The 222,308-nt window shown below is 36.3% G+C and overlaps 3 protein-coding genes and 1 pseudogene across 9 annotated transcripts in view; 1 reads left to right on the top strand and 3 right to left on the bottom strand.

Annotated features, from left to right (window-relative positions):
* Positions 1–8,993: 8,993 nt before the first annotated feature.
* LOC109246815 (NADH dehydrogenase [ubiquinone] iron-sulfur protein 5-like) lies at positions 8,994–11,646 on the bottom strand (annotated as a pseudogene).
* Positions 11,647–39,271: 27,625 nt separating this feature from the next.
* On the bottom strand, positions 39,272–146,648 carry ANAPC10 (anaphase promoting complex subunit 10). Of its 7 annotated transcripts, none has more exons than XM_019420588.2 (6): positions 146,529–146,648; positions 143,275–143,401; positions 121,183–121,273; positions 95,963–96,083; positions 47,150–47,218; positions 39,272–41,062 (listed from the first exon to the last, which is right to left on the bottom strand). In XM_019420588.2, exons 2-6 carry the CDS (start codon positions 143,387–143,389, stop codon positions 40,832–40,834), a joined length of 627 nt encoding a protein of 208 aa, XP_019276133.1. In that variant the 5' UTR covers positions 143,390–143,401; positions 146,529–146,648; the 3' UTR covers positions 39,272–40,831. The 7 variants fall into 7 exon arrangements, with proteins under 7 accessions (XP_019276133.1, XP_053757195.1, XP_019276111.1 ...); XM_053901220.1 differs by having other exon boundaries at positions 95,963–96,080; positions 146,448–146,606; XM_019420566.2 differs by having other exon boundaries at positions 146,448–146,603.
* A 33-nt stretch (positions 146,649–146,681) lies between these two features.
* Positions 146,682–178,489, top strand: ABCE1 (ATP binding cassette subfamily E member 1). Its single transcript, XM_019420553.2, has 18 exons — positions 146,682–146,814; positions 153,406–153,535; positions 154,635–154,720; positions 157,641–157,738; positions 158,748–158,865; positions 159,473–159,610; positions 159,753–159,822; positions 160,069–160,165; positions 161,067–161,156; positions 166,798–166,919; positions 169,599–169,820; positions 170,805–170,864; positions 170,959–171,017; positions 173,449–173,559; positions 173,644–173,786; positions 173,915–174,037; positions 175,440–175,551; positions 176,856–178,489. Exons 2-18 carry the CDS (start codon positions 153,433–153,435, stop codon positions 176,901–176,903), a joined length of 1,800 nt encoding a protein of 599 aa, XP_019276098.1. The 5' UTR covers positions 146,682–146,814; positions 153,406–153,432; the 3' UTR covers positions 176,904–178,489.
* Positions 178,490–182,715: 4,226 nt separating this feature from the next.
* The window catches only part of OTUD4 (OTU deubiquitinase 4), a 45,998-nt gene continuing 6,405 nt past the window's right edge, over positions 182,716–222,308 (bottom strand). The window contains exons 2-21 of the mRNA XM_019420540.2: positions 221,814–221,897; positions 219,233–219,283; positions 213,156–213,202; positions 212,378–212,450; positions 210,989–211,070; positions 209,268–209,400; positions 205,479–205,536; positions 205,060–205,177; positions 204,907–204,971; positions 202,141–202,235; positions 200,789–200,889; positions 200,490–200,676; positions 196,002–196,164; positions 193,997–194,120; positions 193,648–193,703; positions 193,049–193,126; positions 191,166–191,304; positions 190,126–190,386; positions 189,111–189,151; positions 182,716–187,698 (exon numbers count right to left, since the gene is read on the bottom strand). Of these exons, the coding sequence (XP_019276085.2) occupies positions 186,490–187,698; positions 189,111–189,151; positions 190,126–190,386; positions 191,166–191,304; positions 193,049–193,126; positions 193,648–193,703; positions 193,997–194,120; positions 196,002–196,164; positions 200,490–200,676; positions 200,789–200,889; positions 202,141–202,235; positions 204,907–204,971; positions 205,060–205,177; positions 205,479–205,536; positions 209,268–209,400; positions 210,989–211,070; positions 212,378–212,450; positions 213,156–213,202; positions 219,233–219,283; positions 221,814–221,897 (3,165 nt within the window). The 3' untranslated portion in view covers positions 182,716–186,489. The remainder of the gene's footprint in view (positions 187,699–189,110; positions 189,152–190,125; positions 190,387–191,165; positions 191,305–193,048; positions 193,127–193,647; positions 193,704–193,996; positions 194,121–196,001; positions 196,165–200,489; positions 200,677–200,788; positions 200,890–202,140; positions 202,236–204,906; positions 204,972–205,059; positions 205,178–205,478; positions 205,537–209,267; positions 209,401–210,988; positions 211,071–212,377; positions 212,451–213,155; positions 213,203–219,232; positions 219,284–221,813; positions 221,898–222,308) is intronic.

The raw sequence follows: 222,308 nt of genomic DNA, 5'->3' as shown, positions 1-222,308 counted from the left end.
TTCTCCCCATTCCCACCTCTCCTTATCTTCTGGCACACATAAACTGCTTTTTGTCCCCATGGACTTGCATATTCTAGATACTTCATATAAATGCAACCATATACTATGTAGTTCTTTGTGTCTGGCTTCTCTCATTTTAGCATAACATTTGGGGGATTTATACATGTTGTGGAATGTATCTGTTCCTCATCACTTTTTATGGCTGAATAATATTCCATTGTGCATATACACCACTATTTGTTCACCCTTTCATCTGTTGATGGACCTTTCGGCTGTCTCCATCTTTTGGTTATTGTGAATAGTGCTGTTAAAAACATGCTGGTACATGTATTTCTTTGAATACCTGTTTTCAGTTCTTTTGGAGTAAATATCTAAGCATGAAATTGTGAGTCATATGGTAACTCTGTAGCTTAACTAAACTTTTTGAAGAACCACTAAACTGTTTTCCATAGCAGCTGAACCATTTTACATTCCATCAGCAATGTATGAGGGTTCAAATTTCTCCACATCCTCACCACTTGTTATTATCTGATATTTAGATATAACCATCCTAGTAGGTATGAGATGTATCTCATGTGGTTTTGATTTACATTTCTCAATGACTAATGGTTTTGAGTATAATACATATACACAGAGAGAGACAGAACATATAAAGCTTATTGCCTGTTTGTATATCTGCTTTGGAGAAATGTCTGTTCAATCGTTTGCCCATATTTTAACTGGGGTGTTTGTCTTGTTAATTTGTAAGAGTAGGTTATATATACTGGATGCTAAACCCTTGTCAGATACATGTTTGCAAGTATTTTCTCCCATTGTGTAGCTCTCTTTTCACTTTCTTGATATTGTGCTTTGATGCACAAAAGCTTTTGATTTTAATGAAATCTAATTTATTTTTTCTTTTATTGTTTATGCTTTTCGTGTCATATCTAAGAATTAATTGCCAAATTCATGGTCATGAATATTTGCTCCTACATTTATTTCTAAGAGTTTTATGGTTTTAGCTCCTTTATTCATATGGGCATTGATCCATTTGGGGTTAGTTTTTAATGTATGATGTGAGATAAAGGTCCAACTTGATTCTTTTCCATGTGGATATCCAGATGTCCAGCACTGTAACAGAATTTTCTCCTAGCCTCTTCCCCATCTCTTCCCACCTCCTTTTTCCAGTCCCTATATATCTTTCAGGGCTCAGCTTAAATGTTACTACCATCCTTGCATACCTGCTCCCTCCCTCTCAGAGTAGATGTCATTCTATTATTTAGATATTGAATAGATATTATTCTATTATCCCTACTATATGCCCACATTTCACCATGTGCTCAATTTCTGTCCTCCCTGCTACATTATGAACTCCAGAAGGTAACAACTATGTCTGTCTGATTCACCACTGTATCCCCATTGCCCAGTACAGTGTCTGCCATATATATTTGTTGAATTAATAAATATTTGTTGCATCACCTATTCTCCACAATTTATCTCCAATCCAGGCCTCTTCTCAATCACACTTAAAGACCCTGTATTTAATGAATATAAAATCTTTCTCTTGTTTCCACGTCTGTCTAAAATGACCTATGTTCATTCTTTGCCCTTTCCTTTGAAACATGCTCAAACGTCACTCCTATAAAGACTTACCAGACTTCTATAGCTACTTATTCATTCCTTCATAGCACCTTGTACTTATTTCTATAATAGCATTTAATATATCATATTACAGTCAATTGCTATAGGTCTAGTCCCACACCAGGCCATTAAGTCTTCAGTGGGAGGAATGGGATGGAAACAACCATTGAAACAATGGAAACCATGGAAACAATTGGTGACTAATTTCTACTCTATGGGAAAGTTACATTATATCCAAAGAAGGCCACTTCAGCTGACAGGGGCCACCTCAAATGTGGGCCCAGCAATGCATGATGATGAAACTTTTCATTCTAGCCACAATGTCCCAATTAAAAGTTATCACTTCTTAGCCTTATATGTTGATGGGGTAGCCAGTGAAATGTCTGCAGAGTTGTCAGGTGACTTCTAGAAAGGGTTGAGTCACTTGGGACAGAGACTCCTTTTGCCCTTATTCCTTTCTACTTTTTTCCAGCCTGAAATGTGGACGTGATGGCTGGAACTCTAACAGACATATTGGACCATTATCTGAAGTTGTGACATGACTTTGAAAACAGAAGCCACACGTTAGGATTGGTAGAACACAAACATGGATAGTGTCTAGGTCCTTAATGACTGTGACACTTCCATTCCACCCTGTCTACTTCCAAACTTCTTTTACAAAATAGAAAAATGGAAAAATCAACCTTTATCTTGTTTCAAATACTGTTTGGAAATATTTCAAAGTTGTTTATTTTATGCAGCTAAACCAGTTCTAACTATTATTTCATATTTTCTTTTTAAATACAAAGTGAACCAGTAAAAGATATCCACAAAGATAGCTACAAGTCAGGCGCCTGGGTGGATCAGTTGGTTGAGCATCCGACTTTGGCTTGGGTCATGAACTCACGGCTCCTCATTGAGCCCCACCTCGGGCTCTGTGCTGACAGCTCAGAGTCTGGAGTCTGCTTCAGATTCTGTGTCCCTCTCTCACTCTGTGCCTTCCTCGCTCATGCTCTCCCTCTCTCTCTCTCTCTCTCTCTCTCTCTCTCTCTCAAGAATAAATAAAACATCTCTCTCAAGAATAAATAAAACATTGAAAAAAATTTTTTTAAAGATAGCTACAAGTCACCTATCTATGACCCCACAGAAAGCACATTAAAAGTTAATGTTATAGAAGTAAACATATATGCATATGTATATGCATATACATATATATGTATGCATACACTTCCCAGCTCTGTCCACTGAGAAGCCTAGAAGCAATGACACTACAGTAGGAATGAACACACCAGGAACCCAGATCTTGGTTTCCAAATGTCATTCTCCTCATGGCAATAGAAATAACCAGGGATGTGGAGAGAAATGGCTGATTCCAGGACTAGGGCAGGAGAAATACAAGATGAGCTGGAACTTTCTGGCTGAAAAGTAAGCAACAACAACAACAACAGCAACAACAAAATGATGTAGGCATGTTGAAAGGTCACAGGAGCCAACTTCTGAATGGAATCTAATAGCTAAATATGGACAATTTGAACAAGAAAATAAGTAGTAATACAATAGATTATAACTCATAGAATAAACATTCACAAGTCCATACTGACTTGTGAATTGAATAAGTATTTGAATAAATTCAAAAATAATTGAATAAATAAGTACATGTGGAAAAATAGACAGCTCTTTATTACAGCAGAATTCCAACTAATAAATGTAGACTGAATGATGGAAATAAGAAAATTACCATTTGGCAATACCTGACTTAGTAATTATTGTAGGCTAGGATAATTGATGAATTAAAAAATTAGTAAGCAAAAGGATGGTAAAAAACAGGATATTACATGGTCTCAACATATCTTCCCACAAAATACTTATTAATCATAAAGGCGAAATAGTAATTGTATATGCAGAAATCTTGCAGACACCTTCTTAACCAAGTGATCAAAATTATCACCTACAGTGAGACAAACCAATGTCATGTATCTCCTGATAGGCCTGAAAAGGATATTACATCACTTTGGTGGTATTCTTGCACGGAGGCATAATTCAACATGCATGTTTCAACATGAGGAAGTATCAGACAAATCTAAATCAAAAGACATTCCACAAAAATAACTGGCCAGAACTTTTCAAAAGTGTCAAAGTCACGAGCAACAAATGAAACCTTCAGAACTGTCCTAGATTAGAGGAAACTAAAGTGACATGCCAATTAAATGCAGTGCAGAATCTTGGATTGGATCCTGGGCCATAAAAAGAACTTTAGTGGGATAAATGGCAAAATTTGAATGAAGTCTGTACATTAGTTAATATTGTTTCAATGTTAACTTGCTGGTTTTGATTATTATACCACGGTTAGAACATATTAATATTTGGGGAACCTGAATAAAGAGCATATGGAAACTCTCTATTTTTGTAACTTTTTTTGAAACTCTGAAAGTATTTCAAAATAAAAAGTTAAAAAAAACAAATAGGTGTGACACCGAGATATTAAAAGAAATATATATTTTGGTCTTTGTCCCTGTTTTCTGGTTTACAGCTCCTAAATCCCTTGGAATCTCCAAAACGATGTGTCTTTTCGTATGCTAACAAAATAACTGGTGGCTGGGGCTCTTGAATAGCTTAGGTTGGGGGCTGGTTGCCAGGGAAACCAACCAGGTGATTAGAGGGTTGGAACTTTCAGCCCCACCCCCCAGATCCCTGGGGAGGGGAGAAGGAGGAGCTGGAGTTAAGCACTAATGGCTAATGATCTAATCAATGGTGCCTACTTAATAAAACCTACACTAAAAACCCTAATTATAGGGTTTCAAGAGCTTCCACGTTCCTGAACATGTCTATATCTAGGTGGGCTGGGAGGGTGGCCTGCCCAGAGGACATGGAGGCATTGCACGCCTTGTCTTATGCATCTTTTCCAACTGGCTGCTCTTGAGTTGTATCCTTTTATGATAAATCAGTAATCTAATAAATTAAGCACTTTTCCTGAGTTCTATTGAGCCATTCTGGTAAATTATCAAACCTGGGGAAGGGATCATGGGAACCTCTGATGCATAGCCATTCAGTCAGAAGCACAGGTGACAGCCTAGAGGTGCAATTGGCATCCCAAGTGGGGTGCAGTCTTATGGGCCAGCGCCCTTAACGTGTGGAGTTTACACTAGCTCCAGGTAGTTAATGTCCTAACTGAATTATAGGACATCCAGTTGGTGTCCAGAGAGTTGGAGAATTTCTTGGTGTACAAAACCCACAGGCTGGGTGTCAGAAATGCTGGTGTGAGTAGAAGAAATAGTTTTTCCTCTAACAGGTCGATGGTTATGCTAACGCATTATTCTTTATGTCAACATAAAGAATGTCTAATGCTATTCATGTCTAATAGAGTTGGCTATCTATCTCATAGAATATTTCTAGAAAAATTTCTTTTCAAATAATTTTTAAGTAGATCATTAACAGTGGGGATCTCCCAGTTACCAATGTTATGGTGACAACCACAAGATATATATATTTTTTATATCTATATATAAAATCTATTTTATATTTTATATCTATATATTTATATTTTATATTTTATATAAAATATATCTATTTTATATTTTTGGATTGGATCCTGAATGATTAGACCAAATTAGATCTTTTATATCTATATATTTATATTTTATATTTTATATCTATATATTTATATTTTATGTCTATATATAAAATATCCTGAAAAATAAAATAAAATACCCTGAATTAGGACTCAGTATTTTTTGAGGTGGGCAGTAGTATGATGCAAGTGGAATCTAAGAAAAATCTACATGGCAATGGTAAGAAAGAAAGATTTGAAAGAAGGAGGGGCATGGCCAGGTAACAGACCATGATCTAAATCAGAGTGGATGAAGATTTGAACTCTGGTTAGCAGTCAGGATAGAAGGAAGATATTAAAGAAATCTACATTTTAAAGTTCAGGATTTGAAATCTGAAAAACAAGGAAGGAGCCACAGATGCTAGTTATCATGGAAAACAGTAGCATCTTGATAGAAATAAAGAGATTGGGAGGGACATATGATGAACCCAATTTTGGCCATGTTGAACTTTAAGTAGTGACAGAACATTTGGAGATATGAGGCTGGAACTCAGAAAAGAGATTCAAGCTGGAAGTACATTTGGGTGTCACTAGCAAAATGTTAATTGCTGAAATCATTAGAATGTATGATCTCTTTGATAGAAAAACAGCAACAAAGAAAATCAGAGAAACAGGGGCTGCAGAAGGGAAAAGACTAAAATAGGTTCTTCCCATACTTCTATGCTCAGTTATTAGCAGAAAACATGACCACTTTAGTTTTAAAATTACAGCCAGCAACTTTTATAATGGTGCCTATCTTGCAACGACCCTCCGTCTCCAGGAATGGCTTATGGCTGCAGGGGTGGGGTCCAATGGCCATGCTGCTTCATGACCTTGCATCTTGGGCACCGATGAAGAGAATATAAACCTGGTTCAAGGGAAGGTATTTTCTCTCTCTCTCTCTCTCTCTGTCTCTCTGGCATTTACAACTCAGAATGGAAAGACTTTGCTACCAGGAGTCACATTTATGCTAAAGCCCCATAGAAAAAGTCAACCAAATCCTATCTCTAAGGTCTCTGAAGCTTAATCCCCAAGGTCTGTTTTTCAATTCTCCATAACACATCAGTCTCTTCCAACAAATGCCATCCCTCTCCTTTTTGCTTTCAAGCACTTGAAATCAGTTTCCATTGCTATGAGCAAAACAATTAATACCACTGTCTTAGTCCATTCAGGCTGCTATAACAAAATACCAGAGACTGGGTAAGCTTATAAACAACAGCAATTTATTTCTCTCACATCTGGAGGCTGGGAAGTCTAGGATAGAGGCCCTGGCAGATTTGGTGTCTGGTGAGAACCTACTTCCTGGTTCACGGACAAAGGGTTCAGCCCTCATGACCTAATAACCTCTCAAAGACCCTCCTCTGAACATCATCACAGTGAAAATTAGGTTTCAACACATGAATTTGCCCCATGGGAGGTGAAGATGGGGACCAAACACCATAACAACGACAAATATTTAATGACCATTCCTTCAGCGCTACTCCAACTTTAGTGAGGATATGAATCACCTAGGCATCTTGTTAAATGTAGATTCTGATTTATTGGGCCTGGGGTGGAGTCTGGGATTCTGTATTTCTAACCAGCTTCCAGATGATGCCATTACTGCTGATCTGAAGACACACTTGAAGTAGCAAGGCACCACATAACACTAGCTCTTTCCTCAAGGAACTCATAGTCTGGCAATGCAGACAAGCCACATGCCTGTGAAATAAATAAATAATTCAAGGTATCACAGAAAGTACACTGGAGTGATTTTAGCCTTGGCTCTGTTTAATCCTACAGTGTTCAGAAGCACCTGGAAGGCTCAGTTGGTTAAGCGTTCAACTTTGGCTCAGGTCATGATCTCACGATTCGTGAATTTGAGCCCTGCATTGGGTTCTCTGCTGTAAGCACAGAGCCCACTTCCAATCCTGTTTCCCTCTCTGCCCCTACCCCACACTCTCTCTCAAAAATTAACATTAAAAAAACCTACAATGTTCAAACTTGCAAATCACTGAATCAAACTGGACCTCAGTTTCTGTATCTGTAAAGGGAGAGTGACAGGATGACTATCACATCCTTCTCAACTGTTAAATTCAATCTGTGATTAGAATTAAGATTAATTACACAAACAGGGGTAATTAATGCCAGCTTAGACAATTATCCATTATATGTGTATAATAAGAAAAGCTATTTCTTTTTTTTAATGTTTATTTATTTCTGAGAGAGAAACAGAGAGACAGAGAGCGAGTGGGGGAGGGGCAGAGAGAGAGGGAGATACAGAATCTGAAGCAGGCTTCAAGCTGTCAGCACAGAGCCTGACATGGGGCTCAACCCCACAAACTGCAAGATCATAACCTGAGCCAAAGTCAAGGCTTAACCGATTGAACCCCCCAGGTGCCCCAAGATAAGTTATTTCTAATAAATATACACTTAATGATCTCAAAAATGTGCACAAAATATTGAGTGGAAAATCAGTTTAACTAACAATATCTATAATATTGTCTTATGAATTCATGGTTAATTCTAACTTTTCCTCTTTATCTTTTTCTGGATTCCCTACTATTATAGGTAATATTTTTATAAGAAACCCCAAATCTATATTTTTTTTTAATGTTTATTTATTTTGAGGGATAGAGAGACAGAGTGCAAGTAGGGGAGGGATAGAGAGAGAGGGAGACGCAGAATCCAAAGCCAGCTGCAGGCTCTGAGCTGTCAGCACAGAGCCTGATGCAGGGCTCAAACTCACGAACAGTGAGATCATGACCTGAGCTGAAGTCAGATGCTTTACTGACTGAGCCACCCAGGTGGCCCTAGAAACCCCAAATCTATAAAAGACAGTGCCCATCCTTGTCAATCCCTGACTGTCCCAACCCTACCCAACTGCTCCCCACCTGAGCTCTGAGTTGGGGATGGCTCAGTCTATCAATATATTTGAAGCTTCCTTCTCATGAGTGAACAGAATCCGGAATTCGTTTGTCCAGTGTTCCTGGAGGGAAATGGAGACCCCCAGGAATTCAGTTACCATTTCATCTGACTGGCCTCCTGCCCAGCTTCTGGTTTTCACCCTAGCTCCCTGTTGGGATAGGAGCCCAGCCCTGAACCTTGGCCAAAAAAGCTGTAGCTCTTGCTCCACTTAATTCTGGCCAATCCAGGAGATAAATCCTGCTAGCGGTACCACAACCACTACCCATCTCAGCTTCCCCAGTTACTAGATTGTCTGCTTTAGCCCAGGAGACCTCCCAGAACTGAAGCTTAGATAACAGCTCAGATAATGGGATATCCAGCAAAACCTGAGAAATTCTCCCCCAGGCCTAACACATTAGCCTGCCAAAAGCCTTTACAAATGACTTCTTTACATTCACAAGTAGACTGACCAGAGATACAGCAACACGTTTTGCAGGCTAATTCACTGTATTGACCAAAAAAAGCAGCTGTAGCGTCAGAGGTAAAATGTATGTGCTATCCAATCATGGTGTGAGCACACACTTTTATGTCTCTACCCTTACATCATTGGAAAAATTGTGATCATATAACATCTTTGGGACTTGGCTTCCTCATCTGTAAACTGACTGGACAGCTCTCAAGTCTGTTCAATTAAAATTCTAGATAAATTTCTTTACCAAGCAATTATATTCACTTTTTGGCCCCATCCTGTTTCTCCCATTGTATTCATACTGCTAAGTATAGCCCTGATCTCACGTTATTATTTTTTTAATAGGATAGAACAATCTTACTCTTCACAAAAAGGTTTTCAGTAAATGAGCTTTTCAGTGGAGAAGAGATAACATGAAAATGAGCCTGGAGCCTACAGGAGCAGTAGCTCAGCTCAGGGCCTAAGGTCCTCCTTGCCCAGGTGGTGAGGCAGGGGTGTGTACTCCCCTCCCTTTATTAGCTTATCCTGCTGTGTCCTGATGCCACTCAGACGTTTCATCGTTTTCTGCTGAAGCAGACCTTCTACAAAATCATCAAATTCTATCTTGCACTCTCTCTCTGCATGGATACCACTGATTCCATGTATACACTCTATCTACTCTTTTTCAAAAGCATGACATCGACCTGGAATCTTGTGAGGCTGCTCAACACTTCAGATTGACATCCAATGATCTAAGTTAAGACCCAGCTTTTCTGCACGTCAAAGAAGGGCACGGTGTCCCTCTGTCGTGCCCTTGTCTCCTTGCCGGCCACTGCTACTGGATGATCTCTCCCACTATTTTATAGTTAGTTGTATGTGTGAGTTGTTTGTTTGTTGTTGTTTTTTTTTTCCCCCATGACTTCCTTGAAGACAGAGGTTTTGTCTTCCTTGGTCGTTGCAGCTGAGAGCAAACCAACACAAAATACTCCACTCCACACTTGAACAAAATTTGCGAAATAAGTTTTCTTTATAGTCCTTACCAGTTCCTTGCATCCTGAAAACGTCATTTTCAGATAAAATTTGTCATTTTGAACATGAGAGCAACCTTAAGAATTTTGGCTATTTGATAGCAGGAAAAGGGAGGGGCATGGCAATTATTTTATGAATTAATAGAGTCTACCTTCCTCAAAAACAATTTAGGGCAGGTCACAGTGCCCCAGAATAAGCAAAAAGAGGGGGCAACTGGCAAACTTCACCTTACTGGTGCTCAGAAGCCCTGAAGCTATCTCCCCAGAGAGCAGGGCGAAATCAGCTCACAAGAATTCGTATGATAAGAACAGAGGCACCTGAAAAAGCACCAGAACATCAAGGCTTACAATAAAAGTGTCAGCCTCCTGGTGGAGCTTGAGCTGGGCTGCAATAATTTTCTTCCTGATGAATTGACTTCAAAGATTCCTTGGGTCGCTTGAAGAACATTTGGTAAAATATGTAAATATTAGTTTCTCTTCTTACCTCTAGTAGAGAAAAAGTGCTTTGAAAGCCTAGCAGAGAAGAGAGTTGTTAAAAAATAATTTTCAGAAAATGGTAGAATCATGGCTCCCATACAGCCATTAAAATGAACATGGGTTATAGAGGTTTTTTTTTTTTTTAATCATATGACATGAGGGAACCAGAGAGATGTTATAAACCAGTTCAAAGGAAAAGTCAAAGCAGCACAAATTCACAAGGATTAAAGGAACGTTGTAAATAGGGCCAAACTACTTTTTTCATGTGGCAGAGGAAGTAAATTAAAATCACTGCTGGATCAGACATAATATACGTATCTATCAGTTGCCTACCACTGTGGCAGAATAGCTCAAAGACATTGCACTGGGCTAGAATCTATCTTATCATCTGGAAGGGATTGCTATGCACAAGGCCGGCTTTCCATTGAAACGAAATTTTTTCTACAGAATTTACTTGACCCAGCTGCCCTAACAGCTTTCTTTAACATAACAGATGTTGCGGCCACGCTTTGGCAAGCAAATGACTGTCATGTCATAATTGAATCCTCTACCGGGATCTGAGATGCCAATATTTCATACTGCCTTTTAAAATGCCACACATGGCAGGAAAAAAAAACCTTATTTTTTAAAGTTCCTTAGCAGCCTGACATTCTCTAGTAGATATTCTCTACCTCTGTGAAGAATCAGGACACAGGGTTTTCCTAATAAACAAGGCCAAATTATTTTCTCAAAAAGTAATACTGACTCTGCTCAAATCCTCAGATGAGTATTCACTTGAGACCCTAAGGTCTTGTGCCATAAATGGTGGAAGACAATTTGGGCCTGAGAAGGTTTGAAGGCTGGTGTTAACTATCACCAGGCTTTGTTCACACTTCCAATAACTGCTTCAGGAACAGCATCTCCCTGATGGGCCCACAGTATTTCTGTTGCTTTAGAACTGCTCCTGGGGTACCTGGGTGGCTCAGTAGGTTAAGCATCCAACTTTGGCTCAGGTCATGATCTCATGGTCGTGAGTTTGAGCCTCGTGTCAGGCTCTGTGCTGACAGCTCAGAGCCTGGAGTCTGCTTCAGATTCTGTGTCTCCCTCTCTCTCTGCCCCTCCCCCACTCATATTCACCCTCTCCCTCTCTTTCTCACTCTCTCTCTCTCTCTCTCAGAAACAAATAAACATTAAAAATTTTTTTAAAAAGGGGCACCTGGGTGGCTCAGTCAGTTAAGCATCCGACTTTGGCTCAGGTCATGATCTCACAGTTTGTGAGTTTGCGCCCTGCGTCGGGCTCTGTGCTGACAGCTCGGAGCCTGGAGTCTGCTTCAGATTCTGTGTCTCCCTCTTTGGCCCTCCCCCGTTCATACTCTGTCTCTCTGTCTCAAAAGTAAATAAACATTGAAAAAAAAATTTTTTAATTGTTTTTAAAAATAAAAAAAGAACTGCTCTCAGTGGTGTCTGTGCTTTCTCTTTTATGTCAGTTGCCCAACTGGTAGAAACAAAGGTACAGCCCTGCAAGGTAGACCTTAGATGCAAAGGGAGGAACAGATGAGGAAGCTGAGCTCTTCTTCCCTTTGTCCCCTTCCCCTGGCAATCAGTAACCTCACCCCTTCGCCATCTTCCTCCTGCACCACCATGGGGTTCTCCCCTTGTTATTCTACCTCAGCCCAGGCACTGAAGAGCCTTTGTTCACTATTCCAACTTGTTTTGCGGGCACATCTCTTCTTTGGGTTTCATCCCCTCAGCTCCCTCCAGGAGCTCCACTCTACTCCCTCCTAGTCTTGGCCCCTCCCTCTCCTCAGCAAGGTTTCTCTTATCTTTTTTTCCAGTCAAGGCAGCTGGCAGCTTTCCTCAGAATCTAAAGACTCATGTAATCTTGAGCGAGGCAAAGGCGGCTGGCGGGAGGGATTAGGATCCCCTTCTCTAAGCAGGGAGGAGGGTGGTTCCTAGAGAGCCAGGCACTCTGTAAACTACCAACGGGCTGCTTTGACCATAAAAGCAGTTCAGCCTGGCCTTTGGTGAATGTCTATTTTTTTTTTTTTTTCAGTAGAATTGTATCCTCATGGACCCACCAGCGTAAGTTAACAGCAAAATATACATTCCAATAGCTGAATGAGTTGACCTGTTGTATGGGGTTACTTAGTATTGTTCATTTAAATACTGGAGAATGTCTGTCAAATACAATGGTTTTCGCTGTAGCACAGTTGATGTTAAACTGTTCTGACAGTAAGTAGGCAATAGGTTCAGCAGCTCTAAAGGAAAATCGTGGTCTGTATTAATAAAACCATGTCATCAGCATTGAGAAGGGTGCATTCTCTACTATTTACTATGCCTTGCAGCCTCCTCTCTTTTAACAGCTGTATCAAGTTATATATGATGGATCTATAATGCCAAATTAGGACACTACTCTGTTTTATATACATTTAGAATTGGAATTTTGCCCTACCCATAGGAACTCAGAATGTACACCAGGATTATAGAATTTGATAGATAAATAGATTCATTCAAAAGATACTCATTGAGTGCATTATTGTTCTATGAACCAGAGATACAAAATAAATAAGACATGGTCTCTGTGGAGAAGACAGTGCAAATGAGTATTACCGCATTTTCACAAGGTTAGGATATGACTGTCAGTCATTGTATTCTGGTATCAAGGATTCCTGAAACTTTATTAATTTAAATAGAAATGAAATTCGGTGGTGCTGTTATGTATGATACATGGTCTTATGGGAGCACTAATAAGTGATCTGATCAGAAAATAAAATCACCATAAACCCACATTATTTTAATTCTGATATATTTTTTAATAAAACAATAAAAGTAACACGTGCTTATTGTAAAAAGTCCTACCCAACCCCTCACTTCATTATTCTTAACTATGTTTTTATTGGAATAAAGGGAATAATACTGGTCAGTAGTAGATTACTTTTAAAACTTGTTCATTCTTCATGTAAGATAATGAGCTAATTCAGAAAAAAAGGGTTTGCTTAAGTTGGTTGCATCAATCCAACTTGAAGTCTTTCACTGAAATCAATCATAACCACCCCTTTCCCCTAAAAGACAAACAAGTTAAAAAATTATCTGAACTTAATAAGTCAACATGTCATTCCAGGTAAGCCATTTGAAAAGTTGTTTTACAAAATTTGCAGGATATATTTGACTTTTCAGAGTCTTTCTTGGACCAGATGAAATATTAAAGATCAATATGAAATCTGAACAAATTACCAGCAACAAAATTGAATTGGTAATTAATAATTACCACACAACAAAAGTCCAAAACTGATGGCTTACACAAGTGAATTCTATCAAACATTTAAAGGAGAATTAATATCTATTCTGCTCAAACTATTCAAAAAAATAGAAGAGGAAGGAAAGCTTCCAAAAACATTTTACAACCCCAGCATTACCCTGATACCAAAGCCAGATAAGGAAACCACAAAAAAAGAAAAGTACTGCCCAATATACCTGATGAACACAGATGCAAAAATCCTCAGCAAAATATAGGTAAACTACATTCAAAAATACATTAAAATGATGATTCACCATGATCAAGTGGGATTTATTCTGTGGATGCAAGGGCAGTTCAGTATTTGTAAATCAATCAACATGATATACCACATCAACAAAATTAAGGATAAAAAAATCATATGATTATCTCAAGAGATGAAGAAAAAGCATTTGAAAAAATTCAACATGCATTGATGATAAAAACTCTCAACTCACCCATTCATGATAAAAAGTAGGTTTAGAGGGAACATATTTCAACATAATAAAAGCCACGTATGAAAAACCCACAGCTAACACTCAATGAAGAGAAATTGAGAGCTTTTCCTCTAAAATCAGGAAAAAGACAAGGATGTGCACTCTCACCACTGTTATTCAACATAATACTGGAAATCAGAGCCAGAAATTTGATAGCCACAGCAATCAGAGAAGAAAAATAAATTAGAGGCATCCATATTGGTGAAGAAAAAGTTAAACTATCACTATTTGCAGAAGACATGATCTATACATAGAAAATCCTAAAGATTCTACCAAAAAACTACAAGAATGAGTAAATTCAATAAGGTTTTAGGACACAAAATCAATACCCAGAAATCAGTAGTGTTTCTATACACTAATAATGAAGTAGCTGAAAGAGAAATTAAGAAAACAATCTCATTTACAATTGCACCAAAAAGAATAAAATACTTAGGAATAAACCTAACCGAAGAGGTGAAAGACCTGTACACTAAAAACTATAAGACACTGATGAAAGAAACTGAAGACGATACAAACAAATGTAAAGTTATTCCATGCTGGAATTGGATTGGAAGAATTAATATTGTTAAAATGTCCAAATTACCCAAAGCAATCTACAGATACAATGCAATCCCTATAAAAATACCAGCAATATTTTTTACAAAACTAGAACAAATAATACTAAAGTTTGTGTGAAACCACAAAAGACCTGAAATAGCCAGAGCAACCTTGAGAAAAAAACAAAGCTGGAGGTATCACAATTCCCGATCTCAAGATATACCACAAAGCTGTAGTAATTAAAATAGTATGGCACTAGCACAAAAACAGACACATAGATCAACAGAACAGAACAGAGAGCCCATAGATAAACCCATGATTATATGGTCAATTAATCTATGACAAAGGATGATGAATATACAATGGGGAAAAGACAGTCTCTTCAATAAATGGTGCTAGGAGCAAGATATCTATGTGTAAAAGAGTGAAACCAATCCACTTTCTTATACCACACACAAAAAATAAACTCAAATGGATTAAATACTGAAGTGTATGACCTGAAACCATAAAAAAATACTTAGAAGAGAACATAGGCTGTAATTTCTCTGACAATGGCTGTAGTAACATTTTTCTAGGTACGTCTCCTGAGACAAGAGAAATAAAAGCAAAAATAAACTATTGGGACTATATCAAAGCCAAAAGCTTCTGCACAACCAAGAATAAAACAAAAAAGGCAGTCTACTGAAGATATTTGCAAATGATATACCTGATAAGGAGCTAATATCTAAGAATATATAAAGAACTTATACAACGCACCACCAGAAAAACAGCCAACCTGATTAAAAAATGGGCAGAGGACGTGAATAGACATTTTTCCAAAGGAGACATCCAGATGGCCAACAGACACATAAAAAGATGCTCAACATCACTCATCATCAGGGAAATGCAAATAAAAACCACAAGGAGATATCACCTTATACTTGTCAGAATGGCTAAAATCAAAAAGACAAGAAATAACAAGTGTTGATGAAGGTGTGGAGAAAAGGAATCTGCCCACGGGAATCCCTTTTGGTGGGAATGTAAACTGGTGTAGCTACTGTGGAGAATACTATGGAGGTTCCTCAAAAAAATTAACAATAGAAATATGATATCATCCAATAATTTCACTATTAGGTATTTACCCAAATAAAAATGAAAACCCTAATTTGAAAGGATATATGTATCCCTATGTTTATTGCAGCATTATTTACAATAGCCAAGATATGGAAGCAATCTAAGAGTCCATCAATAGATGAACTGATAAGGGAGGTGCTGCGTAAAATACTATGCAGCCATAAAAAAGGATGAGATCTTGCCATTTGCAACAACACAAATAGACCTAGAGGGTATTAGCTAAGTGAGATAAGTCAGACAAAGAAAGACAAATACAATATGATTTCACTCATAAGTGGAATTTTTAAAAAATGAATAAACAAAAAGCCAAATCAGACCTATAAACACAGAGAACAAACTGATGGTTGCCAGAGGGGAGGAAGGTGGAAGGATGGGCAAAATGGGTGAAGGGACGTGGGAAATACAGGCTTGCAGTTATGAAATGAATAAATCACATGAATAAAAGGCACAGTATAAGGAACAGCCTTGAATGGTGACAGAGGGTAACTACACTTGTGGTGAGCATAGGATAATATATAAGCTTGTTGAATCACTATGTTGTACACCTGGAACTAGTGTAATATTATGTGTCAACTATACTTAAGCAAAAAAATTAAGATAAAAAAAGTTTTTAATCTATGCAAAAAACATGTGAAAAATGAAGATTCTTATTATCTTTTTTTCCAATATTAAAAGAAGTGAGTGCAGATTTTTTTTTAAAGGGATTTTTTCCCTGGATTAGCACCCTAAAATTCAACACCAGGTTTTTCTCTAGTTTACCTCAATCTCTGACTTTTGTCAAGTCGTCTCTCTGTACCTAAGTTTTCTCACCCAAATCACACTAACCACTAGAAAGTGATGAAAGCCAAATCACAAGTAAGGATTTAAGAGGATAATTAAGTTTAAATTTTAGGAAAAAAATAAGCTACAGATACTGAATCCCTTTAAGACAGCAAAGGCATCACAAATAACTGTTTCTTCACATCTCTGATCTATAATTTATTCACCCCTAAAATGAAGGGTTTAGTTAAATGATCTCCTGGGTTTCATGTGGTGGTAAAATTCTATTACCATATTGTTTCTATTATCATGAATATTATGTCCAGAAAGGTAAGAAAGAAAATAGCAGACAAGCAACATAAATGGTATATCCATGGTAAACATACCTAAACTCTTCCAGTTTAGCTTCTCCAGTAAGAAAGTGAAATCCCAAAGAGGTTTAGCTGGTGGTAAAAGGGTACTCTGAAACCTATACTCTGACTCAGGCACAAAGTCAAGGAATTAATGTAGACAGAACCACAACCAAGTAGACATGGTGGCAGAGGGACTCGTTTAGAGTAGACTGGAAAGGAATTTGCTATTTTCTTCACTCTAGTTTTATTGAAACCAATAGGAAAATTGTATTTAATAATGCAATATCAAAGCAAACACAGCATTAGGCATTTCTCTAGGCCATTCATAATCTTCTTGGGTGGCTGATAGCCCTCTGCTTCCAGTGTATTTTAGGTGTGTACTAATGGCTTAGTACAATGAAGTATCTTAATGGCATATTTATTGAAGCACTTAATCTACTCTTGGGGGGTGAAGAGATCAAGTGCATCTCTGTTGAAGCACAGAAGCTTGTTAGAGACTGTATAATGACTATTACAGGCTAGAGTCCACAGACTCGCCCTGTGGTTTTGTTGATAACCTCGACTTGTCAAAGTTCTAATTTGTCACCAGGCATTTTGAATGAGAACCTAAGACATTTCATCAATACCTGTCAATCCACACCCAGCAAAGAAAGCGATACAGTGTCAAGCAAAGGATTTCACTTAATGAGCTGGCCATAAACCTCATGGGTTGTTTTTACCTAGCTTCCGTTCTTTCACTGCTTCCCAAGCCAGATCCCACCAAATACTCAGGGTTAAACAGAATCACTCAGAGTTGAGAGAAATCCCCATAGACTTCCCCACCACCCAACTGTGTAACCTACCAGAGAATTGGCTGGCCCACAGGGCTTTGGTTTATTTGTCTGTTAAATAAAGAGATGAAACTAAGTGGTTTTGAGAGCTAACATTCCATAATTCTATCTCACTTTTTCTTTCAGTAACTAGTAGTTTGAAGAACCCTGAGTAAAGTCAAATTTCCAATTTTTGCCTCAAGGAAATTTGATTTTTTTTTATAAAATAAAATCTCTATCATTCAAGAAAAGCTGAAGGCACCTATTTTAGCTTTACTCGTTTAGGGAAGTATTTAAAGAATGAAACCAGGAATGGCTGCTATTTAAAGAAGCAGTCACAAAAAAAAAAAAAAAGAAGAAGAAGATAAAACTTATGATTATAATAAAATTGCCTTCAATGAAATAACTTCCCATTTGACTGTATCTACTTTTTAAACCTATCTATGTAGGTATAAATACTATGCCAGCATCTCTGTGTTATAAACCAGCTCACAAAAGGACCCTGTAAATGAATTATTTTTATTGTAATTAAGGGGTCTAAAAAAAAAAAAGGTTAGTTGTTAAAAGGACCTTGGAATTGAAAATCATGCCTATATACTACCTAAGGAAAAATATATATGAGTAAGACTATATTCAACTTCACTGTTGGACACATAATTGCTAATCATATAATTACTAACTGTGTAATTCCCAGCATTTCCAGTCCAAGCAAAAGAAAGAAGATTAAAGTGTTTTTTGGTTGTTGTTTTTTTTTTTTTTAACATTTATTTATAATTGAGAGACAGAGCATGAGCATGGGAGGGGCAGAGAGAGGAGGAGACACAGAATCAGAAGCAGGCTCCAGGCTCTGAGCTATTAGTACACAGCCTGATGCAGGGCTCAAACTCACAAACCGTGAGATCATGACCTGAGCCGAAGTCGGACACTTAACCAACTGAGCCACCCAGGCGCCCCAAAGATTAAAGTGTTTTTAACGAAAAACAGCACATGTAATCAATAATGTATACGTCAGGGAAAGGAGAGGTACTATGCAAGAAATGGGTTTTACAACAAGCGTCCAATGGGGAGACGGAGTGGGGTTGAAAGAACAGATTCTTGAATCGAGCTGAGTGACTCACCTCTTGGTCTGAACCGCATGGAACAGTATAGCTAAGTCCTACAGAAGGAATTGAATTCCTTCTCCAGGAAGTGGCCTGCTCTTAGGCTATAGTGGGATTAGACCAGTTATTTCTAAGTTTCTTCAAGTCCCTTTTTTCACTGATTCCTGGAAATTTCATACTTTTTTTAAATGCTTATTTATTTTTAGAGAGAGAGAGAGAGAGCAGGGGAGGGGCAGAGAGAGAGGAAGAGAAAGAGTCCTAAGTTGGCTCCATGCTGTCAGCACAAAGCCCAACGTGGGGCTTGAACCTCGAACCGTGAGATCATGACCTGAGCTGAAGTCCAACACTCAACCGACTGAGCCACCCAAGTGCCCCTAATTCTTGGAACTTTCAAAGACTCATCCAAATGAAACCCATGCCTGGTCTGAGGCACACCTGCCACAGAGAAAGCCTTCTGTCACATGCAGTTCCATCTCGCCTCAAGCAGTTTATTCAAGATTCTGGCCTTTCAGGTTTCTGAGCTCAGATTTTCATCTCAACTACTCCACCTCCTAGAAATACCTAATGGACTATTAAAGAATTGGCAAAGAGTAAAAGAAATATGTCATAGCTGGTATTTTTATTTTGGTTAGAAAAATTCACAGGTTATTTTAATTCACTGCTATAGTTCTTAGCCCATTTTAGAGGAGCAGTTGGGGTCTGGAAATTTTTTAGTTAGCTTTTCTCTAGACTACCTGAAAATCATTAAAATTGTATCCCCAATTGGTCCCACAGTTAATTAACTGTTCTTTGCAAAATCTTTCTGTAAAGATTCAGTGTAAAACACATTTTATTTCCCATTTTGCTTGTGATCCTAAGTTATTTAGTGGCTCTGCTTAGGCTAATCTTGACCTAATTCTCATAAAAATAAACACCGTGATGTTAGAGTTCACAACCTTTGGGCATCACAGCTGCACTCTTGGGGCTAACACTGCTCTTGTGGGAATGACACAAGAAATACAGAGCACCCAAGTCCTAGGAAGAACTTGAATTATGTGTAGCTCCACAGAATTCCCACCAGATGAGGAAGGTGTTTAAATCTTATAATCCTGTTTTAGGAATCTCCTACTGTATCATGTTGAAATGTTCTTTGAAGCTGGCATTTATTACACGGTTACCATCCAGCGGCAATAAGTTACATGTTTGTTTAGTGATAAGGCCTCCACCTACTCCATTCACCCTTGATCTTGCACTTCTGAGACCCAGAACATACACAGGAAGAGAAAGCAAAGTTAGTTAACAGAAGTAGACTGAGAATTGATTAACTATTAGTCGTCCCTCTGATTAACAGTGATAGTCCTAATGATTCCATGAAGTTTCAAAAAGTTTCAAAAAATTTAATATTAATAATATGAAAACCCAAGAACCCACATTAAAATAGAATGCTTTCATTGGCATTTGGTTACGAATGAGTTGAAATAAGGAAAAGAACACTAGACCAGGAGTCAGAAGACCTGGGTCATGTATTGCTTATGGTTTCCGTTTCATCTGTTTTACGGGGCCGACACCTGCCTTACCTGCCTGACAAGGTTGCTTTAAGCATCTAAAGCAGTGGGCATGAATGTTCCTTGTAAACAAGAATGTGCTTTACAAAATATTTTAATAATTCACTTTCCTCTTATGTGTACAGAAAATGAAATACATTTTTAAAAGAACTTTTTATGGGATGCCTGTATAGTTCAGTCGGTTAAGTTTCCGACTTTGGCACAGGTCATGATTTCGAGGTTTTTGAGTTTGAGCCCCAAGTCGGGCTCTGCGCTGACAGCTCAGAGTCTGGAGGCTGCTTCAGATTCTGTGTCTCCCTCTCTCTCTCTGCCCCTCCTGCTCCCTCATCTTTCTCTCAAAAATAAATAAACATGAAAAAATAATTTTTTAATATATAAAAGAACATTTTATTATAAAGTTTCAAAAGGACTGCAAAAGATTCCCAATCAACTTTTCTACTGGATAGCAAGGTAGCAGCTGCCCAAGGAACCAGAGAGCAGAGAGCTCAAAATCCAGCATCAGGGAGAACACTGAAAATACTTGAACATTTCTAAGAAAGTTTGAAGAAAAAGAGATTCAATGTTTTCCACAAGACCTAATTTCAATTTAATTACTGATTTTTAACTACAAAGCAGCAAAATATTCACGCAAGCAGAGCTATTTATTGGCCACCCCAGGGCACTTGTCCTTAGATTGGCCCCTTCTCACATCTTTACAATGTTTTTGGACACCTGTGAAATTCTGAAGGCAAAAGAAAATGTCTGCTTACACCCCTACTCATGCCTGTAGGTTCTATAACCCAACATTATTATTAATTTGTTAATAGCTATTAATTTATTAATAATTATGTTACCTTCATAGCAGGATTTAGATTAGACAGTTAAGATGACAATGGTAAACTGGATAGATGAAGTATTATTTTAATTGAGATTATACTAATACATTTATGATTTATTGTGAATCCAATGGAGGGCCCTAAAGGTCTAAATGCCTCAGGTCCAGAATTACTTAAACAAGGCCAAAATAATTAAACTCAAGCCTCAGTATGAAGTAGAAACAATAGTTCAAGATGAAGTTTGGAGATATGTGAGTTTCTCTAAGAAAGAGTAGGGGAAAGAAATTCCTTGTTCTTTATAAGGCTCTGTTTAAAGTAAATCACATTGATTTATTTTCAAACAAAGTTGTAAAGTCACGAAATAGTCATGCAAGCCCCTTATTCTCTAAGAAGTTACAGAGAGAAATAAATATAAGTGAATACTTTTGTCTGTATTCAATTAATCGTTCCTGCTTTCTATCTCTCTGTCTCTCCATCCCTTCCCTCCATTCTTCCTTCTTTTTCTTTTTTTAAAAAAGCAACAGGCTTAGTCTATAAAAAAGTAGGAAGGAATATAGCCTGGTCACCTTTCCATATTTCTTTATCCTTGTGTCCCCATCTTGTAACACGCCCTCTCCTAACAGTAGTGATGTGCGAGGGAAGGTTTTATTTGATAAGGTCAAAGGTGAGAATCCCAGGCAACATTGTCTTTTTAATAGTCTTTGGTATGACAGAAAACATAAAACCAGAGGCCACATACCTATCTTATCCACACATACCATCAACATCAATAGGTACCTCACTACAACCTCAGGCAGTTTATTCTAACAAGCATTCTGCCCTCCAACCACCCCTGTATCCTGGTGACCCAGCTTGCTTTTGACTGCTCACCCATTCCTTGTATTTTCCTCTTGTCTATGGTTTGTAAACAGAAATCAGCTAAATCTTACATTTCATAACAGCTACATGAATATTTCTGATGCTTAAGTAATATTAAATGATTATTGCAACGCAGTATCAATACAAGATGGCATTAATTTTTTTTTTAATGTTTATTCATTTTTGGAGAGAAAGAACATTAACAGGGGAGGGGCAAAGAGAGAGGGAGACACAGAATCTGAAGCAGGCTCTAGGCTCTGAGCTATCAGCACAAAGCCTGATGCGCGGCTTGAACTCACGAACCATGAGATCATGACCTGAGCTGAAGTTGGACGCTTAACCAATTGAGCCACCCAGGCGCCCCAATACACGATGACATTTTGTAGACAGAGACAGAGAGAGGAAAATTACTTCAGAGTTACTTAACAGTAAATATTCAATTTAGTCATTTAGTAGCTGTGTAATTTTGTCAAATTAATGTTTGTTTCCTTCATTCTACAAAGAGCATATAATAATTATAAGATTATTATAGGGATTAACTATGATAATATATAAAGAATGCTTCATAAAGACTAGCACAAAGAAAGCACTCAGTCAATGTTAACTATTTTTAATGTCGTTATGAGGACAAGAGGCAGTCTATGCAGGGACTAGAACACCAGGCCTAGGTACACACCTGTAAGAACCTGGGTGCCTCCACATCCCAGCCCTGCCTACCTTTCATATTTCAGTGTTAAAAGGTGTGAGTGAACAAGAGTACTGAACAGCAACACTTGCAATGAGCAAAAACACTTTTAAAAGGGACTTTTTTAGCCAAGATGATTCGGATTTAACCTGTTGCTATTCTGAATAATGCTAGAATTACTCCCCAAGTTGTAAATAGCATGATCACTAGATAGGCCGGAGTTTGTGGTCAGTCATATAATATTTTTAACAGGCATGGGGAAATAAAATCTAATAAGGAAATAACTAAATGTTAGTGTAGTTGAAATAGCGTTACTTTACTTCTTTAACATGGAAAATTATCTTTTCACTTGACAAATGCACAGGACAGTGGCCAATGCCCTATGTATCTTCTGTTACATGAAATTAAAGCTATGGCATAATTTCATTATGGTGATAATTCCCTTTACAGTCATTTTTACTATGAAACATTTCATATATTTGTAAAATGTAGAGAAGATAGCCCTTGCGTATACACTACTCAGCTTAAGAAATAAAATCTTACAAATGTATTTGAAGCCTCCCCTAATGATCTCATTTCTAATTCCTCTTTCCCCTGGGCCCCACGGTAACCCACTGAATTTGGTGTTATTTACTCACATGGGATACATTTTCAAGATTACTTTCTCAGACTAAGATAAAAGGGCTAGTCTTCTATCAATATTTAGAGTTAATTACTCTCTTTGTGCCTCTGAGTAGAATTTACAATGTGGCAAGGTCTAGTAACATCAGAATTATTTTTTAAATTAAATCAAAAGAGGGAAAATATCCCATTGTCAGCCCCATCCAACTGTGAAACACAATGCCCTTAAAAAAATAAATAAATAAAGTCAAGCATATTTGGAGATATGTGGAGAAAAAACTCTACAGATGTGGAAAGAATTCAAGAATTGAGTTTCAGAAATATGGCAGATTATACATTAAAAATTCCTCCTGCTAGATTAGTTAGGGATGCTGAGAAGAATTACACCAGCTTTAAAAAAATGCACAGCTAAACCGATATAAAAGAAAAATATCCAGGTGTCAGGAATAATGAAGCAACTGAAACCGGAACTGGCAAATGAGTAGGCTACCTTGCCTTTGCCTTGATGATGGGTGGTGAGTAGCAGTCACAAGCTAGGAATTTGGCTTTTAAGGGAATGCAAAGGACAGGAGATGGGAACTTGGCTATTATAAGGTGGAGAATTGAAGTTAAAATCCCTGCATAAAACTAGAAGGGCTTAAAGTCTCAGTCAGAGGAAAAAAAAAAAAAATCTCCCAACCAGTAAAAGAACACGATAGACAATAGGGAAACTGGTTTATCTGTGCTTGGGCTCCAAGTGAGTTATTTTATATAAATCCCTTGAGAATGTATAAAATCTGGGCCTGCCCAACACAGAGAACTGAATTTATGTCACATGTGGTCTAGAAAGCCACAAGTCAAAAAATTACAAAGAACTAAGTCCTAAGCCAGAGATCTCCAATGAGAATACACAGAAGTAAACCCAAAACTATGCTGGAAGAACACTCTACCTTAAGCTGCATAAGAATTTTATAGATAAATTCATAATCCAAGATTTAAGACAAAAAAGAAAACAAAAAACAGTGGATTAAAACACCCAAGAAATGAACACAATAGAAATGTCTGATAGAGGGGCACCTGGGTGGCTCTGTCAGGTGTCGAACTCTTGGTTTGGGCTCAGATCATGATCTCACAGTTCATGAGTTTGAGCCCCACATCGGAATCTGTGCTGACAGTGCGGAGCCTGCTTGGGATTCTCTCTCTCCCTCTCCCTCTCTCTCTCTCTCTCTCTCTCTCTCTCTCTCTGCCCCTCCCCAACTCATGCTCTCTTTCTCTCAAAATAAATTTAAAAAAATCTGATCGAGACTACTAAATAATCGTGACTAAAAGAATTATCATATATTTTAACTAATTAGTCTAAAACTCCCTAAAATTCTAATTACTAATACAAAGCTGCATTTCTTAACATACACAAATGAAAAATGGATGAGTAGTCACTCAAGGAAAGATTAATAATTGTATTGGGGGGAAGATCAGGGCAAAACAAGAAATAGGAAATATTGAATTATTTGCCACTGAATTACTTTGGCACCATGTAAGAATATAAAGTTGTAAATGCACTTAATAGGTAGTTACTGTAAGGTAATATGGCTTCCCCTTGGAAATGTGTAAATTGAGGCTTTTTCATCAAAAGTACCTGCAAAAACATCGACATGAAGCAAACACCTACCTATATAGGATCTAGAGGATCTTCGTCTATACATCAAAGCAAACATAGTAGTTTGAAAGTTGGAAGAGGTAGTGGTGAAGAAAAATGTTGTACTCATCTTTAAATTTTCTCTTTGGGGCACCTGGGTGGCTCAGTCAGTTAAGCATCCAACTGATGATCTCACAGGTCATGATCTCACAGTTCGTGAGTTCAAGCCCTGCATCAGGCTGTGTGCTGACAGCTTGGGGCCTGGAGTCTGTTTTGGATTCTGTGTCTCCCCCTCTCTCTCTCTGCCCCTCCCTGGCTCTCACTGTCTCTCTCTCAAAAATAAATAAACATTAAAAAAATTTAAATTTTCTCTTATATTTAACTACTTGTAATGCTTTATAAATTAATAATCAACATATTCATCATTGTCTCCTTATCTAATTTATTATTGAGGCCCCATCTAATAGACACCTATATAAACATCCTAGAATGTTATCTGTATCTGTTTGTTGATTCCCTTTTACCTAAACCTCCTCCCAGACACATGAATTCATAGACAATGAATTTTGTCTATTTTATATTTCTAGTGATTTCCACTGCCATATTCCTATCTGGCCCCTCATCACATCTCACCTGGGTTTTTCATTTAGTCATCAAATATTTCATTGCAAGCTTACTATGTATCAGGTACTGTTGTTCCAGATGTTGTTCCTGTTGTTTCAGGTAATGTTGTAGTAAAACTAAGATGTAGAAAACTAAGACGTTTTCAGAACCTATCTTCATTGCCTCCAGTGCTTCTACTCCAGTTGAATCTTAATGATTTAACCTTCTTAAAACACATATCACTCACCTACCTGCTCAAAACCTTCAAGGGTTTCCTGAAAGAAGATACAGGCCAAATGTTTTACTTTGACATTAAAAGGCCTCCAAAATCTGGCCCCAAACCACCTTTACTTAAAGTTTTCTCTCACCGCTCCCCTAGACATTTACTTGCATTGGTTTGAGAAGCAATATCTTGTTAGTTTTTTAAGTTATAATTATTTAAGTAATCTCTACACCCAACATAGGGCTCAAACTCAGAACCCTGAGATCAGGAGTCACATGCTTTTCCAACTGAACCAGCCAGGATCCCCAAGAAGCAGTATCTTTCAAATAAGCCATATAGATTTCTTCCTCCCAGAAATCCAAACTGAGTAAAAAACAAAACCCATTTTTATTCTATTTACAAAAAACAGATAAGGGATATAAATATATGAAATGTTGAAAGTAAAAGAAGGGAAAAAGATATAAGATTCAACACTAATCAAAGGAAAACTGGTATAGCTTTATTAAATCAGAAGAGTAGATTCTATGGCAAAAAAATATTGCTAGAGACAAAGAAGTACACTTCATCATAAATGATTTGATTCGTCAGAAAGATATAACAATTCTAAATGTGTATGTACTTAATAACATAGTTTCAATATATATAAAGAGAAAAATGACAGAATTATAATGAAAAGTAGATATCCACAATCATGTGGAAGATTTTCATACAATCTTTCTTTTTATTATTATTGTTATTATTTTAAATGTTTTATTTATTTTTGGAGAGAGAGAGAGACAGAGAGACAGAGCATGAGTGGGGGAAGAGCACTCGAGAGAGAGGGAGACACAGAATCCAAGGCAGGCTCTGAGCTCTTAGCACTGAGCCTGACACAGGGCTTGAACCCACAAACTGTGAGATCATGACCTGAGCTGAAGTAGGACGTTTAACTGACTGAGTCACCCAGGCACCCCCATACAACTTTCTTATTAAGTGATAGAATGAACAGACAAAAAATTCAGTTGAATATAAAATATTATATAATTATATAAAATAATTAATAAACCTGATCTAATTAACATATATGGAGCACTGCAACCAAAAACTAAAGAACACATACAATTATTTATGAAACACTAATACAAATTACACATATGTTGGGCTATTAAAGCAAGTTGCAACAAATTTCAAAATATGTTCTTTGACCAAAGAGCAATTATGCTAGAAATTAGTGATAAAAGATACACTGAAAATTCCCATTTATCTGGAAAGAAAATTATGAAATGTACTTCTAAATAACCCATGGCTCAAAGAGAAACTTTCTAATAGATATTAGAACATATTCTAACTGAATGACAGTAGATAATTATGTATTAAAACATGTAAGATCAACCAGAGCTGTACTTGGAGAGTAATTCACAGCTTGAAGTACATATTTTAGACAAGAAGAATGCTGAAAATCATTAATCTAAGTATTCACCTCAAAAACTTAGAAAAATAAGGGAAATTAAGCCCAAACAAAACAGAAGAAAATAATAAAGAACAGAAAGTAATGAGATAGAATATGTGCATTAGAAAGGATAAAGCCAAAAGTTGTTCATAGAAAATACTAACAGAATTGATAAATTTTTGCTGAGACTAATGAAAAAGAAAAAACATATCACAAATAACCAATATCAGGAATGATGAGGGACCTAACAATACAAATCCTAGACATTATAAAGATAACCAAATGATATGAATAACTTCATGCCAATACATTTGAAAATGTAGATAAAATGGATAAACTCCCAGAAGAATATAAATTACGAAAACTTACACAAGAGGAAGTACAAAGATCTGAATAGTTTTCCATCTGTTTAGAATTAGAAGTCAAACCATAATTATGTCTTCACAATGAATGTTATAATTCATTTAAGGAATTATTCTAAGCTCACACAAACTCTTTCAGAAAACAAACAAACAAAAACTTTCTCATTTATTTTATGAAGCCAAAACATGACAAGGACAGCACAAAAAGGAATATTACAGGCTAATCTCACTTACGATGCAAAATCCCCTGATGCACATGAATGAAAAATTTCTAAACTAATTTTTACCAAATCAAGTTCAGTGATTCATAACAAAAGATAATGCCTATAGCCAAGTTGAATTTATTCCAGAAAGAAGGTTATTCAACATGTAAAATTCAACCAGTGTAATTCAACATAATAATAAAAAAGAATAAAATCATAGGGTTATTTCAAAAGATACAAGAAAAGCATTTTATACACTCAGTATTCATTCATAATTTTAAAACAAACAAAAGATTTTGGTAAACTAGAAATAGAAGGGACTAGTATTAATTTTGTTAAGGGTTTCTTGAAAAAACCTAAGCATTCCCCCCCAAAAAAAAAAAAAAATCCAAGAAAACATCACACAAAGTGATGAAATCTTAAAGCTTTCCCACGGGGATCAGAAACAAGGTAAGAGTGACTGCTCTCAATGTTCAATTTAATATCTCAGACTTCTGGGGCGCCTGGGTGGCTCAGTCAGTTAAGCGGCCGACTTCAGCTCAGGTCATGATCTCGCGGTCCATGAGTTCGAGCCCCGCGTCGGGCTCTGGGCTGATGGCTCAGAGCCTGGAGGCTGCTTCCGATTCTGTGTCTCCCTCTCTCTCTGCCCCTCCCCCCGTTCATGCCCTGTCTCTCTCTGTCTCAAAAATAAATAAAACGTTAAAAAAAATAATATCTCAGACTTCTATTTAATATATTACTGGAGGACATAACTAGTTTAATAAGGAAGAAAAATAAATAAAAAATATAAGGAAAGGAAAAAATAGGCATGACTTAAAGATGTAAAAAATTCAAAAGAATCTACAGAAAAGTTATTTTAATTAAGAGAGAAGTTAGGTGTGCCTGGGTGGCTCAGTCAGTTAAGCATCCGACTCTTGATATCTGCTCAGGTCATGATATCGCAGGTGTGGGCTTGAGCCCAGCATAGGGTTCCATGCTGACAGAGAGGAGCCTGCTTGGGATTCTTTCTCTCCCTCTCTCTTTGCCCCTCCCCTGCTCATGCTTTCTCTCTCTCTCTCTCTCTCTGTCTCCCAAAATAAAATAAACATTTAAAAAAGTGAAGTTAGAAAGTTGCTAGTTATAAAGTAAATTTACAAAAATCAATTTTATTTCAATTTACCAAAACAAACTTCTTTTTAAGTATCATTTATAATGGCCTCAAAAATATCAAATTCCTAGGAATAAATCTATAAAAAAATACGTCTCTCAAGAAAACTATAAAACACTTTTGAAGACATTAAACATACAGAATCTCATAAAGTCTCAAACATACAGAATCTTCTATAAATTAGAAGACTCAATATTATAAAAATGTTCTCAAATTGATCTATAGATTCAAAGCAATCCCAATAAAAATTCTATACAGATTGTGTGTGTGTGTGTGTGTGTGTGTGTGTGTGTGTGTGTGTTTGTATGTGTGTGTAACCTGATAAGGTGAATATAAAATTAATATAGTAATGAAAAAGGCCAAGAATAGTTGAAACAGTTAAAAAAGAACAAGCTGGAAGAACTTGATCTAGTTGATGTCAAACGTATTACAAATCAGCAGTAATAAAGACTGTGTTGTCTTGATATAAGAATAGACAAATTGAATAGAAGAGGCAGCTCAAAAACACACCACACACATATGGATACTCAATTTAACACAAAGGTGCCACTGCAGAACGATGGGAAAAGATAGTCTTCAACAAAAAATTCCCTATCTATGTAGGGAAAGAAAAAACAAAATTTAATTCCTATCATATGAGGTGGATTACAGATCTAAATCTGCACAACAAAGCAACTAAAACTTTTAGAAGATAATACAAGATTATGAATCTTCATGATGTTCAAATCAGAAAACATTTCTTAGCACAAAAAACCAGTAAACATCATGGAAAAGATAATAAATTGGTTTACATTGAAAATAACAGCAATTTCTATACCCTGCTATTGAAATGTGAATGGAAACATCTACTTTGGAAATGGATTTGGAATTATCTACAAAAAGTGAGCATATATATTCCCTTTGAGCCAGCTATGTGACTCCTACATACATATCTAAAAACAAAAAATGCACATGCAAAAGGAGTCAAAAGACAAGCACCAGAATTTCATACCAGCATTACTGTAATAGCCTGAAACTGAAAACTTCAATACCCAACAGTAGAATGGGTAAATAAAGGCATATTTCTACAATAAAATACTACATATATAGCAGCAAAAACGAACAAACAATACCTACAAGCAGTAACATGGATATGTATTACAAATATCATGCTGAGTAAAAGAACACCAACACAAAAGACAGTATATTTTACCTTTGTATATACATATGTACATAATGTACATTACATTAAACATAGGTGAAACTCAGCTGCACCATTTAACTCAGGGTAGAGGCTAATCTTGGATAGGAGGAGAAAAAAGTGGTTGAGAGCAAACACAAAGAGAACTTTCAGGGTACAAAGGTGTCCTAATGTTTGGCATGTACATGGGTGTCCACTTTAACCTAATTCATTGAGCTGGTGTTTGGTGCACCTCACTATATGTACATTATGCTTCACACACACACACACACACACACACACACACACACACACACACAAAGGAAAAAGACTAAAAAAAACAAACAAACAAGAAAAAAGGCTGACACAATATGCCAAAGATTATTGTAGATATGATGATCCTGGTGCTCATCTAATTCCTATAAAACCAAGTTGCTTTCTTCTAGCACGCAAATAATAAAAATTTTCACATACAGAACATTTCCATTAAAATAATATTTCCTGTTATTGTATTCAATAGCTACAGAGTATATGCAAAATGGTTACTATTATTGAAAACGAGAAACAGCTTACACCATATTGTTTCTTCATATCACTGGTGTATCTCATGCTTCATTTGACATATCTTTAAAAAGAATCATAGTATGAATAATACTGTTTCAAAGACTTGTTTGGTTTTAAAACAGGGCTTTCTTATTTTGAATCCAAAAGTAATTAGACATAAGACAAGCACAAATTGGACCCAAAGGAATCAAGTTGTGTTCCTGCTAATGATGATTGTCTTTAAACACACAACATGCCACAGTCCAAGAACTCAAATATTTTTGTAATAGCCACTTGAGAGCCTTATTTGGAGCTGTGTATGATTTCTGATGGTCTTGCTTACAAGTGTATTTTTCTAAGAATTCCATTTATCTAAATCTCTGGAATGGAAGGAGGGAGCCTGGAACAACGGATCCAAATTGGGCAGACATTTCTAGGATTCCACAAGCATCTAAGGAACATCCTTTGGAAAAATGCAGATTTTCACCCAACTTTTTACCCCAGGCAAACTTCTGATAACCTCCTCCATGGTCCAATGATTATAATTTGATAATTATATATGAAAAATATTAAATATTTTAATTTACATGAAATTGTTTCAAAAAGTAGAGTGTCTATTCCACAGTCTCCTTTACAATGTAAAATGGTAGTAGGTGTTAGGCTACCTATAATGCCTCTATTTTCCTCCAAAGTTTTAATAGAGCATTAAATATAAGAATTAGGTAAGGGTATGGATATAAAACTATAGTTATAACAGGGTAAGATTAAATTTTTACTGCACCCTACCCTATCTATTTTCCATCCAATAGCTTAAAGATGTTACAGATTACTCAGGTTAGCACCCCACGGTACCACATGTAAATATAACCTCCTCACTCCACAAATGTGTAGTTTTCCATGCCTAAAGTGCCCTCCCATTTCACCTCTACTTAAATTTGCATATTGCTTTAGAACTAGCATGTAAATTTAGGAACACTTCTTTCTACCCCCAAGGATTCCTAACTGGAAGGAAGCTCAATGTCTTTACTCTGAGCCTCTCTCCACCCTGTCACACCATCCCTGAGGAGGTAAACATCTGATTTGTAAATATATATTGAGAATACATGGCTCTGTTCCATCCTCTGTCTTCGAGGGAGCTTCCTGCCCCTTCAATGTGCAACCAGCAATGACATGAATCTTAGGGATTCATTATTAGAAATCCAAATTAGCTACAACTTGAAGATATATCCATCTGCCTTTCAGGAAAAAAGGTAATTATTTTGGCTTTCATCTTCACTAATGTGTTTCTCTACTTGTACAGAACCTAGGAAGGGGGCCTCTTCAGATAACCCTGCATACACGAGTATCTATCTCTTCCATAAGACCCCTTACTAACTACACTAGGCATTGGTGATATTTGCCCTTGTTAAAATAACATTTATTATGTTTCACCCAATACTACTTTACACTGAGTAGGTATGAATGTCTCTGTGTGTCCCCAGTCATCGTCAGCTAGACCGTAAATTCTTTCTGAATAAGCAACATGTTTTCTTATTTGTATTCTACACTGTATTCAATAGTACATCTTGATTGCTTGAAAAAAGATGTAATATTTTTCTCCTGGTAACTATAACTAATACAATTGATCACAACATTGTAAGTATCTTTTGTTTTTATTTGATAGGAATGAGCAATCAAGTATCCGTAATAATTAAAAAATGACACTGTGGATTATTCCGGTCTAAGTAAATCTTTATGAAATGCATGCTTTCCAGCCTTAGTATACATCATAAGCCAAACTACTCACCTTTCTTCATTGGCACCATGTTACTAACTTGACCAATTGGGTTATTAGAGATAGTCTAGAACAGGAACTTCTATTCAGTTGATCAAAATAGAGAAAGCTTACCCAAAGTGGCCTGAGAGAACAACACTGAAAAGAGACAAGTTTGGAGCTAGCAAAATAGTGCTTATCATAATATTCTAAAGAGGCAAGCCAGGGCAGCAACAAGAATTAGCTATGGGCAACTAAGGGATTCAGACCTAGATCAGGAGTAACAATGGGTCTAGAAGACTGGCTTAGAACTAGTCACACATGGTAAGCATGCTGGGACTTCTCTTCTAGCATGATACTCATTTCCTGCTTCTGGGAATGAATGTGTGTCTTAAAGAACTTACAGCATTGTTCATCTATCCCAGCTTGCAACACTGGAAGGTTTTTTCAAGTATCTTTTCTTTTTTGGTAAGGCTGAAAAATGCCAGAAATAAGAGTTTTGATATCTTGCATGGGCTCAAAAGGACAATGTAGTTGATATACCTAGAAGGGTTGTCTTAGCCTCCGCTTGTAACAGAATTTAGAAGGTCCCACTGATACGTGTGGGAAAATTCTATATAATTGCTACCATAGCAAGGTGTTAGTATATGGTAAATGATAAAATGTGGATGCTAAAAAGGGGTTTTAGGGTTACCACACAGGTAGTGTTGCAGAACCAGTAGGTGTCTTCCCAAGTCCAGCAGAACTTAGGAGGGAAGAGGGAAAAACAGCCATTTCTTCCCCATAGGTTTCTCAGATCAAACCATATGAACTGAAGACAAACAATAATCAAACCAACCACTTTTTGTTGAATGCTGCTATTTGCCACACATTGTGCTAAGTGCTTACATTTATTATCTCTTAATCCTCTGATGCGTACTGCTATTATTTAGTTTGCCGATGAGGGTGTCGAGGCTTCGAAAGATTATGTGTGACAGGTATCATTTACTGTCTACCTCATATCTATTCTCCCTTCTTCCTTGTGTAGAGAATGCTATTTGTATTTTTGTGTTTTTCAGGGAGATGATGTGTTTTGCCCCAGAAATAGTAGTTTGCCTAAGGCAACAATGACAATCCCACTCCCTGCCTTCTCAGACAAGCTTGTTCTCTTTCAGGTAGAGACAGCCATGTGACCCAGTTCTGACCAACAAAACATAGGAAGCCCACTGGAGATTTCTGGGGATAAAGGAGGACTGATACAGCCAGTGCTACTCTTCTCCCTCCTCTCTCAAGTGCCAGTGTGATAGCTAGAACTATAGCAACTATCTTTTGGCCATGAGGATGACCTAAAAATTCTCAGAAAGCCGCTGTTATTAAGCTGCTGGACCAGTAAAGCAAACATAGATCTCCAGACTTTTTAATATACAAGAAATACAAAAACTTATTTAAGTCACTGTGGCAGGGATTTCTGTTATTCAATGTAATCCTGACACAGTGATTTTGTGAAAATGAGATATAAGAGGTAAAAATATGTTGATGCAAGATTTTACGAAAACAATGTATATTTATAACTTCATGCCTACTATATGTTGACAACTGTAATAATGCAAATCACTGCATTCCTTGCCTGATTCTTTGAGAGTTAGCCACATACACAATATAACATTCATATGTTAATATAGTACTGGCAGAATACATAAATGGTAAGAGGATTTAGAATAAAAGAATGATCAAAATACACAGAATTAAAATCAGATTAAGTAAAGGCATTCAAGGGAGTGATTTTTGAGCCAGTTTGCTTAGGAAAGTGGTATCAATTGGAAGAGCAGTGACAGCATTCAAGGCCATTAGATGTGACATATAAAATAGTAAAAATGAGAATAAGGGAGTTGTATGCATAAAACAGATAAGCATATTTGCTGGGCTAGAGCAAAAAGTCTAAGAATAATGAAAAGAAGGTTATAAAAGAGGCAGGGAAGATGTATGACCTTGAAGGGATGCCAGAAGACTTTGGGTTTATTTATATAGGTAAATTTATATAGGTAATGTGGAATTAGTATAGATTTTACAGAAAGCCATATGATGGAAAATTGTTTGGATAATTTTATCTTAGCATAAACTAAAAGACCAATGGCCCAGCTGGGAGCTTCCTGCAATTGGCCTAGAATGATGTAAATGGAGTGAAACTAAAAAGTGATAATGTGGAGAAAGAATCTGCAGGACTTGGAGTTACTGAGTATGGGAAGATGAAGGAGAGGAATTAAAATTACACCCGAATGGCAGTTTAACATTGAAAATTTGAAGAAAAAAATGATGAATTTTATTCTAAACAGCCCTAATGACTTAGAAAAAAATAAAATTTCTGAAGACCAGGTTACTTGCATCTCCTAATAATTACTGAATGCTACCTAAAAATATAAGCACTGTTTTAAAATAGTGAAATTCCTTCTTTGTCTTCAGTAAACACCTGAGTGTGTTATAACTTAAAAGCTAGATAGGTAGCTTGTTACCATTCTTTTACCGAGGCTACCCTCTGTTTCATTTTGTTGCCATATCCATTTAACATGTGATTCTTACAAATTTTAACAGTTGAAAAACAAACAGCTGGCTGAACTCTCTGCTTCAGTGTTTTGGATACTTTGCTTCTTGGTAAGTGATCAGTATTTTGATACTGCTGTAGTAATAACAGGAAATGATCTGTTAAAATCTGGATCTCCAGCTATAGATGAATGCCAGGGTAAAGAGGAGAAGTAGTCTGAGAATAAAGTCAATAAAAACAGTTTGGGAAATTATTTCTAGGACCACAGGGGGAGAATCATAATTTACTCTTAACTTCGGAAAAGCAAATGCAAAGTAGAAGAATATCTTATGATGATCACTGAACTGCATCAGTGGAAAGCTTATAGCCACAAACACAGTAACTAAAACAATTGAGATGGTAAATGCTAGAGCTTCAACAATACAAGAGGTGAAAAACCACTCCCTAATAAATTCACACAGAAAAATGTTTTGTAAGTAAAACACTTCTAAATTGGTCTAATTATAATCTTGTCTACATGCACAAAGTAGTAAATTGGTTCTATTCACCAGAAAGGACAAGAGAAGACGATCAGTGGGAACGGAATTAGCCACAGAATAAAGAGAGGGTATTTTCACCTAAGGAGTCACAGTAGAAGTGAGGAAAGCACAACAATGTGGGCAAAAGAAGATAATCTTGGTTTAAAAGATGCACAACTGGGGTGCCTGGGTGACTCAGTTGGTTAAGCATCCAACTTCGGCCTAGGTCATGATCTCACGGTTTGTGGGTTCAAGCCCCACATTGGGCTCTGTGCTGACAGCCCAGACCCTGGAAGCCTGCTTTGGATTCTGTGTCTTCCTCTCTGTGCCTCCCCTGCTCAGGCACTGTCTCTCTCTCTCAAAAAAATAAACATTAAAAAAATTTTTAAAAGATGCACAACATAAGTGTGTCCACATATAATTACAACTAAAGTATTTTCTCTAATGCTTTAGTGTAACATATTTTATAAGTTTTATCAGTTTTAAAAGGTAATTGACAAAACAAACTACTAACCAACAATTTAATTAAAAATACGATAAGCCAACATTTTATGGAGAATTTTAGAGCAATAACGATTTTCTAAAACACTAGAAATTTTATATTCATAAAAATTTATACTGTGCTGTTTAATCTAGTGTATTATATTAAGTAATGTACTAAATTAGTAGTCATAATGGCTAAAAGAACAGAAGGCATGGTAACTAAAATTACTTTCCAAGATTGTCAGTATTTTAATTGCTGGAAACTTTCAAACAAGAGGAAATGTACAAAACATCACTTGATTCTGAATACACAAATCATCTGTTTCAAATTAATCGTTACTCATAAAAACAATGACAGTCTGGATACAAGAACAGACTTGAGAAGTAAATAACTAGATGATATTACAGTCTTTCTTTTAAAATCCCACTTCTCTAACAAATGTCTTCTTTCCTTCACCTCTTTCTGAATGGAAAGTCAACTTTCCTCTCCTTTACACTACTCTCCATCAATTAGAGATCTTATCACTTTAATTTCTGATTTTGCTAATTAGAGGCCTATTATTTCGCCCCTAATAGACTATAAGCAACTGGAAAGCAAGGTCTGTATCAGATTTATCTTGGTTTCCTTATCACATCTAAGTCAACAACCAATATCTATTAGTCTTTTTTGAGTTGTATATTTATTAGTGTTCAATGAACTGCTGTATTTTAAAATTCCATAGTTTGATACAGAGAAAAGTTTCTTATGACAACATTTCCCCAGTTAATAAACTGATTTTGAAGTTACATTACATTTGGATTACATGTGAATTCTTTAAGATGTTTGTTTGTTTGTTTGTTTTAGAGAGAAAGAGAGAGAGAGAAACAGAGGGAGGAGGAAACAGAGAATCCCAAGCAGGCTCCACACTATCAGTGCACAGCCCAGTGCAGGGCTTGAACTCACAAACTATTGACATCATGATCTGAGCTGAGATCAAGAGTCAAATGCTTAACTGACTGAGCCACCCAGGCACGACCACAGATCACATGTGAAATTTAAAAATTTAAATCTTAGGGGCACCTGGCTGGTTCAGTCAACAGAGCATGCAATTTCTGATCTCAGGGTCATTGAGTTCAAGCCCCATGTTGGGGGTAGAGTGTGTTTATTAAAAATTTAAATCTTATTAACTGCACAGTTTGTCCAACACTCAAAAACATACACTGATTATGAATGAATCAGTGAATTCATTTGCTGTCACTGTTTTATTAACTTAAAATAGTTCTTCAATCTTAGTTTTTTATTCTCAAATCCTACACAGTAAGACATAGAACTACTTCAAACCTAGCATCTTTGAATGATTACTATGTGAAACAGGTAGAGTAAGCTATTTTAGAATCAGCTTTATTGAGGTATAATTGACATGCAATAAACTGCACATATTTGAAGTATATAATTTGATAAATGTTGGTATATGTATATACCTGTGAAATCAGTCACAGACTAATGAACATCTGTATCATTTCCCCCAAACAGTTCATCCCTCCTTACTTCTCCCCTCTCCCCATCCCACACAACCAGGGATCTGTTTATTGATTTGTTATTTTCTAGAATTAAAAAAAAAAAAAAAAAAAAAAGGCATCAAACAGCATGTACTCTCTTTTGTATGGCTTCTTTCTCTTTGCATAATTATGACCAAAATTTATCCATGTTGTTGCATGTATTGTTCATTTGTATTACTGAGCAGTGTTCTATTATATGGATATACCACTATTTGTTCATATATTCTGCTACTGACCAACATTTGGGTTGTTTCCAGTTTTCAGGTATGAAAATTAAGCTATGAATATTCCTTGTATAGATATATGCTTTCTTTTCTGTTGGGTAAATATCAGGGAGGAAATAACTGGGTCACACAATAGGTGTATGTTTAACTTGTTAAAAAAATCACTACAGTTTTCCAAAGTGGTTATACATTAATTTCATCTTCACCATCAGTGTGAGGTTTGGTTCCTCCACATCTTTGTCAACGCTTGCAATCATCTTTTTAATTGTAGCCTTTCTAGCAGCTGTGAAATGATATCTCATCGTGCCTTTACTTTGCATTTCACTGATGCTGAGTGAAGCTGAGTATCTTTTCACATGCTCATTGGCCAATCCTATGTCCTCCTTGGTAAATAAAGTGACTATTCAAATTTTTTGCTTAATTTATTGGATTGTTTGTGTTCTTACTGTTGAGTTGTAAAAATTCTTTATATATTCTAAATACAAATCCTTTGTCAAGTATATAATATGCATTTTTAAAAAAGAAATGCAACTACTTTAGATAATTATGCTTTGTCAATATAATACATGGTCTGTCTGTATTTTAAATAACCCATATAAAAAGGGAAGTATTATTTCCATTATCCTCAGCTACCAAGTTTCCCCATGCCTAAGAAAGGTGGTCACCCAGCTGGCATATAAAAAAGAGAATAAGAGTAGAAATAGAAAACATACGGATTTTCTCAACATTCTTCTTAATCCCTCCTGATTTTAGGAGCCTTATAGCAAACTATTAGTAGTAAGAGATAACAGAGGGGATCATGTAAATGATAATTAGTCTTCTTCCTTTTTCTTTTAAGCAAAATTTTAATAAGCATTTAGCAAGTAATAACATTATTATTAATAAGCCCTCCCGTATTTTTTATTAAATGTCTCTATCTCTTATACTAAGACCCTGTTGTTTACATGAATGTTTTCCTTATCAGACTAAAGCACAAGATTCAATACAGTACCTAGTAAATACTGTTATTATTTCTTTGATTCCCTCCTTTTCTTTTAATTCCTATCCATGTGTTTTCCTCTCTTCTTCCATTTCCAGCATCCCCCAACTATATTCAGATTAATTTGCTGATCCCAAATGAGTCGTGGTTATAGATTTTTTGGTGACCCTATAGATCACCTACCATGCTTCTTACTTCAAAGAAACAAAATGAAAATGACAATAAAACTCTTTGTGGAACTCACTGAAAGAATATCAGATATTCTCCTGAGTGAAAAAGTGACACCTTTTTTTTTTTTATAGTAGCCATGCAAATTAGTACTCCTTGCCAGAATAAAGCATACACATAATTATTTTTTAAACTTTACTATTTAATGGATTAAAGACCTAAACATGAGACCTGAAACCATAAAACTCTTAAAAGAAAACACAGGCAGTAATCTGTGGGACATAGGCCTTAGCAACATATTTATGGATTTGTTTCCTCAGGCAAGGGAAACAAAAGCAAAAATAAAATATTGGGAGTACAACAAAATAAAAAGCTTTTGCATAGAAAAAGAAACCATCAATAAAACAAAAAGGCAATCTACTGAATAGAAGGTATTTGCAAATGATACATCCAATAAGGGGTTAATACCCAGACTATATAAAGAACTTCCACAATTCAACAGAAAAAAAAAAAATCTGATTAAAAAATAGGCAAAAGAGATACATGAAAAGATGGTCACTAATCATCTGGGAAATGTTAGTCAAAATCACAATGACTTATCACTTCACACTATTATCAGAATGGCTATTATCAAAAAGACAAGAAATAACAAGTGTTGGTGAGGATGTGGACAAAAGAGAACCTTATAGATTGTTGGTAGGAATGTAAATTGATGCAACCACTGTAGAAAACAATATGGAGGATCCTCAAAAAATTCAAAATAAAAATATCATATGATTCAGCAACTCCACTGTTGGGTATTTACCCAAAGAAAACAAAAACACTAATTCAAAAAGATATATGCACCTCTATGTTTATTGCTGCATTATTTACAATAGCCAAGATATGGGAGCAACCCAAGTGTCCATCAGTAGATGAATAGGTAAAGAAGATGTACTATATAAATACATACACAATGGAATATTACTCAGCCACAAAAAAGAATGAGATCTTGCCATTTACAACATGGAGGGACTTAGAGGCTATAATGCTAAGTGAAGGAAGTCAAACAGAGAAAGGCAAATACCATCTGATTTCACTTATATGTGTAGTCTAAAAAATAAAACAAACTCTTAGATATAGAGAATTGGTGGTTGCTATGGGGGAGGGGATAAGGAGGATGAGTAAAATAGGTGAAGGGGATTAAGAGGTACAGACTTTCAGTTCTAAAATAAATAAGTCATGGAGATGGAAAGGTACAGCATAGAAAATATAATCAGTAATACTGCAACAACTTTGTATAGTGACAGATGGTAACTATACTTATTGTGGTGAGCATTGCATAATGTATAGAATTGTCAAATCACTGTTATACACCCTGAAACAAATAGAACACTATATGTTAAGTATACTTCAAGTAAAAAAAAAAAAAAAAAGATCTAAAACTTTACTATTCAAGACTTCAGTCTACCAAGCAATACAAGAACCACCCAGGAATCTTTCCTAAACATAAGAGCCAATTTGGGTAAGTTCTGTGGCTAAATAACCATCCTCCTAAAAAGTAGTAGATATAGGGGGAAAAAAAGAAAAACCATACAGAATCAAATCTACTCATTTTAAACCATGGAAAGAAAACATGTTTAAGCTCCTTTAAAATATTTTCATATACAAAGAACAATTTTATACATTTTAAAAATCTTTATGAGACATATTATCATCCCTCAGAGAATGCTTCTGTGTCAGACACAAATTTAAAAAAAAACGTCTACTATAAGCAGCACTAGCATTAGAATAAAGAGCAGATGACACTGGCAATCTCTGACACAATATCGGGATATAGAGAACCCTGGGATTAAAAGTATTTCATGGAAGTAATTATGACACAATTAACTATATTCCCCAAATCAGAATGGTTCTCATCAGATATCTAATGCTAAGCCTATTTTGACACTATTTTTTTAAAAGGCCCAGTATTAAAAGAATAAGCTTCCTCTAGAGAGAGGGGAAAAAAAAGAATAATTTTGGCCTATTAATTGATAGAACATAGTACTGTTCCCAAACATGCAATAAATCATTACTCTAACACATGACCACTATATGAAATAATAACTTGGTTATTAAAAATGGTGTATCTCTTAAAATACTCAGTTCAATTGTTTTTCTTTTGATATAATGAAAAATTTAATGAGGGGCTTCAAATACTTTTTTAATAATGTAAAATATGTGAGCTTTATTATATGTTAAAGAAAATAAAAATAGTATGACCCAAAATTTATTTGTTAAAGTTACAATAAAATACTCTCCAATGCATACAAAATTGCAAAATAACTGATGTTTTTTCAATAAAGATTCCAGATATAATATTTACTGACAAGATAAAACAAAGGTACGTTTAATGACTTTTGTTCTGTGTTAAGGTCACCTTATTGAACGATACATCATGAAATCAATAGTTGTACATCTAGGAAATTTGCCAATGGAGCTCTCTTCCACTGGTGTGTATATTTTAATTTGTCTCATGTGGGTGTCTCTTCCATTTTGGTGATTGGCTAGAACAGCAATCTGTATCATGAATGTGCGAGTGGGCTTCTTATGATTATCAGTTAAGGGAACGTGAATCCAGCCACTTGGTTCCACCAATTCAAGTTGCTGCCAAGAAAACAAAAGTGGGATTATGTTTTCACCCGATGAACATAATTTATTACAATGAACACATTCTAAAGTTGACTTATAATTAACATTTTGCTCACTGAGAGAATGACAGTATGATAACAACCATTACTAGTTATTTGGCACTTTTACACCATAGTCCATTTTTTCACTTGCTAATAAGCACTCTACATGTACCATCTTAGTAGACAAAATAAAAACAGACATATGCAGTCTTAGGGTTTATAGAAATCTGTATAACATACAAGTTTAGAATTAGACATGTATAAACATATACAGCCAATGGAAGACCATGTTGATATAAGTAGGAAAAGAATCTAACATTATGCTTCAAGTATATTTTATTTCAAGGACCATACCTAATATACACAAACACATTCAGATTCTACATAAATTACAAGAATAACAAAAGAAAATCAATCCTTAAAAAGCCATCAGACAAAGCTTTTTTCCTTGAAAAATAGTAAGTGATTTATGTAGCCTGGATGATATTCTAAACCTAAAATCTAGATTTTTAATATAAAATGCTAGATAAAAATTTTTAATTCTTAATAAGAAATGCCAGGCAAGTTTGTTTTTAATTCTTAATTTTATTTTAATCAAGAGTCCAAACTATCCTTCCTTAACAAGGGAAAGAAAATCCTAAGTCAAAAGATAAACCTAAATTTCTAAAATTTTTGCTAAAGTTATGAAATAGTTTTTAAAACATAAATACTGATTTCTAAATTATTTTAATTATTGAACACATATAAACTATATATATCACAGAGAATACAGGCTTATCTTATCAACGCAGCCAAATAGAGGTGTCAGAGAATCTAAATGTGGATTCCATGAGTGACTCTAGCAAAACAATTAAGTAAACACACCACTGTATCTTCTTTCCTTCCCTTTTTCCCTTCTTCCCTTCTTTCTTTCATTCGTTCTCATTTTTCTCTTCTTCCTCTCCCTTCCTCCCTCCAGCCCTTTCCTTCCTTCCCTCTTTCCCTCCTTCCTTCTTTCATTCATTTTTTTTTTTTTTATGGAGGAGAAGGGTGGGTAGAAAAAAGTAAAGATGGGACAAGAGAAAGAGAACAGGAATCTTTAAAAAGTAGCTATTTTTAAGACTGAATAATTTCCTCTTTTTAACCATAGAACATAAGAATGAATAAATCTCTACTCCTTGTGGTATTTGCAGTCAGTGTTTTGTTTTGTTTTTTATAAACTTCCATTAGCACTAACTTAAAATGAAAGAATCAGAGACCAGATATATCTGATTTCCATCACTAACCTTTTATTCATTCAGGTAACAAAATAGTTACTGAGTAGTTAAAATGTTCAAGGTATTTTTCTAAGTAAAGTATAACATGAATAAGGCCTTGTTCCTAACCTTAAAAAAAAGCTCAGAGCCAGAGGCGCCTGGGTGGCTAAGTTGGCTGAATGTCCAATTCTTGAGTTCAGCTCAGATAATGATCTCAAGGTCATAGGACTGAGCTCCATGTCGGGCTCCCTGCTCAGTGTGGAGCCTGCTTGGGATTCCCTCTCTCTCTCTCTCTCTCTCTCTGTTTCTCTCTCTCTCTCCCTGCCCTTCTCCCCTGCTTGTGCTCTGTCTCTCCCTCTCTCAAAAAAATAAATTAAAAAAAAAAAAAAAAAAAAAAAGCTCTGAGGCAGACAAACAACCTCTCTGACTTCAATCAGTTTCTTCAAGTATATATATTTTTAATGTTTATTTATTTTTGAAGCAGGCTCCAGGCTCCACGCTGTTAGCACAGAGCCTGACACAGGGCTCAAACCCACAAATGCGAGATTATGACCTGACCCAAAGCTAGACGCTCAACTGACTGAGTCACCCAGGTGCCCCAGTTTCTTCAAGTATAAAATAAAAGGATTGGACAACTTATCATCCAGTGTCCCTTCCAGGTCTGACATTTAATAATTCTAAATAAAAGAAGAAAGATATGGAGGCAGAACAATGGGCTCCCAAAGATATCCATGTCCTTCTTCAAAACCTGGGGTTATTTTAACTTACATGGAAAACAGGGCTTTGTAGATGTGATGAAGTTAAAGATTCTGAGATGACAAAATTATCCTGTATTTCCTGGGTGGGCCTAATGTAATCACAAGATTCCTTGTAAGAGGAAGACAGTACACCCAGAGAAGGAGAAGTGATGGTAGAAGCAAAGGTTAGAGTGATGGGACCATAAGCCAAGGAAAGTTAGGTAGCCTCTAGAAGCTGGAAAAGGCAAGGAATGGTTCTCCCTAGAAATCCCTAGGAAAGTAGGCCTCTTGCTGACACCCTGATTTTAATCTGTAAGACCCATTTTGGACTCACGTCCTCTAGAACTGTAAAATAACTAATTTGTGTTGCTTTAAACTACTACTTGTGTGATGATTTGTTATAGTAGGTAAAGGAAACTATTATAACAGATATTTGTGGGAGTATAGAGAAGGGAGAAAGCATATCTGGTAGGAAGAATCCATTCTCAAGGTAAATGTACTATAATGAACCTCAACAATGCACAAAATGTAAAACTAAGATTCTAAATTCAACTCCTTACTAATAAGAATGTTTTTGACAAATTTAACCATTATTTCTGATAGACTCAATGTTATTTTCTTAGCATATCTTAAATGCTTCGGTGTGCTGAAAGTTATATTAAGATTTTATAGCATAAATGCTTTTTGGCATGATATGCACAGCATTATAAATGTAATAAATTATTCAATAAATACTATTAACATTGCTTCAGAACATATCATAAGGCTTACTGATATCTATTACTAAAACTACATTACAAAGTACATACAGATGTTAACATCTTTCAAATGGTTTCATAATCAACTATACTGCCCAGAAGTCATAAATTTCAATTCATGTGTCTACTGCAGCTCTACTGTGGGCAGTTTAGAATTCTCAGAGTCATCTCTAGAAAGTTCTTATTCTGATATTGTCATACCTTAGATTACTTCATAGATTCAAAAAACTCAAGTACATTAACTAATTGGCATTTAAATAAAAACTTTTTAAAAACCCGTAACAATATACAGTATATATAATTCTTATGTTTTTATAAATGTTTGGTTAACAGATGAATATACTAAGCAAAAATTATAATATTTTTATATTTTAATCAGAAAATCAATGAAAGGTAAAATTTTGCCAATTTAGCTTTCTTTTTTCTCCATTTCTGGTTTACCTCAATAAATGAAAATTTCATCACCATTACTATACAAATTTTTTCTATATTTCTCCTTGTTCTTTCTTCCTACCATCTCCCTTTTTGGCTCTTTTCTCTATATATTCACTCACTTAACATTTTTTTATTGGCCTATTACACACCAAAAATACCATTAGCTGTACATGTAGGGTAGGGGCTGGCAAATTTTTTCTGTAAAGGACCCAAAAGTAAACATTTTAAGTGTGGCCATATCATGACTGGTCAGTCTATCTTTGCAGAGTGAAAACAGTTACAGGTATTATGAAAGTGAATGAGTGTGCCTATGTTCCAACAGAACTTTATTTACAAAAACAAGCCACTGGCCAGAGTTGGCCCTGGATTACAGTTTGCTGACCCCTGACATAGGGAGTAGTTACTGATGGAATTTACCTTCAGAAAGGTAATATAACTTCATAAAATAGAAAATAACTTGTATGCCCCCTGATTCAGCCTGGAGTCAGGGGGCATACAAGTTATTTTAAGAGAGAATTCACTAAGTAGGAATCAAGTTGTTAACTAGAGAAGTGAAGAGGCCAAGAGAACGAAGGTATCATGGAGGGAACAAGTACAAGAAGTTAAATTCTAAGGTTGGGGGAAGAAAAGAAAAGAGACTGAGATTATCAAAATGGGGAAGTTCAGAAAAGGAGTCCTGTGGATTTGAAACTCAGATCCCTGAGGAGGGAGCTGTTTGGCTGGTGTTTGTGCCCCTGGAGGAAGAGCCCTATGGGGCTGGCGTAGGGAACTCTTGAGGAGTGGGAGCTGACTGCCTTGTGGTGCTGACATTTCTGACATGGGGTTCATTGGGCTGGTGCTGTGAGTGTCAGAAAAACTGCAAACTGGAATCAGGTATAGCTATGGGGAGGAAATGCTGCTGTGAAGAAACACTACTAGGATGATGGAAAACAAACAGGACACAAAAGGGAGCAAGTCTCTTTTTCCTCTTCCTGCCATGCAGTCTCCCTCTAGTGCACCCTCTCACCAGAGCTTAACAGATATGCCAGGGCTCCACGCTCATCGAATGTTACTGAGCAAATATTACATGGCAAGCAATGTTCTAGGGACTGAAAAAACAAAACAAAACAGTGGCAAATAAGACAGATCACACCTGAAAAAAAACTACTCAGAGAAATACAAAGAGATAGGATTTAAACATAAGACTTCAAGAAGTCATAATAAAAATGCTAGTAGTGAGGAAGAAACAGACAAAAAAAGTCAAAAAGAATAAATCAAATGCTCATAAAATAAAACGTAAATGTCAATAATAATTCCTCAAAAAGAATGCTCATGATAATAACAGCAACAACTTCTTACCTAGCACATATTATGTGCCAGGTAATACCCTAAGTACATTAAGTATATTAATTTATTTAATGCTAGCAATGTGGCAGATATTATTATTATTCTGATTTCACAAATAAAACAACTGAGTCACAGAAAGTGTTAACTAGTTTTGATGAGGTCACACAGCTGGTAAGTGGCAAAGCGGTGAATGAAACAGGCAGTGTGATTCCAAAAATTGTGCTTTTAAATACATAATGTGTTTTACATAATGTAAAGATAATAATCTGGTAGTAATTTTTTTATCTGAAATCCTATATTATATAAATAAGACATGAATTAAATGAAATGAAATATGGCAGGAGAAAATTCGCCACTAATCTCCTTATCATAATGCAATTTCCTTTACATCCTACACGTAAATAAACATATACACATATGACCTAAAGGGAATTATAAAAGGTAACAATAATAGAATTAAAAATAGAATTTCTGGGGTGCCTGGGTGGCTCAGTCAGTTAAGCGTCTGACTCTTGATTTCAGCTCAGGCCATGGTCTCACAGTTTGTGGGATCGAGCCCCGTGTTGGGCTCTGTGCTGACAGAGCAGAGCCTGCTTGGAATTCTGTCTCCCTCTCCATTCCCCTCCCCTGCTCGCAATCTCTCTCTCTTGCTCAAAAATAAATACTTTTAAAAAAAGTAATCTTAAGGAAAAAAACCAACACAAATTTAAAAAATGGACATACACCTGTACAGACTAAACACACACACACACACACACACACACACACACACACACACACACACAAATGCAATGGGCCAACAAACACAGGAAATTGTTCAATCTCACTAATAAATATATACATATATGTATATATACATATAAATACATATATGTGCATATATACATATAAAACATATATATGTATATATATATATAAATACACATATATGTATATGCATATATATAAAGCATCTATCACATTGGCAGAGATTAAAATAATTAAGAACACGAATTATTGATGAGAATAAGGGAAATGTACTCTCATGGACTGATATGGAAATTATATAGGTATAACCTTTCTGAAGAGTAATGTGGCAATACCTATCAAAATTTTAAATGTAACTATTCTTTAACAAAACAACTTCACTTCTGAACTATAGAGAAATACTAAAGAAAAGGGCACAAGGATTATACATATATATAATAATATTCATAACTGAAAATAAGTTAAATGACTACCAATAGAAGAGTGGCGGTGGTATCCAGCCCCCAAGAAGACCCTGAAGACACTCTTAAATAACCTCCTCCTACAATGGCTTAGGGTTGGTTTTGTGTAACCAACAGAGTATGTTACAAGTGACAATGTGTGACTTTGCAGATAAATCATAAAAGGCATTGTAGCTTCTTCCTGGATCTTTTGTATCACTCCTTCTGGGAGAAATCACCTACCATGACATGACGACACTCAAGAACCCCACAAAGAGGTCCATGTGGAGAGAAACCTAGGCCCCCAGCCACCAGTTAGCACCACCCTGCTGGCCATGAGTGAAACACCTTAGAAGTGGATTCTCCAGGCTCAGTCAGCCTACCTGACATAGGACTGTAACTGCATGAGAGACTCCAAGACAGAAATGGCCAACCAAGCTTTTTCCAAACTCCTGAACAGAAATCATGAGAGATAATAAATGATTACTCTTGTTTTGGGTAATTTGTTACACAGCAATAGGAAAGCACAGAGTGGTTAAATAAATAATGGTCCATCCATATCCTGGAATATCCTATAGCAAGTAAAAATGATGTATCTCTTTACATATTCGCAGTAATTTGAAGCCATCTCTGGTTAATTTTAAAAAGCAAAATACTAAACAATGGATTATATGATTATATATACACATATATATACATACATATATACATATTTATTTTATTTTATTTTTTTAATTTACATCCAAATTAGCAATTAGTGCAACAATAATTTCAGGAGTAGCTTCCCTAATGCCCCCTACCCACTTACCCAACCCCCCATCCCACAACCCCTCCAGCAACCCTCAGTTTGTGCTCCAGATTTAAGAGTCTCTTATGTTTTGTCCCCCTCCCTGTTTTTATATTATTTTTGCTTCCCTTTCCTTATGTTCATCTGTTCTGTGTCTTCAAGTCCTCATGAGTGAAGTCATATTTCCCTGATAATGAGTGATGTTGAGCATTTTTTCATGTGTCAGTTGGCCATCTGGATGTCTTCTTTGGAGAAGTGTCTATTCATGTCTTTTGCCCATTTCTTCACTGAATTATTTGTTTTTTGGGTGTTGAGTTTGGTAAGTTCTTTATAGATTTTGGATACTAACCCTTTATCTGATATATCGTTTGCAAATATTCTCCCATTTTGTCAGTTGCCTTTTAGTTTTGCTGATGGTTTCCTTCGTTGTGCAGAAGCTTTTTATTTTGATGAGGTCCCAGTAGTTCATTTTTGCTTTTGTTTCACTTGCCTCCGGAGACATGTTGAGTAAGAAGTTGCTGCGGCCAAGATCAAAGAGGTTTTTGCCTGCTTTCTCCTCAAGGATTTTGATGGCTTCCTGTCTTACATGGAGGTCTTTCATCCATGTTGAGTATATTTTTGTGTATAGTGTAAGAAAGTGGTCCTGGCTCATTTTTCTGCATGTCACTGTCCAGTTTTCCCAGCACCACTTGCTGAAGAGACGGTCTTTATTCTATTGGATATTCTGTCCTGCTTTGTCAAAGATTAGTTGGCTATATGTTTGTGGTCCATTTCGGGTTCTCTATTCTATTCCATTGATCTGAGTGTCTGTTCTTGTGCCAGTACCATACTGTCTTGATGATTACAGCTTTGTAATAAAGTTGAAGTCCGGGATTGTGATGCCTCCTGCTTTGGTTTTCTTTTTCAAGATTGCTTTGGCTATTCAGGGTCTTTTCTGGTTCCATACAAATTTTAGGATTGTTTGTTCTAGCTCTGTGAAGAATGCTGGTGTTATTTTGATAGAGGTTGCATCGAATACGTAGATTGCTTTGAGTATTATTGACATTTTAACAATATTTGTTCTTCCTAACCAGGAGCATGGAATCTTTTTCCATTTTTTGGTGTCTTCTTCAATTTCTTTCATAAGCTTTCTATAGTTCTCAGTGTATAGATTTTTCACCTCTTTGGTTAGATTTATTCCTAGGTATTTTATGGGTTTTGGTGTAATTGTAAATGGGATAAATTCCTTGATTTTTCTTTCTGTTGCTTCATTGGTGTATAAAATCAAGAATGAAAGAGGAGAGATCACAACCAACACAACAGAAATAAAAACAATAATAAGAGACTATTATGAGCAATTATATGCCAATAAAATGGGCAATCTGGAAGAAATGGACAAATTCCTAGAAACATATACACTACCAAAACTGAAACAGAAAGAATAGAAAATTTGAACAGACCAATAACCAGTAAGGAAATCAAATTAGTAATCAAAAATCTCCCACAAAAACAAGAGTCCGGGGCCAGATGGCTTTGCAGGGGAATTCTACCAAACATTTAAGGAAGAGTTAACACCTATTCTCTTAAAAGCAGTTCCAAAAAATATAAACGGAAGGAAAACTTCCAAACTGTTTCTATGAAGCCAGCATTACCATGATTCCAAAACCAGACAGAGACCCCACTAAAAAGGAGAACTATAGACCAATTTCCCTGATGAACATGGATGCAAAAATCCTCAACAAGATATTAGCCAACCAGATCCAACAATATATTAAAAAAATTATTCACCACGACAAAGTAGGATTTATACCTGGGATGCAGGGCTGGTTCAATATCTGCAAAACAATAAATGTGTTTCATCACATCAATAAAAGAAAGGACAAGGGAGGAGCCAAGATGGCGGAACAGCATGGAAGCTTTTTGTGTGTCCTGCGCCCATGAAATACAGCCAGACCAACCATCCTACACACCTAGAAAACTGATCGGAAGATTAACACAACAATCTGCACAACCTGAACCACAGAATTCAGCAGGTACACGACACAAAGAGCTGAACTTGGGGAGCAAGAAGCTGTGAAAGGTAAGGAACCCCTTTTGCAGACGAGGAGAGGATGGAGACTGGGGAGGGGGGAGCATATGGGAAAAGCACCCCTCCCCAAAAGTAGCTGGAGAGAAAGTGGAAAATTGGAAACAGCCACAGGGACTAAACTAAAAAGGGTGAAAGGAGAAAGGAGAGGGTTTAAATTCCATTGAGACTGTAAACAAGGGGAGCGCAAAGTCTGCAACTACGCAGCTCGATACCTGGCGATGCTCTGGTGGGAAGGGCAAATCCCCAGGAGCAGAGTGGGGTTCAGGAGGTTCTCGGGCCACACGGAGAAAAGTGGTTCCACTGCTGGAAGGACATTTGGTAGAGACTGTTAAAGCCACCTGGTCCTAGCAGACACCTGATGGCAGCCACATTCGCAGGTGCTGGGGCAAGGCCGTTGAGGGTGAAGCCTGTTGCCAGATGTGTGTTGCGATTTTCCATAATCCCTGAAACGCTGATGCTACGCTGTCTCGCAACCTTTTTTTGGGGGCGGGCTGGCACCTGGCCGCAGTCTCGGGGCACCGGCAACAGCAGGGTCCAGTGGACGTTCCAGGGTGCTGATGACATTAGGCCATTGCTCATTCAGCCATTGCTCAGCAAGACCCTCCCACAGAGGAGCGGAAAGGGTCAAAGCCACAGTCTTTTGGAGTAAGGGGCCAGGGAAACAGCCGCATCTGAGACAAAACTTGGGAGAGAGGTACTGCCTGGGGCCTGGTCACTGAGAGTGGAAAAGTAGGGAGTGGATGAGAGCTGAAGAGGACCTTCAGGAGGACCTGTGCGCAACTGCTGATCTGGGAGAACAGACTGGGTAGCTGGGTAGCGACATTTTCACCACTCCCGCGCATGTGCACATGCACCTACGAGCACTGCAACAATCTACACCAGTAAGCTAGCAGCGCCATCTAGTGGAGAGTGGAGTTGTTACATTGAGCCCCGCCCAACTGGGCCAACTTCTCTCTTCAAGGACACAAACCTCACCACTGGCTTAATTTATGGACTATAAAGAGGTACATGGACTGACCTCTAGGGGAAAACGAAGCAATTTCAGTCCTACTTCAATCTGTTAGCAGGTTCATGTATTCAATTCTTTTTTTTTTCTCTTTTTCCTTTTTCTGTTTTACAATTCTTTTTCTTCAATACAGAAAGAGAAAAAACTCATTTTATTTTCAATTTTTATTAAAAATAGGTCTTTAATTTTTATTTTATATTTTTTACTTTTGTGTAAATTTTTTCAAATTCTACTTTACTTCCATCATTTTATTTTAGTCTACTTCAGTGTACTCACCTTTTCAAATTTTCAATTTCCTTTTTTTTTTCTTTTTTCTCTTTTTCTTGAATGTAGAAAGAGAAAAACTTCATTTTTACTTTCAATTTCTCTTAAAAATATTTTTATTTAATTTTTATTAGTATATTTTTGCTTTCATGTAAATTTTTTCAAATTCTATCTTACTCCCATCATTTTATTTCAGTCTACTACAGTGTATTCATTTTTTCAAATTTTCAAACGATTTGTTTTCTTTTTTTATCTGTTTTCTCTTTTTTGTTTCTTTACTTTTTTCTTAAATACAGAAAATGAAAAAATTCATATTTCTTTTTAATTTTTTTAAAAATATTTTTCTTTAATTTTTTTCTACTATATTCTCTACTTTTGTGTATATTTTATCCAATTCTATTTTACCCACATCATCTCATTTTAGTCTACTTTAGTGTATTCATTTTTTGAAATTCTCAAATGATTTCCTTTTTTTTTTTTTCATTTCTCTAATCTGTCAAACCACTTTCAACACCCAACCAAAACACACCTAGGATCTAGCATCATCTATTCAATTTGTTTGTGTGTGTAAGTTTTAATCTTAATATTTTTTTAATTTTAATTTTTTTAATTTCAATTTTTCTACCTCATTAATTCATTTTCTCCCTTCAAAATGACAAAATGAAGGAATTCACCTCAAAAGAGACAGGAGGAACAAACAACAGTCAGGGACGTAATCAACACAGATACAAGCAAGATGTCTGAACAAGAATTTAGAATCATGATAATAAGAATACTAGCTGGAGTCGAAAATAGATTAGAATCCCTTTCTGCAGAGATAAAAGAAGTAAAAAATAGCCAGAATGAAATTAAAAATGCTATAACTGAGCTGCAATCACGGATGGATGCAGTGGCGGCAAGGATGGACGAGGTAGAACAGAGAATCAGCGATATAGAGGACTAACTTATAGAGAATAACGAAGCAGAAAAAAAGAGGGAGATTAAGGCAAAAGAGCACGATTTAAGAATTAGAGAAATCAGCGACTCATTAAAAAGGAACAACTTCAGAATCATACGGGGTTCCAGAGGAGGAAAAGAGAGAAACAGGGGTAGAAGGGTTATGTGAGCAAATCAGAGCAGAAAAGTTTCCTAACCTGGGGAAAGACACAGACATCAAAATCCAGGAAGCACAGAGGACTCCCATTAGATTCAACAAAAACCAACCAAAAACAAGGCATATCATAGTCAAATTCACAAAATACTCAGGGAAGAAAACAATCATGAAAGCAGCAAGGGAAAAAAAAAGTCCCTAACCTACAAGGGAAGACAGATCAGGTTTGCAGCAGACCTATCCACAGAAACTTGGCAGGCCAGAAAGGAGTGGCAGGATATATTCAATGTGCTGAATCAGAAAAATATGCAGCTAAGAATTCTTTATCCAGCAAGGCTGTAATTCAAAATAGAAGGAGAGATAAAAAGTTTCCCAGACAAACAAAAATTAAAGGAGTTTGTGACCACTAAACCAGCCCTGCAAGAAATTTTAAGGGAGACTCTCTGAGGGAAGAAAAGATGGAAAAAAAAATTATATATATACACACACACACACCAAAAGCAACAAAAGATTAGAAAGGACCAGGGAACACCACCAGAAACTCCAACTCTACAAGCATCATAATGGCAATAAATTCATATCTTTCAGTACTCACACTAAACGTCAATGGACTCAATGCTCCAATCAAAAGACATAGGGTAACAGAATGGATAAGAAAACAAGATCCATCTATAGGTTGTTTACAAGAGACCCATTTTAGACCTAAAGACACCTACAGATTGAAAATAAGGGGATGGAGAACCATCTATCATGTTAATGGTCAACAAAAGAAAGCCGGAGTAGCCATACTTACATCAGACAATCTAGACTTTAAAATAAAGACTGTATTAAGAGATGCAGAAGGACATTATATCATAATCAAGGGGTCTATAGACCAAGAAGACTAACAACTGTAAACATTTATGTGTCAAATGTGAGAGCACCCAAATATATAAATCAATTAATCACAAACATAAAGAAACTCATCGACAGTAATACCATAATAGTAGGAGACAACACCCCACTCACAGCAATGGACAGATTATCTAATCAAAAACTCAACAAGGAAACAATGGCTTTGAATGACACATTGGACCAGATGGACTTAACAGATATATTCAGAACATTTCATCCAAAAGCAGCAGAATATACATTCTTCTCCAGTGCACATGGAACGTTCTCCAGAATAGACCATATACTGGGACACAAATCAACCCTACGTAAGTACAAAAAGATCGAGATCATACCGTGCATATTTTCAGACCACAATGCTATGAAACTTGAAATCAACCACAAGAAAAAATTTGGAAAGGTAACAAATACTTGGAGACTGACGAACATCCTACTAAGGAATGAATGCGCTAACCAAGCAGTTAAAGATGAAATAAAAAAGTAGATGGAAGTCAATGAAAATGATAGCACCATAACCCAAAACCTCTGGGACGCAGCAAAGGTGGTCATAAGAGTATATAGCATATACACATAAGAGTATATAGCAATCCAGGCCTTCCTAAAGAAGGAAGAAAGACCTCAGATATAAAACCTAACCTTACACCTTAAGGAGCTGGAAAAAGAACAGCAAACAAAACCCAAAACCAGCAGAAGACAGGAAATAATAAAGATTAGAGCAGAAACTAATGCTATCGAAACCAAAAAAAACAGTAGAACAGATCAATGAAACCAGAAGGTGGTTCTTTGGAAGAATTAACCAAAATTGATAAACCACTAGCCAGTTTGATCAAGAAGAAAAAGGAAAGGACCCAAATAGGTAAAATCAAGAATGAAAGAGGAGAGATCACAACCAACACAACAGAAATAAAAACAATAATAAGAGAAACTATTATGAGCAATTATATGCCAATAAAATGGGCAATCTGGAAGAAATGGACAAATTCCTAGAAACATATACACTACCAAAACTGAAACAGGAAGAAATAGAAAATTTGAACAGATCAGTAACCAGTAAGGAAATCAAATTAGTAATCAAAAATCTCCCACAAAAACAAGAGTCCGGGGCCAGATGGCTTTGCAGGGGAATTCTACCAAACATTTAAGGAAGAGTTAACACCTATTCTCTTAAAAGCAGTTCCAAAAAATATAAACGGAAGGAAAACTTCCAAACTGTTTCTATGAAGCCAGCATTACCATGATTCCAAAACCAGACAGAGACCCCACTAAAAAGGAGAACTATAGACCAATTTCCCTGATGAACATGGATGCAAAAATCCTCAACAAGATATTAGCCAACCGGATCCAACTATACATTAAAAAAAATTATTCACCACGACCAAGTAGGATTTATACCTGGGATGCAGGGCTGGTTCAATATCCACAAAACAATTAACGTGATTCATCACATCAATAAAAGAAAGGACAAGAACCATATGGTCCTCTCAATAGATGCAGAGAAAGTATTTGACAAAATACAGCAACCTTTCTTGATAAAAACCCTCAAGAAAGTAGGGATAGAAGGATTATACCTTGAGATCATAAAAGCCATAGATGAATGACCCAACGCTAATATTATCCTTAATGGGCAAAAACTGAGAGCTTTCCCCCTAAGGTCAGGAACAAGACAGGGATGTCCACTCTCGCCACTGTTATTCAACATAGTATTGGAAGTCTTAGCCTCTGCAACCAGACAACACAAAGAAATAAAAGGCCAGGAGGAGGTCAAACTTTCACTCTTTGCAGATGACATGATACTGTATATGGAAACCCCAAAAGATTCCACCAAAAACTGCTAGAACTGATTCATGAGTTCAGCAAAGTTGCAGGATATAAAATCAATGCACAGAAATCGGCTGCATTCCTATACACCAACAATGAAGCAACAGAAAGAGAAATCAAGGCTACAATAGCCAAAGCATGGAAAGAGCCCAAATGTCCATCAATGGATGAATGGATAAAGAAGGTGGGTGTGTGTGTATATATACATATATATGTATATATACGTATATATGTGTATGTATATATATGTATGTATATATACGTATATATGTGTATGTATATATATGTATATATACGTATATATATGTATATATGTGTATATATATGTATATACATATATATATATATATATACACACATACACGATGGAGTATTACTCAGCAATAAAAAAGAATGAAATCTTGCCATTTGCACCTAGTGGATGGAACTGGAGGGTATTATGCTAAGTGAAATTAGTCAGTCAGAGAAGACAAATATCATATGACTTCACTCATATGAGGACTTTAAGAGACAAAACAGATGAACATAAGGGAAGGGAAACAAAAAGAATATAAAAACAGGGAGGGGGACAAAACAGAAGAGCCTCATAAATATGGAGAACAAACTGAGGGTTGCTGGAGGGGTTGTGGGAGGGGGAATGGGTTAAATGGGTAAGGGGCATTAAGGAATCTACTCCTGAAATCATTGCTTCACTACATGCTAATTTGGATGTAAATTTTAAAGAATAAAAAATGAAGTTAAAAAAAGAAAAAAAAAAAGGACAAGAACCATATGATCCACTCAACAGATGCAGAGAAAGCATTTGACAAAATATAGCAACCTTTCTTGATAAAAACCCTCAAGAAAGTAGGGATAGAAGGATCATACCTCGAGATCATAAAAGCCATATATGAGCACCCCAACACTAATATCATCCTCACTGGGGAAAAAATGAGAGCTTTCCCCCTAAGGTCAGGAACAAAACAGGGATGTCCACTCTTGCCACTGTTATTCAACACAGTATTGGAAGTCTTAGCGTCTGCAACCAGACAACACAAAGAAAAGGCATCCAAATTGGCCAGGAGGTCAAACTTCTACTCTTCACAGATGACATGACAATCTATGTGGAAACCCCAAAAGATTCCACCAAAAAACTGCTAGAACTGATTCATGAGTTCAGCAAAGTTGCAGGATATAAAATCAATGCACAAAAATCGGTTGCATTCTTATATATATATTTTTTTTTAAAGATTATTTTTGTAGGGATAGAGAAAAGTCTAAGGATATTCACCAAAATATAGACAATATCTGTAATGGTGAGAATATGGATCATTTTCATTTTATTCTAACTTTATGTATTATGCATGTTTTTCTCAATAAACATGTATTTATCTTATTTTAAAAGCTATTTTTCATTTGATGGTAGGAGGAAAAATTTCTGAAAGTTTCAACACCTGATCTTAATATCTCATTGACAGTACTCTTCCTCCACGAATAGACTCATCCTTCTTGCTGATTTCAACATCCATAGAGACAATCCATTTAACAATTTGGATTCTTCTTTCCTGAATTTGTTCACTTGCAATAATTTTGATATCTACCTTAGTTGTGCCTCCCACAGTCATATTCTGTACTTGATCATGAGTGGTAGCTGCAATATAGCTGAATGTTGACTTAAAATATCCCCATCTCTACAGGCTCCTAAGATACTGGCTTTCTCTAATGACCCCATGGCAATAGTATTAACCCTAGTGAAAGAGGTAGACAATTGATGCTATCTATTGTTTTACTACTCACTAATCATTCAATCTTAGTTCCTACTTTATCTCAATGACATCCCATAGTTCATTATAATAATCAATCTCTTTACACACTTAAGATTCAATGCCCCTCTCTCATTGTTTTTTTTTTTTTTTAAGGAAAATAACAATCCTGGTTAAACCCAACTCTCTGCTTATTCTATGCCAATTTGAAGAAAAACAAACAAACAATGCTAACTGGTTCTCACTTTATTTTTAATTTATTAATATTTGTTTATTTTTGAGAGACAGAGGGCAAGTGGGGGAGGGGCAGAGAGTGAGGGAGCACAGAATCTGAAGCAGGCTCCAGGCTCTGAGCTGTCAGCACAGTTCCCACTGTGGGGCTTGAGCCACCCAGGTGCCCCAGTTCTCACTTTAAATTCAAGATGACAAGTATATATTCAAGTGTATATTTAGCACCATGCATAATTCCTACTATATCCTTTTAGAAAATTTGCTTTCACTGTCTCTGGGATAGCTGTTTCTAGGCTTCTCCTCAAATCCTAACACCTACTCTAATCTCTCTCTGAGCTATTATCTTATTTCACTAAGAAGACAGAGGCAATCAGAAAAGAAAACAAAAACCTTTCTTCCCATCAGCTGTTATACAGTAAAAAAAAAACTTTTCTGAGGCTGGTTCTTCTGTCTGTCTCAGATCCCATTTCTTCTTTTCCAACCAAAGACTCTGCTCCCATCATAAACATTGTCTCTCCAAATCATTTTCTCTTCTCTACTGGATCACTGTCACCAGCATTCGAACATGCCACAGTATTTGTCATTTTAAAAATTAAAAATAAAACAGACCTTTCTTAATCCTATCTTCCTCCACTTGCTGCCCTAATTCCCTTTTACTGCAAAATTCCTTTAAAGTTCTGTTTTTGTTTTTGTTTTACCTGCTAGTTATCTTTATCGCATTCCAATCTGAATGACTGGAATCATTGGAATCATTTCAGTGGTTCCACTGAAACCAATCTTTGACCAGTCTGGTCAAAGTCGCCAGGGACCCTCTCAGAAGAGTTCTTTCATACAGTTTATTATTGTATTTTGGATTTTATCTAATGACTTTACTTAATGATCCCAACCACAAGATCTATTTGTATTTAAAGTTTTAAGGTTAATTTTAAAGCTTTATAATAGTATTGTAGTTTAAAAATAGTTTTGTACACAAAATATGGAACATGGTTTATAAAGATACTAAGAGAATGTTAATATATTACAGAGAAAATGAGTGGTAACTTGGTAAAGATACATAAATTTAAAGATGAATAAAGTCAAGCTTTATTAATGTTAAGCTAAATAAAATACTTGAAATTATGTGCTTAAAAACACATCTACCTGAGTGAACTTGTACTTAGATGCTTTCCAAGACAAGCCCGTGATGAGACCACATCTGGAACATCTTGACTGCAGCCTTCTAAGATCCTGGGCGGAGGATGCAGCTAAGACTCTTGACTCACAGAAACTGTGAGATAATAAACATGTGTTGTTTTAAACCACTACATTTGTGGTAATATGTTACACAGAAGTAGAAAAGTAATACATAAGGGCATCAGATGAATAATGAATACTGAAAAGTGTATATGAGACTAGTGAAAATTCCATGTTTAAAAAGGTCGAGGGTTTTACAAATATTTGTAACTAACCCAAAAAGATATAACAAACTGTGACAATTCCCAGTGTTAATTTGGAATAAACATTTCTTCAATATTTCGTTATTTGACCATAATCTTGTTTGTCCAATTTAATCAGCTTCTTATAAAATATGTGTTTTAGAGGCAACCTACATAGTAGGTATTCCACCTAGTGGCAGGAGAAGCAATGTAATGGACCACAACATCAGCACCACTGCCAGACCAAAGCCTATTAAGTCACTTCTGAATAGGAGCTACCACATTTCCTTAATATTCCTTCTTTAATATCAGCTGCTGTGCTGCAAAGACTACAATGGTAAAAACTACAGGTAAATAGAATCCATTAGAGTTTCTCTATGAAATTATCTTTCAGCCTGGCTCTGGGATTCTGCTTCCTACACCAGCCTCTTAGTCGTTACCTCTACTCTGGCTATGATTTAAGAGCAGGTGTACCCCTCCAAGGATACACTGATTAACTCCACCATAAACAAAACTTACATTAAAAAAAAAAAAAGAAGTGATTCATCAATAAAAACCATGTAAAATATTAAGTACAAAGTTGTTTATATGTCTTTTGCTGTTGCTAATCACATATCCCTGGAAAAATTAATGAATAAGGAATAACTACTTAATAGTTGTCTCAATAAAATTGTCCTCTACTCTCCACTCTATCTTTTCCTCCTTCATTAACCATAGCTGTGACTTGATAAAATTCTATAGAATCTCAATGAGAACTGTCAACACAAAGCAACAGATTCTGGAATTTTAACTATCCTTTCACTTAAGAAGGAATAGAACCAGTTGACAGCAATGATGACCTACTTGTAGAGAAAAAAAAAAAAGTCTAATATGATCCAAAAGAAACTTCAGAAGTTCCAAATGTGCTAAAAGTTAAGAATACCACAAAAGCAGCTTAACAAGTTAGAGGGAATCCGACTCAAATAGCTCAGTATGGAAAGCAAGCTCTTTTGCCCTAGTGAGGAAGGCAACTACGTAAGAAGGTGACTTTGAGGTCAAAACCAGTCAACTTGTCGCAGATGGTCAAGACATTCATTTTGGATAGTGAGAAAAAGTTTCTATACAGAAACATTTATTCCAAAAATTGTTCCTAGAAAGTTACAATTACATAGCTTAAATGGTCTTAAAGTGTCCTAGTTTTTTTTTTTAAAAGAGGTCTAACAAAAACAAAAGAACCAGTAGAGTGTCCTACTAATCTACACAAACAATTTTGAATAAATTTGAAATTAATGTCAATTAAGAACAATAATTTCATCAAAAACCTAAAGTGGGAAAGAAATGTTAAGAAGAAACTGCGGAAAAACTTTTGACAACAACAAAACTTGGAAAGCCAAGTTAACCAGACTTAACTATCATTTAAAAAGAAATCTCGTAAATATAAATACATGCACATACACGAAAATTATGCTTTAGTTTTAGTTTATGTTTTAGTTGTAAAGGAGGGCTAAAAGTCTTAGCTAATGAATAATCAGGAAATGATAGGAATAGGTAAACATATATAGTATAGTGGAAACAACATCAGACCAGATGTCAAAATAAGACCAAGATCTGAATTTCACTTCTAATCTTGAGTTTAGGCAAATTACTTATCTGTGCTAAATGTTTACTTCCCCAAGTGTTGAATCATGTGAAATTGTCATTTTAAAAAATGTTTATTTTTGAGAGAGAGAGAGAGAGAGAGAGAGAGAGAGAGAGAAGGGGCAGAGAAAGAGGGGGAGAGAGAGAATGCCAAGCAGGCACTGTGCTGCTCAATCTCATGAATCGTGAGATCATGACCTGAGCCAAAATCAAGAGTCGGATGCTTAACCAACTGAGCCACCCAGGCACCCCGGAATTGTTATTTTTGTAGATCAAAAATAAAAGGAGGATAATTTTACTTCTGTATACTTTTTAAGCTTTCCTCATAGGAATGTTGTAATATAACAATAGAACTGTCATTATTGCTCAATCCATAGGACACTTTAGTTTGAAACTTCTTATCCTTTCTACATAACCAGAGGCAAAATCTTAATTGAAATGTTCTCACGGCCTCTGTGATTTCACCTTCTTCAGATATTCTTCCTACCTTTCTCTTCTTTTCTTTGTCTTTCTGGAAACTCCTTGGCTGTTCCTTAAGTGTTGTATTCCTCAGAGTGCTGTCCTAAAACCAGTCTCACAACACAGTTTAATTTACACAATTGTCTTACATAATCTTGTCCAGACCCATGACTTCAGATACCTCAAGTGGCCGTATGCTAATGACTTAAAATTTTTTATCTCCTTTGTAAGAGACAACTTCTGAAGGGACCAGCAAGGGACCTAGGAAGGCAAGGCAAGATAGAAAGATTCTACCACAAAAGCCACATAAGAAAGGTCTAGACTTTAAACGTGTCTCCTTTAAACAGAAGAGAATGGAATAGTTTGTGGTAGACCAATGTTCCTGCTGAAAATAACTGCAGGTAAAATACAACCATCATTATAGAGTTATCAGAGAGCTGCTAAGCAAGAAGAACTAGAGGGGGCCAGGATGTTGGGGAAGAGAGAATCTCAGAGAGGTTACTGGTCTTCACCTACTTCAATCATGGGCAGGGGGTGGGGCATTTATTGATTCTGGGATGAGACAAGATGCTGAGAATTGTGGTCTTGCCCAGGCAGAGAGTTGCTTCTTGAAGCCAGAGAAACATGCGGGGTTATTACTAGAAGTGTTTCAGAAAAGACAAAATTAGAGACTTCAAAAGCTTCAAGCACACATCTTTCCCCTCAAAATATTTGCCACACTGTGAAACTGCCTGAAATGGGAGGCTGAAGGGATAAGCAAGTGGTCTCTGAGAGCAGAACAGAGTTTCTGGTAATCTCTCAGGGCCAAGGAAACAAGTACTAGAGTCTAGAACGTGCCAAGGGGAAGGAACCCAGTGAATACATCAGGCTCCTCAAAGAAAGCCCTGAACAGCTGTGATGTAGGAATATTAAAGAATAGAGGTAGACAGAACGTTACCAAAACTACAACACAGCCCCAACTCAACTTGGAGACTGACAGGAATGAAGCTACCCAGTCTACTGCTCTAGCCCAGGAAAAAGCGAACTCTCCCTGAAGAGAGAAAATAGAGAGCAGCACTGTCCAGCAGAAAAATAGTGCAGCCACAAATGTGACCCATGTACACAATTTAAAATTTCCTAATAATTACATTTTCAAAAGTCAAAAGAAACAGGTCAAATTAATTTTATATTTAGTATATACAAAATAACACTTCACCATGTGATCAATATAAAAAGTTGTTAATGGGATACTTTACATTATTTTTTGTTGTACCAAAAAATTCAGCATTTTACAATTACGGCATACCTCAATTAGGATTAGTCACATTTCAAATGCTTAAAATTAAAAGTCACATGCAGCTAGTGGGACTGTATGAATAGCATAAATCTAGACCTGCAAAAACATTTTCTCCCAATGTCCAGCAATCAATGAAAAATTGCTATTAATATGCCTAAGAAATTAAGAGGCCAACATGAAGAAAAAAGACAGAAAATAGAAAATGAAAAGATAAATAATTTCATGTGAGTATTGGAATATATTTTTAAATATAAATTATAGAGCTGAAAATAAAATATCTGCAATCAAGAATTCATCAGACTGATTAGTAAATTATCTATAGGAAAAGATAAAATGGACATATTCTTCAAAAAAATTATCAAAGCTAAAAAAGAAGAAATAGAAAATATGATTAGAACTGTGCCTGTTAAGGAAACTGCCTCATAATTTAAAATCTATCACAACACTCCAGTTCCAGATGATTTTGACAGTCAATTCTTCCAAAAATTCAAAGAGAAAAGTGTATCAATTTCGCACAAAGCCTTAGAGAATAAAAAGAGGAAGAACGCTTTTAACTGTTTCTATGAAGGCACCACAAGATTAGTTCCAAAACTTGGTAAGGACATTAAGAAAGAAAATTACAGACTAATCTTTCTCATGACAACAAATAAAAAATTTTAGAACAAAATATTAGTAAATCAAATCAAATGATAAAGATAAAGGATAATATATCACAGGCAAATGGGGTTTATTCCAGGTATACGAGGTTAGAATATCATTTGAAAATTAATGTAATTGACTTCACCAATAGAAGAAGGGAGAAAAATAATACAATCATCTTGGTGATGCAAAAACAGCATTTCAAAAATTCAATACCCATTTATAATTTAAAAACCCTTAGCAAATAGGAACAGAATGCAATTTCCTTAATATGAAAAACAGCATCTTTCAAACAAATAACCTACAGGATTCATATACAATGGTGAAATCTTGAAAACTTTCTCAGTGAGATTATAAACAAAACCAGATTGCCACCACTTCTATTTAACATTGTACTGAAGGTTTTAAGCAGTGAAATATTGCAAGGAAAATGAAAAGAAATGGAGGAGAGAGAAGTAGAAGGAAGGAGACAGGATAAAAAGGATGCCAAAGGAAGAAAAAAATAACATTATTTGTAAATTATATGACTGCAGATCTAGAAGATACAAAAGAATCTATTAACTATTAGAATTAATAAGAAAATTTAACAAGGTCATTGGATACAAGGTCAACATAAAGGTATAACTAAAAGAGCAGGTAATTAGTGGAAAGATATAGTAGACTAATGGAACAGCTAAGAGACTTCAGAAGCAGACCCACACATTTACAGCCATTTGATTAATGTCAGAGATGACACTCTGGTGCAGTAGAGGAAAGACGGTCTCTTCAAATAATGATGCTGGATATTCTGGTCTTCCATTTGGGAGAAAAAACATAATTTTGACTCCCACAATTCCCACCATAAACAAAAATGAGCTCCAGTTGGATTTAGATCTAAATATCAAAGGTAAAATGTCAGGGGCGCCTGGGTGGCTTGGTAGGTTAAGCGTCCGACTTTGGCTCAGGTCATGATCTCACGGTCTGTGAGTTCGAGCCCCGCGTCGGGCTCTGTGTTGACAGCTCGGAGCCTGGAGCCTGTTTCAGATTCTGTGTCTCCCTCTCTCTCTGCTCCTCCCCTGTTCATGCTCTGTCTCTCTCTGTCTCAAAAATAAATAAACGTTAAAAAAAAAAAAATTTAAAGGTAAAATGTCAGAAGCTTTTTTTAGAAGAAAATAAAACATGTTTGTAAACTTGGAGTAGATAAAATTTTTAGGACACAAAAAGTACTCATCGATAAATATTGATCAGCTATCTTAAAACTAAGAACTTCTGTTCATTAAAAGACACAATTAAGAAAGTGGAAAAAACAAGCCACAGACTGGAAAATATGCCTATCTCCAGCAAAGAACACCTATCTCGAGAATACAATATATACATATATAATATATAGATATAGATATAGATATAGAGATATAGATATACACACAATATACAAAGAGTATATACCCAACACATGTTCAACAGTGTATACTCAAATGTTCACAAGAGTACTAGTTTTAATAGCCAGAGTATCCAAATACATATTGACAAATAGATTAAAAAATTGGAATAAATCACAAAATGGAATATTGTACAGTCAACGATAATGAACAATCTACAACTACCCAATTACATAGATAACTGTCACAAACATGTTGAGTAAAAGGAGCCAGATGCAAAAAAGTACAGGCACAGGGCACCTGGCTGGCTCAGTCTGAAGAGCAGGCCACTCTTGATCTCAGGGTTGTGGGTTCAAGCCCCATGTTGGGAGTAGAGCTTACTTCAAAAAAAAAAAAAAAAAAAGTATAGGCACAATATGATTCCATCTTTATAAAGTAAAACATCACAAAATAAAAACAAAAAGATTTTAAAAACGCAGGTGAGAGTAATCCATATTGTTACAAGTCAGAATAATGATTAGCTTTGAGGAAGCATAAGGAAACATAAAGAGGGTTTCTGGATTTTTATTTGGTTGCTGGTTATATAGGTCTGTTTAGTTTGGGAAAATTCAGTGAGCTTTTCACTTATGATATATGGACTTTATTGTTTCAATATAAAAATTTTAAATTAAAAAAAAAAAAAAAAAGACCCAGACCTTTTTGCTCTGTCATGCTGTGTGTCTATGTTGTCTGCAGCAGCTGCAAGCATCACGCTCTCACACAACAATATCCAAAAAGGCTTTCTCCTCTTTTAATTATGAAGAAAAATATTTTCCAGAAGCTATCAGATTTCTCATTGGCCAGGTCTGCGTCACATGTCTATGCATTAACTGAAAGGGAAGTTGGAAATGGAGACTCGGGCATTTTCTATTTTTATTGTGGAAAGTGGTCTCTGTTGGCAGGGAATAAAGATGGAGGAAGAATGCTACATAAGGTAATCAACATTATCTGCTACCCAGGATTATTATTAGTGGCCTCTTAACTAATCTTGCCATAGCTACTTGTCTTCTTCCAATCTAAGCTTGGATTAGCAGCAGAGTCACTAGATAAAAATGTAAAGTTGAAAAACCTTTCATTAGCTTCTCATTTTAATAGGAATAAATCCACAATCCTGCATGATATGGTCCTGCTTACCTCTTCAGCCTTATCCTGCATGGTCTCTCACCTATATTTTAGTCATATAACCTGCAATAATGCAAAAACAAATTTACATTGTACAGGAAACTGGTTCTGAGCATACTCCAAAGATCAAGAGATGACAGAAGTATTGTATGTCACTGAAAATGGGTCAACTCTCATGGATATATATGGTCATGAATATCTTAGGGTTATATATGGGAGCAAAAATTTTTAAAAATTTTAATGATCTGCTTGGAAAACGAGAAAACAAAAGAGATAGAAAATCAGTGGCTCAATGCAGGAGGTATAAGAGCTAACAAGTGTGAATTCAGAAAGAACAGAGCAAACAGAGAGCAAAAATATGAAAGAATATAAGAGCACCTCCCAGAACTAAAGGACAGGTACCTCCTTACTGATGGAATCCACTGAACCCCCAGCACAATAAAGAAAACACACACACCAAACACACACACACACACACACACACACACACACACACACACACACAATCATGGCATAGCAGCATGAAATTTCTGAACATGAAGGGTAAGGAGATTATAAAAGCTTCTATAGAGAAGAACCGATCACATGCAAAGCATCAGGAATCAAAAGTGGTGTTGTATTTCTCAACCTTTACACTGAAAACTATGAGGCAATGGAGAATGTGCTTAAAATTCTGATGAAAAATTATTTCCAAACTAGAATTCCATACCCAGCCAAATCATCCCTCAAGGGTGAGATTAAAATAAACTTTTCAGTCATGCAAGGTTTCAACAATTTTACCTCCCATGTGGAGGATGCATTCCACCGAAAAACGAAGTAAATCAAAAAGATGAAGACCTGGGATGCAGGAAACAAGGGATCTACCAAAAGAGAAGATGAAGGAAATTCCCAGGATGAGGTTGAAGGGATGTCTTAAGCAGATAGCTGTCAGACCGGGTCGTCTGAGAAACAGATACCAAGATATGCATAGAACTTAGAAATTAGAAATGCCAGAAATTTATTAGGGGAAACATCTGTGAGAGAACATGGGGAGGGAGCCGGGGAGGCTGGAAGAACTGTCAGATAGTGATGCAGGTCTGACCCCAGGGGAAGGAGATAGGGAGGGAAGGTTGGAAAGTTGGGTGGACATGTGTTAGACTGCAGTGCAGTTCTAGGGAACGTTCAGCAAGGCCATCAGGGTTCAGCCAAGGTTGCCTGTCAGAGGACTCCAGAGTCCCCAGGAATGAGCTGCTTTCGTACCCCTGCTGTTTCGGTCACTGGCTGGGGGCAGACTGCAGGAGCACATGGGCTCTGCGCAAACATGGAGATGGATTTCAGAGAGCAGCAGCTGGGGCCATCAATCAGTTACTCCCCACAGTCAGAGATCTGAGAAGAATATTCTCATGGCCACCTGTGATGACTCTACAATGTGCCACGGTGGCTAGCCTAAACTACATTTCCCAGGATTCCCTTCCTCACATGTTTCTGGTTATGTGAGACACAAGGAATATTTTCATGCACAAGATTTGGAGGGCAGAAGTGAAGCAGCAGCCATTTGGTTTTTTACAAAAACTCGAGTTGAGGTAGGTGCTCTTGTAGATCACACGTGCTGTCACTATCTGCTGGTCCCCCTTACTGTCATCGGCATGCAGCCAGGCATGTAACTGCTCCACCTTCCTCCTGCAGTTCTCGGACTCCTGGGACAGGTGTGTTTACTCCATAATGAAGGGCATCCGCTTCTTCTGCAGGACACTCACATCACAAGGTTGGAGGCAGTGAGAACTGAGGTGGATTCTAATTCATCTAGTTTGTGTTGATGTGTTTCAGCTTCTCTTTGCTCTCCACCACTCTATGTTCATGTTCACTTTTGACTTCCTATGCTGTGAATTTCAAGCTCCAGCATCAGACATGAAAGCAACACCCTTAGAATTTACCCATCTTCCACTGTGTAAAGTAAAATCCCTGTATAAACACCCTATTACATACCTCCACCCACCCTCTCCACACACGTATACACATACGTATATGTGTGTGTGTGTGTGTGTATGCTGTATGCACATGTACACACACACATACACACACTCTAGTGCTCTGCTTCTCTGACTGTATTTACACTGACACACTGGCTGAGCTGGAGATCCAGGAGGGATGTCTTCAAGAAAAACGTGGAACCGAGAGAGGACACATGACTGTTTCAAAAGATATTTTAATCATAAAATACCTAGGAATAGATCTAACCAAAGAGGTGGAAAATCTATACACTGAAAACTATAGAAAGTTTATGAAAGAAATTGAAGAAGACTCCAAAAAATGGAAAAAGATTCCATGTTCCTGGATAGGAAGAACGAATATTGTGAACATGTCGATACCACGCAAAGCAATCTACATATTCAACGCAATCCCTATCAAAGTAACACCAGCATTCTCCACGGAGCTAGAACAAACAATCCTAAAATTTGTATGGAACCAGAAAAGACCCCAAATAGCCAAAGCAATCTTGAAAAAGAAAACCAAAGCAGGAGGCATCACAATCCCAGACTTCAAGCTATACTACAAAGCTGTAATCATCAAGACAGTATGGTACTGGCACAAGAACAGAAACTCAGATCAATGGAATAGAATAGAGAACCCAGAAATGGACCCACAAACATATGGCCAACTAATCTTTGACAAAGCAGGACAGAATATCCAATGGAATAAAGACAGTCTCTTCAGCAAGTGGTGCTGGGAAAACTGGACAGCGACATGCAGAAGAATGAACCTGGACCACTTTCTTACACCATACACAAAAATAAGCTCAAAATGGATGAAAGACCTCCATGTAAGACAGGAAGCCATCAAAATCCTTGAGGAGAAAGCAGGCAAAAACCTCTTTGATCTTGGCCGCAGCAACTTCTTACTCAACACGTCTCCGGAGGCAAGTGAAACAAAAGCAAAAATGAACTACTGGGACCTCATCAAAATAAAAAGCTTCTGCACAACGAAGGAAACCATCAGCAAAACTAAAAGGCAAACCGACAGAATGGGAGAATATTTGCAAACGACATATCAGATAAAGGGTTAGTATCCAAAATCTATAAAGAACTTATCAAACTCAACACCCAAAAAACAAATAATTCAGTGAAGAAATGGGCAAAAGACATGAATAGACACTTCTCCAAAGAAGATATCCAGATGGCCAACCGACACATGAAAAAATGCTCCACATCGCTCATCATGAGGGAAATGCAAATCAAAACCACAATGAGATACCACCTTACACCTGTCAGAATGGCTAACATTAACAACTCAGGCAACAACAGATGTTGGCGAGGATGTAGAGAAAGAGATCTCTTTTGCACTGCTGATGGGAATGCAAGCTGGTGCAGCCACTCTGGAAAGCAGTATGGAGGTTCCTCACAAAACTAAAAATAGAACTACCCTACAACCGAGCAATTGCACTACTAGGCATTTATCCACGGGATACAAGTGTGCTGTTTCGAAGGGACACATGCACCCCCATGTTTGTAGCAGCACTATCAACAATAGTCAAAGTATTAAAGAGCCCAAATGTCCATCAATGGATGAATTGATAAAGAAGATGTGGTATATATATATACAATGGAGTACTACTCAGCAATCCAAAAGAATGAAATCTTGCCATTTGCAACTACGTGGATGGAACTGGAGGGTATTATGGTAAGTGAAATTAGTCAGTCAGAGAAAGACAAATATCTATGACTTCACTCATATGAGGACTTTAAGAGACAAAACAGATGAACATAAGGGAAGGGAAACAAAAAGAATATAAAAACAGGGAGGGGGACAAAGCATAAGAGACTCATAAATATGGAGAACAAACAGAGGGTTACTGGAGGGAGTGTGGGAGAGGGGATGGGCTAAATGGGTAAGGGGCCCTAAGGAATCTACTCCTGAAATCATTGTTGCACTACAGGCTAACTAATTTGGATGTAAATTTTAAAAAATAAAAAATAAAATAAAATTAAAAAAGGCATTTTATAGGTCGGCAAGAAAATTCAGGGATATACTGATACTGATAACATTTTAAACATTAAGAAAAAAAGGAGGCAACTATTAATTCCAGAAAAATGAAATTATACATATAAAGGAAATTTAAGCATAGGACATGACATGAATCAGGTATGAACAATACTTATGTGGTCATAATAATGAAAATGTGCATAATCAGCAAATACCATGAAAAGTCACACCAGGAAGATGAAGAGAAGGGAAGTCTATGTGAGAAGAAATAGGATTATAGGGCTAAATCCCAATATTTCATAGTTAAGACACCATTAGATCATGTCTTTAAATACAGATAGGTACCCATACATTCAGAGTTGTATGTATGTAGTATAGAAATCTATGTACACATATTATTTAGAAATATGAAAGCAAGTACATGAAAAAAAGCTAAAATAACTAAGAGGATTGCTCCTAAGGAGTGGGATACGAGTGTGGGATAGGGAGATAGGTGCTACTACTATAAATGCTGTCACAATCCTTTCAGACTTTTAACCTATGTACATGTTTCACTATAGTAAAAATACACTTAAACTTCAAAGTTAAACTCAAAAAGGGAAGCGTAAAAAATTCAAAGTTAGGGTAACTGAAAATTAAAGACTAAGACTCATAAAGCTGGCAAAAACAAACAAAAAAAATAGAGGCAAAATTTGACAATATCAAGTCTAACCCACTTAGAGTTCCAGAACATGCACTAACTGGGGCGACTGGGAGGCTCAGTAGGTTAAGCACCCAACTTCAGCTCAGATCATGATCTTGTGGTTTGTGGACTTGAGTCCTGAGTCAGGTTCTCTGCTGTCAGCACAGAGTTGGCTTCACATGCTTGGTCTCCCTCTCTCTATGCCCCTTCCCACCCCTCTCTCTAAAATAAATAAACATTAAAAAAAAACAAACAAAAAAACCACGAAAAACAAAAACAGGGTGCCTGGGTGGCTGCGTTGGTTTAGCATCAACTTCAGCTCAGGTCATGATCTCACGGCTCATGAGTTAAAGTCCCACATCGGGCTCTGTGCTGACAGACAGAGCCTCGAGCCTGCTTTGGATACTGTGACTCCCTCTCTCTCTGTCCCTCCCCTGCTCACGCTCTGTCTCTTTCTCTTCCTCTCTCGAAAATAAACAACCAAAAATCCCATGCAGCACTAACCTACTACTAAGGATGCATACATAGGTGGTAAAACTATAAAGAAAGCTAAGAAATTACTATAAAAAAGTTAGCAATACTGGTTACCTCTAAAGAGCAGAGAAAGGATTGTGATAATGAAGGAAAGAGGTATACTCCCAACTTCTAGGATGCTCATAAGGTTCTATTTCTTACACTAAATAGGTTATATACACATATAAACTGTATGAGTGTTTTGTAAACTTTGGGGAGGAGGGAGCACTAAGCACATGACTGAAACTCCAGCACACAGTTGTAGAACTTCTCATACTACATATAAAGGTTAGCTTTTTCCTAGTCCTTGTTATTCCAAATGAATTATAATATGCTGTTAAATGAGCTCTAAAATAAATGTTTATTTCATTTACAAGGATAACATTGATCTTTTATCCCAGAACAAAAATGAAGTAATTTGTATGTACAGCAGATCTGAGAAAACGTTATGCAAATATATACAATTTTGGACTTTTCACATACATGAGTAATTTTTAAGTAAATTAAAAAGTACATTAATTCTATCCCCTAAATCTTACAAGAAGGAAAGGCTAGAGATAGCTTTAAGCACACGTCAGTAATGCATCTAAGCAAACATGCTGTTTAATGGCCTACCATTTTATTGTAAAGCATTGAAAAACAACGGGAAAAACAGGAATTTAAGATCCAAAAAAATCACTATAAAATGCTTTTTATAATAATCATTTAACCACCAAGTAAAAAGTTGCTTGTTTAAAAAAATTCCAGTTAAAGAAGGATACATGGAGACCCAATTATTTTTTAAAAAGAACTTTCAGGGGCATCTGGGTGGCTCAGACAGTTGAGCGTCCGACTCCTGATTTTGGCTTAGGTCATGATCCCAGAGCAGCAATATCAAGCCCTTCATCAGGCTCTGTGCTGCCACTCTCCCCCACTCTTGCTTGCTCTCTCTCTCTCTCTCTCTCTCTCTCTCTCAAAATAAAAAAAAAATTTTTTAATTAAACATTCAATTTGGTAATGCATCTTTAAAAAGTCTTTTCACAATCAAGCTGCCTTCAAAAGGACTATTAAAAAGCTAACTAGGGCAAGGCCTATAAGAAGCAGGTGACAAACTCAAGTTACATTTAATTAAGAGACATCTAAAATTTTCACTGTAAGGGCGTCACAATTATATGATAGCAATGAATAAAAAACAGAATTCTAACTTCTATATAATCATAAATATACTTTCAGGAGATGTGGGGCTCTGAAGCAACTAGAAAGGTAATGGGAAGTATTTAGAAGTGGATGAAAGAGACATTCATTAATTAGGGCTGATTCCAAGTTTTCTGGCCTTATGACTTTTCTTTTTCCATGAGATAATAATAGTTCATAACAACTAACATGTTTGGAACACTTACTCTTTGCCAGGCATTGTTTTAGGAGTTTTACACGTACTGATTTATTCTAGTAATACATGCAACAGTCCTACGACGTACACTATTTTCATCTTCATTCTATACACAAGAAATCTGAGGCACAGAGAAGGCAAACTTCCCAAGGTTCATAGTGAAGTGGCAGTGCAGGAACTCAAACCCCAGCAGATGACTCCCAAGCCCATTGCTCTTGGATCTTTATCAATCCAAAGACATAAATGTATAGCCAATAGTTATGTGTAGTTAAACCCAATTTCAAAAGATTATATGGAAAAGCATAGTGGTGGATGCTTTTACAGCCTAGAAAAACATTACCAGTTTTCAAGGCTTTGCTCCTTTCAACTACCATTTATTGAGCTGCTACCATGTGCCAGGCACTTAACATACATTTATTTTAATCCTTCCGACACCACATCCCTAATTTACAGCTGAGGGACCTAGAGTTCACAGAGAGGTTATATAGTTTGCTGAGGGTCACCTCACTGGTGAAGGAGGAAGCCAGGATTTGAAAGCAATTTCCCTGCCAAAACTGTGAACATCAAAGTAATAAAATAGTCTTAAAATATGTCTGTCTGGAATAAAAATAAAACAAGAATATATTCTGAGATGAGTACAAGTGAATAAATATTGGCAATTCAGAAAGCTACAATACTGTATATTCTTTAAAGAGATGTGGAACTATACTGGGGAGAAAATAGGAAAATACCTCAAGTGTGTGAAAAGTCCCACAATATTCACTGTTTTCTATTAGTGATAGTACCTAGAGGTAAAGCACGACAATGGGAACAAATGAAATTCTGGTTACAGGTCTAGGCAAAGGTCAAAACCCATGATACATCCCGGGTTACATTAATAATTACAATGTAAACATCTCTAGTATTCTCAATAACAGGTTTCAAAACAGCTGAAGTAGCTCGCCCACACATATAAATTTTGTCTGCCAGATCTGTGATTTCCATTGATCTCATAATTCACATATATAATAGATTTTGTTTATGGAAGTATTTTAAAAACTCAAAAAACTCACCTTATAATTTATTTTCAAAAGTGTTTATCCAAATCTGGAATATCTGTCTAGAATAGTTCAGGTGGAGTTATACAAAATGAATATTTTGGAGCAAGAAGTAATGAATTTTATTTTATATAGATTTTAAAAGCTCTGAAGTAACTATATAACTTATTGCTTAAATACTATGAAATTTGACTTCATCTTGATGTGAATTACTACAATTTTAAGAAAAATGTTAACTTGTTTCCTAAAACTGCAATCAGTGACAACTGAGTAGAAAAAGCAAAGCCATTTTTGTTCTATTCACATGCACCAACAAACAGCCCAGTGGGGAAATGGCAGTGTGCCAGGTTGCCTTGTGAGCAATTAGGCTTCGTGGCAATCAGGAGACTCAGGAGTCTTAGGCCCTTAGAAAACTAGTATGTTAAGGACGTGGTGCTTTCACTTCGCTTTCCGAGAAACGTATGCGAGATATATCTTGTGTAGAGGACAATTTCTTCCATCTTCAGGACTGAAAGGTTAAGACAACTAGTAAGAAGCGAATTGGGGAAAACATGAGAGATTAGTCAGAATCATTGCCTACTGGACCTTATGACTAAATGTAATAACTGGTCCCAGGTAGACAGTAAATTCATCCTAATAATCAGAAGTAACGATAACTAAAAGATTCTCAGGATTGTTATGAAATGCACTTATAAGTGCATTTTAATTGGTCAAGAAATTCAGAATGGAATTCACAGGCAAACAAACTGAAATTATCTATGAAAAAGAGTCGAAATGGGTAAAAACCCAATATCAGCAGAGATGTGTGTATTTACTCTTATTAACCGGTACATGGAAAGTTTCAAAGAAAAAAAAAAAAACGAACAATTCAGATATACCTTACAGGAGATTGTGGGCATCAACTTCCATTTAATGAAACTTAAAACAAAAATTTTTTTTAAGGTTTATTTATTTTTGAGGGAGAGAGAGACAGAGAGCAAGTGGGGGAAGGGCAAAGAGAGAGAGGGAGACACAGAATCCGAAACAGGCTCCAGACTCTGAGACGTCGGCACGGAGCCCAATGTAGGGCTCAAACCCACGAACCATGAGCTCATGACCTGAGCCGAAGTTGGAACTTAACCGACTGAGCCACCCAGGTGCCCCACCATCTAACTAAATCAAAGCCAAAGTTCCCCATTATCTGGTAAATGCTTTTTCTTTTTGATGTTTTATGAGTCTGAATGAAAGGCAGAGACTGTGAATACACTGGACCCCATTTTGTAAGTTTGCGGTCTGTGCCTAATATGACACCCAGAAGCATAATAAGAATAAAAATGAATGAAGTGAATGCAATTAGAAATGAAAACAATCAATGTAAGGATCCATAAGTATACTTTCTAATATATTTCTTGGTTACAATAATTATGTAGGGTCATTTGAAAACTTTTACTAATATTGTCAAAAAGCCACCATATTTGAGTATCTGAATTTCAAGTAGGATACAGGACAAATTTACGATACTTTTACAGTCATCAAGCCAAGACACACTTCACTTTATAAATAAAATAGATTTTAAAGGGCAAAAGTCAACATTCAAATTAATCCTTCTTTATATCAAAGGCTCATTATTTCTCACCTTTAATATTTTATAATTTCATTTAAAGTTTTTCATTATTTTGTAGTACATAAACATACAAGGCTTTTCTCTACTTCTTGATGTGCCTGTGACGATCATGTAATACACATCTATAACAACTTATTCTATAAACAGAAATCCTTACAAATTTAAAATGTAAAGACCAACTAATGTTTCACTACACTCAGAAAACACAGAGTCTTTATTCCAAGAGGAACTTTTACTAAAAAAATGATGTGTGAACAGCAGACACTGATGTTCACACAAGCATACTACAGACAACCCAGCAGGCAGTTTTCTGTTTTTTTTGGATTATGCTCTGGAGGTGCTGGCACAATGGAATTTCAATACCATAATTGCTTATTTCTCTGTGTATCTTTAAAATAACAGGTAAAGAAAAAACATCAACTACAAAAATAACAAAACAAAAAATGTTTTTAATTCTTCTTTTCAAAGGATGTAATTTATAACCATTACACAAATAGAGAAGAAGCACAAAAGGGGGAAAAAAGAAATAAAGTAATGTTCCAAAGGTTCAGTTTACAAGGACCTCACACTAAGTTTTTTTTTTTTTTTCTCTTCTCTGCAACTCTTACTAGAAACAGTATTATTTGCTAAAAATGCACTAGCTGCCAAGAGCCATGGTCCATCTAAAGCAAAATGCTTAAGATGGAAACAGAGTGTTAATACAGAAAAAAGAGCAAGATTCAGTATACAAATTTCTGTAAAACCTATTTAAAAAAAGAGTAAGATGAAGTTTTGATTTTGGTATCTTTTTGACTAAAAAATAACTGTGGTCATAGATAAAATACTAAAACATATAGTACTTTATTACAACAAAAAGATATAATCAAATTTCAAACTTTCTAATTAAACCTTTTTTCTGTAAGTTATTGGGAATTCAACACTAGTCTTGGTTCACATGATAGAACAATGGGAAAATTTTCCGAATGGTTGAACACTAACCCTGACAAGTGTGGAGAGCCAACTACAATACATTATATGGTAGCATAACCTGCCACCCACGTTGCTGAGAGAACAGCTTTCAAACACATGCACTGAGCTGTAAAACCACAAAATCCCTTATTACACATTGTTTCATACTCTAGGTGAAATATACCATCAATTCTTTCCATTATAAATCTTTTTTTATTACTATTTTTTGAAGCCCATTTAACAATCTGACTGTCTTTTTCTTACAATGTAAAAGATGCCTTTGTAAAAAGTAAAATGCAACAGGAATGTCATCACCCTACTACAATATTTCAATGAAGGCTGATATCTGCTGCTCAATTTCTCATAGCTTATTCTGGGGATCCATTTACCTAAAATGCATTTTAAGCTAATGTTCTTTTTGTATTTCCTTTAAAGACCAAGCCTATTGATACTGGTTCACTAAGTTTCTTAGAGCATTTGAAAATATTTACTTTAAGGAAAACTGATCTATTGCTTTGGGGGTTCTTTAATAAAATACATGATTTTCGTCATTACTAAAAAAGAGAGTGAGAGAGAGAATTAAAAACAAATAGTCAAAATTTGTCATGGAGTGAATGTTTCCTCTCTCTGTCTCTTCCCAACATTCCTCCTTCCCCCACCCTGGCGCAAATCCAAACCTATACCAAAAAACAAACAAACAAACAAATCCATTTTAGAGTCAAAGATATAATGGTACCCTGACAATATGTGTCTTACATTGGTATAACATGTAAATGAAGCAAGACTGCAGGATGACAAACATGTTTCATCCTCATTACAGCACTGCTTTGTCAAAGATGTGTTCTTACCTTCCAGAAAAGAGCTCACTGCAATAATGGCTATCAAATCTGTACAAAAGGGCTTGATTTACAGACTGGGAAGGGTGAAAAACAAAACAAAACTTAGACGCTACTTTTACAGAGATTCAAAGACACTACTACTTTGTAGAGATTCAAGATAGCTAAATCATTTCTAAAACTATGTGTGTCTAACAACTGGCCTGTTTCATTTCTTTCCAAAATTCTCCCTCCTATCCTTTACATTTCATTCCCCCCAATTCCTGCCCACCATGACCCCCCTCCAGCCACAGTCTGCTAACTGAATCACAGCGTTCCAGGACAGACATAACAGTTTCTTCTGGGGTTTTCATTTGCAATGTTGTTGGCAAAGAGAACCCTATTTGTAAGTGTTCTATTATACTAGCAAGGTCAATTAGTCCTGTGAACTCCTGGTCTTTCTGCCTGATAGCTTGGTGGATTATTCAAGTGGGACTGTTCATAACCCATAACTGAATGCAGCCAATTAACCTCAGAAACATAACAATACTAGTATCTAATGGGATTTTAAGCTTATCTTAACAACATACCACAGTAATGTCATTTTTCCCACATTGGTGGAATATTATTTGATGGAAACTCTACATTCTCCCCAAATTGAATTAATTTGTAAGCTACAATATACAAATTATATAGAGTAATTAAAAAAAGTTTAAACAGCTTTATTGCTATATAATTCACATACCATACAATTCACCCATTTAAGTTTATTTGTTTATTTTGAGAGAGAGACAGATAGGCAGCGCACACCCATGAGCTAGGGAGGGGCAGAGAGGATGCAGAGAGAGAATCCCAAGCAGGCCCCATGCTGTCAGCATGGAGCCCAACAGGGAGCTAGAACCGATGAACTATGAGATCATGACCTGAGCCAAAATCAAGAGGTGGACTCATGCTCAACCACCTGAGCCACCCAGGCATCCCACAATTCACTCATTTAAAGTGTACAATCCAATGTGCATCTATCACCACAATTCTTTTGTTTGTTTCAAGTTTTTATTTAAATTCTAGTTAGTTTACATATCGTATAATATTGGTTTCAGGAGTAGAATTCAGTGATTCATCACTTACATGCAACACCCAATACTCATCTTATACCCACCACCCATCTAGCCCATCCCCCACCCATTTCCCTCCACCAACCCTCAGTTTGTTCTCTATAGTTAACAGTCTCTTATGGTTTGGGGCGCCTGGGTGGCTCTGTCGGCTGAGGGTTCAGCTTTGGCTCGGGTCATGATCTCACGAACCATGAGCTCAAGCTCCACGTCGGGCTCTGTGCTGACAGCTCAGAGTCTGGAGCCTGTTTCAGATTCTGCGTCTCCCTCTCTCTATGCCCCTCCCCTGCTCGTGCTTTGTTTCTCTCTCTCAAAAATAAATAATATTAAAAAGAATTTTTAAAAAAATGAGTCTCTTGTGGTTTGCCAAATTACATAATTTCTGTTACAAGAAAGTTCACCATAAAGATGTTGAAGATTTTAAAAAATAATCAAAATAAAAAATAATAATCCTCCATTATGCCTATATTTGCTTCTATGGTTCATACAACTAAATTTATATAACTAAATAAAGAATAGGAGAATCCTTTGTTTTTCTAAATATTTATTTTGAGAGGGAAAGAGAGAGGATGAGCAGGGGAGGGGAAGAGAAGGGGGAGAGAGAATACCACTTCACACTTAGATCTGCTGACAGCACAGAGCCCACTGAAGGGCTCAAACACACCAGCTATGAGATCATGACCTGAACCAAAATCAAGAATCGTTCATTTAACTGACTGAGCCACCCAGGCACCCCAAGAATCTTTTATTGTGCAATATCCACTGCTCCTATCAAGATTTCTCCCAAGATGCAAAAAAACACTACTACTCTCTCAGAAGCTATGTGGAAATTAATTTGCATTATACTTCAAATATTCAAAAAGTCTTTAGTTGTCAAATATTACTTAATTTTTAAAACAACAAAAGAGAGTTTGCATTATTTGAGTGCTTACTATGTGGCATGAAATATGAATCCATACTTTGCAAACTATCTTAATCATCTCAGGAATCCAATGAAAAAGGCATTTCCCTCCCTATTCTATGTATGAGGAACCTGAGGCTTCAAAGGTGCTAAATATGTTCCCAAGTTTCACACAGCTAATAAGTTGCAAAAATAAGGGATGTAAAACCAGATCAGTCTAGTTTGCCAAATTGTAGTCTTTCAACATCACTTGGCCTAAAAATTATGAGATAACACTGAGTCATCTCCCAGGATCACCTGTATTGCCAATCTTCAAAACCACCATATAAAAGAATGATATCTAATTATAACTGAGTAACAACCAGAAAGAAATGAATGAATGGATGAATGGATGAATAAATGAATGAATGAATGAATGAATGAATGAATGAATAAGGGTGTTTTGATATCCATATAATCATATCAACACTAAAGTTTTACTAAAGGCAAGACAGTATTTTTTTTCATATCACTTCCAATCCAAATGCACTCTCACATATATGAATGGACATGCGATCTTCCACACACAGACCAGTATAACTACCTGCCCACATACATGCAATACACAAAGTCATCCAAACTGTCACACCTAATACTCCGATTTCTAAGCCAAAAGTATTTTCTGTTATGCCAGGTCACAACGAAGTGAAAAGCTGCCTTAATACTGCAGGTATCAAGATATCAGATTTCTTTTCAAAGAAGGATTTTTAAAATAAGCTGAATAACTTTTTCATACAGTAATGTTTTTTAAAACTATTTGGTCTAGTAAGGCTACTTAACATATATTCTAGCAAAAATCATACTGTGATTACCTCTGTTTTTGCTTTACCAATTTCAAACAGAAATAACTTGTTCAATCATTAGGCCAAACTGTCCTAAAAGCAAATGCCTATTAAGAGGAGCACAGCCTGTGTGCATTCCCAAAACTCAATCACTATTCCCAACTTCCCTGCTATGGGAGCTTTCAGATTGGCCAGAGTTGACTCTCAGGGCTTCACTCACTGCTTAGTGGAAATATTCGTAAAAATATTTGTGCAATTAGGATAAACAGAGCTTTTATGAAAATACTGGCTTAGCTAAAAGTAATGACAGTTAAGATGTGCATAAATGGCATTTTTAAATGTCCATTTATTCCCCCCTACTCTATAAGTTTATTATGATAAATGTTGCATCAGTTTGAAAGAATATATTCTGCAAAGAAAGTAGAAGGGCTCAGAAGTAGAATTCAGAGTCCTCAATATTAAGTCAGCTTTGCTTACTTTTTAAATAAATCAAATAAAAATAAATTGTGTTCTATAAACAGAAAAAAATTTCAATAACAGAGTGCAAAATCAAAGGATGTATCTAAGTTAGTAAACTATTGCCTTAATTAGTAAAGAAAGATCTAATATATTGACGCAGTGGATCAACATGTGATCCAACAGATCTTATACTATTAACTAGATCATATCAGGAAAATTAAAATTGCCAAACCATTTATTCCCTTTTAAAAGGCACATAATACCAATGCCACTGATGCTATAGTTTCAAAGAACTGAATCTGTAATGGAAATCTCATTAAAATAAAAAACAAAAACTAGAAAACCTGCATGGGACATATGCTCTATCCAATTCTGGACAACTGATTTTGAAATGCAAAATATCAACCTTAATTAAAAAAGAAAAAAAACCAGCTCACACAGTAAAGAACTGAATCCAAGACGACTTACCTACTCTCTGTTATTAGAGCATGCCTTAAAAAAGAGAAGACATTTATCTAGCATTTTCCAACCTTGTGCAATCATGTATGAGTAAGGATAAAGCGGCCATTATAAAACTGAAGTGAAAAAGATATATGGAGGGGCCCCTGGGTAGCTCAGTCGGTTAAGTGTCCGACTCTTGATTTTGGCTCAGGTCATAATCTCGCGGTTTTTGAGTTTGAGCACCACACTGGGCTCTGTGCTGACAGGGTGGAGCCTGCTTGGGATTCTCTCTCTCCCTGTCTCTCCACCCCTCCCCCACTCATATTTCCTCTCTCTCTCTCTCTCTCTCTCTCTCTCTCAAAATAAATAAAGTGAAAAAAAGATATATAGAAGGATATAAATTTACATTGACTGAAAAAACAATGTATTTGGTATGTTGCAGATGTTTTTACACAGCTTAATCTCATTTAATCTTAACAACCACCCAAACAAAATAGGTATTGTGATTCTTATTTTTTAAAGTAAACAGAGAAAGAACAGAGAAAGTGCCCTATATCACAAAATAGAGAAGTAATAGTACCAAGATTGCAACTCTGATCTGACTACAAAACCTATGATTAAAGCAGCATGTGGCAAAGACAATCTAGAAACATATTCCTTCCTCTGGCGTAGGCCTCATCCTTCTGTCCCATTTTGAGTACAATATTTAAAACCCAGATTGCAGATTATGAAACAGCCTGGGTTTTTGCACCCCCCCCCCCCAAAAGCCAAGGTTAGAGAACTCTGCGTTCAATGGCGAGTACAATATGACTCTGGGGGAATAGCAGCAAGTTTCAAATAACTACAAATTCAGGTTAAATGGAGTTCAGTGAGTCATGATAATTCCATGCCACTGATAATCCTGATCTTAGTCAAGAGAATTTTCAAATTTGAATTCCATACTTGCCTTAGACAATTCTCTTTCAACACAAGGCAACTCTTCATACAAGGTAAGTATTTTAAAGCAGGGAACACCTCTCAGTGCCTTTCACTAATTTTCTACAGAGAAATAGTAAAATTTTTAAATAGATAAAGCTAACGCTCAACCACCAGATTTTACAAACTAGCTGAGAATAATTTTGAGGGTTTTTTTTTTAATCCTTTTATTATCTTAAATGTGAAGCAGCTACCTAAAATGCTAAGGTAGATGAGTGAAAACAGATTTCTTTTCATTCCTCAGTTTGTTCTCATTCCTTGAAGTACCTTCCTTATCATACTTAACTTGAGCTTATCACCTTTGGGCCATGATAAGAGGTAAGTTATGAGTCTCCTGGATTCTCCCTGGTAAATTACATTTCCTTTTTTCATGATCTCTAAGAGCACATGCTTATACCAGAAAATGGGGGTGCTAGGGTAGAATCAGTTTAAAAACTAATCTGCCTTGGACCCTTTCCTTCAGGAAAGCTAAAACAAATCCCCCCCCCCCCCCCACACACACTATCTTTAAAGTAAATACAAGGGCCACTGCATAAACAACAACAAATTGCATAAATATTAACTAAACACCTATGCGCCAAGTACTTAGGCTTGAGGGGTATCAAGACAGATACTATCCTTGTGCTAGTGGAAGCTATCAAAGATTTATGGCAGCTCATAAGAAATATGCCATACTAAAATCAACAACACAAGAAACAACAGGTGTTGGCAAGGATGTGGAGAAAGAGGAGCCCTCTTGCACTGTTGGTGGGAAAGCAAACTGATGCAGCCACTCCACAAAAGAGTATGGAGTTTTCCTCAATAAAAAGTTAAAAATATGTGATGAGCACCAGATATTGTATGGAAGTGTTGAATCACTGAATTGTACACCTGAAACTAATATCTGTATGTTAACTAACTGGAATTTAAATTAACACTTTAAAAAAATTGGGGCGCCTGGGTTGCTCAGTCGGTTGAGCGTCCGACTTCGGCTCAGGGCATGATGTCATGCTCTGTGAGTTCGAGCCCCGCGTCGGGCTCCGTGCTGACAGCTCAGAGCCTGGAGCCTGTTTCGGATTCTGTGTCTGCCCCTCCCCTGCTCATCATGCTCTGTCTCTCTCTGTCTCAAAAAAAATTTTTTTTTTTTTTAAATTGAAAGAAGATGTTACTTGTCAGAAGGAAAAAAAGTTAAAAACAGAACTACCTTACAATCCAGCTATACTATTAGTATCCAAGAAATACTATTAGGTAATTCCCCAAAGAATACAAAAATACTAATCAAAGGGATATATACACTCTGATATTTACAGCAGCATTATCTATAGCCAAATTATGGAAATAGCCCAAATGTCCACTGACTGATGAATGGATAAAGAAGATATGGTGTGTATGTGTGTGTGTGTGTACATATACATTATATGTATATGTACACACACACACACATACACACACACACACACACACACACACACACACAGGAATATTACTCAGCCATAAAAAAGAATGAAATCTTGCCATCTGCAACTACCATGGATGGACGTAGAGGGTATTATGCTAAGTGAAATAAAGGCAGGCAGAGAAAGACAAACACAGTATGATTTTACTCGTATGTGGAACTTAAGAAACAAAACAAATGAGCAAAGGGGTGGGGGGGAAAGACAGAGAGAGAGAGAGGGAGGCAAAGAAACAGACTCTTAACTATACTCTTAACTACAGAGAACAAACTGATGGTTACCAGAGGGAGGTGGGTGAGGGATGGGTTAAATAGGTGATAAGGAACAAGGAGTGCACTCTTTGTGATGAGCACCAGGTGATGTATGGAAGTGTTGAATCACTTCACTGTACAGCTTAAATTAACATTACACTGTATATTAACTGGAATTTAAATAAAAACTAAAAAAAATATATTCCGTAAAATTACTAAATAAATGGCAGAAGGGTAAGTTTAGTGCATAAAAATATATATACAATTATTAAGTAGGTTACAAATTTGGCTCCATGGTTCCTGGCAGCCAAAGCAAAGTGGGTATCATTACTGGTTGTGACATGGTATAGAGGCTCTTCTACTTATAAACAGATTAGTTTCCAAAGAGCTATCATAAGTCGATTTAATCACATATGCAAATTTTTAACTACAAAAGCAACTGCTGATATCATCTACTGGTGACTAACAGAGTTGCCATACTTTGTCCCCCAATCACTGCTCCCTCACAACTGGTAGGTTTTTCATATCTACCAAAGTCCCTATGCTGAAGGGTCTTGAGCAGAAGAACCTGTGTGTATGTGTATAGTAACAACCCAAATGCCTTCCTGAATTCAGATCTGAAGGAAATTTTTACTCTGGATCTGTATTAAAAGGCCACTTTGAGATATAGTGGACTACATCCTTGACAATGTTCCTAACAGAATTACAATAATAACTTTTCTTATTTCCTAGATGTCTCAATGTAGGCCTATGGATTACCACTAAAGAGAACTTCTATAAAAGCAATTTTATAAAATAATGTAGCCAAAATATAATATTTATAATAGCTAAAGAAATGCATGTCTTTCAAGCGGCTCCTAATAAGAAAGAAAGAAAGAAAGAAAGAAAGAAAGAAAGAAAGAAAGAAGAAAGAGAAAAGAAAAGGAAAGAAAAGAGGAAATTCAACTCTTGCAGGAACAGTCTAAAGATCTAAGAATGAGCTTTTAAGATCATTGGCATCACACTCATTGCTTACACAAGTTTTGTGTGTAACACCACTTTACTGTAATTCATAAAATAGGGAAATAAAGCTTTCAGATTAAGTTTTGAGGTTTTAGTAATTATATCTAAAATAAGTATAGTAGTTAGTGGACAATGAAAACAGATACAATTCTTTTGAAAGGGGCTATTTTTCTCATGAATCTCAAAGAAACTGCAATTAGAGGAATAAGTCAAAGGCCACAGTTATTATTGTATAGGGCATGTGTAAAAAGAGACACACTATGTAAACAACATATATTGATTGGCTAGATTCACTACAATTAAGTGAGATGAGAGAAAAAGCAAAAATAGGACCTTGAAGGATAATATACTCTGCCTGAAAAACTTGATTTACTCTAAACACACTACTACTAAATAATCAGAGTACCTTTTCCTCAACTTCAGAGGAGTTTACTGAATCTAAATACTTAGGTTACCTCATATAAAACTGAAATTCGGTTAAGTTAAAGAATATAAGATTATTTTAACAGGGATTCTTTTTTTTTAAATTAGAGTAAAATAATACTTTTTAGTCTAAACATTTTACAGGATTAGAATCTGTATTTTCAAAGTTGCTTTCTAAATACAGATAAAATGGATACGTAATATACGAAAATTGTTATCGGTTAGAAGCTTCTGTCATAATTATTTTATTGATTTCTGTTATAAAATTGGAAATGTATTCCTACGTAAAAAATATTAAGGTACTCATTATTATGAAATCTCATTTGTTTTGCAGCAAGTACGCAGTCTTAGAGAAGCAGGGGAAACAAAAGTTGCCAGCATTTTATAATTGTCTCATATGAGCTCAACATGCCAGTCAAATCCTATGAAAATTTGTTACCCTGAGTGGTGGGGAAAAAGATAGATAGTATATTATATATTTTCTTTTTTAGAACGAGGCAACTTTTAGTGCAGTTTTGATTCACAGCAAAACTGAGAGGAATGTACGAGATTTCTCATACATCTCCTGCCCCTACCACCACATGCAGAGCCTCCCTCATTGCCAACATTAGGGTTCACTCTTGGTGTTGTACATTCTACGGGTTTGGACAAATGTGTAATGAAATGTATCCATCATTATAGTATCTTACAGAGTATTTTCACTGTCCTAAAAATCCTCTGTGCTCTGCCTATCCATCTCTCCCACCACTCCCAACTCCTAGCAACCTCTAAGCCTCTCACTATCTCCATAGTTTTGCCTTTTTGAGAATGTCGCAGTTGAAATTGTACAAATAATTCCACATTGTTGGAATTTTACAAATAGCCTTTTCAGATTGGCTTCTTTCAGTTAGTAATATGCATGTCAGGCTCCTCCACGTCTTTTCATGGCTTGATGGATCATTTCTTTTTAGCACTGAGTAACATTCTGGATGTACCACAGTTTATTAATCTATTCACCTAGTGAAGGATGCCCTGGTTGCCTCCAAGTTTTCACAATAATTAATAAAGCTTCATAAACATCCATGTGCAGAGTTCTATATGGATATAAGTTTTCAGCTCCTTTAAGTAAATACCAAGGAGCACTACTACCTAGTCATATGGTTGGTTGAGAGTATGTTTACTTACGTAAGAAACCACCAAACTGTCTTCCAAAGTGACCGTGCCATTTTGTATCTTCACCAGCAATGAATGAGAACCTATGTTGCTCCATATCCTTGCCAGCACTGGACACTGTGTTCCAGATTTTGGCTATTCTAATAGGTGTGTAGTGGTATGTTGTTTTACTTAATTTGCATTTTCCTGAAGACATGATGGGAAGCATATTTTCATATGCGAAAATATGCTTATTTGCCATCTGCACATCTTCTTTGGTGAGGTGTCTGTTAAAGTCTTTGGCCTACAGTTTGCTTTCTTATTGTTGAGTTTTAAAAGTATCTTGTATATTTTGGATAACAGTCCTTTATCAGACGTCTTTTGCAAATATTTTCCCCCAGCCTATAGCTTGTCTTTTCATTCTGCTGATACCAGGTATTTTCAACCTGAAAATATCTGTTGCCATGTGAAATTTTTTTGGTGGCAAAGAATGGGAATCTATGGAATATATAAGACCCAGAGTAAGAACTTTTACTCTTCATTATCAAATAAAAGTAACAGAAAATTTACACAGCTACTTAGTAAAAACATCTTAACTTGGAATAAGATAAAAGACCTCAGGCTCAGGGCATCTGGGTGGCTCAGTCGGTAAAGTGTCCGATTTCGGCCCAGGTCACAATCCCATGCTTTGTGGGTTCGAGCCCCACAATGGGCTCTGTGCTGACAGCTCAGAGTCTGGAGCCTGTTTTGGATTCTGTGTTTCCCTCTCTCTCTCTCTGCCCCTCCCCTGCTTGTACTCTGTCTCTCTGTCTCCCCAAAATAAATAAACATTAAAAAAAAAAAAAAAAAGACCTGAGGCTCAATAAAAATTGAGCTAACATATTATCTGGACAATTTCCCTACTACTGCCTCAAAGTTATGGTACCACTTAGTCTGACTCTAGATCTTGTTCTCATCAGAGTTCCTAGAGGGTTTCCTCTGCCTAGTGCCTCTGTCCTACTTAGTCAAGCACCAAAGATCAAGGCTAGCTGTGGACTATTCAATTAGAAAATTATCCTTCTAAACTAATTTACAAACGAGACAATTTGTTCTGAAAATGGTGCTGAGATTACTGAACCACTGTTTCTGTTTTCTACCACCAAAAATTACAAACACAGGAGGGAAGACTATCCACCCCACCCTTCAAGCCTACAGACCCTTGAATGATGATTTTTCTTAACTGCCTTATGAAGATAAAATGGCCAGAGAAGAAAGAATCAATTGGCTTATATTCCAATAGTTTCCACTCCAATATTCTCTCTCACTCTTTTATTCAGAGGCTTGGAGATGTTTTTTTTTTCTTTTTTCCTTAGAAATCTTATCCTCCAAATTACACTGTTTAAAGCTTTTTATAAAATCATTAAGCAAAAGCAACCAGCAAAAAGAAAAGCAAGTATTTGTAACCGCTTATGCCAAAAGCATTAGCATTATAGAATCAACCAATTTTCAATAGAATATATCAAGAAAGTAAATACATTTCAAAAATCTATAGTCAATCTATCCCGTCACTCACAAGCTCATTTCCTTGGCTCCACACTTCAATTTTTCTGAAAAAAATTTAAAGAAATATTTTGGTAACTTACAATCTAATGTGATGTTAAGCAAAAGATGGAAGGAATGTGTATTGCATGTTGATTCCCAGCTATACCACTGCCTTGCCGTGTAACATCAGGCAGTTCACTCTGCATCTCGTTTGTAAAACAGTGGGATTGCACTTTATTAGAAGTTGTTAACTCGTGGTCCTTTCACCACATCCAGACTGTGGACATACCTTGTTTGCCCAGCATATTTTAAAAATTGGGAAATTTCCACATTTTAAAAGTTGGGAAATTTCACATTCATATCCAGATTTCTCTCAAAAAATTTTAGGACTGACAACACCAGGCCTACACTCCCATGGGGCAATAAAGGCTGAAACTGGATAGAAACTGCCCCCCTGGCATAAAGGCATGGAACCTTGCTGTTACATTACCTGCCTGACTGTGTAGCATCTAAGCTTTTGATGAAATACACTACCTCTGAAGTTTCTTTCAGCTCTAACATGTAGAATGAGCCACATAGCAAAAGGTCCTTTTAACCTAAGTCTCAACTTTACTTGAATATAGGGATAATAACATCTGATCACCACTTGTGCTTTGGAGACAAAATGAAACAGTGAGTAGTGACTGCTTAGCCCAGTGACATAAATGTTGAGACTGCTTTCATAAATAGTAGAGGTTACAAACCCAAGTAACAGTGAACGAGAGGACTCAAAAACAGTACTATGATGGTCAATCCAATCTACATCAAAACTGACATGCTGATTCTTCTCTTCCTAACACAACACTGATCCCATTAAAAATCTGCTACTTGCCTCTAATTTTTAGAGATTAAGTCTTCATTCACTATGTATAAAATAAGAGGCTGAGAAAAAAAATGAAGGTCCTGAATGGGCTGACCTCAAGATATACTTTAAAGTTATGATAAAACTGTTCAGCATGCAGTTTTCAGCAAAATCTGCTGTAGATCTTTCTGTTCTAATCACGACCATTCTTAGTTGCCAAGAATAAAGAAAGATGCATTCAAAAGTCTCTATAGGGAAAGGGGGCTTACTAAAAAGTTAGCCCCGGAATCCAGGAAAAAGTAAACAACTAGGGACCAGAGAGGTCAGTAAATGCAGAACACTGGGAGCACCAGCCATTCGTTCAGCTCTATTTTTCTCTCCCCTGGTCAGTCTGATTCTGTGCCTGCATCCACTCTATTTGTTCTACACCATCCTACCTCCTCCCATTATCTTAGAGTCTATAGCCTTCTAACTTTGAAACTTGAAACGCACATGGCCCTTCACCTTACCACCCTCTCCATATCGCTATCTCACTGTATCAAGTCTGGCTAACTTGCCTGTTTCTTGTGAGTCATATTTCTGAGAAAGGCAAAAAAAAAAATAAAAATAAAACTACCAGGGGTGCCTGGGTGGCTCAGTGGGTTAAGCGTCTGACTTCAGCTCAGGTCATGATCTCATGGTCCGTGTGTTTGAGCCCCAGGTCGGGCTCTGTGCTGACGGCTCGGAGCCTGGAGCCTGTTTTGGATTCTAGGTCTCCCTCTCTCTCTCAAAAATAAATAAACATTTAAAACTAACTTTTTTAAATAAAAAATAAATAAAACTACCATACAATCCTACAATCCCACTTCTGGGTATACACCCAAAAGAACTGAAAGCAGGGTCTCAAAGAGATATTTATGTTTGCACATTCATATTCATAACAGCATTATTCACACCTCTTGTGGAAGGTCCATCAACAGATGAATCAATAAACATAATGTGGAATGTTATTCAGCCTTAAAAAGGGAAGATATCCTGTCACATGCTACAACACAGATGAACCTTGAGGACACTGTGCTCAGTGAAACAAGGCAGTCACAAAAGGATAAATACTATGAGCCCACTTATACGAGGTATTAAAAGAGTAACCAAATTCATCGGAAAAGAAAGTAGAATGGTGGTTATCAGGGGTTGAGGTGAGGGAAAATGAGGAGGAGTTGTTTCATGGATATAGATTTTCAGTGTTGCAAGATGAAGTGATTCCGAATATGTGTTGTGCAACAATGTGAATCTACTTAACACTATTGAACTGTACACTTAAAAGTGTTAAGATGGTAAATTTTAAGTTACATGTTTTTTATCACAATTATAAAAAATATTTTTTTGAATTTTTGAGAGAAAGAATCAGATCTGCCCAGATAATCTTCTTTGAAGAAAACTACACAAGCAGGGATCAGTGGCAAGCCTAGGGACTGACTGCTGGTATACTCATTTGACAACTTTTTATTAAACGCCTACTGTTTCCGACACTGTGCTAAGTTCTCAGCCAGGTGCCTACCCCTTCCCTGTTCAGCTGGCCATACTCAGTAAGCTTTCCTTATTTAAATAAAAGGGGTTGATAATCGGTATCTCTAAAACCATGGGCATTTTCACTTTTGTAAGTAAAGTGCATATTTTTATTGCATTGTACCCTGCTATATAGTTAAATAAAGGGTTTTTAATTTTGTTTTTTGTTTTCTTTGTCCCTGGCTGTTCCTACTGTCACTCTGCCTAAAAGAAACAGTGCAGTTCTTCCGTAAGTGCTGCAAAAGAGCACTTGAAAAAGGCGACTCTAGGGCACAATGCTCTTAAAAGAAACCTCATCAACTTCAAAGTTAAGTACGCATCAGCAGTACAAAACCTTCCAATTCAAAGCATTACGAAACAAAACAAGAATCCCCTTCAGAATCTTCTTCCTTGGTCCAAATATGAGAGTAGGAAAAGTTGGAATTCCTGGTATTAAATAATTTCATTGGTCTCAAATCTATAAATGTAGAAACTATTACTCCAAAGAGTGATTAAACTAAACTACTTGCAGAAGCTGCTTACTACAGAATTGCATTAAATAAATTGCCTATGAAAACATGCAACACAGGCTTAGGCAGGAAGGGTTTCATTCCCTATCTAAGTGGGTACTCCTGCCCATTCTCAGCTTCTGTGACAATGTCTCTCGATCTTCTTCTCATCACTGGCAGTTCCTTTCAGCTTTTTCTCACTGAATAATCTTTTTTCTCCCCAGTCCTTGAGTCCTTGGCATTTCCACAGTTCCAGCCCTGGCACTCTTCTTTTCCACTGCACACACTCCCTGAATGAATCGGAACTCGCACCGAAGCTTCTTACTTGCATGTTGGTAATTTTCAAGTCTACACCTCTAACCTAGACTTCTTTCTTCAGGTTTGGATCCATGTATCTGGCTACCCCTTGAAAAGCCCTCTGTCAGAAAAAATACCAGAAGTCACTGACAAAAACTAATCTCATTAGCTTAACCTTTCTCACCATACTCGATGTTCCTTAACTCTGCATTCCATTGCTGATTAATGATAAAAATCCACCAGTTGCCAAACATGAGAAGAATTCTAGTTGCCCTCTTCTACCTACTTGAAGCCCCTACCCATACATACTCCCTGTACACCCTAGGTAACAATCAGTCACGAGCCTTTCTGAATCTACTTCAAATGCACCCCTTTCTTTTGAACCCAATTGTCACAGCCTTGGTTAAATCCTCCTAATTTTCACCTGGATACCACCTAGCCGGTCTTCACGTTGCTCCAGCCCCAGCCGTCCCACGATTAAACTTTATCAATATCTCCTCATTTTAAGTCCAAACTCCCTAGAAGTCTATGAAAGTAAGCATAACCTGATTTTTGCCTACGTATTCTCACTGTAACAACTACACATCACTCCCCGCATGAACATACACTCCTTATGTGCAGAGGCCATATTACCATTACCAACACAATAAATGTGTTGAATGACAATACTTCTCCAGTCTTTCTTGCCATTGCTTCATACCTACCCAGCTTCCAGAAGTACTAAATTACTTGCAGTTCTGCCATTATGCCATGCCTTCCTGCTTCTGTACTTTTAGGTACACTGTGCCCCTTTCAAAATGCCTCACTTTATTCTCACCTGAGTGGGCTTTATGTTGATCCTTAAGATTCAGTTGAACTATCACCACTTTTAGAAAAACTTTTTTCTTAACTTTTTAAAGTTTATTTATTCTGAGAGAGAGAGAGAGACAGAGAGAGGGTTAAAGGGAGAGAGAAAGAGAGAGCACGAACAGAGGAGGGACAGAGAGAGGAGAAAGAGAAGCCCAAGCAGGCTCTGCACTGATGAGGGGCTCAATCTCATGAACCTGTGAGATCATGACCAGAACTGAGATCCAGAGCCAGGACGCCTGACTGACAGAGCCACCCAGGCACCCTAGAAAAACTTTTTAAACGGTTGCTCCTAATATTCCATTGTGTTTCCACAGTACCATATGTCTTTACTAGACTATATTGTAATTGTAGATTTACTTGCCTGTCTTTTCCACCAAACTATGAGGTGCATACGGACAGAAACAGTGACTATCTTTACTGTATTCCCAGTACCTAATACAGTTCCTGGCACTTAGCAGGCCCTAAATAAATATCTAATAAATACAGTATGAATTTGTCTTGTAATAGGAATCCCAGATTACATCTCTACATTGCCACAGTCTAGGTTTGTGATCAAACAAAAAACAAGAGATACAAGAATATTTCTCTCTTAAAATATATATATATATATATATATATAATATTCCACTATGTAACATTTTAGATTCAAAAGGAAATACATCCCAAATGCATAGTCATCTCAACTCCATTTTGGAAATAAGTAATGTATATAATCATGAATAACTCTCTTTAAATTGCGTGTTACTTTTAGAGAGGGAAAAAAAAGGATAACATTTCTGGCCTAAAAATTATGTGTATCACAACAAAATATTCCATACTCATTTCAAAGATGTCCCAGTGTCAGTTATAAAAACTAATTTTTAAAAATATTTTCTTTTAAATTAGCTAAATTTCAGTAAAAATATTTTTCCAAAGGCTCAATAAATTAAACACTGTCCTACGAAACAAATTTATGTTTATAAGTACTGCCTAAATCATTCCATTTTATATCAAGTTGTTTAAAACAGGCCCCTCATCAGAAAGTAAATATAAGTAGATTTTAAGATCGATGGATAGAGCCAGAGACTCTGTCTGCATCTTCTTACTCCACCACACACATTAACAGAACTCAAATTATAATCATAAATGTTATGTTAACAGAAGAGTTGACTTTTTAACCACTTTTGTCAAAGTACCAAATATGGACTCCCATAGCCATGCTACTGATTCAAGACCCAAGGAAGGCAGCCAAAAGGCTCGTCCACAAGGAAGAAAAGAAAAATATCATTACAGCTCTCTTAACATCGAAGACTTGTTTCAAGCTTCTTCTTTAAAAAAAAAAATCATTTGGTAACAGCTTTATTATCTGAAGACAAAAACAAGGCTTAAAATTCACTTAAGTGCTCAATCTTGTACTCCATTAATATTCTATCCTTTTGCGGTCACAAATTTTAGAAGCAAAACGCTAACAATGAATCAAAGGACAACTTTCACATATGCTGAAAATATCTGCTTCAGTTAACAAGTTTTTTTTTACAAAACTGTATAGAAATAATTTTGAAAACAGTTTCAAACAGAGAGGAGGCAAACCACAAGAGACTCTTAAATACAGAGAGCAAACTGAGGGTCAGTGGGGGGCTGGAGAGGAGGGGAAAATGGGTGATGGGCATTGAGGAGGGCACTTGTTGGGATGAGCACTGGGTGTTGTATGTAACTGATGAGTCATGGGAATCTACTCCCGAAAACAAGAGCACACTGTATATACTGTATGTTAGCTAACTTGATAATAAATTACATTTAAATAAATAAATACCACAGAGTAACTCATTTAAAAAAATAAATAATTTTGAAAGCTGTCATTCTATGTCTAATAAATCAGTTTAGTATCATATTTAAGTACAAAATTTTTTTTTAAATTTTTTTAATGTTTATTTATTTTTGAGAGAGAGAGAGACAGAGCCCAAGCAAGGGAGGAGAAGAGAGAGAGGGAGACACAGAATCAGAAGCAGGCTCCAGGCTCTGAGCTGTCAGCACGGAGCCCGACACAGGGCTCAAACTCATGAACCGTGAGATCATGACATGAGCCAAAGTCAGATGCTTAACCGACTGAGCCACCCAAGCGCCCCTAAGAAAACAATTTCCATAATAGTTTTTAGAAAGAGAAATAACTCGTTAGCAAATTGAAAAAGACTTTAATTTTTCTTGAATTTTAGCTGGAGATGCTTTCTACAAAGTTAAAATGGTCACATGTAAGACATAGTGCTCTGGGTTTCTCGCTCTAAATGACAAAAAATTTCCGGCTATTTATTTTTCCTTCTGAGAGCAAAGGAAAAAAAACAGCATTAAACCAAAATATAATGCTAAAATGCAAATGATTTAAAAATTTTAAAAGCAACTGTATCTTTATTTGAAAACTTCTCTTGAATAACTTCCTTAATAACATGATGAACATGACTTCCTATATAAAAGTTAACACAACTAGATGAAGTGTTTTGAGAAGATAATGCCATAAAGACTCTGAAATGCTAAGTCCTCCCTCCTTTACAGAAGTAGTCTTGTGTGGAAGCAATAAATCACAAACATCTCATAAATGTTCTTATGTCTTTTGTTCCCTATTTCTGAAGGATGGACAATTTTAAAAACACAAAAGTAGAATAAGCAGCACAAATGAATTCAACTTTGGCATCAAAAATGTTCTATTTGGCCAAACTTAGTTTTAGTATCTTGTAACCATTAAGCAGAAAGTTTAAGCCTTATTTCCATTTTAAGTCCCTCCTCAGGTAATAGAGATTGAAATATGCATTCAAGATTAGTAAAGGAAAGGCCTGATCTCTTTGTAGAGGTTTTTCAACAGAGGTTACAAAGATCAGGATAGAACAGCATGCTTTGTAACTAAAATGAAGGAAAACATATGATAGCAAAAGAATAATTTTTTGATAGAGTAGCCATTAGCTTTTCTTACCCTGAACTACATTTTTGTAAAAGTTACTACTTCAAATCAATAATAAAATGACAGAAAATAGGTTTTTAGAGTGTTTCAAGTAAACAAATCCATAATTTCTAGTAAAAAAGGAAAACCTATTAAACACTCCAATACACACTACACCCTCCCGTGGGCAAGCCTCCATGGAAAAATATAAAAAGATTTAGTTGGGTTTTCCACTCAGTTAAATCAGTCCTATAACTAATGAAACGATGGCTCTAAAAACCTCATAAAAGTTAACACTATTTTAATCACTTGTCTTAGCATCTGAGTTAGAAGAAAGAGTTTTTTAGAAATAACAATTTAGATCCTATAGAGTAGGAAATAAAATCATAATCTGCTTATCTTCCCTTAAAAAACAAAGTGATATCAGATTATTTCTTTAACTTAGAAAAACAGATAAATAAAGTAAATCACATGTAAAGATATATAATTAAAAGATAAAGTATACTTTATATCATGAGCTGCAAAGGCGGTACTAATATTTTAAAGCAAAATACAAAAATTATGGTTCCTTAGTGAGAACTGTGGCAGAAAAGCAGTATGTTCATTAAGTTTTTCAGGAAAACAACTTACATTATCACCTGGTAATATTTAGTATTACTGGCCTCATGAGGCTGTGTGGTCACTACACAGAAATATAAACACACTTGGAATAAAATTAAGAGACTACCTAAAAGAGCCCTTATTCTATATGGCTAATGTTTCAGTACTTAAATTATAGAATAGAAGCAAAACTAGATTAAAAGTATCTGCAATGGTCCAAATATCATTTCAAGTTTCTCTAATTTACAACAGAATACTATATATATATTTAATACATAAAGCTAGAAATCATGTATGAGGATGTACATTTCCCAAAATGCATGAAAGAATTTTTGAACAAATATACTCAAAGAAAAATAAGTTACAACTAAGACTACTTAAGGGCTTAACTAGACAGAAACCATCAATTAAAGGACAACAGTGACATCTAGTGGACACTTCAAATATAGGCCACACACATTTTGGATCAAAACATTTTGTGTGTCACATATTTCAACCTGCCTGAGGGCTTACGGGACAAATCTTTAATTTTAAAACAAAACAAGCCAGCTATGATCCAAAAAGGCTTATAAATATGAGTGACCCAATCACTGATAAATACAAAATGTTTAAGTATAAGAAGTACATATCTCGCATCTTTAAAGTTCTTTAAACACTGATTAAACATATCATATATGACTAAAAGAAGGGCTAGCAAAAGGTCCAATGTAATTATGATAATAAAAAGAATTTAAAATATTCTGAATGAAAAAGCACTGGGGTGAATGAAGAAACTAACAAAGTTTATACTTTGTTTATACTGGTTTATACTTTTGGTTTAGGGGCTCTTGGGTGGCTCAGCTGGTTAAGTGTCTAACTTTGGCTCAGGTCATGATCTCACAGTTTATGAGATTGAGCCCCGTGTCAGGCTCTGTGTTGACAGCTTGGAGTCTGGATGGAGCCTGCTTTGGGTTCTGTGTCTCCCTCTCTCTCTGCCCCTCCCCTGCTTGCATTCTGTCTCTTTCTCTCTCAAAAATAAATAAAAACATTAAAAAAAAAAAGTAAATGAACATTAATAAGACCAGGTGGTCATCTCAAAAAGCAACAAACTTAACTCAAAGAAGGATGAAAAAACAAAACAAAACAAAAAACCAAAATACCTGTGGATGAAAATGTTCTTACATATTCTTATTTGTCAATACATAAACAAATTTCACAAGAGAACAACACCACATTCATTGAGTAAATAATGAAAATATATGTGATTTTTATTAAATATTTTATTACTAATTCAGGGAAGAAATATAAATGTAGAGGCAGATCTTATAAACACTAAGTCAAATAAGAGTCCAGGCCACAAATTAGCCAGAAGTCTTTCAAACATCACAGGTGCTTCCAGATCTCTCAGAACTACCTAATTTAAAAGATTTTAATGATTATTTGAGCTCAAAGATTTCCTGACAAGGAAAAAATGCAAAGGGACAGAACTTTATAAATACAAAGTTCAAACTCATTCAAAGTACATGAAATGTAAACATGTTGGGACTAGTAACACTCAAGTCACAAAAGCATTATCTTAACAGTTTCAAAAAGTTAGATAGTACATAAATAAATTGGGATATATTCAAACAATGGACTATAACTCCAGAATATAAAAGAATGAAGTACTGATACATGCAACAACAAGGATGAAATGTCAAAAAATTAGGCTGAATGAAAGAAGCCTTACAAAAAGTTACACCTTTTGTGATTTCATTTATATGACATGCTATATAACAGGCAAAACTGATCTATAAAATGAATGAATGAACGAATGAAATTAGAGCAACACTTACCTCTGAGAGTAGGATAGAGATGGAGATTGACTGGGAAGGAATATGAGGGAATTTTATGGGGTAAAGAAAATATTCTATATCTTAATAGAAGTTGGGGTTATACATATGTTTGCATTTGTCAAAACTTACCAAATAATACATAATTAAGATTGTGCAAAACATATATACACTGTACCTTAAAATATGAACCTGAAGCAAATATTCATAACTCTAGTTATCATATATCATGCTGAAGTATTTGGGGTGATATGTACAAATATCTGCAACTTATTTTGAATTGCATATAAAAATTAGATGAATTGATGGACAGATTATAATAATGCAAATACAGCAGAACATTAACAATTATAGATAGAATTTAAGAGATGAGTATACTGGGATTCACTATATAATTCTTTAAATTTTCCTGTATGTCTAAAAATTTCCATAATAAAACACTGGGAAAAAATTAAAATGACAATCAGAATTTAAAAAAAAAATTTAAATATAAAAAATTTAAAGTGTTTTCTTACATATTAATAATTTTCCATTTATATATTAACATTTTAATCTGTCTAATCTAAAGTCAAATGTAACCATTCTCTAAAGAGCAAGAGTTACAGGAAAACATATTTTTAAAAATGTGAAAGACATACCCGAATTTCTTGAAGATTGTGAAAATTATTTCCTACTCTGACCGAGATCTTGCTTGGAGTATAGCTTTCATCAGATTTGTAGTCTGCATAAATACATAATGTCTTCACTGTTGTTTTTCTTCTAAAAGCAATAAAATAAAAACATGTTCTTTATCACGTGGGAAGATTATATCCAAAACATCTGATCGCAGTTCACTCAAATGAGTACTTCAATCAACAATTTCCATTTCATTTCAACAATGATGAAAATGAAGAACAAGTAAAAATACAGATACACATTCATACAGGCATCTCTTATCTAGAACATGGTCAAGAACCAGATGTGAGTAAATTAAAAACAGTTGAGCTAAAATAGGTACCTTAACATGCAAACAGCATTAAGAATTTCAGTCCTCTTCATTTCTGTTTTACACAAAAAAGTTACTCTAAAAAACTTGGTTTTTTTTTTTTTACTAGTTAATTACTTAATTTCCTATATCAATATTTGAAAATAACTAGCTAAGTAAGAAATTAAGTCCAACAAAACCAAAATCATTTATAATATAATTTTATAATATATAAACATATATTACAGCACATATTGTACAATAATAGTGTAGTTTTAAAGGAAAATCTATTATGTAATGCAAGAAATAAAATTCTGTTTTTAAAATATATATATATATCTTAGGAAGAGAAGCAAAGACAAAACAAAACACAAACACAAAAGTAATCTCAGAAAAAATAGCAAGTAGCCAAAAAACATGAAAATGTTTTAATCTCTAATAATCAAAGAAATATAAATTAAAATACAGACATTAGTTTTCTTATCATATTAAAAAATATTAAAATGACTGATAATATCCAAATTTGATTAGAAAAAGTTACTGTCATAATGAGCTGGTAAGGCACACAGCCTTTGACCCATGAATTCAACTTCTGAGAATACATTAAAAAACAAAAATAACACAAATACTTAAAAATGGATGCGGAAAAAATGTTTACCATCCTGGGGTTAAATTACTAAAAAATTATAAACTCAAATATCCACCTCAATAGGTAATTAGTTATATCTATTCAATGAAATCCTATATAACTATTTCAAATAATCACACATATACAGGTTAGGTAAAAAGGCAGATTACAAAACAGTATATACAGAAGGATTGCATTTTGGGGAAAACAAAAAAAATTTTAAAGGCATATACACCTACATATATGTATAGGTATACATTACATATATATATATATACACACACATATATATATATATATATACACACACATATATATATATACACATATATATATATATACACACACATATATATATATACACACATATATATACACACACACATATATATACACACATATATATATACACACACACATATATATATATATACACACATATATATATACACATATATATATATACACACATACATATATATACACATATATACATATATATATATATACACATATATATATAAAGATGTAGATAGAATCATACAAAAACACTAAAAGTGACTATTTTGGTGGAATAGATCTATGAGAGAGCTTTATTTTTTTTTATGATTTATATATTTTTGGAATAATTTTTTTTTTACATTAAGCATGTGCTATTTGGGTCATTAGGGGAAAAAAAAACACTAGACAATTTTAAACATCAACCAAAAAAACCCATTAAGAAGTCTATTTAAACATGCTTTAAAAGTTAAGTTCTGGTATAAACTGGCACTAACTTATTAACAATGAGCTCCTTGAACAGAAGTAGTCTGTGTCAAAAGTCAACCAATAAAAACAGCAGGGGATCTGTAGCTCTTAGTGTGGGGACCAAACTTCTATAGCCCAAGCTATTCATCAAAAACAAATGGGGAAAGTTAAGGACTTTTCTTCAAATAATAAAGACAGATCAAGATGTAAAACACTAAGTACCCAGGAATCGCTGACAGGATAAATACCATTACCAGGTTTTCAGAAGAGGCCAGAGGTATCAAACTGACATCTTTCTTTCTGTTGGGCCACGAAGGAGACATGAGAGGAAGCAAGGGAAGAGGGGAAATTTTGAAGGGCATACAAAAGATCTTTTCCTGATGAGCCAGAAGCAGGCAGTAAAAGGTCTTTCTTATTATGGAGAGATCAAAGATCATGAAGATTACTCTTGAAGACTTTTGCTTTTCTTTTTTAACAAAAGCAGATCTAAAGAGCCAAGCTTTCCGCTGTTCAGAATAATTTTATCTCCAAGTTATGAAATTTAAGATAACTTAGTCACTGGAACATAAAAGATAATCAGGATGAGGTTAGAAAAGCAAAGAATAATAACAACACAAATGATTATAAAGACAACAGCAACAAGTACAAAATAGCAAATGAACTTTGGCCCAGAAGTAAAGCTTTTTATGTATTATTTAATTCACTTCTCAACCTTGGATACAGAAGCCATTACCACCTTCATTTTACTGATTTAAAAAAAAAGCAACCAGTAAACACTCAGGTTAATATTAACTGACTGAAGGTAAAAGAGCTAGTATGCAGGCAGGCACAGTTGAAGCTGAAAGATGTGTCTATCTGCTTCACATGACCTTAACACATATCACCTTGCTGTTAATTAATTATACTTAACTTACTCAACAATCATTGGTTCCAATTTGCAGAAATATGTACGTGTCTGTAGTTCTTTAAATTTTATCTGCCGTAAATTGGGATCCATGTATTCCCAGAAATCATATTTAATATGATAATCTGATTACATAATTATATAATTTCATTACATTTGCAAAAGAAACTGTGACCTCACGAAAAGTTTAAAAACTATTACTCTAAAATGTAGCCATAAAGCATTTTAAAATTATTTATCAATTTTATCTCGTGGTGAATATAAAAACTAACACTGCACAGAAAACCATGCTATGTGTCAAATAGCAATGCATGTGGGAAGATTAAATGCGTAGATTATGAGACATCATGGCAGCTACTTAAATTGCTCAAATCATCATTATAATAATAATCACCATACTCTGTAAGCCAAGCATTGTGCTAAACATTTAGGGTAAAATACTATAGGAAGGAAAGAGGGAGGGGGTAACATGTCCCCATTTCTGATGACACAAGTAACATTCCCAGCCTCTCTATTCCTCACCCATGACTCCCTTTCTGCTGAGAAAGAGCTGCTGGCAGGAGGTACACATTGACTTTGTTCCTTCATGCCACAAATTTAATAGAGGCAGGCTCTACCTGGTCTAGCACCTTTATAACTGGATGGGCAAGTCTGTTTAATTCTAGGGTTCAATATTAGCAAATACACTTAACTGTAGATGTAAGCCCCTTTCTCAAACATCAGCGTTGTCAGTTTTACAAGGGTGATACTTTGGTCTCCATCTGCTGACTCCTGAATAATTTTTCAATTCATTGGGAACCCGTGAAATTGCAAGAGAAGACATTAGAGACAGACACTCCACGTTGACAACCTAACAGCCCCTGTTCCCTTCTTTCTTTATGGAATTCTACTAAAAGACTATATTCCCTAGCTTCCCTTAAAGCTAGATATGATGACGTGACTAAGTTATGGCCAATTAGATTTACACCAAATGACTGTATTTTATAAAGAAAGGTTTTTTTAAATTTTAAAAAAATTTCTTAATGTTTATTTTTTGAGCATAAGCAGGGGAGGGGAAAGGAGAGAGGGAGACACAGAATCCGAAGCAGGCTCCAGGCTCTGAGCTGTCAGCACAGAACCCAATGCAAGGCTTGAAGCCATGAACTGTGAGATTATGACCTAAGTTGAAGTTGGACACTTAACCAACTGAGCCACCCAGGCGCCCCTATAAATCAAGTTTTTAATGTTTATTTTTTTTATTTGCAAGAGAGAGAGAGAGGGCAGAGAGAGAGGGAGACACAGAAACCGAAGCAGGCTCCAGGCTCCAAGCTGTCAGCACAGAGTCCAACACAGGGCTCAAACCCACGAGCCACGAGATCATGACCTGAGCTGAAGTCGGACACTTAACCGACTGAGCCACCCAGATGCCCCAAGAAAGGTTTTTTTTAAAGGAAGACATCCCCCTTTACCTTCTCCACCTACTCCTTCCTGCTACCTGGGATATGGACATAATGGGTAGAATTCCAAAAGGCATCTTGAATCATGAGGTAACCTTGAGGACAGAACTCATGAACTAAGAATGGAAAGAGAAGGAATCTGGGTCTACAAAACACTGTAGGGCTACCATACCATTCCTGAATTGCCATGCTCCACTTATATGAAGAGGGAGAGAAAATAAATTCCCACCTTGTTTATTTATTTACTGGGGGGGAGGGGCACAATCTCACAATTAGTGAGATCATGACCTGACTGACACTCAACCAACTGAGCCACCCAGTCGCCCCCCCAATCTGTTTAAAGCACTATTATTAGAAGATCTGTTACCAGTTCTCATGCCTATTTAATACATTATCACGTCCACACTACAGATGAGGAAACTGAGCTCAGATTCGGGTTAAGCAAACAGTCTCAGTCACACATCTAGCTATGCACAGAACCAGAATCTGAATCCAGTTCATGCCTGGTGGACTTAGCGATATGCTCCAGTGGGGAAGGAGGGCGGAGACCCAGGAGCCAGCAGATTGGTCTGAGGATCCTCTGGGTTGCAAGGGGAAAACAATTCCCCTGCTTGCAGTGCACTTGGGAGAGGTGGCCCAGCCTCTCTGGGGGCAAAAGACATGGCAGCGCCATTGAACTGCCCTGTTCACTAACATAGGAATGGGGACACTAGCTAAGGGTAGCAAACTTTGGCACCAGCCTTGTACTGCACTTTCCCAAAAATTCCTAACCACTATGAGGTCACGTGACTATTTGCTGGGACAAACCAGCCCTGGGCTACAGTGCAGTGAGATCCTCCTCCCACCCCAGGGGGTCAGTGAGTCTGTGCCTTGCAGATGTCTAAAAGATGAAACAGCCACATGGACAGCTCAGAGGTAGGCAGGGTAAAGGTGGAGATATGGCAGAAGCTGGGGACAGAGGAAGAATGATTGTTTGCTCTTCTGTGAGTGCTTCCTGAAGAGTGAAAGGCGCAAAGTCCCCCATCCGGGATGAAATAGGGGGAGATTGCCATTGTCACCCCACTCATCAGCTCAGTGAGCTAAACAGTGCCACTAAGTGGAGGCTGGAGCCACATACACCAAGCCCTGACTGCCCTGCAGGTACATCTCTACTAGGGCAAGTACACCTGAGAATCAGATCAACAGGCCACACCCCCAGAAGACTAGCATAAACCCCTTGCACACACCAAGTCTACTGATCACAGAGTGCTGCAAAGCTTCAACTCTAAGGGAAACAGGATTTATCTTCCTTTCGGGGTTTTGGGTTTTGGGTTGTTTTTTTTTTTTTTTGATACAGAAACAGCAATTTTTAAAATTTTACTATTACTATAATTGTTATTGTTATTATTATTATTTTGGATCAAGCTTCACTTAACAAGCAGACAAAAACACGCCCAGGATCTAGCTCCCCCCTTTTTTTTTCCTTTCATCTCCAAAATGACAAGACAGAGGAATTCACCTCAAAGGAAAGAACAGGAAGAAGTGATGACCAGGGATTTAATAAAAACAGATAAGATGTCTAAACTAGAATTTAAAACAACAACTGTAAGAATACTAGCTGGGCTTGAAAAAAGCAGGGAAGACACTAGAGAATCCCTTACTGCAGAGGTAAAGGAAATAAAATCTAGTCAGACCTAAGTTAAAAATACTATAATTAGATGCAAGCCTGAATGGATGCCATAATAAAGATGGATGGATGAAGTAGAGAAACAAATCAGTGATATAGAAGATAAAATTATGGAAAATAATGAAGCTGAAAAGAAGAGGGAAAGAAAAGTTTCAATCACAAAGGTAGACTTAGGGAACTCAGAGACTTCTTAAGACATAGTAACATTTACATCACACGAGTCCCAGAAGATGAAGAGAGACAAAAAAGGGGCAAAGGTTTGAGAAAATTATAGCTGAAAATGTCCCTAATCTGAGTAAAGACACAGACATCGAAATCCAAGAAGCACAGAGAACTCCCATTAAATTCAACCAAAACTGGGTGATGACCTAGACATATCATAGTCAAATTCACAAAATACACAGACAAGGAAAGAATCCTGAAAGCAGCAAAGGAAAAAAAGTCCTTAACCTACAAGGGAAAACAGATCAGATTCACAGCAGACATGTTCACAGAAACTTGGTAATTGAGAGGGAATGGCAGGATACATTCAATATGCTGAATGGGAAAAATATGCACCCAAGAATACTTTATCCAGCAGGGCTGTCATTCAGAATAGAAGGAGAGATAAAGAGTTTCCCAGACAAACAAAAACTAAAGAAGTTCATGACCACTAAACCAGCCCAGCAGGATATATTAAAGGGGACTCTCTGAGTGGGGAACAAAAGACCAAAGAAACAAAGACTAGAAAGGAACAGAGAACATCACCAGAAACACCAACTTTATAGGTAACATAATGGCAATAAATTCCTATCTTTCAAAAATCATTGAATGTAAATGCACTAAATACTCTAATCAAAAGATACTGCGTATCAAAATGGATTAAAAAAAACCAAAAAACAGGACCCATCTATATGCTGCCTACAAGAGACTCAGTTTAAACCTAAAGACACCTCTAGATTGAAAGTGAAGGGATGGAGAAACATCTATCATGTTCACGGACATCAAGAGAAAGCTGGAGTAGCCATATTTATATCAGACAAACTAGATTTTAAACCAAAGACTGTAACAAGGGATGAAGAAGAGCATTATATCATAATTAAGGGTCTATATATTTAAAAGATCTAAAAATTATAAATATTGATGCCCCCAACTTGAGAGCACCCAAATATACAAGTCAATTAATAACAAACATGAAGAAACTCATTGGTAATAATACAATAATAGTAGGGGACTTTAACTCCCTATTTACAACAATGGACAGATTATCTAGAAGAAAATCAACAAGGAAACTATGGCTTTGAATGACACACTGGACGAATGGACTTAACAGATATATTTGGAACAGTTTATCCTAAAACAAGAGAATACACATTCTTTTCAAGTGCACATGGGACACTCTCTAGAAGAGATCACATACTGAGTCAAAGATCAGCCCTCAACAAACACAAAAAGACTGAGATTATACCATGCATATTTTCAGACCACAACGCTATGAAACTTGCAGTCAACCACAAGAAAAAATTTGGAAAGATCACAAATACATGGAGGCTAAATAATATTCTCCTAAATAATGAATGGGATAACCAGGAAATTAGAGAAGAAATAAAAAATAGATGGAAGCAAATGAAAACACGACAGTCCAAACCCTTTGGGATGCAGCAAAGGCAGTCCTAAGAGAAAAGTATATTGCAATACAGGTCTACCTCAAGAAGCAAGAAAAGTCTCAAATATACAACCTAACCTTAAACCTAAAAGACCTAGAAAAGGAACAGCAAATAAAGCCTAAAGCCAGTAGGAGAAGGGAAATAATAAAGATTAGAGCAGAAAAAACAATATAGAAGCAAACAAAAAAACAGATCAACAAAACTAACAGCTGGGTCTTAGAAAGAATTAATAAAATTAATAAACCCCTAGCCAGACTTCTCAAAAGTAAGAGAAAGGACCCAAATAAATAAAATCACAAATGAAATAGAGATAACAACCAATATCACAGAAATACAATTATAAGAGAATATTATAAAAAATTACATGCCAATGAACTGGGCAATCTAGAAGAAATGGAAAGAGAATATCAGAATAGAATGATTACAAGTAATGAAATTGAATTGGTAATCAAAAAACTACCAAAAAATAAAGTCTAGGACCAGATGGATTTACAAGTGAATTCTACCTGGTATTTATAGAAGAGTTAATACCAATTCTTCTCAAAGTGTTCCAAAAAAGAGACATGGAAGGAAAACTTCCAAACTCATTCCACAACGCCAGCATTACCTTGATACCAGACAAGACAAAGACACCACTAAAAGGGAGAATTACAGGCCAATATCCCTGATGAACCTGGATACAAAAATTCTCAACAAGATACTAGCAAGTCAAATTCAACAGTACATTAAAAGAATTATTCACCACGATCAAGTGGGATTTGTAGGACAGTAGAAAGAAATTCCACTTGATCATGGTTCACTATTGACTCAATGTTTGCAAATCAATCAACATAATACACCACATTAATACAAGAAAGGGTAAGAACCATATACTCCTCTCAGATGCAGAAAACCCATTTGAAAAACTAGCATCCATTCTTGATAAAAACCCTCAACAAAGTAGGGATAGATGGAACATACCTCAACATCATAAAGGCCGTATATGAAAGACCCACAGCTAATACCATCCTCAATGGGGAAAAACTTGAGAGCTTTTCCTATATAGTCAGGAACAAAACAAGGATGTCCACTCTCACCATTACTATTTAACATAGTGCTGGAAGTCTTAGCCTCAGCAATCAGACAACAAAATGAAATAAAAGGCATCTAAATTGGTAAGGAAGAAGTCACACTCACACTGTTTGCAGATAACATGATATTCTCTGCAGAAAACCTGAAAGACCCCACCAAAAAATTGCTAGAACTAATACATGTATTCAGCAAAGCCACAGGTTATAAAATCAACATACAGAAATCCACTGCATTTGTATACACCAATAACGAAGCAGCAGAAAAAGAAATCAAGAAATCAATCCCATTTATAATTGCACCAAAAACGGTAAGATACCTAGGAATAAACCTAACCAAAGAGTTAGAGATCTGTATTCTGAAAACTATAGAATGCTTATGAAAGAAATTAAGGAGGATGCAAAGAAATGGAAAAAACATTCCATGTGCATGGATTACAAGAACAAACATTGTTAAAATGTCTATATTACCCAAAGCAATTTACACATTCAATAGAAAACCCAGAAATGGACCCACAACCATAAGGTCAACTAATCTTCAACAGAGCAGGAAATATACAATGGAAAAAAGATGGTCTCTTCAACAAATGGTGCTGGGAAAACTCGACATCAACATGCAGAAGAATGAAACTGGACCACTTTCTTACACCATACACAAAAATAAATTCAAAATGGATGAAAGACCTAAATGTGATGCGGGAATCCATCAAAATTCTAGAGGAGAACACAAGCAGCAGTCTTTCCGACCTCAGCTGGAGCAATTTTTTACGGACACGTCGCCAGAGGCAACAGAGACAAAAGCAAACATGAACTATTCTCGGACTTCATCAAGATAAAAAAAAAACTGCATGGCAAAGGAAACAATCAAGAAAACTAAGAGGTAACCTACAGAATGGGAAAAGACATTTGCAAATGACATGTCTGATAAAGGGTTAGTATCTAAAATCTATAAAGAACTGATCAAACAAAGAAAGATAATCCAGTTAAAAAATGGATAGAAGACATGAATAGACACTTTCCAAAGAAGACATCCAGATAACTAACAGAAACATGAAAAGATGCTCAACATCACTCATCACCAGGGAAATACAAATCAAAACCACACTGAGATATGCTTCACACCAGTCAGAGTATCTAAAACTAACAACTCAGGAAACAACAGATGTTGGCAAGGATGTGGAAAATGGGACCCCTCTTGCACTATTGGTAGGAATGCAAACTGGGGCAGCCACTCTGGAAAACTATATGAAGGTTTCTCAAAAAGTAAAAAATAGAACCATCCTATGATACAGTAATTGCACTACTAGGTATTTACTCAAAGGATACAAAAATACAGATTGAAACAGGTACATACACCTCAATGTATATAGCAGCATTATCAACAATAGCTAAACTATAGAAAGAGCTCAAATGTCCATCAACTGATGAATGGGTAAGGAAGATGTGCTACATATAGACATTGGAATATTACTCAGCCAGCAAAAAGAATGAAATCTTTACATTTGCAATGGCGTGGATAGAGCATGATACATGCTAGGTGAAATAAGTCAGTCAGGGAAAGGCAAATACCATATGATTTCACTCACTGTGGAATTCAAAAAAGCAAAACAGATGAACATAAAGTGGGGAGGAAACAAGGAGAGAGAGAGGGAAAGTCACCATAAGGGACTCTTAATGATAGAGTACAAACTGAGGGTTGATGGAGAGAGATGGGCGGGGTGTGGGCTAGATGGGTGATGGGTAATAAGGAGGACAGTTGTTAAGATGAGCACTGGGAGTGGGACATAAGTGATAAATCACCGAATTCTATTCCTGAAACCAATATTGTACTGTATGTTAACTAACTATAATTTAAGTAAAAATTTAAAAAATAATCAGCTAACATAACAGAAGGTTTGGGAGGGCCCCAAGCCCTCCATAGGGATGATCACCAGATGTCCATGGACAGCTCAGAAAGAAAACCCACATGAACAGGTATGTATTAATTTTCATGGAAGATGCTTTATAGCTTCCATCATATTCTCAAAGGAGTCAGAACTTCCCCCCAGTTATACACCACTGTTCTGAAGAAGTGTTCTGAGATGACAGAATTAAAAGAGAAAATATAAATACCTACATGTATATAGCAAACCATTCAAAACTTTGTGGCTTAGGGGCACCTGAGTGGCTCTGTGAGTTAAGCATCGGACTTCAGTTTAGGTTATGACCTCTCGGCTCATGGGTTCAAGACCTGTGTCAGGCTCTATGCTGACAGCTCAGAGCCTGGAGCCTGCTTTGGATTCTGTGTTTCTGTCTCTCTCTGCCCCTCCCCCGCTCATGCTCTGTGTCTGTCTCTGTCTTTCAAAAATAAACAAACATTAAAAAAAACTTTCTGGCTTAAAAAATAATCATTATTTTATGAATCTGGAATTTGGGCAAGGCTCAGAAGGGAAGTTCTACACAGCATCAGGTGTGACAACTTGACTTGAGATCTAAAGGATCTGCTTCCAAGATGATTCACTAATATGGAAAGAAAGCTGGTACTGGTTGTTAGATGAGAGCTTAGCTAAGGCTTTGACCTTTGATTCATTTTTTCATGGGCTTCTCCATTTGATGTGGGTTTTCTCACAGCAAGGCAAATGGTTATCACATAAAAGAGAGAAAACAAGGCAGAAGTTATACACATTTTATGACTTAGTATTAGAAATGACAGTGTCATAATATCTTTACCATCAAGCAAGAGATCCACAAGGGCCTGACCCATTTCAATTGAGGAGACACAGATGCCATGTCTTGATTAGGCAGCAGCAAAGTTGTAGAAGAGCATGTGTATTAGAAAGTAATATTGTGGGCATACTGGAAAATATAGCCTGCCTTAAAGATGTTCAAAGAATTAAAAGAAAACATGAGCATAATGTGGAAAGATGAAAAATGCTTTTTTAAATGGAATTTGTGGACATGAAAAACAATCTGACACAAGAAATTCACTGGATGGGATTAACAGCATTTTAAACACTGCAGAAGATCACGAACATAATGATATAACTCTAGAAACTCTCCAAAATAAACCATAGAAAACAAAGAGCTCTCATCCCTCATTAAAATAAATAGAATAATAGAGGTGCCTGGGTGGCTTAGTCTGTTGAGCAACTGATTTCGGCTCAGGTCATGATCTCGTGGTTCATGCGTTCGGGCCCCACATCAGGTTCTATGCTGACAGCTCAGACCTCTTTCTCTGACCCTCCCCCACTTGCACTCTGTCACCCTCTGTCTCAAAAATAAATAAACATTACAAAGTAAATAAATAAAATAAATAAACAGAATAATAGTATAAGGCAGACTAACATGTATGAGTCCCAGGGGGAAAAAATGGGGTAAATAGAAAGCATTTGAAAAAATTATAGCCAAAATTTTTCCAAATTTGATAAAAACTACCCACAGATTCAAAAGGTCAATGAACTATAAAAGGATAAACATAAAGAAATCCATATAATGATAAGTCATAATCACACTGCTTAAAAAAAATAGTGATAAAAAAATCTTAAAAGCTGTGGTGGGGACATGGGGAGACACATTAAATACAGAGAAACAAAGATAAGACAACAAACTTCATATCAGAAATAATGATGAACAGCATCTTTAAAGTGTTAAAGGAAAGAAACAACCTAGAATTCAATACCCAGTGAAAGATATTTTTTAAATGAAGACAAAACATTTTCAAACAAAAGCTGTGAGAATTGATCACCAATAAATTTGCATTATGAGTAATGTTAAAGAAAGTTCTTTGTTTTCCTTTAGAAGGAAAGACAATACCAGACAGAAATGTGAATCTATGAAAAAGAATAAAGAGCACTGTAAATGATAAATATGTGCGCAAACACAAAACATTTTTCACATTTAAAAAGTTTTCTAAAGATACTTTAAAACAATATGTTTTGAGCTTTGTAACAAATGTAGAAATAAAGTAAATGACAATAGCAGCATAAAGGAAAATGTGAAAATAGGAGTAAAGAGTAGTAAGATTCTTGTATTTTATGTGAAATGTTATATTATTTGAAGGTAGACTGTGATAAGTTGAAGATGTGTATTGTAAATCTCAGAGCTACTACTAACATTCTAAAACTTAACATTAGACAAAGAAAGACATACACTTAATAAGCTAATAGTAAAGATCAATAAAATTGATAAATCTCTAGCTAGTCTGACCAGGAAAACCAAAAAGAGAAATGATAAAAAATATCAACACCAGGTATAAAAGAAAAGATAGGGGCACGTGGGTGGCTCAGTTGGTTAAGCTTCTTCCAATTCTTGATTTCGACTCAGGTCATGATTTCGAAGTTGTGAATCTGAGCCCTGCATCAGGCTCTGTGCTGACAGCATGGGAGTCTGCTTGGGGTTCTCTCTCTCCCTCTTTCTCTGCCTCTCCTGCACTCTCTCTATCTCTACGTCAAAATAAACTTTTTTAAAAAAAGAGAGAAAGGAAGGAAGAAAAGAAAGAAAGAAGGAAGGAAATAAGTGTTGGCATGGATTTAGAGAAATTGGATGGCTTGTATAGTGCTGGTGGTGTGAGGCAGGTGGGTTGTAAAATGGTGCAGCTGCTGTGGAAATCAGTATGGCGGTACCCAAAAAACCAAACACAGAATTACCATTGATCAGGCAATTCCACTTCTGAGTATACACACAAAAATAACTTGTACATTCATGTTCACAGCAGCGTTATTAACAATAGCCATAGGGTGAAAATAATCCAAATGTCCATCGGTAAATGAAGGGATTAACAAAATGTGGTATATTCATACAAGAGAATATTATTCAGACTTAAAAGGGAATGAAATTCTGACACATAGTACATGGATGGACCTTGTACACATATGCTAAGTTAAGCTCGATACCAAACGACAAATATTATATGATTGCATTTACATGAGATGCCTAGAACAGTTAAATACATAGATCAAATACAGATTAATACAGAAAAAGAAAAACAGTTAAATACAGAGAAAGGTAAGTTAAACAGTGTTGATCATGAACTGGGGAAAGGAGGGGGTGGAGAGTTACTGTTCAATGAGTGCAGAATTTGGGTTTGGGATGATAAAAAGTTCTAGAGATGGATAGTGGTGACAGTACCACAATGTGAATGCAATTTATGCCACTAAACTATACACTTAAAAATGGTATATCTTATGTATATTTTATAATTTAAAAATCAATGAAATCACCATCTCAACAGACTAAAGAAGAAAAACCATATGATCACATAAATAGATGCAGAAGTGGCATTTGAGAAATTCCAACACCTATTCACTAAAAAAAAGCCTCAGCATACTAGAAACTTCATCAGCCTGAATAGAACTTCATCAACCTGATAACCTGGCAGGTTATATTAGTTTCTGTCTAGTAAGAAAGAACAGTCCTCTGCAGGAAGCTAGAGGTATCACCAGAGGCCTAGGATTTGAGGAAGGAGTAAATGATAAATGCACCTTCATCAAAAGAATTGCAGGTGAATTATCCATAGCATTAAGTGATTGTGTAACTAGATTCAACCCACAAAAGCATCCATAAGATAGAGTTAGCTTTAAAACATACAGTCAAGTAAGGAGAGCACCAACTCTGGATCATCAAGATAGAACTGGCAATTGTAAGTTTTCCTCCTCCACTCCCATACTAGCAGGCTTGGGGAGTTCAGAAATTAATTAAGAATTCAGAAGAAGACAAATAAAAGCTAGGTAGGGAAAGAAAAGCAAACCACACCTTCTTCCAATTACAACAGATTGAAGCTTAAGGAGAGGAAGAAACCTTAAAAGAAACTTTAAAGCAAGTCTGAGGCTTTCACTATTAGTCAGGATGGCTAGCTTATCACTATAGCTAGGATGAAATGTTTTAATTTCTAAATTTTGCTACTTGAAGACATTTTTAATTTCTCTGTTTTTCTATTTGAAATGAAGACAGAACTGTTTATACTACCCCAAAATGTCATACTAACAGCCAGGAGAATTATCATCCAGGGCAAGGAAAGAATGTGCCCCTAATTTAAAAGCACAATGAAGTATAAAAGTAAATTCTACCTTGTGATTATGCACTTCAAGTCCATCTTGACACATCGATAATACATACCAATTATTACTAAAATCTACATGCTCAACTAGCCAAGGGACTGCTACAAGAATTAAAAGTTGTTTATTTTCTGTGAAGGAAAGAATATCTAAGGAGTCAAAAATTCTGTTTCAACTTAACAAAATACAGTTGACCCTTGAAGAACATGAGTTTGAACTGCATGGTCCACTCATACTCAGATTTTTTTCAACAAACACAGTATAGGACTGCAAATGTATTTTCCTTATGATTTTCTTAATAACATTTTTTCTAGCTTTACTGTAAGGATACAGTGTATTATAATACACATAACATACATGATATGTGTTAATCAACTATGTTATTGATAAGGATTCCAGTCAACAATAAGCTATTACTAGTTAAGTTTTTGGGGATTCAAAAGTTACACGCAAATTTTCAACTGCACAGGAGAGTCCCTAACCCCTGTGCTGTTCAAGGGTTAACTGTATAAATTCCCAATTGAACCTCTTTCAAGCTTATTTGTAATCTAATTTTTTCAACACAGGAAGTGTTAAATTAGTGCATAATATACTCACAAACACAATATGAAAATCAAATGGAAGAAAGTTGAGCATGGGACTTACATAATGGAGGTATGAAAGTTGGCTCCTAAGAACTAAAAAAAGTTACCCCATCCTAAATTATATCACGTTTTAGTCATAATCCTTGACAGTAAATTTCTAACATTTCCTTTAATTTTTTTTCATTCATAACTCAAAGTGTAGTTGACTGGTAAAGTCCAATAAATATCCAGTTGAGGTTGACAATTTCTAATGTAGTTGCAATTGTCTTTAGCTTAGTACCTATTTTTTAAAATTAATTTATTTATTTTGAGAGAGATAGAGCACAAGTGGGGAGAGGCAGGCAGAGAATCCCAAACATGCTCCTTGCTGTCGGTGCAGAGCCCAATGCGGAGCTCAATCTCATAAACCATGAGATCGTGACCTGAGCTGAAACCAAGAGTCAGACACCTAACTAACTAAGCCATCCAGGCACCCCCTACTACCTATTATTTTTTTAACGGCATCAGCACTTTGATCTTTCCATTTGCTCTGCTTTTTGAAAATAAGGGAGAGGGACACTGGGCTCACTGTGTCCTGCTGGTCACTTAGATTCCACCTACACCTGCCTAACTAACCCAGAAAACCACCAGAAGACTAGCAGAACGGAGTCTCCGGAGCCAAGCGCAGATGAGAGGCCCACGGAAGAGGGTAGGAAGGGCGGCAAGGCGGTGCGCGCTGCACGGACTGGCGGGAGGGAGCCGGGGCAGAGGGGCGGCCCGCCGGCCAAGCAGAGCCCCGGGTCTGGCTTGCAAAAGCGGAGGGGCCGGACGGAGTGTGTTCCGACAGCAAGCAGGACTTAGCATCTGGGAGGTCATAAGTTAACAGCTCTGCTCGGAAAGCGGGAAGGCTGGAGGACAAAGGGAGGGAGAGTTGCTGAGCCCCGGGACAGGACGACAGAGCTCAGTTTGGCAGGGAACAAAGGCACTTGCCAGCGCCATCTCCCTCGCCCGTCCCCCAGCCAAAATCCCAAAGGGAACCAGTTCCTGCCAGGGAACTTGCCTGCACCTCGCAAACACCCAAGGCTGTGCTTCTGTGGATCCATCCCTCCAGCACCAGGTCTGACTCCCTCCCAGTGCCGCAGGGCCCCTCCCGAAGCGGATCTCTGAAGGAAAAGCGAGCTGAGCCTGCCCCTCCTGCCCCTGCGCACCTTGCCAATCCACCCCAGCTAATATGCCAGATCCCCAGCACCACAAGCCTGGCAGTGTGCAAGTAGCCCAGATGGGCCATGCCACCCCACAGTGAATCCTGCCCCTAAGAGAGGGGAAGAGAAAATACACACCAGTCTGACTGTGGCCCCAGCGGTGGGCTGGGGGCAGACATCAGGTCTGACTGCGGCCCCACCCACCAACACAAGTTATTCAAGACAGCACAGGGGAAGTGCCCTGCAGTTCCTCACCACTCCAGAGACTATCCAAAATGACGAAATGGAAGAATTCCCCTCAAAAGAATCTCCAGGAAATGACAGCTAACTAACTGATCAAAAACGATTTAAACAATATAACAGAAAGTGAATTTAGAATAATAGTCATAAAATTAATCGCTGGGCTTGAAAACAGTATAAAGGAAAGCAGAGAATCTATTGCTACAGAGATCAAGGGACTAAGGAACAGCCAGGAGGAGCTAAAAAATGCTATTAATGTGCTGCAAAATAAAATGGAGACAACCACGACTCGGATTGAAGAGACAGAGGAGAGAACAGGTGAACTAGAAGATAAAATTATGGAAAAAGAGGAAGCTGAGAAAAAGAGATAAAAAAAATCCAGGAGTATGAGGGGAAAATTAGAGAACTAAGTGATGCACTAAAGAGAAATAATCTACGCATAATTGGTATTCCAGAGGAGGAAGAGAGAGGGAAAGGTGCTGAAGGGGTACTTGAAGAAATAATAGCTGAGAACTTCCCTGAAGTGGGGAAGGAAAAAGGCATTGAAATCCAAGAGGCACAGAGAACTCCCTTCAGACGTAACTTGAATCAATCTTCTGCATGACATATCATAGTGAAACTGGCAAAATACAAGGATAAAGAGAAAATACTGAAAGCAGCAAGGGATAAACGTGCCCTAACATATAAAGGGAGACCTATAAGACTCGTGACTGATCTCTCTACTGAAACTTGGCAGGCCAGAAAGGAATGGCAGGAGATCTTCAATGTGATGAACAGAAAAAAATATGCAGCCGAGAATACTTTATCCAGCAAGTCTGTCATTTAGAATACAAGGAGAGATAAAGGTCTTCCCAAACAAACAAAAACTGAAGGAATTCGTCACCACTAAACCAGCCCTACAAGAGATCCTAAGGGGGATCCTATGAGACAAAGTACCAGAGACATCGCTACAAGCATGAAACATACAGACATCACAATGATGCTAAACCCATATCTTTCTATAATAACACTGAATGTAAATGGACTAAATGAGCCAACCAAAAGACATAGGGATCAGAATGGATAAAAAAACAAGACCCATACATTTGCTGTCTACAAAAGACTCATTTTAGACCTGAGGACACTTTCAGATTGAAAGTGAGGGGATGGAGAACTATTTATCATGCTACTAGAAGTCAAAAGAAAGCTGGAGTAGCCATACTTATATCAGAAAAACTAGACTTTAAATTAAAGGGTGTAGGGGCGCCTGGGTGGCTCAGTCGGTTGAACGGCTGACTTCGGCTCAGGTCATGATCTTGCGGTCGGTGGGTTCGAGCCCCGCGTCGGGCTCTGTGCGGACAGCTCGGAGCCTGGAGCCTGTTTCAGATTCTGTGTCTCCTTCTCTCTCTGACCCTCCCCCATTCATGCTCTGTCTCTCTCTGTCCCAAAAATAAATAAACTTAAAAAAAAAAATTAAAAAAAAAAAATTAAAGGGTGTAACAAGAGACGAAGAAAAGCATTATATAATAATTACAGGGTCTATCCATCAAGAAGACCTAACAATTATAAATGTCTATGCACCGAATACGGGAGCCCCCAAATATATAAAACAATTACTCATAAACATAAGCAACCTTATTGATAAGAATGTGGTAATTGCAGGGGACTTTAACACTCCACTTACAGAAATGGAGAGATCATCTAGACACACGGTCAATAAAGAAACAAGGGCCCTGAATGATACATTGGATCAGATAGACTTGACAGATATATTTAGAACTCTGCATCCCAAAGCAACAGAATATACTTTCTTCTCGAGTGCACATGGAACATTCTCCAAGATAGATCACATACTGGGTCACAAAACAGCCCTTCATAAGTATACAAGAATTGAGATTATACCATGCATACTTTCGGACCACAATGCTATGAAGCTTGAAATCAACCACAGGAAAAAGTCTGGAAACCTCCAAAAGCATGGAGGTTAAAGAATACCCTACTAAAGAATGAATGGGTCAACCAGGCAATTAGAGAAGAAATTTAAAAATATATGGAAACAAACGAAAATGAAAATACAACAATCGAAACGCTTTGGGATACAGCGAAGGCAGTCCTGAGAGGAAAATACATTGCAATCCAGGCCTATCTCAAGAAACAAGAAAAATCCTAAATACAAAATCTAACAGCACACCTAAAGGAAATAGAAGCAGAGCAGCAAAGACACCCCAAACCCAGCAGAAGAAGAGAAATAAAGATCAGAGCAGAAATAAACAATATAGAATCTAAAACAACTGTAGAGCAGATCAATGAAACCAAGAGTTGGTTTTTTGAAAAAATAAACAAAATTGACAAACCTCTAGCCAGGCTTCTCTAAAAGAAAAGGGAGATGACCCAAATAGATAAAATCATGAATGAAAATGGAATGATTACAACCAATCCCTCAGAAATACAAGCAATTGTCAGGGAATACTATGAAAAATTATATGCCACCAAACTGGACAACCTGGAAGAAATGGACAAATTCCTAAACACCCACACGCTTCCAAAACTCAAACAGGAGGAAACAGAAAGCTTGAACAGACCCATAACCAGTGAAGAAATTGAATCAGTTATCAAAAATCTCACAACAAATGAGAGTCCAGGACCAGATGGCTTCCCTGGGGAATTCTACCAGACATTTAAAGCAGAGATAATACCTATCCTTCTCAAGCTATTCCAAAAAATAGAAAGGGAAGGAAAACTTCCAGACTCATTCTATGAAGCCAGTATTACTTTGATTCCTAAACCAGACAGAGACCCAGTAAAAAAAGAGAACTACAGGCCAATATCCCTGATGAATATGGATGCAAAAATTCTCAATAAGATACTAGCAAATCGAATTCAACAGCTTATAAAAATAATTATTCACCATGATCAAGTGGGATTCATTCCTCGGATGAAGGGCTGGTTCAACATTCGCAAATCAACCAATATGATACATCACATTAATAAAAGAAAAGAACCATGTGATCCTGTCAATTGATGCAGAAAAAGCATTTGACAAAATTCAGCATCCTTTCTTAAGAAAAACCCTCGAGAAAGTCAGGATAGAAGGAACATACTTAAACATCATAAAAGCCATTTATGAAAAGCCCACAGCTAATATCATCCTCAATGGGGAAAAACTGAGAGCTTTTGCCCTGAGATCAGGAACACGACAGGGATGTCCACTCTCACTGCTGTTGTTTAACATAGTGTTGGAAGTGCTAGGATCAGCAATCAGACAACAAACGGAAATCAAAGGCATCAAAATTGGCAAAGATGAAGTCAAGCTTTCACTTTTTGCAGATGACATGATATTATACATGGAAAATCCGATAGACTCCACTAAAAGTCTGCTAGAACTGATACATGAATTCAGCAACGTTGCAGGATACAAAATCAATGTACAGAAATCAGTTGCATTCTTATACACTAATAATGAAGCAACAGTAAGACAAATAAAGAAACTGATCCCATTCACAATTGCACCAAGAAGCACAAAATACCTAGGAATAAATCTAACCAAAGATGTACAAGATCTGTATGCTGAAAACTATCGAAAGCTTATGAAGGAAATTGAAGAAGATATAAAGAAATGGAAAAACATTCTGTGCTCATGGATTGGAAGAATAAATATTGTTAAAATGTCAATACTACCCAAAGCTATCTACACATTCAATGCAATCCCAATCAAAATTGCACCAGCATTCTTCTCGAAGCTAGAACAAGCAATCCTAAAATTCATATGGAACCACAAAAGGCCCGAAATAGCCAAAGTAATTTTGAAGAAGAAGAAGACCAAAGCAGGAGGCATCACAATCCCAGACTTTAGCCTCTACTACAAAGCTGTCATCATCAAGACAGCATGGTATTGGCACAAAAACAGACACATAGACCAATGGAATAGAATAGAAACCCCAGAACTAGACCCACAAACGTATGGCCAGCTAATCTTTGACAAAGCAGGAAAGAACATCCAATGGAAAAAAGACACTCTCTTTAACAAATGGTGCTGGGAGAACTGGACAGCAACATGCAGAAGGTTGAAACTAGACCACTTTCTTACACCATTCACAAAAATAAACTCAAAATGGATAAAGGACCTGAATGTGAGACAGGAAACCATCAAAACCCTAGAGGAGAAAGCAGGAAAAGACCTCTCTGACCTCAGCTGCAGCAATTTCTTACTTGACACATCCCCAAAGGCAAGGGAATTAAAAGCAAAAATGAACTATTGGGACCTCATGAAGATAAAAAGCTTCTGCACAGCAAAGGAAACAATCAACAAAACTAAAAGGCAACCAATAGAATGGGAAAAGATATTTGCAAATGACATATCGGACAAAGGGCTAGTATCCAAAATCTATAAAGGGCTCACCAAACTCCACACCCAAAAAACAAATAATCCAGTGAAGAAATGGGCAGAAAACATGAATAGACACTTCTCTAAAGAAGACATCCAGATAGCCAACAGGCACATGAAAAGATGCTCAACATCGCTCCTCATCAGAGAAATACAAATCAAAACCACACTCAGATATCACCTCACGCCAATCAGAGTGGCCAAAATGAACAAATCAGGAGACTATAGATGCTGGAGAGGATGTGGAGAAACGGAACCCTTTTGCACTGTTGGTGGCAATGCAAACTGGTGCAGCCGCTCTGGAAAACAGTGTGGAGGTTCCTCAAAAAATTAAAAATAGACCTACCCTATGACCCAGCAGTAGCACTGTTAGGAATTTATCCAAAGGATACAGGAGTGCTGACTCACAGAGGCACTGTACCCCAATGTTTATAGCAGCACTCTCAACAATAGCCAAATTGTGGAAAGAGCCTAAATGTCCATCAACTGATGAATGGATAAAGAAATTGTGGTTTATATACACAATGGAGTACTACGTGGCAATGAGAAAGAATGAAATATGGCTGTTTGTAGCAAAGTGGATGGAACTGGAGAGTGTTATGCTAAGTGAAATAAGCCATACAGAGAAAGACAGATACCACATGTTTTCACTCTTATGTGGATCCTGACAAACTTACCAAATTTCTCATGGGGGAGGGGAAGGGGAAAAAAAAGGAAAAAAAAAAAAAAAGAGAGAGGGAGGGAGCCAAAACATAAGAGACTCTTAAAAACTGAAAAAAACTGAGGGTTGATGGGGGGTGGGAGGGAGGGGAGGGGGATGATGGGCATTGAAGAGGGCATCTTTTGGGATGAGCACTGGGTATTGTATGGAAACCAATTTGACAATAAATTTCATATATTAAAAAAAAAAAGAAAATAAGGGAGAAATGCAATAAACTATTCACTAATTGCACAACTGCCTTTTTACAAAGATGTCTGAGTGCTGAAACCACAGTGCTGCCACAAGATAGGTCCTAGTGTTCATCTGTTAACTAGTACTTTTTAAAAACCTAAAACTAATCAACAGAGATGACTGAGCAGAAAGTATAGACATTATAAAACGCAAATTGAGGGACATTCGTTAACATAACTGGTCTAGGGGCACCTGTGTGGCTCAGTCAGTTAAGCCTCCAACTTCCACCCAGGTCACGATCTCATAGTTCATGAGTTTGAGTCCTGGATCAGTCTCTGCAGTAAGGAGCTTGCCTGGAATTCTCTTTCCCTGTCTCTCTGCCTCTCCCCCACATTCTGTCTCTCAAAATAAATAAATAAACTTTTTAAGAAATGTATTAAAAATAAATAAAACTAAATAACTGGCCTATTATCTTTAAAAGTGCCAAGATCATGAAAGTTAAGAGTGAAGAAATGTTCCAGATTAAAGGAGACTAAAGAGACGTGACAACCAAATTGAACCTGTGATTCAACTCTACTGGCACAATTGGTAGAACAGGAATGGTGCTGTAGAATTAAATGTATCAATGTTAATTTCTTAAGGATGTATTATGGTTATGTAGGAGAATGCCTTTGTTTATAGGAATGACATACAAAAACAGTCTGAAGAGCTGAAATATATATTGGTAACTTACTCTGAAATGATTTAGAGGAAAAAAACTTGTACCATACTTGCAACTTTTCTGTAAGTAGGAGATTGTTTCAAAATTCTTAATCAACTTCCCTTTTTGTAAAACACTTGTTTAAAAATGTGTTCCTCGAGGCGCTTGGGTTGCTCAGTCGGTTAAGCGTCCAATTCTTAATTTCAGCTCAGTTCATGACCTCACAGTTCATGACTTCAAGTCCAGCATCAGGGACCACACTGGCAGTGCAGAGCCTGCTTGGGATTCTCTCTCTCCCTCTCTCTCTGCCCTTCCCTTGCTTGCATTTTCTCTCTCTCTCTCTCAAAATAAAAAATAATAAATAAAAAAATAATATTAAAAATTTTTAATAAAATAAAAAAAGAAAAAGTGTTCCTCAAAACCTTGGGTTTCCCTAGTGACATCAAGGGCTGAGTTAAGCAGGGAGGGCCTTAAGTTACTGAGTGTTTTAATAAGCTTGAGAAACAGCTGGATACTAATTACAAAATGTTTTTTAAGTCTAGACTGCTAGATCACATCCACCGTCTGTAACTGCATAGGGTGTGGCCTGAACAAATTACTTAATTTTTCTAAGTTTTAGTTTCTTCATCTGTAAAATAAGAAAAGTGATAGTGCCTACAATTACAAAGATATTTGGAGGACCACTTAAAAATGATATATATCAACAACTATTTAACGCCTGATAGATTTCACAGATTTTTTTTTAATTATTTGTTCAATATGCTAGCCTTCCATATAAAATTGTATTTGTAAAAAAAAAAAGCCTGCTATTCTAATATAATACAATTAAATTAGGACATTCATTATATCAGTTTTAAGTGATAAACTTTTTTGTCATGAAAAAAATTTGCTCTAGGCTATACAGTATAATGGTTAAAAGCACAAGTTCTCAGGTCAGAGCACTTGCCTTCAGTTGCAATTCTGCCACTCATTTGCTGTGTGATCTTGGCAAGTTAATTTATCTAAGAATAAAAATAGCTGTAGAGCAATAACACTACTAAGAATTTATCCAAAGGATCCAGGAGTGCTGATTCATAGGTTCACATGCACCCCAATGTTTATAGCAGCGCTATCAACAATAGCCAAATTATGGTAAGAGCCCAAATATCCATTAACTGATGAATGGATAAAGAAGATGTGGTACATATATATAATAGAATACTACTCGGCAATGAAAATGAATGAAATCTTGCCATTTGCAACAATATGGATGGAACTGAAGAGTATCATGCTAAGTGAAATAAGTCAGAGAAAGACAGATATCACGTTTTCACTCATATGTGTAATTTGAGAAACTTAACAGAAGACCAGGGGGGAAGGGAAGGGAAAAAAAAAAATAGTTACAAACAAAGAGGGAGGCAAACCATAAGAGACTCTTAAATACAGAGAACAAATTGAGGGTTGGTGGCGGGGGGAGGGGTAATGGGTGATGGGCATTGAGGAGGGCACTTGTTAGGATGAGCACTGGGTGTTGTATGTAAGTGATGAATCATGGGAACCTACTCCTGAAGCCAAGAGCACACTGTATACAGTGCATGTTAGCTAACTTGACAGTAAATTATATTTAAAAAAAGAAAAAAATTGCTGTAGAGGTTAAATGAAATGAATGCATAAGGCTTTTTAGCAAAGTATCTGATATTTTTAGTCTTTAAAAAAATATTAGGTGCTGTTTTTATTTCTGGCATGTACATATTTAATACACAAGGGCAATAGTTGGTATACTACACCCCAGTGGGTGAACTCTGCCCGCCTCCTACTTTTGTAAGATCAAGTTTATTAGAAAAGCTAAACTCAGCCAGTATGTATTACCTGTGGCTGTTTTCATGCTATAATGGCCTGAGTAGTTGCAACACAGACCTGATAGCCCACAAGGCCTAAAATACTTATTATCTGGATTTTTCATAAGAAATTTGCTAATCTAGGGGCGCCTGGGTGGCTCAGTCGGTTGGGCGGCCGACTTCGGCTCAGGTCATGATCTCACGGTCAGTGAGTTCAAGCCCCGCATCAGGCTCTGTGCTGACAGCTCAGAGCCTGGAGCCTGTTTCAGATTCTGTGTCTCCCTCTCTCTGGCCCTCTTCCATTCATGCTCTGTCTCTCTCTGTCTCAAAAATAAATAAATGTTAAAAAAAATTAAAAAAAAAAAAAAAAGAAATTTGCTAATCTATACCCTCGGTGAGAAAAACACACTAAAAATACAATACCATAAAATGTTAAAACAGATGATACAAGTGGAGAAAGATAACCAAGTTACTGGTTTCCATGTGTCTCAATAAATTCAAAGCAACTGAAAAACATATGGTTATTTTCCTTTCCCCAAAAAAGTAAGCATTTCAAAACTGAAAATGTCCTTCGAGGTTCTAAATTAAAACATTTGTTTTTCCAAATGGAAATACAAATCTGAGAATGAAATGAATAGTCTATACCTAAACAACTTACTATTATCACTCCAGGTGTATTCACTGTGATGCATTAAGGCATTGCATTAGGTCATAAGCAAAGCATATTTTTCCGAAATAAATCAGACATGAAAAGTATATTTACGAAATCTCCATGTAAAAGGACCTGTGTAAAGTACCATAAAGAATTCACAAAAGACAAGACAGGGTAAACTTAAAACACAATCTAAGCAGAAAAATAATCTCAAGGCGTATAAGAACCAGTTAAGTGCATTTCACCATAATTTCTATATTTCTTTAATTTTTTTGTAAATAAAATAGATTACTTTGTCCACTTAACCTACACAAACAGAAAAATCCAAAAATGTATTACCTGAATTGGATGTTTACTAAATGAGGCTGGGAGCCATCTGATTGCCAGTAAGTTTCAAGATTGTCATCTCGTAACTGATCCACTCCAAATCCTAAAACACAAGTGACAGTAAGTTCTCATGAAAAAGAAAGAGCTATATATTCGAAATATAAAATTACCATACACATTTGTCCAGAAAGTTTGATAAAGAGGATGGTCAATACTCTAAACTTTAAATTAGAATTCTTCCATCTTCTTAAGAAGATCTCAACTCTTAGAATATCATTTGCACACACAAAATGTTACATTAGGGCCAACTGTTCTTGGTTGTTGGCTTTAATTTTTAAAGAATATCTCCTAAATAAACTCTAAATACAGCATGTCTTCAAATCCAGTTTTTTATACTTTCTACAAGGTGGTAATAAGACTGATCCTCATGTCCTACAAAATCAGGTTTTATTAAGTTCAAGATGCCATACATCTTTCTTGTGACAAGAAAAAGGACACCTTAGAAATATTTTCAAAAATCACATACATTTTGAAGCCAAGTGTTTCTGATCAACATTCTGATTAGTCAAAAATTAAATTTGCCGAGAATTGCATATCTAGCTATTCTAGATAACTGAAGTAAAAATAACCTGTATTGCTTTTTGATTAAAATCATAATAATGCATACTAATTACAGAAATAATTTAATGGTAAGGTGTGGATGTTTCAAAAATATTTAAGAGAAATTGATTTAATTTACATTTTAATTTTTTGAGTAAGTAGTATAATTCATTATAGATCAAATTCAAAAGGTACAAAAAACAACATGGTGGAAAGTCTCTATCTCCCCCACCCCCACCATCCAGTTTCCCTCCTCAAATATAATCAATGTTATCAATTTTTTACATACTTTTTCACACATACTATACACATATATAAGCAAATGCATAATTCTTTTTTCCCCGCTACACAAATAATGGCATATGATAAATAGCTCTACACTTTGCTTTTCTTTTTCACTTAAATTATCTGAAAGATTCTTCCATATCAATAATAATAATTAATAATAATAACAACAGCAGCAGCAAATACCGATATCACATTCACTATGTGCCAGGTACATTCTAAGCATTTTATATGATTATATCATGTAATGTTTATTTAACTCATATAGTAACTCAGTTAACCTAAGCAGCTCCCACATTTTTTAAAGGTTATACAATATCTCACTGTCTGGAAGTGTAATAATTATTTAACCAAACCCCTATAGGGTACTTAGACTGTTTCCAATGTTTTCCTATTACAAACAACACTGCAGTAAACATCTACCTATCTAAAATCTTCAAATGCATATCAGTATTTCTGGAGGATAGACTTCTAGGAATAGAACCCTGGGTCATTTGAATTTTTAATTTGATAAATATTGCCAATTTCTCCTCCAAAATGCATCCTCACCAATAATGTACAAGAACATATTCCTTCATGTAACCAGTAAAACTTGTGATATTCTGAAATCTTTATACTAGATTTTGAAGACTTAGTATAAAAACATTAAATATCTCTATTTAATAATTTATTATATATTGATTATATATTGAAATAATTTTGGATATATGGAGATGAAATAAATTATGAAAATTGTATCTTTTTAAATTTTAATAGGGGTACTGGATAGTTTTAAATTACATACGTGGTTTGCTAGATTTCTCTTGGATAGCACTTCTCTGTACTCATGCTAAAATGAAATCATTCTTTTAAGTATTTGCTAACCTGATAGGTAAAAACTTATTATTTCAAACTTTCATTGATCATTTATATTTCTTCTTATAGAAAACACCTATTCATAACCTCCTATATTTTCATTGCACTTAGGTCCCTTTATTGATTTATAACTCTTTTACTATTATGGATATTAACCCTATGTCTGTTCAATGTGATCCAAATATGCTCTCCGCAGTCTGAGATTTATATCTTAAATCTTCATACGCTGCATTTACAGTATATACTAGTGAAAAAGAAAGGTTCTTCCAGGGGCGCCTGGGTGGCTTGGTCTGTTAAGCGTCCGACTTCGGCTCAGGTCATGATCTCACAGTCCGTGAGTTTGAGCCCTGCGTCGGGCTCTGTGCTGATGGCTCAGAGCCTGGAGCCTGTTTCAGATTCTGTGTCTCCTTCTCTCTCTGCCCCTCCCCTGTTCATGCTCTGTCTCTCTCTGTCTCAAAAATAAATAAACGTTAAAAAAAATTTTTTTTTTTTAAATAAAAAAAGGTTCTTCCAGAGAAAATAATTTTTGCATTAAATTCTGAAGTACTAGTAAGAGTTAACTAGGTAAACAGGTAGAAGGGCAAGGTTAAAAACCATTCAATAAAGAGAAAAACACATAATGGCACAGAAAAGGAAAAGTGGAATCTATAGGAAGCAAAGGTAGCTTTTGGTAGCTAAGGCTACACATTGGGTTGCATCAGGAAATGAACCAGAGACATATGAAAGGAGTCAGATCATACAGACTCTTATGTACTAAGATATGAAGTATAAATTATCTTGAAAAATATGCCAACCTACATAAGAATTTTTAATAGGTAAGTTATATGATCAGGAAATAATCAGATCAGAATCTTCAGATAGATTCTTCATTGCCAGGGAGGGAGAAACCCATCCTAAGTAATCAAAACTCCAAGTGATGATGGTCTGAATTCAGACAGTGACCAAGATAAATGTTAATAGCTTCCTATTGCACCAAAGAAAATCTTAAAATATAAAAACTAGGTTCTCCATTACTCACTCTGTAACTCTTAGATCTGTGCTGTGCAATATGGTGGCGACTAGCTGCATGAGACTATTGAAGAAATATGGCTAGTTCAACTTGAGATTTGCTATAAGTGCAAAATATACATTGGTTGAAGACTAGTATGAAATGCAAACCATCTCACTAATAATAAGTCTAGTTATCTTGAACTAAAAACATATTATTACATTGGGGTGCCTGGGTGGCTCAGTCAGTTAAGCATCCAACTTCGGCTCAGGTCACGATCTTGCAGTTTGTGGGTTTGAGCCCCGCATTGGACTCTGTGCTGATGGCTCGAAGCCTGCAGCCTGCTTCAGGTTCTGTATCTCCCTCTCTCTCTGCCCCTCCCCCACTTGTGCTCTGTCTCTCTCTCTCTCTCTCAAAAATGAATAAACATTAAAAATTAAAAAAAAAAACAAAAACCATATTATTACAATTAGTTGCACCCATTTCTTTATCCTTTTTAATGTAGGTACTAGAAAAATTTAAGTTACATATGCAACTTGCATTATATGTCTTTTGGACCATGCTGCCTTAGACCATGCTTCTGTTCTTTCTTTATATGTTATTTCTAAGCCTAATTCAGAATATTCAGTTCTGCAAATTATAAGATAAAAAGTTCTTTCGGTACTAACATAAAGAGTTCTTAAGTTCTAAATCCCTTTTTCTTCTTGTCAGTTTATGAGTTCCCTAAAAGAGGATAACTCAATTACAGGACTCTTCCTTAAGAGCTCTACCGTTAAATGTTCTATTGATTAAAAGACCTTTTGTCACATAATTTATTTTAGCTATTTGGTTTAGCATATTTATTTAGCAGTTTTTCTTTCTCTTTCATTTCACAATTTTACAAGTGTGTGCTCAAAGAATTTCACAAAATGGTGTTTTTTCTTAACAAGTAAAATAAACATTAAACAAAAAACCTGAATAACTTATCCAGAATAAGAGGATGTCCTGTAACTCAAGACTAGTCATTGTAAGTGTCTTTCTAACTGATATTGCTTATGAAACTCTAACAGTATAACTAAGTAGGTACACTCTCATCAAGAATTAATCAGTCTAAATCTTTACCTCTGGAATACTAAGTATGATTATCAGCTTCTAGTTCTTCAAAATATGTCTCACAAACAGAACCTCTTACAAGCATCTGTTTATGTGCCAGTGCCATAGCTCATAGAGTAAGCTTCTTTTCCAAAGCTTCCCATTCAGCGTTGTATCTGGATTCTTTTAGTCCAAACAAAAGAACCAAAAGACAGACCTGTGATAACTGCTTTGATAGGTATCATGATAATGCACTCAAACAATATTATCCAGAAAAAAACTTTCATATGATGTAGTGATTCATAAGTCGGTGGTTCACAGTATGGTCCCTGGACCAGCAGCATCACTGCTATCTGGGAACTTATTAGGAAATCTAAACCTACTGCATCAGAAACTTTCAGCATTAACCTGTTTAAGAGTCGGTATTTTAATAAATCCTGTAAGTGATTACTATGCATGCTAAAATTTTAGAACTTTTATGGCAAGTCTACTCAACTTGGGCACTACTGATACTGTGCACTGGATAATTCTTTCAGGAGCAGGGGCTATCCTGTGCATTATAAAATATTTAGCAGCATCTCTGGCCTCTACTATTTGTCAGTCACAATCTTCCCCTCCAAACCAGCAGTTGTATCAATCAAAAACATCTGCAGATATTACCAAATGTATCCCTAGGGGGTAAAATCATCCCCAGGTGAGAACCACTGCTCTAAGGAAAAGAAAACTAGCATTCACCTGTGGTTACTGTTATTGTTTAGTAAATATCTACTCTTCTCTACCCATCCTCCAGGAGAACAAAATGATTCTACACTCTAGTCATAGTGGAGCTTAATTATGACTTGTTTTGGTCAACACAATGTAAATGAATGTGACACAAGCAGAGGTTTTAAATGTGCTGGCAAGGTCTAACTTGGCACCCTTCTAAACGTTGGCACCCCACTAAGACATTGTGCCTGAACACATGGAGCAGGCCTAGACCCAAGTCACAGCCTACAGCCAAGCCATAGCCAAGCAAAAAATAAATTTTGTTATAATATGCCACTGAGAGATTAGGCTTGTTTGTCACAGACCATTAGTGCAGCAATAGCTGACTAACACAACATCAATAGATGAGATACATTTGAGTAGCCCAGTTTAGATTGCCTCTAGGAGTAAAACAGCCATTTTCACCTCAAGCATATCTTTTAACACAAATCCTTCCACGTTTGCCAGGGTGCTATTATAACTGGGGCATATGTGTTGACTCCGAAGACACAAAGATAGATAACACGTGGTCTCTGTGGAATTCATTTATCTAATGCACTATCTATGCTGTGACTATTTACATCTAAATTAATTAAAAATAAATAAAATTTAAAATGATTTTTCAATAACACTAGTCACATTTAAAGTATTCAACAGAGAGGTGCCTGAGTGGCTCAGTCAGTTGAGTGTCCGACTCTTGATGTGGCTTAGGCCGTGATCCCAAGGTTGTGGGATCGAGCCCCACATCAGTCTCCGTGTTGAGCATGGAGCCTGCATGAGATAACTATCTCTCTCTCTCTCTCTCTCTCTCTCTCTCTCTCTTTCTCTCTCTACCCCTCTCCCCTGCTCATGCTCCCACTCGCTCTCTCCCTCTCTCTCAAATAGAATAATAAATAAAAAATAAAGTACTCGATAGCTACACATAACTAGCAGCTACCTCCCTGTACAGCCCAATATGTTCCACTGGCCAGCACTGAGGAACTGAAGCAGATAAATTACAATATAAAGAGTTAAGTGCTATAATAAAGAGAAGAAAAAAAAAACACAAAAAGGGGTGGCTAAACAACATGCTACTAAACCACCAATAGGTCAACAAAGAAATCAAAAAGGAAATTTAAAAATACCAGGAGACAAAGGAAAATGGAAGTGCAACAGTTCAAATATTTGGGACGCAGCAAAACCAATTCTAAAAGGGAAGTTTACGGAGATAAAGGCCTGCCTCAAGAAACAAGAAAAGTCTCAAATAAACAATCTAACCTTACACTTAAAGGAGCTAAAAAAGAACAAAAAATAAAGCCCAAAGTTAGTAGAAGGAGAGAAATAATAAAGAGCAGAGCAGAAATAAATGAAATAGACTAAAAACACAATAGAAAAGATCAATAAAACCAAGAGCTAGTTCTCTAAAAAGATAAGCAAAATTGACAACCCTTCAGACTCATCAAAAAGGAAAAAGAGAGAAAGAGAGGGAAAGGGCTCAAATAAATAAAACCAGAAATGAAAGATGTAACAATGGACATCACAGAAATACAAAGGATTGTAAGAAACTACTATGAAAAATTATATGCCAACAAATTGGACAACCTAGAAGAAATGGATAAAATTTCTAAAAACATATTCTTCTAAGACTAAATCAGGAAGAAATAGAAAATCTGAACAGACTAGTTACTCATAATGAAATTCAAATGGTAATCAAAAAACTCCCAACAAATGAAAGTCCAGGACCAGATGGCTTCACAGACAAGTACCACCTTTTAAAGAAGAGTTAATACCTATTCTCCTCAAACTATTCCAAAATATAGAAGAGGAAAGAAAACTTCCAAATCCATTCTACAAAGCCAGCATTACCCCAAAATCAGACAAAGATACTGCCAAAAAAGAAAAAAAAAATTATAGGCCAATATCCCTGATGAATATAGATGCAAAAATTCTCAACAAAATACTAGCAAATGAAATTCAACAATATATTAAAAGAATCATTGACCACAATCAACTGAGATTTATTCTAGGGATGCAAGGATTATTTAATATCCACAAATCAATCAACATGATATACCACATTTTAAAAATGAAGGAATAGGGGATCCTCAGTGGCTTAGTTGGTTGAGTGTCTGACTTCAGTTCAGGTCATGATTTCCTAGTCCGTGAGTTTGAGCCCCGTGTCAGGCTCTGTGCTGCCAGCTTGGAGCCTGGAGTCTGCTTTGGATTCTGTGAGTCCCTCTCTCTGCCCCTCTCCTTCACTCATATTCGGTCTCTGTCTCTCAAAAATAAATAAACGTTAAAAAAACTAAAAAAAAAAAAAAAAAAAAAAAAAAAACTGAAAAAAAAAGGATAAAAAAAAATATGATCATCTCAATAGATGCATAAAAAGCATTTAACAAAGTACAACATCCATTCATGATAAAAACTCCCAACAGAGTGGGTTTAAAGGGAACACACTTCAACACAATAAAAGCTATATATGAAAAATCCATGGCTTACATCATACTCAATGGTGAAAAACAACTTTTCCTCTAAGATCAGGAACAAGACAAAGATATCCACACTCACTTTTATTCAACAAAATACTGGAAGTCCTAGCCACAGCAACCAAATAAGAAAAAAAGAAATAAAAGGCACCCAAATTGGTGAGGAAGAAGTAAAACTGCCACTATTTGCAAATGACAAGATGCTGTACGTAGAAAATCTTAAAGACGGCCAAAAACTATTAGAACTAATAATGGAGTCAATAAAGTTGCAATACACAAAATTAGTAAACAGAAATTTGTTGCATTACTGTACACTAATCAAAAAGTAGCAGAAAGAGAAATTAAGAAAACCATCTAATTTGCAATTACATCAAAAAGAATAAAATATCTAGAAGTAAATTTAACCAAAGAGGGAAAGACCTGTACTCTGAAAACTATAAGACATTGATGAAAGAAACTGAAAACGATACAAATGGAAAGATATACCATGTTCACAGACAGAAAAAATTGATATTGTTAAAATAGCCATACCTCCCAAAGCAGTCTACACATTCAGTGCAATTCCTATCAAAATACTAATAGTATTTTTCATTGAACTAGAACAAATAATCCTAAAATTTGTATAAAATCACAAAAAGGCCCTGAATAGCCAAAGCAATCTTGAGAAAAAACAAAGCTGGATGTATCTCAATCCCAGATTTCAAGCTATACTACAAAGCTATAATAATCAAAACAGTATGGTACTGGCACAGAAATAGACACATAGATCAATGGAACAGGACAGAGAGCCTAGAAATAAATCCACATTCATATGGTTAACTAAACTGTGACAAAGGAGGCAAGAATATACAGTGGGGAAAAGACAATCTCTTCAATGCAGGGTATTCGGAAAACTGGACAGCTACATGAATAAGAATAAATCTGGACCACTTTCTTACACCATACTCAAAAATAAACTCAAAATGGATTAAAGACTTAAATATAAGACCTAGAACCATGAATCTCCTGAAAGAAAACATAGGCAGTGATCTCTCAGACATCAAGCCTCAGCAACACTTTTCTAGATATACCTGTTCAGGCAAGGGAAACAAAACAAAAAATAAAATATTAGGACTACATCAAAATAAAAAGCTTTTTGCACAGCAAAGGAAACCATCAACAAAACAAAAAGGCAATCTACTGAATGGGAGAAATTATTTGTAAATGATATAGCCAATAAGAAGTTAATATCCAAAATATATAGAGAACTCACACAACTCAACACCCCCCAAAACAATCTGACTAAAAAGTGGGCAGAGGGCCTGAATAGACATTTTTCCAAAGAACATTACAAAAGTTCCTCAATAAATTAAAAATAGAAATACCATATGATCCAGCTATTCCATTACTGGGTATTTACCCAAAGAAAATTAAAACACTAATTTGAAATGATGTATGTACCCCTGTGTTTATTGCACCATTACTTACAACAAAATATGGAAAGAACCTAAGTGTCCATCAATAGATGAATGAACAAGTTGTGCTATATAAGTACAATGAGTTACTTAGCCATAAAAAAAAGAATTAGATTTTGCCATTCACGACCACACAGATAGACCTGGAGGGTATTATGCTAAGTGAAATGAGACAGAGAAAGACAAATACCATATGACTTCACCTATGAATCTAAAAACAAAATAAGTGAACAATCAAACAAACAAACAAACAGAAACAGACTCATAAAAACAGAACAAACTGGTGGTTGCCAGAAGGAGGGAAGGGACTGCTAAGGGGTGGGCAAAATAGGTGGAGGGGATTAAGATATACAAATATCTAGTCATAAAATAAACCATGGGGATTAAAGTAAAGCATAGGGAATATAGTCAATAATATTGTAATAATGTTGTAATAATGTTGTATGGTGACAGATGGTAACTACACTTATTGTGATAAGCATCGTGTAATGTACAGAACTATCTAATCACTATGGTGTATACCTGAAATTAATATAACATTGTGTGTCAACTATACTTCGATTTAAGAAAAAAAAAAAGAGATGAATTAACTAATTTCTTTATATACTGTCTTCTCTTGGCTTCTATCCATTATCTCCCACTCTCCTAGTTTTCCAACTAGTTCAACGACCACTTCTCCTTTATTGCCCTTTGTGCATTCTTATTCCTGCTATTCTGCCAGGCCTCAACATCTTGAAGAGCCCTGAGGCTTTACTCTTTTTTCTAAATACAGTCTCTCCTTAGGTGAGTCAATCCAGTCAACAGGCTTAGAATATCATCAGTATATTGATAACCCTCAAAATTTGTATCTCCAATCTAAACCTTTCCCCAAGAGCTCCAAGCTTCTGTAGTCAATTGCCTAATAAACACCTCACTAGAATGCTGATCTAAAAACTAATGTATTTGACTCATAACTTTGTTTTGACCAAAAAAAAAGTATTTATTTCCCCACACACACTATCAACTTAGGAAATACTGAATTATTCTGCCAGACACCTAAGAGTCACTCTTGAATCTTTCCTTTCCCTTAGTAAGTCATAATTTTCCCCACCTCTAAAAATACATCCCAAGCCATCATTTCTCTCCATTTTCAACCATCAACCTAGTCAAAAACATCATCATCTGGCATAAATTACTATACTAGCCTTTCTTTCCCTGGTCTTCACCATTACTCTACCACCAACCATTATTTTTCAGTGGCCATGGTGATTTTATTTTTTTAAACTCTGTATCGGATCATCTCACTTTCCTGCTTTACATCTCCAGTGGTATCTCTTTGTATTTCAAATCTAAATTGTACTTCAAATCCAAATTCTACCAGAAATTCATAATCTGACCATGTCTAATTATGTCTCCAACCTCATGCCCTCCTTACCCACTATCCACTAGTCACACTAGACTTCTTTCTGAACCTCAAACGTGCCAAACCATTTAGCTTAGAGCCTCTGAATTACCTGTTTCCTGTGTCAGAGAGATTCTTGTCTGAAATCTTTGCACAATGGATTCTTCCTAACATTTATATCTCAGCACAAATTTCATTTTCCAAGAAAGGCCTTTCTTGATCTATTTCTTATACTGCTGTTTTATTCTCACCAATGCACATACTGCTATTCAATGAGAAATTCACTCAATGATCACAATTGTCAGTTATAGCGTGAACTTAAAAAGATTTAAATTTAGTAACTTTTTTAAAGAAAAACAGAACTTACACCATTGAATTATGCCTCTAAAATTAATTAATAAAAGCAATGCCTTGGTAAAAGATATAAATCAAGTGGAAAATATATCCTGGAAGATGTTCACAAAATACAGCCTCACTAAATCCTTATTTTTGTTGGCTTGTAAAGTATCAAATATAGAGTCAAACATAGAGGATGTACCTATTTTTCCCCTTAATTTTGTTTCCCAACCTGGTATGAATTTAGTGCTTACGGAATTAAATGATTAAGTTACTCTAATAAGACTCTCTTATGATGCTAGCGGCCACACAAATCTGACCTTTAGTTTTTCCAGTCTCTTGGGCAGAGACTGACAATTGTGCTGAATTGTGGAATTGTTTTGTGATGTGTCTTCAATTAAGCTGAATCTACTAAATACATTCCAATTTTAATCTGAGTGAAATATTGAACTAGTATTTCCAGAGACAGAAAAATAACTTTTCAAAGCTCTATACTACTACCACACTATAGCAGGCAAGTAAATTTGTACCTCCAACAAACTGTTATTAACATTTTGAAAGTTTATTAAAATTCTTCCATATGTCACCTCTCACCTGAATTCTTACACGTCTTTTAAACGACTTCTTTGCCACTAACCTTGCTTCACTTCAATACATCCTCTACACTTCTCAAATATGAACAAATACTGTTTTACTCTGCTACTTAAAGTTTTTCAATGGCTGTATACAGTAAAGTGTCAACTGTTTAACAATGATCAGGCCTCTACCTAACTAGCTTTGCCTATGCCACTTCCCTCTGTTCTAGTTTTACCTAAAATTTTTGAATGAGCTTTGTTTTGTCTCAGCTGTACACCTGTGTGCATACTGTTTCTCTTGCCTTTATGTCCTTATTCGGTGAAACCCTATTCTTGCTCCATCATGTAAGATAAGCATCTCCATGAAGCCTTCCCTGATCTGTTAGGCAGAATCAATCACTTCCATTCTCAGCCACTACTACACTGAGCCCATGCTTAGTAGAAAGCAATACGATACCACAGAACCTGACTGCCTTGAATCGCAGGATTCCCACTAATCCCATGATCACTATCAAATTACTTAATCTTTCTGTACTATCGTTTCCTCATTTGGAAAATGATAAAAATAACAGCAGATACTGCATATACACATAAAGTACTTAAAACATTTAGTAAATGCTAAATAAAAGTTATAAATTATTACACTGTAAAATAATGCCTAGTTTAAAGCTATAATTCCTCCATTAGACTGTAAACTCCAGGATGTAAAGCCAGGATTCTATGCTTTTATCTTTTACTCTCTAACAGTGTTATAGATTTCAGCAATTGTCTGCTGCCTAAAAATGAAAAATACCTGACCATAGCAAAGCAAAAGCTAAACAATTAACCTTCTCATTAATTGCTATTTCTCATTAATAAAGAGTAGTCATTCTTTTTTTTTTTAATGTTTATTTATTTTAGAGACAGAGAGACAGAGCACAAGTGGGGGAGGGGCAGAGAGAGTCAGAGACAGAATCTGAAGCTGGCTGCAGGCTCTGAGCTGTCAGCACAGAGCCTGACGCGGGGTGTGAACCCACAAACCATGAGATCATGACCTGAGCTGAAGTCGGACGCTCAACCGACTGAGCCACCCAGGCACCCCAGTCAGTCATTCTTTATGTATAACCATACAATGGTATTTAGTGAAATACCCAAAGGTGATGGAAGTAAAATGTATGACACAAAACTGATGAACTGCATCACTTTTGTACCTAACACATTTTGTAGCAATCCCACCACTCTCCTGGCGGAGAGTGTTAGCTATTGTTCTCTTCTGTACCTCCAAGATGTCAGAGCAGTGGGGCATCTTCAGGGAGCCAGGTATGTGTTGCCCTCCGCAAAATTCATAGCATAAAAGGATGTGAATGGACATTGATTTATACCCCATTATTGACACAGTAAGCCACCAGTTTGAATTATGCTACTAGGTCAAGCAATGGGAAGTGTTTGATTTGAGCAAATTCACAGAACTATTTGATACTATGAAGAATATTAGAAACTTCTGAAGCAGTCCAGGATGTAGGAAGCTGGAAAAAGGCATCACTCCCATTCAAACAAGAAGAAGCTAGATAAATTACAAACTCATAATTTTCCTCAAAAACAGAGCTTGAAACAACACAGCAACCCAAAAGCCTAACACCCAAGAAGGGGCAACTCTCAGCCTCAGGAGAGAAAGGATATATAGCTTTTCCCAACTGTGGTAGAGCATGGGAGGAAGGAACAACGACCAAATAAACTAACATGAGACATAAGACAGAACTTTAACAAATTGCTAAAGGCCAAGTGTGGGCTAGCATAAAAGTACAGCAATCTTGGTAGTCCCAAATATAAAGTGAACTCACACTGACCCTCAGACTCTTTCCAAGGGCCTTCACCACATATATGAGAGCAGGAGACTAGAAAGGCTACTTCAATGGTTGCCTGAAGAAGGGAAGTGACCACCACTGCAGGAAAAGCAAAAAGCCCCACCCTCCCTGCCAAACCCTTCTCTCCAACAGAACAAAGGACTTAAGCTGCTAAGGAATGAGCATCAAACCTACTGACACCAGGACAGATAAGACCCATCCTTGCAGGGAGAAGATTAAAAGAAAAAAATCCTCTATGCCTGGGGTAGAGGCAAGAAACAGTCCTTCCTCTGGGGGTAGGGCAGAAAACTCTCCCACAAAAGACTAGCCACAGATACAAGGCAGAGTTTGGCTATCACACATAGCAAGGACCAAAATGCTGAGAAAGCCCTACCTTGGAGGCCAGGCACACAAGAGATGGCTAAGATTGAAGCTGGACCAGGAAACCAGAGAAGCCCTACCTCTCATTCCCTACACTGAGTAACAAGGTATAGCATTCTACAGCTGAAGGCAGGGAAAGAGCATGGAGAGACACCCTCTGAAGCACAGAGGTACAGAGATAGCTGAAAACTGAAAGTGGAGGAGGAACATTAAAAAACTCCTCTTGTGGGGGGAGGGGGGGTGGGCACAGTTAGTAGAGCTTGCAACTCTTGATCCCAGAATTGTGAGTCCAAGCCCCATGTTGGGTAAAATATATTTTTAAAAATGGGGTGCCTGGCTACCCAGTCAGTAGAATGCGTGACTCTTAATCTCAGGGTCCTAAATTCAAGCCCCACAGTGAGCATGGAACCTACTTAGAAAAGAAAACAAATAAAAAAATAACTCCTCTGGTTGGAGAACACAGGCAGTAACCTCTTTGACATCAGCCATAGCAACTTCTTTCTACATATGTCTTTTGAGGCAAGGGAAACAAAAACATAAATAAATTATTGCGACTTCATCAAAATAAAAAGCTACTGCACAGTGAAGGAAACCATCAACAAAACTAAAAGGCAACTGATGGAATGAAGGAATATATTTGCAATTGACATATCGGGTAAAGGGTTAATATCCAAAATATATAAAGAACTTGTAGGGGGGGCCAGGGTGGCTCATTTGGTTAAGCATCTGACTCTTGGTTTCAGCTCAGGTCATGATCCCACGGTTCATGGGTTCAAGCCCCACGCTGGGCTCTGTGCTGGCAGTGCAGAGCCTGCTTGTGATTCTCTCTCTCTCTCTCTCTCTCTCTCTGCCCTTCCCCTGCTCACCTGCTCTCTCCCCCTCAAAATAAATAAATAAAAACTTAAAAAAAAAAAAGAACTTGTAAATCTCAACACTCCAAAAATGAATAATCCAATTAAAAATGAGCAGAAGACATACAGATGGCCAACAGACACATGAAAAGATGCTCAGCATCACTGATCATCAGGGAAATATAAATCAAAACTACAATGAGATATCACCTCACACCTGTCAAAATGGCTAAAATCAACAACAGAAGAAATGACAGATGTTGGTGAGGATGTGGAGAAAGGGGAACCCTCTGGCACTGTTGGTGGGAATGCAAACTGGTGCAGTCATTCTGGAAAACAGTACGGAGGTTCCTCAAAAAGTTAAAAGTGGAATTACCCTTTGATCTAGCAATTGCATTACTAGGTATTTACCCCCAAAATACAAAAATACTAATTTAGAGTAATATACACGCACTGATGTTTATAGCAGCATGATATATACAATAGCCAAATTATGAAAACAGCCCAAGTGCCCATCAACTGACAAATGAAAAAAGATGTGGCATATATATATACACACACACACACACACACACACACACACACACTAGAATATTAGTCATAAAAAAGAATGAAATCTTGCCATTTGCAATGACATGGATGGAGCTAAAGAGAATTATGCTAAGCAAAATAAATCAGTCAGAAAAAGACAAATACCATATGATTTCACTCATATGTGGAATTTAAGAAACAATACAAATGGGCCAAGGGGGAAAAAAGAGAGAGGCAAACTAAGAAACAGACTCTTAACTATAAAGAACAAACTGATGGTTACCAGAGGGGAGGTGTGTGGGAAGATGGGTTAAATAGGTGATAGGGATTAAGGAGTGCACTTGTTGTGATGAGCACTAGGTGATATATGGAAGTATGGAATCACTATATTGTACACCTAAAACTAATATTATACTGTATGTTAACCAATGGGAATTTAAATTAAAAAAAGACAAAAAACCTCTTCTGGCAACCCCACCACCATTAAGCACTGGGCATATTTAGAGGAATTTGAACCCTGTGAGGTACTGAAGGTAATCACACAAAACAAAACAAACAAAAAACCAGGTCAATTCCTAACTAACTCAACCCCCACAATAAAGGACTGACAGTAGAAAAGAAGTATCCATTTCAAAGTGTAACCACCATTTCTCTCAGTATCCACTAACATGATATTTAGCATTCAATAAAAGATTAGGACACTCAAACATGCAAGAAAAACAATATTACTAAAAGGCAAAACAATCAATAGAAATACACTCAGAGATGACCCAGATGTTGGAACTACTGGACAGAGACTTCAAATAACTATGATTAACATATTCAGGAATCTAGGGGAAAAGATAGATGAAATGTTTGAACAAAAAGGAAATTTCAACAGAGATTAAAAACTTCTCAGGAGTCAAATGGAGGGTCAGCTGGCTGGCTCAGTCAGTGGAGCATGTGACTCTTGATCTCAGAGTTGTGAGTTCAAGTCCCACGTTGGCTGGAGATAACTTAAAAAAAAAAATTTCCAAAAAAAATTTTTAAAGGGTCAAATGGAAAAGCTATAAATAAAAAACCACCATATCAGAGATGAAACTCAACAAAGCCAAAGAAAGAAGTAGTGGACTTGAAGCTAGATCAATAAAAAAATATCCAGAGGAAAACAAAATGAGAAGAAAAAAAAAAAGTGGAAAAAAAAAGCACCTAAAAGCTATGGGACAATAACAAACAGTTTAGAAAAATCAAATAGTCTAGCATATGTATAACTGGATTCATAGAAGGACAACAGAGAAGAAACGGAGCAAAAGAAATACTTAAAAAAATAATGGCCATGAATTTTTGTAAAATAATGCAAGACATCAAACCAGAAGATGCAAGAATCTCAGTGAATCTCAAACAGAATTAAACACACACACACACACAAACACACACACTCTGACACATCATAATCATTCTACTGAAAAGCAAAGATCTTAAAGGCAACTAGGAAAAAGCTACATTAACTACAGCAGATTTCTCTTCAGAAACTATGCAAGCCAGAAAATAATGGAATGACATCTTTAAAGTAGTAAAATAAAAAATCTACCAACCTAGAATTCCATGCAGGGAAAATATACCACAGTACTAAAATCAAAATGAAAAAATTTTCAACCAAACATTGCTGGCAGACCTACAATACATAAATATGTTAAAGAAAGTTCTTCAGGTAAGAGGAATATGATACCAGATAGAAGACTTGAATCTATTAAAAGAAATTAAGTTCCAAAAACTGAAAAAATTAATAAAAAGTAGTTTTTATTTCTTAATTGCTTCAAACTATAATTTACCTTTTAAAACAAAAATAGCACCAATATATTCAGCAGTTTAAAATATGCAAAAGTCAAATGTATGACAAAAATGGCATAAAGGATTAGAGGTAAAAATTGCAAGTATCCTTTTGAAGGATTCATATACCGTACCTATGGTGGTATACTACTATGAAGTGATGATTAGAGATATATATTGAAATCCTTAGGGCAGGGGCGCCTGGGTGGCTCAGTGGGTTAACGTCTGACTTCAGCTCAGGTCATGATCTCACGGTCCGTGAGTCTGAGCCCCGCATCATGTTCGCTGACAGCTCAGAGCCTGGAGCCTGCTTCAGATTCCGTGTCTCCCTCTCTCTCTGCCCCTCCCCTGCTCACGCTCTGTCTCTCTGTCTCTGTCTCTCTCTCTCTCTCTCTTTCTCTCTTAAACATAAAGATTAAAAAAAAAAATTAAAAAAAAAAAGGAATCCTCAGGGCAACCACTCAAAAATATCAAAAAGGATATATAACCAACAATGTTAATAGTGGAGATAACACAGAATCATAAAAAAAATACTGAATTTACCCAAAAACAGGAAAAAAAAAAAAGAGAAAAAACATCAACAGGAAAAAAATAAGGAAAATTCCAAGATAGTAGTTTTAAATCTAATGACATCAAAAATAATGAATAATTATAAATAAATAATAACCAACAAATGCCTCTCAATTAAAAGATGAAGAATAACAGATTAAATTAAAAACTAAGGGGTGCTTGGGTGGCTCAGTCAGTTAAGCATCTAACTCTTGATTTCAGCTCAAGTCATGATCTCATGGTTCATGAGATCAAACTCCTCATCAGGGTCTACACTGACAGTGCACAGGTTTAAATAAATTAAAAACCAAGACCCAGTGCTGTCTATGAGAAATCCACTTCAAATATAAAGATATATATAGTTTAAAAGGAAAAGGAAAAACATCCAGCTTCCAGTCTGACACATAAAAAGCTTGGAAAATGTCATTTTCATCCTCACAATAACAATGAAAAGAAGCCAAACCTACTGAAAAATCAATAATACATCTTAGGTCTTAAAGAGAATTCAGGTCACAGGGCAAACCACCACCCAGGAAACTGAAAAAACAAAACAAAACAAAACAAAACACAGAATCACAGCTTACCGGAAGTAGCAAATGCTGCTGGAGTCTGGTAGGAAACTGGTAGGCAACTGGTAGGAAAACTTTAAGAGTAATTGACTAATTGCTGGCAACTAAGTGTAGACTAGGTTGAGAGATAAAAACTCCTAGAAGCCCAACCTTAGGAAGAGCTGCACCTTTTCAAGAATTTTACCTCTAGGAGCCCCACCAGGACCCCTTCAAAGTAAAGATCAAAGAAAATTATCCAGTGCTTCCTGCAGAGGTAGCGGAAAAGTAATCACTGTGAAATACACCCAGAGCATCCTGCTGTCCTTAACAAAGATCTGTCTTCTAGGAAAACTGTTTTCAAATCTAACCAACGTGAGTTTTACTACAGCCTAGCTGACATGGAAGAAAAATACCCAACTCCAGACTCCTCTAGCCTTCCTGTCTCCCATATAAGTGGGGTGTAGGGAAAGTTGAGAAGCACTTGTAAAGGTCACAGCCATGGAAATAGACCTACTAAAATTCTATGATCTAGTCACAGGATTATAGAACGCTTCTGTTCCCCCTACAACTGACCATCATATCAGCAGGGCTCCTATATAATATCAGAAGGTTACAATTCAAAGAACTGTAAGCTTAGACTCCATTTAATGAGCCTCTAGGGAAATCCAAAAATAACAAGGAAAACAAAAACAAGGACACCTAAAGAATTTTAAATTCTGAATCTTAGCCTTTACCCATCAGGCAGAAAATCAATAAGGATATAGTTGAACTGAATAGCACCATCAATCAACTTGATCAAATTGACACTTATTGATTAGTTTATCAGGTGTCAACAGAATATGCAAGCTTCCCAAGAATACACAATTTTTGTCATGCTCATATATAAATAACATTCACAAAGATGGACCACATTCTGGCCTATAAATTATACACAAAAATTTAAAAGAATAGAAATCATACAAAACAGGCTCTCAAACAACAACAGAATTAAACTAGAAACCACTAACAGATAACTGGAAAATCCCAAAATATTTGGAGATTGAGCAACATATGAATCAAGGAAGAAGTATCAAAAGAAACCGAAATATCTGAAACTGAATTAAAATGAAAATAAAAGTTACCAAAAAATTATAGAATGCAGTAAGAGCACTGCTTACAGAGAAATTTATAGCATGTAGTATGTATGTTAGAAAAGAGAGATTTAGAATCAGTAATCTCAGCTTTTACCTTAAAAACCAAGAAAAAGAAAAGCAAATTAAACCCAAATAAGCAGAAGAAATAATGTAAATTAGAGCAGAAACCAATGAAACTGAAAACAGGTAAAATAGAGAAAAAGTCACTTAAACCACAAGCTGGTTCTTTGAAAGGTCAATAAAATCAATAAACCTCCAGCCAGGCTAACCAAGAAAAAAAGAGAGAGGACACAAATTACTGGTATCATTGACAAAAGAGGGGTCATGCCTACTAATCACATGGATAATAAAAAGGAAACTAAAAGAGTATTATAAACAATTCTACGCTCACAAATTTAATATCTTAAATAAAATGGACCATTTCCTTGAAAGACAAAATCTAACAAAAGTCACACATGGAGAAACAGATCATCTGAATAGGTCTATATCTACTATAGAAATTGAATAAAAAATTAATAACCTTCCAAAAGAAATCACCAGGGCTAGGTGGTTTCACTGGTGACTTCTATCAAATATGTAAAGAAGAAATAATACCAACTCTCTACAATTTCTTCCAGAAAACAGAAGCATAGAAAATATTTCCTAACTCATTGTATGAGGGCAGCATTACCCTAATACAAAAACCAGAAAAAGGGATTCAAAGAAAGTTAAAGAACAGTATCTCTCACAAACACAGATGCAAAAATCCTCAAGAAAATATTAGAAAAAGGAAACCATGTATAAAAAGAATTATAAACCACAACTAAGTGGGATTTATTCCATGCATGCAAAGCTGGTTCAATATTCCAAAATCAATTAATGTAATCCATCATATCAACAAGCTAAGGGAAAAAAAAAAACATATGATCATATCAACAAATATACAGAAAGAATCTGACAAAATCCAACACCCATTCAACATGAAATCTACCAACAAACTAAGAATCCAAGGTAACTTCCTCAACTTTATGTATCTATGAAAAAACCAACAGCTAACACCATACTTAATAGTGAGAAACTAAAAAGTTTCTTCACTGAGATCAAGAATAAGACAAGGATGTCCCCTCTCACCATTCCCATCCAACGTTATATTGGAAGCCTTGGCTAACACAGTAAGACAGGAAAAGGAAATAAAAGGTACAGATTGGGAAGGAAGAAATAAAAACAAATTCTACTCCTACAAATTCTACAGAATTTTGCTCCTAAGAATTTACCCCCCCAAATGAAAACATATGTCCACACAAAAACGTGTAATGAATGCTTATAGCAGCTTATCCATAATCACCAAATATGAGAAGTAATTTTAACTATTGCTGCATAACAATTACCCCAAACCTTACCAGCTTAAAACACCAAACATGCGTTATTTCACAATTTCTATGAGACAGAAATTTGGGAGGAACTTGATTGAGCACTTTGGTTCAGGAATGTTCAGAAATTTGCAGTCAAGTTATCTAAACCAATTAATTATCTGAAATGTTGACTGGGGCTGGGGGATCCATTCTAAGATGGCTTGATCATCTGGCTGTTGACAAGAAGCCTCAGTTCTTCATTGGCTACTGTCAGGAAGCCAGAGCTCCTTGCCACACAAACCTCTTCACCAGGTCCCTTGTTTCCTCACAAAATGGCAGCTGACTTCTAGTGAGTGATCAAAATGAGAACAAGGCATAATCACAATGTCTTTTTTCAATCTAATCTCAGAAGTCACATACTATCACCTCTGCCATATTCTACCAGTTCCAGAGACCAATCCTGACACACTGCAGGAGAAGTCAACATTAAGGCATGAATACCAGGAGACAAGGATCACTGGGACCATTTTGGAAGCTGGCTACCACGAACCTAGATTTCCACTAACTGGTGAATAGGTAAACAAATTATGGTATAACCATACAGTGGCACAGTAATCAGCAATAAAAAGGAACAAACTACTGATATATGTAACAGCATGGAAAAAATCACAAATACTAAGTGAAAGAGCCAGTCCTAGAAAGCTACATACAGTGTGATTACATTTACACACATTCTCGGAAACGTATAACCAGAGGGATACAAAACAGATCAAAGGTTGTCAGGAGCTAGGAAGGGGGCAGTAGAGTGACTACAAAAGGGCATGAGGGAATTTTTTTAGATAATGGAAATACTCTATATTTGATTGTGATGGTGCTTGGAGGTTGTTAAAATTCACACAACTATAACACCTAAAAAAGGTGAGTTTTATTGTAAATAAATTATACCTCAAAAATTACTTATAAAAACAGAGAGAAAGGAATCCTAAGAGGAAACAAGAGGCTTGGTTGGGAATATTGCTATAGCAGTCTTAATGTGTAAATAACAAGTTTCCAAAGGAAACTTTGGAAAATGTTATTAAACCAATAAAATTATAATTAACGTTACTCAAGCTAAAAAACTTTCTCTGAGCTTAAGTCTACAGATTGAAAATGCCCATCAAATTACAAGTTAGACAGATGAGAGAAAAGATACACATGTATCCTGGCATATCCTGGCAAAAGTCTTGAACTTTAAGAATAGAAAAGTTTAGGGGCACCTGGAAGGTTCAGTTAGTTGAGGATCTGACTTTGGCTCAGGTGATGATCTCATGGTTTGTGGGTTTGGGCCATGCATCAGGCTCTGTGCTGACAGATTGGAGCCTGGAGCCTGCTTCAAATTCCATGTCTCCCTCTCTCTCTGCCCCTCCCCCACCTTCACTCATGCGCTTGCTCTCTCTCAAAAATAAATGAATGTTAAAAAACAAAAAAAAAAGTTTAAGTGCTTCCAGAAAGAAAGAACAAGTTACTTAGAAAAAAAGAGAGACAAGCATAGGCTTTCTTATTTGCAACAAAAAGGAAATAATGATATAGTACCACAAATTTTTGAGAAGAGGACCACGACCCAAAAATTCTATCCCAATCAAGAGTAAAATAAAAAATAAAAAAATAAAACTTTTTAAAAGAAAAAGGGATGCCTGGATGGCTCACTCAGTTGAACATCTTGATTTCAGCTCAGGTCATGATCTCAACAGTTTGTGAGTTTGAGCTCTGCATCAGGCTCTGTGCTGACAGGGCAGAGCCTGCTTTGGATTTTCTCTCTCTGTCCACCCCACTCATGTGCTCTCTCTCAAAAATAAATAAATAAACTTAAAACAATAAAACATAAACTCTTTAAAAAAAAGAGTAAAATAAAGTTATCTATAAAAAAGAGTAAAATAAAGTAAAATAAAATAAAATAAAATAAAATAAAGAGTAAAATAAAGTAAAATAAAACAATAAAACATAAACTCTTAAAAAAAGTAAAATAAAGTTATCTATATATCTAAAATATATATATAAAAAAAAGAGTAAAATAAAATAAAGTAAAATAAAGGAACATGCAATGACTCAAAAAATGTATCACCCACCTATCCCATCTAGAGAGATAACCAACAAAAAATGCTCGCCAAATAATTAAATCATTGCAGAGATAGAGGAGGATAAAGAAGAGACCTTATGAAACCTGCAGTTAACTCAAAGTGGAATTAGTAAAACAAATGGGAAGAAATATATAACAAATGAAAACTCAATTAATTTAGTTTAAAATTAAAATAAACCATCTAAACAAAAAAGAATATTAAAGCCAGTCCTGTGTACAAGGAAACTGTAAATAGTTATCACAAACAACTTTTTTGGTTTTTGTTTTGTTTTGTTTACCTGGTTTGCACGATGAGAGTGACCAAACAGCTTGTGACCCAATTTCCCGTACTGTTCCAGTCCTTTCCAACTGCTTAGGGTCAGCACCAGGAGGTGTCTTGTTTGGTGTGGTCATTTTTAAAATATTCTACGAAGAAAACAAGAATATCCACATTATACCATGACCTGATCTTCTTTCTACAAAAGGTAAAAATTAAAATTTAGTAGCAAAATGGATCACTACCCTTGATATTAATCATCTATTTCTCAAATGAAGTTAACCTAACTCAACCACTATAATTAAAAAATCTTAGGAATTCAATTTTTGTTTCTAAAATATATTATGATTTACAAGATGTGCAAACAGTAGAGTATAATAGTCAAAAGAGCATGGGATCAGAGTTTCAACTTCAGCCTCTCCTTTAACTAGCTTAGACTTCAGGCAGGTCTGGGCTTTATTTCTTACCTCTAAAAGGGGCTGACTTGATCTATAATTCCATAATGCTATACAATTCTATACCTCTCTGAATAAAAATTCTTTTTTTTTAAAACGATTTTATTTTTAAGTAATCTCTACACCCAACGTTGGGCTCAAACTCACAACCCCAAGATCAAGAGTCGCATGCTTCACCAACTAAGCCAGCCAGGTACCCCTCTGAGTAAAAGTTCTTAATTCAAATGAATTTTTTTCTTTAGAGAAGTTAAACTGAAATATTCGTATTCCAGGGGCGCCTGGATGGCTCAGTAGGTTGGGCATCCGACTTTGGCTCAGGTCATGAACTCACAGTCCGTGAGTTTGAGCCCTACGTCAGGCTCTATGGTGACAGCTCAGAGTCTGGAGCCTGCTTTGCATTCTGTGTCTCCCTTTCTCTCTGCCCCTCCCCTGTTCACGATCTGTCTGTCTGTCTGTCTCTCTCTCTCTGTCAAAAACAAACTTTAAAAAAAATCTAGAAATATTCTTATTCCAGGAATATGTAAATATCTGTTTCCATTTTTTATTTAGCAAATGTAAACTTGTTTTTGATAACTTTTTATTAAAATATAATATACAGTGTTATATTAGTTCCAGGTGTACAACATATGATTCAACAATTCTATACATTTCTCTGTGCTCATCACTGTAGGTTTACTCTTAATCCCCTTTATGTGTCTCACCCATCCTCCCATCCACCTCCCCTCTAGAAAACTGTTCTCTGAATTTAAGTCTGTTTATTTTTTTCTGCTTGTTTTGTTTCTTAAATTCCACACGAGTGAAATCATATGATATTTGTCTTTCTCTTATTTCTTATTTCTCTTATTTCTTTCTTATTTCAGACTTATTTAATTTAGCCTTATATCCCCTAGGTCCATCCATGTGGTTGCAAATGGCAAGACCACATTCTTTTTTTATGGCTAGTATTTCATAATGTGTGTGTATCTACCTATCTATTTATCTATCTCTCTCTATGTGTGTGTGTATACCACATCTTCCTTATCCATTCATCCACTGATGGACATTTGTGTTGCTTCCACATCTTGGCTATGGTAAATAATACTGCAGTGAACACTGGGGTGCATATATCCTTTCAAATTAGTGTTTTTATTTTCTTTGGGTAAATTACCTAGTAGTGGAATTACTGGATTATATAGTAATTCTATTTATAATTTTTTGAAGAACTTCCATACTGTTTCCCACAGTGTTTGCACCAATTCACATTCCCTTCAACAATGCACAAGGGTTCCTTTTTCTCCAGCATCGTTGCTAACACTTCTTATTTCTTATCTTTTTGATTCTACCCATTCTGACAGACATAAGGTGATATCTCACAACAGATACATGAAAAGATACTCAACATCACTAATCATCAGAGAAATGCAAACAAAACCACAATGAGATATTGGTCTCCATTTTAAATAGTCCATTAAGTGAAACAGAAAAATCACTTCTCCCCACTAGTTGTCAAAAGTTTAACTTATGTGTGCTCTTGCCATAGAAGATAATGTCAGAAAAAAGGTTTCAAGGCGTAGAAGTGAATAACTGACCCATTCTAAACCCAAAAATTTACTGGAACTTTCTCATCTTTTGTTAATCTTGGTAAGTCTATGCAAACATGAAAAAAAAAAAATCTTTGGGGCCCCTGGGTGGCTCAGCTGGTTAAGCATCTGACTTTTGGCTTCAGCTCAGGTCATGATCTCACAGTTCACGGGTTCCAGCACTGCACCAGGCTCTGTGCTGACAGCACGGAGCCTGCTTGGGATTCTGTCTCCCTCTCTCTGTGCCCCTCCCCTACTTGCTCGCTCCCTCTCTCTCTCTCTCTCTCTCTCTTTCTCTCAAAAATAAATAAATAAACAAACATTTAAAAAATATTTTTAAAAAAATATCTGATAGTGAACATGTAAAACAGCTTATGTGGTGCAAAGTTACAGATACTGAACATTGTTATATATGCTATTATAAACCTGGCCCAGGGAGACTGGGTGGCCTCAGTTAAGCAACTGACTCTATTTCAGAGTCAGGCTCTGCACTGACAGCAGGGAGCCTGCTTGGGATTCTCTCTCTCTCTCTCTCTCTCTCTCATAAATAAACTTTAAAAAAAAAAAAAAAACTTGGCCCAATATTTCAGTATACCATCTCCTTGACACCTTTTAGATTTCAGTTGTTTCCTAATCTCAACACAGCTCTTGATACTTATTAAACAATAGTAGAGCCACTAGACTGTAAAATCCAGAAAGGCCTGAGACTTAAATGCTCAGTTAGCAATTTACTTAACGAATAAATGGATGAACGAATAGGTGCAGTCCTAAGCTAAAGTATTTGCCTTCTGCAATTTAAGTAAGGTCTAGGATGAGACAAGTACACCTATGACTGTCACTATAAGCTGAATGTCCAGTCATTGTCAAATATGCAAAAATGTTAAATTGTCAAAAAAAAAAAAAAAAGCCATCTCTACATAGGAGCAGAATTCAACTGCCTGCTTTGATACTGGACGCCACCAAGTGGAAAAAACGCGGAGCTCGGAAAAACCTGGGTTCCTGGCCACTCCGTTCAAAAGAAACTGAGGCCAAGGAGAGAAGGCCACGGCCAGCAGTACCTGGACCACACTCTGCTAGATACCTCTGCTAGAAATACTAGAATGGGCAATGGCTCTCCAGCGGCCTTGAGATCGCGAGCGGAAAAGGGGATTGAGAATAGGGATGAGAACGCATCTGCTTACGAGAGAACCATTCTCCAGGACAGGGCGGAGGAGAGAAGCTCACGCCCTTAGAGCTTGCAGACCCGGCTTGCCGCAACCCACCTTTTTAAGATACCCTGCAGCTCGGTGCCACTCCCACTCAGGACACCCCGGCTTTCCCACAGACGTTAATTTGGAGTCGCAGGACAATGACGTCAGTTCTCGCCAGGGCTCCGCCTGTCGCTCTCTGTCGCGCGCGCGCACTGCGTCCCTAAGGCATGCGCGAGGCGGTGGTTGAGCACCGCCATTTTGGCCGGTGGCCGTAAGAACACGCTGTGTGAGAGAGAAGTGAAAGGAAGAACTGACTTGGCTTCTGCGCTCTCCTCCGCAAGGGAGTCGTTTTCTCCAGGTACCTGAATGGCCCGGGAGGGTTTGGCCGTTAGCTGTGGTCTCCCACGATTTAGACAGTAGGGACGTTGTCTGAGAGCCTTTGGTGAGGCCTCTGGTGTCAGCAGTGAAGGAGGCAGCGGCGCGTGGCAGCCGGCTCGGGAGGGACAGCTGGAACCGCCGAAGCGCGGACGCCGCGGAGGGCTTAGAGGTGGTCGCGCATCCCCTCCAGCTGACCTGGCTCTTGGCCACTGTTGCCAGCCACCTCCCGCCAGGGGCTACGAGAATGGATTTAGATGCTATCTCAGAGATGTAATCTCCACCGTCTCCACTCCCCCTTTACTACTCTTCTTGCCCTGTTACAGAGAAGAAGGCAACTTCAGAACTCAAAGCATCGTCGTTTCCCCCCCACCTCCCATCCTTACCCTGACACAGTAAAATGGACTTATTGGCACATGTGCGTATTTGATTATAGGAAGTCGTGGCCTTTTCTTCCTCGGCTTTTCTGGTGATTATGGAATGAGTCATGGCATTTTGCCGTCTTTATAGAAATGATGGCCAGCTGTAGCTCTCCTTTTCTCATAGAGCAACGTGTATTCGATTATCCCAAGTAACCTCCCAGTTGAATGCCTTTAGCTTTTTTGGTGCGCTTTTATAGCACTTGGTACTTTCTTCTTGGTGACTTACTTGTTTTCCCCTTAAGTCTTAAATTGCATGAGATCAGGGGCGCATTGGTTCGTACCTTGTAGACGCGAAGTCCAAAGCCTATTCTCACATCCCGTAAACTACATAAATGTATTTTCTCTTATTTTGTGTATGGTAGTCCGTAACAGTGAGAAATAACTGTCAAAACAGTGGGGAGGGATGTGGGAGGGTTTTTTGGGATTGTTTGTTTTACCCTCTCTTCCACAGAGACTGCTAGTTAGGCATTTATGATAGTGGCATTTGCGTTGCATTTCTCAGTACGTTTGTCTCCTATACTGAAAATATTCATCCTATATCAGCTACCTAACAACAATGCTTTGTCAATATTAGCGAAGGGCTCTTATCTGTATTTGTATCAAAAAGGGTATTTTTTTTCACGTTAAAAACCTTGTTAGCCCCATAAAAATTTTTTTTCAGGAGAACATTTAATATGGTTTCTGGGGGAAAAAAAGTGGTATTTTGTTGTCCCTTCTAAATGTCTTCAGTGTAGGATTCTGAAATCAGAGTTGTGCACCACTCCCAACTTACATGTTTTATAAGACTAATAACCTGCAATAACCATAAGTTGGGATATTTTATGTGATACCAAGCATCATTTGTTAAGAGCAATCTTTTAAGTGCTTTCACATAGTGTTATAATAATTTTGGTTTTAGACTACAAATGCTTTTCATAATGCCTCACTTCCTTTTTTCTTGCCAGCTGGAAGAATAACACTGAGGGTCATTGTTTGAGTACCTATTTTGAAAAGTTTGTATTCAGATCTGAAATATCTTCACATTTCTCTTTGTTTCCAGAAGTCTGTTACTAAACTCTACCTTCCCCCACCCAAGCCTTACAGCCTGTATCATTCTCATTGAAAAAGAAAGTAGGGAACCCCCCCCCCCGCCAATTCTTGAAAATAATATACGAATTTAATCAGTAGTGTTTACACAAGTAACAGTTATACAAAGATTCTGTATTTCTTATTCTTAAACGTATTATAACTTACCACTTGCTTACATAAATCTGCTTATTAGTCATCTCTGATGTTTTTATTTTTCTATAAAAGTCATCTCACGTTCACTTAGTTTTTAAAAAGGTTTTTTGAAATATTAGATGAAACACTTAAGTAGTTTGACAGAAATAAAGTTGAACATAAACAATTTTGTGATGAAAGATTTATCCTCTAAAATGAACTTCATGACATTCATTCATCGGATAATTTGTATGGTGTCCAGCTTTATTTTAATAACTAACAAATCTTCAGTTTTCAGGGAGTTATAACTTACAATGAAAGCTTTTTTTGTAGCAATTCAAAAGTCATTTGATTTCTTTCTCTTCTAGTCTTTATGAAAACTAGACCAGCTTTTAAAAGGGTAATGGGTCTAGAAGTTACCATTACCATTCTGTTTATTACATAAATACTTAGTCTCCTTTGGTTGATTTTTTTTTTTCTCACTACATACTTTAGCGGATAGCTGTTGCTATGAAATATTGGTAATTTGCAATATTTCTGAAGTCACTATAACCTATAGGAAAACTATTTACTATTTTTAAATTAATTTTCTCATTTATTCAACAGAAATACTTGAGCTTTTATGATATGCTGCACACTGGTTTAGCCACTGGGCTGAACAGACAAGAAATCTCTGTCCTCGTGATGGAGTACTTTTTACTTGGGGAGGGAAAAGTACTGTCTGTGTGTAGAGAGAAAGAATATATAAATACATGTATACACACGATAAATACATACATAAACCATATATACACATACATATGAAATATATACTGTGCAGTATAGTGGAAAGAGCTAAAGAGAAAAATAAAGCAAATCAGGAAAGAACCAAAACAGTGGGTGTATTTTTTGGTAGTATAAGCTAGAGAAGGCTCACTGAGAAACATTAAAGACTTGTAGTGAGCCTTGTAACTCACTAGGGGGAATAGCATTACAGGCAGAGAGAATAGAAAAGGTCAAGGCCCTGAAGCAAGAACTGTCTGACATGTGCTCTAAGAACCACAAGAAGCCAAGGTGGTTGGATCAAAATGAACAAGAGCTGGAGTAGTTGGAGTTGAGATGAGAAAGTAGTATAAGCTAATCAGTACCTCATTTGTTATTTTAAGGACTTTGGCTTTTACTCAGAATGAGTAGAGAAGCTATTGCAGGACCTTAAGCAGAAGAGTGACATGATCTGGCTTACACTTCAAAAGGATCACCCTGGGGCACCTGGGTGGCTCAGGCAGTTTGGTTCTTGAACCCGGCATCAGGCTCTGTGCTGACAGCTCAGAACCTGGAGCCTGCTTTGGATTTTGTGTCTCCCTCTGTCTTCCTCTCCCCCACTCACATTCTGTCTCTCAAACAATGAATAAACATTAAAAAAATAAAAGGATCACCCTTACTTCTGTCATGAGAAGGAACTGTCAAGGGTTGGAGTAGAAGTAGGTAAAAGTAAAGCAGAGAGACCTGATAGGGAGCTATTAGAGTAATGCAGGTAAGAAATAATGATGGCCTAAACCAGAGTGAAGAGAAGTGGCCAGATTCATGAAGGTAAATTGTACAGAATTTGCTGCTGTGGCATGTAAAAGATAACTTCAAGGATTTGGGCTTAAGTAAATGGAAGACTGGAGTTGTCATTTAACAGAATGGGCAAGACTGCTAGAGAAGCACATTTTGGTTGGGACTTCTGGTGTTCAGTTTGGGAGATGTATATTAGACCTTCAGGAAGAGCTGTTGGGTAGTCAGGTAGATAAACAAGTTTACGGTTAAGAGAGGTGTCATGACTAGAGCTAGAAATTTGGGACTTAGCAACATATAAATAGGATTTAAAGCCATGAGATTAGAATAAAACACCTTAGAGAATGAATATAAATTTTTTTTTAATTTTTTTTTAGTGTTTATTTTTGAGAGAGAGAGAGACAGAGCATGAACAGGGAAGGGTCAGAGAGAGGGAGACACAGAATCCAAAGGAGGCTGCAGGCTCTGAGCTGTCAGCACAGAGCCTGACACGGGGCTCAAACTCACGGACCCGCAAGATCATGACCTGAGCCGAAATCGGACGCTTAACCGACTGAGCCACCCAGGCGCCCCAAGAATGAATATAAATTTAAAAAATGTGACAGTATTAGAGCACTCTTCAACTTTTAGAAGCCTAGAAGATAAGGAAAAGTACCAGGAAAATAGGAGGAAAACTGGATCAGTACTATGTCCCAGAACCAAGTTAAGAAAGGGTTTCTGTATAGCAGGAAAAAGTCATATTTTGTGTTAGACGCAATAGGTTGTTCGAGTAAATTAGGAACTGTTAACTATTTGTTTTACCCATGTATAGAACAGTGGTGGACCTGACAAGCTATTCTGGTGGAATGATGAGCACTAAAGTCTGAAATGAATTCCAGAGAAAATACACAGACATTTGGAACACTGACTATAGCTATACAACTCTTCCAAATAGTCTTGCTATAAAAGGAAGGAGAGGGGCACCTGGATGGCTAAGTTGGTTAAGCATCCTACCTACTGTTAATTTTGGCTCAAGTCATGATCTCACAGTTCATGGGTCCAGCCCTTCATTGAACTCTGCTCTGACAACGCGGAACCTGCTTGGGATACTCTCTCTCAAAATAAATAAGTAAACATTAAAAATAAGTGGAACGAGAAATAAAGCAATGGGGGAAGATGGGGTCAGATAATAGATTATTTGAATGCTGATGAAAATGAGCCAGTGGAATAATTGATGATACGAAGTACAGGAGAGAATTGTTAGAAAATTCCCCTTAGTAGATGTCTTTTAGCGTGCAAGTGTATTTTACTGTAGAAGTTTATATGGGATTGCCGGTTGGCTGGTTCACTTGAGATGACACTAACCAGCAAGGCTTTGCTTTTGTCTACCCATTTTCAGCTTTACGTGTGCAGGTGAAGAGTTGTATGTAACTAGGATTATAGTTTAGCATATAAATGATTAACGGTGGAATTTTAGCTGGGTACAGAGGGACATGAAGTTAGAAAAACTGAGGGACAGTGGTAATATGGTAGAATTAAGAGATAATGATAGTAGGTCTGGGGAATGGGGAGTTCAAAGGGTTGTTGGATTGTTGGGTACGAGAGGGGTAAACTGAAAAGACAGGAGTAGTAATTGAAGAATGGGGTATTTGAAAAGAAGGTTATAGAAGGATTGCAGTCATTGGTAATAATAAGGTCAAAGCGGGGTGCCTGGGTGGCTCAGTCGGTTGAGCATCTGACTTCGGCTCAGGTCATGATCTCACAGTCTGTAAATTCGAGCTCCACATCAGACGCTGTGCTGACAGCTCAGGGCCTGGAGCCTGCTTTGGATTCTGTGTCTCCCCCTCTCTCTGCCCCTCCCCTGCTCATGCTCTGTCTCTCTCTGTCTCAAAAATAAATAAAAACATTTTTAAAAAATTAAAAAAAAATAAGGTCAAAGGTTTCACCAAAGGAATGAGGGTGAAAGACAAGATCACTGGAGGAGAGAGGTTACTGAACTAAGAGAACAGGCTGTTAATAGGAAGATCATCTATGAACATATTGAAATCAAGAGTTCTGACAGGATTTGTAAAAGAGTAAAATTTAGCCTAGGGCTGAAATGAGGATGGGAGGGAGTGATCTGATGGTTAGTAAATGGAAGCAGCTGGATGACCTGAGAGGCAAAAGCTGACTATAATGAGGAGGGAGAGATAAGATAGTCTGGGAGGAGCATGGAGCATAATCTCTTATCCCACTCCAAACCTAAAGGCATTGCAGAGTGAGAAAGAGGTGTACAAGGGAAAGCAGTCAGTCAAAACAAAATCAGAATTAACACAATCCTTGATAGAAAAGGCCAACAGAATGTCTTTTTTGATGGGTATTCTTTTGGCTTCAGGTTCTGCCATTACATACTGGAATAACCTGGAGTTTTAAGATAGTTTTCAGAATTATTTACTTTAATCACCATTCTGAGAAAATTGATGTCTGTCACTAAGCCCAACATGGTAGAAGATTTTTAAGTTCACTTTGAGCTTAGCTGCATAATTGATGGTACTGTTAAATATCAAGACTTACAGAAGCTTTAAAAGTGAGCACAATCTACATGTATGGTTCCTTGGTCTTTTCATTTTAATGCTATTAGCATAAATGTCATCTTGGACATATTACAAATTCTTAAAGAAATGGCAATTTGTAACTTTTCCCCTTAGTCAACATCAGGGTCACAACCTTAATAATTTCCTATTTCTGTTATTAACATCCTTAATAGATAAGACATGAAGTAATACTTAATTTGAGAGAGGGAGTAAACATCTTTATTATATGTATTACTTTTTCACATCAACTCTTTCTATTCTGTTTTATTGGACTGTACTCATACACTGGTATCAGTATTAATTACTGAGACATTATATCATTTTTTTCCATCTGTTAAATCTAGGTTCCCCCATTCCATTTGCTCTTTTTCCTTTTCCTAAGCCATTCTTTTTGCATAAGAACTTTTGGTTTGGCTTGTCTGGCTTAATGTTTTTTCCTTGAAATTGGATTAAATGTATAATTTGGGGGAAGGTTGAAATGTCTGATATTGACTATTCTGTATTGTAAAAACTGAGACTGTGTAATTTGATGAAGTCTTTTATGTTTTTAAGTTGTGATTTGAAAGTTTTCTCACATGTATACATTTTGTAAGATGATTCCTAGATCTTTCCTTTTTTGTGACCAGTGTGCTTTTTCTTTCTTTATATAAATCTTCTGATTAGTAGTATATATGTAAAATTTTGTTTTCTCAACGTGACTAAGTCATTTCATTGATTTCACTAGGTTTTTTTTTAGTAGTTCTAGATAATCATATCTGAATATAGTGATAATTTATGTTCTCTTCAACTTTTATGCCTATGATTCATTTCTCTTAACTAATTGCGTTGACTGTGCCATAATTTTGTTAACTTTTCTTTTAATAGAAAAGCTGGATATTCTTACTTAGAATTATGGCAGATAAATTAACGAGAATTGCTATTGTCAACCATGACAAATGTAAACCTAAGAAATGTCGGCAGGAGTGCAAAAAGAGTTGCCCTGTGGTTCGAATGGGTAAGCAGTTCTTTGGATCATTTAAAGATAAGAAAAAGTTTTAAAAAAATTGACTTCATAGTTCTCTAGGCATATACTTACTTTCTTTAAACTGTAAAAATAAGACCAGATTTTGTTCTAAATTTTTTATTGCTTTGTGACTAACCGGTCCTATTTTTGCTAATGGTAGAATAATGTATTATCAATATTTTTTAAAGTTCATTGGCTATAAAAGCAGAGTTTGTTACTAAGATTCTTACTGTTCTACAAAAGTTCTATAATTATTTAAGTCTTAGAGAGAGGACTACCAGTATATTTTGGTTTTGATAGTATTCTCATTTTAAAAAGCAAGAATAAATAGCTTAATAAGAATGACTAATTCATGAGGTTTTACTGTATATTTCCAAAATTAATTAATTTTCAAAATTAATTTAAAACAATTCAGAATTATTGGTAGTCTTTGAGGGCTATGTTATAATTGTTACTTTAACTGTACTAGTGAGGTGTACTTTTGAATCTTAAACTTTAGATGTCATCTATTATAGTCTGCCGTGCTATTTAGAAATTCTATTATTAATATCTGTAATGCCAAGTTTAATTTCTTGTGTATATTGGATGACTACATACCTTTTTGGAGCTTTACTGATTTAGCTAACATATTACATTCCTTTTTCTGGTGTACATTGCCATTTCCAAGGTATATTTTGTGAATTAAATATTCAGGTCATTCAGCTTAAAATAAAACTGTTTTAGGGGCACCTGACTGGTTCAGTCAAGAAAGCATGTGACTCTTGCTCTCAGGGTCCTGAGTTCAAGCCCCATGTTAAGGGTAGAGATTACTTAAATGAATAAATAAACTTTTTAAAAAATAACAAAACTGTTTTAGGTTTTACAAGCATATTTTCTTCCCCAGTAGTAAATTAATATATATTAATTATAATTAATTCCCACATAGCACTGTTTTTTTAGGATATTATCTCAAATGTATTTCTTCCTGTGTTCTTTGTTTTTGAAAATCAGCTTCTGTATGGAGATTTGGAACCAGAATTACCTAAATAACAATGTTCAGAAAATTAGAATGTCAGGGAAAATGACTTAATTCTATCTTTTCTTTTGCCAGGAAAATTATGCATAGAGGTTACACCCCAGAGCAAAATAGCATGGATTTCTGAAACCCTTTGTATTGGTTGTGGTATTTGTATTAAGGTAAGTGATATTTTATTTATCGGATCACATTTGCAAGCTGAAAAAGAAGTCAGAAAATTCTGAATATGTTATAACTGGTTTTTCTAATTTTTTATTTTTTTAGAGAGAGAGAGAAAGCACAAGCAGAGAGGGAAGGAAGGAAGGAAGGAAGGAAGGAAGGAAGGAAGGAAGGAAGGGAGAGACAGAGAGAGAGACTCTCAAGCAGGCTTCACGCCCAGCACGGAGCTCAACATGGGGCTCAATCCTATGACCCTGGATCATAACCTGAGCCGAAATCAAGAGTCAGACACTCAACCGACTGAGCCACCCAGGCATCCCCATTATAACTATTTTTAAAGAGGCAAAATATAAAGCGGCGAATAAAGAATATAAATTTAGGAGAATGGTATTCTAGCAAAAATCTAATATTGTTGCTTTTTTAATTAATTAAGCCATCCTATGTAAAAGTTATCCTTGCCACACTCAACTTTGGAAAGCTGTTTCCAACCAAAATTAATTTCTTTTTTCATCCTTTTTTTATTTCACCCTTTTATGAGAAGGACATTCTAGAGCATGTCTTTACAAGTACTTTTGGAAACGTAAATACAAAAAGTATGAGTCATGTTACCTGCAGTCTTTTCAAGTCTGTATTTAATTTTAAATCACATCTTTTAAACAGAAATGCACTCAGCCAAAATTTTTTAATTTAACGCAGTAATTTTTCAAAATACCTCAATTAGTTTTTGTTGCATTGAATGGTTTAGTTAAGGCTTTCAACTTTAAAATGATAGATTTCCAAACTTAGTTCATAAATAATATTTAAGAACCAGTGCATTATGTTTCTAATTTAGATATTTGTAGATAATTATTTTAAAAAGGAGCTTTTACCAGAGTATGGATACTACCCTGTTACTGATTCTCATAAGGTTTATGTGTATTTTACATTGGTTTCTGAATCCTTAATTAAGTATCCAAAAGAATTTCATTGGTATGAAAGTGTTTTCCCTCGTTTTGAAAATATAAGCAAGAAACATTCCTTCCAAAAAACATTTACTAATCTCTTAAGTACCTGTCAGTGTTGGGGGTGCTGGGGATCTGATTTTGAACAATATATTCTACCCTATTTTCTTCTTCACTGATACAAAAAAATGAGATCTCAAATTTTGGGGTATACACTTCAGTGGCTGAAAGGATACTGATATGAGGAATCTGTGGTGGGGATAATAGATACCCTCTGAACACTAAGGTACCAACAGTGCACCACGTACATGAAATAATATTCTAAACAGATGTTTATATTACTTACAGCCTATAACCATTTTATGTACATTGGTGGAATAACAGAAAATTCTGTAAATGGAGGTAACTCTATTGGCAGAAAACTATATTGTATACAGAATTAGTAGTTTGGGGGTGCCTGGGTGGCTCAGTTGGTTAAATGTCTGACTCTTGATATCAGTTCAGGTCACGATCACAGGGTCGCAGGACCAAGCCCCACATGGAGCCTGTTTAAGATTCTCTGTCTTAGGGTGCCTGGGTGGCTCAGTTGGTTAAACGTTCAACTCTTGGTTTCGACTCAGGTCATGATCTCAGGTTCTCGAGTTCAGGCCCCACATTGGGCTCTGTGCTGGCAGTATGGAGCCTGCTTGGGATTCTCTCTCCTCTCTCTGCCTTTCCCCACTCGCTCTCAAAATAAATAAACTTTAAAAAAAAAAAAAAGAGATTCTCTTTCCTTCTGTCAATGCCCCTCTCTCCTGCTTATACACTCTCTGTCTCTAAATTAAAATAAATATATATATGTATATTTTTTAAAAGAAATAATGGTTTTGGTTAGAAGGTGGTAATTACTTTGTTAGAATATAAGAGTTTTTGTTTTTTAATTTTCTGTGTTCTTAAACTTACTGAGAATTCACTGAAATCTTTACATACAAAGATTTTTGAATTGATCCCCTCAACTCTTTGAACAGTTCTGCTAAACAGATATCTAATCTGAGGTTATATTCTTTGAATGTATCTTTATAGTTGTCTGAGCAATGTTTGTAGTCATATTGATGCTCTTAAATGATCTTCCAGTTCTTGCCATTCTTATTCCTTGGATTTTTATTTGATTGATAATGAACTTTTCTTCGAGTTTTTCTATAAGTAAACTTTTTTTTAATGTGAATTTACTCAGTTGCAATATAAAGCATCTGTTTGATATGGGACGGTTAAAAACCACAATGGAAAGACATTAATGCTTGCTCTGTGCAGATACTATGCTAGCTGTTGGTGGGATGTAAATAGACCGAAATAAGTACCATCTGGAAAGGACTTAACCTTAAATCTGACGAAACATTAACCATAAAGACCTTAAAGGACTTTACAAAGTACAAAAAAAAAGCATACAAAGACAGGAAGAAGGAGGTAGTGAGAAAGCATCTGTCAACTGAATATGGAATGATATACTCAATAAACATGTTTTATCTTGCCTCTTAGCCGTATCTAATGTTAAAACACCCACACAAATAGCCCTCAATTTTTGTAAGTATTTTTCATTAAGTATTAAGTATTTTTCATTAAGTACTTTTCATTAAGTATTAAAATCTAGAAATATGCCAGTCACTAACGGAGATACAAAATTAGTTAAAATGATTCTTGCCTTCAAGGAATTTAACTTTCATTTTTTAAGTAGATATTTAAATGAAGCAGTATTTTACATCTTGTGGAAGTCCCACACTTGGGGTTTTTGGTTTTTTTTTTTTTTTTTGGTAATCTCTACACCCAGTGTGGGGCTTGAACTTAACCCTGAGAACAAGAGCCACATGCTCTTCTGACTGAATTAGTCAGGTACCCCGTAATTCCCCCATTTGGAAGATTGTTTATAAAAAATTCTTAATCTATCCGTTTTAGTCATATGTACATTTCTAGAAATTAACACAAAACTCTTTACTTTAAATAACAGAAATGTCCCTTTGGCGCCTTATCAATTGTCAATTTACCAAGCAATTTGGAAAAAGAAACAACACATCGATATTGTGCCAATGCCTTCAAACTTCACAGGTATATTTTCAAGTCAACATTCTTCTACTTTGATCAAGAGTAAAATACATTTGAAATTTTCAGAGAATGATAAAAATGGGAAGAAGTATTAACCATCCACTAAAGAGAAATGCAAAATTATAATGTATAGAATCGTACTGTATATGTCAGTGTTTCATTCTGGCTAACATTAGAATTACTTGGGTTTTTTTTAAAAAAAAACTAATGCCTAGGTTTCAGCCCAGTTGAATTACATGATATCTCTAGATATTGAATCTAGACCTCAATAAGTTGAAAAAGCTCCCAGGTGATTCTGATATACAAGTGAGGTTGAGAATTACTGTTATTAATAATACTCATATCCCCAAAATAACTTTTAAGGAACTTGTTTTCTATTTTCTTTATTTACTAATCTCCTCTACAGAGACTATTGCTCTGAACTTAAACATATATTGTTAAATCACAGGAGTGCTTTGAGGTTTTTAATCTGCTAAACACTGTTATTCTGAATCTGAGAGTCTAGATTTAACTAATAAAAAGGTATTTCTCAACCTGCCAGCTTTAAAGAGCCTACTGCAGCAGGGAGAATGAAGTGGAGTATTTCTGGTTGATGTGGCACTATTCTCCTTGTAAGTAAATGGCAGGACAAAAAAAAAAAAAAAAAAAAAGACAGTGTGAGGTTGCACCTGCTATTTAATTTTGTATCAGAGCATTTGGTTATACATTAAAACTGAGCTTTATATGTAAAGGAGAATTACTTTAGAATGGACATGAATGAAAATTGAAAATAAAATTTAGAGTAATATTGGTCATGGATGCATTTCTAACAATTAACAGTTTAAGTTACTTTTGGCTGTTTTTTTTTTCTAATAGCCAATAATATCTGGCATATATCTCTTAGCTTATTAATGGATGTGTGTGGAGTGCAAGTGCATTAAAATACATGATTATGGTATTATGGTATTATGTAGCTTTTTCTACCTAAATCCTAGTTTTATTTATTTATCCATTTTTGTATACCTAATGACAGGTTGCCTATCCCTCGTCCAGGTGAAGTTTTAGGATTAGTTGGAACTAATGGAATTGGAAAGTCAACTGCTCTAAAAATTTTAGCAGGAAAGCAAAAGCCAAACCTTGGAAAGTATGATGTATGTATACTACTTTATGAAAATGAATACTTAGGTCAGTTTTGTGAGACTTTGAAGGAAAGGATGTAATTTTTTTAATGTTCTTATTTTCAGTATCATTCATTAATGCTGAGAAATAATATATAGATGAAACTCCTTTTTAATTAAGATCTGTTAATGCTACTGATAAATATGAACTTTCTTAAACTGTTAATGAAGTTTTAAAAGCCAGAAGGCTTCTATTTGGATATACAGTTGACCCTTGAACAACGCGAGGGTTAGGGGTCATGACCCCCCTCCACACACAGTCGAAAATCTGTATATGACTTTTGACTCCCCAAAACTTAACTGTTAATACCCTTTGGTTGACCAGAAGCCTTACACCAGTAACATAAACAGTTACCTATCTTGTACGTGTATTATATACTATAATCTTAAGGTAAAGCAAGCTAGAGAAAAGAAGATGTTATCAATATTAAGTAAGTCATAAGGAAGAGAAAATAGATTTATGGTACTTGATTATAGTTATCAAAAAAAAATTCATCCATGTTGTTCAGGAGTCAACTGTGTAATAGTCCTCCTTTTTGCATTATTATGTATTATTAAATTCAGATAATTGTATTTCTAGGATCCACCTGATTGGCAAGAAATTTTGACTTACTTCCGTGGATCCGAATTGCAGAATTACTTTACCAAGATTCTAGAAGATGACCTAAAAGCCATTATCAAACCTCAGTATGTAGACCAGATTCCCAAGGCTGCAAAGGTCAGTTGCTCTTTAGGAGGAATTTATGTATTTTAGATATTTGTGGAGGTATAAAATATGTATCAGACTAAACTTGTTTTGCTTTGTAACTTTTTAATATTGAAGGAAAATAGTAGTAACTATTTCTGATATATTATGATAGGGGACAGTGGGATCTATTTTGGACCGAAAGGATGAAACAAAGACACAAGCAATTGTATGTCAACAGCTTGGTAAGAGTTTGTTTTGTGTTCATGCTTTAATAGGCCCTGAACTTAACTCATAAAGATAGATACTTATATGGATTACTGAAATACAGGGGAAAATCTCTAGGAATTGTTGTATTCACTTTTTACATTAACAGTTTTCAACTGAAATATCATTCATACCCAGAATGATGTGCGATATATACATTTTGCCTAGAAGAGGTAAAAGAAAACTTAACAACATTGAACACAATGCCTCTATATTCTTTGTAGATTTAACCCATCTAAAAGAACGAAATGTTGAAGATCTTTCAGGAGGAGAGTTGCAGAGATTTGCTTGTGCTGTCGTTTGCATACAGAAGGCTGATATGTAGGTTGCTTTGCAAATTTTGTACGTCTTAATCTTTATTTTAGAGTTTTTATTTGTAATACTATTAAGGCATTGCTTTTGAGAGAAGTTAACAGAAATAGTATCTAAGGTTCTGCTTTTGAGCTAAGATGTTGAAACATTTATGCATGCATTGCCATTCCCTGTTATTCCCAAAGGGGGAGAGTAACTCATTTATTTAGATAAGTACTTCACAATTTATGGGTTACAGTGCTGTTTAATATGATCAGTTGCATATTACATAAACTCTGTACATAAAAGGATATTTTTTTAAACTTAAGCTCTCCAACCAGGCCAGCAAGGTTTTCAAATACCTCAAGTAAAACAGGTCTTTTAGATTACCCTAAATCAGGGTGGCATGTCATGTGAGAGAGAAAAGGGAAGAAGGAGTTTCCTTCCTACCTTCTAGTGCCTCTCTTTTCCCAGATATATTGCTCCCACCTTTTTCTACATTCCTACTCTGACATCCAGTGCAGGCTAGCCCTTTTCCACAAAGTGTTCTATAATTCTGTGCGGTGCCCTCCTTTTCAAAAACTCATTTGCTTTAATGCAATGGACTTTAATCAAGAGCAAAGCTGTCTGAATTACTTCAGACTTTATCAGAATATTTTTTCATGAGGCAGTAACACTTTGTACATTAGCTTAATCAGAGAGTCTCTCCCCAGGCTTGATAATGCAGCCCTGCTTTTGCAATTTTTTTTCTTTCTACTTCTGAACAGAATACAAAAGTTCTTACTCTTACGCAGTGGACTCCTCATTGGTGTAAGAGAGTATGGTTGTTGTTAAATCAGAAACTATATTACAGAGCTTTAAAATATCATGTAAGATAGAATTATATCCTATTTGTCTTACAAATCATTGTGTTTGCTTTTCTTTCTCATAGTTTCATGTTTGATGAACCTTCTAGTTACCTAGATGTCAAGCAGCGTTTAAAGGCTGCTATCACTATACGATCTCTCATAAATCCAGATAGGTGAGTATAGGTTGGTATGTCTGTCTTATTTTGTTTGGGGAGTTATACAGATTTCTAAAGATTAAACACTGGGGCCATCAATGTCATATGTATGTATGTTTTCTATCAGTTATTTAGAGCCACCACTGGTATTTACCTTCCTCTATCTAGAACAGATGTTCTTTATGCAAGACTTATTTACTACCTGCTATTTAATGCCTGTCTCCAGAGAGCGTAGGAATACTTTGGAATGATTTGAAAGTTCTGGCATCTGTGTACGGATTTCTGGGAGGCAGATTCTTAGCTTTTACCAGATTCTCAAATGAATATGTCACTCAAACACACAAAATTTACAACATTATAAGGATCACCACAGTAACTGTGGTTATTTAGGGTCTTACTGAATTCCATAGTTTCTTAATAACCTGTTAAGTAATCACAGCACCCTGTAGTTATGCGATACTTTTGTAATTTTCAGTTTTTAAATCCATTCTCTCATTTGAGCCTCATAGCAATCTTGTGTGTTAGACTCTTTGGTAGTATTCCCATTTTGTAGATGAGGAAGATTAAGGTCAGATAAGGTAGTTATTTGTTCTAGGTTACAAATTTACTACATGGCAAAGCTGTGGGATTTTTTTCTGTGTAGTATTTTTTGTGCCTCTCATTAATGACTAATTTAATCTCCAGCTGATATTACAGAATGCAAGAGAAATCCGTAGGGATCAAAAACCAAAGAAAGAACTATAAATTACAAAGAAGAGACTAGAATATGGCTTTCCTGAGGGGTGTTGCTCATCTGCAGTAAGGTCTTGGATTTTAACAACCACTTGTGAACAGGAAGCAAAGCATTGTATTAGATTATCACATATAAAATGTCAGGACTCTCAAAAGAACTGCTTTCTCAGCAAAAAGGTAAAGATGTGAAGATATCAAGGAAGCATAGATCTCGCTCCTTGAAATGTATGGATGGCTCCCCTTCAAATATATGCATGGACCAGCAGCTCACATGGATGTGGAATTGAAATTTAGATAATCGGGATAATCTTCTTCACAGTGAGAAAGTAACATAAAAAGAGGGTCTCAGAATCTTTAGTCCTGTCCTATGGTACCTAGCAGAAGCAAATATAAAATCACTTTGCAGGGATATGCCTTCAACCCTGGTCACAGGATTCCTACAAGTAAAGACTCATGAGCTAAAATCCAGGGCTATAAATGATTAAGAGGAAAGCATCTGCAAAGGAGGCAGTAGACACAACAGACAACAGGATTAGACCTTCAAGGAGGTCAGGTGACATTCTCAAAACTATAAAATAGTTGTATCTAAAATACACCCCACAGGTGCCCCCGAGTGGCTCAGTCGGTTAAGTGTCTGAATCTTGATCTCCGCTGAAGTCATAATCTCACAGTTTGTGAGTTTGAGCCCCGCGTCAGGCTTTGCACTGACAGCACGGAGCCTGCTTAGAATTCTCTCTCCTTCTGTCTCTGCCTCTAACCCTCCTCCTGCACGTGCATGCTGTCTCTCACACTCTCAAAATAAATAAACTTTAAAAAAAATAATAAAATACAAACATAAAAAAGGATACAAAACCCTAAGAATCTGGTACCAGAAAAAGGCAATAGGTAAATGTTCAAAAAACCCAGATTTAGAAATTGAAAGTATAGCTGTGACATAAAAAACTCAATGGACAGAGGCACCTGGCTGGCTCAGTCGGTGGAGCATGCAACTGTATCTCAGGGTTGTAAGTTCCAGCCCCATGTTGGGTGTAGAGATTACTTAAAAATAAAACCTTTAAAAAAATGTTTTAATGTTTATTTATTTTTGAGAGAAAGAGAGATTCCAAGGCAGGCTCCAGGCTCTGAGCTGTCAGCAGAGCCCAATGCGGGGCTCAAACCCACAAATGGTGAGATTGTAAACTGAGCCAAAGTCAGACGCTCAACTCACTGAGCCACCCAGGTGCCCCAAAAATAAAATCTTTAAAAAAAAACAAAAACTCACTGGGGCGCCTGGGTGGCTCAGTCATATGAGCATTGGACTTCAACTGAGGTCACGATCTTGTGGTTTGTGAGTTTGAGCCCTGCATCAGGCTCACTGCTGTCAGTGCAGAGCCCACTTTGGATCCTCTCTGACCCCTCTCTCTCTGCCTCTCCTGCTCTCTGTCTCTACCCCCACTCATGTGCTTTCTCTCAAAAATGAGTAAACATTTAAAAAAATCAAAAAAAAAAAAACCTCACTGCATATATTAGACAGGTTAGAGATAACAGAAAAGAGTGTTAGAAACCTAAAAGGTTGATCTGTGCAAATTACCAGAATACAACAGAGAATGAGATTGAACTCAGATTGAGTTCAGAAAGGAGGGTTAGAGAATGGAATGAAAAGGACTGTTTACATATATCTGAATAGGAGTTTGAAAAATGAAGCCATGAAAAAGATCGTGTCTGAGAATTTTTCAGAATTGAAAAATTTGACTCTCTAGATTCAAGGAGCAAATGATCCATATACATACTTTGAAGTGAAACTTAGAATCAGTGATAAAGAAATAATCTAAATTGAGCCAAATAGTAGCTATAATTTTCACATCATACATAGGCCTGGGTATTATGATAGGCTCTTTGAGGAATATAAGAATATAAGATACAGTCCCGGTATTCAAGGATTTATCAGTCTGGTAAAGAAAAGAACATACAAGTAATCAAGTCAGTAGTTTTCAACCTTAGCCCTTTTATGAAATATTTTTATATTTATTTATTATGAAAGTCATAGCTCATACCTACTTTCACACATAATTTTTTAAAATATCAAATAATGTCCTAACCATAATAAAAAGGAGAACTAAAAAGATACGTAATTTACAACCAGATGACATTAATATACAAATGTTCAGGCAAATCATTACAGTCTTCTATTTTGAGAGGGCAGTAACTGTAATTGTAATGTGGATAACATGTCAAAACAAATTAGATTGACAAAGTAAAGAAAATTATTTAGACATTTTCACATTCTTTGGATTCTGAAATTCTGTGATGTGTCAAGGCAGTGTTCAGTCTGTAATGCTATAAAAAGATTTCTTATCCTATCCTTAAAAAAAACAAAACCAAGAAATAGAGGATGGATTGGAGAAAGGACGCTAAATGCATGAGATTTTTTTAGAATTTGTCCTCTAAGAACATCTTCAGTTAAATTAAAAACCAAGTGTAAAAAAAAACAAAAACAAAAAAAACCCAACTGTAATCCAAAATTAATTGTAGGAGTTTCACAGCATAAATTTCTCATTATGCTACAGATTTGTTTCTTTCCAAACCGTTAGGAAATAGAGTGGCTGGCTCACTTAATTCTTTCTTACATTTTGGACTTCTTCATAAGCTCCATTTAAAAGTAGGGATAGCAGAATGTATGACATGGTTTTTTTCCTTCTTTTCAAAGCAAATTAAAAGCCACTAGATGGGCGCCTGTGTGGCTCAGTCGGTTAAGCATCTGACTCTTGGTTTCAGCTCAGATCTCTCAGGTTTCGGTTTCGTGGGTTCAAGCCCCACAACGGGCTCTGTGCTCTCTCTCTCTCTAAATAAACTTAAAAAAAAATTTTTTTTAAAGCCACTAGGTAATACTATGCTGCCTTACATGGTGTCTAGAAGGTTTTAATGGTAAGAAGTAGACAGTCCAGATAATGGAACATTGCCAAAAAAACACCAAGGCAGGATGAGTACTGGCTCACTTGGGTGATTTGCCATTTTTACTGATGCTTCTTACTACCAATGTGGTAGTAAACATTTGCTCTTAATATTTTCTTTTCATAATTAAACATGCCCCCATTATCTTTTTCATTCCTTTTACTCTCTGATACCTAGATTGCTATGGGAGTTTCCTAAAAAAAAGCCAGTGGTTCTTTCTTCTTGACAGATTAATCTTTCCGAAATGATGTTTTTTCTTACCGTTCTCTTTATTCTAGAACTGTGCTATACATTCTAGCCATGTTACTGTTTTAATTGAAATTAAAAATTCATTCCTTCAATCAGTCTACCCACATTCCACATGCTGTACATAGAGAATATTTTCATAACCATAGAAAGTTTTACTGGACAATGTTATTTAAGAACCTAACCATTTTGCCCCATTGCCAATTAGCATAAGTCCAAAATTCTTCATTACCCAACAACTTTATTAAACATCTCTTTGGTACATAGCACAAGACTAAAAATCATAGAGGTGCTAAAATGTATTATATAGTCTGACTTCACACAATTTAGGGACAAGTTGTTGAGGTCCTAAATAAGAAATAAATAAAAATAATAAAAAATAAAAATCCAAATATCCGTTCAGAGTTACAGGGGGTCAAGAGTTGGGGAAAGAAAGCTCATTTGCATAATATCAAGGGGACCCTACAGAAGGTAGGATTTGTGATGGACCTTAAAGGATTGAGTAAGATTTCAGCAGGTGAGGATTTAGACAGGAGAACATTCAGGAGAAGGAATAACTCTTAGACACACAGAAGTGGAAAAGTGGATTCAGGAAACAATGAAAGATCCATTTTTCAGTGTGCCTTATATGTACATGGGGAAAAATAATAGCTGAAGTTTTGGAGAGTTTTGAAACAAAGTCTTAGGACATTAATTTGTTTTATTTGCAACTGAGAGCCATATCTGGGAACCTGAAAAGAGTGAGGTTTGTTAAAAGTTTATAGAAATGTTGAAAGAAATGTGAGAGCCTGAACTAGAATTTAGAAAAAAGAAAAGGATGAAATAAATGCACAAGACATCGTTGAGAAAGAGTTGACAGACTTGACAATTTAAACAGTATATTAGGAATAAGGTTAGTCCTATCTTATGAGAATGATGATTGCATTAATATAAATATGGAGAATTTTTATTTGTACAGGAAACATAAGTTGGAATTTGAAGTGTCTGTAGGACATTGCTTTTTTAACATTTTGAACTAACTTGAATAGGAATAAAGTGCTGCATAAAAGTGTCATGACCATTCTTTGCCTGATAGTTTGTATGCTAGCAATACTTTTTTCTTACCACTTCAAAAGTCATGTCAGATACTGTCCCACTTACAGAGTGCTCCAGTACACACTAACCTATTTCCTTGGCCTTCACTGGATTTTATATCTAGAGAAAATGCGTGGCTGTGTAGTTTTTTTTTTGTTTTTTTCGGGTTTTTGTGGTAATGTTTCATGTCTATTCCTTGTCTTCCCCAGCTAACTTGGAAGTTCTCAGGTTAAGCATTCTGTCATATTCTCTGTATTCCCCTACCACAGCTAACAGATGGGACAGGACAACTGTAAGGGCTTATTAACGTGCAAGATGAACAGCATAATAAACAGTTTAAGCTACATCAGATTTAAATCTATTGTAATTGTGTCTTTGTAAAGTTTATTTAAAAATGTGGGGGTTTTTTGGCAAAACACACTTATTTCATGTCTCCATAGACTGTTTCATACTTTTTTTTTAGTTTAGGAAAACAATTTGAAATAGGAAGACTGATAGAGTCTTATTTAATGTCTTACGGCTTTGGTTTAGTATGGTCTTTACATTTAAATTTTTTAACATATCTGTTTTCCTGGAATTTATACTGTTCTGTGTAAGAGTTTAAATTGTAATTAAATATAATTTTATTTTATATGTTATGTTACATTTAAAAATAAAAATCTGTATTGACTTGCAGATATATCATTGTGGTGGAGCATGATCTAAGTGTATTAGACTATCTCTCTGACTTCATCTGCTGTTTATATGGCGTACCAAGTGCTTACGGTGTTGTCACTATGCCTTTTAGTGTAAGAGAAGGTAACTTGAAAAACTATTTCCACAATGCTGTATTATTTCACTCTAATGCTTAGAAAATGTGTTGTTGATATTCAGCAGTTACATGTTGCTCTAATATTTATCCAAAACTCCAGTCTTAATGGAAGTTAATCACTCAACAATGTATATATAAGGTTATATACATTGTTTGTTATTCAAAACTTCCTTTTTGGAGAATTTTCTATTGCAATGGGTAGAAATGCTGTATCAGTTTCACTGTTTGCTATCTTAAAAGTTTTTATTATATTTTGGCTTCTACAACTTCTAGTATTTATCATCTTCAGCTTTATCTTTGAAAGGCCAAAACCAGTAGTGAAACTCTTAATTAGTGCTCATCTTGTTCCCATTTTTCAAATTTTTCTGTAATCTGTGTCTTAAGTTTGTAGAACTTAAGACTGTCTAGAAGTCTAATAAGATAGTAAGTGTATTAAATTAAAACAAGATAGTGTCATATAGTTTAATGAGTAACTAAAAGCCTAATAAAATAGCTTAGTAAGCCTATTTTCATTTATTCCTTCTACTGTCAGGAAAGAGGGACTCTCTGGTGTCTCTTTTCCGTGTCTCTTCTCCACCTAAGCAAGTTAGGCAAAACTAAAAACTAACCTACCACTAAGTGGCTCCTGAAACAAATATCAGTGCATTCTCCACCTAGTATGCCTTTTTCTTTTTAATTTCTTTGCCATTTCCTACCACTGATTTCTTTCTCCTCTTTTCTTTATATTTCATCTTTTCAGCTGTGCCTTCAACTGACAAAAAGACTACCTAGTTCATAGTTTGAAAAAATTCCTATTTCATAAGAATAATTATTCATGTAGTCTTGTATGTAGATGCCTAGGTTAGGCAGGCTCCTTTTTAAAACAATCTCTTCAAAAATAATTTTTGAGATACATAAGTACTTATCTGCTTGTACCTTTGAGATAAACAGATGCATATGTTCAGGAAAAAATTTGTGAGATTGCTTAATTTTCTTTCCAATAGTCTTAAGAGATGATATCAGAAAGTTATTAATTTTTTATTCTCCTCAATTAGCAAGTATTTATTATCTATTCTATACCTTGTAATAGGTCCAGAATTGCATTGATAATGAGGTAGGTTCCTGGCATTCACTCTTCACAATTGTAGTTATAAATGCCTTGTCTAAAAGCTATGCCTTTTTTTTTTTTTAAGTTGTTTGTTTTGTTTTCAGAGAGAGCGAGCCAGGGAGGGGCAGAGAGAGAGGGAGAGACAGAATCCCAAGCAGGCTCCGCACTGTCAGTACAGAGCCAGATGCCGGGCTCGATCTCACAAACCATGAGATCATGACCTGAGCCAAAACCAAGAGTCGGATGCTTAACTGACTGAGCCACCCAGGTGCCCCAAAAGCTATTCCATTTAAGAAATGGTTCCTGCTGAAGCTTTTAATGTGCCTTGTTTGTTAAAACAATTCTAATAAACTTTCCTTCTTTCTGCTTTCTTTTAATATACTGAAATTAATGTCATACATAATGTAAAAGCTCTCTTTGAGCTCTAAAGACAGTTATAGCTTAGACTCAGTTTTAGATTGACAAGTTTTACAGTAGAAATGGAAAGGCTGGTTTTTTAATGTCTCTTTGCACACAATTTTCTGAGTCTTCATTTCCTTACCTGATAAATTAGGCATTTGGAATCAGTGGCTACTAAGGTTTCCGTCAAGTCTAAGTTCCTTTCTAACTTTTGGTTTTAATTTTTTTAACCTCACATTTATAATTTTTAAATAGTTTTAAGATCAAAAAATACTAGTTTTGGCAGAATGAATTTACTTTCAGCAAATATTGAACACCTGTGTTCTAGGCAGAGGCTGTAGTCTCCCAGATAGGGCTCTGAGTTCCAGATGAGATGAATAACATCCTCAAGCTTTCTTTCGAGACCTTCCAGACTTGAGCTACTATCTTTCTCTTATCTTAAATATAGGAATCACTGAAAATAGATCTTTGCATTTTTCCCATGTAATCCACTTTTTCATTTCTGTGTCTGCCATTGCACATCATCACAGTTTTAATATGGAGGGATTCTCGTGCACAATATGTTAGTTTTCTTTCAGTCACTAAAAAATGTTTAGATAATGGTGTATATTTTTGTACAGTGAAGCCAAAAAAATGTTAAATGAAGTTCATTATTATAAATGTGTTGCAAACCTGGAAAATTAATCTGAAAATATGCAATATTTTAGAACTTCAGCTTATGGTATCTAGATCTCATGCGAAAATGCATATTCATAACTTGTTTATTTAAAAAATTATTCTCCAGACTGTATTATTTTATGTCAGTCTATGAAAATACTCCCATTTTTTACTTGTCATTTTTTGAGAAAGATCACAAGTTTTGATTTAAAAAAAAACAGAAACGGCACCATATTCTTTTGCACAAAACCTGATGGGGAAGAAAATCTTATATAAAAATCACATCATTAGTGAAAAGATATTCTTTGTATATATATGCTTAAGTTTTTTAAACTTGTATCAAATACATAAGACACCCTTTTGTCACTGCATGTTACCACACATTCACAGATATTTGAAATCTGTGCTTCGATTGCTCCCAGGAGAGCCTAGGATTTTGGGTTTTATATGATAATTTCTTGCTGTGGAAAAGATTAGTCTTTAAGTGACCTTCACTAATCTTTTGTCAATGACTTTCCAACAGGCATAAACATTTTTTTGGATGGCTACGTTCCAACAGAAAACTTGAGATTCAGAGATGCATCACTTGTTTTTAAAGTGGCTGAGACAGCAAATGAAGAAGAAGTTAAAAAGATGTGTATGTATAAATATCCTGGAATGAAGAAGAAAATGGGAGAGTTTGAGCTAGCAATTGTAGCTGGAGAGTTTACAGATTCTGAAATCATGGTGATGCTGGGGGAGAATGGTAAGTTTTCCTTATTTTGTGATATTTGGAAGTCTGTTGTTTATCCAGTTACTTCGTTTCAGCTACTCCATGAAAAATTTTGACTCAGTTGTAAGTGGGAGCTAGACTGAATCCATACATTTCTCAGTGTAGTTCACATTTTATAACATTGTATGATTTAATGTCATTGCCATCCAATCAAGTTTATAGTTCATATATTTTGTTCCATAACTTTTAGTGAAAATAAGATACTTTTCCAAGCTAGTTTTTCTGTGTATAAATTATTAGGGGATTTATTCATCTTAGAAACAAATGAGGAAGGAAAGGATAAAATAATGTAATTCAGAAGGAATCTAGTTTAAGATTTTTTCTTGAATTCCTCCATTTGAGCTTTTATTATTTTAAATTCAGGCTAGTCTACCTTTGTAAATAGTTGTTATTACCTGAATTTTCAATTTTAGATTACTATCATAAATAGGGCTATGAGTTGAATTCGAGTACCAAATGTCTGGTAATGCTTTCAAGATTGAAAAAAAAAGATTTGAATTGTATACTTAGAGCTTATAAGTCTATAGAAGAGAAGTTTTCTACGACGATTTTGCCATGTATTTCAGTCTTTAGGTAATGGAAGAATTTTGAACCGGGTTGCGTTTTATGCAAATGGACTTTCACATCATGGTATCAATCATAACAATATTACATTCCTTAACAATAAGTTGTATTGGTATTTAAGCTAAAAAAGTCTTTTAAAAAGTAGCCCAAAACTTGTAATGGTTACTAATAAGATTTATTAGTCTATATTCCTCTAATTAGTTTCGAATGATACTTCAGAAGCATATCATGAAAGTTTCAAGTATTTTTGTTTAGGCTTCAGAATTGAGTAGTGTCAGTTTATACCTTTAAAACTAATTTCTCAATTAAAATCCAGTAGTGTACATAATGTTTTACTTTAAGTAAACATGAAGCATCTTACAAGTCTGTCTGTTGTATATATTGTGTTGGCAGGTACTGGTAAAACCACATTTATCAGAATGCTTGCTGGAAGACTTAAGCCTGATGAAGGAGGTACTGTTGCATTGTTGTGTTTTTACTCTTTCTCACATAGGAAACTTTGAAGATATGGGTAATTTTCAGTGTCTTTATTTGCATTATTTTGCAGGAGAAGTACCAGTTCTCAATGTCAGTTATAAGCCACAGAAAATCAGTCCCAAATCAACTGTGAGTTATTATTCTGTTATTTGGTTATTAAAGGAAAGTTTATGCACACACACACCTATAGCTTTAATCTTTCACTGTATCAAAATTCTTCTCCAAATTTCTGTGTTTTACCGAAAGCGGCTAAAGAAAGAATTAAGACATAAGTCATTGATTCATTTCCACATAACACTAGCAAGAAAATAAAAGGCCACCTACAAGATGGCCAAATACATTTGCAAATCATTTATCTAATAATACTCATATCCAGACTCATATCCAGAATATACATAAAGAACTGTTACAACTCAGTTTAAAAACAAAGGATTTGAATAGACTTTTTTTTTTTTTTTTTTTAAAGTAGGCTCCATGCCCAGCATGAAGCCAGTGCAGTCAATCCTGAGATCAATCCCTGAGCTGAGATCAATCCTTGAGCTGAGATCAAGAGTCAGATGCTTGGTGGGGCGCCTGGGTGGCTCAGTCGGATGAGTGTCCGACTTCAGCTCAGGTCATGATCTCACGCTTCGTGGGTTCAAGCCCTGCATCAGGTTCTGTGCTTCCAGCTTAGAGCCTGGAGCCAGTTTCGGATCCTGTGTCTCCCTCTGTCTCTGCCCCTCCCTCACTCGCCCTCTGTCTCAAAAGTAAATAAACATTTAAAAAAAAAAAAAAAAAGAGTTAAACGCTTGGGGCACCCAGATGGCTCAGTTGGTTGAGCATCCAACTCTTGATTTCAGCTCATTATCCCAGGGTCGTGGGATCGAGCCCCATGTCAGCTCTGCACTGAGTATGGAACATGCTTAAGATTCTCTCTCTCTCTCTCTCTCTCTCTCTCTCTCTCTCTCTCTCTCTCTCTCTCTCCCCCCCCTCCTGTCCCTCTCTCTCAAAAAAAAAAAAAAAAAAAGTCAACCAACTGAGCCACCCAGGCACCCCTGAATAGACATTTTTTCAAAGAAAATATTCAAATGGCCAAATAAGCACCTGAAAAGATGCTCAGTACCATTAGTCATTAGGGAAATGCAAATCAAAACTACAGTGAGATATTGCACACCCACTAGGATGACTTAAAAAGACAGTAACAAGTTTTGGTGAAGATGTGGAGAAATTGGAACACCATACATTGCTGATGGGAATGTAAAATGGTAGAGCCACTTTAAAAAAAAAAAACACCTGGCAGTTCTTAGGATTTTTTTGTTTGTTTGTTTGTTTTTTGTTCTTACGATTAAACATAGTTACATATGAACCAACATTTCCACTCCTAAATACATACCCAGGAGAAATGAAGACCTATCTCAACACAAAAATTTGCACACAAATGTATTCATAATAGCCAAAAAGTGGAAAACAACCACAATGTCTGTCAGTTGTAAATGGATAAACACAATGTGCTATATCCATGAAATTGAATGTTATTTGGTCATAAAAAAAAATACTGATAAATTTTAAAATCTGAACCTTGAAAACAAAGTTAACCTTTGGTTCTGCAAGTATTGTAGTGAACTTCTTAACTATGGTATTTGCACTCAGGACCTCAGCCTTCACTTTGTTAGGCCTATTTGAGATTGCTTAGATTTACACTAAAAGTTTTATCATTGGGGTCACCTGGGTAGCTTAGTCCAACTCTTGATTTTGGCTCAGGTCATGTCTCACGGTTCGTGAGTTTGAGCCCCACGTTGGGCTCCACACTGACAATACAGAGCCTGCTTGGGATTCTCTCTCCCTTTTTCTCTGCCCCTCCCCTGCTCACACTCGCGCTCTCAAAAATAAATACTTAAAACAATTTTTATCGTTGGTACTTTGTGTAAGCTTAGCTTTTAAGTTCTCAGACTCGGCCCTCTCCTTAAATAACAAGCACATGACATCTTTAGAAATCATCCCTATTGTATTATGCATTTTGTCTTATCTTGCTGATTGCCTAAGGGTACTTGATACCAACACTGACCTTGAGCATTATTCCTATTCTCAAATGATTTCTTAAACTTTCTAAACTTTTTCTTTTTTTTTTTTTTTTTTTTTTACTATTTATTTATTTAAAGATCAAGAGCAAGCAGGGGAGGGGCAAAGAGGGAGACAGAGAATCCCAAGCAGGCTCCATGCTAACAGCCTGCTTAACAGCACGGAGCCTGACCACAGGGCTGAAACCCTCGAACCGTGAGATCATAACCTGAGCCGAAAACCAAGAGTCAGACGTTTACCTGACTGGGACACCCACACGCCCTATCAAATGATTTCTTTCTTGAAACAGTCATTGTTTACTACTCTTAGATTTTAAGATTGTTTTTACTTGTTGGACATGATGGGTTTCTAATAATTTTAGGACACGCCATAGACGATGGAGAAGCATAATACTATCATATCTGTGGGTAGTAAATTGATATACTTTTGCTCTGGAGCTTAACTTGGTGAAGATAGAGGAGTTCTGTACTGAAAATTCCAATACTTTTTTCACTAAAAACAGGGAAGTGTTCGACAGTTACTACATGAAAAAATAAGAGATGCGTACACTCATCCACAGTTTGTGACTGATGTGATGAAGCCTCTGCAAATTGAAAACATCATCGATCAAGAAGTATGTATTTTGATTTTTGTTATGTTATTATTTTAAGCTTTGGGTGTCTCTGCGTGGTTTGCTAAACTTTTTTTCTCCAAATAGGTGCAGACGTTATCTGGTGGTGAACTGCAGCGAGTAGCTTTAGCTCTTTGTTTGGGCAAACCGGCTGATGTCTATTTAATTGATGAACCATCTGCATATTTGGATTCTGAGCAAAGATTGATGGCAGCTCGAGTTGTCAAACGGTAATGTCCTGCCACTAAGAGTATTACTTTTAGTTAATGTGCACTGGCATACAACGGTGCTTACTTAATACACATTTGAATATTTGATCATGTAAAACTGGAAACATGTTCAAAATCATGTATTTTAGTTTCATACTCCATGCTAAGAAGACAGCCTTTGTTGTGGAACACGACTTCATTATGGCCACCTATCTAGCAGATCGAGTCATCGTCTTTGATGGTATTCCATCTAAGAACACAGTCGCAAACAGGTACAACTGTTTTCTGAAATATTCAAGCCTAGTTATAAGTTCTGTTAGAAAAGTATTACTCAGAATTTTCCAAGAAGCTTATAAACATTAATCATACCATTTTAATTTTTAAAGAAGTAGCCAGAAATTCTAAGAATGATTCTGTGACTCCCAGGATTATTCATATTGAATACTGGATGGAAGTGCTCAGACTATATAGTTTAGAACTCCTGACCCTAGGGAATAAGCATGCAGAGCTCTGGGCTGCTCAGCTTTTCTTGAAAGTTAACTTTTGTCTGCTTCATTATTTGGATTTTCAAAACATACTAGGATTTTGATTTTGCAAGTAATTCCCTGAAAACTATAGATGTTTTTGCATACAGCAGTTAAGGAAACAAGGTTATATGATTTGCCCAACTTACACTGCTAGTGGTAATGCTCACAGTGGACCCCAAATATCTGGTATTGATCTATAGCAGGGTCAAAATGATTTTACCTTTTCTCCTTTTTTTTCCTCTAATTTTTCCTTATTGTCCTGATTTAGAGCTCTTGTAATTTAGAGAAGTCTCACATTGAAATCAGTTTATGAGGAATGTCTTAGTGCTAAAACCCTCTTAAGTTGAACCGTATGAAATTACTGACATTCAGCCATTTTTTACCTATAAAAAGAGCAATTTCGTGTGATTCCATTATGTTCTCTGATTTTAGGGAGGAAAGGAGTTGCTATTTGAATAATTCATCCAAAAAATAAAAGTACTTTACTGAGCTTCTTCCCAGAATTTCTTTTCATTTTAATTTGTTCATCAATTGGGAATTCCATATTTCTTTGACAGGGCAGTTTCATAGACTCTGTAAAGCTTATTTAAATAACCATCATCTGTATTTACAAAAAATGCTTATTAAAGTGTTTCACAAGTATGATGCAATTTAGTGTGATTTAAGAACTAATTTGGGTAAAAAAAGGTGAATGATGCATAGAAATGGAATAAGGAGGTACAAGTAAAATCCATTGTGCTGTACATACTCCCTCCAGTGCCAAATTTCTGATGTGAACTTTACCTTTTCTGTTAAATTCTCTTATCTCCTATAAATGTCAGATTTGAAATTCTGTAATCTCCTAATTAATGATCTTTTGTTTTTCTATAGTAGTAACGTCCATCTTAAATGTTTCTTTTTCCAGATGAGAAACACAGGTCAAACTGGGTCTGTTTTGCACAAAATATTATAGCCAAACTAAGTACTCCAAGGAAAGACACTTCTGAACATAGAATTAACTTATAATATGCTATAATTATATACTATTATTCAGATATGATTAAGGAATTAAAACAGTGATGCTTAATATGAATACTCTTCAATCCCAAAAAGTAGTTAACTTTGGTGGGATGAATTTTAATCACAGTTGATCTTATTTTTCCTCTAGTCCTCAAACTCTTTTGGCTGGCATGAATAAGTTTTTGTCTCAGCTTGAAATTACATTCAGAAGAGATCCAAACAACTATAGGCCAAGAATAAACAAACTCAATTCAATTAAGGTATGTAGAAAAACTATCTTAAATCGTGGCTAATTTCTCATTATAAATCATTGAAAGGCATGTTTCAAATTGGAAGACTTTCATGAAAAAATTTTGCCATTTCATTAATTCTGATTCATATTTTTCTCATCTAATAGTCTGGTAGGCAGTAATTCTGATATAGTTGCTATTGCTACATGGACTCAGACCTGTTATCTCGAGTTGTACCCACTGTTGTACTGTCTGTGTTGAGTTTACTTGCCTTTTTAACGTCTTCAGAAAGATTACACTAATTCACTGTTGATACAGAGTTTTTACAAATGACCGGTTTCTCTTATCTATTTTTCAAGAGCACGAGAGCAACACCTGATTAAAATATTTTAAGAATCCGAGCAAACGTCTTCAATGAGCATAAAATTCTACACAATGGAAAAACATTTTGTCAGTTTAATTGGCAGCGTTTTTCATTGGTGTACATAAAATAATTGATTATGCTCTTTATAGTTGATGTAGACTATGAAACATGTTTTTTTTTTAGAAGATAATTTCTTGGTCACTTGGGGAAAAAAAGCAAATGACCTCTAAAAAAAGCATTTCTGTGTTTTTAAATACCTCCTGCAGTGCCTGCTTAAAATGCTGCTTATGCTTCATGGCCCTCTAGCCCTTGTTTTTAATACTACCATTTACTAGATTTTATTATTTTCATATTTGTACTCTAGCTTTTCCACTAAAGTGTATGACCTCTTGGAAAGCAGAGACAAAGCCAACATATACATTCTGTATTCTTAAAGAGCTAACAGTGTCTTGATGCCTTTAGGCTTCACTGTGTATTTTGTTTGTGTATGATTTATCTTACTCTCTAGCCAAGATAAGGAAATTACAATTACAGTTTTAAGCCAGTCTGTAAACTGAACTGGGAAAAAAATAGTTCTATATGAGTTTTGTGTAATAGGCAGTTCTCAAACTAGACAATGTTACCTTTTGGACTGGGAGTTTAAAGTTAGAATGATAAAAGTGGAATTCAAGAGTTCAGCTGGAAATAGTATTTTATAAAGCAGAATTTTACATGCATACGTAAGGCATGTTCTATGAAGAGGCTTTGCTTGAGGATGGACCAAGGGAAGTGTTCTGGTTGTAGGGATGATTAGCAGTAGTAGTAATCCTGCCTTTGATTTAGTGGACCCACAAATGTCCAGAAGCAGACAGTGCATGCAGAGGAGGTTGTATAGACACTTGTAAACGCTGCTAAACAAGACTGGGTGAAAGACTACCCCTACGTATAGGAGAATGGTGTTGATTTTTGTTGCTTCTGTTTCTTTTTTTAGGACGTAGAACAAAAGAAGAGTGGAAACTACTTTTTCTTGGATGACTAGACCGAATCTGAGAATGTTGAGAAGCCATTTCTTAAAAGAAACATTTATTGGGATTTTTGTCATATAAAACTTGAATCAGGTTTTTAATGCCCCACATACTCTGGAACTTGAGCTATAATTTACTTAATGTAACATCAAAAGCCAGTTGTGTTGTAAATTAGTACGAACACAGAAAATGCCACTTTTCTGTTCTTGATAAGGCCCTTTTTGTATATAACATTCTAAAATGAAGACATTTCAAGCTATACAAATTACCTCCCAAGTTTTCATGATGTATGGGAAGATTTCAGTAGGTGTTATCATATTCGTGTACCAAATGCTGATCAGTGTTGCCCCCTTTTAAAAATCTTGAAAAAGCTTTCCATACTTCTAGTTTGCCAAATATGCCAGTATAATGAAGCTGCCCTTATTTTAAAAGCCGAAGACTCCACTAATGAAATTTGATAAATAAACATCAGGATTATATTTGTTACTTGTTTTCAGTCTTTGCACTATGTTATCAGTGTGTTTAGACTTTCAAAGTAAAATTACTACAAAACCCCACTGTTGGAAAATGGCCATGTTCCCAACTTAGCATTGTTTACATTGTTTTCGGTGTGTTTTAGTATCAAAAATCATTTCCACACACCACCCCCATCTGCCAGAAAAAAATCCTAACTTTCCTCTGAATTACTCAGTTTCAGCATTCCATAAGATTCTATAATTTTCCCAAGTAATGTCATTCTTTAGACATTTATGTAATCATTGATCAAAATTTAGGAAAAGCATTTTGAAGAATATTTGCTTCCTTCAAAATATTTAGAGTTGATGCCTAAGCATCTGTGTAATTTTAAACTTCCACAGGTTTCTGATGGGCAGCCAAGGACAACATTACAGGCGACATTAATGCAAACGAGTCCCCAGATAGCATTGTAAAATATCTCTTGGTACCAAATATACTCCTCTCCATGTTTGGATCTAGAGGACATTATCTACATCTGTTTGACTTTGGAGTTTTGGATAGTATGTAGCAAGAGCTCTAAAAACTTACTGCATCTCAAGTTCCTGAGTTTGAACAGTGGGATGTGGTATGAAACCACTCTCAATTACACTTCTAGTGCACTGAACTGGAACTTATACTACAAGTGAGGAAAAGAGTTTACTGAAATGAATTAATGGGGCAGGTAAAATAGGAAAATTAGAAATTACTGAACAAACTTTTAGAGCTCCTTAAAACCATAGAAGCGTTAATTAACATGCAGACAATGAATAGAGAATGTGATTTAACTGGTCCCCTTTAGGCCTTTTAAAAATTTGAGTAATCCATAAATACATGTTTGTTGTGAAAAATTCAAACCTACTGAAATACATGTTAATAAAATGTCCTCTCCTCACATTACCCTCCCAGAGGTTACCAGTGTTTGCATTTAATATATATCCTTTTATGCTTTTTCTGTGCACTTAGCTAAGTGTGAATATGTAAAGGGTTTGTTTTGTACATAAATGGGATTATACTAAAATAAGTAGTGCCTATTTTTAAGGATAGGTTAAATTTGTGAATGATTATTTCAAGTATATTGAATAAAATAAGACAAAAGCTGTTTTTACTTACTGATTCCGTATTCTGTCCTAAAGAAAACACTTGTTGATAAGCACAGTTCTTTCTACGTATTGCTGACGACAGAATATGTATTAACTGTAATACTGTTTGTGTAAATGAAATTTTTAAAATACAGATTTAGATGTTAAACTTTTATATAGCAATAGAAAAGATCTTACAGTTGCTAACACAAAAGTTTTTCTATAAAAGCCAACTCGAATACACTACCAATGCAGATGTTAGCTATTAAATTTGGAAAGATTGCTATGTCCTGATTGGAAAATATCTCTAAATGGTGCAACAGTTCATAAATACACCATTTATTGAAAATATATAAAATATTAAAATACCAAAAGGATACTCAAGACAGTAAGCCTTTGGGGAATGAGAACTTGGCTAAAGAACAGGCAAAGGAAAGGGGATATATACACATATGGCCATTACCTTTTGAACTTCATATACTGTATGTATCAACTGTTTAGAGATCTTAAGTTTTTAAACCTTCAATAAAGAGAGAATCTGTATTATGTTCAGTGTACAGCAGTATTAACAAAAGCAGTGTATTTATGCAATTTAGGTTTACCTGATATTAGACCATAGCATCTTGAAGCCCAGTCCCGAATCTCTTGCTTATAATTGCATAGTTTGACATCTGGCATGTAGTTTGCCTTTTACATCGTGGCCAGAGATAAACAACTCAGTTTATAATTTCATCCATATCCATTTAGATACATTTATGTCAAGCTCACAACCCAGTGTTTGGCGAATGCACACTCTGGTTCAGAAGAGAAACCATTCTGGGTTGGAGAGTCAGGGCTAAGTGAAGGAGGTAGCTCCCAGAAAAAGTAACATCTACAATGACAAATGATAATCTAATGCGAAGCAGAATAAATGTCAGGTGAGACAGAAATCAGCATGGGCATGAAGAAATGAGAGGAAAGGATGAATACAGGCAGGTTTAGTGGATTCTCATTGCCTTCATTACAGGTTTTTACGTGCTCGTTAGGGATTGAGGAGATAAAGCAAATACCAGTTAAGGCAGCCGCTAGAATTACCAAGATAGCAGTTCAACAGCTTTTAGTTTTTATTCTGTCGTCTTTCAGTATTTTTGAACCACCTAGATCCTGTCCACTTAACTGTTTCTGCTACCTCTTACTCTTGATGGGATTGTTTCCTTGCTTTTTGATTAATGAATTGATGTTGTGGTATTTTATCTGTGAAAATCCCAAGGTTTAGTGCGCTAAACACTCCCTTTTTCCTTCCCAACCTTGTACTCACCAGCACCTCCTTCCTTGCAATTTCATAGGGTAGTATGTACCCAGCACCGGACAGTGGGTTATAAATGAGCAAAGACAATCATGACAAGTTCTTCTTCATTTTCCTAGTCTCTCTTACAGCTAGGCATGGCCATGTTGACCCAGTTCTAGCCAGTAAGTTCAAAGTAGAAGTCTCTTGGAGTGTTTCTGGAAGCCCTCTTGACTTACTAAGAAAAGGAGATACATATTTGGTAATACTTCTTGTGGATTTGTTACCATAAAGTGGCATAGGGAAATGCCAAGAAAGCCGCAAGGATGCTAGTCTTCACATTAAAACTGTACAACTGCCACCTACCACTTCCCTTGAGATTTGTTATGAAAGGGAAATAAAACTTTATTTAAGCAGTTAAATCCAAACGACCTTCCTGTTAAAGTAACTTTGCCTCCTTGGCTGAGGTCTGTCTCATGGAAGGCTCTGCATTCGTTTCTGGCTAGGTGACCCACATATATTACCAGCTAGAAACTACTTTTATCTTAGCTTGCCAACACATTCTCAGTGTTTGGGGCTTTTAGGCTTATCTTACTTTAGGATTGCCTTTTTTGCTGGGGTGCTCCTGGCTTTAATGCAAATGTTAGTTCCAGTTCCCAACACTGCGCGTGCCCCAGTCTCTCCCGTATCTACACAGTTCACAGCTAATGAAACTGTCAACCATGTCCATCCATCCCTTTTCATGGAATGCAGGCTTAGTGTCACTGTATGTCCATACCTTGGGTTTCTGGCCTCCACTTTTGGCCCCTACTTTGTGAATATACCCTATATAATTCTATATACCCTATAAAAGTATACATAATTCAAATACTTTTAACTAACTTCTGGTCTAGGAAGTAATACACAGGAAACATTCAACAAGCTACATAGTCATAGTAACAGGTACATACACAGGTAGGTACATAAATACAGCAGTTAGTCTGGTTTTCTACTCCATCTGAAGTTGGTTAGCCTAAAGCCAAGGTTTTCATTTAAAAGAAAAAAATTAGTACCCAGAATTTTTATTGTGAACAGTTAAGTAAAATATTCAAAGAGATAGGAGGCCATGAGAATCACACTGTTCATCTTCTGTATTTGCATCTTTTGATCTCGATTTTTTTTCTGAATGTGAAAACTAAAATCTAGTTACAGAAATATTATGTACATAAAAAGGATGGACTTTGAAGCTCCAACTTCTCTAATGAACAATCTAAACGCCTCTTAACATGTTTACAACCAGTGTCTGTAGCTTTACACTTGAAGAGCTTATAAATTTAAGGCTTATGAAAGGAAGCTGTTTACTTCTTTTGTAGTTTACTTTCTCATACTATTCCCCAAACATGGACCCAACGGCCAAATTAAGCAAAAATACAACAAAATACTCAAAAGTGGAAAGTCCTTTTAATTATAGACAACTTAATAAGAGAAACTGTATAGAACACTTCTGGTCACCTGCTGCCACCTTTTTATCCATCCACTTCAAGTGACCAAATTCAGAAAGTGCCCCACCCAACACCGAGTAACACCCTTCTTGCTTTCCTCATGCTCCAGCATGAGGAAAGTCTATGGCACTCACTCGGCTAACAGATAAATGCTTCCCTTTGTTTCTCCTTCTCTCCCTCCATTCCAAGGTTCTGTGATACTTCACTCACCTGCCTGGGCAATCCCAAGGTCAGGCCTACATGCCTAACCAACTTATCCTTCCCAGCTTGCTGTCCCTGTTCCCAGCTCACCTTTCCATCAAACACCTGTTACTGAAAGAAGCTTTTGTTTCAGGCTCTCCTTCCTGGGAAAGCCATTCTTTAGACAAAGTCCATATAGTGAGTAGGTTAAACAAATACGAAGAAATTTGGGGTTTCAGAGGGTTTATGTACACCCGCTGGGTCTTAATTTTTTTTTTCATGTTTTTATTTACTTTTGAGAGAGAGAGGGAGAGACAGAGTCCCAAGCAGGCTCCACACTGTCAGCGCAGAGCCTGATGCAAGGCTTGAACCCATGAACGGGTGAGACCATGACCTGAGCTGAAATCAAGTTGGATGCATAACCAACTGAGCCATCCAGGTACCCTGTTTTCAAATAAAACTTTCAAATAGTTTTACCTTTCTTCATTAGACAAATATTACAGGCACACTTCAGTAATACTGTGGGTCCAAGTGAGCAAAAGAGGTTTTTTGTTTTTTTTTTTTGGTTTCCCAGTACCTGTAACTGTTTACACCATAGTCTATTAAAGTATGCAATAGCATTATGTCTAAAAACCATGTACATAACTTTAAAACATTTTATTGCTAAAAGTTGCTAACCATCATCTGAGCTTACAGCAAATCATAATCACTGATCACAGACCACTATGACAAATAAAATGAAAAAGTTTGAAATACTGAGAATTATCAAAACGTGACAGAGTGAGCAAGTGTTAGAAAAACAGCACCAACAGACTTGCTCAATGCAAGGTTGCCACAAACCTCTTACCTATAAAAAACACAGTATCTGCGAAGCACAAAATGAAGTGCAGTAAAACAAGGTATGCCTGTATTGAATACTAACTTTAAAATAACCCATTTAATCTGTAAAGTATCTTAGTCTACACATCCCATTTCATTTAATGAATGCTGGAAAAAATGACAGAGCACTAGTTCTAAAACCACTCAGAGCTAGGTACAAATGCAAATTCTACCACTTATTAGCTGCATGACTTTAGCCAAATTAAATTAGTTGGCCTATTTTTTAAAATTTCAGTTTTATTACATATATTAAGTAGGGAAAACAACAGTACCTACCCCACAGATTATAAATCCCACGTGGTTTTTGGTTTCACATACTAGAATTATCTTCTGACTGGATAAAAAGCATGGAAACCATCTCTTATTTTTAGATGTTTACTAAAATTCCTCTTAAGAGTTATACGCTATATTACTGGTTTACCCTGGAACCAAAGAATCACAAGCACAATCAAGAGACAAAATTTAATATATGCACACAGTTTTATATATAATGCAGCATCACACCATGTAGGGCATTTACTCTTATTTTATACATTCAGATATGTTTGAAACACTTCTTAAGGCTACAAAACAGAACATAGAAAAATAAACAGGAATATATCCAACACTTACAAAAAGTGATATGATAAAGAATATAAAGTACTATTTTCCTTTCAACACTTCAAAAGATATGTATATATACTTTTTTTTTTTTTTACAAGTAACATCACAAATGATCACATCTTCACATGCTTTTAAGTATTATTTGTACTCAGTGTAAGGCTATTATCATTTTTCATACATAAATTTTCTTCTAGCTCTGTAACAATGCAATTTTTAATCCATTCAAGTAAACTCAACCCCAAAGTTGCTGTTTCCCAGCATTAAGACATGCACCCACCCCTCTTCTAAGATTTTCTAAAACTTGTATTTCGGGGGGAAAAAAAATTCCCATTTAGTGGGAAATCCCAATCAGCGGGAGAGTAAATGGCTGACGCTAGTAGCAAAACCTTAGTTCTTTGAAAATGACATATTGGAACTGAGCCATTACTAAGATTTTAAACAAAAACATAATAGTATTTAGACATTAAATAGGAAGCAAAATACAGTAAACAGAAATCGTGTAGCCAAATATGCATTCTCTTCAGCTACACTAAAATGGACCTTGCTTAGTACCCATAAGTGAAAGACTAAGGTTACCTCATCTAAAACCAAAGGTAAAATAAATGAGGCATAAATAAATATTGCTAGTTTCTAGGATGGCTGAATGTTTTCTAAACCAGAAATGGTCAGAAAGGAACTTTATTGCACCAAGTCAATCATTAGCAAGTTTGCAGTTCACAGGCATTTTAATTCAACCTTGAGTCACAAAGGAAACACACTGCAAGAATATACATAGTTTGCATCAAATAAGCTGTTGTCAGCATCGTGGTTTGGGAAGACCTACTCCTGCCAGGTCAAGGCAGGTTCTGAGCTTAGGTCAGCCATGAAAATGAACATATGGGTTACCAGGAAACAAGACAAGGACTGCACAGATGCTGGCATCCTGCTGCCACCGACTGAGTGGAACAAGAGCCGAAGATGCATCTGAGAGGAAACGAGGAAACGACTGGAAGAGAAATATACACGACGCTAAAAGGAAAGGGACAGGAATCAAGTTCAGCAAAAGCAACTAACTAAAATGAACAGGTGAGCTTTGGTCATTCTAAACATCTGTTCTTCAAAATGCGTATAATCGTAATATGGTGAAGTTCCATAATTTCCAACTCAAAATACAAATGATTCTCACTTCTAAGCTTTTGTTTTTCTCTTATACAGGAACGTTGTATCTTATAGCAACATACCTTATGACTCAGTTAAAATGAAGGAGGACAAAAGCTTGCTTGGCCCTAATTTGACCGCAGTATAAGGCAAAATCCCCTGCACTAATACATTTAAAACAAAACTAAAGGGAAAATAAAAACTGACCTTCATGCAAAGACTAGTAATTTTAAAACTAATTATCAAAAGTCAGAATCCTTTTAGTCCAGAGGTCACTGAGTAAAGTACAATCTGCTACTAAAGTTCTCTTTCAGCACTGTTTCCGTCATGTCCTGGAGGTAAGATATGGGAAACAGGAAGCAAATCAGTGTTTCCTGCAGGAACTATATATTCTGTTAACTGAGGTAAGACACAGGGACAGTAAAAACATGAATGATATTCTTTCCTATCCAATTTTGAGACGTGTCCAGAAGAAATCGATCAAATCTCAGTCAGAAGATCAAAGACACTGGGAAGAGCAATTTCTTTTGGACTCCTGAGATCAAACGTCTTTGAACATTAAAATCTAGTCATTATAATCTAAATGTGTTTTCATAACAATTATCAGGTAAGCTAATGTGACATATAAAAAATAATGAGCTGAAAGTGGAGGACCCTATAATCTCATTCCATTAACAACTGTTTCTGTTAACTAAGATAAAAATGGCTTCAGCAGTACTTTCCCCAATTGTTCTAGCTTAGAAGATGACAACAGAAATTCCTTTCAACAAGTTCTCTCAAATTTTTTTTTTCCACAAGACCATCCATCTTTACAAATTCCTACCTAGCACCATCATAATAAAATGTTATCTTCCAAAGTGCTCTCTAAAATCCTATGTCACAAAACATCTAAATACTAATCACTACTCAAATCAGCAGTTACACAGACATTAGGTAATTAAAACAACACAGAGGTAAATAACCATCATTACAGTACAGTGGAGATTCAACTGAGCCTAGCTGGCATCCAAACATTCCTGTGGGTAATCAAAGAACCCAGAGAACTCATCTGCTTCAGTTTGTCAAATTCAAGTGAATTGTATTTGCTTTTAAAAGTAATTTGCTGTTTAAAAAAAAAAAACTATTTTTGGCTAGGTATATTACACATGGCATGCAAAGGGAAATTACTACATCATTTGCATAGCACTCAAACTTCCTGACCAAAAGAAAACATAAACACAGATGCATGAATACTGTGTTGATTCAGAGTTAAATCTCCAACTGAGAAGAGAGTGCAACATGCAAAGGGAATTTCCATAAATACTGCAAAGACCAAAAAGAAGCAGGATCAGGAGAGAGATGTTACAGAAGGGGTAACAAGCTATACAATGCAAAGCAACCATTTTCTAGCAGCATCCTCTAGAAAAGAACTAGAAATCACAATCATCCTTTTTTTGTACAATAGTCCCAGGCATGTGACAAGTAGAACATGCAAATGTAAAGTGATACACATAACCAATGGTGCAAAGAGAAAAACAAAACACAGTAACTCCATAGAAACCTGTCAAGCTAAAAATTTTTTTAACATTTCTTCTCACAAAATATTTAAATCTGTCAGTGCATTAGTGTTAAAGTGGCATTAAAAAACTTCTGCAGTTTTAACAGATGCAGATTATTTTCAAAATGCATAGCATCTACATTTCTTTCAAGTAGGCACCATGATATTTACACCAGTGCTAGGAATTCTTGGTGGAAACAGCCATTTCATTAGATTTCCTATTATTTCTTAAACATCTGTCTTGTATGCGATCTCAAGTTCAACAAATACTCACCAAAATTCAAAAATATACCCTATGAATATTAAAAGAACTATATACAACATTTCTAAGACACAGGTTAATAGGCTGCCTTATGTGTAATATTAAAGAGAAGACATTATTCAAGTTTGACAGATATTGAGATGAAAGGCCTTTGGGTTGGAAGCATTTCAAAAGACAACAGTGTTTTAGGCTAAGAATCATTTGAGCCCAGTTTATGACTAAGGCATTGCATAATAAAATATACATTTCTATTTGGTGCAATGTTATGTTTTGGAATCTATAGTGTGTCAAATGGTATATTTTTCTTGTCACTTTAGTAAACACTATAAAGCACACATTTCCAACATCTGAAATTAAACTTATGTAAGGAAAAAAACCAAACACTAAATCTAAGTTTTATATTAAGCTGTTTATAAAAAATACTTTAACAAAGTTATTTTCTACTTTTTATGGGGGCAGCTACCTGATAAACAGATTTTGAACAAAGAAAAATGGCAATGCCAGGAATTCACCTGCCCCTTGAACGCATATCCAAAATCTCTTGTCCAGGATGGGAGTGAGGGTGAAGGGGGAGGGGAGGAGATAGTTCCAATGTGGGTTTTTATTTAATGATTTTGTTAAAGCCTTCAGAAACATTCCACCTAAGAAGAGGTTTCTGCTCTAAAATACCACAGCAGCGACCGTCAAGTGTTTTGTCCCCGATGGCCATCTCCCATCCCAGACCTCCTCCTATCCCCCCGATAAGGCCGTCCTCGGACATTTCGATGGTACTGATAACCTTCATCTCGGCTTCTGCTTGGCTGCCCCTTCCAGGACTCCTCACCTCGCGCATGTTGATAACCTCCTCTACCAGAAGAGCCCCAATCACTTTTGTACTTCCTGCCTCCATAAGTCTGATTATAAAACTGCTTGGATCTACCACTTCTCAGAATATTAGATACTTCGTTTTCATCTTCTGAACTCTCTTCTTTTGGTCTTTGCACTCTGCTAGCCACAGAGTTGGCCCCACTGACCACATCAGCAGCAATCTTAGGATCTTTCACTTTTTCTGACTTCTCCTTCAGACTTGGAATGGTCCTCTTAGGCTCAAGCTCAACAGGCACAGTTTCTCTCTCTCGGTTTAGAATCTGAGTGGGAAGATGAGCCTTTTCCTCTGCTACAGGAGGGATGGTAGCCGATGCCAGATCTGCCTTAGGTGTCTGGGATGACTGCTCCGCTCGGCCCTCACGCTTACTCATACTAGCTTCAGGGAGAGAATGTGTGCCTTCGCCTCTAGCCTCCCGAAACTCATCCACTGCTGAAACTGAACCACATTCTTTAGACAGATCCAGATTTTCCAGGGGGAGATCCAATTCTTTCTCATCAGAGGGCAGAACAATATTCTGCCGCATTACTGGATTTTCTATAAATCCCTGAAAAGGGTATCCATACCAAACATGAGGAAAGAAAGGAGGTGCAATAGGAACTGGGCCTAAGAATGGACTAGGTCCAAAGGACGGTTGTGGGAACATATTCTTGCCACTTAGTGACTCTTCATATTCAGCATGAAGAAGCTGCCCAGAGTTTTCAGATTCAAGATCAGGCTGGTAAGACAACTGTCCGTGACCTTCAGACACCTGAGATGGAGGGATGACCAGAGGTGAAGAATATGTTGGTGGTCCAATCTCTGCCTGTGGCATCTGACCATTAACACTGGCCTCAGTCTGCATAGGAAAGTGTGCATCGGTACAGGTACAATCACTTTCATTCTGAGCAGAAGGAGCTTCCTGGAACCAAGGATTTGGAGGATACACAGGGACAGAGACCTTTGGGTACATCCTGCAGGCTGCCAGGTAGGCCTGGTGCAGAGGGTACAGGTAAGAATGTGGGGCCCACATAGGACAACTATACGCCTAAAAGAGACAAAAACAGTAACATAAACAAAAAGGGGAAAAGAAGTTTAGAGTGAGTGCATCAAATGTCTCGTGCCTACCAAGACCATATAATCACTGTGATATAGAACATGAAAAGGACTTACAAAATTCAATCACTGCTCTAAGATTCCATTCTTTATTCCTATCTAGAAATGAACCCAAACTCCTGGTACTGAGGTGACAGGAGACAATGTAATGAACTCACCCACAGATTATCATAATCATTAATTCCATCCTTTGGATATAACTACATCCCAGATCTGTAACTAGATCCCAGAAACAACCACCATTAAGCACTTGAGCTGCCAGCTTTGAATAGCTCAATCGCTGGTTGTTTAGCTTGACCTGCACTTGTATTCTGGCTCCACCACGAACTCACTGTGTCACCCCATGCCAACTAGTTAATGGGTCTGGACCTTTCTGTTCTACCAGAAAAATATTGGTATAGAAGTAGATGATCCCCAGTGTTAAGACTCCACAGGTCTAGGAGCCAGACCCAAGGGCATTCCAACGGCAAGGATTAAGTCAGAGAAGGTAATACTGAAAATAATCCGAATCCTTCCCCTGCAAAGGGCCAGCTAACCACCAAACATGAAGAAAAATGTACCAGCTAATTGGCAAATTAACCAATTAGCTAAAGCCAACATTAACTAGGTAAATATAAAACAAGGCAGTGAATACAGTAGACGATAAAATTAATTAAGTCTCCTTGTATGAACTCACTGGTAGATTACAGTACAGCAATTCATTTCATATTTTAATAGTCTAAAACCCACAGAAATTAATCCAAGACAGGAGCTAACACATCAGGACACAGAGTTCTCCAGCCTCTCTTTCTAAGGCAAGTTATTTCTAGGTTGACTACTTCCGAAAGGATACCTCTGCTACGCTCGTGAACACACCACCTCCCATAGGAGAAGTTTTACAAGGTTTTTCCTTCTACCTTTCAACAAATGAGGTAGATGGAAGAGTATTATCCACATAACACAAATGAAAAAAGCTAAGATACACTAAATGACTTGCCCAGAGACAGGCAGCTAAAAAGTGATGAAGCAGAATTTCAAACCCAGATCTTCCACTGAATTCCCCAATGAGGGCATTTTCACTAGGCTGCCCCAGGAATGAGGACCATTTCCTGAATATATTCACAGGGTTAAACCATTTCCAGTTAAAAAAACAAAAAACAAAAACAAAACAAGCAAGTTCTAGAGCCTCAACCACTACCAAAAACACACAATACAGTGCTGAAAATCCTAGTTCTTAAAATAATGTGATCTAGTAAACCTTAGGTTGTTATTCACTGACAGGGTAGGAGTTAAGATTATTTAAATACTGGTAATTTAAAACAGCATTAACTTAAAACCAACTTTTAAATGATAAAATGTAAATACCTTTACACCAAGATTAAAGAAGAATCGAAGAATGTTCTTATCTAAAAATAAATAACAATAATTACTAAAATCATACACTCAAAAAGGGGTTTTTTTCCCATTATCCTCAAACAATATAGCTCTGAAGACAATTTTGCCTACTCAAATTGTTTCCTCTAACCTGTAATATGAAACACAGGTAAAAACTGTAATAACCCAAATCAAGTTCTGTTACTGTAAGGTAATTCCAGGTTCAATATGCTTTGTCTGTGCTAACATCTAAGTCCTAAAATGGCTTAAATTGAGATTTTTATCTGATTAAAATTAATTTTGTGTGAAGGAAATTCAGGTGTTCAGTGTATTGGTTTCCCAACTTCTCCGTGGGGTTTTAAAAATTACGAAATAAAAATGTTGGGGGATAAGAATAAAATCAACATAAACCTAACTCATTATTAACATTAGAAAGTATTCATTCGACATTAACCAGTTATCCATAGACTCAAACATCAAACCACTAATAAAACAAAACTGTCCACAAAATCCAGGTAAAGAGCATAAAGTCACTGCATTACTTTCAATTTTTCTACAGATAGAAAATTCTGCAAACTAAAATTCCTTTAAAAAAAGGCAAACTTAAAAGAAATTCTTAAAAAATACATAGTTATATTCATTCCTCTCATTTTTTTCATGGAAAAATAGGAGTGGTCTCAAAACCCAGTCCAGTGAAGAGAAAACTCAGTAATGCTTAGTTACCTAGTTGGTGACATTATTAAAATTTAACTCAAAATGGTTTTAGGCTGTTTTTGAAAAAAATGACATACGGGAGGGATAGTTACTAAATATACAAAAACCATATTCCAATCAAACACAAGCTGAAACAAAGTGAATGCCTCATAGCCAAATCCTTCTCTCCCTACAGTCAGCCCTTCGGGTTCCTCCTAAGTAACATAACCTCTGACCCCTATTCACATTTCCTGCTGAACCCATATCAGTATTTGATAAATAAAATCATTCTGAACTAGGAAAAGGATCTCACCTTTAGGCAGGTCCTCCCCGGTGTGACACAGTGAATAAGGTGGTGCAATGGCTCGATCTCCCTTTTCATTATAAGGAAACCCAGGGTAGAGTGGGTCCTGGTAAAGGCTCAACGTCTGAGGCAAAGGCATCAAGGGCTGGTTAACTGCCTGTATTGACACAGGAACTGGAGAGGGTGTTAAATGAGCTTGGGACACAGCAGAATCAGGTCCAGTAGTCAGAGTCTGTGTCACTGACAAAACAGGAATTTGAGCAGGGACACCTACAAAAGAGAAAAAGGAAGCACAAGCTATAAAAAGGTGAAAATATTTCTCCCTAAAATATAAGTCTACATGAAGCTAAAAAGGTAAAGAATGCTGTACAACTAACATAACTGATAAAAAGAGGCGTTTAAGCAATCTTTTATTGATTATTGATTATTAACCTTTTGCTTTTTATTAAGCACCTTTTATACCAACTAAGGACCCTCCGAGACACACAGGAGGAAATGAGGCCAGGAAACAAGCCTTGAGTCAATGTCCTCTAACAGTAGCTCTTACAAACATGAGCAAGACACACAGCCTGGCAAAAGGTTCAATGGCTGGGGCAGGGGGAGTATCAAGTGCTGGTCAATGGGAAATGCAAACTGTGATTGTCAGTGCTGAGCAATCGAAGCAACTAGTGGGGACAACCAGCTCAAACATTTTGCTCCTGAGATCCTGAGGGTCCATGTCGAATACCAAATTAAACTGGTCCTCCCATGCTAGAAGCAGGGCAAAACAGAGGATCACAAAAAGCTCTGTGAGGCTCCACACGCCTAACCCTGTTCTGAGGTCAAGCTATCAAGAATTTGAAGTCTCTGGGGTGCCTGGTTGGCTCAGTCAGCAGAGTGTGCAACTCTTGATCTTGGGGTCACTGAGTTCGAGCCCCATGTCGGAAAAAGATTACTTGAGAAAATATTTTTAATAATAATTTTAAAAGTTTAAAAATAAAGAACTTAAAGTCTCTGACTTGGAAAGCTTTCGTTGGCTGGTTCAAGGAACTTTTTAATTCTTATCTAACCTGTTGGTCCGAAAGTTGTAGGTTCACTTGGCCAGGCTGGCACAGTGGCTGGTAAAGAAGGCACCGCAGGAGTTAGATGTACCTCTGGAGAAACTAGAAGGGGAGCTGGATTTGACAAAGACACATGTTCTGCTGGCTTCTTCAAGAGAGGGGGTGGAAAAAGACAAAAGTTCATTTTGCTTAACACTAATTTTAACACCAAATGTACCCTGAGCTGCCTTTTACATAACTACAGCTTCTATATAGATTTTTCTGATCTCAGAAATGAAAAACACAGTAGATAAAATTTCCACCCAAATTTAATCCTAACCAAGGATTGCCTACCAAAAGTCACAGAAGACACTGGCAGAGACATAAACAAACTCTAAAGCATCTTAAATAATGCTTTTCCAGGAAAGAAAGAAAAATCACTGAAATCATTTTGAAATTCACGAGTTCTTTAGAACTGCTCTTCACACACAGATATACCATAAACTGTATGCTTTCTAACGAACATGAAGAATGTTAACTGAGAGGCAAGGAAGGACTAAGAACTTTATTCCTATATTAGACTGAGACCCTCCCTTCTATAAAGTGTTAAAGATTCAGACAACTCTTTAGGAAGTTTTAAAATACTGCAGTAATTTGTAATTTCCCTTCAAAAATCTAATTTTCAAGCCAACCCAACCCACCATAAAAATAACACAAGACACCAAATATTAAGTTTATTCAAAATCAATTCACAAGTAAGGCTTCTATGTCCAAAATATGGTGATTATAAAAATAACATTCCAGGTGGCACCTGGGAGGCTCACTTGAACACCCGACTCCTGATTTCAGCTCAGGTCATGATCTCAGTTAGTGGGTTCAAGTCCTGTGCCGCACTCTGTGCGGACAGCTCAGAGCCTGGGGCCTACTTCAGATTCTGTGTCTCCCTCTCTCTCTCTGACCCCTGCCCCTATGCTCTGTCTCTAAAAAAATAAATGTTAAAAAAAATTTTTTTAATAAATAACATTCTACAGAGGAATGTCTGGCTGGCTCAATCAGTAGAGTATGTAGCTCTTCAGGTTGTGAGTTCAAGCCCCACACTGTGTGCAGAGATTACTTCAAAATAAAATCTTTAAAGGGGCACATAGGTGGCTCAGTCCCGTAAGTGCCTGACTGATTTCAGCCCAGGTCATGATCTCACGGTCATGAGATCTGAACCCCACCTCAGACTCTGCACGGACAGCAAGCAGCCTGCTTGGGATTCTCGGTTTCTCTCTCAAAAAAAAAAAAAAAAAAAAATCCACAGAAACAGAACATTCTAGACTAAGCGACAAAAGAATTACAGATGAATCATAACTGTACCCAAATTATGACGCCAGAGTAAATCCTCCCAATTTATTATTTATTTAAGAGAGAGAGAGAGAGAGAAAGAGAGAGGGAGAGAGGGAGAATGGGGGAGAGGGGCAAGAGAAAGAGAGAATGCTAAGCAGGCTCCAAACTAACAGAGGGGCCCTGATGCTGGGCTTGATCCCACTAACCATGAGATCATGACCTGAGCTAAATAAATTCAAGAGTCATATCCTCAAACAACTAAGCCATCCAGGCACCCCTGGGTTTCTTTCTTCTTTGTATGATCATTTAAAAACAGGGGCACCTGGGTGGCTCAGTCGGTTAAGTGTCCAACTCTTGATTTTGACTCAGATCAGGATCCCAGGGTTGTGGGATCGAGCCCCATGGTCATGGGATTGAGTCCCACATTGGACTCTGCGCTGACAGCATACAGCCTGCTTGGGGTTCTCTCTCTCCCTCTCTCTGCCCCTCCCCCACTTGCTCTTTCTCTCTCAAATAAACATTAAAAAAAGAAGAAAAACCCCACAGAATGAAGCATTCAATGTCAAATTCAACAATGTACTTACTTGCTCTGCAGGTGGGCATTCTAATTTCTTTGACTTTGATGGTGATGAAACTCTTGTACATTTCTCATCACTAACATTCTTTAGAAGCAAAAGCGAAACTTTATGTCAAAAACCCAAATTCTATGATAATCATGGTTGTCTCTACAGTTCACCCTACCTGCACCTGACTGAACCCTCTCACGACTAAGTATTTTTTCAATTATACCTGGTCTTAAACAGGTAGATAACTTGGCCTGCACATCTTGATCCTATCAAACTATTAGACAGTTTTTACTGGGAACGTGATTTCAAAAATCTCTAAAAATCTCAATCTATATACAGTAATGGAAAGTAAAGCTACTCTCCACTCTCCACCAATTCAGATAGGTGATCAACATGTAGCCTTGAAGAAATGGTTATAATTTGTGAGTGAATTCTCCTCAAGTACTATCATCTTTTCCCAATTTTTTTCCTCTGCTTTTCTACTTCTGTAACACTTAGTTATTAAATGATGAAATCACCTCCAGCTTCTCCTTTTACTTCTTCCTGCTATACTACCCACGATGTTTAAGAAGGAAAAGAGAGAAAGAAAAGATGCAATTAGTATTTAAAACATTTACCTCCAATGCGCTTGGCTCAGGTTTTTTATCCAAGTGTGAATGTCCATGGACAGAGTCTATAACAGACCAAGATAAAAAAGAAAACAGTATCAACTACTAGACAGGTCTGAGGACAGAATAAAATATGAAGACAGAGCCTAAAGGACTATCTGAACTGTGTTTAGTCAGTGAAAAATGCAGTTTTCAGAATAACATTTAACATGCTTTAGCTTGAGTCAATGTGTCTCTGCAATAGTGAGATACATGACATTATACTGTTTAATGATTTAAAAAGGGTTCTTTCCCAATGTATGACTTTAAGCCAGGCACAGAGCTCTAGCATCTGCTTTCAAATGATGAAATAACATACCTTTATCTTTCCGTTCTTCGGTATCCATTCTCCGCCTGCTTCCTTTTCTATCACTTACATGTGACGATTTTCTCTGGACACATGGGTTGCTACTCTGAGAAGGTGACTGACTGACTGATGAGCTCTTAAAATGAACAAAAACCCAACACTTTGTTTTAAAGATTTACTCACAAATATATGAACAAAAGTCTTGCAATTAATCTTAACTCTTCATACAGCTGATCAGAAATCTCAATATTCATCGCCCTGTCTTTATACTTCCAAAACTACAAAAAATAGGACATGGGTTCATGTTTAATTAATACGGCAACAGCCTTATTAATAAATCAAAAATATCAGGCAATCAGACCATCGGCCTAAATTAGGAGTGAAACCCCCCTTCAGGAAGTCACCCTTACCAAACCTTCACCTTGCAACCTACACTTACATTCTTTGCACCAAGAATAGCACTCCTCATACCAACCTTCAAAAGCAGCTATTGTAGGGCCACAGTCCTTTGTGAGGGAAAGGAAAAATACCCAAGTGCAAATTAGCAGATACAGTACACTAGGATTCTTACCACTGAAAATGCTGACCATCGGCAAATTACTTAAGCTCTGCATGTGAGCCAACCTTCTAACTGGTGAAACAAAGGGACTGGAGTAAGTCAGGTTTCCAAGCTAACCTATCACTGAAGTCCTTTCCTCCTCTATCTCTTTGTGAATAAATGTTGCACACAGCTGAGAATAGGATCTCAGCCTTCTGTGGCAGGAGTTTCCTAGAAGACAAACCTGAGTCACTATCAAATCCAAGACAGATCAACAGGTCTTAAAATGGTGAGTATGACAACCCATTTTAATAACCAAAAAATTTCAATTTATTCCATCGCATTTACAGTAGTTGTATTTTTATCATTCACTAACAACAGCAACAAAAAAAAAAAAAAAGAAAAGAAAAAGCTAGGAGTACAAGCTTAAATGATTTGTACTTTTTTTATTATCTAAATGTTATGTTATGGGAAAATAACATCTATCACACTGGAGACAAATATACTTAGATATAGACCACGCCTAATGCACACACAGATTTGGGCACATCTTCCAATAACTAAGCTCCAACCCCTGTGCCAGACTGAACTGCTATTCCAGATTAGTGGTTTTCAACTGAGCATCTGATACTTCTAAAGGATTCCACAGAGGTCAGAGGACAGAGAATGGAGTGTATGATGCTTTAATATTTTATACTGGTATACCTGGTAGCCTCCTGTAACGTTCTATTTCATTTGTTTAATCCATTGTTAAGAAAAAAGTGCCCAACCACCATTCTGAATCACACAGCACTTGGTACTACTTACCAATATTTAAAAGACCACAGGCACAGGGCTACCACTACTTCCAAACTGAATTGGTTACCTTTCTCTCTATGCTGCCAATGAACCCTCCTCACAGAGCATTTTACTTCACTCTCTAGGAGAACTATTTTTCCTTCTGACTCCCCCAAAAGAATGAAGAAACCCAAGGGTAAGAGAACATTTCTTTCATCAGAGAGGTATTCATCATAGCCCAGCATCTGACACACAGAGCAAGGGCAAAGCCACAGGGGTTACATATAGCAGCACCTCCCAACAGCCAACACTCTGACAACTCTTCTTGGATATATTAGGTCCTGGTGTATTTAGTAAAGGACACTGAAGAGTTTCCTGATTTTATAGATGTATCTTTTTTACTGAATGTGAACATCTATTGCATAACTAACAGAATAAATATATTCTGTTTTGGTTCAGGAGAAAATACTAAACTAGAAGTGAGCTAACCAATTTACTTGCATCAACTCTGCCAACAACTAGTAATATCTTCAGACCTCATCTTCTTCATGAATAATGTAAAAAGGAAGGGCAACTAAATGATCTTTAAGGTACCTTTCAGTTTAAAAATAACTAGTCTACCATTAGAAACTATGGTTTCATATAAAAACTGTATTAAGGACAGACTTCTAAACAACTTTTAAAATCTCTTTTTATACATACGGAAAGGGCTGGGAAAGCCTGTTCATCTCTGTTCTGAATCTCGTAGAGTAAACGAGATTCTTCTATAGCTTGCTTCTCTCTGCGCTCTTCTGGGGAGAGGCCAAAATAGTTAGATTCTCGACTCGTGTGATCAAAATCCTCAGCTCTCTCACGATCAGGTTTTCTGTCAAATAAAACATTGTCATGAAAAAAAAAAAAAAAAAAAGACAAAATGTTTGAGTACCTAAAATAAAATAACCTTTTTTGCAATACAGTATTTGACTAACTTACCTACACTATGATATTACAGAACTTTTGATGGCCTAATAAATGTTCAGTAAATGGAAATTCCTGTAGCTCACGCTACATGACAGTCAAGAAGACTAACAACAGGGGAAAAAAAAGAAAAATATAACTCACTTCTAAATGATACAGAATTGAGTTTTTTTTTCTCTTTTCATCAGGGCAGAAATTTAAACACTTATATATACTCTTTATGCCATATTCCAATACTTTCATAGAATTTACTTTTAAAAGAAAGAGAAAGTTATTAGTTTAAAACTCAAGAGCACTCTCATTTTCTGTACTAAGGGAAACATTCAAAGCGGACACCAGGACCATCCTCCCGCTTTTTGGATGATACTGAAGAGAAATAGAAAGCTGAAAAGAATAAAAATAAAAATACACCCAACTAGATACTAACTGCAAATAAGACTACCATCACCTCATTTGGAAGTCTGGTCCAAGAAGGATGACAAAAAATACACAAGTAGTTTAATAACCTATAACGTAACTCTAATGTGTTTATATGGCTTATAACTATTATAAGCAGTATGAATACTATTTCTACCATGTCAAATAGTTCCACAATAGTGGAAAATGAAAATCCAAAACCTACAGGAAAAACACACTGTCACAATACAAAAACATATAACTTCCTTTAAAGAGTGAGGACACAATGATACCATCTCATTTTTTTTATGTCCAAAATTACGAATAGCCTTTTCATGTCTTCGGATAGTCCCACTTAAAATCACACCCTAATTCCAATAGGGCAGATGTCAATCCCAATTGGGAGGCAGAGGAGCAAATGTGGACCTTCATAATCTTAGTTAAACTAGTCTTTCTCATATCCCAGAGAGGATTCAGCACATGCTACACATCCCTGGAAAGCTAACACTACCCTTATTACACTGTGTCCCATCACCCAAAACTGTCCATCTCACCCTCACCCACCACACAGCAAAAATCAAATCCTTCCTATTTGCATTTTGCTAAAGAGATATCTGGCAATGACATTATTCCTTTTCAGCACTTGCACAATGAAAGTATCCATGTCAATCCTAGGTTTCTATTATATTTTATTATCTCCAAAGGGAGAGACCAATATCAGTAAGAAATGAAAAAGTGAGGTCTCACATCCAACATTACAATTATAACTTCTTTTATTCTATAAAAGAATTCAAAATGAATGTGTTAAATATAAGAAAGTCAAGATAAACCAATGGGCTTAAATCAATTGGACTATTAGTTATAAAATTCCATACTTTAGATTTTTTAATTATACAGAATTATCATTATTATTGAGTATTCAATCATCAGCAGTCTCTACATTTGTGTTAGTGTACTAGTAAAATTCACCCTCACAACCACAGTGGAGAAGGTATACTAACTGCAAATACAGCAGGCTCCTGTCATCAGTCAAATGTTAAAAATTCTTTGAAGCTTTATATCTATAAATCACCCACTGCCTTCTCCTATGAAGCGTTATAATACACAGCTAACACATTAAAAAAAAAAAAAAAAAAAGATCCTAGTAAGACAAAGACATTTCACAATTGGTTATTCTACCAATTCCTAAGAGATTGGATACAACACGAGAAACACACCGGACATAAATTCAATCTGTAGTAAATAAAATCATACAATTAGTTATTTAGTAGTGTATGTGTATTTTCTTTAATATTTAAAACACTAAAGAGTATCTGTGCTCAAGGGGAAAAAAATGATCCTTCTCAAGTCTACTAAAAAAGTGAGAATTTTATTAAAGGAAAATCTCAATTCTGCCTATGACATTCCTATATTTACTTCATATTTTTAGGTTTCCAAAGTTAATATTCAAAATAAGTTAGCCCTCTTAAACACTTTGCCTGCTTTGAATAAGAAGCTATTGGATATTAATGGAGTCTAATGTCCAAACAACAAACTTCAGCCACAACTACTTGATTAACGGTTCCAATTCTGTCTGTGGGGAGCAATAACCCACGAGGAGCCCTGAATGTCCTGACACATTATTGCTGGGTTTGCCAAGAATTCAAGGCCCTGACTACTCCTTGCCGAGGGCAATTCTCAGGACTGTGTGTGTATGACTAACTTTAAAGGATTGAAGTAACATCTTCAAGGATTTTTTTTAAATGAGTTTTTTATTCTTTGTTAACGCTTATTTATTTTGAGAGAGAGCACACGCATGCAGGCACGGCAGGGGCAGAAAGAGAGAGAATCCCAAGCAGGCTTCGCACTGACAGCTGGATGCAGGGCTCGATCTCATGACCATGAGGATCATGACCTGAGCATACCTGAGCCAAAATCAAAAGTCAGACACCTAACTGACTGAGCCACCCAGGCACCCCTCTTCTCAATGATTTTTAATCATTTGTTCTCATTAGAACTTTTGGAAAGTTGATTATGAATATATACCTACTTTTTACAAATATGTAAAGTATCCCTGCAGGGATACACAAGAATCTGCTAACACAGGATGGCCTCTGCAGAAGGAAACTAGATCACTGGGAAAATAGAAATAGGAAGAATTATCAAATAAATAAACTTTTGAATGTTTTGGACTTTGAACAATATAATTTCCTACCCCTAATAGTTTGTTAAACTAAAAAGAAAAATGTTAGAGACTTGAAGTAGTGGTGTTTTTTTATGATTAAACTGTGCTTTCGTAATTCAAATCCTAAACCTTGGTACCTGTGCATATGACTTTACTTAAAAATAGGGTCATTGAAGAAGTAATCAAGTTAAGATGAGGTCATACTAGGGTAGGGTGGGCCCTAAATGCAAAATGACTGGTATCCTTATTAGAAGACAGACAGACACAGAGGGAGAACTGCATGTGATGATAAAGGCAGAGGAGTGATGCATCCATAAACCAGGGAACACCAAGGACTGTAGGCAACACCACAGAGAGGAACATGAAAGAGATTCCCACCCACCCCCCCCCCCCCCGCCTTCAGAAAGAACATACACCTACTGACAACTTGATTTCAGACTTCTAGCCTCCAAGACTGAAAATAAACTTCTGTTGTTGGGACACCTGGGTGGCTCAGTCAGTTGGGCATCTGACTATGGCTCAGCTGATGATCTCACAGTTCTTGAGTTCAAGCCCCACATGGGGCTCTGTGTGCACAGCAAGGAGCCTGCTTGGGATTCTGTCTGCCTCTCTGCCTCTTCCCCAGTCCCTCCCTCTCTCTCTCAAAAATAAACATTTAAAAAAAAAATTATGATCCTTAAAGCCACCCAGTTTGTGGTACCTTGCTATAATAGCCCCAGAAAACTAAGTGTATTTGTAATGTCAGCCTAGGAACCTACAACTGTCTATAAGATGTTACATAAGCTGTCTTTAATGACAAAAAGTTCAGTATATTCCCAAGAAAGGGGAATGCCCAAAAGCTAAAAATAAAGGAACTTCAAACCACAGCTAGATACATTAGCTGATGCTCTAACTGTTCAGGCAACTGGGGATAGGAGGTTTGGAATGGGTAAGGCACTGGTCACAGCAACCTAGGAGGGCTCCAGCATCCACAAGACACAGGGCCACATTTGCATGAAAAGGACAGCCTCAACTTAAGACACATCCTCTCAAATAAAGTTCCTCAAAAGGGCTATAAACTACTCCACAAAAAGGCAGATTAGGGAAAAAATAAAATCCACTGCACAGGAAAATTATGATCCTGAAGTTCATCTGTCTCCGGATATTCAGTCAGATTGCTAATATTCATGATTACATTTATTTACAAAACTTGTAGCCCCATTCAATATGAGACACATTACCACAAACAACCCAACCTTATCAGAACTAAACCAACCATTTTGGTTAAATTCCTATATCAAGAGTATATAAAGGGAACATCCCCACCCAAGGAACAGGAATACAATTTGAAATTCAACATTTAACATATTACAAGCTACCAGAAAACAACTAAGTGCAAGAGTAAGATTTGGCTACAATAAGGTCTCCCAAGTCATTTGAAAAAAGTTATTCAAAAATAAAGACGCCTTATCTTCAAATTACTTAGACTTATCTGAAGAGAATTAGGTAATTCTAATAAATTAGAATAAAAATCTAAAAGAACTAAAATCTTCACATGGTATTTTATCAACAATACTTTTAATATACTACAGACAACTAAATGAACAAAAAGTTGTAAATGTTTAAACTCACATAATTTAGCACATAAAAGAAATGCCCCTCAATTTATATTTCTCTTGCATTCAGGAGGTTACCTTATGATCTGTGAGGGTGTCCTATTAAGATTTTTGTGCTCATTGGAGGGTTTCTGAGACTGTGACCCTGCAGAATGACTAGAGAATGCATGTGGTCTTATTCCTGAAGGATGCTGGAGTCGAGGAGGTAGTGCTGATGGAGCTTTTATTGGCTTGCTTTGATTCTTTGGCCCTCTGTAATCCATGTCTGTGACAAGAAGCCAAAAATACCTCATCATTTTCCTATAATAATAATTTAAAAAAAGCCCAAGTACCATCACCCCTCCTCCAAAGAAAGATTAACTGGACATAATCCTAACCAGAGTGGAAATTCTGTCCAGAAGTAGGTTTTCTCATCTTCTTCCCTGATACGGTGTTCCAGCTTTCTGAAGGAGGTGGTTTGAGGTTCTTCGGGGAGTGTCTTCAAAAGAAAGAAAAAGACTTATTATTTTCTTTTAATGTTTATTTACTTTGAGAGAAAGAGAGAGAGAGAGTTGCACGCACATAGAGGAAGGAAAAGAGAGAATCCCAAGCAGGCTCTGCGCTTCAGCACAAACCCAACACAGGGCTTAATCTCATGAATCATGAGATTATGACCTGAGTCAAAATCACGGAGTCGAATGCTTAACCAACTGAGCCACCCGGGAGCTCCAGAAAGACTTATAGTAACAAAATATTCCTAGAAAGAAGATCAATTTTTAAGTATTCTGCATAAATATTTTCAATTTATGGAAGAATTTAGTTTTATAGTTTCTTAGATTAAAAATTAACGTACAAAGCATTTAGCAATCCTAAATTCTAGTCAACTAAGATGACATAAATCAAAAGCATATTTTCCAACCTAAAAAACTAAAGACTAAAAAGCTTTAATCACAATCTAAGCAAAAGATCAGATTAAAAAGGAATGACTGTTTATTCTGTTAGATGTGATGACAGTGCTATAGTTAAGGTAGGGAGGAAGGAGTCCTTACTATGTGAGAGAAACACATAAGCATGTTAAGTGTCTATAAGAAATGGTGTGGTGACGGGGATTTGCTTTAAAATATTCCATCCCATTCTCACTTTTAAAAAGGGGGCGGTTAGGGAGAACAGATTAGAAAAGATTACCAAATGCTGTCAGTTGCTGAAAACAGGGTGATGCTTACACTGGGGTTCACTGTACTGTCTTTACATTTGTGTATTTGAAATTTTCCATAGTAAAGTTTAGGTGTGATTTATTACCCTTTTTTCTAATAAAGACAGCAGCAACTGAAACGAAAGGTGCTGTAAAGTGAGACTGTGGCAGCAAGTCAGCCATTTCACTACTCCATATGACATTTACTGAAAACTAACTACATGCAATGCAGTGTTAAATGAAAATCAGAAATGAATATTGGCCCCTGTCCTCCAATGCTCCCCACTTTACAGTTACAATTTATAGCCAATTTCCCAAACTGCCTTTGTGACAAATGGCACATTTAAAACTGTAAGCAACAAGTTTTTAAAATGTTAACACACAAAACACAAAATTTAAACTCAAACTGCTGTTTCATAAGATCTAAACAAATCCATTTCCTACTAAGAGGCAGTATTTTTGACTGTATTTATAAACACACAGGGCCATTTAGAATTCCTCATGATTTAAGCTAAATGGAAGAGACTGTAAATGTCTTAGTTGAAGAGTAGTACATACTTCTTTCCAAGTTCTTCAACCAAAACTGGCCCATTCTCAGAGTGAACCCCTTGAAAGTCTGCATTAGAAAATTTTCCATTGTGATCCAACCTAACCTGTTGAACAATTCCAGAAAGAAGAAATCAGTCACCTGCTTCCTTTGCGTTAATGATCACCTTTTAAATTTTTATCATTTTCAATTAGAGAGATGACGACTATACACTGTTAAAAACAAAACCAAGTTCAAAAGGGTACACCATAAATAATACTTCTCTGACTTCCCAGGCCTCTGTAGCTCTAGCTAAAATAAAGACTTTTCTTTGTTTACACTTCCTAAATTTTATGAACTGTTTTTGCAAGTAATTCAGGGAGAAGCAAGAGCACAGTCTATCAAGGCTCCAAACAAGAGGCAGCATGTCCTGGTTCTGAACAAAGGACTACAGCACTGCACACACCAGGATTCTAGGCCCATCTTTTTTGTACTTACCAGCAATATGACCTTTGGCAAGATACTTATGCTTCAGTGTCCTCCCATGCAAAATGGAGCTAATAATAGTACCTACATCACTCATGGAGATGGAATGAGGCACACAGGATATACAGAATGGACACTAACTGCAACTTTGCACACAGCAACCACTCTATAAATGAGAGCAACTATTATTTTAATTACTACTGTCTTCTTACTTTTCCAATATTGACAATGTATAACTGAGACCTTTTTGCCCTCTAAAAATAGATCCATCCCATGTTATCTAATATACAACTGTATTACCCAATGGCAATCTGTGACCAGAGAAAGCCTTTCAGTTTCCTCCTATAGTCAAACGACACTCAATGAACAGGGCTGATCACTGCACTAAAGCCCAATGTACAGCAGCTTCAACTTAACCTACTTTTTTTTTTTTTAACTAGATCAAAATCCTAAAGCTGAGGTTTCATTATTCATTAAGCACAAAAGGACCCTTTGCCTTCCTCTCTTCAAGAGTCTAACAATAAAACAGATCTTTCTGAAGTTAATTTGTACCAAAAACTTAAACTACATCTTATATGCTTGAGTATAAATGCACCTTTGAGTCATAGCAAAACAGTTTCCAAACAGATTTCAATTAAATTTTACCTGAGTGAAATAGTCTAGTAGATATAGAAATAAAATACTCTAAAAAAAAAAGCAAGTATCTGCTTAGCATCTACTTTACAAACGGCATGTATTTTACTAAAACCAACTGCAACCTCAAAGGAAATATGCATGATTTAAAACAATGAGTAACAGTTTTAGTGATGCAGCATAAGATAAGCATTCTTCTCTGTTAAGGAGGAGTGAGAAGGGAAGGAGGAGCCCTAAGCCCTAGATTTACTCTTTTGGTTTTTTCCAAATCACTGTAACAAAAAATTCCACAATTCTGTTCTGTGATTATACCACATTTCTGACAACTCCGTAAGGAAGAACCTAAATGAATCATATCTTCTTCTTCCACTTTCAAATACCTCAGAATCAGAACACTTTTACAACTTCTTAAGATAGATGGTCTTTGATGCTGGTAATCCTGGTCAACTGGCTTTTTACAAACTACTTTACCACACAGGAAATGAGTGTTACCTCTACAAGGAAAAATGTTTGTCAATGGCTATTTTAAAGTAGTTTGTAAAAGGCAACACTTCAATGAAAACCATTTTTTTTACGAACATTATCTCCAAATAGTATTTGGTTATTTCTATCACCAAATAGTATATAGGTTATTTCTGTCTTGGAATTAGTATTTTTTCATAAACAAAAACAGTAAAGGAACCTTGGAAATTACCCAGAGTTTCTCCAGCCTTGGCATTACTGACACTAGACTGGACAAGCGTTTGTTGGGGGCTTGGGGGGATGCCCTGTGCACTGTAGGATGTTTGGCAGTATCCCTGGCCTCTACCCAGATGTCAGTAGCACCTCCCCAGTTGTGGGACTACAAAAATTGTCTTCGAACATTATCAAATGCACAGTGAGGATTGCAAATTCACTCTAAGTTAAGAACTGATATAATCCAAATTTCCCCTTTTCCAATCCGCTACTTAAATCCAGAGCAATAGTTTATTCAAAGTAAATGGCATGTTTTCACTCATATGTGGATCTTGAGAAACTTAACAGAAGACCATGGGGGAAAAGGGGGGGGGGGGGAGTTACAGAGGGAGGGAAGCAAACCATAAGAGACTCTTAAATACACAGAACAAACTGAGGGTTAATGGGGGGGTGGGGGAGAGGGGAAAGTGGGTGATGGGCAGAGGAGGGCACTTGCTGGGATGGGCACTGGGTATTGTATGGAAGTCAATTTGACAATAAATTATATTAAAAAAAAAAAGTCAATGCCAAAACTTCCTTACTATTCACTCTTTTCTCAGTCTAACATAAAACCATTATGTATCTATCAAAATCTTCCCGGATGACTTCCATAAAACTGACCTGTAATGTCAAGTTCAAATCAATTTTGGTAATTTGCCAACTGTAATGAAACTATCTAAAAATCTAAAGTGCTATTGCTGCTTCTTTCAAACAAGTAATATCAAAGACTGACATTGTTCTTAAAGATCATGTGATGGGACACCATCGACATACCCACAATTTTTATAACGTATTCTAATGGATCAAAAAGCTAAATATTTACAACTATTAAAATGAGTATATGATAAAATATCTTCTAAAGTCTCCAATTAACAACACATCAAACTTGAGCTGTTTTCTTAGATCCTATTAGAATAAAATAAGATTTCAAGTAAAACCTTTTCTTCCTCTACATAATCACTTACTTGGCATTTATCTCCAACTTCATACTGTAAGCCAGCAGCAATGGAATAATCACGTTTTTGTTGAGCTGTAAACAATATCAGAATATCAAGTTGACTTATTTTCAAATGCCACAAAGCAAATTTATGGAAAATACGCAGATTTTTTTAACTCACCTTGCTTAGACTTCAGCCAAATTTCATATTCCACATTTCTATAGACTGCTGGATTAAGTGACTTAAGAACCTTTCTTGACAAAGGAAGGCTAGGAGAGTTCCCATTGTTTTTCTGGTGCTAAACAAAGTGAGGAAGTCCAATCAACACTGAAATGCTTTTAAAACACTTTTGAGATACGTACAAGAGTAAAATCAAATAAAGAAGAAAACTTACAAAATTAGGAAGCCTTATTACACTTTGTCAACTTCAATTTAAATTTAAGAAGATTTTTAATTAAAAAATAAAAAATAAACTAGGAAGCCACCAAAATTTTTCTCACAGTCAGATGATCCTGACTCCACTGAAAATGTTTAACAAAATTAAGACTAAATTCATGTACTTATATGGAAGAACTAGTTAAAACCATTAAGAAAAATACCTGATCACTTGACAAAGGTTTAACTCCATTCACATCATTAGCGGTGGTAGTTTTACTCCTACAAAGAAAGAAATATAACCGTAATTAAAAGTACAAAAGTATGTTTATGCAGTTAACGTATCCTAACCTCATATAAACATCTCCAAAGTCACAGTTATGTTCCAAAAAGTTAAAGCTGTATTCCAGTGAGCTCCTAAAAAGTCTCAGTATAAAGGTGTATTTATACACATACATACACATGTGTGTATGTATAGAAGATATAAGTCAAAAAGTTTTTTATCAGTTCTTTTTTTTAAATATTTATTTTTGAGAGAGAGACAGAGACAGCACACAAGCGAGCAGGGGACAGGCAGGGAGACAAAATCTGAAACAGGATGTAAGCTCTGAGCTGTCAGCACAGAACCCTACGTGCCCATGCGAACTGTGAGATTATGACCTGAGGCCAAAGTCAGATGCTTAACCAACTGAGTCACCACGGTGCTCCTCAGTAAGTCTTATTGTATGGCTCAATCAAAAAAACAGAAACAAACAAAAAACTGTTAAATTTAGGTGCATAGAAAAGTTCAGTTTATAAAACATTCAATGTAAAAATGTCCTTTTAATATACAGATGAGGCTCCATTAAACAAAATACTCCACAGTAATCTAATGAGAGCAGACACAAACTAAATTCAGTAATCAGTGTGTTAAATGCTGATAAGTGCTATCTATGGGGTGGGGTGGGGGCCAGGTAGCAGAAGTGATAGTGTTGACACAGGCTCAAATAATAAAAATTAAATAAAAATAATAAAAAATGACTTGCTGAGATGCCTTTTTGAATAAAGAATTAAAGGTGATGAGACAGCAAATCATATGGCTATTTAGTATTCCAAGCAGTATTCCAAGCTGTTTCAGGAGAACAGCAAGTGGAAAGACCCTAAGGTGGCGAAGAGACTGGCAAAGCTGGAATATAGTGATGGCAGGTCAAACGGCAGATGAGACGAGAAACTACTTACAGTCTTCTGTCCTACATTTCCTCCTTAGTAAATCAATCTCTAGTCTTCAGAACAATCTCCAAATGTATGCCCTCAGCAATATTTAAGAGACCCCAAGCATCTTCAGTCTAGACTAAAAAAAAAAAATCACCGACAATTTCCACTACTTCAGGACTAACCAATACGAATGTGAAAAGAATCCAGGCACAAGAGTATAGTGACATCCTTGGTCTTTCCTCCTTATTACCAAGCTATGCCAATCCAATCTATGCCACAATTATGTGGCATTCTTCTTTAATTGAAGCCTTGTCCTCCTTAAGTCAGACATAATACAAATAAAAAAGTATTAGCAATGCAACAAAAAGTTAATTTAAAAAAGGCTTCCATGTTCCAAGGGCTACCCTAGCACAGTATAAAAACATTGTGCATTACAATAATCACACCTTTTCTTGTAAACTCCAACATACTACCCTTAACTCCATACTTCATCTAATTCATCTGCCATATCAGACCCAACTGTTGCTAAAACTATTAGCAGCAACCAAAGGGCATGTGCCAAAGTCCCTAAGTCCCTCCACACCAACCACAAACAATAAGTTATAACAAGCTAGTCATTCTCTCCCTCAACTTCCCCTATGTTCAATGGCACATCCTAATCAGACAGCTGTTACGTTAAATGACAGAGCAGAACTTCCATCTGTTCAAGTTAATTAGCCTATTCTAAAATTAAATTTACCATAGCAGACACAGATTCTAACATCATTTCCCTCTTACAAAGAAATGGTAGTCAATCAAGTTTTCCGACAAGAATCAGAAAAACATAATTCAACAAATGCCTGGAATTTCAGATAAAAGGGATATATTTTAAGGGGTGCCAGGGTGGCTCAGTCGGTTAAGCATCGACTCTTTCATTTCGGCTCAGGTCATGATCTCAGGATTTGTGAGATCAAGCCCTGTATCAGGCTCTGCACTGACAGCATGGAGCCTGCTCGAGATTTTCTCTCTCCCTCTCTCTCTGCCCCTCCCCTGCTCATGCACATACTCACTCTCTCTCAAAATAAATAAATGTAAAAGAAAAAAAAAACAAGATATATATAAGTATTTAATGAAGAATTAGATATCCTAAGTCATAATTTCATTTATTTCTCTAGTTTTACAGTATATAACACCAAATAGGATTTTTTTTTTTTAACATTTATTTATTCTTGAGAGACAGAGAGTGAGCATGAGCAAGGGAGGGGCAGAGAGAGCCAAAGCAGGTTCTAGGCTGTGAGCACAAAGCCCAATATGGGGCCCAAACTCATGAACCATGAGATCATGACCTGAGCCAAAATCAAGAGTCAGCCACTTAACCGACTGAGCCACCCAGGCACTCCCCCGGCACCGCCTTTTTTTTCTCTTTTTCAAGTAGGATACCTTCATACTCTCGCATACTAGGAATAATATATTTTTAGCTCTACTAGGAATTGAATACAATAGGTTCTTATAAAATACACAGTAAATGTCTTAATATTGTCGATAAAAACTAATAAATGTTGAACACGGTATCTAGCAATTATGCTATACACTTTACACATTATTTCATTTAATTCTTACAAATTCCCTCCTTCAAGGAAATACTAATATATCCTAATTTTATAGCTACAGAATTAGGACGTGCTAGTGAATTTAAGTAACTTGCCCGAGGTCTAGTTAGTTGGCAGGAAACCAGGACTGAAACCAGGTTTGGCTGTCCACAGCCCCAAGCTTTTAATCACTACCCTAATATATCCCATCATCCTGCATGGAAAAAAACACACCTCAGAGACTCCAAGTTAAAAGATGCTTGTTCACCCCTCTTTCTCTCTCCTCCCCCGCTCATGCTCTCTCTCTCTTAAAAATAAACGTTGAAAAAAAAATTTCTTTTAATAAAAAAAAAGGGGGGGGGGGGCACTGGGTGGCTCAGTGGGTTAAGCATTCAACTCCGGCTCAGGTCATGATCTCGTGGTCCTTGAGTTCAAGCCCCGCGTCGGGCTCTGTGCTGACAGCTCAGAGCCTGGAGCCTGTTTCAAATTCTGTGTCTCCCTCTTTCTCTCTCCTCCCTGGCTCATGCTCTCTCTTCTCAAAAATAAATAAATGTTTAAAAAAAAAAAAAACAGATGCTTGTTCACAACCTAAACTGAGGTATTATTCAGAGCTGTTCACATACTTATACCCCAACTTGGGACCTTTATTATCCAAAAAAGAAAAAGGCATTAGAATCTAAGTTAAAAAAACAATAAAAGAAAGTCAAGGAGGGGAGCTTGGGTGGCTCAGTCAGTTAAGGTCCTGGATGACCTCACAGTTTGTGAATTCGAGCCCCATGTCAGGCTCCACACTGACAGCACAGAGCCTACTTGGGATTCTCTCTCTCCCTCTCTTTGCTCCTCCCCTGCTCTCTCTCTCAAAATAAATAAATAAATATTTTTTTTAAATATGCTAAAGAAAGTCAAGGAAATAAAAAATGGCTCTTTTGCATTACTGGATACGTAAACAATTACCCGGTTAACCTTAAAATTTTACATTACACACACTATAAATCTATTCTACACATATACATCTAGATTATGTAGAAATAAAGCCTAGCAACCAAAACATCAACTTCAAAAACAATCCCGTAATAGAAATTAGATAAAATCAGTGGCAGGAAAAAAGAAACTGGGACTGCAGGCTGCTGTATTTCAGGAATACCATTCATAATATCTCTATATGAGAGGCAAATCCATGCAGAAACATTCGTTGAACTGTTTCTTTGTATGGCACTATAAAGACATTTTAGGACTTAAATTCATTCTTACTTGCAACTGTCATCCTCTGAATCTGATACTTCACTGTTGTTTTCATCAGCTACTTCAGAGGTGTCTAGCCCCATCAAAATTTTACTAACATCAGTTTTAAACACCTTTTCATACAGCAATTCATAAAGGAGAGCTGCAATTAATAAGAGAAATATTATGCAACACTAATTTTATGTTTTAACATAAAATTGACAATGTCCATTGCCCAGGTCTCTAAAACCCTAACTATGCACCTGTCACACTTTATGATTAATAACACAATTTAATCAGGAAGTTACCTAGAGAGCAACTAGAATTTCTGTGCTATTAATTCAAAATCATTACATAAGATACTGCCATTTTTAAAACAACACAAAAGGGTATCATAACTGTAAAACAAATATGACAATAAAAGCTAAACATGCATACTGAGCAACTGCTACATTCCATGCACTGTGTGAAGCCTCTATGTATGGTCATATTTAATAGCCCAGCAGTCAAGTGTTATTATTGTAACTGTACAGGTGAGGAAACTTGAGAATATGAGATGTCACACAACGTGCCCAACCTTAAGAGACTCAGATACTGGATAGAAAACATTTCACAAGGGACTCAAAAAATAAATGTATTCTCAGCAGTCACTGAAGTAAAGAACTATATTCAGACAACTTTTTTGCTTTTAAAAAAACCCTCCAGGAACCATTGAAATATTTATTACCAAATTCTTAAAAACAAATTACATATGGCATTTAGGACTCTCATTTGGTTATATCGCAGTGATCTTTATGAAATTAAAAATTCATCAACAGGTGCCCACCCTTTAAATGAGTCCCCAAAAAGACCACTTTCTCACAGATCACCTTTCTTCCGCCCCTGATTATCATTCAAACCACAGGCACTGACAAGTACAGGTAAGGTAGGCTCCAGGAGCTATCCTTCCTAAAGCTGAAATGTTTAAATTTTAACCAGCTGGAAGAGAAGCACACAGCCCAAGATACAAATAAACTTTCGTATCTCAAAACAGATCAATCAATTTAAAAAACTGCACTACACATATCTTTACTGGTCACGACTAGCTTAAGAACAGAGGAAAGAGCTGCTATAGGCCCAGCATTGCTGCTCTGTGTGAGGTGCACTTCATCAGATAGATGGATAAAGGAAATAAAGGTAAGAAGAAGAAAGAAACTACTAAAGCGGTGACTCTCCACTGGGGAAGGAGAGGGGATTTTATCCTCCTAGGAAATACCTGGCAAAATCTGGACAGATTTCTTTGCTTGTCGCAATGGGAAAGAGAACTCTCTACACAGCATGTGCCAAGGACACTACTAAACATCTCATAACGCACACAACAGCTCTGACAGAGTTATCTGACCCAAAATGTCAATAGTGCCAAGGTTAAGAAACCCTGCTTGCTCTAGAGCCAAAACAATCAAATGCTTGATTTGTTCACTTAGATTTTCAAGGTCTACACTAACAACTTTAAAAATGCATACAAATCCTTATTACTGAAATGAAAGACTGCAAGAAAGAAAGAACTTCCTATTTACAGGTTGAACTCAAGCTACTAGCTCCATTTTTTCCTAGTCAAACAAGTTTTTAATAAAATATTAACATTTTTGCTAACCTGAGATTCTTCGTGTATCTTTTTATACAACAAAACAGAGTATATTTTCTTTGACTTGTCTGCATTGACTAGATAGCCTACAAATATAACCCCATACAAGCACAAGGATGATACTTACATTGACACATTGCAGAGTTCTCTTTATATTTTATGGGATAGACAATATCATAATGATTTCCATTTGAAAAACACAGTAATACCTGAAAGGGAAAAATTAAAGACATCTTTTAGCCCTTCATATATGACACTTACATAGCAACTTATACCTCCAATTTCTCTTACTAGTAAATAATTTCCAAATAGAAGATGATTATTTTAGAAGCAACCTAAAGCTCCAAGTTGGTCAATTATGGTACATCCAATGCTGAAATGTTACACAGCCATTAAATTAATAAGTTCTTAATCATGGGGAAATGCTTATAGGATACAAAAACTGGACACAATACATGAAAACAACATGATTTCAACTATTTAAAAAGACCATTAAAAGACTGTAAGAAATATTAAATACTCCAAAACCGTATTAAAATGCTTACCTCTAAGAGGCACAATCAAAAGTTCAATTTTTCTGATGTTTTACAGTTTTTTTCTTTTAATGTTTATTTATTCTTGAGAGAGTGAGCAAGCAAGAGTAGGGGAGGGGCAGACAGAGAGGAAGACAGAGGATCTGAAGCAGACTCTGCACTGACAGCAGCCAAGCCTGATGCAGGGCCCAAACTCACAAGCCAGGAGATCATGACCTGAGCCAAAGTCAGACACTTAACTGACAGCCACCCAGGCACCCTGATGCTTTACAGTTTTAAATGCTTTCTAGTCAACTACTCACACAAGGAGAAATACACACTGATTTTGATTAGATTATGTCATGATCCAAACTTGGATTGGAAAGGCCAAATCCAGAGCCAAGAAACTCCGAAGTCCTTTTTAAAAAGGCAGCATTTCGCTCAATTCTCCTCCGCCTTACCACCATTAGCATGATGACAAAACACTTCAACTTGGCTTGGATGATTCCAAAACAGGTAATTAAAACAAAGTTCTTTTAATAATGAATCAATTGAGGTTTTCTTCTTTCTAGGCTCACATAAATTTTCAGTTGTTTCCAGTCTGTGACTAGATATTAACATGTAGGCCAGTAAATTATCTTTATAATCAAAAATAAATCACTATTATCCAAGTATTTCTGGATGCAATGGCAGAACCTACTTTCACAAGTTATTTTACTACTTAATGTTTATACTGATGCAAAACAGTCTAGTTAATCATATACACTAGTATTGCAATGTTTTTTCCTCTAGTGAAATGTTAGGACACAGTTCTCCACTGTGATTTCTGGGGTAAATCAAATACAAAATATGATTCAGTAATGACTAACAGGAACTTTTAAAAATTATCATAAACTTCATAAAAAACATTTCAAGAAGTCACTTTAAAATTTTAGCTTACAAGGTCAAGGTGGCAAGTGATTCTTTTACTTAAATCCTTTAGAAACACTTAGAAAAATTCTTACCTTTTCAGGAAAATTATTTTCAGTTACTTGTGAAGGAGAAACATTTGGTTCCCGATAAATTATAAAATCTTTCCTGAAAATAAAATTTAGCAATTACTTCTGAGGGAATGTATTTCATGATTTGAGATTTAAGTATTCATTTATTCATTCATTCATTCATTCATTCATTCAAGAGCCTAATATGTGCTAAGGCACATATGTGCTCCAGGCATTGGAGATGGAGCAATAAATAAAAGATAGTAATAGAATAACTAAGTTGTAAGGTACCTATATAAAAGTATCTTTTTAAAAAATAAAACTTCAAATATAATTTGCATATATGTTATCTTTAAATATAATTCTAAAAGGAGTCTTCAAAATTACAAAAACTGTGAAGACAAAATTTTATACAGAAATTTCAAAAAGGAAAAAAATAAAGCATTCACCTGCTCCTCTACTAGACAGAAGTAGTAAAATAGTAACATGATTTTTTGCCTCAGTACTAGTGGCCATTTGATGCTACTGGCCCTGAGAAAGTAGGAAATCATTCCTCTATAAAGTTGATAAGTGGTATCGTTTACAGGCCTGGAAAAATGTATTTCTTTCCAAAAATATTTTGAGAATTAAAATTTCTAAACACTGACATATTTAATGTCAAAATCTTATTGAGACAATTTAAAAAACTTTAGAAAAGATGCTTCACAACCAAGCTTTGCTATTTTAACTATTTTAGTACAACGGAATATACTAATTTCCCACGGACTTTATTTTTGTTTACTTATGTTACTATAAGGTTTACCTGTACATAAGAGAAAGGGCACTTATTTCCACTTGTCCAACCCATTCCTACATTGAAGAAAAAAAGTTGGCACTTAGGTTATCTCATACTTTTTACAATACATATGCCTCTATGTAATACCTTAATATGTACCTTTATACGATATATCTAATAAGCTGGAAAAGCTCATTAATATTAGTCTTATGAATACTATGAACACATTTATATAAAACAAACTTTACGTATGTAACTAAAAAGTTACTTAAGAAAACAGCCCAAGTCTCTGTTGTAAAAATCCTTAGTAACACAGGGTAAAAGGATAGTTCGTATTGGTGTAATAAGACCCTAAAATGGCATCTCTACATGGAGCACCTGCTGACAAGAACTATGTCCTCTAACCTAGCACCCAAGACAGAGCTTGGAACGTGTATGGGCCCAGAAAATGAGATGTTGAGTAAAAGCAGAACTCAAGAATCAGAAAGGATAAAAAGGAGAAGGTTTTCAGGGTGACAGAGAACAGTGTCCTAGCAATCTTTCTGAAATGATTTAAAATTCTATAGCCCTAAATGAGTCATTTTTTTTAAGTCTTTAAGCCTTTTAGAAGGAAATGGACAGTATATATCAAAATTTTAAATATCCATATACTCTTTGACCCAGCAATTCAAATTCTGTAAACCTATCCTAAACAGGTATTTCATATGTTCACAAAAGTATAAAGAAGGATGTTCACTGTAGCTATTTGTAATAGTTTAAAAAAAATTTTTTTTTAAAGAAAGCCCCAATATTCCACTAGTAGGAAAGGAGAAATCGAACAATTTATGGTTCATCCACACAATGTATGGAACACCATGCAGTCAGGTATACACATATGAACTGACTTTATACTATGAAGTATAAAAACTAAGTCACGGTTAAAAACAATACAAAACAAACAAACACCTATTGTGTAAAAGAAAGAAACTGCTATGTTTAGTATATGTATGTGTATGTGTATGAGAACTGGAAGGGTACATCCTAAACTGACAACGGAGACAGGGAATTCAAGATCAAGGAAAATGAAGGACTTTCACTCTTCATTCTGTATTAAATCTTTTACCATGAGAATGTGTTTCTATACCACTTATGAAATTAGTAAAGACTTAAAACCAGGACTCACTAAAGATAATGAGCTGAGCTACAATAAGTGAATGCAGCCACGTTTTCCTTTAAAGAAACCTGACATAAGATTTTAAACACTGTTTTCATCTCAAACAAAGATAATCTTCCCCCCAGAGATTTTTCATTTTAATAGTTCTTAAAAGTTGGCTTTGGTTTTCAAAATGAAACGGGTGCCATATATTAAAATAGACTTCTTAAAATAGGCCTCTACCTAACAATCAGAGCTTCCCATAAGCGGCTACAAGTGACACTCTCTGGTGTAGAGGAGATCCTTCACTCAGACCAGTTTGCTTAAATCACAAACACAAGCTACATCTACTTCATGCAAAAGATGTTACCATCACTTCTAAAAATGGAACATTATTCTACTAGTGTCAACAAAATACTACCTCTCAAATAATGTACCATTTCATAAGTACTTAATCTTCAGAATAAATTCTGTTGTAGTCTGGTTAAGTAAACAATGGCTATCATAATATTCTGTCTTCTCTAACCAGGGTCAACTTTAAATTATAAAATGTATCTATGTTCTACCATTGTATTCTACCTTAAGGCTATAATTTTATTTACTCAGCACTTCTTATGATGTTTAATATACTTCCTTATTGTGGGTGACAGTAAAGCATTTCTGCAAAATCTGTTTTAACCATAATGAACCGTATTCAAAAACATAAAAACATTAAAAAAAACTTTTGTTCCTAAGGATGCCATTAAGAAAATGAAAAGATAAAGTCAGAAATTGGAAGAAAATATTTGAAAGATACATTTCCAATTACAGAACTCTATCCAGGTTAAAGAACTCTTACAATTTGATAAAACCAGCAACGTTAACAAAAGATGGTCAAAATCTACAAACAGACATTTCACCAAGATAAATGGATGGCAAATAAGCACATGAAAAGATGTTCGACATCAGAGAAATACACAACCACTAGAACAGCTACAATTTCAAAGGCTGACAAGACTGAATGTTCAAAGATGTAGAGCAGTTGGAATTTTTGTATACTGCCAATGAGGAAGCAAAATGGCAGAGCCACTTTGAAAAAGGTTTTTCAGTTTCTCATTAAGTTAAACATACATTTACCATATGACCCAGCAATTCCACTCCTGTGTGTTAATCCAAGAGAAAAGAAAATATATGTCCACACAAAGACTTCTATTATAAGCAAATGTTCTTAGCAGCTTTAATCATGAAACAGCCTAAAACTGGAAAGAACCCAAATATCCCATCAACTGACAAATACATGGATGTGCAAATTGCAGTACTCCGTATAACAAATGACCACTCATCAATAAAAAGGAACAAACTACTGACAGATCCAACAACATGGATGAACAGATGAACGTCAAGGTGTCTTCCATAATGTAACAGGAGCCAGATACAGAAACTACAGATACTACAAACTGTACCATTCCATTTATATAGTCTAGAAAAAGCAAAACTTACAAAACAGGTCAGTGGTTGACAAGAGCCAGAAGGTGGGGGAAAGGGGATTAAGTGCAAAAGGACATAGGGAACTTTGCGAAGTGATAGAAATGTCCCATGTGTGTCTGTAGTGGTGGCTACACAACACCTGTGAAATCTCATCAAATTATACACTACTTCAAATTGGTGAATTTCACTGTATGTCAATTTTACCTCCATAAAACTGACAAAAATATATTCTTGCAAAAAGTTTGAGGCATTTTTCAAAATGCTTCACTTGTTTATTAAGCAAAAGCATAAAGATGCCTTCTCTGAGAACTGGACGAAACATAACAGTTTATCAACTGTATTTCTCTTCATTTCATACATCCTAAGTATTGGGGAAAGAGAAAAACAAAGACATAAATATCTTTTTCTAATAAAGAAGCACAAACATCTGTTCAGAAAGTACATGTAAAACATCTGGGGAAGAAACCTGAGCAGACTGGGGAGAGCAAAGTGTCATAAAAATAAAAAAGCTGGCCAGCCAGCACCTTGGGAAAGAGGCACTTGTCCCACGAGCTCAAAAGCACAGCGACTTCCCTCCTTCCTCTCACACAGACTCCTAAATCAGTCTCAGTTCAGTTCACACTACCTCATTTCCTCCCTTTATCCCCTCTCTCCATTCTCATCTGGTCCATTCTTTCTCAGAACCTCTTAGCTTGATAGCCTAAATTGCTACACAAAAATTACCCTAACATTACACTGTGGGATTTTTCTTGAGTAAAAAGTTAATAAATGGGGGGGGGGGGGGGCATGACACTTGGATGGCTCAGTCAGTAGAGCGTGCAACTCCCAATCTCCAGGTTCAAGTCTCACGTTGGGTGTAGAACTTACTTTAAAAAGAAAAAAAAAAAAAAAAAGCAACAGGGTGCCTGGGTGGCTCAGTCAGTTAAGCGTCTGACTCTTGATTTCGAAGCAGGTCTTGATCTCACAGTTCGTGAGATGGAGCCCCACGTCAAGCTCCGTGCTAACAGCATGGAGCCTGCTTGGGATTCTCTCTTCTCTCTCTGTCCCTCATGCTCTCTCTTGAATTTGCTCTCTTTCTCGCTTTCTCAAAGTAAACGTTTAAAAAAAAGGAGGGAAAAAGTTAATAAATGGTCCTGTCATGTCCTTCATTTTCTGTAATTGGAGTAAAAATGACCAGTAACAGGAATATAAAGATAACAACATTCTGGTGTTTATCTTTCCTAAGATGTTATATATAATGCAATATGGATTTAACATTCATTCAACATACACAAACTAATCATCAGTTTGGCACCTCAAATTAAAAGTAATGATGAAAAAAATTCCAAAAGCGATAAAATAAACAAATCTTTTCGAAGATGGGGCACCAGGGTGGCTCAGTTGGTTGGGCGGCCGACTACAGCTCAGGTCATGATATCGCGGTCTGTGAGTTCGAGTCCCGCATTGGGCTCTGTGCTGACAGCTCAGAGCCTGGAGCCTGCTTCTGATTCTGTGCCTCTCTCTCTCACTGCCCCTTCCCTGTTTGGTCTCTGTCTCTCTCTCTCTCTCTCAAAAATAATAAACATTAAAAAATAAATAAATAAATCCTTTCGAAGCTTTTTTTTTTGAAGAAGCAGCTTTAAAATAAAAGAAAAAAATGAAAACTTCAGGAAAATGGTTATTTGTGACTATAGAACTCAATACTGAAATCACTGAATTAAAAATGAAGTTAGATCTAGAGAAAAGGCCTTCAGAAGGTAATTGTCTCCAAAACTGGAACAATGCTATACTTCTTTTTTGACACTTCATGTACTGTGTACATTTTTCCATGTATTCAACATTTTTTTAAAAAAACATGCAATTTGTCTTCCCACCTGTCTAGTCTCATCTACCTCCAAACCATCTCTGCACAGTATTTTATCCATCCATTCAGACAGCCAACAAAGATGCCAGGCACTATTCTTGGTTCTCAACAGTGAACAAAACATACTCTCTTCCTGCCTCAAAAAACTTAAAAGGTTTCCCAACACCAGATTCTCAGGCCCCCAGGCATAGACTTTGATTCAGGTCTGGAATAGTGGCTAGACAATACGTATTTTTACAACCACCTCAGGTAATTCCAAATGCAGATGGTCTATGGTTGACACTCTTGAAACGCTAGCCTAAAGCATAAGCTTCTAACTACTGAGCCTAGCACTGAATGCTCTTCTGTGATCAGCCCCACAGATGGCCCTCTGACTTCTCACTACCTCCTACCTTCACATGCTCCATACAAACTGAACTGCTTTCTGAAAGCTGCCTTGCTCACAATTTTCCCTACCCAGAAATGCCCTTAACCTTAGGCATTTTGCATCCAGCAATCTATTCAGACTTCAAATGCCAACCCACTACCTCTTGTTTTGTCTACTTCAGTAAAAATAAAAACTTGAATGCCTATAGTATCATTTCTGTACTTTTTAATGTTTTATTTATTTTTGAAAGAGAGCGAGCATGTGCACCTGGAAGCGGAAGAAGGGCAGAGAAAGAGGGGGAAAGAGGATCTGAAGCAGACTCTGCACTGACAGCAGAGAAACTCATGAATCACCAGATCATGACTTGAGCCAAAGTCAGATAGATGCTCAACCAACTGAGCTACCCAGATGCCCCACATCTATACATATGATAGATGTGCTTTCTCACTTGCGTTAGATATTTTTCCCTATTACAGGGAAACTTCTGAGAACAGCACCCAAACCTGTTACTTCTGCATTCCCAGAGTGCCTGGCAATTCTTGGCACTCAACAAGGACTCAAACTAGTGTCAGAGAACCAAATGAAGATACCAGTTGTTAATCAAACACCCTGTTCCTATATTATCCCTTTTCCTCCCTACCTAAATCCTCTTCTTAGCTTCTTCCTTTGCTAATATCATTTTAAACTCAATATAGAGATTACCTCTGGGGATGATGGAATATTCTACAGGGCATTCTATGTGGCATTTCATGGTGTTTGGATTTTTACAGGGAGAATAGTTTTGTAAGCAGAAAAAAAAATTCTTTTTAACTTCAACATGACTGAGAAGGCATGACAGTAGGATTTGGGGAAGTGCCATCCTTTTACTCTCAACAGTCTCTTCCTTCTTCTTAAGCTGATCATGGGAAATGGAACTATATAAAAGAATCTGTCTTCTCAGTGGCCTAAAGAAGCAATCAAATCTTGCACCCTGTCGATCATGCCCAATACCCGTACCAACACAGCATCCTGAAAATCATCACCAGTGTTATTATAGGTCTTTTATTCTACATTCAGATGTCATTATGACAAAGGTAAAGATAGCATGACTCTGTCCTTAGTGAGGCAACATCCAGTATACAGCTCCAACTGGCTTCCACATAAATGCTGCATAAAATGTGCAACTAAGAAACGTTTATTAAAGAAAAGTACTCACTATAACTGCTCCATACACCATAAGATTACATTTTAATGAATTTTGAATACATTATTTGAATATATAAAAAATATACATATATTACAGAATCACTGCATACCTGTGGATTTTCCAAACGTTTTAAATACTCTTCAAATGACCCTTCTATAAACTGCAAAAATAAATAAATAAATAAGTCTATTAGAAATACATCAAAACAAAAACCTTTTCATTGTGAATTCCTGAGTTCTTACATGAACCTTGGATACGTTAGTAATGATAACAGTAATACATGTATATACATTCAACCTAATTATTAAAATACGTAAAAATCATTAAGTAAAGACCGTAAAGATACAAAAGAATTCAGAAAAGTAAACATTATCAGAAAAGATCTCCTGGACAGGATACAGCCAGGCACAGACACAATGTGGTGTGAAGAGGCACTGTGTTGGGAAGACAGGAGTCAATTAGCCAGGAGGAACAGGAAAACCTGGTGGGGACAACAGACTGAGAGAGGAACTCAACTGGACACCTGTTTATAGAGGGACTTGAGCCCAGGAAGGACTTGCAGACTGAGGGAGAAGGCAATTCAAGGTCACTGCTGGTGACATTATGAACAGAGAAACATACAAAGCAAGCACTTAGGATTATTCTGGTAATGGCCAATGCAGAGAGGAGAATTAAAGAAGGACAATATACTAGCTAAGAAATATTAGTTTACTAATATAGATATGCATACAACTCTTAGGTCAGTCATACTAAAAACAGAGATGAGAACTAATAATGCTACATATTTTGTTGAACCAACTAGGTTTTTCATTTGCTTCATGCTTTAACATAAAAAGTTTATTTAAGCTGTTATGTTTTTTGTTAGCCATCACACTAATTTAATTGAGAAATCTCCCAAAGACATTCATCTGAAATACCAAACTCAATTTTATTTAAATTATAGTCCCAGTTAATTTAACAAAGTGATACACTTAGAAACATACACTCTCCAGTCTATTAAAATCTTCTGAACACCCATTTCCTTTTTTGAGACTGATATTCTTTTATTGATGATATGCTGTCAAATGCCCCAAAAGTATCTTAAGTTTTAACACATACTTATAATAAAATAGCCACATATTTTAAATATCCCACCAACCAGAGGCTACTCTTCTGTATTAGGTAATTATTTATACTTTAGGGGAAAAAATTAAACCCACAAAACCATTTAAAGTTAGAAGAGACCTAAGTGGTGTTCTGACACAAGCCTGCATCCAATCTGAGATTCTCCTTTCTAATCAGAAAGTATCCATCTAGACTCTGACTAAACATTTTCAGTAAACAAGGCACACATCCCCCACCCTCCTTCCCATGACAGCCTTTTCCAATTTTGGCCAATAGAAATTGTTTGAAGGTACTTATTATAAAAGGAAATTAAAACTTTCCCCATTGGAACTTCCAACTTCTGATCATACCTCTTAAGACTGTAAAGGCTAAATAAATATATGCAAAGCATTTAAACAATGCCTGGCACATAGAAAGTGCTCAACCAATGACAGCAATTTCCACTACTTGTGGTCAACAGTGTTTTACACTCTGAGGCCAATAATAATGATTAACTTGTAATTTCTTTAAAATACTTAAAGACCATTCCACTCTCCTCACCTCTCCCCGTTTTCTATCACACCCTAATACTTTTATCTAGCCTCCACACAACACCAGTTTCTTTTTGTAAGACAAGTTCTCAAATCTGATCAAGTGGGTAACTCTCCTTTCTGGAACATATTACTGTCTTTCTTATAACACGGTACCCGGAATACACTCAGAATGTCACCAGTAGTAACATTTTTCCTGAATACAGGAACACTAATCCAAAAGCACATCCAAATTAAGACATTGAAAGAAACACACACACACACACACACACACACACACACACACACACAAATTAAGAGCTATTTACCTATTAAGTTTTAGAATTGAGTTATTTACAAGGTGTCAATGTTTTTTTGGCAGTCAAAGGGGAAAAATATTAAAAAGTCATCATATGACATCATTCCAAGTCATAAAACCCAGAACTAGTAAATCCTACTAAGGCTTTCAATATAAAATGAAAACAGGCCACTGTGGCATCTTATTTCACAGCCTACTATATACTCCCGAGAAAATTACAGTAAGTTGTTATACAACATTATAGCATTAATCATTATTTACATAATTAGTGTTGTGATGTGTGATTCATAATGATGAATCCCAAAAAGTATAAATCTGTAACTGCCTCTGATAAAATCAAAGACTCAGTATTAGCTAAGTTCAGCATATTTTTTTTGCTCCAAGTCTGAAATTTTTTAAATTCACAGAGGATTACCAATCACAGAAAACTATTAGTTAACCATGACAAACAATTCCCTGACCATGACAAAGCTCCCTCTTAACATGCAAGGATTCTGTCCAAGTCATGCTTCCATTTTCCACAGCTCAGTGTCTTTATCATAGAAGCTTTCTAAATGTCTAAATAAATGAAAACCACAAAACAACCTAAAAATATCACAATATAATTGGATTTAAATCCAATAAAGCAGTTTTTTAAGGGGTTTATCTTCATAACCTGCATTAAGAGCCAGCCTGTGAAATTCCCACCAGATCACTTCTACAGGCTAAGATGTAAATGCAAATCAAGACACCATTTCATGTTTAAAATTACAAATTACCGCTTCAAATTTCTCTCTGTTCTCTCGAAGATAGTGAATACAGGCCATTCTGACTTCCACATGGCGAGACTGAGAATGCAATACCTGAAAAGAAAAAGCAACACGTTACTAAGCATTTTGTTAAACGAGGATTTAAGTTACAACCTAGCACTTTCTTTCACACCCAAAATAACCTCAAAACCGATAAAAATCAGTCTCTCTCCATTTGCCTTTCTGGATTTTCTACATCTTTATTCATTCCCACCTCTTCCTCTAACCACAGATGACATGACATATAAGATCGATACTACTCCTTAAGTCATTCTATAAAGCACTTATTACCATTTCTCCTTTAGGTCACTTTTGTGAGGAAATCTTTGTAAACTTAGATAATTTCCTCTCTTCACCAGCCCTCTTCTACCTCTGCTCTTCACAAAGCATGGCTAACAGAATCCCTGCAAAGTAGTGGTTACCTTCATCCTATGCTTGTTGGAAAAGAGAACAGGCAACTTCAAC

This window comes from Panthera pardus, unplaced genomic scaffold (genome assembly GCF_024362965.1).
Source record: "Panthera pardus isolate Hobbes unplaced genomic scaffold, ASM2436296v1 HiC_scaffold_13, whole genome shotgun sequence".
Classification (NCBI taxonomy): Eukaryota; Metazoa; Chordata; class Mammalia; order Carnivora; family Felidae; genus Panthera; species Panthera pardus.
Note: the sequence above shows the minus strand (reverse complement) of the source record. Positions and strands in the feature narration are given on the sequence as shown.

Coding starts and splice junctions, on each gene's coding strand:
- ANAPC10 (XM_019420588.2), bottom strand. CDS start 143,389: ATGACCACACCAAACAAGACACCTCCTGGTGCTGACCCTAAGCAGTTG. Junction 47,219..95,962: donor ACAATCTTCAAGAAATTCGG/GTATGTCTTTCA, acceptor ATTTCTGTTCAG/GAGTTTGGAAAAAGCTTGGT. Junction 41,063..47,149: donor CAGTTACAGTCCTATGTCAG/GTAGGCTGACTG, acceptor TTTTCTTGGCAG/CAACTTGAATTGGTGGAACC.
- ABCE1 (XM_019420553.2), top strand. CDS start 153,433: ATGGCAGATAAATTAACGAGAATTGCTATTGTCAACCATGACAAATGT. Junction 171,018..173,448: donor AAATCAGTCCCAAATCAACT/GTGAGTTATTAT, acceptor CACTAAAAACAG/GGAAGTGTTCGACAGTTACT. Junction 174,038..175,439: donor AAGAACACAGTCGCAAACAG/GTACAACTGTTT, acceptor TTTTTCCTCTAG/TCCTCAAACTCTTTTGGCTG.